This window comes from Maylandia zebra, linkage group LG12, assembly GCF_041146795.1.
Source record: "Maylandia zebra isolate NMK-2024a linkage group LG12, Mzebra_GT3a, whole genome shotgun sequence".
In the NCBI taxonomy this organism is placed as follows: Eukaryota; Metazoa; Chordata; class Actinopteri; order Cichliformes; family Cichlidae; genus Maylandia; species Maylandia zebra.
In genome coordinates this window covers 16,740,703-16,946,710 of record NC_135178.1, presented here as the reverse complement: position 1 = coordinate 16,946,710, position 206,008 = coordinate 16,740,703, and the positions used below count along the sequence as shown (strand labels likewise).

The 206,008-nt window shown below is 41.1% G+C and overlaps 5 protein-coding genes across 12 annotated transcripts; 2 read left to right on the top strand and 3 right to left on the bottom strand.

Moving 5' to 3' along the window:
• Nucleotides 1–353: 353 nt before the first annotated feature.
• adgrv1 (adhesion G protein-coupled receptor V1) lies at nt 354–137,497 on the bottom strand. Its single transcript, XM_076890783.1, has 96 exons — nt 137,111–137,497; nt 123,034–123,221; nt 122,169–122,318; nt 119,752–119,847; nt 119,157–119,261; nt 118,740–118,853; nt 118,305–118,535; nt 117,820–118,157; nt 116,859–117,129; nt 115,454–115,780; nt 114,801–114,977; nt 114,410–114,633; nt 113,144–113,270; nt 112,330–112,515; nt 111,967–112,147; nt 111,471–111,634; nt 111,262–111,385; nt 110,904–111,164; nt 109,557–109,683; nt 109,146–109,369; nt 108,241–108,969; nt 105,107–105,480; nt 104,217–104,387; nt 103,230–103,410; nt 102,809–103,002; nt 102,577–102,706; nt 102,213–102,293; nt 101,568–101,707; nt 101,119–101,484; nt 100,707–100,950; nt 100,405–100,620; nt 100,095–100,310; nt 99,742–99,986; nt 99,444–99,625; nt 98,846–99,341; nt 98,399–98,705; nt 98,023–98,232; nt 97,469–97,599; nt 97,241–97,340; nt 96,942–97,121; nt 96,658–96,821; nt 96,302–96,389; nt 96,043–96,066; nt 95,235–95,313; nt 95,013–95,151; nt 94,712–94,853; nt 93,679–93,944; nt 93,292–93,467; nt 93,053–93,180; nt 92,730–92,911; nt 92,479–92,625; nt 92,300–92,380; nt 91,901–92,165; nt 91,100–91,222; nt 90,044–90,266; nt 89,702–89,906; nt 89,403–89,549; nt 89,047–89,302; nt 88,387–88,589; nt 87,730–87,906; nt 87,301–87,486; nt 87,035–87,214; nt 86,756–86,920; nt 86,536–86,656; nt 86,335–86,458; nt 86,108–86,246; nt 85,790–85,975; nt 85,463–85,698; nt 85,127–85,275; nt 84,797–84,995; nt 84,426–84,645; nt 84,075–84,314; nt 83,752–83,901; nt 83,424–83,644; nt 83,059–83,338; nt 82,783–82,926; nt 80,984–81,155; nt 80,687–80,828; nt 80,035–80,603; nt 79,661–79,924; nt 77,833–77,950; nt 77,539–77,710; nt 77,204–77,446; nt 59,167–59,574; nt 58,496–58,668; nt 58,112–58,358; nt 57,798–57,937; nt 56,742–56,902; nt 56,503–56,603; nt 34,332–34,448; nt 29,023–29,201; nt 25,883–26,040; nt 19,955–20,076; nt 13,266–13,451; nt 4,170–4,347; nt 354–799 (listed from the first exon to the last, which is right to left on the bottom strand). Exons 2-96 carry the CDS (start codon nt 123,217–123,219, stop codon nt 681–683), a joined length of 18,630 nt encoding a protein of 6,209 aa, XP_076746898.1. The 5' UTR covers nt 123,220–123,221; nt 137,111–137,497; the 3' UTR covers nt 354–680.
• Nucleotides 137,498–140,209: 2,712 nt separating this feature from the next.
• On the top strand, nt 140,210–143,575 carry lysmd3 (LysM, putative peptidoglycan-binding, domain containing 3). 2 transcript variants are annotated; one of them, XM_004544365.4, is made up of 3 exons: nt 140,210–140,351; nt 141,217–141,492; nt 141,998–143,575. In XM_004544365.4, exons 2-3 carry the CDS (start codon nt 141,226–141,228, stop codon nt 142,688–142,690), a joined length of 960 nt encoding a protein of 319 aa, XP_004544422.1. In that variant the 5' UTR covers nt 140,210–140,351; nt 141,217–141,225; the 3' UTR covers nt 142,691–143,575. The 2 variants fall into 2 exon arrangements, with proteins under 2 accessions (XP_004544422.1, XP_076746895.1); XM_076890780.1 differs by having other exon boundaries at nt 140,214–140,351; nt 141,170–141,492.
• On the bottom strand, nt 143,398–147,461 carry polr3g (polymerase (RNA) III (DNA directed) polypeptide G). Of its 3 annotated transcripts, XM_076890781.1 has the most exons (9): nt 147,297–147,460; nt 147,186–147,209; nt 146,884–147,015; nt 146,074–146,203; nt 144,408–144,473; nt 144,270–144,329; nt 144,119–144,180; nt 143,919–144,038; nt 143,398–143,824 (listed from the first exon to the last, which is right to left on the bottom strand). In XM_076890781.1, exons 3-9 carry the CDS (start codon nt 146,992–146,994, stop codon nt 143,735–143,737), a joined length of 639 nt encoding a protein of 212 aa, XP_076746896.1. In that variant the 5' UTR covers nt 146,995–147,015; nt 147,186–147,209; nt 147,297–147,460; the 3' UTR covers nt 143,398–143,734. The 3 variants fall into 3 exon arrangements, with proteins under 3 accessions (XP_076746896.1, XP_004544424.2, XP_004544423.2); XM_004544367.6 differs by lacking the exon at nt 147,186–147,209 and having other exon boundaries at nt 147,297–147,461; XM_004544366.6 differs by having other exon boundaries at nt 147,186–147,458.
• Nucleotides 147,462–147,552: 91 nt separating this feature from the next.
• On the top strand, nt 147,553–150,955 carry mblac2 (metallo-beta-lactamase domain containing 2). The gene is made up of 3 exons (XM_004544364.2): nt 147,553–148,151; nt 149,735–149,949; nt 150,219–150,955. Exons 1-3 carry the CDS (start codon nt 147,710–147,712, stop codon nt 150,390–150,392), a joined length of 831 nt encoding a protein of 276 aa, XP_004544421.1. The 5' UTR covers nt 147,553–147,709; the 3' UTR covers nt 150,393–150,955.
• A 369-nt stretch (nt 150,956–151,324) lies between these two features.
• Nucleotides 151,325–204,806, bottom strand: rtkna (rhotekin a). 5 transcript variants are annotated; one of them, XM_024804467.2, is made up of 12 exons: nt 204,380–204,806; nt 162,340–162,601; nt 160,716–160,769; nt 158,274–158,391; nt 157,377–157,601; nt 157,113–157,207; nt 156,443–156,549; nt 156,116–156,250; nt 155,010–155,175; nt 154,771–154,875; nt 154,084–154,180; nt 153,654–153,777 (listed from the first exon to the last, which is right to left on the bottom strand). In XM_024804467.2, exons 1-12 carry the CDS (start codon nt 204,488–204,490, stop codon nt 153,771–153,773), a joined length of 1,482 nt encoding a protein of 493 aa, XP_024660235.2. In that variant the 5' UTR covers nt 204,491–204,806; the 3' UTR covers nt 153,654–153,770. The 5 variants fall into 5 exon arrangements, with proteins under 5 accessions (XP_004544410.2, XP_023011167.2, XP_024660233.2 ...); XM_004544353.2 differs by lacking the exon at nt 154,084–154,180 and having other exon boundaries at nt 151,325–153,777; XM_023155399.2 differs by lacking the exon at nt 154,084–154,180 and having other exon boundaries at nt 151,325–153,777; nt 156,116–156,247; nt 204,380–204,805.
• Nucleotides 204,807–206,008: the final 1,202 nt, after the last annotated feature.

Genomic DNA, 206,008 nt, shown 5'->3' with positions numbered 1-206,008 from the left:
CCTGAATGTGGAGTATGTCTTTGTAGATTTACACTCACTGACTCTTTAGGGAGTATAGTTCGCACATTAGATTCAAATGTGACTGAATAGCTTGCATAGCTCAACCGTTACTGTGGATATTTGCTGCCTCATATTTTCACACACTCATTCTTCACTCAGTGCAGATACAAGCAGATCTCCCGAAGGTGTGGGATGAGTTTGTGAAATTCCTGCAGGGAGTTACATAATGACACAAATCCTTCCTTGTGAGAGTGTGACCTCTGGGACCCCATAGTGAAAGACCCGCTCACTGGTAGCAAGCTGTCTCTTAGTGTTAAGTTATGAGACGTAAAAATGAAATCAGAACATGCAAATACAATTCATGTGGTACATTATTTATTGACAAAGTTACACAATCTACATTCTCTATCTTTGCCTAGGTCTCTACAGAAAAACAAAACAAAACAAAATATACATTCAGAAACAAGAGCGTTTAAAAAATTAATTTAGTAAAACATTTATTCGTATTTGTGAACACTAGTACAGTAAAAATCCCATACAGTATCAAACATCTATATGAAAACCATCTATTCAAAAACTGTTTTAGTGCAAAGGATTTTACAATATAAAAATACTGTCTTGTAATCTTTATTTGTGATATGAAAAATAGAGGGACGTGGGATCTGTGTGAGGTGTGAAGGTTAGAGGTGTGTGTCGGCGATGGGGATACGCCGAAGCTCAACTATCTGGGAGTTGGTTACGCTCCCTCCGTCGTGGCTTCCTGGTATGGACTCGTTATCGCTGACATTAAGGCCGGTCCCTAAAAAGAAACAAAAAAACATTGCATTTTTATCAAAAATATGATACGTTGTATTTTTTTATACATTCTATTCTGCAGTATATTCACGTGCATTTTTCTTCTTATAGCACTTAGTAAGTTGGACCACCTAATACCCACTATAATCGGTCCTTATAGAGCAAATGATCTATTTTGCTCTATTATGAAATCATCCCTGCATGTCATGAACTCTGGGATATCAAGTCTGATCAGTCATGGTAATGAGACGTGAAGGGAACAGGCTAACATGCTTGGACTGGAGGCAGGTAGAGAAACAAAATAATTCATTATATGTTAATGGGTAAACCACGTAACTGCATGTTGGTAAAACATAATCAAAAATATGTTAAACACATGCTTTTTAAAAATGCAAAACTGGACTTGTTTTTTATAAACGCTTGGGCTGCTACAGATTTTATCTGAATAAAAACATCATCAGACTTGTTCTTTTGTGCTTTGGTGACTTCTGGATGCTTTCAGCTTGACATACTTGAGAAGAGTTGGATAATGAGCGCCAACGTTGCTGGATTTGCACTGAAACTCACCCAGCGATGATTGCAAAATAAGATCCTTCAAACCTCCATCCTATGCCGTGTTAATGATCAGCTCTAAGTTGTACAAAACAGCACCGGGCGCAGGTGCCGAGATAAGAGCGTGCACCTCGATATGTGCTTAATGGTTCACGATCAAACAAAGTGCGAAGACCCAGATTACTGCAATACTTGCTGACCCCTGTCAGCTGGAACCCTATTATGTAATTATAATAGGAAAATTATCTTTACTGCTGACTGAGTGCTTGAGATTAGCCCAGGTTATAAGTTCAGCACGGCTGGTACGAGCAAAGAGAAGGTCAGGGGAAGTATGAAATGAAAGAGTGTCCTTTGTGACTGGTGGAGCAAAAAATGATAATTTAATGACAGAGTTGAGATGTAAACAGATAACATCAGCGCAGTATCGAGTTTCACGAAAACATCTTTTAACAGAAGTTTCAGATTTACGCTTCATTTTGCACACAGCAAAGATCAACTACAGGAACTTTTATTTACCTTTATTTTCTTGAGGCCATGCCAAAGATCTGGATAGAGCCAAACACTTTGACTTAATTAAACCTTGCAAACTTCCCTCCTTACCACGCTGAATAATATGAGAGATTACTTCATAGCGCTGAGTTTGCTGTGGGGACCAATAAATTCCCTGGCATGTCTCTTGCATCCCGGAGGTTATTCAAAGTCAAACATCACAACAAATCAGGACAGCAGGTACTCTTCGAGAAACAGAGAGAGTGAAATGGAGAGTGACAGAGACACAGTGGCTCTGCTTCACCCTGTCACCACACAAACAATAAGAGGATAAGAACCTCTCTCTCTGTCTAAGTTTTTAACTTTCACATAAATGCATCTATCAACATGCCTGCTGTTAATTTGACTCTCCACAGCTACAAGTTTTGCTTTTAAGGGGTTTCTTCAGTATAGTGGAGCCTGGTGTGGTTTTCGAGACTGAAAAGTCAGGTATTGTATGACCCAAACAGAACAAGCTTTCTCACAAAGTCAGATAAAGCTGCAGGACTGTAGCTTGCAATGCCGTGAAAGCTGCCAAAAGCCTGGCTTGTTGAAGAACTGTTAATGATTACTGTACTTCCTCTGAAAACTATTTCTCTTTCCCTGAACCCCAAGAGATTACCTGTGAAATTCAGTGTGACCTGCCACAGTCCCATTAACTTTGGAGTCTTATCAGGTTGGTCTATCTCGACTATGTATTTCTTATCCCTTCCAGAGTAATCGCAATTTTAGAGGACCAGCCACTTATTCTTTCCATGACGTGACACCAAAGCTGTGAGAGATATTCTTGCTGCTGCAATAGTTAGCTGCTCATCAAGAGTCCTCGTTATAGGTTGGGAATAACAATGACTGACGATGAGCTGAAACAGTAGGTTTTTTACCCGTTAAATGGGTAACATTAACCTAGTTTGCTGACATATTGGCATCCCATTTTGTAATGTCTTTTATATTACTGAGATTTAACACTAGCGGCTGACTGCATGATGTACAGGTAAGACTTACAAAAGCATCTAATACAATATTAACTATACTCTTTTGTATGTTTCAGGCACGACTTTCAGACTGTCTGCAGTGGATGACCTTGATTTCAGACGTGTGGAAACGGCTCATTCGGACACTGTGAAGCAAAGTCTCAATGATTTGAATAGTGTCTGTGTGTTTACATGAGCTGGTTGTGTATTGATGAGCAGGCTAGGCCCTCGGTTCATTAAACATGGATGGCAATAGAGGAAAAATGACAGCTGAGAGACTTAAGGTCAACAAATGAATGACAAAGCAGAAGTGATACTGCTGGATTAATGGATGCATTAGGCACTGTTAGATGCTTTATGTATGTACAGGGTATAATAATCACAAACACATGCACACACATATATACACACAGACACTCAAACACACCACACACACTGTGGCATTTAATCACAGGCTGATTTTTATCATCTCTCGTTCTCTGTTATCGTTCAATCTAAATTTTAGGAAGTCATAACATCTTTTTCTGCTTTTAGGCTACGGTCACACTCGGGGAAAGAAATGATTGGCTACTGTTGCACAACCAAAATTACAGCGACTGTGTGCAATCAACTTCTGATCTCTATGCTTTTGAAATGGTTGCTTCAAAGATGTGGACCAGGTCTGAGTATGCTTGCAGTCAGACGCCATCTCCAAACGGACTTTGATGCATCAAGATGGTGATAAAACAGGGATATAATGGCAATAAGGTGGAGTCAGACTGCTATCAGTTTTAGACTAAACTGGGTCAAACTGGGTCAATCTGTTTTTGAAAAAAAAACAAACAAACATCAGAACATCAGAAATGCAATGCTGAACCAGGCCCAGAGCTGGACTTAGGCAGAATCTACGCATCAGGTGTGACTCTGTCAGCCACAGACTGGACCAAATGTAAACAGATGGTAATTTATAATTTATAAACTTATAAACACATAGATGTAAGCAACTGCAGGTTGGGGGTGCTGCATGCTTGGCCTCTGGCAAACCAGTTGCTAGAGCTACCTGCAAGCACTCCCGGACATCAAAAAACTGGATCCAATCACTTCCCAGCCATTAATTTTATCCTGGTCACACAGAGGCTGTTGTCCTGTTTTTACTGTCTGACTGAGACCTACCACACAACTGGTGAAATTGGATTTATTTCTCAAGCATACTGTGTTTGTCCTTTTATGTCAAAATATTTAGTGCAGCAAAAACACCCAAAGGAATATTCAGTATCAAATTGTGTTTCTGACACTTGCTTCCTGTGTAATCTGTTGAAAGGTATGTAGTATAGTTCTCCTCACCTGTTTTTAAGGCAAATATGAGGTCGTCAAACTCCTGTGAATCCTCATCTGCAGTGACCAGGTTGGTGTTGATGAAGCCTCCCTCGGTGGTGTACGTCTCCATCACAGGACTGGGCTTAAACACACTGCTGGGCTGAATGCTAGGCCGCAGTGACGTTCGCTCCCAGTCTGCTGAAACCTGATAGATAAATGTGTATTTAAATAGACAAGCCAAAAAATCACCAAATATAACATAGAGTCCAAATAAGTCGGGATGCTGTGAAAATGCAAATAAAAACAGAAAGAAATAATTAGAAATTCTCAGAAATGGATATTTTATTCTTACTAAACATATTAAATGTTTAAACTGAGAAACTGTACAATTGGGTGATTTTTGAACACACACATAAAAACAACAACCTAACTGAGGAGACCAGTAGCTGGACCTTTGAGAGAGGAGTGTTGTCCCACTCTTGCTGCTCAACAGTCCTGGATCTATTTTGTCACAGTTTTCCTTTTATTGATGCTTTAAATGTTTTCAGCTGGTGAAAGGTTTGGACTGCAGGCAGGCAAGTTCAGCACCTGCACTCTTCTACTATGAAGCCACGTTGTAATACAGTGCACACACTAATACAGTGTACTACAATGCAGTTTAGCATTGTCTTGGTGAAATAGGGCTAACGTGAACATCTGGATGGAAGCATTAAAACCTGTATATACCTTTCAGCATTGTTGGTGCTTTTCTAGATACAAATGCCAAATCCATAGGCAATGCTGCATCCCAATACCATCAGAGAAGCAGAGTTTCCAGTGGGTGTTGACAAAAAGCCGGATGGTTCCTCTCCTCTTTAGTCTGGAGGATGCAGTGTCCGTGTTTTCCCAAAAGAATTTCCATTCGTCCAACCATTTGTTTTCCATGTTGCCTCAGTCCATTTTAAATGAGTTTTAGCCCAGACAAGAGGACACCATTTCTAGATCATGCTCACATATTCTTCTTTATGATAGAGTTTTAACCTGCATTTGTGAATGGCACAGTGAACTGTGTTCACAGAAAATGATTAGTGGAACCGTTCCTGAGCCCAGGGCAGGGATTGCAGGGATTTCCATGACAGAATAAAACCTTTTTTTTTAATGAAGTGTTGCCCGAGGGCCCAAAAATCACAGAAATCCAGTATTGATTTTTGGCCTTTTCTCTCATGGACAGAAATCCCTCCAGATTGATGATGAGACATCAACATCTTTTTCAGCAATTACCTGCAATACCTTAACCCTCTCGAGGCAGGCGTTGCAAATTTTCAAAAGTTAAAAACTAACAACCTGATTACCCCACATACATATTTTATGAGCTTTTTTTACTCAGAAGTACCACTGCAGGACTTGGTTGTGCATTAGCAACTAAAACTTAATTTGAGCCTGAGAGGGTTAAACAGCTTTTTTTTTGCAGATTGGTGAACATCTGCCCGTCTTTAATTCTGAGAAACTCTGCCTCTCTAAGATGCTCCTTTTATACCCAGTCATTTCACAGACCTGTGGTCAGTTAACCTTATTAGCTGCAAATTGTTCCTCCAGGTGTTTCTGTTTAGTACCACTTACATTTCCAGGTTTTTGTAGCGCCTATCTCATCTTTGAAGATATATTCCTGCAATCAAAGTCAAGTCGAGCTAATATTATGCCTAAAATGATACATTTTCTCAGTTTTCTAAGTTTGATATGGTTTCCGTAGTGTTTTGTGAATAAAATATGGGTTTATGAAAGTTTATGAGAAAAGCAAAAGTAAAAAAAACATGAATCTTTAATGTAACAAACACACAAAAAAACCCCCAAAACCAGGATAAACTGAGGTCAAACATATACTCGCATATGCAAACAGTAATCATGACTGTGATGAATTTGGGTTATGTAGAGTGCATGGTGTCAAAGCACCCCAAAGAATTAAAGTCATCCCACAGGGTCAGAGTGGGTGCAAGGGGTGAAAGTGAGGTCAGTGTAGAGTTTCTTACTGAATCATACTAACGGCTATACAAATGGCATCTTGTCTGTGTATATAGAGGGTTTTTTCAAGATGAATGTCCGTGCATTAACACAACAAATCACAGAAGTTACTAGAAAGAACAAAAGAAATGCAAAAGAGAGGAACCAGAAGATATCTCTTTTATTTTGACCTCAAGAACCAGATTATTCCATTATCTCATCGTGTTTTCTGTTGTATTAATTCATTATGAATGTCTCATCTGTTCATGGACGTGCATAAACGTGGGTACGTGTTGTACAAGCTTCTCAGGCTTGCTGTTACCAGTACAGAGTGTACGGGTGAGGTGAATTAAGCACCACCAGGCACTTCAAATCTGTCACATCCACTTTGGAGGGCTGTAGTGATTAGATGAGGCCAATATGCTAGTCACCACCTGCAATATGTGTTCTTATACTTGTTACCTACTTTTTTTCCTTTTCTAATTTCCTTTCAAGCGGTCCATTTCTCTCAGACACACACACACACAAAATCCAGAATCTACCCCTAGTGCTGCTTTTCTCAGGGGTCTCTAACTGCACCTTTCTTTCTTGGGCTGTAACCAAATCTTTAAGAGGCGAGAGTGTGCTCTCATGAATAAAACAAGATTACCGGATTCCTACGTGTGGAGAGAGAGATCGAGAGAGAGAAAGGGAGGGTGGATTTCCCAGGGGAAAAGAAGCCCCCCCCCCCACAACACCGACCCGCCACCCTTGTTTTTTTTTTCTCTGTCCTTCCTTCACACCAGCTCAGTCCTTATAGGGTATTCTCCAGAGTACGACTGGCAGAATTAGTGTAGCAGTGTGTTTGCGTAAAGCATGTTCCCTTTCAGTCGATTCACTCGGTACAACACATAAGTATGGGATATCACGCCCTCGCGTGTCCTGGCTGAAGAAACCTTTATTCACGCCTTTACGGCAGATGACGTGTGATGACACGCGCAAGGCCCCGCCCGCACATATAGCCGCTGCCATCACCGTCATCCCTCAGTTCTTACGCTCTTCACCTCGCTGAGAACACCTCTGCTGAGTTGGGCTAGCTAGCTACTGCTAGTTAGCTCCGTTGTCTGCCAACTTGAACCTAGCTTAACTGCCCCTGTTGGTGTTAGCCTCCACCGCCCAGCTGGTGCGTAGGCTGCCCGCGGAGCGCTATTTTCAAGTTTTTCTTGTGCAGCGTTTCGCTTTGCGTTTTGGGAATGGACTCCAAACCGAAGCGAGCAAAGCAGAAATCTTCTGTTCGCCCCTGTCCTCAGGGATGTGGTTTCTCTTTGCACGACAGCGACCAGCACGATGCCTGCCCTGTCTGCCTGGGGATCGTCCACGCTAGGAGAGCGTTGACGGAGCCCGAAGCTTGTGCGTTTTGTCGCCAGCTCCGACGCTCGACCCTGGAAAGACGGGTGACGTTTGTGGAAAGAGTGCTGGGACGCTCGGCTGTCGCACGGCATGACCCTCTTCTTTCCGAGTCTGGAGCCCCGGCTTCGTCCGAGTCCGAAGACGAAAATTTTCAGGTCGATGTCCCCGCGATTAGCTGGGCTGACCACATGGAATACGTTGACGGGTTAGCCGATGACGGACCGGAACCATGCAGGAGCGCTGACGGGCTTCAGCCTGGGTTGAAGCCCGCCAGCGCTCCCCAGGAAGACGATGACGTGCTGGACATCGGCCTGGACATCCATGGTTTGTCGGAGGATGAGCAGGAGAGCTCATTGTCGACCCAATATGCCGCCGCTGCTGCGCCGGTCGGCCACGATGACACCTCTCTTTTCTCCCTGTTTCGCCGTGCCGCTGAGAAGCTGCAGGTGGACTGGCCCTCTCCTCCACCAGCTCGGAAGCCGTCGCGGTTTGCGGGTTTTTTCCTTCCACCGGAGCCCGCAACGGCCAAAAACTGCCTCCCCATGTTCCCAGACTTTCTCTGCGAGCTAACAGCGTCATGGGACAAACCTCTGTCTACCCGCGTCACTGTGCCCGGCTATGGACAGTACATGGAATTGGACGGCGCCGAGGGAGCTGGTTTAGCTAACCCACCCCCTATGGAGCCGTCTCTGGCTGCTTATCTGGCCCCGTCCCATAACCATGGTGTCGGTGGCCCCGCAACTCTGCCGTCCAAGCACTGCAGATTCTCGGCCTCGCAGCTGGAGAAGATTTATCGGGCTCAGGCCGGCACCGCTCGAGCCATGAGCTCCGTCACCATGCTCCAGACGTACCAAGCAATGTGCCTGGCGGAGCTTGGATCGCTGGTTCCGGAGGACAGCCCGCTGTCACTTCTTCTTAACGAGGTTAGAGTCACCACGGATTACATCCTCCGTGCGTCTTGCTGTGCAGCGCTCTCCCTGGGCAGAGGGATGGCTTCGACAGTGGTGGCGCAGAGGCACCTGTGGCTGACCCTCTCCGACGTCCCTGATAGAGACAGAGCTGTGTATCTGGACGCACCAGTGTCTGCGGCTGGGTTATTCGGACATTCACTTGAAGCCATTCAGGCTAGATTCGATCTGAGGAAGAAGCAGACGGAAGCTCTGCGCGACATCATCCCCAGACGCCAGCCCCAGCCCAAGCCCACTGCTAGCTCTCACAGGCCCGCCGCTCCTCTGACAGCTGGCAAGAGACCGGCGCCCACTGCTGGAGTGGGAGGGCCGCCGGCGAGAGCACGTACTCCGGCCCGAGCTCCACGCCAGTCGGCCTGGGGCAAAGGCCCTCCCCCGGGCCCCCGACGGGACCCGACGCCCAGGAGGAAGAAGCCTCAGCCCTCCTAGCTGTGATTGCGAGTGGGGAAGGGATCCGGCAGCAGGGAGACGCTGCTCTTACCCCTCTGTTGCCGCACAAGAGGTGCCGCTTAAGTTCTGTTCAGGTTGTCAGCCCCAGAAGGCGCTGCACTTCCCTATCGCGGTCTCCCAAGCACATAACCCCTGCACACGGTTCAGATGTGTTGAATGTTCAAGCGACCACATCGAGTGTTCCCGCTGTTTTTCATTGTTATGCCCCGGAAAAGGTGCACCCAACAAAATGTATAAATGTACATGTTCCCATGTTGCAATCAATAAAGAGTGTGGTTTACTCTCAAACAATCTCAAATGCTCAACCTGCAGGCGAAATGAGCCAGGTCAGGCAGGGGATGCAGTCCCCTGCAGACACACTGGGGGGCGACGGCGCCCCGCCGTCAGTGCTGCAGGCCAGCCGGCTGGCTGCTCACTTCCCTCAGTGGCGCGCTTGCGCCCCCTCTCCGTGGGTGCTGCAGACCGTTGCCATGGGTTACCGGTTGCAGTTCCGGGTCAAGCCGCCTCGTTTCCAAAAAGTCGTGAACACGATTGTCAACCCCGAGGCAGCCTTGGTACTCAGAGAGGAAATACAGGCGCTATTACAGAAGAGAGCAATACGGGTGGTCCCCGCTTCGGAGACGGACAAAGGTTGGTACAGCCGTTATTTTGTCATTCCGAAGAAAGGGGGAGGGCTTCGTCCCATCCTCGACCTGCGAGTCTTGAACACGTACCTGCGAACGTACAGGTTCAAGATGCTAACACTCAGACAGCTCCTGAGTGCAGTCGGCCCGGGAGATTGGTTTGCGACAATCGATCTAACAGATGCTTATTTTCATGTCGCTATACACCCGAAACACAGGCAGTTTCTGAGGTTTGCATTCGAGGGCGTAGCCTACGAATACCTAGTGCTGCCGTTCGGGCTGTCGCTCGCTCCCCGCACCTTTACGAAATGTGCCGAGGCAGCGCTAGCGCCCCTCAGGAAGAGGGGCATCCGCATCTTGGCCTACCTGGACGACTGGGCTCTCGTGGCTTGCTCCAGAGAACAGGCGGAGACGCAGCTGTCGCGGGTTCTGTCACACATTCAGACACTGGGGTTCTCTGTGAACTTTCAGAAGAGCTCGCTAATCCCAGGTCAACAGATCGCTTTTCTCGGTCTGGAAATATGCTCTCTTTCCAGCCGCGCACGGTTGTCAGAGCACAGAGTGGCCGCGTTTCATCGCTGCCTCGCTCAATTTCAGCTGGGACGCAGACTGCGTTTCCAGACGATATTGCGCTTGTTGGGCATGATGGCATCTATGATCGCCGTAGTGCCGCTTGGGCTGTTGAAAATGAGAGCGTTTCAACGCTGGACTCTCTCTCACCGTTTGTGTGCTTCGCGTCACCTCCGGAGGAGGCTGCCGGTAACTGCGTCTTGCATGCTAGCTCTCCGTCCTTGGAGGGAGCCCGGGCTACTGCACCAGGGCTCTCGGATTGGGAGGGTGTTGTTTCGCAAGGTGGTGTCCACAGATGCTTCCCTAAGTGGGTGGGGAGCGCTGTGCGAGGGTGCGTCAGTGAGAGGGATCTGGTCCGCGGCTCAGCGCCAGCTGCACATCAACCACTTAGAGCTGTTAGCAGTGTTCTTAGCTCTAAAGCGTTTCCGTCCAGTCCTGCAGGGCCAGCATGTCTTAGTCAGGACGGACAATTCAACAGTGGTGTCTTATATAAACAGGCAGGGAGGAACACGCTCTCTTCCCCTGTTGCAGCTGTCTCGCTCTCTGCTGTTATGGTGCAGTGTTCATTTTCTGACTCTAAGAGCCACCCATGTCCCGGGCCACCTGAACCTGGGGCCGGACCTTCTCTCCAGGGGGGGTCCTCTGGTGAGAGAATGGAGGTTACACCCTTCAATAGTGGCTCAGATTTGGGATCTATGTGGCGAGGCGCAAATAGATCTTTTTGCTTCCAGGGTGAATGCTCACTGCCCCCGGTACTTCTCCATAATCGACCACGATGCACCCTTGGGCTTGGACGCGCTAGCGCACCAATGGCCAGACGTGCTCCTGTATGCATTTCCCCCAGTGGAAATGATATCTCCAATTCTGGAGAGGGTGCGTCGGCATTCCCTCTCTCTGATCCTGGTGGCCCCTTGGTGGCCCGCGAAGTCATGGTATGCAGAAATAATCAGCCTGCTTGCAGCAAGTCCTTGGCAGCTTCCTCTCCGCAGGGATCTCCTCTCTCAGGCGGGGGGGGAAGTGTTTCATCCGCGCCCGGATCTGTGGCACCTTCATGCTTACCTGCTGAGAGGTTAAACTTGGTTGCTAAGGGTCTGCCACCTAGTGTGGTAGCGACGATTCAGAGCGCCAGGGCCTCGTCTACTAGAGGCTTGTACGCTTACAAATGGCGAGCCTTCGAGCGATGGTGCCAGGACCGCCACACTCTCCCATTTCAGTGCTCTATTGTGGATGTTTTGACATTCCTGCAGGAGCTGTTGGATAAAGGCCTTTCGTTTTCGACGATCAAGGTTTATTTAGCGGCTATATCGGCTTGTCATATCGGTTTTGACGGGGTGACACCAGGTGCGCATCCCCTCGCCGTGCGTTTTCTGAAAGGGGTTCGCCGGCTGAGGCCCGTGCTTAAGTCCAGTGTCCCTGCTTGGGACTTGTCTTTGGTGCTGGAGGCCCTTTGTGGCCCTCCGTTTGAACCCGTTGAGTCGGTAGATATGAAACTTCTTTCGTATAAGACCGCATTACTTCTCGCTTTGGCCTCGGCGAAGCGAGTGGGGGACCTTCATGCGCTGTCTGTGCATCCTGCCTGCACACAGTTTTCTCCTGATGGCCGCAAGGTCGTATTGCGTCCGAATGCCGCCTATCTTCCCAAGGTCATGCCTGCATCTTATAGTTCAATGGAGTTTGAGTTGCTGAGCTTTTGCTCCCCTCCTTTTGAATCTGAGGAGCAGAGGAGGGTGCATTCTCTTTGTCCGGTGCGTGCGCTACGCACCTACATTGAGCGCACTCGGGATGTGCGTTTGTGTGACCAGTTGTTTGTCTGCTTCGCTAATCCGAATAGAGGTAGAGCTCTGTCCAGACAGAGGCTGTCCCACTGGATTGTAGAAGCTATCTCGCTGGCATACAGCACCGGAGGTTTTGCGTTGCCCCACGGGGTGGGAGCTCATTCCACCAGGGGGATGGCGACCTCATGGGCTCTTTTTAGAGGGGTGCCTGTGGCTGATATTTGTGCAGCGGCTAATTGGGCGTCGCCGCACACTTTTGTGCGGTTTTATCGGTTGGACGTTACAGCCCCTTCGGTGGCTCATGCTGTCCTTTCTGCTGGGTCTACCACTCACTGAGGATGTGGTGGTCCCGTTCCGGTTCGGTGGCTGCTCTGCGGGGCGTGTATATAGGTCCCATACTTATGTGTTGTACCGAGTGAATCGACTGAAAGGGAACGAATAGTTATGTCTATAACTTCTGTTCCCTGAAGGAGAGGAACGAGGTACAACACAGGGTGGCCCCACTGAGCAGTTGGCTCGGTGAAGAGCGGCTATCGAACTGAGGGATGACGGTGATGGCAGCGGCTATATGTGCGGGCGGGGCCTTGCGCGTGTCATCACACGTCATCTGCCGTAAAGGCGTGAATAAAGGTTTCTTCAGCCAGGACACGCGAGGGCGTGATATCCCATACTTATGTGTTGTACCTCGTTCCTCTCCTTCAGGGAACAGAAGTTATAGACATAACTATTCGTTTTCTGTGCTTGCAAGCAATGCGCAAGTCTAACAGAAGGGTCACAAAACCACAAAACAAGTTGATGGGGCTGTTAGCAGGAGAATCAGTCTGAAAAATCTAAGTGAATCAGTATGAATGTGCTAGAAATGTAAACTAGACAACGGCGAACGTGCAAACGAGCCGTGGGAAACAGAGTTAAAGAAGAATAAGCAGAAATAAGTTTAGTCTTAAAAACTAAATTTCACAGTAGTTTGACACAGAAATTCCTCAAAACAAATGATTACTCTATCATGTAATCCATGGTTGTCACTATGGTTTCTTCTCGTCATCACCACATCTGCCATTCAAATGCAAGATTTCTACACATTTCTAACAAACTCAACCACAAACTGTAATGGATGTGTGGTCAGAATGGGAGTTAAAGTCATCATCAGACCTCAACAGTCTGGATGGGGAACAAAATCTTTTCTTTTCATGCCTGAAATGAGGATTTCTTAATCAGTAAGTCAAATACAAATGTGAAAAGTCCAGGCATCAGAGATTAGGCAACACATGCACGATAACTGCTGTAAATCTGTGTAACCAACTATTCCCATATGTCAGCCTTTGATTGCATAAGCGTGTCAATGTGATGACAATGTAAGCTCTGTATGTGTACCTCTTCCATGGCACTGATGAGATTTTGAGTTGATTTGCTGATGTCGCCTCCCACAGGGGTGGGTCCCATTCCCTGGTACATAGAATCCGGCCTATCCTGTCCACTCATCTCAACTGTGTAACTTGCTTTAGTTGGCCAACACAGCTGGTTGTGCATGATGAAGTACACAGCAAACACATACAAGCCCTGTAGAGAAAGCAGTGGGGAGAAAAATTCAACATTAGGAATAAGTTATGGCTCTGCTCTTCAGTATGATTAATCTGAAATCTGTAATACTGCCGGCTCAATCAATCTGCAGTGGCAGGCTTGGAGGGTAAAAGAACCAAACGATCCAAAAAAGTGCGTCACAAATTCATTAGACCACCTATCATAAAAGCAAAAAGACATAAATATTTTAGAAATCTGTCAAAAGATAAAAAATTATATAGCTATTCCTTAAACCCATTTTCTAAGAACACTTACAACATACTCATCAAACAAACCTAATTTTCTATTCAAGAATTCAAGTAAATAACTGTACTTTTGGAGCTTAATTAAAAATAATAATGTGCTTTACTATTCTTTTCCAACTGTTTTGTAAAATAATAAAATTATGAATGAATAATAAAATTAAATAGATTTTAGCATAAAAATATTGTTTGGATTAAAGAGCTTGCACATAACTAGTGGATTAACCATTACCAGAACTGTTGATTTAGATCAGCTGTGGCTTAAACCTCACACTCAGTGGTAGTCTAATAGATTTGTTAAGCTCTGTACATATTACATAAACATATGTGATATTAAATAATACTATACTCATTATTATTTTTGTGCAGCGTGTTGCTGTTGCATTCCGAATTAAACTTCTTTCACTTCTTTCAGCATGATTACTGAAGCATTACTTCACCACTGGGGCAGTGACATCATTGGCATACTGGTATTTCTGCCTCCTCCACTTCTTCATCATTACCATTATCTGCTTGGTCAACAGCACCAGGATGCGAATTACCCCAAAACACCAGGGCGTCAAATACCATGAATCCAGCCCATATTTCACAACACCCATCATCGGGCGATGATGGCAGCCACAGACAGAGACGGAACACACAAGAGCGCAAACCACAAGCGTGTGTGAATACAGGCCAACACGGACCTATTAAAGACGTTTACACATGGGGAGAGAAAGTACGTTTTTGGACAACACGGAAGAAAATAATGAATATAGTAATAAAATATGTTTAGGCAAAACCTGACGGACTGATTGTTTCATTGATAAAACCAAATGTAAACACTTTGCTTTTTTGTGAAAATAAATATCAATCTGTCAGTGTGTGTGTGTGTGTGTGTGTGTGTGTGTGTGTGTGTGTGCGCGCAACTCCCCAACTTATTCAAATCCTTAAATCAAACTTTGTGACATAAGGTTCGTGTCTGTAATTAAGCTTCAACTTTCCTGGCAGAGCAATCAACGTTACTCATCTCGAGTTTATTGACAGAACGGGATTATAAGCAGCCTGGATGGCCACAGTAAACATTAATAGGAAGAGAGCAGGAACAGTAAATCAGAACTGTGTGTTTATGGGGGCACTATAAAACTGGAATATCCAGATTATGAGAAGGAAAGAAAGCCTGTTTATAAGCTCACTGGAGACCTTGCAGGTTAAAAACAGTGCAGTATACTCCGCTGTTTTCTGACACAGTGACTTAAACAGATTAGTGAATCGTACACTGTGTTCCCATAAATTAGTGTGCCTTGTAGGTAATTGTGCATGAATTGCAAAATGAGAGCTTTAAACCATGTCCTTTAGTAAATGGAACACTTCATGGCTAGGAGCTATGTTCAGGGATATGTAAAGTCATAATGATGTTATGACCTTATATTTGGATATATATATTTGGATTTTCTGCGTATAGCTTGAAGAAGGTAATTAGTCTTCCTTTGTGTGTTCGCATGTAACATGGAACAGAAAGCAGCCAGGTGTGTATTCATATATGGGTGTGTATGTCTTTATCCATGAGCATTTCTCCATTACAACAGCACCGTGGGTGATTAGCACAGATCATTAGCAAGCTGTGTGGCCTGAGGAACAGGCTTAACAGCCATAGGTAAGTTATGTAAGTGTTCCCTGATCGCTGAGTCCATGTCTTTGGAGATCGAAGGCAAAGTCCAAAAGAGGACACTAAGGACGGGATGGTGTTGAGGGATGTGAAACGGACCGTGAGAAGGAGCATTTGATTGTGTTGGATACAACCCTGTTTAAAATCATTTGGGGTGCTGAGCAAAATGTACATATGAAAGCAATGATTTGTATGATTGAAATCATAATGATCCTGACATTTAAAGAAGACAAAGACAACATGGACAACAACTCTTTAAATTGAAATATTTTCCCATTCTTAGGTGGAGGATTTAAGCTGCTCAACAGTTTGGTGCTCTCTTCACTGCAGTGTTGTTTCATAATGTGCCAGCTTTTTTTTCAATAGGTAACAGACCTGGACTGCAGGCAGGCTATTTTACAAAAGGGCCACGCTGTTGTAATACAAATGTAGTTTGGTGGTGTCTTGTTGAAAGAAAACAGTTGCTGGATGGTAGCAGACATTAAGAGTTCCTTCAGATACTGGTAACTTATTCATGCTAGGTGCACTAACACCCTCATGCTGGCTTTTGAAATGTGTGCTGATAACAAAGTTGATGGTCCCTTTGTGTTCATCCTGGAGGAAGTGCAGGCATTCACAAAAAGAATCTCACATGACTGCCATTTGTGCCATTTTTGGCTTTCTCCTTTGTGTACAGAGATACACAAAGGGTCTTACATTTCAGAGATGACAAAATCCTCAAATTCTTTTTAATTTCATATTTAGTTCTCAATTTTTCAAATTATTTGCAGGGTTTATTTAAGCTGCTTCTCTTTTATGGTCTGTTTCCTAACATTTTCAAAACATGTCGCCCGCATCAACCTTAAAATGAATCAAATCAAAAACAATAAAATCTCATAGTTTGACATGTTGCCTTTGTGCTACTTTAAATTAATTATGGTGTTTAAATAATTTGCAAAGTTTTGAGTACAATTTTACACAGCATTCTGTTTTGTGGGTTTTTAAGTAGGGCGTTTAAAAGTGACAACAGCAACGAGCTAAAGAAATGTACTGCTTGTCAGGGGTAAGACAAAGGGCAAGATGATAAAATTAGAAAACTGAAATAATTAAAAAATAGCTCTCGAGTTTTCTGACTTCTTTCAAAGTGATTAAATATACTAAACTGCATCAACTGCAAAAAGTGCTGTGTCCGCAGATTTTTCTGTGCTTTCTGTGCTAAAAGAAAAAGAGCTGTTTGACCGAAACCCTAAATACTTCCAGGCTTCACACGGCTAATTGCCTACCGCCTTCTTTTCCATAAAAATATACACATATCCTGTGTCCTATTTTTAGCCAGTGCCAAGGCTGAATGTGCAAGTGGGGGTTGAATTGAATTGTAATGAAGCATGGTCCTGCTTCACAGCTGTGAGGCTTCTGACAGCACGGATACAGTGACGTAGTGTTTATCGGTACATCGAACGTGCAGTAGGAGATAATGAGGGGTTGTGCTGTTGTGATTTGATTATTGTCTTCTATTTCAGCATGATGTGACTGACAGCTGTATTATGTAAAAGGATGGATCAAAGGCTTGTAGAGAGAAAAGAAAACCCTGTGGCCTGTTGGCTAAAAAGTCACATTTTCCACAGTATAACTGCAAACATGTGATGTGTTTCACAGCTTGATTTTAACAGATACCCGGCTGGCAACAAGAGGTTGTTTTTACAGCACCTAACCAAAGAGCAATGTGGGCTCTGCAACAGACACTTGTGCACAGCTGTAACATCTGCAGCTGTTTAATGGTGTTCAGTAATCAGCAGTTAACATCAACAACACCAATGAGGTAAATATGGAAAATTCTCTTAATGGAAAATTCGCGGCATGAAGGAAACAAAAAAACAAAAAAACAAGTGTACTTGACTTTGCAGCAGAGATGCACAGCCTAACAAATTCCAAGCTCACGGCATTGAAAACCTATGGGAAGGATAAGATGTTCAAAAATGCACTGGAATAATAATACTGGGAGAATAAGGCAGTCCTGTAGCACCGTGTCCTGAAAAATATCTCAGTTTAATTTCTTTAGTTAACCTAAAAATATTCCATATGGGTTTGAGTTCACAAAATCATGAAACAAAAGTAAGATTACTCTAGTTACCAAGTCATATCTGTTAAGAAATGTGACAATCATCATATTTTGTTAAATCTTGCTGTTCGAGTGTTCATGACAGAGAGTAAGTATCACAGTTGCTTTCTTTAAATTTTACTTTCTTTTTTCGATTTAGTCCCTAATGGAAGTTCTGCAGTGACACAAAATGATCAATGAGTCCTCTCACAGCAACGCTTTTCCTCCATCACCGCTAAACAAATTAAATGTGCTTTAAAAAAAAACACATAACCCAAATCTTGCATACAAATAAATATGATAGCAGCCATGCTTCGTACATGGTTACAGCATCCTGACCTTTCTTTAGTGGTGCTTTGTAGAAAGTGGGTCAGATGAGTTTGTTTATGGCTAATCAATATCCTTGGACACAATGTACCTTTGGGACCCTTACCCGTTCCACTTTGATAAATCCCTACTTCTGGTACTTTTGGTGCAGACCCCAGAGGCTGCTGTTTTAGCTGGAACTTTGTATGAGGCACGGCTGAAAATCAATTGCAGCAGTTCTTTTTTTCCAGATGATACAAAGTTTGATAGAACTTGTCCTATCTGAAGTTAAAGTTAAGCTACATTTAAGTTGCTGAAATACAAATAGGGTAGCAAGAAGCTCTTTTTAGCTGTTACTGTACGTCGCCACCAAAAAGCCCAAAAGTCCTCATTTAGAGAGCAAAAGTGTTATCAAACTACTAGTCATCTGCCAATTAACGTAAAGAGGAGATTTTTATGTACTATTGTGTGGGCGGATGTATGTTTGTGTGACAGCAGTGCTAAGAACTTTGATAACTCAGGGGCCTAATGAGGGGGCCCAAGAACAAATCAAAGTATTTAGAGAGGAAACAAAGGCTATTAGTCTGAAATGTTTCTAAGTGAGAGGATTTTTACCCAGGTTAAAAGAAACACAAGCAGAACTGAGGAAATGTATTTAAAAACTTTGCATGTAAATTAACAATCACAAGTTCATTTTAAATAAAATCAAACTAGCTATGTGATGTCACAGGGATGGACAAAGTATTGCTGGTCATGAAGAAGTGTCGAGTGCGACAATGACCATTGCTGCTGACATCACTTCACTTCAGTCACTGGACTAACAGGAGATGTTTACTTATGTTAAGCGCTGTTGTCTTTAGCATGTAGATGCTACATATCAACATTGGTTGTCACAGACCTCTTGTGGCACATGTTACAGGCATATGGTGGTCTACCCGATCACTGCAAACATTTAGGGACTATTGTGCAAAACTAAGCACAACTGATCCAGAAAGCTTCGTGGGCATCTTCTTAAAAAAAAAACACATTATGCATTAAACACTTCTACAAAACTAAACCTTTGCGCCAGAAAATGTATGATTTAATAGGTTAAGTAAAATTGACAGAAGACAATTTAAAGACAAGTAATAAAGCTACTGATATGAATGAGCCACAGCTAAATCCTTAGTAACCAGAAGACAAAAGTTTTTAAAAAAATGTCTCAGTTACATGAGTAAGCATGTGTTTCCCTCACTAAGGACATAACTGAAGGCAGAAAAATCCACAAAAACTTGCACAATGTGTTCCAGAGTTCATGATGATATTGTTGCACAGGTTTTATATTTGATCATTAATGACCGTCCTCATTTTGTCCAGTTTCTTTTGAACAGGTGGAAATTGGTTATAGGGACTATATTTTTATTAAGCCTCTAGATTGAAGCCCAGCATCTACACTTCCCATCCTTATTTCTTTTTTTGGAATCTGTAGTGGCGTGATGCAGAGGCATGCTTGTGAAAATGATCTCACTGTGCAAATATTTAAATATGTACTGGACTGCATTTAGTGGTAGAGTAATCTATCTTGCATTTGAAATATCTTTACTTAGCTACACTGACATCTGAAATACAGAACTGAGAGAAACAGAGGGAGTAAATAAACTATAAAAAGATGCAAACAAAGGGACCAAGAAAAGACAAAAATAAAGTGGAGAGATGGACAAACATAGCAGTGAGAGGCGTTGGTGAGACATGACACAGTGATAACCCTGCCTCTCTCTCTCCACACCTGAGGCACTTCTTACTCTGCCTGTCAGATACATCAAAGCTGGCCTTCAAAGTGAATGGACTTCCCTTCATCATACCTCTCCACCCCCCAACACACACACACACACACACACACACACACACACACACACACACACACACACACACACACACACACACACACACACACACACACACACCGACTCTGCAGCGTTCTCAAATTTTCAGCTACAGCAACATTTAGCTCAGAGAGTAGCTGAAAATTTGATTAGATAGGTAAAAACAATATCTTTCATAAGAAAAATCAAACCTGGAGAAAGAGTACACACATCGAGCTTGAAGATATAAAAAGAAGTGCTTTAACTTTATAACTTTTAACTGTTCTCCAATTACAACAAGAAGAAAACATATGCACAAACAGGAAACAAACAAACAAACAAACAAACAGAAAAGGAAATGATCTCACCAGCAGGCAGTTAAAGATGACGTAGAGGATGAGCATCCACAGGTACCTGTAGCCCATATGGAGTCCTGCCCACAACCAAACTAGGGAGACGAGCAGAAACAGGTAGAGGACCAGCGGCACCTCTGGAGCACAAGATAACAACAGGAACAGAATGAAAACAATATCAGCACTGTTGTTCAAATATATATAAGCCAATACAATACATTATACATTACAGCTGAACTCAGATTCTAGATACTATTTTATCTGTATGACATTCATGCACTTATTAATTTGAACATATTTGAACAAATGCATATTGCAGAATAACTACCGTACATTACATAGTAATTGATGGAGAATTAATATAGCTGCTGGTGTGTTATCATTTCTATTTAGATTCTCTAGTTTCTTGATATTAAACTATATATGCTGTGGTGTAATACTCATTCTTCCAAAGCAAGGTCTGGTAAAAGAGGAGGAAGGGGATCTAATTCAGGAGCTGTCTAATGAACCACATTTTACAACCCTAATACAACACTGATGCAGCGTTTCTGCTCCAACAGTTCTCTGACTTCCTGTGGTTTGCATGTGGATTTACGTGGACTCAGATTAGAGACTCAAGCAACAGTGAGGAGACATATAAGGGAGGGTAAAAAGCCACACACTCATACTTGAGTATGAGCACGCATGCACACATGCTATCAGAGCTGTACTCTCTATCCAGGGCTTCATCCATTCAGCATTTGGGATGCCACTAAATCATTTAGCTGCCTAAGATGGGCTGAAAATGATCTAAGAGACAGTGTGCACAATTCTTTTCTTTGTGCAAACAGGCAGCTGGTGTGTCAACATCTTCACATCAGATGTACTTTATATTTTAAGGGTGCAAAATAGATTGTCAAAATGGAGAAACATACGAATACTCGTCCTCATGCAGAGGTCAAACATCACACATTTACATTTACACATTTACCAAAGGGGGAACCTATGGCTTTTTATTTATTTTATTTTAAACTGAACCAAACAAAAAACAACCCCCAAGTTCTGAGAGTAACACTTTGACAAACCTTGTAACAACTGTGCATTGACACAAAGTGTACTGATCTCACCAATACGACTAAAAAGTGCATAGTTTAAAAGGTCTTCTTAGCATTTACTGCTTTTAGACCATAGCAGCTAGTCAACCTGCAGCCCACTGACAGGAATACATCCTGTCACCTCAGACTTCAGGATGTGACAATTCAAGAAAAAACCCCACTGAAGTAGGGACAGACTTAAGATAATTAAGTAAGTATCCAGTGGTCCTTACAAAGCAGAGAACATTTTACAAAGGGAGTGCACTTCATTATTACTTGCACAAATAATTCTCTTAACCTGCTTGTTCTTGCTGTACAAAAATGGGAGGATATCTGTTAGCCTGCTAACCAACACAAGTGCAATGCACTAGTCAAATTTGGACACTGTCAAAAGAATATTCAAAACACATCCACATTACCAGCACCACACCCATCCTCCCTGCTAAGTATGTTGCAAATGTGGGATCTCAAATAAAAACACTAGGAGTGCTACCACCATGAAATTAAGAGCATTGCACCATAGTGATGAGTTTTGCTTTGTTCAGACAAATACTAGCCTGACTCCTATTAATACTTAGCTAATATGCTGAGATAAACATCTTGAAATAATTGTAGGGAGAAGAATAGAAAAGTAAAAAAGCTAAAACAGTGGAGGGATTAAAGCAGGGTGTGACAAGTGAGTACTGAGAAACTTAAGCCTGTAGTCAAATCATCAGGTGCTTGCAGTTGGCAACCAATACCGATTTACAGATATACAGATATATACAGATTTTTAGCTAAAATATGGCTTTAACACATAAAGTGCAGGGTTATTCAGTGAAGTCAAAGTCAGATTTATTCATATAGCACATTTAAAAAACAACTGTTGACCAAAGTGCTGTACATTTAAAATAATCAAAGGAGATAAAAACATAGGAAGACATGACAAAATTTAAGAAAAGAAGCATAAAATGAGAAGATTTGAGTCAGAAAAAAGACAAATAAAAGTAGTACAAACTCATTCTGATTTAAAAGCAAAGGAATAAAAGTGGGTTAACAAGAAAAAAGGGGGTTTTAAACTGTCTAATGTTGGGGAGGTCCTGATGTGAGGGGGCAGTTTGTTCCACAGTTTAGGAGCAGTCACAGCAAAGGCCCGATCACCTCTGTGCTTCAATCTGGACTTTGGGACAGCTAGGAGCATTTGATCCGCAGACCTCAATGATCTTGCAGGAGTGTACCAGTTCAAAAGATCAGAAAGGTATGAGGGTGCTAACCTGTGCAATGGCTTAAAAACGAATAATGAAATCTTAAAATCAATTTGAAAACTGACTGGAAGCCAGTGTAAGGATGCTAGTATGGGAGATATGTGGTCTTGCTTGCTCTGCCAGTTAGTAACCGTGCAGCAGTCGGCTAACTGATGACAGACTGACGCCTGAGTAAACACTCAGGTATCAACAAAAATCGAGGCGAGATGAAATGAAGGCACGGCTAGCTCTCTCAAAGTCTCTGAAACAGAAGAATGGCTTCACTTTTGCAAGCAGCCGGAGATGAAAGAAACTGGTTTTGATTACAGTACTGATCTGTTTATGAAACATTAGATTAATAACTAACTCCACATTGCATTATCAAAGAATGTAAAAGACATTTTTATTAGGCTCACGATACCTGTGATGCTGTGTATGTGTGTGTGTGTCTTGAAGTGAAAAGTGCAGGGTCACAGAAGATAAACATAATAAATTTTACAGCTACATGAGGCGTAAAAGCTGTTTTTACGATGATTTGAAGGGAACATCAGATTCAAAATTACACTGTTGAGTCACTCTCCTTACAGTCTGCATGAAAGGTGTTATGTAGGACAGAGTGTACAGTTCTCTTCACAAGTAGGATGGAAACACAGGACACGGGCCCAGGTTTGCACAAAAACCCCTCACTTAGGTGCCACATCCACCACACTGTCATTTCCACCCTGCTCTAACTTCTGCTCCTTATCACATAGTATTTTTATTTATTTAGCTCTATCATACTTTTTTAGTGCTTTCTTCGCTGTTGGCCTTGGTCACGGCCTCTGATGCATTATTATTTCACACTTCATCTCGGTTTGCCTTATGTGGACAAACTGTCTACAAACACGTGTAGGTTAAATAAAAACAACTTTTTTCTATCTTCCATCTATCAATTTCTATCGTCTATCTTTCCCATTTCTTTCTTTCTCTCTCTCTCTGGCTTTAGTGTGTCTTGCACATCTGTCTCCATCTCCTCCCTCCCTGGTTAGACTTTTTCCAACCATGTAAGCACATTCCTGTCTGTGGACGGGCCAGAGCTCCCACAGTAAGAACAGGTTCCCAGAGCCGAGTTGAGACGAACTGCAAAATGCTGACTGACTGTTTGGCTTTGTACCACTAAGTAGAAGCAAAGAGCCTGTGTGGCTGTGCATGTGTGTGTGTGTGTGTTCATATTATGCATAAGCAGACATGAATTCATATGCAATCCTCTGCAAAAGCTTTGTGTTTCAGAGAAGCTCAATGATGTCATGGCTATCTTTCTTTCTGTACAACAAACACACGCTGCTTTCCTCCACAGGCAAGCAGACAGGCTCAAGTTCAAATTTGACCAGTGCAGCGTTCTTGGTGTGAGAAGACAAACTGAGAAGTGAGCATGCACAGAAGGAAAACAACCAGAAAGAAACTCGAGATTGTGCTAACATTAAGGTCACAGAGAAGTTTACCAGCTGTAATAACAACAAGCAGGAGTAAGCGTGTGTTGAGTGCATCTAGTTACAGCTAGGAGTAATGACCAAAGGAAAAAAAATAATACTAAAAACAAGATGATAAAAACAATCAGCTGTTAAAGTACAATGTCCAAATAAGGATGTGCATTTCAAGGCCATTACTAATAAAGATATGACAAATATAAGCATGCGCTTAGCATACAAATAAAGCAGCAACACTCAAACACACAAAGTAAATAAAACAATATTAAGTAATTAAACATTATCCATCATTTATTTGTGTTTCCATACTGCTGACCAATCAATGCTAAAAGTGGAGCCGGGGAACATTAAGTGCCATAAAACTGCAACAATAATAGTTATTCATTCAACTTAAAGTCTGGTCACTTGCGCAACACAAGAACATAAAGTCTTTCTAACACAAGATAAGGGTTCACTGTTGTGCTTCTGATATGCACTGTTGTACCTTTTGTTCGTTTATTATTATTCGCTGCCCTGCATTGGCAGAACTCCAGACTTTCTCAAATCTGTTGATGGGGAGGAACATAAATGAAAGCCCACCAACGCACTTCCTTGATTTCACTGACGTCAGAAGTTCTGCTAAATTTCACACAGTCCTGTGAATTTTACATGTGCGGTTCTCATAATCTTGCATGCACGCGCGCAGGCATGCAGGCACAAACACACAGACAGACACAGATTACTTGTTAGCTTATCTCATCGGTTGTTGCTTCACTAAGGAATTTGAAAACATGCACATGGCGTTCATTGTCAAAATAGCATCAGCAGTCCAGCAGGTTCTGCACGAATCTCAGCTGGCTGGGAAAGTCAAGGTTGAGTTTACTCTAAGTGCTTAATATGAATAGTTATTATTTGGATTACTGCAGAAGCACACACAGAGCCTTCAAGCAGTGGACAAATAATAGGGATAATTATTGACTGTCATGATTGTCATGCTGCTGCATAGTGCAGGGTTCAGTTCCTGTTGTTTTAAGTCAACTCATACAACCTTTAAGTAATTCCGGGAAATGAGCAGAAGGGTAGCCTGTGTTTACAGCAATAAATATATTCACCCATAATTGTTTTATTCTTCTTTGGACTTTAGACATATTGAGACACTGACAACAGCAGAGTGCACTGCAAACACTGGAGTATACAATGTGCACTAAAGTGTGTTTGTGGGCATGTTATGTTTATATGTGCATGTAGATATGTACAATTGTGTATGTATGTACAGTATAGGTCAAAAGTTTAGGCTATTGTGAATCATCACACATTACAGTATCATATTTCAAACATAAATGTTTGTCCAATTTACTCTATTTTCTTTCGCTTTCCTCACAAAAAACTGCTCATGTGAAGTACAAATCCTACAGGCTGGCCCTTTGCCTCAGCCTGGTTTGTGAATGAGAAAGTGCTGTTCCTTTTTGAATAATGCACACATACCTGCAACTCAGTAAAGCATCTACACTGCCTCAACACTCCTGCACAGTTTGCGGGCAAGCTGCTTGCCAACAAAAGAACTGGCACTAATTCAGGCTTGGCTTTGTCACCGGAGAGCCTTGACTGAGCAAAACAAGCTAAAGCCTGCTGATTCCCACTGATGGCCATTGATTGCAGCCCCGATGATCAGCAAGTAAAGTGGTTTGGCTGAATCTTCATGTGTGGCCAAAGGGACTAACTGCACTGTATAAACAGAGCTGATTTGTACGGGTCATAAATCCATGATGGATGTGTGTGTGTGTGTGCAAACAAGAATTCTGAATAATCTACAAGTTGGAAATGTACAAGTTTGCACACCTACTACTACATTGTACTGATGGGTGTTTTTGTGTGTGCTAGATAACTGAAAGTTCGCACTTTCTGCAAAAACCCTAAATCTGTTTTTGTCTCCAGCAAACAGCAAACTGGAAAATAGGGGATGAAAGCTTCTGCCCAAAATAAGGGTATGTTGTTTGTAGCTTCGTTCCAGAGGGACATCCTAGTGGTGTTTGTACATGTCCACGAAAGAAAGAAATTGGGTGTGACTGAGTGTAAATGCAGATGTAACTCTCATGATCTCTTTGTGGTAACAGCAAGTGGTAAAATAATAAAATCTCTGCTTATGCATACATTAATATATTTGTGTGTGTTTGTGTGTGTAGTCACATATTTGGTTTTTACCTGTGCTGTTAGTCCGTCCACGGTAAATGTCATCGTAGGCCTTCCACTGCTCAGTAACTTGGTAGATGTGGATGAATACAACCACCACAGCAACAAGACAGATGAGAGGCACCAGCACTGCCGTGCACAGAGCTACATAGATGTTTGGGATAAAGCACCTAGAAGATAAGGAAAATAAGATGAAAGACACACTTACAAAACTTACAATAAGCCATCTTGCAACTAGGAAAAAATCTCCAGTTGTCTGATGATTGCACTGAATTATTTTTATATTCTGCAAACAACTTCAAGTAGTTGCAGCAACAAGCGGGTTCCCCAGAGGTTGAACATGCAACATTCTCAACCTATGAGCTGCTTCTTTTGACTGCAAGGTGACTGCACGGGTTATCTGGTGGGAGGCAACTTATCTCCAAACAGTCAGGGTCCAAATCACACCAACTGCAATTACTCTCAGACAGAGTAGTGAAGGCTTGCAAATAACTGCTGTCTAATTTATAAAAGCAGACAGATTGGCAACATGTTGCAATTAACTTCTCTGCAACACATCTCTTTGGAGTGGGGGACTTAACATAGCTGGTTACCATCTGGTTGTATTGTAGTTATAGTCCTGTATAAGAGCGAAATGTTTGTCGTTTAGCAGTTAAATCATCATTTTGCAGCAACTATGTCACTATTTGTTATTTCTGTTTCTGTTGTGAGGTTCTGACTAGACTCTGAATATAAGCAGCTAATAAATATTTCTGTTTAATCTGAAATTTTCACACGGCTGCAATAATTTTGGCTGCTATTTCCAAACAGTGATCCTTTGTGTCACCATAGCATAAAGAACACATCTATCTCACAGATAACGTCTGGAAAAACTGAAAATATTAAACTGCTCTATATTTAATTTAATTTAATCATAACGCAACTCTTCTTTATACTTTGTTGCTTTGTGACACATCGGACACAACCACCGATAAATCCATCGGCAATTATAAGAATATATATCCATAGGGGTCACGTGATTTCCACTGTTCATCCTTTTTAACAGGTAAAGAAGAACTTTCTTTGGAGAATTATTAATACAATTTTTTTTTTAAATGTCAGTAAGAAGTTAGACTGTATAATACTGACAGTACCATCTCTATGCTGTTTTCCCGGTGAACCTCTTGAACTACCGTCTCAGGATCTTTCAGGCATGTTTATCTTTATTAAAGAAAACTGCGGTTTTCCTCTGGGAAAATCAACATCCTTGATATTTGTTGCCAAACAACTAGAACAACACTGATGTGACCACAACCTTTTCACAAAACACATTCACGCTCTGGTTCGGTGGGAGCATCAAATCAGACAGGACTTCCGCATGTTTGAGTGATTGCAGAAAAATAATTGGATCTGTCGTAGTCACAACATAAGATGAGCTATGCCAAATAAAGCGCTGGATCACCATGTCACAAAAAGACAGCCGGGTCCCTAGTCTAAATACAGTGGAAAATGGACAGCTGTACTGTTGGGGCCTTGCTAGGGGGATGACCTCTAACTATAGTGAAAGTCTCACAAGGATGGGAAATCCCAGGGATTCCTGAATTGAATGAAAAAAAAACATTACCCAGGGGTCTAACGCACCCATTTCTTAGCTTGAGAGAAAGAAAGTTAATCATGCCTTTTATGGAGGGTTTTCATCCAAAGGCTGCTGGGATTTTCTTTTAAATGTATACCACAGTAAGATCCTATGTTACCACTCTATGATAACATTTTTACTTAAATCATGTGATCACAAGACCCCATGTTTGGAAGATGCAACTTGAGACTACAAAAGGGTCAAAATATTCATGAGTGTAATCAGTCTCAAACTAGACTCATTCAAAACAAAATTTAATGCTGCTGAAATGTTTATGACCACTTTTGCTGAGCAGTTGTCCATGGGTGGTGAGAGAGGATTCAATGTTAAAGTTGGCTTTTTGTTTTCTTCCTTTTAAAGATGTACAACATATGATCCACAATAAAGATTAAAAAAGGCAGAAACCACAGGGACATTACAGTCACTCACTGCCTCATAATGTGATAACCATCAGAAGAGAGAAATCCTTAATATGCTCAATGCACATAGCTGGGGTTAAGTACAAACTGGTCTATATGAAAGACAATGTCCCAGCACAACAGTGATGGTAGAGGCATGGAAATGGTAACTTTACACCGTTCTGCACTTATTTATCCATAAATCTCCATATCTCTCTACTACAGCGTGAGTATAGTAGTGGAAAGCAAAAAGACAGAGTAAAAAAATGTGCTCCCATAAGCAATTAAGTCTAAAGGATACAAAGTCTATTGACACAAGGTGTGAGCTTAACACTTTTGTATGCAAGCAAGGCGAAACTGAAACGAGTGGTGAGAAAACAAGAGACTAGCTGTTAACACCGAAGAGGAGAGAGCGAAGGAGAGAAACAGAGCGAGAGAAGGAAAAGAAGTGAAAAGCTGCCTTATGTCCTCAAAGAGGAAGGTGTGCTCCTGGGAAACTGAATACTCCTCTATGTTCTTAAATCTCTCCTGTATGCGCTCACTGTTTCACACTCCCATCCACAGGAAACACCCACAGATACTTGATCCCAAGGATAACAGGCACACCTTAGACCATTGACTTATTATAGATGTGGTTTAGGAGTTTCAGCTTCATACTTCTTTGACTATTATTGAACATTTGTTCACAAATGAAAGACATGGAAGATGGATGCACATAAAGACACGGGCAACTCACCTGTGTTGGGACCTTTGTACGTGTTTTTTGTACACAGTGATTTCTTCTATTGTTTCTGTGCTTTAGGTAATTTAAGGGAAACAGCTATATAAGGCTCTGTATGGCGCGATTTCTCAAAGACTCCACCTCCGAGACTGAAGTTTTTCAGTGTGGGGAGAGGCATGCAAACAAACATGAGACGTTCATTCATTCAGTCATTTGATTGGGCAGGCTCACTGGCTCTGTTTGCTCTACCTAGTCTGAAGTGGAATTTCCCTAAGCTTAAAAAAGAAACTGAAATCACTGTAAACGACTCATACCAGTTTAACAAATACTCTCCTAAGTGTACTTACGATTCACTGGATACATGCCATCAGTTCAAAAAGACCACTTGTGTGTGTATTTACATGTGTTGCTAACTCACACGTCGCCTTGCACCAGTCCATATACTTCATGTATTTTCCATCCAAAGCCACCAAGTAACACGATGACCAGGACGATGATGACCAAAGCAGGAAGTCCCCACCCCAGGAGGAAGTAGAGCAGGTATCGGCGTTCTGTGTGCTCATCATTCATCACGAGCACTTGCCAGAAGTTCACCGCCTGAGAAAACAGTTTGAGAAAACAACTTATTCACGGGGATATAAAAATAAAAAAGTAACTTTTACAGACTATGAAATATATCTTAAACTTATCGCAGCACAATAAATAAAAGGGGGAGAAAAGGCTCGACATCTTCCCCTTTGATGATTTTTAAACCTTCCTCGGTTGTGTGCACATTTGGTCTATAGTCAGTAAAACACAAAAACACACAAGTATATCCATCCGCATATCACACCCAAAAATATCTATGTTTGCTTAGTTATCTAGAAGGCTTTTATAGTCTCATCTATCTGCTTTACTAAGCCATCCACTGTTGCATAACTGGCTTATGTGAACACCTGTTGACAGCAAGCAGACGATGTCTTATCCTCATGTGAAGCACACTAACACTTCATTTTCTCTTTCACATTTCGCTCATATATGGTGCGTTACGAGCTGTTTTACAAGCTTTAAGCCATCTAACATACATAAAAAACAAAAGTCTATAAAGTATTACATTTGAACATGAAAAAAAGGAAATGCTATTAAAATTTATGCAACAGGTCAACAGCTGTAATGAATAACAGCTGATAATGTCTATCTGTTTGCAAGCACTTGAGCAGCACATTTGCAAAGAGGAAGATGTGATGCAACTAATGACACAAGGTCAAATGATGTTGACCTCTCCCTATGATTACTCTGCTCAACCTCTACCGTAACAATATTGTATAACCACTGACCCAAAAAGACCTTGCTTCATAACCACACCAACATGAACACAAACCCACAAACACAGATGCAGCAGATGCAGCAAACAAGACTGTACGGTTCCCGTTGTGTAACAGCTCGACTCCCCTGAGATAATACAATGATGTCAGTCAGATTCAAGAAGTGTTATTCACTGGCTGTGAGAAAACTGCAGTCATTGTGGTACAGTAAAGGGATTATGGGCAACTTTGTGCTGAGCTGTTGTTTTGCAGTGGCTATATCACTCATGGAGCCACAATAATAGGTTGGCTCAATCTCACCGCAGAAAAAAATGCAGTATTTTTTAAATATTTACTTGCAGTTATGTTTGATTGTGCAGATCATGTTGGGACTACTTCACCAAGTTTTTAGATATGAGCTATATTTAGTTTCCACAGTGCAAATAAAGCCAAAACCGCAAGTTACCACTGAAGGTAAATACCAGTTGTAAATTGGTCACATGAACCATTGGTGTTGTATTAAAAGTCCCAAATGACTGGATGACTAATTGGCGAGGAGACAGGACGGGCATTATCACATAAAGATATTATTTAGCAAGCTAGAAATGTGTCATCCTGGCTTCACTAGCTAGCTCAGGAAAAATCCCAGAAATCCTAATCCTGATGCCTTTAAGACTTTTTTAATAATGTGCAATTTTTAGTAAGCTGATGTTAACTGCAAACCTCTGCATTCAACACATAGCTGCTCTGGACAGTGGCCACATTATTGTGTGTTTTCAAGCTTTATGCCAGTGCATATTCCCCTGATCAGGTTTTGGACGTGCCCGTTCTCACTACTCTCAATTACACACACTCACACTGCTGTTATTGATTCAGGTCTTTGTCATGCCCTGAGATGGGCTGCTGGCGCCCACTCATATAAGCCACTTATCTGAAAGCAGCTACCTGATCTGAGGGAAACTTGAGTGGTGAGACATCACTGGGGTCAATGCAGAGATGTTGGTGAGGATGGAAGGGTCTCGGTTCCCCGCATCAGTGAAAGCCAAGGTGGCGGTAATATTTTTCTTGTCAGCTACATTCACAGTTAGAGTTGACATTTATGAAATAACAAGATATTTTTTGAAGGGGTGTTAAAGAACAATGCCATGGTCCTGGCCTTTACGTTGTATTACTTTTTCTTCCTCTCTTCCTTTTGTCCTGCTTTGTTTGCCCGTCTTTTTTGAAATTGTGCTTCTAATGAATAACACTTCCTTACCTTTGTAACATATCTGCCTTTTCTATCACACAGTCTGGCTCTCTATTTAAATTCAACCTTAATGAACAGGGCATGTTATGAAACAAAACAAATCTGTGAGTGAGTATATAAATAAACCAACAAAAGCCTAAGTGTTTTTTCTTCATGCTTCATTAATCCTCCTATTTGAATTCTTTACAGGGTGAATCACTGTTTGTGTCCTTCACTCGATCCAGTCAGCTGTTACCCTACTAACTACTACCATGTGTGTCTAAAACCAGCTTGCACGTCACAACCAATTTTATTTGAGCTCCAGATCTGCCCATCCAAATTCTAACACCGCTTAAGCCACATGAAAGCCTTCGGCCTGAGACTTTATCCCTTAAAATCTCCCAGAAGTCATAGTAAACAATCAGATATGAGAAAAAGCCCACTGCGTCCAACACGTACGCCGTTGCATGGTTCCAGTATTACCCTGCTGTGGTCAGCTTATGCCACAGCTAATCTTATAATACTTTACCAATAACATTATTACATATTATGTTCCCTATGTAAACACTGGTTATGTTCACGTACGCATGTCACATGTTACAAAAGGTTGAAGATTGATGAGAACAAGGCAAATGTTATGCAAGAGAAGGACAACAGGTGGGAAAAGATGGGTAGATGGGGAAGTTCATTTAGGGATACCATTCCTATTGGTAACATGTGTCTTATGTGACGGTATTTTTGTTACTGTGAATTCAGTTTGACTCATAATAGCATAAATTGTGATTTATGATGGTGATAAATCTCATTTCCCTTCTTAAAAAAACAAAAAATGACAACAACTGAGCCTGAGCCTTCAGCTTGATTGTCATCAAGTGGATTTAAGATTGTTTGGAAGAATTACACAACAAATACATATGTATGGCACAGACAAATAATATAGATAAAGTTATTGTCTAATGTCTGTCAAATCTATTTAATCAGGTTATATTTCAAAAATTACAAATAAATAAACAAACATCCAAGGATTTCCTGTATTACGCAACTACCTTTGTTTCTTTGCAGTTCAGGACTCGTTAGGAGGCGGATTACTTAGGAAAAGGATTTATCACAGCAGCAGCACTAAAGCTGCTGATGAAACCTCTCCCTGCATTCCTTTGCTATTGCAGCAGGTCATAAGTCATCAATAAACTCTTTCCAGGATTACAACTACAATTACAATGCACAGATGTATGTTTACAGTCTTCATGTTCCTAAAAATCCTGGGTGGCTTTGGTGTTGACCAATATAATGCAAAGAAAGAAATAAGAGAATAAGAAGGTCTTGTTAAGAAAGAGCTGTTTAGGGTCCTTGTAAGGTATTATAAGGTGATCCTGGGCAAAGGGCATGCCAGTGCAGTGTACTGGTAACTTTATGACTGCCCCAGTAGATGTGGTAAAACAATCAAATTTCACTGCCTGTTGCACATAAACCAAATGCCATATGTATGAAATAAAAAGAAAGAATAGGAACCTTGGCAATGCCAAATTATGAGATAAAATAGGCAGGAGGAAGGTGGAGAATCATATTTAAACAGACAGCACAGACGTCCCAAAGGACCTAAGCTCGGTCATTCTCGACCACAATCGGTTGCATGTCCCATTTTGACTTCAGCACTTCCAGGCAGTACTCATGGCAGATGTTTCTATATGCTATACTGGCAACTTGGTTATGGCGTCCCATGCATACCCTGCCTGCTAGCATCTTTCACACTGCTGTTATGTGCTGGATTGCCTCAGGGGCATCTTTTTACAGCCTGCATCTGGGGTCTTGCTTGGTGTGGTAGATCCCAGCTTCTATTTATGTTGTGCTCCGAGCTTGATCCTGTGCTGCGATGATTAGTGCTTCTGTGCTGTCTTTCAGTCCAGCCACTGGTGGGATCTCTGGATCCAGCCACTTCTTCTATCTGCTGGTACATACTGTGCAGGGGCCTGTCCTTCCGTGATGGTTGTTCTCCATCTCCACTTCTTTCTTGGGTTTCTATTGCCTGAGGTATTCACTAAGCACATGGTCTGTTGTGGCTATTTTCCGTAAAGTGTCACAGTGCAGGATTTGGGGTGAAACCCACCATATGTGGTCAGGAGCCTCCTTGTCTTCATGTCAGTGGCTTCCTTTGGCCAGTTTATTATCCCAGCAGGGTATCTGATCATGGGCAGGGCATATGTGTTGTTCTTCCCATTCAGCGGACTCCTCAGGACTTGCCTTACCCTCTGCAGGTACTTGGTGGTTGCAGCTTTCTTAGGCGCCTCTTCGTGTTTCCCATTTGCCTGTGGGATTCCCAGGTACTTGTAGCTGTCCTTAGTGTCTGCAATGTTGCCTTCTGGTAGTGAGATCCCCTCAGTTCTGAGTATGTTCCATCTCTTTGTTACCATCTGCCTACACTCCAGTCCAAATGACATTCACATTCACATGTTATTACTATAGATCCTAGTGTTGTGGATCAGTGAATCAATGTGTCGTTCACTATTGGCATACAGCTTGACGTCATCCATGGCGCCTGATGATTGTTCTATTCCGTAGTGGGTATCTGTAGCCAATCTTGTCAATGACACTTGATGGTGACATGTGCTATAGGCTTGAAGTTGGCCTCTAGTGTTGTTCACCACATCCCCATTGAGTTCCTGATGAAGGCTCCAAACTGTTTTTCCAATCGGGTATTCCTTGCCAATTCCTTTTTGTGCCCTGTTTATGTATTGAGCCATGTGCCACTATGATGTCTGACAGGAGCTTCCACGTGGTACTGAGGCAGGTAATTGGATGGGACTGGTCCTTTCTGGAGATCCTTGGGGATTAGGACTGTTTGGCCTTCGGTTAGCTATTCTGGGTGTCTCTCGTCAATTAGCAGAGTATGCCTTGGTTCTTTGGAGCGGTTTATTCCCCTGGCTTCTGTCTCTCTGGTATACCTCTTCAAGTGAGGTCAGCTGCTCTTGCACCTAACGCTCCTTCAGTCATACTTGGTACCCAGTCTTGGGTGACCTGACGTCCTTTCTCCCCCTTGCCGTAGCACATGTGTTGTATCTCATCGATCTTCAGTTGTCATAGCAGTCGCTTCTTCCAAATGTTGTTTACACAAATGCAAAAGGCAGTTACAGAAAGATACATTTTTTCCACTTGTCAGAAATCAAAAGTGTTTTTTTTTTCCTCCTCACATGTATCTAGTGTTCACTGTGAACCTATCATTACCTGTATGAGCATCCAAAAGAACTGACTGAGATGGAAATAATGAGAGAAGAGCGCCAGAGTAGCACAGCTGTCCTCTGAAAACACTTGGCCACGGAAAGCTGACACCAGGAAACAAATCTGCAGACAAACATGATAAAAAGAGAAACACACATTTGAAATAGTTTAGTATTGTCTTTAACTCAACTTTTCATCCTTGTGACTATAAAGACAAAGCAACAAGTTTTCATTTCAACTACTGCATATGCAGATTTTACACAACACAGTCAGATTTTGCATGCCTGCCAAACTGACACCCACACAGGCTGAGTGCAGTGTCAGCAGTCCACATTGAGCATGAGGCCATTTATTGCCTGTTATATAGTGTATACATTTTTAAAGAAGACTGCAGGACTCTGATATGCACACCTCCCAAAGAGAGATATCCCATCCTGCAGACCTGTTACATCACCTTGCAGCAAGCTCTGAAGGCGGAGGGAAAAGTAAAAGCATCTACAACACTGATAAATATGTTTTGTCATATCGTCCTTTCATCCCACACGCACACAAAGAATGCAAAAATGTGTGGGTGATGCACGTTACAAAAACAGCTTGTGGAAAGTGTGCATATGTGTGTGTGTGAGAGAGAGCGAGCAAGAGAAGGCAAAAGAGACAGCAGCAAGGGAGAGCGAGTTTCATAAGCATGAATGCAATGGGGCAAAAATGCAATCTATATGATTAGAGGCAGGATTGTGTCGAAAACCCATGAGGACAGCACAAAATACTGCTGCTCTGTTGTCCATCAGAAAGTTTTATTAAACTCTAGTGCCAAAGCGGCCGGGTGATTGTTACATAACCTGCAGCCTGTCGGATCACTGCCAGTGCCATGGACCAGATAGGGGGTGAATGGACGACAGCAGGAGTTGAGAGTTGTGGGAAGAATGATAACTTGGTCTCAAGTGTTGCCTACATTTTCATTATTGTCAACAAACAAGTAGCAAAAACGGCTTTAGGTAATAAGAAAGGTGTCTGCTGAATAAATTTCAATTTTAACTAGCATCTAATCTTTGAGTAATTAGGTCTGACTTTAACAGTCACAGTTTTTACAGATCAGATACCAGATACAGATATCTACCTCTCTGAAACACCTCAGTGTATACTGATACTACAATATACATTATATATAGACCGTGCGCTTTAGTAAGCCAGTAGCACTCTGTGGTTTCATTGATTTCATCACGTCAGTCTGTACAGTTACCGCATAAGCATGGTGAAACCTGTTTTCCAAACTCATCGACCCACAGCTTATACTTGTTGCCTTTTAGATGACACCACAAATACTGCATGTTTAAATAGGCTGACGTCATGCAGTCACTTCTCGAATGTCTATTCTTTATAGGTTTTCCACTGAAATTTTGGTCGGTCATATTTTCTAACTTTTTGTTAACCTAGGAAATCCCAAAATGTCCATTTCTGGATTTTCCAGCACTTCCCAACCCTGTCTGCATCCTCTTGCTGAGCGAGAGGAAAAGTCAGTCCCTATTTTAAGGAAACTAAGAATCATAAGTCACTTTCTCATTGGTACACCAAGCCCTGGAGGGTGTGTATGTGGATAGGATGGCATAGGAAGGAAATTCGTGCATGAGCTACCAGGAATGATGCCTGAATCAACAAGCTGTTTGGGTAGCTTATGGGAAAAAACAGGGTTAGGTATTTTTAGCAGAGTTATGCTTATGTCGCCTAAAAGCAAAATGATGGGGGGAAATTACCAAATGCTTAAAATCTGCAAGATATAAAATCATGAGCCAACGTGATGTAGATATATGCACCAAGATTATAACTTTGAAAAACCAAGCAGAGTAACAATAAATACTAAACATTCTCTTTAATGTGTACTTCAGTTTATCAGCAGCTGTGATAGCACAGGTAATATTGTTTTCACCTTGAGTGTGTGAGTTTGTATGCATCATCATGGCAAAATTGGAATAGATAACTTTTTTTTTGTAAATAATTTAGTAGGTGCTTACATGTTGAGACATTGGAGCTGTGATTGTGTAGCTAAGATGTTGCTTTCGCCATTTGTGTGGACAAATGATGGTTCAAGAGACACCACAGAGGTGATTCAAATATCTGGGAGAAAACTGCAAACGTACAAGATAAAGTCACAAAACTTCACAAGTACGTAGCTGGAATCGAAATAAACAGCCTGCTGGGAGATGGGTGTGGCCTGACCATAGGTACTAAGCAAAAAGTGCCAGAGCAAGAAGGGCAAGAGTGACTAGAAAGTATAATTACCTCGTGTAATAACGTGAGGTCCAAGGCCTCACTGGCATCTTGGCTATGTTCATTGTAAGAGTTTCATGATTTTTTAGGTCAGATTCTGTGTCCGTTTCATGCAATAATACAGCTTTGACCAATGAATCCACACAAGTTTACCATAGCCTTTTGTGAAATAGCTTAATAGTCGCAGGAAGTGAACCTAATGGCAGGTGGTGACAAAATGACAGGTACAGAGAAACAGCTATGTATGGGGGAAAGGCAAAGGACTGAAATGAACATATGCAGTGCTTTGAACATGTAACTGCCTCTTAGAAATGCACGAGGCTCTGTTTTTGTACTGTTCTTGTTCTCAACAACAGAAGCGAGGTAAAAGCAACCACTCTGAATAAGTTAAAGATTTGATTTGATTAGAACTCGTCTGTTTTTTATCTGCCTTGTCCAACAGGCATTCAATAGGTAGTAGTACAAACAGATACACACAAGCACATGAGGAGCAGGCTCTCTTTTTTGCTTTTGTTCTCACTCTATTGTTACCACTCAACAGGGACATATTAATACATCACACTTCATATCATGTGGTTGACAACTAACTCTTATGTAGGGCACTGAATCAAAGTTAGCTAAATCTGTCACGACTTGCTATGGTATTGTTCTCCGTGTTTTTGTGTTAGGTTTCACTTCCTTCGGCTCATTTTCCCGATTAGTATCTGTAACTGTCCTTACACCTGCTTCATCTCCCCTCGTTACCTGTGTATGCATATCTTGTCTGAGTCTCCCCTTGTCCTTTGTTTCATAATCCCTAGTGCTTGTGTGTTTTCTAGTTCCACGTTTCCCAGGAGATTCTTCGCGTTTGAATCATCTGCGCCTGCTTAGTCGCTGTCTATTTTGTATTTTAGGTGAAGAGTTCAGCATTAAAGCTGCTTTTTGAGTTCATGTTCTTTCTCCCAAGTCCTGCATTTGAATCCACATCTTGCCTGCCACACAGCCGCACCCTGACGCTTACAGTGTTTTAATCATTATGATTACTCCCCTTATTATGTGGCCAAAGAAATTTTATTAAACTTGATGAGAGGAGTGATCATTTGGGTAGTAGTCACTGTTCAGATGGAAATCTTATAATGGGATTATAGCCAACTGTCAGAATGGTAATGAATCACTGGTTACATTAAACACAAACTATATTTATATTTTTTAATAGGATGCCTCTGTTACAGGGCTCAGTTTGTCATGGATAGCTATAACTAATTAGCTAACAGAAGTTAGCAAAGAAGGTATGAATGTCATTGTTCAGTCCACTCGCAGTGTGACCTACCAATATGGAATAGGTTGGTAGAGTAAGGGGAAGTGACAGGTGTGGACATGAAGTTTATCAGGTAGTTTATAAGCTACTGATCTGCTTTTTGTCTCCAGGCTCTTTTTTCCCCTATTGTGTAACACACTGGGAGTCAACCTGTCTAGACCCTCAGGCTATAGACTTATTCACAGCCGACACTGGGAGGTGATACAGGACTCTAAATACAAGTCCTGTCAGTGAAGTCTGTGCTGTGTGTGTGCTTGCATGTTCTTGTGTCTGATAAAACAGGAATCACCAAAGCTCACACACATCCAGCTGTCCTGGTAATCGATTGCCCCAGTATACAAAGATACAATTCAGGCATGCAGTTTTTTTCCACAACATAACTGAAAACAAGTAAATAACAAAGAAAATTAGACAGAAAATAATACAGAAGCAGCTCTTCATCCACAGACTTTGTCATCAGACCAATGACGTTGAGCTTCAATAACTATTCATTCATCGCTTTGGCTAAATTTCCAAGAAATGTCAGAAAGCCCCCATTTGTTTTGTGGCCTGGAAGCACCCCATTCACTGCTGTTATTGTGCTTTGTTTTGTTCCTACTGCCTTGGGAATAATTTTACTTTCACTGGACAAGATGTAAACACATTTTTGTATTGTATAGGGGGCGATCATGGCTCATGAGTTGGCAGTTCATCTTATAATCAGAAGGTTCGAGCCCCGGCTCCGACAGTCTCAGTCGTTGTGTCCTTGGGCAAGACATTTCACCCGTTGCCTACTGGTGGTGGTCGGAGGGCCCGGTGGCGCCAGTGTCCGGCAGCCTCGCCTCTGTCAGTGCGCCCCAGGGCAGCTGTGGCTACAATGTAGCCTGCCATCACCAGTGTGTGAATGGGTGGATGACTGAATGTAGTGTAAAGCGCTTTGGGGTCCTTAGGGACTAAGTAAAACGCTATACAAATACAGGCCATTTAACATATTGTAACAAACTGGCATAAAAATAACTAAATGCCCTTTTTCATGAACTTTTCTTGGCAATCTAAATGATACCGACAGCAACATCGTCAAGATAAAGACAAAAGAACACATAATGTACAGTGCAAAATGCCACCAAAAACACATATTTACTTGTTAACACGACAAAGGAGAAATCCTACAACATCAAACTGCACAGAGGCAAAATATTTAGGTGCTGTTGGCTGCAGCTCTAATACTCGCAGTGAGTGTGCAGCTGATCGATCGCCCTGTATGCTGAGCTAAGTGTACTAGGATGGCTAAAAATAGAATCTGCCATATGCATTACATCACTGATGGAGTGGGGTCTAAGCTGTCTGCCAGAGTATCCATCTCATATTGTGTCCCGAAACACTTAACCTCTGCGTTCCCCTGCTCCTCCACCTCCAGCTTTCCTCGTCACATCTTTTTTTTCCCTTCTTCCCCCTTCTCCCACCCCATCCGCTGCTCCACCCTTCATCCCATCTCCCCCTCCTCTTCTCTCGCCTCCCTTCTCCTTCACCACCCCCTACTCTCTAACAGCTACCGGTCTGATCTAGCTGGCTCCAGCATCAGCCTGCACCCTGGGTGTTTCCTCTTATGCCTTTGTTCAGAAAGAGCTTAAGAAAACAAAAGGGGAAAAGAAATATATAACGTTACCACTTCACTCTCATTTCCACCATAATTTTCTCACTTACCGTAGACCAGTTTTATTTCTCTAATCGCAATCATTCATACCTCCTCATCTCACAAACACCTCAGAAACACCTTTCTAGAATATGCAGAATTACATCAGAGTCTTTGCATGCTTCAGCCCCTCAATGTGCTGATACATATAGTGCAGCCAGTTGCAAGAAACAGGTGACACAAAAGTGGCTGAGAGGTGGGTTAGTGGGCCAGTGTGTGTTGCAAAGAAGAAGAAGCGATTGAGCATTTGCTGACATGACGCAGCTTTATCAAAATACTGAAAATGATTCCTCCTACTGTCACATTTTCAGAGTAGCACTCTTGCTTTTTTTTAAAAAAAAAAGAAACTATTTAAGTATTTTTGCAACTTAAAGCCTCTGTATGCAACTCACAAAATCACATATGCTCCCAACAAATCTGATAATGATCAGCTATTTCAAGTGTGCTCAGTTGCTTAAGGTCTGAGGGAAAAGTAAAGTTCACAGGTGTTTTGGGTTGAATCTTTGGTTGGGACATACTTGCTGAGCCAGCTGTTAGCAAATAAACACCCACCCTCTTTGTTCTGTTTCACATCCAAACAGCCACAACGCTGCAGCTACTTTTGCTTACGTGAGGACAGACTGCAGTGCTGTAATTGGATGTATGTGATTGCACGAAACAGGAAGATGATATCAGGAGCGTCCGCCGTGTATTTTGGGATCAACTGATATACTGTATTTCCAGAATAAACAATAGTGTGAGAGCCTGCAGGTCTCAAGCTTTCAAAGGCAGAGGTGATTCAGCAATAGGGGACAAACTCAAAAGCTGTCAACAAATTCACAGTGTCATTAGGGTCATTATTTAAAGTCTGGGGAATGTGGAAATCCAGGCTTGTTTATGCTGTCTCTTTGACTTTGTGAAGACCCCTCGTCCTTATATTCACACAAAAAGTGAATGAAAAATATCAATAGATATCAATACATAAACAATCTACTGATACTCTGTTGAAACTAACCACATTGTTGTTTTTGTTATTGCTGGATCTTTTTGTCACTGCTTATTCTATACTCACACAGCTACCAGCAATAATGCTAACTCCTCCATACAGAGGACTCAATAGTACCACCCACATGAAGCAGTTTTAGCTGCATTCCTAATAGGCCTCCTCTTTCTCCTATTTAGTCTTCAGTCAAAGAGCCTCAGTACTGCTGGAAACTGAAGCTGCTTTTGATCTCAACATGGCTACTTTTACGAAGTCTCTTGAATTTGTTTCTTCAACATCTGGTGAGAGGAAATCTGGAGACCAGACAGAAAACTCTCTGCAAGCAATGGGACACACACACACACACACACACACACACACACACACACACACACACACACACACACACACACACACACACACAGCTATAAAAACATTGTAACCAGCTGTTCAAGGTCAGCTCCCTAAGCTCACACACTCAATGGGTCTACTTTGCCCTACCACAAACCTCTGTGTGTCCCACAGTGCATTCATGATGTGGGTGTGATTCAGCCCTCATACTGACTTCTTCAGTTTTCTGCCATGGTTTGACCAGTAAAGACATTTGCTTTATGTTATTCTGCATAAACGGATGAAATGTCATACAGCAAAACATCAAGGAGGCTAAAATATAGGTCAAATTGTGTTCTATTCACAAATGTTGAGAAATTCTCTACTACAATCATTCACATCTGATTATGACAACCCTGCCATGAACAGTCTTTCCACGCTTACCTGCTTCTTCCAGATTAGCAATATTTCTAAGGTTCGGGATAATTGCAAGTCTAACTACAGTGATCACAAAGCCTGCAGAAACCCACACTGACCTTCTTAAGCTGTTTCATTCATTTCCGTCTAACAAGCCATTGATTAAGAAAACTGATTGATCTGGAGCAGTCCTCAGGGTGTGGCAATGGCTGGCTGTAAAGCCAATCAATTTGTGAAAAACTCTGGATAAGATATTGCTTGCTCCATTCATGCTACTCCTGCCAGCATATCTATCATATACTCTACTTTGGTGTCTCCCTTTGTAATTTAGACTTAATAAGACCAACTGCTGTGACATCATGCATTTAATAAAGTCTCAATTGGCCCTTTCTATCTAACTCAATAAATTATGACTAAACAGGTTGCTTGGACCTTCAACTTAATCTTCTAGTTGTAATTTAACTGGGGGCTCTTGTAATTTTTGCAAGGTACTTGCAGATTGCTTGGATATAAACAATATCTTGACTGCACACTTTTTAACTAGCAGTTAAAATTCTGCCTAATGAGGAAACTTGTTTACAACTTGCATTCCACAACAGGTGAATTCATTCAAAGAAAACTGAGATGGAAATGTGAGTCAAACATGTTCCCTCCTGTGCCTGTGAAGGATTTTCTGTGGGCTTCAAAAAGCTCTAGTCATAAAAATGAGCAGAGCTCAGGGAAGTCATTGATCAGAAACTTCATTCACCGCTGCTGTTGAACTTGGCTCTCGTCATGGAGCTATAGTGACCCCTACAGGTTATTGCGATGAGGGTTTGGTTGCTCAGCCAAAGTTTGTAAGGCAGGGGTTATGTGTGTATATTGGGGGGAGTGGGTTAAATGAGTGGGTCACTTCTTAACAAGATTGCAAACATTTGTGTTTATATCACGTACTCCTGTCTGACCATTTCCATGATCCATGGACCATGGAACCCTTTTTTTTTTTTTAATAATATGAGTTTTCATCATTTAAAGCTCAAGTTATTAAATCATGTTCAGGAAAATACTGCAATTAGACACACATTACAAACAAACTGCCAAGGCAGACTGATTACAATCTCCTGGTAACCCAAGAACAAAAGGCCTTTATATAGATATGTCTCAGTCTTTTCAGGAAATATGCCGTTTCCTTCCTAAGTTCATTATTTTATGACTCACTGAGGAAGTTGGGTGGCTCACATTTTCTATTTCGGTCCATTGAGTTAGCAAAACAGAGCTAACTCTGTTAGCTCTGCAATGAAACTGCAATGAACTGCAATGAAAGTTTGTAGATTTTACAAACTTTCATTGCAGTTTGTAAAAACTACAACAGCTTTAAAGGACTCACAAAAATGTGTACTGTACAACGTGGCAGTAGCAGAACCATTACTGCGAGTCTGCTATACGTGACAACAACAGGGAGACATCCTGCTCAACTCAACCTAGAAAACGTGTGCAAACATCATGCTGGAATGGCCTCAACAGTTTCGGTGTAAACACTTTTCTAAACTTCCAATGTTCACTCAACTCAACATACAAAGCTCTGCCAAGACAAGCTGTCAAATTCCAAAAATAGAACAGATGATATTGGGGACTTTGACAACTGTAGGCTCCCACTTTGTTTATCATTCACAGTGTCAACAGTCCTGATGGCAAACTGAATGACTCCACATAATCAGGTTAAAGGTGACTGGGGAGTTTAGCAAGTACATTTCTAATCATTGCATTTTAAATCAGCTTGCAGTCACAACACTTTGGCCTTAAATTTAAAAGGAGCTTGCGTGACAGAAAAACATATTTACAGAAATGACAGTAACTGCAGAATAAAACAGGCCCTTGACTTAACTTGCCACAGGAGAGTCTATGCACAGACGGTTTATATAATACCTTTAACTGTTAAAGCAGGTAATGAATGTAAGTTTTAGGCAAGAAAGTTTTTAGAACTCAGTTTTACAGTTGTCCATAAGAATATACTTTCAGGACGTATCACAATTATTATTCACAGTTTTTCAAAAAACAAAAAAAAAAACACACTCAGAATTAACTGCTTTTGGGACTTGCTCTTGGATGCATCCTCTTTTTCACAGCTACCAGGCAGGCAACTGTAGAAAATGATCTACTGTGACTTTTAGCTTTATGTGTAAAAATACAAGTTCAGATGCTTCTAAGGTCACCATAGCCCACTTTCAGAAAAGAATTATATGTAACTTTCAGAGGCTACAAAGGTTAGACTCTCTGAACACAACATATGGTTAAACAACCACTAGAATTAATCCATTTGCATTGCTACATATTAACAAATAAACAGGCACACATGCAGCTAGAAGATCAAAAACACAGATATGTAATGTCTTTTAAACATATGCAAATGCAAAGTTAGTAGTACTTCTGCAGTGTAATGCAAACGAGCAGTAAGCTGTCTAGAGTGCAGTTTACTTTATCTGCACAAAAAGTCATCAGTGATGAAGATAATCAGGCTACAATATACAGCGGCGTGAAAAAGTGTTTGCCCCCTTCTTGATTGACGTATTTGTCACACTTACACGTTTCAGATCATCAAACTAATTTTAATGTTAGACAAAGATAACCTGGGTAAATACTAAATGCAGTTTTTAAATGATGATTTCATTGATTAAGAGAGAAAAGTTATCCAAACTTAACCTGTCTCGTTAAGTTTAAATCATTAAATCATGAATTAACTGTGACTAAGTTCAACTTCAGTAAAAACACTCTGGCCTGATTACTGGCAGACCTGTTGAATCAAGTCCCAAACCCCTTAAATCAGGGGTGTCAAACTGAAATACACAGTGGGCCAAATTCAAAACTGGAACAAAGTCGCGGGCTAACGTTAATACTTATTGAAAAAAAATCTTCCTCCAGATATAAGAATGAATCTTTTCTTATGGACTCAAATAAGTTTTGCTGGAAAGCTGAATATGGAACAAGCAAAGCTTAATACTAAACAATATATATATTAGCTGTATAATACCAGTAGGCCAGCTCTAATAGTAATTTGGTATGGCTTCGCGGGCCAAATGTAATTAGGCCAAATTTGGCCCGCGGGCCAGAGTTTGACACCTATGACTTATGGCAAAGTTACAGTCTCAATCTTATTCTATATTTTTTCTCAGTGTCTTCTTGAGGGACAGTATATGTGTACGTGATATTTAATGAATGTTTAAGTGCAGGTTATTGTGCAGACTCAGCACTGAGCATCAAAGAGTTGATTTGTAGTGTGTCACATCAGTGTGGTGGCAGCTGTCCTGGCAGCCATTTTTGGAATTCCATAATATACTATGATTCATATCAGTATGATATGTGAACTGAACTTCAGGTAAGAAGTTATGACCTGCAGGCTATCTGGGTCAGATATAAACCAAGTTTAGGTGGAGTTTATTTTCGTTATGCTGACTTTTTACAGTCAGTTACAACAACTCGTACTGCGTACTAGCTAGCATGACGGAGTTTATATACAGCTGGGCAGGTGCTATGATTTTATTGATGTTGAACTTGTTTTATCTTATTCTATTTATAAGGTTAGTTATTAGTTTCCAACCGTCCCGTAAAAAAACGGAATCGTCTCGTATTCAGAGAAAATATTGCGCGTTTCGTTTTGAGGTGAAAAGGAACACAGTTTGAAAAAGACACAAAGCTGGATTTATTCTGTGTCTTTGCTGCACAGCTGCCTCTTCTCCTGTCATTCTCTCCCCTCCCTCTCCTGTTTCTACTTCAATCATGAAACTGATCAATGATCAGCTAATCGGCTTTTCTCTCTTGTTTGTTTATCGCCCACTTTGCGATAACCAGCGGATTAAACAACAGCAGCACGTTTAAACTTGATCAGCTGTTGTAAAAATTTATTTAATATTAATTTATAGTATCAGTTGATGTTTGCTGGAGCCACAGCTGTAAACCTGCTGGTCATGATATCGGTTTGGTTATCTGGTGAGAGGGAAACATGAAGATGAAACCAGGAGATGTCGTTACTGAATTATCAGAGCTGAACAGGTGATGGAGAAACAGGTTTACCTTTTAGGTGACATGAATGAGTTGAAGGGAAGTTATGAACTGTTTCTGAGAGACAAATAACACCAGGATCCTTTTTTATGTAGCTGACAGCTGGTAACTGTGCAGGGGCGGGTCTAGCAAAGTTTTGCCAGGGGGGCAGGTAGGGCATTAAAAGGGAAAGGGGGCACAAAGAAATACTTTTCTTTCTTATGTCATTTAAAAACTTTGAATAAATAATTATCTGAATCTTACAACAAACGTTTTCATCTGATGTAAAAGGTATAGAAATCCATTATTGTACATAGTAATTTTTTTAGGGTCTCATCATAATTTCTTCAGAAGTAGCTAAGTACTGTATATGATGCCAGTATTTTCCCACATTTTCTAGATACTGTACCAGTACTGTGTGTAAAATGCCATCAAAAAGTCAATTAAGTTTTATTCTTTCTCACCTGTCTTTCTGTCTCCTTTCACTTTTTAAAGGTTGCCATGTTAGAAAAAATATTTTGCTCTGCCATGCTGTTTATTGATGTGGTAAATGAATAGTTTATGAAAATATATCTAAATCTGTCATAAGTAATCAGTAATGGTCATGTCTCACCTCTAGTCTTCTCTGTCTTAATTTCAGGTTTTCACCTTGTGTTGTAGATAGTTCAGGAGGTTAACTCGACCAAGCAGTCTACTTTCGGGTACTGTTTAGAATACCAGAATAGGGAGGATGGTGTAGGTTTAAGTTTATTAGACTGATAAATATATACCAACAAGACAGTGTACATCACTGTTACAACGACGTTTGTTTGCATTCAAAGGATTTATGGTTTTTCCTATAATACCTGGTGGGCCGGTCTCTAGTCAAAATGCCCGGGCCGATTTTTTGCCCAGTCCAGCCCTGATTATACATAAATGGAAAAAACTTGGAACAGTGATGAAGCTTCCGAGGAATGACCGGCCGACCAAAATTACTCCAAGAGCACATCGACAACTTATCCAGGAGGTCAAAAAAGAACCCAGAACAACATCAAGCTTCTACATGTCTCGCTTAAAGTCAGAGTTCATGATTCATCAATAAGAAAGAGACTGGGCAACAATTGCAGCCATGGGAGAGTTCAAGACAAAAAACACTGCTGACCAAAAGAGATACAAAGGCTCGTCTTACATTTGCCAAAAACATCTTGATCATCCACATTTTTGGGGGAAAATATTCTGTGAACTGTCGAGACAAAAGCTGAACTTTTTGGAAGGTTTGAGTCACGTTGTATCTAGCATAAGAATAACATAGCATTTATATAACACATCCTACTAACAGTAAAATATAGTAGGTGGTAGAGCTGGGCGATAGAACGATAACGATATGTATCGCGATATAACTTTTACTCGATAGAGAAATTAAGCTATCGCGATAGACCTCGCCGCTCTTGTCCTCTTAAAAAAAAAAAAAAAAAAAAAAAAAAGGTCAGCCAATCCAAATAAAGTAGCGCAGAGCCGAACCAATCACAGCCGCAGTGTCACGTCGCGTCACTTGTTACGTACAGCACAAGTGCCAAGCCGCACGTGTGTTTGTTTGGGAAGCAGCCAGCGGGTAATGGAGCCAGCGCATAATGGAGGAAATGAGTGTGCCGACTAGAAAAATCAACCGAGCGTGACCGAAGAGAAAACAGATGATGGTTCCAATGCCGGAGAGATTGTCGAACGGAAGAGCCATAGAAGTTCCGTAGTTTGAAGGTATTTCGGCTATTTCAAGTCTGACAAAAAACAGAGTAGCGTGCACTGTAAATTGTGCCGAAAGCAAGTCTGGAAATACAATAAACTGGTGCATGCGTCACACTGCGCCACGTTATTGTTTCGGTGAAATGAATTTCTACAATACTGTTACTGTTAATTCTACTCTCTGCAGTGTTTAAATGCTTACACATACACACAGTTACTGTCTGTCCACACATACGACTCGGTTCTGCTTCTATGCCGCAGCTTTGTTTACTTTTTCCCACCGAGGCTTCTAGACTTCTGATTGGCCAACATTTCTGCACGGTTAGGAATCTAGCGCCACCTGCTGCTTTGGCATGTTCATAGCAGCGTTTTCCTTCATTTCTCCCTTTATGTGCGGACAGGATTATTTTTTAAAACGAAAACGGAAAATCTCCGTTTTCAAAAATACCCGTGTACGTGTGGACGTAGCCTCAGTCTCTGACTGGAAGCGCTAATTCGTCATTCGGCTTTTGTCAGACTAAAGTAACTGTTAAAACTGTTTGAAAAGCTAAGCTATACAACAAGGAGAGATTGAGAATTTCCTTTTAGTTCTCAGTTTATTTGATATTGACAAAAGTTAGTCAGTTTTGTCTGTTCTTCTGTAAAACAAACTAAGATTTATTTTTAGAATTAATATTTTGTTTCTAAGTGGAATTGACAATTTAGTCTGTTTCGTTTGTTCTATTTTGAAACTTAAACGCTTTAGCGGCTGCCTTTTGTGTAGTTTGCAATATTTGCCTTTATTTATCTGAAAAAGTCTCATGTTCCTTAAGTACATCTACCCTGTTGAACTTATTATGGGAAATAAATATTTAAAAACAAGCTGCTGATTATTTCACATTTTACTTGTGAGCAACGGCACATTTAAATCTTACAAATATAGTTATTTGGCTTATATCGTGATAGATATCGTTATCGCCTGAAATGAAAAAAACATATCGTGATATGAAAAAATCTCATATCGCCCAGCTCTAGTAGGTGGTAGAGTGGGAATGTTTTGCTGCCTCGGGACCTGGAAGACTTGTTGTGGTAAATCTAACCATGAATTCTGCTGTCTACCAAAACATCCTGAAGGAGAATTTCCGACTATCTGTTCATGAGCTCAAGCTGAACACTTGGGTTCTGCAGCAGGACAATGATCCCAAACAGACTTGCAAGTCCACCTCTGAAAGGCTTAAGAAAAAAAAAGACGAGTTCAGAGTGCCTTACTCAAACTTCTGACCTGAATCCAATTGAGATGCTGTGGCATGATCTTAAAAAGCCGGTTGATGCTCAAAAATTTTGCAAAGAAAATGCAGGAAAGAAAATAGACTGACGTCATTCATTTAAACAGGGCTGATTTTCATACTGTGGTGGCAGAAGGGAGATTTAGCCTGAGTGTTTCAGCGAACTGAGCCAGGGATAGAGAGTCCAATTATCACAAGTGGTTTATGTCTGAGAATCACTCACTCTTCTTTATCTGCAGTAGTGTGCTCGAACACAAACCCTAAGGAACAACATGTCAGCAGAAGTGTTGCATATCTGCTTAACCTGTGGGTTATTGTACAGGTGAGCTGAGCCTGTGTGCATTCTCATTACCTTGTGTTTAATTTGCTATTGTGGTAAAAATAAATGTTGTCTCCTGTGTGTACTCTGTACTCTTTCTTCAGGGTAATCCACAGCCTGCAGACTGTTTTGCTACATCTACATATACTGTCATTGTTTAAACTAATGAGTCACACCAGTTACACCCAGCCACCTTTAGAGGGTTAGAAAGAAGAGACAGAGACAGAGTGAAACAGCCTTTTGCTGGTAATGTCACAGCTCCAAGCAAAGGCTACCTGCTGCCAGAATGATAAAGGGGACAAAGAATAGAAGAAGGGACACTACTCAGTATTTTGTCATGTAAAAGCGGTGAAAGAAGGGAAAAATCAGAGAAACAGAAAAAACAGATGAACATAAGGAAATGAAGGTAAGAGAAAGTCAGGCAGTTGGCTATTACTGTACAGTGTTGGCTCATTTTTCAGTAACAGGTAAGAGACATGGACACAATGAATAGTGAGCGTGTAGAAGAAAAATGCTGCTGACTTTAACAATAGATGGAACAAATTAAGATAAGAGGAGCTAGGGAAACAAAGGCACGAGGTGTTCGAATAGAGTATCTCCCAAAAGGCCTTCCTTACCCCTCCACTGTTCTGTTACACACACACACACACACACACACATACATACACACCGTGGCTCCTGCAACATGAGCATTTCCTGGAACCCATACACAAACGGTGACACAGGCCTCAGCTACTGACACTTATACCCTTAAATACCTTGTGTGCCATTTGCTCAACTCTGAGACAGTAATGCATTTAATAGGGACATGCTGTGTTTTAGCCTGCTATTGACTTTTTAATAACTGCATGAAACAATAACACCCTAAGATTTAGATAGAAACTGTACAAAATTTGAGACATTTGTCTGAGAGGGACAGGCTGGTAACCATTATGTTTCTTGCTATTTTCCTTCTTTTGTGTTCTGATTTATAAACTCTTGTGGGTTTAAACACACAATAGGACAAGCTAGGCATGTACTCTGACGTCAACCAGAGAATCAGACCCTAAAAGACATTCAAAACCCCCCAATGTCTACTGATTCATGATGGGAACAGATACATTTCCTCAGGAAAAACAGAGTCTCAGAAAGACTCATGCTGATCTTATCTTCTGTACAAAACTACGTCTTTGACCACACATTTCATACGTCTCCCCTCCCTGAACACCTGAGAAACTGCATGCATTCGTTCAAACCCTACCCCACTCCTTCACCACATGCACATACACAGTGACGACAGACAGGAACTTTTAGGAATCTTGTCAGCAAGCACACAACTTCTGTATTCTCCTCAGAGATGGGAAAAGACAGCAGTGGTTGTTGTGCAAGAGGAAAAAGAGTTGGCGTAGTGTTTATGTGTGTGTGACTTTGTGCATGTGGATACAAGGGCAGACTTCTGAATGCTGGATTTGGTCCCAGAGCTAACAGGAAATCCTTTATAACCAGAAGTAAGAGTCACCTAAACACCTCCCATGTACTGGAATAAAGCAATGGCAACACAGGGGTAAACACTTTACTGAATGTGTGTGGGAATGTCTGTCTGAGACGTGGCGGTGGGCTGTTTAATCCCAAAGGAAGAGTAATTTAATAGTATTTTTTATATATATATAATTTTTTTTCCCGCATACAGAAACTGGATGTGTTCAAGCATGCCCACATTTCCATTCCATTGTGTTTTTGACAAGTAAATATATACATCCAATATAAGAATTTATATTTTTTGTCAATAATATATAAATAAAATATAATTAAAAAAATTATTGGTTAATATTATAAATCTAAAAAAAACTTGGGAATGTGAAATATCAGTATTTAGTTACTTTAACTACAATGTATTGAAAGTAATTCTTAACCATCTTAGTCTTTAACTCAGATGGCCAAAGTTGTCCATTTCAGTGACATACAGTGCATGTGAAAACTGATGCTTTCAGTATCATATCATGTCCTGTTTGGAAATAATCATAGTGTTAAAAAATACTTTTTTGGCAACAGGAAAGAGAAAATGAGAAGCTGAAAGAGTGAAAAAAAGTGAATGTGAAACAATCAACTTCAATCTGGTTGCGCATTGCACAGTTTCCACCCAAACTTTCTGTTTCTACAGTTACTGACTTGTATTTCAGCAAACTACTGACAGCAAGATTTTTTTTAACAAATACACATTTCTGTAGTTTTACTACAGTATAAAACCACAGTGGATTTTAAATGAAACAATAAAATCTGACTGAAATGCAGATTAAACAAAACTCTAATTTTTCATTTTAACTAACTATTTAAGAAGTACAGCATTGGTCCCCGTGTTCAGATGCTCATAAATAAGTGGACAACACCAAACAATCATTATGCTTTCATAACAGTGAGTATAAGAATTATTTTTAATATTTGGATTAAAACATTTGCAGGCAATCACTGCCTCAAGTCTAGAACCCATGGATATCATCACCTATTGTGTTTCCTCTCTTGAGATGTTCAGCCACCTTCAGTTGCTGTTTGTTTTTGGATCTTCAGTTATGTATTTATATTTATGTATTTAACTGGACAATAGGTTCTTATTTTATTGCTGACACTGTCGATTCTAAGATCTGCTTAGAAAGAATATACAATTGATCAGGAATAACCATGGAAACACATATATTTTCACATTCTATTGCACAGAATGTACTTCATAATTATATTATATTATATTCATTTAATTTTATTTTTGAAAGTCATTATCTATCATACTATCAGGATAAGACAACCTCCTAAACAAGTCTAACCATACGGTAACAGGTCTTTCTCCATTTCTTCCCCAACCCTATGATAATCTTTTCAAAATAAAATAAAGGAGCATATTCCAAAGCAAACAAAACCCTGAAAATTTCAATTTTCCTATTTAATACCATTTAGTTTTCTTTTTCATTTTTCCATCTCTAAGCATCTAAGCAATATCTGTCAATGTAAAACAAAATAATTGTGCATATACGACCAGTACTTATGTAGCACACTGTTAAATTTACACTCAGACAAAAACAGATAGACAGGCCGACACACCTACAGCGGATGTGACAAATTTTTATTTTCTTCTCAGTCGGAGTCCTGACGCAGTGGCCTTGACAGTGGCCACTGCCTGTAGGTGTCTTATTACTGGCCCAGATCAGTTCCAACCTGTCTGACTATAAAACACCTTCAGCAAGATTTTGTGTCTGCAGTACTGCTGGATGAGTCCTCTTACTAAACCTATATATCTAAACGTATACAGTCTGAGCTTTATACATTTGAAAAAAAAAATCCCAGAAGATTAAGAAACACATATTAGAACACACATTACTCAAGATGTGCTGCAATAGTTTGTAGAAATCTGATTGACATTTTCTTCTCCTTTAAGATGGTAAACATCACATCACACAATCTGGATATAATATCATAGTAAAGTTAAAAGTTTGTGCAATCTTCTCTTTCATCTCAGTCCTGTTTGCTTCATCATCTGCCTCTCTTGCTTGTACCAGCACTGCTGTCTTAGTTTTCATGGTGATTTAGCAATTAAATGTCCTACCTCTGGTGCCCTTGGGTCTTTGGCATTTTCTAACTAAATACTAAAGAGGTAAAAAGCACGACAACAAAAATACTGAGACAGTAATGCAATTAAACTACACAAACTGAACCAGAAGGCTCCACTTTCTCATTTAAAAATGTATTTTTGTTATTTGGCGTCATTAAACCTAATAACCTCAGTTGTGCAAGGCAGTGCCCCTCAGGTAAGACAACACAGTACTTCCTGAATCTAGCTATATACTCACACAGACAGGTCCAGAAGTCTTATAAATACAATGCAAATACAATTTTATATAGTATATCATTGTCATATTATTAACACGCAAGCAGCTAATTACTATAATTTGTCTAAATTCTGGCTTTATTTGATAGTGTTACGCTCCCTCTAGTGGTCACTGTTGGGTGACATAAGTTCAAATTCAGTCTTAGATAATGGTGAAATGCAGCGAGTGTGCAATTAAGCATTTTTCTCTCAGTAAAGTCTAAAAAATATATCGTTGTGACTGTAAAATAAATTAATGCATTGACTATTAATGGTGGCTAGCACTGTTGCCTCACACATCAAGAAGGTCCAGAGTTCCACTCCACCATCTGGCCACCATCCGTGGCCTTTCTGTGTGGGGTTTGCATGTTCTCCCACAGTCCAAAGACATCAAAGTAGTGAGGTTAGGTTAACTGGTAATTCTAAATTGTCCATAGATGTGAATGTGTATCGTTATATGTGCTAGCCCTGCGTCAGATTGGCAACCTGTCCAGGGTGTACCTGCCTCTCGCCCTATGAAAGCTCAGATATTCTCTAGCACCCCCCTGAGAAGGATAAGGTTAAGCAAAGAGAATGGATGATGGATGGATGGATAGATGGATGGTTCTTTTGTAAATTGTTTTCTTGATTTAAAAGATTTAAATATGTTTAAGAAACTATCCTGCTTGCTCATGCTAGGTTGTTTGTATAGTTACAGTAAAAGGAATAAAGAGTATATTTTTACATGTTTAACTAGACAAGCACATCTAAACAACCAACAGAGTTTCAGCCCCCAAAAATCTGTAAAGTAGAAAAATTAAACCCAATTAAAAATGATTGCTGCTAGCATTCATAAAGGAAACCGATCCAGTATTAAATATTTGTGAGGGAGAAAAGAATGGGACACTTAAACGAAACTAACCACTAACTGGTTCAGATAAGGGCTGATCATTCCTGCACGTTAAGTTGGAGTAAGCTTTGCCAATATTGCTCATATCCCCCTGAACTCAGGAATGAGGAATGTACATGAGGTGCCTTTCCTCCCTACTGTGTGCTTCAAATCCCTCCAAAACATTTATTTTGGAGAAGGGTTACAACTTTGATCTCACGTTTGCAACATACTATCTTTATTCTTCTTCTCTGGCCATTCTTTGGTATGATACCTTACTCACTTAATGATTACAAGCCACCGTGGCCCAGATGCAGCAAAACAGACTTTCTTCTTACAGCCCTTTAACTGTTTAGAAGTAATTAGGAGCTCCTTTATGGCCTCCCAGACTATTACACGCATCATTCTTATTGTGATCTTTGTTGTTTCAACTCTTGGGAGGGTAGCAATAGTTTTATATTTACTTGATTAGTACACAGTCTTTCTGACGGTATGTTGTAGGAGGTCGAAATCTTCAGAAATGGTTCTGCAAATCTTTTTAGTCTCAAGATAATCAATTAACATTTTTTCTGAAGTGCTTTCAAATCAAACCCATGATTAATTTTCTTGATTGTGTTATGAAGTTCAGACTGTCCAGAACATTCCAAAGATTTCCAAAGTCTAATATTTTTGACACATTTGGTTTACTTAGCTTTCTTTATCTTATTTTGTATCTTGTATCATAAAATAATAAAAAAGGTCAGTTGATATTTTAACTGATATTTATGTAGATATACAGAATATCTCAAAGGAGTCACAGACTTTTCTTCTGCAGCTGCTTTCTTCTACCGTGGCTGCTTATTTATTCATGTGATCAGTTGCATTTGAAACACATGGTTTAGTTGTTACAGTTTATTACACAATAAAGTTGAGAGAATTTTCACGGAGAATGTACAATTTATCTTTTAAATTAATACATACTTACTGAAGTGTACCTGTAATATTAAAAGAGGTAGATACCAAACAGGTTTTTATTTCTATTCTGAGCTTAAACTGTATATTTAAGTCAAGTATCAAGTCTTTATTTGGTCGCTCATGTTAGCTATCTGTCCAGTTTATACTGACTTGTCAGAGAAGCACTGAGAAGCACGAGTAAATCTGAATCTAATTACAACAGAGTATTTCATTTAATGAATGTGTTTCTTAGATTCATTCTCAGTGTGTACAGGAAAATTTCAGAAGTATGCTAAAAACCTTTGCCAAACAAGTAAAGAACACATTTAAAATCATGACTTTAAACAATGAAAATGATTACTTGCAAATCTTAAAAGATCAGCACAAGATTCTTTTGATACGCAGAGGATTAGAGAACAGTGGAATGGCCTTAAAATTGCCTGTGATAAGGAAAGCTAGATCCACCCAGTGCAACTGATTGGTCAGCAGATGGTAGTTTTATAAGCACTGGTCTGCTGCTAACTGCTACCTTGAAAAGCCAGGGTTGCCTCGCTAACCCCAAATCCTGCTTCGTCACTCAACTTACAGACTGTTTAAGAGAGGTGGAAGTATTATGTAAGTTCTCTTCAGTGTACGGTAGCAGATGCAGAGAGAAATTCATCAAACTGGCAGCTCTAATTTTCTCCACAGAGAGGGCAAACTCAGTGAATGATTACAGCCAACACAGATGGCATACCCTGCCTGCCAGAGGTGGTTGGAGTTGGATATGATCCTTCAAATCAGTGGTGATGTGTGAGCTACAACCCACAAATATGGGAGACATTTGTGTTACTAATAACATTTGGCATCTATTCTGATATATATAAAAAGAAGAAAAACAGCACTGTCACTGTATCAGTGATAGCCACAGCTTGACCAGGAAAAGCTGACTATGAGCTTGCAAGAACAAAGCATCTCTCTCTTTCTTTAAATGACACGTTTGCAGAAGGATTAGATGAATGCAATTAACATTCTTGATTGACAGGTAGCATTTTTAACAAAAACAAACAGAAAAACAGAGTCCTCTTTGTGAATATGCAACATTTTCAAGACATTAAGTGGTAAATATTCTGACAGAACAGTTATAAAAAAGGACCCTCCTGGCAAATTGTTGAGGTAATTGATTTATGTCCAAATACATGTGTCATCCACTTTGTGGATAATTATTTAAAAATAAAAGAAAGAAAGAAAGAAATCAGACTGTCTAAAGAAATCTGCTCCAAGTGATTTATATAAGAAAAAGAGTTTTTTCAGCAAGCCACTTGACATACAAGCTAAACTGAATAAGTGAAGACAAGATGTGACTTGATCTAATTCAATTCAGCACATCCCACCCATCATTATCTCCGAAATACTTCCAGCACTAACAAAAGACCGCTTAAAGGCTACATTTTAACATCAGAACCTACAATCAGATAGGCCTTCAGCAAGCTTTTCACAGCTGGCTTTGACTAAAAGGCTAGAAAAATGCAAACATTTCGAATCCCTAGACCAAAGTTAGACACACGCACTATCGAGGAAGAAGGCATTATTATACAGTAACGTACAAACTAGGAAAGAGAACAGGGTGGAATTTTCCATCCAAAACCCTTTTAGGTTCAGGGGCTCTGCCTGGGCCATAAACGGGTCTACTCCGAGGTGGCTAGCCCCCAGGGACCTCTTTAGAAATGACTTGTGTTTGTCAACCAAAGAGAGGGGGACCAGTGGAAAATTACCAGTCCCGCACTCAGTCACGCAAGCACACATGCACACACACAAACACACACACTTGATCAGGACCACCTGTAGCCACATATCTACCTCGCTCAATGGTTATGTGACAGCTTGCGTTTTTAATGGGTGAGGGTGCGGGGGGCATGGTTGCGTTGTCAGGACGCACCAACCCGCAAACTACGCAAACGATGACACTGGATGATGTTCGCATCCATGCACATTTCCAAGAAAATATCCGCGACATGTCTAGCGTGCGACGTGTGACTGTGGGTGTGTGAGTGAGTGCACAGTGAGCAGCTTTAAAATGCTCTAAGCGAATGAATCCACGTATGAGTGCTGTGTTAATGTTTGCAACCCACATATATCTAATATGCTGGTCTACTGGAGCACAGAGAAATGGATGCCTCAACAACAATTCCCAGAGGTGCCCTGTCATGTACATTTGCACCTGATGCAAAGAGATGAGAATACCAAAGAAACTAATGCTGCATTCAGAGTTTAAAAGCAGAACAAGATCCAAACTAATGCTTTACCTGAGTTCCAAGGCAGCTCACCATCATGTGAGTGAGCAGTTTGGCAGCAAACATGGGGAAACGGGAGCACAGCACATGGGATATTATGGCCAATGCAAAGCCTGTAGACAGAGAAGTCAGCATTAATGATACTTAATTAAGTGATTTATTTGAATCCATTTATACAAGTGGGGATGTACATATGGAAACTCCACAAGGAGGGTAAAAAGATGAGAACTCAAGGGGAGAGTGTGTTGTACCTGAGATACAGATAAATCCTGAGGCAAAGAAGGCTTCATTGTAGGATGCAAGCTTTGCAAACTCAGCATGGGCTGCATAGATAGACAAGTGCGTGCATGCACACTCAACATAATTCCCACTTTCTTCCACAACCCTGCAGTATTGACCATTTGATGACCAGCTAAAGGGAAGACAAAAAGAGACAATAAGAGACGAGACACTACAACAGAATATAACAAAATACGAGCAAAGCAAATACAAAGAGCAATGAGTCTAACCATGCCCATGATTGTGTGCTTTTGTTCTCTGACATTTTGGCTTCTTTGAGTTTGTTTTATTATTATCTACAGTAACCTTTACTTTGCAAAGAATGTGTGAGACAAACCAGAGCATAACCATGTTTGTGTTAGATTCACTGTTACTGTGATTCTGACTCTCTCTCTCTCTCTCTCTCTCTCTCTCTCTCTCTCTCTCTCCATATTTTGCTCTCTCTTGGTATCACTTGCATAATAAATTTTGCTTCCTGGGGTACGTCCTCCAAGTAGCTGCTCTGTCCAAACCAAACCTGCCAAAAAACACTGTGTTCCTGCCAAGTCCAATTTCAATCCCCAGGAATGTCCTCAACAAAGTAACTCAATGTGGGATGATTCAGCGTGCAGGAGACTGAATGTGTAGATATAAAGGAGAAAGATACGGCATCAGCCACAGAGAGGCCTTATTGAGAGGACAAACTAGGAACTCTGCCCTTTATTTAGCAAACTATTACCCAAAATAAGTATAAGGAAGACAAACAGAGGCCTTCTTTAGATGCTAATCAAGCCATGTGTAGTCTTAAATAAGGAAAGCAGTACACTGGTTGAGCTAAATTACGTCGAGTAAAAAATAAATTAGTAGGCAGACACTAGAACTAGAAAAAACCTCAGCAACTGATATTATCAGGTAACAAAAATAAATGGAAATATTTGTATATAAATAAAAATATACATCTTATATTTTTGTATATAATGTGCACGTTCTATTTTTAGTCTATCTGAGAAACAGTTAAGCTTGAATCTCATTTAATGTGTTTTTGTTACCTTCCAGTGGTCTGGTTCCAGAGAAGGCACTGAGACTGGCCTGGTTTAACCTGCTGACCGGGGCTGTGGATACGATACACCACCTCGTTGCCATCTTCCAGAGGTCGTGACCCTCTGCCCTGGAGACTGGCTGAGAATACCTACGTATAACCAGATACAACAGAAGACGGTTCAGTTGCAGAGCAGCCACCAGATTAATGGCTGCTTTATATCAGAGCCATACTGCCACCTGCTGTTTAAAAAAAGAAAAGGAGATTTTGACATTTTAACAATTGCTCATGATTTTTCAATGAAGTCAGTGTCCCAGCACCTACTTTCCCATTGAGAGCAGTAGCTGCATCACTGGTGCGAAACCAATGTTCATTTCTAAACTCGGTCAGCTGCATCCTGTTGAGGTTGCCGCAGTCCGCAGTTAAAACTGCTGGTACTGGCAGCAGAGTATTTGGGAGCTGGAAGAAGTCTGCATTACGGCCCCTGAACTTGTATCCATTAATTTCTGTGGGGTACCACTGGAAGGCAGAGATGTTCATATACGGACAAGTTTCCAGGACTGTAACCTTTCTGGAGAAAAATTTTACAAAGAAGAAATTGTAAATCCAAGCACGATTTAACATTAATTTGTGAGGTAATATTCATCTGTATTACAATAAGGTGTACCATGCAACTCTTCACTCATTTAGAACATTTAGGACACTCACATCTCACATTGACTATGTTTAAGGAGGGAGAATGCAAATCGCTCCGCCACCTCAGCAAGGTGGCTGACACCTCGAGTGTCGACTCGACTGGGATTGGCCAAGGCACACAACAGGTTATAGGTCAAATTCCGGCTGTTGTTCTGTAAAGGAGCTCTTTCTGCCTCTGCAAGCACCTGGCTCAGAAGACAGAAAGGATGAGAAAGACTGAGGAGCTCTGAGTAAACTTTAGTGCTGTTATTCACACATCCAAAGCACTCACCTGAGTTACTTTCTTTAGTTTGACCTTCAGGGTCATGCGCATTGTGTGTGCTCAGAATGCATTTTTCTCTGTAGTCCCTACTTCTTATTTACTCTTTCTAAACATGTCCCTGTATATTCTGTTTATTCTTTTGTGCAGCTGGTTAAGAAGATGCAATAAATAGATTCTAATTTCAACTTCATGATAGCAGCAATCTTATTAAGTGAGAACTAATGAATGACAGACTGGTCCACAGAGCTATCAAAGTAGCTCATGGGAGGCGATGTATGGTCTTTAACTAAGCTGACAGACACAAACAACTACACTGACTCACAGTCACATGCAATCACATAGATTATCCAATATTTTATACACTTATGCAGTAATTAAAAAAAATTTTTTCTTGGTATAAAAACCAGATGATTGGGCTTACCTTCCCCAGACCTTCAAACACAGCGATCATCTGCTCATTATTGAGAGGTGGACTGACTTTATCTATTAGTCCCTGCAGCACCAGGTCCAATGTAGGAGTTTCAAGGGGTTGATGCAACTGGTCCAGTAAGACCCAGACAGCTTCACTTGCTGCATTTGACACCAGAGTCACATTAGCCAGGCCAAACTGGGAGTGTACTGTGGCACCTCCTGTTGGATTGTATAGTTCCACTTGGAAGCGCTTAGGTGTGGGTAAGGATGAGGCACGGTCAGGTGTTAGGTAAATCTCCAGTGATGTGTTACGTTTGCCCACATCAAAAGTCAGCTGGCCCTCCTGCTTAGGGAAGTCCATCCCTGCTTCAGCAGGCCAGATTATAAATGGACCCACCACCTCTTCTCTGGAAAGCTCCTAGAAGAAGAAAAAGAAATAAAAACATGCTAAACTCTGCTGGACTTAATTAAAGGAGCAAGTGAAGAATGGAGTTATATAACCACCATCATATTTAAAGAAATGTATAAAAGGTGACACAACATATAAAGTTTTCAGCTGAAAAGAATGAACAAATCATACATTAAACTTGTAAAGGCACAACTTCCATTTGGTATACAATGGTCTAAATGCAAATAAAGCCCAGTGAAGTTGCCCAAGTCATGATAATTAGGCTGAAAACAACCAAAATGTGAACCAAATGGGGACTGGGCTTTTATTATTCAGCAAACCTGGTGTCTCACAAAATGCTTTGAGAGATGAAAGCGGATGACCCAGCCGTGTGAGGTTTTTGATTTTTTTTAGAGTGCACTCAACAATCTTTCATCTTCACTTTCAAAAAGTACAAGCACCAGTAGATACTTTACGCCTTGGGGCTATGTGCAGATATCTTTAATCATAATCCCTCATAGAGAAGGAGGGCGATGATGAGATTAAAGAGGTGAGGAGAGGGGGAAAACTTTGGTCTCTGTCTGTGTACTTCATCAATAAACCATTACGTGTATTAAAATATATAAAAAGCATTCATGACAGACAAAATAAGAGGCAACAAAACAAAATGTATTTTTGTAGTTGGAAAAAAAAAGCTTAGATAAAAGCTCATAATAACAAACCCTTGCAGAAGACTGAAAAAAATTAATATAATAAGTCTTGGTGCTTAATTGCTCAAAATGGCTTAAATAATAAAAAATAGATCTGTACACTATGAGATGTCTATTAAAGCCAAGGTCTTAAAGTCAGCTTAACTGGTCCAGAAATAAACAGTTAAACATTTTTCTGGAGTTACGATTTCATTTCAGTAGGTAAATAGTGTAAAACATATTTGCTAATATAGGAAATATCTGTTACACAGAGTGGTGATAGCATGACACGTTCAAGGTAACAGTGAATGAGCAACAACTGGACTTAAATACATAAATAGCCCTTTTTGAACTAGAAGTCATAGTCATACATTTCATTCACACCCAAATGCATTGGGGACAATCGAAGGTTCAGTATCTTGCCCTTTGACGTGTGGACTGATAGCATTGGGGACTGAAGCACTGATTAGTACGCATAGCCACAGCTGCCCAACATAAATGATTCCATGTTGGTTAAAGACCAAACCAATCAGCTGCATATACACTGCAAAAACTCAAAATCTTATCAAGTATATTTGTCTTGTTTCTACTCAAAATTTCTCATCACACTTAAAATACGAGAAATCAGCTACAGAGTAACATTTCAGTGAGATATAGGAACTTGTGAAAAAGTCTTGAAAACATATTGTTTTATTTTATTGTTTTATTTTTTGTACCTTTTAACATTTCACAAAGTAAACTTGTTTTGTATTATGAACACGTTTTTGTTGGCTGGTTAGTGTTGCATGGATCGCAGATTTATCCGTTTTTTGTGAATATAAGCTGCTGACTGGTGAGCAGAATTTTCAGCTTGGTACGTTAGTGTTCATCGTCAGTTAATCATCAAACATATTTAGTGCTTATAACAAATATATTATGCTAAATAAAGACAGATTTTTCCACAATGTATATGATAGTAAGAGTTAGTAAACCTCTATTAAAGTCTCCCTCTGCAGTCTGTTGTTTCTTAGATTCAGCATTGAAACTGAATTTAAAACAAAACATAGATGACATTCTGTCGCCTCGGCAACCACCAAGATCTCACTGCCTACAGACATTCAGTAACTCTCATTGGATAATGTTAATAAATATCTTTCACTAAATATGAACGTTTTCTACCTGTCCTTGTTTAAATTATGAAAGAAGTTATTATGCCTGAGAATCTCTAGAATGTGGAATACTTTCCACTAAACAGTTGTCTTCTACTTTGGTTAGTTTTTTTAACAACCATTTAAAAAACATATTTTTCTTTAGTTTTATTTTTTACTGCAATTCCTGTAGAGTAGCTTTTATAGTGTTAATTCAGTATGTGCTACAAAATAAAAGCCTTTCCTTTACATTAGGTTTGTGGGCATTTTATTTTGAATTGTTCTAATCATGGCACTTCAAAGGAACAGCGCATCACAGGAACAGCCTGTGATGTCACAGTGCACATTCTACTGAAAAACCTATAAATAGGGGAGACATTCAACCAACTTCAGTGGATCTCGGATGGCAGAAACACAAAACAACCTGGTTGTTAAAACAAAGACAAGGCAGACGCAGAGAAACGCAGACGCAAACGCTGACGCATCTACAATGGCAGAAGCAAAAAAAGCCGCACAACCAAATACTGAAAAGTCTCCTGTGGCACAACCACCAAAGGAAACGGTTGTGAAACCAAAGAAACAACAAAAGCAAAAACAGAAAAGAGTGGCTGAAGAACCAAGAAGACCAATTACTCGGGCAAATGCCCGGGCGCTTCTTGAAGCTCAAAACACCACGGGTTATGGAGCAAACCCGAAAAATGAAGAAGTGCAAAAAAACACTGAAGCCACTCCTGAAAAAGAAAAGGCTGAATCCCTCCCCATTTCAAATGCAAAGGAGGACATGGAGAGAGAGGGAAATGGGAAGAACCACAGCAGACCAAACCCTGTGCCTAACGGAGGGACTTGGCAATATCAACCCAATCCCACATTTAGACCCCCGTTTAATCCCTGGCACGAGATTGCTGCTCTCAGACACCAACTGGAAGCCTCCCAATACCATCAGAACAACCTTTACGGTAAAATGGTAGGTGCAAACAAGAGGGCCTCTTATCACCAGCTTGAGGTGAACAAACTTCGTGAAGAAATTCACGAGAACAAGCGAAATTATGAGGAAACAATTAAAGACCTCATAGAGCAGCTGGAAGAGGCTTCTAGTAATAAGCCCAATGACATCAGTGAGACAGACACTCTCACAAATGACAATGAAGCTATTGTCATATTGGATGAGGTGATTGCTACCCTGCAGGACCAAATCAGCCACCCTACCACAGAGCAGTGTGTGGAGTCTGCCACTCCAACCACAGAGGCTTCACACACTGACTCTGTAGGACTGAAGTCCTCTAAGGAGGCTGAATTTGAGCTCAAATGTAGGATTCAGCAGGAGCAGATTGAGATGCTCCAGAAACAGCTCCTAGCAGCTCAAAATCAGCTTGAAGAGCAGGCTGTTAAACATAGGCAGGAGCAGGAGACACTCAACCTGGAAATCAGTGACCTGAAATCCCAGCTCTGCCCCAACAAGGCCCTTCATGATTTGAAGAGAGAATCTCCTGAGCGAGAGCTGAAAGAGGCCAAAGATTGCTCACTTAAAATCCCACAGCAGCACAAAGAACAAAATTCCACTGCTGCAAATGAAATGCATAAATGTGAGCCTCTGAAAGAAAACGAGACTGGAGAACAGGAGAAGATGGAAAAAGAGGACTCACTGCCATCCACTGCAATGTCTCTGCAGGAGCCTCAGAAAGAAAAAGACACCACAGAACAACAGAAGATCGAAAAAGAAGAGTCAGCTGCATTTTCTGTACAGGGATCTTTGCAAAGTCTACGAGACAAACAGAAAATGCTCAATGTCAAGGTGGCTGAACTCGAGAATGAAGTTAAGAGCCTGCCAGAGATTCCGCCAAGTAAGAAGAAGAAGAACAAGAAGAAGCGGAACTGTGTGCGTCCCCAATTTCACATAATTGGTGTCAACATCAAGTCCTAAAAATCATATTTATATACAACTAAATTGTCAGTGAACATTTGAACCCCTCTTGGTCGAGACAGAAGGCCACCCCTTCCTGAGCCCGGTTCTGTCAGAGGTTTCTTCCCATTAAGAGGGAGTTTTTCCTCTCCACTGTCGCAAAGTGCTTGCTCATAGGGGATTTGGGGGCTTTTTTTTTTTTTTTTTTTTTTTTTTTTTTTTACACCAACCACTGGTAAGTTCACTGACATCAAATTTAAGACTCAGCAAATATGGAAATGGATCATCCGTCATCAAGTGAGGAATCATCCATTTAAAACATGTTTGCTGAGTCATATTTAGTTGTATATAAATATGATTTCTGTCACACTCAGGCCAATCACAGACTAATTTGGACAATTGGTAAAAAATAAATAAATTGAAAAAATTGAAAAAAAGTAGTTGTGTCATTGTTTCGTGTAGATTTCAAATAACATGCCATTTTATGTCAACGTATTTGTTACATTTGTAGTGCTCGTGGTTTTATATTCTTATGATCCTGTTTGTTTGATGAGTATATCCTTCTTCCTTACTTCACATATTTACTGCTGCTTGGCTAGCTTTAGTCATGCTAGCATCAGCACGGGTAGAAACAGATACACATCAGAGACATCACATGTAGCTTGTGTTTATGTTCAGAGTGACATCTGATTTAAAAGCAGGCAGCAAAGCACTGAGCAGCATATCAGTCAGCACAGAAAGCAAATGCCATAAATGTCATCAATTAGGCTGGAATAGTTTGTTGTTTGTCTTCTATTGTAAGTGCTTTACATTTCAGCATGACATCCTGTATGTGTCCTAGGCAGTAGGGCTGGGCAATATTATACCGTTCACGGTAATACCGGTATAATGTTAGGCAACGATAGGAAAATTAAATATCGCGATAGAATATGAGTAAAACGCGCATGCGCAGTGCCTTTGTTTTCATACGCACATGTAGGGCTGGGCGATATGACCCAAAATTCATATCTCGATATTTTTTACCTGGACGGCGATATAAGATATATATCTCGATTTTTTTTTTTAAAGCCATGAAGTAAGAACAAAAAGAGAGTTCTTAGTCAAAGCTGTGTCCCAGATGTCACACAGGCACTTTTATTAACAAAGAGCATAGATGTACATAAGATTTACTCAAAAATAAATTATGAGCATTTATTAAATAATAATGCTCCATAAATAAAAGAAAACAATGTTGTTTTTGTGCATAACAAAAAGCTCACAATTGTGCAGTCAAAATGTAAACTAAAAGACGCTGAGTAACAAAGACAGATTTCACAGCTGCTCTGTTCCCAACTTCTACTGTGTGACTGACAGTCTTGAGTTTGAAATCCTCTTCGTAACCACGTCTCTTAACAGGTGCCATTTATGGTCCTTATACACAGTAGGGTAATATTACGTTGAAGCACAGTACGTATCACTCCGCGAAGCTCCTCGGTAGCCGTAATGCTCTGACAATCCATCAAGCGGTGCAGCACCGTAGCTTACCAAAGTCGTACTAAAACATTTTTGACAGATTGCTGAGCGCTGTGTACCACATAAAATCGGTTAGTGGCCATCAAGCACAACCAGAATTCATACATAAGGCGCGCTGTCAACTTTTGAGAAAATGCAAGGATTTTAGGCGTTAGCGTGGTTAGCTCGTTAGCGTGGTTAGCTAGCTAACACGTTGACGGCGTCCAGCCCCACGCACGGGGCGATGTGCAGTAACTCGTTAACGGAGATTTGCCGTGTCCATCTTGTCGCTTCCTGCAGGTGAAGCGATGGGGGAGGAGGGGGAGCTGTGTTTATTGAAGGAGGGGCGAGGCCGAGTAACGTTGCGTAAAGACAAAAGTGGACGAAAGAGAGGCAAACTTGCGGCTCCACAAGTATAATTATAACGTAACATAGACTATATCGATATAAAGGATATTGTCACATCTTATATCTCGTATAAAAATATATCGATATTTTTTAAAAACTCGATATATCGCCCAGGCCTACGCACATGGCCGATTGTTGAGTGAAACAGATGAACCAGAATTGGTTTGTAAAAATGGTGCAACTTCAGTGATGTGGAACTGGTTTGGTGTTTGTCCGTCAGATACACGACAAAGCACATTTTTTTGCAGAACATGCAAGCGGCCGTTGTTATTGTCGTATTTGTCGGACTAAGATGCTCTTAAATCTGGGAGTAATCTGGGTTCTAAACTCCGTATGCGTCAGGTCAAACGAACACTGCAGCATCACCGAGAGTTAAAAACTGTCTAAATTCTTTCATATTTAATAAAACGATCAGCATTGCTGCTTTACCAGGTGTAACTATGAAGTTTAACTTCCAAGCATCCATGAAAACAAAATTTATTACATTTAACGGAGTTAGAAGTTAGCGGGAAGCTAGCGGAAGTTAGCTCGCTAGTTTCGCTAGTTACTTAAGCATGATATTGCATGTTCTGACTGAGAGATTTCTGAAAAAATTCAAACGTACAGCTAGGGTTGCCAACTCCCTGAAAAATAAATAAGGGACACCTCGTGGCCAGGGCCAAGCGACCCAGTTGTCTTCACCCTTCCCAGTGTGGTGAATTTTCTAGCTCTTTTTTTGTGTGTGAAATTATTTTTTTAACCATTTGACTTGAATTTGATTTAAGTAGATGTGTATTCTTTGTGATATGAACACATGTGAAACAAATGATCATTTAGCCATTTATTTTTAGCTCAAAATGACAACATTAACACAATAAAACAGGTCTCCTTCTTAAACAGAAGCCTGTCATGCTTAACTTTTGAGAATATAAGTAAATCTTTCTTTAAAAGAACTCTGTCCTGCTTAACTTAAAATAATAGAAAACAATAGAAAGAAAAACATTCTTGTAACAGTGCACATTTAGTGCATTTAGTACAATTGGCTTAATGCTAATCAGCTGCTCCTGTTTGTAAACCCGCTTGTTCCCATGATTACGCATCTTAACTCATCATCATTATTCATCTATGTATTACTTTTATGTATTAGTCATCTATTTGTTGTAATCATCTATCCTTACAGTTGTTTATTACACAAAATAAATTATATTATCACACTTCTGGCCACATAGCACTGATATTCACTGCACATGCCCATATTAACTTTTTCCAGCCAGGTGTTTTCCTTTTCCCATTTTTCCCTTTCTCTGAACAAACATTGCTGCTCTAATGCTGGGCTTACACTGTGCGGTTTTAGGCCCATTTTGAGCCGATTTTTGAGTGATCGGACCGATTTTGGCCTTCATCGTGCATCGTGTAGTATACGTGGGGTAACGAGAAGTGATTAACACCTCACGACCAACTCCCGATCATCAATCGCTCGTGAGGGTCTCACCACAGCCGCTCACACTGCTCGCGCGCAAACACGTAAACGTTGGTGTAAAAGATGGAGCAGCACGGCTGTGCAGCGTGTGATCTGGACACAAGCGATGGAGGCACACAACCGTGAAAATAGTTGGATTTACATTGCTGCTCAGTCACAGCTGCCCGATCAATGTTTTTCATTAGCAATTTAGCAAAGTTGATGGTGGTGGTGTGTGTGTCTGTGTGAGTGTAATGCTGGGCTTACACTGTGCGATTTTTGGCCCATTTTGAGCCGATTTTTGAGTTGTGCGACCGTTTTGGCGATCGGCCCGATTTTGGCCTTCATCGTGCGTCGTGTAGTATACGTGGGGTCAGGGACGTGCAGAGAGGTTTAAAGGGGCGGGTGCTCAAAGTTAAAAAGGGGCACATTGAACCAGGCTGAATAACAACAACACACATTCATCAAGAATCTAATATGGGAAGGGCGGGGCTGTGTTGATCTGAGACTGTAGACATTAAAAAGTCCACAGGAGAGATGGTAGCTGATTAAACAAGTGTCATGAGATAATAACAAAATGCAAAGATTGGTGACAGCGCTTGGAACCATAAGGCAACAAAAAACTGTGACATAAACTCGGCTCTGCCTGTGAATCACTCTTTGCTTCTCTTCTTCCTTCCTTCCCATCATTTCATATATCACTCTCCACTTGCTGTCCATCTGAGAACAAGGCACAACTTGCTATTGCAATAAACTATAATCTAATTATCCACACCTAACAACTCTTGCACTTAATCTATAATAAAATGATGACAGAAAAATGTTATAGCACTGCCTTTAGTAGCCTCATACAGCGCCTACTGTTTCCTCCTCATGTCCTTACCAGCCATGTCTGCACAATGTTATATCATGAGTAATATTTTTTTAAATCCAGCTAAATAAAACACACACATGCACACACAGTGACATTTTAGACCTTCTTCAGAATACTGTATATACTATGGGCATCATGGTGCTGATCCAGAATCCTTACATTATTATTCATTACTAGAGCTACAATAATAAAGCAATGAGGAGGGGGAAGTAATAAATATGAAATAATGTATTTATGATGATTCCATTTGTTTCACTATCCACTCTGTGCAGGGCAAAGCTTATTACATGTTTAAACTGTAGAGATACAATCATTTTACTGCTGTAAAATCCAACTTTTGTCTTATTTAAAATATAAATCTAATATAATCTGCTTCTTAATGTATGTTTTTTAAAATACAGCTTGTGTTTTTTAATATATTATAATTATAATAATTATTATGTGGACATGCATATTAGATCGTTTTTTAGTGAAATATAATCCCTCCAGAAAGGCAGGAAATGCCCAGAAACTTACTTTAAAACTAAATATGTTCTAAATACTTTAAAACTAAATATGTTCTAAATACTTTAAAACTAAATATGTTCCCTAAAACGGTGACAGAGCTACAGACCCATGACAGCCTTACACAGGTAGCCAGCAGCTATGACCAGCACTACTTGTGCAGTTAATAAAAGGACAGGTAATGTTTGTCGCGCTGTTGCACACACAGCACGCTCGTTTGTTTCAGTTCGTCAGTTGCAACAAGACAACTTACCAACGTGTACGTAATAAGCTAATACTCCTGTGTGCTACACACTACAGTGTACGCTGTACACCTACTTACTGGTTGTGTCGCATCAGTCTGTGTCTCTGAGTTAACTTGTGTTTCTCCTACAGCTCCGGACCGCAAAAAATGCGCGTGCTCTTTGTGAGCTCGTTCCCGGCTCGTAACCAGCGCGTTCTGCCGTCGAGGGCGATCATTGGTTAATAGTGATCATGTGACTGATGCAAGCCAGATCCTTTTATTTAGCAAAACTGTGATTAATAGTTAAATATTATTGTTGAGGGGCACAGACAGGACTCCGCACGCACACACACATAAAAAAATAAATAAATTTTTTTAAAAGTTGCCTCAACAAAAGGGCACTTTGGGCACTCATCAGGAAAGGGGCGGGTGCTCAAGCCCCTCTAGCCCCCCCCCCTCTGCACGTCCCTGCGTGGGGTAACGAGACGCGATTAACACCTCACGACCAGCTCCCGATCATCAATCGCTTGGTCGGGAGGGTGTCACCGCAGTTTGTCACACTGCTCACGCGCAAACACAAATGTCGGCGAAAAAGACGCCGCAACACGGCAGTGCAGCGTGTGATCTGGACACAAGCGATGGAGGTACAACTTGTAGAACTTTGGAAAGCTCATCCGAGGCTTTTCGATGTGGCCTCAGAAATTATCACGACACAACAACCGTGAAAAAAGTTGGATCTACACTGCTGCTCAATCACAGCTGCCCGATCAATGTTTTTCATTAGCAATTTAGCAAAGTTGATGGTGGTGGTGTGCGTGTCTGTGTGAGTGAAAGACGGAGAGAGAGAGCGCGACAGATTTTCTGTTATAACCTTCATTTTATGGAGGCACAGTGTGAGCACTCAGGTCGCATCAGAGCATCGGGCGGTATAGTGTGAGACCCTGCATCGTGACCTACCAACTTCTAACCCCTGCGAGTCAATCGTGCAGTTTGAGCAGGAGCTGAATAACGTGACTGAAAAAAATCGCACAGTGTTTGCCCAGCTTTAGGTGTACTGTCGTCCGAGACTTGTACCGCAGTGTCGGCGTTTGTTTCCCTGTTGGCCATGCTTCTTGTTGTGGTCATCTGTTGTCTTCCGGTATTTTCTCCGTAAGCGACCTTTCCTTGACCAATGAGATGAGCGGTAATCTGAATTGTCATACTCGTAAGTGTGCTGTCAGCTCATTGGTCACAAAGCAGGAGAGGGGCTGGGAATTATGTTTTCAAACAAAGCGTTAATTCCATTAAAAGTTATAGACTACTTTTGATTCTCACTGTATTACGGGACAAAGTGCGTCCCTTATTAGCTCAATACGGGACGTGTACTTTTGTTTCGAAATACGGGACGATTCCGTATTTTAAGGGACGGTTGGCAACCCTACGTACAGCTCTGCTATCACTTCCAACATAAATGAAGACAGGAAACTAAACAGCAGTGACGTTTGTAGGGTTACTGTAGTTGGGCTAGCTGATATATAATGATGTGCTACGTGATCGCTAGCGACACAGCTATGTTAGCATAACATAAACAGTGAAGCTGGAGGACGAACACTAACACTTTTCCACTTATAAAAGTTAACGTTAAGGTTCCTGATAGATAGAGACAAATGCAATCGCATGGCAGGATGCTGTAAACGGACCAAACTTCAGTCAGGAGAACAACTGAGATAATCCATCCACAATACAAGGTTAGTTATTAATATACTGCAACAACATGGAAATAGAGCAGCTGCCAGAGAATTCAACATTAATGAATCAATGGTACAGAAGTGGAGGAAGCAAGAAGAATGAGTTTAATAAAGTTTGATTTATTTGACTGCTTTGTTTCACTTAATGTGCCTTATAATCCTGTGGACCTTATGGTCCGAAAAATACATACTGCACACTGCAGTTTAATGTTGCAAAGCACCTCTTTTTAACTTCAGTGGATATTATACATGGTTATGCTCAGGATATGTCAGCCCATTTCTACTGGAAATGCCTTTTGGTTAAACTTTCAGCAAGGAATTTGCATTTGCAATGTTACATTTTTATAAAGCTTTTATGTACATAAAAACCAGCTTCTTGTTTAAGTGAAAATAAATGGAAGGTTGCCTTTTTGTGCTAGTAATGTTGTGGAGTTGTATTTTGTCTTGCATCAATTATATCGTCACTTATATCGTTATCGCAAATTTTCAAATATATATCGTGATAAATATTTTTGGCCATATCGCCCTGCTCTACTAGGCAGTATCGTTAGAAGACATAGCATACATTTTCACTGCTATGCAGATGACACCCAGCTCTATCTGTCCATGAAGCCAGATAACACACACCAATTAGTTAAACTGCAGAAATGTCTTAAAGACATAAAGACCTGGATGGCCGCTAACTTTCTGCTTCTTAATTCAGATAAAACTGAGGTTATTGTACTCGGCCCTGAAAATCTTAGAAATATGGTATCTAACCAGATTCTTACTCTGGATGGCGTTACCTTGGCCTCCAGTAACGCTGTGAGGAACCTTGGAGTCATTTTCGACCAGGATATGTCCTTCAACGCACATATTAAACAAATATGTAAGACTGCGTTCTTCCATTTGTGCAACATCTCTAAAATTAGAAATATCTGTCTCAGAGTGATGCTGAAAAACTAGTTCATGCATTTATTACTTCCAGGCTGGACTACTGTAATTCATTATTATCAGGATGTCCAAAAAACTCGCTGAAAAGCCTTCAGCTAATCCAAAATGCTGCAGCAAGAGTACTGACAGGGACTAGAAAGAGAGAGCAGATTTCTCCTGTTTTGGCTTCCCTTCATTGGCTTCCTGTTAAATCCAGAATTGAATTCAAAATCCTGCTCCTCACATACAAGGTCTTAAATAATCAGGCCCCATCTTATCTTAATGACCTTGTAGTACCATATCACCCTATTAGAGCACTTCGCTCTCGCTCTGCAGGCCTACTTGTTGTTTCTAGAGCAGGGCTCGCAAAATCGCTAGCCCGACGTCCCAGGGCTAGCGATTTTTCCAGTCGGGCTACCAAAATCTATCTCAGCCCTGCCCGTCGGGCTATCATAGGTAGGAAAAATATATGTCAATGCTTTTGCATTCTTTCGGCAATGTAGTTGGGTAATTATGTCATTGGCATCGGTGAGCCACTGTCAATATGTCACATATTGAAATCGCGTTTGAATTTGCGCTTGTTTTTTGCTTCACTTTGCAATCGCGCGAACTGCGCATAGAGAGCGACAGTACTGATTGGTGAGTGACGATAATTTGCGCACCAATTCCTCTGACATCGTCTTATCAATCGTTAGCTTACTATGCAAACATGACAAGTGAAATCTCCCACAGCAAGCTTAAACATGTGAGAGGTTGATCGCGCAGAGAATCGCTGACAACGTGAGTGCGTGTGTAAAAGCAGCAGGATATATATTTTAGTTCAGCCAAATAAGACAGGTCAGGGTGAAGAAGTGACAGCCAAAGAAAAGCTTACCACAAAACGGAAAAGAACAAAAGGAAAGTGCAGCTTTATGGTTTCATGGACAAAAGAATTTCTGTGGCTGCAATATGACAAGCTAAATAACCAGGGGTGCACATAAGTGGTCCGCAGGTGCGCATTCGCTGTCAAAATAAAAAACGCGCACAAGATAAGAAGTTGCAACGCGTGTTTGCGTACATAAGATTTTCTGGAGGAGGACAGACATTTGTTTAGAACGCTTAAAGATGTCGAAGAAGCAAGCTCCTTTAATAAGCAATTACTTTGGTGTTCCTCCACCTCCAAAGAAATGTCAGAAGGAGTCCGAACCACAAAAGAAGCGCGTGTTCTCGGAAAAGTGGTTGCAGGAGGTGAGCTGGCTTCAAACAAATGATGAACGCACAGAGATGTGGTGCACAATGTGCCGTGAAAATCCCACTCTAGCGGACAAAAACAGTGCCTTTTATATGGACGCAAACGCGTGTTGCAACTTCTTATCTGGTGCGCGTCTTTTATTTTGACAGCGAATGCGCACCTGCGGACCACTTATGTGCACCCGTGTAAATAACATAATGTTCTGCCGGGTGTGTTGTTGGTTTTCCCTCGATTTCTGAGTCGACAAGCGTCTTTGTTACTGGGACCAGTAATTTTAAGAAAGGCCCCCATTAGAAGCCATGAGAAATGCAAGAAATGCATTATTATTATTCCAGAAATAAACAGTTAAACATTTTTCTGGAGTTACGATTTCATTTCAGTAGGTAAATAGTGTAAAACATATTTGCTTATATAGGAAATATCTGTTACACAGAGTGGTGATAGCATGACACGTTCAAGGTAACAGTGAATGAGCAACAACTGGACTTAAATACATAAATAGCCCTTTTTGAACTAGAAGTCATAGTCATACATTTCATTCACACCCAAATGCATTGGGGACAATCGAAGGTTCAGTATCTTGCCCTTTGACGTGTGGACTGATAGCATTGGGGACTGAAGCACTGATTAGTACGCATAGCCACAGCTGCCCAACATAAATGATTCCATGTTGGTTAAAGACCAAACCAATCAGCTGCATATACACTGCAAAAACTCAAAATCTTATCAAGTATATTTGTCTTGTTTCTACTCAAAATTTCTCATCACACTTAAAATACGAGAAATCAGCTACAGATATTTCAGTGAGATATAGGAACTTGTGAAAAAGTCTTGAAAACATATTGTTTTATTTTTTGTACCTTTTAACATTTCACAAAGTAAACTTGTTTTGTATTATGAACACATGTTTTTGTGGGCTGGTTAGTGTTGCATGGATCGCATATTTATCCGTTTTTTGTGAATATAAGCTGCTGACTGGTGAGCAGAATTTTCAGCTTGGTACGTTAGTGTTCATCGTCAGTTAATCATCAAACATATTTAGTGCTTATAACAAATATATTATGCTAAATAAAGACAGATTTTTCCACAATGTATATGATAGTAAGAGTTAGTAAACCTCTATTAAAGTCTCCCTCTGCAGTCTGTTGTTTCTTAGCTTCAGCATTGAAACTGAATTTAAAACAAAACATAGATGACATTCTGTCGCCTCGGCAACCACCAAGATCTCACTGCCTACAGACATTCAGTAACTCTCATTGGATAATGTTAATAAATATCTTTCACTAAATATGAACGTTTTCTACCTGTCCTTGTTTAAATTATGAAAGAAGTTATTATGCCTGAGAATCTCTAGAATGTGGAATACTTTCCACTAAACAGTTGTCTTCTACTTTGGTTAGTTTTTTTAACAACCATTTAAAAAACATATTTTTCTTTAGTTTTATTTTTTACTGCAATTCCTGTAGAGTAGCTTTTATAGTGTTAATTCAGTATGTGCTACAAAATAAAAGCCTTTCCTTTACATTAGGTTTGTGGGCATTTTATTTTGAATTGTTCTAATCATGGCACTTCAAAGGAACAGCGCATCACAGGAACAGCCTGTGATGTCACAGTGCACATTCTACTGAAAAACCTATAAATAGGGGAGACATTCAACCAACTTCAGTGGATCTCGGATGGCAGAAACACAAAACAACCTGGTTGTTAAAACAAAGACAAGGCAGACGCAGAGAAACGCAGACGCAAACGCTGACGCATCTACAATGGCAGAAGCAAAAAAAGCCGCACAACCAAATACTGAAAAGCCTCCTGTGGCACAACCACCAAAGGAAACGGTTGTGAAACCAAAGAAACAACAAAAGCAAAAACAGAAAAGAGTGGCTGAAAGAAGACCAATTACTCGGGCATATGCCCGGGCTCTTCTTGAAGCTCAAAACAGCACGGGTTATGGAGCAAACCCGAAAAATGAAGAAGTGCAAAAAAACACTGAAGCCACTCCTGAAAAAGAAAAGGCTGAATCCCTCCCCATTTCAAATGCAAAGGAGGACATGGAGAGAGAGGGAAATGGGAAGAACCACAGCAGACCAAACCCTGTGCCTAATGGGGGGACTTGGCAATATCAGCCCAATCCCACATCTAGACCCCCGTTTAATCCCTGGCACGAGATTGCTGCTCTCAGACACCAACTGGAAGCCTCCCAATACCATCAGAACAACCTTTACTGTAAAATGGTAGGTGCAAACAAGAGGGCCTCTTATCACCAGCTTGAGGTGAACAAACTTCGTGAAGAAATTCACGAGAACAAGCGAAATTATGAGGAAACGATTAAAGACCTCATAGAGCAGCTGGAAGAGGCTTCTAGTAATAAGCCCAATGACATCAGTGAGACAGACACTCTCACAAATGACAATGAAGCTATTGTCATATTGGATGAGGTGATTGCTACCCTGCAGGACCAAATCAGCCACCCTACCACAGAGCAGTGTGTGGAGTCTGCCACTCCAACCACAGAGGCTTCACACACTGACTCTGTAGGACTGAAGTCCTCTAAGGAGGCTGAATTTGAGCTCAAATGTAGGATTCAGCAGGAGCAGATTGAGATGCTCCAGAAACAGCTCCTAGCAGCTCAAAATCAGCTTGAAGAGCAGGCTGTTAAACATAGGCAGGAGCAGGAGATACTCAACCTGGAAATCAGTGACCTGAAATCCCAGCTCTGCCCCAACAAGGCCCTTCATGATTTGAAGAAAGAATCTCCTGAGCGAGAGCTGAAAGAGGCCAAAGATTGCTCACTTAAAATCCCACAGCAGCACAAAGAACAAAATTCCACTGCTGCAAATGAAATGCATAAATGTGAGCCTCTGAAAGAAAACGAGACTGGAGAACAGGAGAAGATGGAAAAAGAGGACTCATTGCCATCCACTGCAATGTCTCTGCAGGAGCCTCAGAAAGAAAAAGACACCACAGAACAACAGAAGATCGAAAAAGAAGAGTCAGCTGCATTTTCTGTACAGGGATCTTTGCAAAGTCTACGAGACAAACAGAAAATGCTCAATGTCAAGGTGGCTGAACTCGAGAATGAAGTTAAGAGCCTGCCAGAGATTCCGCCAAGTAAGAAGAAGAAGAACAAGAAGAAGCGGAACTGTGTGCGTCCCCAATTTCACATAATTGGTGTCAACATCAAGTCCTAAAAATCATATTTATATACAACTAAATTGTCAGTGAACATTTGAACCCCTCTCGGTCGAGACAGAAGGCCACCCCTTCCTGAGCCCGGTTCTGTCAGAGGTTTCTTCCCATTAAGAGGGAGTTTTTCCTCTCCACTGTCGCAAAGTGCTTGCTCATAGGGGATTTGGGGGCTTTTTTTTTTAAACACCAACCACTGGTAAGTTCACTGACATCAAATTTAAGACTCAGCAAATATGGAAATGGATCATCCGTCATCAAGTGAGGAATCATCCATTTAAAACATGTTTGCTGAGTCATATTTAGTTGTATATAAATATGATTTCTGTCACACTCAGGCCAATCACAGACGAATTTGGACAATTGGTAAAAAATAAATAAATTGAAAAAATTGAAAAAAAGTAGTTGTGTCATTGTTTCGTGTAGATTTCAAATAACATGCCATTTTATGTCAACATATTTCTGTTACATTTGTAGTGCTCGTGGTTTTATATTCTTATGATCCTGTTTGTTTGATGAGTATATCCTTCTTCCTTACTTCACATATTTACTGCTGCTTGGCTAGCTTTAGTCATGCTAGCATCAGCACGGGTAGAAACAGATACACATCAGAGACATCACATGTAGCTTGTGTTTATGTTCAGAGTGACATCTGATTTAAAAGCAGGCAGCAAAGCACTGAGCAGCATATCAGTCAGCACAGAAAGCAAATGCCATAAATGTCATCAATTAGGCTGGAATAATTTGTTGTTTGTCTTCTATTGTAAGTGCTTTACATTTCAGCATGACATCCTGTATGTGTCCTACACTGAGGACACTTGAAACTGGTCATTTTCTTAGAATGGAGCTAAAGATAAAAACAAAACAAAACAAAACTTTCATAAGAAACCTTTATTCTGCAGTAAAGGACATTAAAAACCTAATAATGTTATCATTAAAAATATTAAAATGTGAAGTAAATGGTAAATGGTAAATGGCCTGTATTTATATAGCGCTTTACTAGTCCCTAAGGACCCCAAAGCGCTTTACACATCCAGTCATCCACACATTCACACACTGGAGATGGCAAGCTACATTGTAGCCACAGCCACCCTGGGGCGCACTGACAGAGAAGTAATCATAATTTTTGCACAAAATCAAAATAATCTGTTTATGCAATACCAGGTGCTGTAACCTTTTCCACTCTGTTATGCTCAGTCACTGCATCTTCATGTAAGACACGTTTGTTTGTGTGATCTTTAAAGCTGTTCTTCTAAAAAGTTATGCAATCTAGGATTTTGAATGCTGATTGCTTCAAGCTGCAGCAAAATGTATGTTTGATACATTCAGTCATGAGTATTTTATACTGTTATTATTCCTGTTAAGAGTATCTGGAATATGCACTTCTTACAGTGGCCATGTTACACAGTACCCTGCTCAAATGTAGGTAATGTTAGACATGAGTCTCCTGGAATTAGACCTCAGTACTGTTAAAGTTGAGTTACTGACCCGTTGCTGTGTCAATAAAAGTGCAAAAAAGAAAAAAAAAAGCAAGGTGTCTTGCTTTAAGATAAAGTCCCATATTTTTTGTAGCTTTTTGAACAGATGGTGTCTTATTCTCAGCACTTTTTTCTAATTATTGTTGTCAGAGTTGAGATTTAATTCTTATATTTAACTCAATCAAGAAAGAAACAATTCAGTCTCTTTCCTTGCAGTAAGTCAAATTTTCTTCATTTAAGCATAAATTTTAGACAGTTTTGTCTAGTTAAAAGGCATAGATTCATTTGCTAGTTTTAACAATTCTAGTCAAGTAACTTTTGCTCAGCCCACTGGCAGAATTTTTTTCTTCTCAAAACAAGAAACTTTTGTCAGATTTAAGAATATTTGGCTTGTTTCAAGTATAACTGTTTATGCAATGTACCCCAGTTCTACCTGTGCTTAATTTCTACATAAAGCATGTCGTTGTCTCTTACCAGTGTCCGATACTGTACAGACATGGCAGAAGCTGTGCTTGCTTGTCTGTAAGCTTGGAGGATGAGGCTTGTTGTTGTCAGGGTGGCGATGGGGAGTCTGTGGCCCACAGCAAAGTACACAACGCCATTTGGGTTGTCGCTCTCTGCTAAGGTGATGTTGGAAAAACGGGTGGTCTCATTAATGGTAGCTCCAGCACCCACTTGATAAATCTCCACTAGGAACCATGCCTGGTATTCTGGTTCCTACAGTAGAACAGATTAGCACATTTCAAGACTAGAAATAAAGGAAAAGTGCTATAACATCTACAAGTGTCTACATCCACTGCCTGCCTTACATCATCATTCACAACCTCCAGAGTGAGAGTGCAAATTATCTCGCCTCTCCTACAGGTCGCTGTTCCTGAGGTCCGAACAAGCTGTGTAGTTAGGTTGACTCCATTATTGACAAGTGTTAGCGATGTCTTGTCGAAGGTCGCTCTCCAGAAGACCTGCAGATCCTCAAAAGCTCTGAGCGGAAGGAAAAATGGCATAAGGAAAAAACACATTGATAATGGAACCATTAAAAGGAGATGTGTTTTTATCAACGCCACTTGTTAAGCAGAAATGAGAAAGAAGGTGTGTTTCATTACCTGTTTTCCTGTCTCTGCAGAGAGAGCAGAGCAGTTCTATTCTCTGAATCTTCATCCAAAACCTTTCCCATCAGAGAATTAAGGCTAAATCCTACAATGCCGTTATGGAAGTCACTCCCTGGTGTGAAAGGAAAGAAACAGAGAAAACAAAACAATCAAAATACAGTGGGGCAAAAAAGTATTTAGTATTATTGTGCAAGTTCCCCCACTTAAAATGATGACAGAGGTCAGTAATTTGCACCAGAGGTACACTTCAACTGTGAGAGACAGAATGTGAAAAAAAAAAAATCCATGAATCCACATGGTAGGATTTGTAAAGAATTTATTCGTAAATCAGGGTGGAAAATAAGTATTTGGTCAATAACAAAAATACAACTCAATACTTTGTAACATAACCTTTGTTGGCAATAACAGAGGTCAAACGTTTACTATAGGTCTTTACCAGGTTTGCACACACAGTAGCTGGTATTTTGGCCCATTCCTCCATGCAGATCTTCTCGAGAGCAGTGATGTTTTGGGGCTGTCGCCGAGCAACACGGACTTTCAACTCCCGCCACAGATTTTCTATGGGGTTGAGGTCTGGAGACTGGCTAGGCCACTCCAGGACTTTCAAATGCTTCTTACGGAGCCACTCCTTTGTTGCCCGGGCGGTGTGTTTTGGATCATTGTCATGTTGGAAGACCCAGCCTCGTTTCATCTTCAAAGTTCTCACTGATGGAAGGAGGTTTTGGCTCAAAATCTCACGATACATGGCCCCATTCATTCTGTCCTTAACACGGATCAGTCGTCTTGTCCCCTTGGCAGAAAAACAGCCCCATAGCATGATGTTTCCACCCCCATGCTTCACAGTAGGTATGGTGTTCTTGGGATGCAACTCAGTATTCTTCTTCCTCCAAACACGACGAGTTGAGTTTATACCAAAAAGTTCTACTTTGGTTTCATCTGACCACATGACATTCTCCCAATCCTCTGCCGTATCATCCATGTGCTCTCTGGCAAACTTCAGACGGGCCTGGACCTGCACTGGCTTCAGCAGCGGAACACGTCTGGCACTGCGGGATTTGATTCCCTGCCGTTGTAGTGTGTTACTGATGGTGACCTTTGTTACTTTGGTCCCAGCTCTCTGCAGGTCATTTACCAGGTCCCCCCCGTGTGGTTCTGGGATCTTTGCTCACCGTTCTCATGATCATTTTGACCCCACGGGATGAGATCTTGCGTGGAGCCCTAGATCGAGGGAGATTATCAGTGGTCTTGTATGTCTTCCATTTTCTGATGATTGCTCCCACAGTTGATTTTTTCACACCAAGCTGCTTGCCTATTGTAGATTCACTCTTCCCAGTCTGGTGCAGGTCTACAATACTTTTCCTGGTGTCCTTTGAAAGCTCTTTGGTCTTGGCCATGGCGGAGTTTGGAGTCTGACTGTTTGAGGCTGTGGACAGGTGTCTTTTATACAGATGATGAGTTCAAACAGGTGCCATTCATACAGGTAACGAGTGGGGGAAAGAAAAGCTTCTTACAGAAGACGTTACAGGTCTGTGAGAGCCAGAGATTTTCCTTTTTTGAGGTGACCAAATACTTATTTTCCACCCTAATTTACGAATAAATTCTTTACAAATCCTACCATGTGAATTCATGGATTTTTTTTTCACATTCTGTCTCTCACAGTTGAAGTGTACCTCTGGTGCAAATTACTGACCTCTGTCATCATTTTAAGTGGGGGAACTTGCACAATCGGTGGCTGACTAAATACTTTTTTGCCCCACTGTAGAGGAATACACATTACATAGTTATTAGAACGTATACCATAAAGCCTCTTTCATGCATTTACCAAGAATAGTGATTTTGGCAAAAGCTCCAAATCCCTGGAGAGAAGTGTTTGTGATCTGTGCTCCTCCCTCTGGATCACTGAGGTAAACATAGAATACTTCCTGTCCCTCAGGCTCTGAGTCATCCAGGATGAAGAGGATAACCTCTGTCTCATTCTCACCAGCTTGCAGGGACACTATAGGGGACACCAAGCGGAAGTCCTGCTCTTCCTTTGCAAGGTTCCCAACAGGTTTTAGATTGATGGGTAGCTGAGTTGTACTTCCATCTAAAAGAAAAAAACCCCAACAAAAGTTAGAGAAAATTTTTACACATTACACTAAATAACACAATACACTGTCCCACAATATCGATGTAAAAGACATGCAGCACACACACCTCCATAGGCTTGGACTCGAACCCGCACAGCCCCATCAAAACCAGCAGACCTGCGCACCCTCAGAACCACGCTGCGCGCCTGCTGGGTTTCCTCATCCATGTCCTCTTGTACCTGGATCAGATCAGGTCCAATACTCAGTATTCCACCAGTTGCATCACTAGCCAGGATGGTGACGGTGGCGGCACTGTGCTGAGGGTTAAGGCGAGGAGAGGTATGTGCCCACGCTAAGTCCTGATTAAGAACTTGAACATCTGTCAGGTTTACATGGAAGTACTCATCAGGTTCGGAAAGGGAGTCATCAAGCACTGAAAGGCTTAATGAAGCGTTGGTTTGGTAAGGTGAGTTGAAGACCAAACGGCCATCTGGTACAGCCAAAAAGTCCTCTCCTGCTGTTGCGCTCCCTGCTGTTGTTCTAAATGACAGGTAGGTGGTATTGCTACGAGAACCGTAAAGTTTCTGAATATAAAGTGTAATAGTCTGGATGTCTTCTGCAATAACAATCTGGCGGGAATCAGAGGAAAACTGGTAGATCCCCAGTGGCTCCACCTCTGCCACTGTAAAACCTGACCTGTGCAGGGAGAGGAATTAGAGTGAGGTCACATGTCAAATTCAATGAGTAAGTAGCAGTCCAATATTCAGTGTACCAACTACCTGAACTTGACAGCATCAGCTCCAGCAGAGCTGGAGGCAGCAGCGGTGAGGTGTATAGCATAAGAAGCTGGATCCAATGAATCGGCAACTGCTGTTAGCGATATGGCTTTACTCCTTTCTCCATGGACCAGGGTTAGTGAACCTAAATATAAAGAAGGAGCTCACTATCAACTGTTAGAAGAGGACGTGCAGCGTTTAGTGCGCAGAAACACTACACCTTGAAAATTTTAGTGAAAAAAATACTACACAACTTAAGTCTTTCAGAGCTCAATCCTTGTCTTTTTCTCACTGTTTTACCTGAGTTTGGGATGATTGCTCCGGCTTTAAAGCCAGGCAGAGTCTCTCCTAAAGGATACCCAGCCTTCCATTGCACCCTGATGTCTCCAAACAGCCCTTTTCGTGTCACATTTGCCACACAAATCCCTGTTTCCACGCTTGAAACCTGCAGAGCCAGTGAAGCAAAGCCAACCTACAGAACATAAATGATAGAGGACAGTTAATAATGGTGTTACTTTGGTGCCCTCACATACAGGGAGTGCAGAATTATTAGGCAATTGAGTATTTTGTCCACATCATCCTCTTCATGCATGTTGTCGTACTCCAAGCTGTATAGGCTCAAAAGCCTACCCCCAATTAAGCATATTAGGTGATGTGCATCTCTGTAATGAGAAGGGGTGTGGTCTAATGACTCAGAAAAGTCAAAAATAGTGAGATATCTTGCAGAGGGATGCAGCAGTCTCAAAATTGCAAAGCTTCTGAAGCGTGATCATCGAACAATCAAGCGTTTCATTCAAAATAGTCAACAGGGTCACAAGAAGCGTGTGGAAAAACCAAGGCGCAAAATAACTGCCCATGAACTGAGAAAAGTCAAGCGTGCAGCTGCCAAGATGCCACTTGCCACCAGTTTGGCCATATTTCAGAGCTGCAACATCACTGGAGTGCCCCAAAGCACAAGGTGTGCAGTACTCAGAGACATGGCCAAGGTAAGAAAGGCTGAAAGACGACCACCACTGAACAAGACACACAAGCTGAAACGTCAAGACTGGGCCAAGAAATATCTCAAGACTGGTTTTTCTAAGGTTTTATGGACTGATGAAATGAGAGTGAGTCTTGATGGGCCAGATGGATGGGCCCGTGGCTGGATTGGTAAAGGGCAGAGAGCTCCAGTCCGACTCAGACGCCAGCAAGGTGGAGGTGGAGTACTGGTTTGGGCTGGTATCATCAAAGATGAGCTTGTGGGGCCTTTTCGGGTTGAGGATGGAGTCAAGCTCAACTCCCAGTCCTACTGCCAGTTTCTGGAAGACACCTTCTTCAAGCAGTGGTACAGGAAGAAGTCTGCATCCTTCAAGAAAAACATGATTTTCATGCAGGACAATGCTCCATCACACGCGTCCAAGTACTCCACAGCGTGGCTGGCAAGAAAGGGTATAAAAGAAGAAAAACTAATGACATGGCCACCTTGTTCACCTGATCTGAACCCCATTGAGTAGCTAAAACTAAAAACAAACTAAAAAATACTTCCAAAAACATTCAGCTTTGATATTAATGAGTTTTTTGGGTTCATTGAGAACATGGTTGTTGTTCAATAATAAAATTATTCCTCAGAAATACGACTTGCCTAATAATTCTGCACTCCCTGTAAAGTAGAAGGGTTATATTTAATGGTTATGTGTAAGATGTCATGTAAATTTAATATCTAACGACACCAGGTTCAGATACTTGTATTAAAAACAGATAAATGTACACAAAATAATCAATGACTCATCAATGCCTCACTTTGAAAGTTTTTCTTCAAATTTTAAACGATCTGAAAACCTATGTGGAGAGGAGTCAGATGAATACAGTGCTAAATATCAAGGTTTGTCATCAAATGACTAGTAAAATGATATTTATTAATCAATTTTTGTCAATATCTGTGTAAATTACTCTACCCTGACTCAGAAAAACTGACACATAATTCCATATTTATAATGGAAAGAAATACCTGCAAACGCACACAGTGAGCATATCTCCAGGAGTGTCTTTCTCTGATAACTGGCAACAGTTTCTGTCTAACAGGTAAGCCATTTAAATATAGAAAAAAAATTACAATTCACCTCTGAGTTAGCAGCTTCTTCAGGTACAATCACTGTAGCAACTCTGGCCTCGTGAAGAAGGCGTGGCAAAGAGCCAAGGACGACACTGACAAGTCTAACATCAGTGAGCTCTGCGGTGATGCTTGCACCCACTGACAAAAATGCCTACGGTGGGAAGAAACAGGTGAAATAAACAAGGGATTCAAGATATTATAAACTATTCTATTGTAGAAGGTGTGTTCACTTTGTGTACGGGTAATTCTCTATACACGAGTCACTAAACGTGCTTTTTCTCACCTGGCTGCTGATGGGTAGAGAAATAGCACTGAAGCTCTGTCCCTCTTTTAAGAGCAGTCGTCCTTCAGCTTTTCCACCCAGTATCTCTGTTATGTCCATCACTTCATCTATCCCACCTGTGATCCTGTAGCCTACACTAGCATTGCCAAATAGCCCAGCAAGCCGTGTCACATTTATAACCATAGCTCTGCTGACCTCTGACCCCGAGCCTGTGACTACTATAAACTGCTGCTTGGAGTTCAAAGAAAAAACCCCATGAGGCTCATCGTTAGCAGGCACCCTGTGGGAGAGAGAGGAATAGTAATTTTAAGGTCATTCAGTCTTTGATTTTTCTACTACCATTTCTAACTGATCAAATAACAAACCTGATGCGAGCTCTGATCAGATTCGGGTTGGCATCCAGAGTACCCCCACCCTCCACAAATATGAGCTGAAGAATGTAGAGCTCCTCTAGCTCTGGCACTGTATCAGGCATCAGCTTAAGGACGATTTCTGCTTCTCTTTGGCCTTCCCGAATCATCACTGAGCCAGTTAAGGCTAGAAAGTCACCTGCAATATCTGAGTCACTCTGTATTCGCCAGTGCACCTGAGGATACGATATGGTTGTGTTTACAAAAGTAAAAGTATTATATTTTTCGTTTAAGCAGGATATTATTAGTAAACAGTAAATGTATATTTAAGATATGACCATACCGTGATGTTACCCATGACACCCTCTCTGCGCATAATCAGATAGGAAATGTTCAATGGGCCCTCTGCTTCTGTGGATTCATTGTAGACACGCTCTCGAAGCGCATCCTCAGTAAACTGGACGATACCATTGGGATCACCAAATTTCTCTATCTGACAGACAAAAAACATTTGGAGAAAAGGAATGATTGCGGTGCCGAGCTTAATTCCAGTACAACTTGCCTTCAGCGAAAAAAGTGCTCTGAAAGAGAAACTGTGCACAACAATATGAGCGAACTGATTAATGATGGCGAAATCAAGTTTGCAGTCATTACATGGTGAAATACCTTCAGTGTTATGGAACTAGCCTGAGGATCAACATCCATCTCTCCAGACAGAATATTGAGCTCTATAACAAATGTCTCTTCCACCTCTACTTCCCCATGAGGGAGAATCCGCAGCTCTATGGTGTGCGTGCTTTTCTCTCCATCCTTGAAGAACAGGGACCCGTTCACAGGTCCTCTAATGTCAGTATTGATGAGGGGAAGAGCCTCTCTACTGTTAGGGCCAAGGATTATCCAAGCAACCTGTGAAAAGAGAGGGCTAGTTTGAACTGTATGATGTCACCATGGAAACCAACGTGCTCTAGCAGTAAGCTGCAATGATGCGATTTATTTTTATAGCATTGTTCCTCATACCGTTGCATTGCCCACAAGGCCGCCTGATCTCTCCAAAACCAGACTGAGTTTCAGAGTGGAGTTGGGATTGGCCACGGTGATTAGGCTTTCATTGAGGAAACTGACAACCCCACTTGGAGAGTCGCTCTTACCGATGGTTACCCTCACAATATTTTGGGAGCCTAGAACGGCACCCTCTGTAGCTCCAACCAGCACAACCTCAAATACCTCTGCATATTCACTGGGGAAGGAGATTTACAGTAGTTGTTGAATGAAATAATGTCTTTTTTGTTAACTGTGTGTTTTCATCTAGGTGTGTATCTGTGTGTGGAATAAATATACTGTATACTTTAAGGTAGACTTGTAGATATTTTTTTAGTTATTCTTCTCACCTGTCCAGATCATCTATGATAGTGACATTAATGTAGCTGGTATTCTGTCCATGCACAAATGTCACTGAGCCATTATACAGGATATAGTCAACATCAGGTGCTGCGGTCAAGCTTCTAGAAAAAAACTGAGCAGAGACTCGCCCGTATGTGCCCAGTCTTCTCACCACTGGGATCAACAGGGTGCCAACATCCTCTTCAACTGGAAGCAAGAAAGGCATGATAAAAAAGAATTATTTATGCAGAAATAAACTTATAATTAAGTCAAACAGTTTGTAGCAAATTGTGCAACTTCAGCATTTTACAAGACAAAAAACTGCTTGCTTTTGTTACCTGTAATGTTAACATAGTCCTGCCTGAACTCCAGGATACCTTCAACATTATCATTCTGTAGTATGATGACAGCCAGAGAAGAGATGCTGCCTACGGCTGGAGGCTGGTCCAGTTGTAGACCTGACTCTCTCACAGTGTAGTCAACATCTCTGGCCACAAGAGGGAGACACAGAACAACTAGTTGCCTATGAACTCTTTCACATCAGCAGATATTTTAGGTCACTGGTATGCATGGATTTTTTTCTATTTGCATCCTTGCAATCAGCAATATCTATGGAATAACAGCACCGTCTCAACAAGATTATAAATCTAATGCACCTTCTTAACCTTTCTTACCTGATATTGTCTAGTGCCACTGCAGTGATGTTAACAAAAAACACCTCAGGCCCCTCTGGAAGACTGTCATCCAGGATATGCAAGGCCACTTGTTGCAACTTCTGGCCAGGGGTGAGTAGCAGCTGCCCTGAAGCTGGAGCAAAGTCCAGTCCACTGAGTGCTGTGCTACTTGATGACTCATAGGTCACCAACACACTTCCCTCATTGCCAAAGGAGCGAATGATACTCACATTAACCTGAAGAAAAGAAATTAAATTATATTGCTGTGGGTTATGAAACTACACCAGATGATACATCATGTACCAGGGTATTTTTTTATGACTTTACCATTCCTTCCTTCTCAGTTGTATTGATCTGGTTCTGGGTGAAAGAGAAAAGGCCATATGGGTTGTCGCTTGCTGCCATAATAATTCTGGCATGCCCGGCCGTGGGACTTATGTCCAGTCCTGCAGTAGCAGAGGTCAGTGTAATCTGATACTCACGGCGCGTCTCAGGAAGTTCATCATCCAAGACCTAACATCAGAAAAGATGTGACTGTGATAATTTTATGGAAATCCCTTGTCATTACGTTATTATTCTGCTTTTTGTCCTCAAATAAACAGATAGAGACAATGCCACAATTTTCCAATGAACACTGCTCAATACCTTAATAGTAATGGTAGCAGTAGACTGTCCATCTCTCATAGTCACAGTGCCAAAGATTGCTTCAAACTCAGAAACTGCAGCTGGAGTGATATTCCAGTACACCTGTACTTCTCCAAACACACCTGGCCCTCGCACAAGGCTGGAAGAAGGAAACACATTGCATGACAAGTTTTCCAATTGAGACCTCTTGTTTGTCTTCACAGGTTGAATCAGGACAATTATCTCACCTGACTCTGGCACTCCCATTGTAATTCCCCTGAGGTTCTCCAATGAGGATGCTCCTAGAGGACTCTGCTATCCCAATAATCCCCAGGGCAGCTTTGTCACCCCTGATGGTGATGGTGGCCATACCTATAGAGGACTAGATCGATGATTACTGAATTCAAAATGTGCACCTGCATTTTGACATTTTATTTTCGCATACTAACCATTTAAGGGGTCTATGACAGCACCACTATCTGCAGGAAACAGCTGTACAGTGAAACGCTCTTCTCCTTCCACTACAGTGTCAGCAAGGGCTCTGATCACAAATGACTTCATAGATTCAGTCTGAAACGTAAAGGAGAATTAAAGAAGAAACTTACTACTACTTACAGATTGAGACTACAAACTGGTGGATACTTGAAGTCGCCTTTTTTTCTACTGTACCTCATTGAAGACGAGAGTTCCATTTAAAGGTGAGAGGTCCCCTGCAGCGTGGACTTCCAGCTGCCACACCAGTGTCACTGCACCCACACCTGCCATACTGCGCAGCACTGTTAGTGTTGCCACAGCAGATGGATCATCCACAAACTCTGGTTCACTGACGGCAACCTTGGAGAGGATTAGGCAAGATGATTATTCATGTTGTTTACTCTACACTGAATAGAACAATAACTGTCAGTTTTAAGTTTGAAATTGATGCCAACAGAGATGTTTTAGTTTCACCTCTCGTTTCTGAAATCCAAATCGTCCGAGTGGCGAGTCATTTGATGGAATATTTACAGTCGCTGAGGTCACTTTTCCGAGTCGAGCACCACCAATCACACGCAGCAAATTCACTGTGAAGGTCTCCAAAGGCTCCACCTGTTCATCGTCTATGATGGTGATAGCAATTGTGGCTTCTCTCTAGAAATAGTTGAGTAGCCTCATATAGTGACTTCATGTGATATTTATTGTGAATTAATTTCAACACGGGACCAATATTAACTCACTTGCCCATCCTGAAAGGTGATGTTTCCAGAAAGGGGGTTGAAGTCATTAAGATCGGCAGTGACTGGTTGAGCTTCCCAGTAGACAAGAAGTCTTCCAACTGTACCGGCGAGTCGCAACACTGATAGTAGGAGAACATTGTCTGGTGGTGGTATCTCATAGGCCAGGATGACACTTCCAGCTATATCCTAGACAAGAAATTCAGAAGAAATTTTCAATGACTAAGAAATTTTGAAATAAACATCTTTAAGGATGTTACTGTTTATTATTAATTTAGATATTTTTTGATGTTTCACAGTTGCATTACTTACTTATTTCTTTATCACAAGCTTTTTAAAAAAGCCTTCTATGTATCAAATTGGAGGTTTCCCAACAACCTCAATAATTCAGTGTCAAGCTCACCTCTCTGTAATGTCCTATGCTCACCTCACCTCAGAAACATTGAACTGGAGAATCCCTCGGGGATCATCATTCTCCGGGATCGTGATCTCTGCTACCTCCATACCAGGTCTCTTCACACTGGGCTGCCCTGCTCCAACTGACTCACTAACGAGCTCCACCTTAGTGATGTTTACCAGGAAACTCTCTGCCAGCTCTGGGATATCATCCTTAGAAAAACAAATGCATACATGAAAACACGAAATAATAGAAAACCGTTATTCAAATTCACAATGATTTTTATAAACCTTAAGATGTGAAAACAACAGTAACCTCAAACTGTGCAAATTTAATACAAATTTAAATAAGGAAGGCTATGAGAAGCGATAGTTTAATGAGGATTATTGGTTGTTTATACCCTGATTGAACAGGACACAACAAGCAAAACAATTTAAAGTCTAGTGTTTAAATAGAACCAGGTCTGTTCTCTGTTGATCCTGAGTGTGAATGGTTGTTATTGCAGAATTAGTAAGATAAAGAATCTGATTTAATATTTTCACCTATTTAAGTAAGCATGCTCACAGTTTTTTTTCCGTATAATAACAATATTTTGGTCCTATTTCCTACCAAATGTGGACAGAAGCTAAACTATATCCTGTTTCTTCTCTAAGTAGAGAAGAAACAGGTGTTGCTCATCAGCACATCCTTACCGGTAGGATTGTAACAGTAACAAGGGCCACGGTAGCACCATTTATCATGATGATGGTGTCATCTTTGGAAACGTAGTCTTGTCCTGCGGTGGCTTGGTTGGAGGGGGGGTTGTATAGAGCTGGCCTGGTTGTGTAATAGATTGCCACCTCACCTGAGGAGCCCTGCTCCCTCACAATGGAGAGAGTCACATTGGTTGGAACCCCTGCAGGTTGAAAAGAAATTGCGTTGTGGTAAATAAGTCAGTAATAAAACACAACAGAAATAATTACAAATCCATTCTACATACTGTATAAATGTATAGAAGACCTGTAGGTTAAGAATATTTCAAAGACTTTTACTCTACGATTCAGGCTTCCCTGGCATGGCTGGAAAATGGCAGCAAATCTCTTTTACGGTAAATCTCAGTGTGATTACTGTAAACTGACCACAAAAGTAAAAATTTGATATTCTGTGATTTTTCAAGAAAGTCTCAAACACAGCAAGCTAAATTAACAGAAGCTGCGACTGAGGAATGTATTTAAATAAGTTAACAATAATTTATCTAAAATTAATTACACTACATCAAACCTCTTTCACTGAGATCCAATAAAAACCCACATTTACTGACTGAGCCTCGTTCAATAATCCACCCATCCATTTATTTTCACAGAAATTCTTACTCTGTGGTTCTTGTGTTAGTGTAAACTGGGAGTCGAGATGCCATCCAATCACTCCATAGGGAGAACCATTTGGTAAGATGGTGAGTTGAGCTTGAGCCCGTCGCTGGTCAATGACTGCAGCCTGTCGTAGGTCTTGAAGTCCCACAGTGGTGACATCACGGAGGGTGATTGTGACATACTCCTGTAACTCTGGGACACCATCTGCTCTAACAGCCAGCGATATGATAGCTACTGTTTGACCCTCTGAAAAAGTAACCTGTGATAGAAAATAACGTTTTACATTAAATGACATTAAATTCATAACATGTTGTCAGTACATCATGTGTTTTATGTATAACAGAGGAAGTGTTGCTCACCACTCCTGAAGTTGGATAAATGTCTGCCAAACTGCCATTGGCAGCCCAGTGAACAGTGAGTCTGCCAAAACTCCCTCTTCTTCTCTCCACACTTAGAGAAATTTGATTATCTTGCTCCAACTCCTCCAACTCCATAGACAGAGAGTTCTGTAGAGATGCAATAACAAATACTTCTAGATTGCAATAAAACACATTTTATGTATTCAGTATATTGCAAATAAATAATTTGAGACAATAACAAGATAGACATGTTAAGCAAATGCACAAGCCATCTAATATCAAAAGGTTTATCCTCCTACCTGAGCAAAGCCGATGACTCCGTAGGCATCATCGTTGGTTGGGACAATTACTTTCACCTGACCACCAAATCCAATCTCAGCTCCACCTTTTGGATTCTTCAGCCTGACCAGGAACTGCTCCTGCACCTCAGGGATATCATCATCTATGATGTTCAGGGCTATCTCCAGCTCACTATCACCTGGCGCAAAGTGCAACTCCCCAAAACTGAATGTGAGAAAGTAAAGGAAACACAACAAGCATTTCAGAACTCTCTTTGATGATATGCTTCTTTTTTTCTGAAGAAAAACTACTGTGTCTTCACCTTGTATAATAAAATGTACAACTTCACACAATCTGAATACCTGGGTATGAAATCAGAGTGATTGGAGACCGAAGTGAATTCATAAACAGTGGAGCTATTGTCCTCAGAAGAAGCCAAGAGGATCTTTGTGATATTGAAGTATGGAACCATGAGAGAGGAGAAGCTAATGGCTGGAGGGGCCCTGAGGATGATGGTGAACAGCTTTACATCAGGCCTCCAGGAGTACAGCGTTGAACCATTTCTACCAGCTAGCAGAGCATAAGCTGTGAAAAAGAGAAAAGTATTTAAGGTGTTTGAATGCCACATAGAACACAGTTTTTCAAACCTCAGACTTTAAGTGAGTTTACGTCATTATTGAAAAAACTGTGTACAGTACAGTATACAGTCACATGAAAAATGAAACTTTCACAGTACTGTGGAGAAATACACACCATGATTCAGTAGTTTGTGGAGCTACCTTTAGCAGCAAAAACTTGAAGTAATCATTTTCTGCATGACTTTATCAGTCTTGTATCCTTGCAGAGGAATCTTGGCTTACTATTCTTTACAACATTGCTTCAGTTCATTGAGGTTTGTGGGCATTTATTTATGGACAGTATCTCAAACATGGCACTGTGCATTATGGCCAATTTGGTCTTGTTTATCCAAAGGACATTGTTCTAGAAGTCTTGTGGTTTGCTCAGAGGCAACTGAACAAACCACAATGGTGCCATATTCTTTTCAAAGAGAGGAGGCTTTCTCCTGGCAACCCCTCCGGGCAAGCTAATTGGACTGTCATGAACGTTAACATTTAACAAGCTAACTGCGGCCCTTAGAGTCTGACATGTAGCTCTTAGTTTTTTTGCAATTTCTCTGAGGTCTTTTTGCTGAGACATCCACTCCTGGGAAGATTTTGGCATTGTGTTAACATGCATCTGAATGCTAAAATGCTAAAGACAAAACCTTGTTTCTTTGTGTGTTGCTGTATTTTTAGTATCATTATCCTAGTGAATGAGGAACTGTCATCCTATGAGTACTGTCCATCACACGACTGTTCTCCAGATATTTACAGACAACAGTGTATCATCACACGGCAGTTTGTGACAGTTGTGCTTACCGATTCCAGAAGGATCAGTGAAGGAATGAATAGATGTGAGGCCAGGGTGAGGAATAGACTGATGGAGTTGTGGTGAAGCCTGCTCTGAGCTCCATTGTAACACCTCACAGGATGGAAACAGACCTGAAAAAATACAGGCACATGAAAACAAATACAGACTTAAGTTCTTTCACACTAGAATAGCATGTTTGTGTAAAAAGAAACCACTGGCCTCGCTGACACACCCAGGACTGACAAATTACAAACTCTGGGCCAATGTGTGGCTCTGCTCCGCTCCACACTAAGGCATTCCCCATAAACCCACAAGGGGTCTGAACCAAAAACACGCTGTGCTTTTTTTAGACTCTGAAGGATTATGTCTCGTCAAAATATACAGAGCATAGTATAAATACATGGGCCTAGTCGACATGGTAAATTTTGCAAACTTAACTGAGACAACAGAACAATGTAATAGATACAAATATTTCTGTTTTCCTTCTGGAGTATCAGCAGTTTGTTTGTACTAAGCTAACCAAGATCTAACCGCTGCCCAATACACACAAACACTACAACCAGAAAAAATGGCATCTCATTGCTTCAAAAACCAAACCATCATTTTGGCATACTGCAGATTACACGCACTTGATTAAATGTGGTAAATATGCAATCTCTGCGCCAGTGTTTTAGGAATTTATGTGTATTTCATTCCAATTCTGCTTAATTCTTCTGGTCACCTATCTTCAAATATGGATATACCTGAATTTAAATTCAAAATAAAACTTGCACCATTCACACATTTCATGCCAAAGCAGGAAAGATCACCTTCAACAGCAACCAACAGAAGAATTTCCTCAGTTCTTCTGTTGATTTTCTCCACCTGACTTGCTCTGCCAGAAAGCGGGAGAGGCTGTGGATTCTGAAATCTTCCACTGGTCCACCGAAGCAGGAAGCAGCTCGCATTCTGTCTGTCTATGCACACCAGCAAGTAGGGAGTGTCTGCACGAGTTAACGTAGTTGCACTGAGGATGTCCTGTTTGAAGTCAAGAGTCTGGTGAAGCGTAAAAGAGCCTCCAGTCCAAATGAAAATCTGCAGCATCAAGGAGACGAAAGTAATTTCAGTCATAAAAGGTTCTGAATACCTTACACGAGGAACATCTGCATATTTGTAATAATTTTGACATTAAAGTAAATAATTAAGTCTGTTTCAGTGGTCATCGTCACCTGGCTTGACGCTATCAGATAATCTCTGCCTTCAGTGGAGAAGTGTTTCACATTCAGGGCTTCAACACCCAAGACTTGTTCCTAAAGAAATCAAATTATGCAGACATAATGCAAGAAGTGTTATAGTAATGTAAGAAAACTTGATAGAAATGTTGTATTATTATTGGGTTCAGAATTACCAATGTGATATTGAGATCCTTCTGCAATTTAAAGATGCTGAGGTTGGCAGCAGGGGAGAAAGGAAGGCCACTATGTGTAATGCCTATGTAGGTAGAACCATTTATTGCAAACCCAACACATCTGCCTGGGTCCTGAATCGTAACAGACTGTAACAACAAAAAGACAAAGAGATTTTTAAGCTAACAATGGAGGTGCTGCTTAATTGTACCAGGACCACCACGCTGTTTTAGATACAGTGTTGCTAACATACCTCTACTGGCACGAAAACACCCTGCCATCGATACAAAGTGGCCAAGGTGTGAGAGGATCCAACAGTGGGCCTCATATCTAGCCTCACAGCCAGCAAGGAAGGTCCCTCAGGAAGTGAGCACCAAGCAGAGGTTGGACTGTCTTCAAAGGTCTGATACACGCCTATGACTGGCACGTAACCCCCTTAAAGAAAAGAGAAAAAAGGAATCATAAAAAAATAACAAACAATGGAACAAAATAAAGGAGCCAGAATAGAAAAGAGAGGAATTTAAGAGACTTTGGTAGGTTGCGGTGGCTTAAAATTTAAACCTTTATTGGTCTGACCTGAGGCAACAGCTGTGCCAGACTGAATCTCCCATTCCACGCTGACTGCTGACTCCAAACCATTACTGCGAGACACAGTGAGGAAGACCGCTCTGCCACCTTCCTCTGCAACAATTTCAGTGCTAGTTCTGTACAGATAACACAAAATGAAGAGGACTAGGTATATAAAAGAGTGTCTGAGCACACTCAGAAACATCTTTTCAAAGTTTATGATGGTTTTAATGCATCTGTGCTCAGACCTGTTGAGAGAAGGTCCAATTCGAAACAGGCCAGAAGGAGCTAAGTTCTCCAGGACGGTGATGAGAGTTTGGAGCTGGTCACCGAGCCGTGCACCTCCTGTTGGGCTTGACAGGGTCACTCTGAAGGTTTCATTCCCTTCAGGTTCAGCATCAAGCATTACGCTAATCTCCAGCATCTGAAACAGCACAAATGTGAGTCATCATTAATCAGAAAACGCACACCACACAATTCTGAAATGATAAATTGATAATTGTTGTGATTACAGATGACTACTATAAGGTGCAATTTTAAGGCTTGGAATGGAAAATAAAAGGAAAACTGACACACGTGTATGGATGTTTTCTAACGCATCAGTTTGTATGCTGTAAAAATCTCATTTTGTTCACCTTAAATCTGACTCCATCCTCCAGGACCACAAACCCGTGTGTAGGTATCAAATCGCCCTCCGCTTGGGTGCCGTTGGCATCAGTGATGGTAAACTGAACAGATACGGTGCCAAATGTGCCTTCCTCTGGGTTTCGAACCACATATAGGTTGGCCACACTCTCACTCAGCCCTGACAGAGAGGTGGGCTCTCTCAACAGGAAATGCTTGGTGGTGTTAAATGAAATTACACCATGTCCATCATCACTGGCCAGTATAGTTACAGTTGCTATAAGAAAAGAAATAAGTAGTATTATATTGATCAAAGATTCTTACCTATCGGACATGATGATGTCATCATGTTACCAAGCCACCTACTACCAATTGACTAAAATGACCTGTTTTTAGCATTTACGCACCTATAACATGTTATGAAAATCATTTCAAGTTAACAACAAGAACATCTCGTTTATATTCACAAACGTTGATTTACTATGACGCCATAACATCGCCTAGCAAAAGCCTAGCAACAGGCACAATGTTTTTTCTACATATGAGTGCACTAAGTACATCAGTTTACCAGCAACACAAACAGACCAAACAATACTGTAACATGGACATGTATTGATTTATTAGCTATTAATAATAATAATAATAATAATAGCAAACCAGGTGTCTTTATTATATATTTCTATATCTAATGCAGTGTAAATAACTTTAAGCTTAATAAGCTTATTTGAAGCTTATTTGTAGTGACTTTAACAAATACTTACCAGTTAACTGCAATATTAAACGCTTGAAGATGTTGGTATAGTCACCATTTTCAATATAAAACTATTCACTGACTTGAGATGGCCTGATACACATTTTTAAAATTGTACAATTTCTGTAAATCCTGCCATCAAATCAGTAACAAGTATTAGCTATTGTAATGGTTTAAACTTTTATATCAAATTTTAAACTGAAAGTCTTGATTTTTTAATTGAATATGGCCTATAAGCTGCCTTAGGCTGCTGAGTTAAAAAAAAAAAAATCACAGCATTTTATTTTACATACCCGTGGTATTGGTGCCCAGCTGCAGCCCGGGAGAAGGCTTGGACAGGATGAGCTGGAATCTCTCAGCACTCTCTGGAAAGGCATCATCGGTAATCTGCACTTCTACAAACTTATACCTTTCACCATCAGCAAAATGGATCACCTTGGTGGAGACAGGGCACCTTAGTTTAAAAACTTGTTCATCTTGTTCAGAACTGAGAATCGCTTTTAGATGAAAGGCAATTAAAGATATTACAATTTCAATACATTTTGTCCTTGTTAATACTCAAACATTTCTCCAGGTCGCTGATGCTGTGCGTACCGTTTCACTTGTATTGTAGTCCAGCTCCTTTTGAGCTTCCAGGTTCTGAGCGAAGAAGGAAAGAGAAACATTTCCATGTGTTCCCTTATTCCTGTAGGCAACTAGAGTCAGAGACCCTATTGTTTCATTCACTTCAAACCTGAAAACCAAAACACATTTTTTATTAGAGCATCTACAAATCATCTACAGAACATCTGAGTTATTTCTGGATGCTTGTCTTACACAGTGTTTGTCCATTCAATGACTCCTCTGATTCCATCATTAGCAGCAATGCTGACTTCTGCCACCAGACCCTGTGTGTCTGGGAAAGACACCACATCACAGACGGAATGAATGACGACCTTAAGGTTGTCATGTTTACCGTGGTAAATAGCAGTGATTTCTTTCGCCTGTAACTACAGCGCAAGCACCAAGAGCAATAGAGTGTATTGAGAAAGCAGTAGAAGATCTATCTTCTGTCATGCTACATTTAAGAGAAGGATTATAGCTAAGAATCACCTCTTGTAAGTGCCTTGTGAGTCTGAGGAGCTAAGTCTTTTGGGTGGACTGATTTATGACCTCTTGAAGAGTCATTTCCCATTGACTCTGTGGCCAAGACACTGGGAGGCCAGCTACGGGTTTAGTTTGGCTTTCTCTTTCCTCACCACACAGGGCTACTCGGCTCCCTCCAAATCCCCAGGCTTCCTCAATCATGGAAAGCATCAATCTCACCATCCAACCCACATAATGATTGCTGCCAAAAGAGCTGCCGTGTGTTTACAGTGCGTCTCCAGGCAGAAGGCTGATAGTATTCTGAGAACCTCCAAGTGCTATTCTGCCTGTAGTATTCTGTCAAGTCATCACTTTCTAAACTTACTCATTCATAAATTGGCCTGAGGTTTGGATTATGCAGAAGCAGTAGCAATAACTACCAAGCTCTTTCATGGTGCATTTTAAAAATAACTATAATGTTGAGATTCAATGTACCATAAACTATTATTGTGCATCAGTTACTATTAGATTTTGGGCATTGTGAGCATTTTATTTTTACCTGACAATGTGCAATACACAACCTCTACTCATCAGACAGAGCAAGAGAAATTATGGAAAAGAAAAGAGGGATTTTGTGAAATTACGCAAATGATATTTTGGACAAAAGCGGTAAAATCTAAAAGAAACAAAACAGCAAAACTTTTTTTAATGTAATTTGACAAAGAAGTTATAACATTGTATTTTATGGTCAAAGTTAAGGATAAGTTAACATAACTAAAACTAAGCAGTGACTGGAGCACTCTCACAGTTTTCCATACCTAGCTGGGGAACAGTTGCGAGGGTCGTGATGAGCACTGCTGATGTTATGTTGACCAGGAAGAATTCCTGCAACTCTGGGATGTCATCCTAATAAAACAAAAAAAAATGTGAACTTACAAATCAAAATTAATCTGCTCCAAAAAAAGTGAACAAGATCTTATTTTATCATCTTGTCGAGCCAGTTCAGCATCGCAAACATTCTGCACATACACCTAATAACAATGAGAAGAAAGTTCAAAGGGTATATAATTACTGAGGCACAGTGGGAAGAGTTCACAGTGGTGAGTTATAAAACAGTGCTGTCAAGTTTGATGAATGGAAATGTCGCATTATGGGAGGCAGTCACAGGTTTTACCTCCAGTATGGTAACAGGGATGGCAACAGAAGTCTGTCCCTCCTGAAGAATTACGTAACCGGTACCGGAGATGAAGTCTTGTCCCGGCTCAGCTAGAGCCCCTTCTACCTGGGATAGGTTTTGCACAGAACCTCTTATAACCTCATAGGTGATATTCACTGCCCCTGTACACACAAAAATAAGGTTTATCTGTAAAAAGTGGATACAAAACTTTAAGAGGTATACAGGAATTAATTTGTTAGAATGTTTCTCCTTTTTTTTAAATTCATAGTTGAACCACTGACCAGAGGCTCCAAACTCTCTGTTGATGTAGATCTTTATAATCTGTTCTCGTTCCTCTGTGGTCACTCTAAGAGATGTTGGCGCAATAGTCAGCAGGCCATAGGGCTTATCGCTGGTGTCCACAGTAATCACTGCCTCACTGCCTTGAGCATCAAGGGCAGCATGGCCCGTCACCACAACACCTGTGTAGAAGTCAGTTTATTAAGTCTGCAGGGAAGAGTTATTTTTGGTATTTATAGTTTGCACACAAAGATACGCCACACAATTATCAATCAAATAGATACTAAGTGGAGTTTGTTACCAAAGGTTTGTATGTTGGACAATGAAACTCTGTATTCATCTTTGTTCTCTGGTGTGGCATCATCAAGAAGCTGAAGGACTATGGTATCATTCAATTCTCCCTATAAAACACATTCACAGAACATACAATTACTCCTCGAGGTGCCCAATTACAGACGGTAATTACACATTTGTGCTTTAACTGTGAAATAAACATGGTTGACTATGATTCTGCCACAAAACTATTTACCTTGGTAAAGAACAGGGTTCCTGAGGTTTGGGTGAAGGTTCGGTGTACAAGCGGCCCTTGTATAGTCCATTCCACAGTAACATTACCCAGACCTGGAGCTGTTCTCAACACTAAGAGGGACAGCTTTTCACCTGTAAGGTAAAACATAATGTCTCTAACGTTTGCAATCAAGTGTAACCTGAGTATAACCTTTTTTTAAAATTATATGCCCTTATTTCCAATGTTTAGTAAATTCAATGCAAGCCACAAATGAGAAACTTTAAATTTCAAATCAGTCTGAAACATGCATTTATCTTATAGATGTATTTCTTGTAGTTTTTGAACATGGTTAGATTTATGGACTTCTGAATTGAATATTATTATACTTGTTTTAGTTGTATGGAAATCTCAGTTGATCACGTTTCTAAGTCAATATATAAACAGAAAACCGGCAGCATGCTGTGTATTCTCTGATTCCTAAATAAATATAAATAATAATATGAGGCGGACATGGTACACACACCATAAAGAAAATATTGAAGCACATTTGCAAATTACAAAACACAGCCATCCACCTTCTCTGGCGATGATAGAGCGGGAGCCTGAATGGAATCCTACTATCCCAGCCACGTTGTCATTGGCCAGTATCACAATGGTTACAGTGTCAGAGCTGGGCAGGATTCGACTTCCTCCAGCCGTATTTACAAGTCCAATCATTAGGCTCTCATTGTCCTCGGGTACAGCATCATCTCTGATTACGATCTCTACTGTCTTCTTTAAAGAACCTGCAGACAGACAGGAAAAAAGACAAGCCACATAGCCTAAGTGTTAGATGTTCTTCTAATCCACCAGATTATTAGGTCTGATAAGGACCTGACACTGGACCACTGGATACCCACTTAATAGAAAGCTGTCCTAAAACTATTACTCATTGTTGAGTAATGCACATACCATCAAAGACCAGAGTTCCTCCAGTCCCCGTAAAGTCGGCATCTGGTGAAGCCTCTCCTCCAACAAAGCTCCATTCTACAGTGACTGTACCCAGATTCCCTCCTCTCCTCTCTATAACCAGAGGCACAACCATAGGCTCCTCTCGAACTTCTAGATAGAGCCCCTGATTAGTGGTGTTGGGACTGAGGCTGTAGATCAAAAATACCCCAAATGCATCTCCATTCACCCCTATAGTGACTACTGCTTTGTCCGGTTGACCAACTGAGGGCAAGTTCTTCTGTGGTACGGTCAAATTTATTAGCTCGACCTTCAGACAACACATGATAAAGAGGTTTAATTTTTACAGTTTCCCATAAAACTCTAATGACAGCAAATACAGAATTTATTCCAAAGAAGTTAAACCATCATTAATGTAGAATAAACATACAGCATATGATTGATTTTTACCTTTAATATCTGAATGGAGAAGCTCTCATCCATTTCAGGGAAAGAATCAGTCAAAATCAGGACTGTGAGGTTTGCAACCACTGATCCATCATCCATGAAGGCTCTTTGAGCCGTCACAGGGGTGTAATCACTTCCTGCCACAGCCTGGGAACTGAACAAGACAGCAGCTGCAGTCATGTTTTTTACATAAGTCATAACTTGGGACTGAGAGGTCAATTGATCAGCCCCTGATGGCACCCAAGTGCAAGATGGGGTCCCACTTGATGACAGAGAGAAGGCCTGGCATGCACGCTCTCTCAGACAAGCAGCAGCACATGCAGCCAGGAGGTCTCTCTGACCGGTGAGGTTAAATGTCTTAAGGAGTGCAGCAGCTGGAACGCCTGGTTTTGGAACGTTGTAGTACATAGACAGATTCTGGCCTTTATCCTGAGCCATGCCAACAATGTCAATTTCAGAGGTGCTGTACATGATCTCCAAGCGACCAAAGTGACCATCCCTGTAATAAAGACAACGGTGATTACAACAGAACGACAGCAGAGAGGAATAGCTTATTCAATGTGAATGTAGTGACACAGAAATCATAAAATAAAAAAAATACCTCCTACGAACAGTGATATTGGCTCTATAAACTCCCTCAAGTGGCTCCTGGACGCGGTACGTAGAGTGTTCAAAGTACACTGTTCCATACGGGTTATCATTGGCAGGCACGATTATATTAACAGATGTATCAGCTCCCAAGTTTCCTCCATTACTAGCATCAATTAGCTCTACCTTAATTGTCTAGAAAAAACAGAAAGAAAGTGACAAAGATAACAAATAATAAGTAATAAAAAATACTTCTAATAATGTATCATTTGAGATAATTCACAATGACATTTCCACCCACAGCTTCTTACCTCAGTAATTTCAGGTACATTGTCAGCTAGAATCTCCACACTGAGTGTCTTCATGGTGTCTCCAGGAGCAAACGTTACCTCTCCTGATGTGGGCCTAATGTCCCCTACTGCCAGTTTACCATTGACAGTGGCCTGCCATTTAACTGTCACTGTGCCAATAGTGCCAGCATTACGCACAATAGGTAATGTGACAACAGTAGAGTCAGTGTCTGGCTCCTCTATTGTAACTGGAATAGCCTTGAAGACTAGATAGATTTTAAAAGAAAAAAAGGGGGGGGGGGAGAAGTTGGTAAACAATGACAAACTGTGAATAGAAAGAAAGGTTAAAATGATCCTGTATATGGGCTACTAACCAAAAGCACCAAAAGGGTCATCGGATGGCAGTATGGTGATGATGGCACGTGTAACCTCTCCCAGAAGAGCTCCTCCTGTCGTCTGGTTGATGAGCTCAATGAGGAAAGTCTCCTCCAACTCAGGGATCACATCATTAATAACATAGATTGGTACTGATTTACTGGACTCCCCTTCTAGGAGGACAACATCAGTTGAGGCTACGCTGTAGTCTTCACCTACAAAGTTAAACATGTTGAAAACACAATGACAAGCCTTGTTGCTCACACGCATACTGTAGAGAGAAAGAGTCACCTCTACAGTCATACTTACTGACTCTAGCGGTCAAAGGCACTGCTCTGAACTTTACAGATACATCAGCAAAAATGCCCCCAACACGGGTGACGTTGATTATGGGCCCAACGTAGTGTTCAGCCACACTGACAGCAGATGCTGACAGCTGGAGGATTCCAAAAGCATCATCACTGGCCTCCACTATCACCTGAGCTACAATATTACTCCTGGCACCCAGAGAAGGGGAATTGGAAACTGAAAGAATCATATCATATCATATCATATCATATCATATCATATCATATCATATGTTAAGTATTTTTTCCATGTCTTCATCTTACCAAGCCTCCCCTGTTCTCCTCTGATGAGATGAGCACTGATTAACTTCACAAACACCGACTCATCCCTTTCTGGATCTTCATCATCCAAAACTCTGAGGGTGATGTTTGCTTCACTCTGATTGGCCAAGAATACAACAGAATCGAGCAGAGGAATAAAATCCCGCCCCTCAGTGGCTCGGCCAACCCCAGGGGTCCTGTAGGGTTCTGGGTCTTTCTCATTTAGTGTCCCATATGTGACTCGCACCTAGATGAAATAAAAACGGAAAACAATATATAATTTGATACATGATACCACAAGTTGAAATCTGTCAATCCAAGCTATTTATATATTTAAAAGTCAAAAAAACAGAAGCTTAACTGGATTTATTTTCTATGGTTTCTATTAAGTTTCTAAATCTTCTGCAGATCACACCTGACCCATCAGGCCTCTCTGTCGCTGGATGGCGAGGAAGACAGTTGAGTCAGCTTCAGGAAGTCGAACCGACTTTGATGCATTAGCGAATACAAAAACACCATATGGATCATCGCTGGCGAGCACAGTCAGATTAGCAGATGTCCTGACACCCAGACGACCATGTGACACTTTAACCAAGGACACAGTGAAGCTCTTGTCCAACTCGGGCATCTCATCCTCGACCACAGTGACGATGATGTTCTGTGAAGTCTGGCCTACACCAAAGGTGATGTTTCCAAACCTGCTAAGAAGCTCCCCCTCAGAACTGGGATCAGCTTCCCAGTACACAGTTACATTGGAAAGGTCACCAAAGGACCTATCCACCTGGGAAAGAAAAAATGAGAACAAAGAACATAAGAAACAATCACTGGGAAGGTCCTAATTTTTCAATAGTGTTGTACACTGACCTTCAGAAGCACAGAACTATGCCCATCCTCTGGCTCTGTCCCATTAACAGACAGCGACTCAGGACTAAACTGAAACACTCCATGGGCATCATCAGATGCTGCAATGGTGACTGCAATGCGAGATGCAACTCCCAAGCTGGCTGCACAGAAAATATCAAATGTATTTTACTAACAATTAATTCATTCTGGTTGCATTTTAGGAGTTTGATCCTAAAGCGAATGAAATGAAAAAAGTATCAATCAAGCAGTTAAAGCAGACCAATGATAATACAAGTCTCCTTACCAGTTAATAAAGTAATATTAATATTACTAGTATCCCAAAGAGCATCAGATTAAAATACAAGCTCTATACATTATGTGGAGATTACTTCACAGTATGTGGTAGTGGTATGTAACAGCTCACATTAACTACTTTAATTTTCTTGCTCCATGAAAGGGTGTTTGCTTTTCCCACATAAATCTCCCTGAGCTCCTTCTCACAGAGGCTCACAGCTTAATGTAAATACCACACACATTATAGCAAACATGTATATGCACACACACGCTTGCAAATGTATGAGTGTGTATATGCATCGCAGACCATTGTGGGGAAGAAGGAGCACAGACTAGAAGCAGTTTGAAGGGGAAAAGGAGGGGGCTACTTACCATGGTGGCGATAGGACGGAAGGAGCAATTGATAGTCACTCTCCCCACTACCACTCCCTTCACTATGCAGAAAATGATCCACTGATGGATCAAACATGAGGATCAGGGAAGTGTCACATCAGAAGAGTAAAGATTGAAGGGCGAATGGGAAGGAGCGTAGGTTGGCAGCCACATGTGAAGGTATTGGGAAACACACAGGAGGGGACCACACATAGAATACAGAAAAACAGCAGCGCAGAATACAGGGTCAGTTCAGTTCTAAATAAAAAAGGTAAAGACAGCTAAGAAAGATGTGCAATAAAGAGCTACTTAAGATAAAAACTGAGAAAAAAAACATGCTGATCATACAGCTAAGAATTCCCACCTCCTCCATCTGCATTGTAGAGCTCCACTCTAAATATCTTTTCCAGTTCAGGGACAGGATTATCTATGATGGTGACATTTATGAACTTTAACCTTTCCCCTGGAAGAAAGTCCAACATGCCCTCTGAGTCCTGCCAGGAGCATATGGAAAAATAGGAAACCAGTGAGCAGCCAAAACATATTTTCCCTTCACCTATTTGCTTGTTCATCAATACATCATCAGTGAAACCAACCTCATAGTCTTCAGGGCTGGATGCTGTGAAGGGGGTTGTTCTATATCCCACCATGATCCTACCCAAAATGCCTTGAGCTCTGGCCACCAGCAAACTAATCTCTCCATCTTCTTCGTTTACAGTGATGTGAGCAGGTTCCAACGCTGGAGAGATCAAACCCTCTCCTGGAGGAGTGGGCTGAAACTGCAGCAGCCCTGCATAAGGATGTTCATGTGTTTAGTGACAGCAGTAAGGAGGATGTAATAAGAAGGAGGCAAAAGGTATGATGAAAGTAGTAAGACACAGACAAGAAGAGGGAAAATTGTACTGATATTTTAGCTCCCTAATAAACCACTTGCAGCAAAATAAACATACTTGTGCTTATACACTAAGCAACACTGAGAGAAAAATAGTGTTGTTTTTGGGGAATGGTAGTAAATACCATAGGGATGGTCACTAGCTGTGACAGTGATGGTGTTAACAGAGCTATTGGGGTCAATGCTTGCTCCACTTGTGGGGGTCGAGCCTGGCTTCCCATCACCGGACTCTGCAGACACCAGCACAACCTGAAAGGACTCTGCAAGCTCTGGGAGGTTATCATCCAACACCAGCAGGTTCAGTACCTAACAGAAAGATGAACAAAAGCTAAATTTGACAAAAGTCATGTTGTTTAGACCCAGTGGCACCTTTGTCCACCTTTCCTCTCCAGCCCCATATGAGAAATTGATTATTACAAATTCAGGTTTGAAATTGGATTCTGCTCTAAAGTTCGACTCTCATTTGAACACACCGGTAAAATCCCGCATGTTTCCAGTTGAGACTGCTGTTAAAAAATCAACCCTCTTCTCTCCAAATGCAACCTTCAAATATTAATACATCATTTTATAACGTCATCTCAATTAAAGCAATGCACTTCTTATTGGAATTAGTAGGCCTCCATTGCTCGCTTCACCAGCTTCCAGTTCATTTACAAATTAATTTAAAATTCTTTTAATTGTTTTTATTTAAGTCTCTTAATTGATGTATTCTTTTATGGTTTAACTTCCACAGCTCTTTTGCATTTCTTTTATGCTTGGTGTTATTGTACAGCACTGGTGGTACTGGTCAGTCCTGTTATTTTTTTAAAGTGCTTTATAAATTAAGTGGTATGATATGGTATTTTTAGATTGCATTGCACTTTTGAAAATAATCTATATTTATGCCACTTCCAAGTGGTCAGTTTCAGCAAACACCTGTTATTTTATCCAAAAATCTGCAACCAACCAACCAACCACTAGGCGGGGCTGGTTATCAATAAACACTACAGATGGGTGAATCTGAAAGACAGCAATCGGTAGCTGCTTTAACATTTGATTGTACGCAGTGAGTGACTACAGTCTTTGTCATCCTGCATAAATTCAGAAGGGCTTTCCCCAACTCTCGCACAAACCTGAGAAGGATCTCCAGGCGTGAAAAGCACAGCTCCGGTTGCATTAAGAAAATCTTGATTGGCCGGTGTGTCGCTGTCCAGTTGGGTTACAGTGTAGTTGACATAAACATGGTCCAGCAATCCCCGCATACGCTCAATCACACAAGATATAGTGGAGCCCTCTGCGGTGGTCTTTGGGGACAAAGAAATAAAAACATTAATGAATTCAGAACCAAAGGAGGACTTGATCAATACTAAATGCATCTTCGTCACTTATTACAATTTGTTAGATTCAAATGCGCTAGCCTTACTAACTACAGCCCAATATAATTCCAGCATACTAATAATGTGATTTAGAGTGCGATCATTTGATAGCCCACATGTTCCTTTGCCTTTAATTTTCTAGCGGTAGGAGATACAGTAATGGAGACGCACTGGTTCTGATGGAATGCCATCAGCAGCTCTGCCACCTGTTATATTGATTGAAATGGGGAACAAGATCTCTCATTTCTAGCAAAGGAACTCCTGATCCTCTACTATAGGAATGCCCTCACCGACAGACCTGCTGTTGCCTCACCAGCTGTCACTCTACCTGATATGACCCAAGACGAGAGCCCACTCATCCAATCCAGCTACTAAGAGAAAGCATGCTCTCTCTGCAGCCGAGCATGAAGACTAATAAAAAATGCAGCAGGACAGGGGCTGACAATCAAATGGGTTTACATTACATCTGCTTCTATGCATATGTTTACTGTGTAGAGACAAGTGAGTGATGACATTAAGCACAATATTAATGACACTGTGGTCATGCAAACCACATAATTTATTTAGTAGTCTGATTTACTTTCTTGTTTAATTGCTTGAAAGACTTTCATGAAGCAGCTTGACTATTGATAACAACAGACACTTACATCAGGTATGCAGGACCCAGTGAATCCAAAAAGCCCATTGGCATTGTCACTCTTCAAGACTCGTAAAATTGCAGTGGGTCTGGGGAGGGGGAGGCGTGCTCCACCGCGCACTGCAACCAACTGTAGGTAGAATACCTCCTCTCCTTCCTCCTCAGTGTCATCTCTCGCCTCCACCACAAATGACTTCTGCCTCTCATCCTGCTGGTATCGTAGGTAACCAGAGATGGTACGCAGGTCTGCTTTAGGGGGCTGAGTGTGGAGCTCGTGGATATGGCTGCGGTTCAGCTTAGTGTGGTACAAGCGGACATCCTGGAGAAGGCCAGTGTAACGCTGTTTACCCTCAAGATCTGACCCAATGAACATTGAAGCAGGTCCTGGGGTAGAAAAAAATGACCCAAAAAACACTGAACAATATTTTTTAATGTTTAATGCATAATTAATTTGATGTCATAATGATGTGACATGATCATATACATTGAACAGGTTTGTGAAATTACTTCCCTTCATGATTTCTTTCTTTTTTTGCATCTTTGTCTCATTTACATGTTTCGGAGCAGAACAGATTTTTTATATTAGACGAAGAAAACCAGGCTGAGTAATGAGTCTTTTACATTCCTGTAAAATATGGATTACCAGTGATTGTCCCATTTGTCTTTACAGAATTCTTTTAGGTCAGGCACATTGGAGGGTTTATGAGCGTGTTCATGCTAAAGCATCTCAATTGGGTTCAAGTTGAGACTTTTACTAGGCCACTACAAAACCTTCTTTTTGCTTTGTTTTTTTGGCTTTTTTATTTTTAGCCATTCAAAGACAGACTTGCAAGTGTGTTTCAGATTATCCAAATTATTGTCCTGCTGTATAACCTAATTGTAGTTTTTATGAAATGCTGTGATAGTTTTACACATATGTAACAGGACTCAAACCTCACAAAAGTTCAACTTTTGACTCACCAGTCTACAGAATATTTTCCCTGAAGTCTTGGATCACCAAGATGCTTTTTTGGAAAGTGCGAGGTGAGCATTTGCTTTCATTTTGTTCAGCAGCGGTTATGCCCTGGGACTCCTACATGGATGCCACTTTTGCCCATTTTTGATTGTTGAATCATGAACTCTTACCTTATCTGAGACAAGTGAGGCCTGCAGTTCTTTAGATGTTGTTCAGGGCTATTTTGTGACCGCTTGCTCAAAACTGTTCCGAGGTTTCTCCATTTGTGGATAATGGGACTCTCTGTTGTTCACTGGAATCCTAAAAAGTCTTAAAACTGGCTTTGTAACCCTTTTGAGACTTATAGAGATCAATGACTTTTCTGTTTCTCAGCTTTATTTATTTATTTTTTACTTTGTAGCATGATATGTGGCTAGTGAAATTGAACTCAGCCTTTGAAGTTAATTCATAATTTAATAAGAGGAGAGAGAATTACTATTTCACATTTGGCCAAATAGGAAGGATAGCTTTAATCCCTTTAGCAATTAAATCATCACTTAAAAGCTGCTCTGGTTATCTTTGTTTGTCTCTGTCTGATTTAAAATCTTGTTTGATGATACATGTAAATGTGACAAATACAAAAACAAAAATCACCAGGAAGGGGGAAAATACACAGTACTGTAAATTCTAGTAATATTTCCTAGAATCTCTCATTTACAGTGTTTGTCATGCTGTCATATTGTTTGTCTGATTTACCAGTCACAGCCATAGCCACAGACTTTTTTTTTTACTCCAGTGCAATTGTGTTATTTAACACAAACATATTTAACTTAAGACTTGGTGAGATCAAAGCAATTGAATACTAATTGCATCATTTTCACACTGATTATTGAGCCTCCTTTGCGGTGTTGTGTACTAGTAACGTAATAAGGGTCATTACTCCAGGGACCAGAAACAGAATCTTGATTAAGGTATACAAATGCCTAGGTCTAGCTCTTTCTCATTACTCATTTATACACTCACACCTCATGCACCTATCACTTTGTGAACTTGCACAAAGTGAGACAAATGCAGGAAATCTGCTACAGTGACCAAGTACAAAGCCCTGACACGAAGCACTCCATGCATAGGTTGAGTTACCAGAAGAAAACAATGGCACAACATGACTGATGATAATGGATAAATCCACTGTGACTGGAGTAAGCCACAGAGGCGTCAGAATATTTCCCCTATGGGAGCTTTTGGTCAAATACCGGCTATTGTGCCCATTAATTAGAGAGAATAGGAAGAAAAGAAGATGCCAACCGATTCCCTTCAGCAGTAACAATGTGCAGCACTGCTGAGGGTAAGTGGTCACTCAAGCACTGGGAAGTCCCAGTACAGTACTCCTGAACAATGAGGAAGCAGCAGAGCATGTGAAGGTGCACATGCCTTTTATCTTTATGTAAGAACTTAAGACTCTGAACAATTTGAAAACTGTTTCCTACACAGTTTGGACCTTGGACAACATTTTGACACTGAAAACTAAAACTTTTTTACGACTCTTAAATGACAATTGAACAGTCTGTTACTTGTCCAGATTGGAAAGAGCCTTTCTCTTCAAGATTCAATTTGATTTCTTATTCCACACTTGTAAATATCAAAAGTTACTGACGCAAAGAAAAACAGATTATCTTTTTATCAATTGAATAGCTTTACTCTTAGCAGCAACAGGCATGGAAAAGGAGAGGAGTAAGGATGAAAAGATGCAGAAGGATGCAGAGGATGGTTATGGCATGCATGCAGTTCCTTCCACTGTTACACCTCACAAGACAACATTAGATGTGAGGATGATGAAAATATGTGGAGCAACAGGTGGTCCCAGTACTGTTTGCTAGTTTGTTACTCTAATATATAGTAATGCAGATACTAACTGCTGGTTTGCTTTGAAAAGCACAATGTCAAATCTTGTATTCTTTAAATCACCATCTGAAGAATATTAACTATGGTAGGCAATACAGTTGGGTATCCTGGTCTCACAATGCTAAACAACTTCTTACTGATTCACTGACTTTCATTTTGACACATGAATCAAATATTTTTTTGGTGAGTTAGAGCTTTTTGTAATTTACCTACAGTGATTGTATGAGCTATTTATAAAGAGTGATTTTACCTTTGCAAGAAATGTGTCAAAGAAATTGAAAATAAATGGAATGAACAATGAAGCTTACCGTCACTGATGCCCTCTCCTTTGATGCTTTTCAGTCCCCCAGGAATAGGTCTGCCATCCAAGAAGAATTCAATAATCCCATCATCAACTGTTATGATGACATGTAGCCATGTATCTGCAGAAAACTTTTCTGCAGAGGCCCGGGCCACTTGGGTACTGTTTGAACCTATTACTGTATAATATAGCATCACAGTGACATGAGACTCATTGGTGTGGACCTTCACTCCATAGTACAAGCTTCCATTTGTTCCTTTGGATGCTATGAAGCCGTCAGTATCTAGTCTGGGTAAAAGCCAAGCAGAAAAGGTGAAGTTGCTAATGGCTGCAGGCCCATCGTCAGGTGAGATGGTACCATAAGCTCCAGGAAGCCCGGAGAAAAACCAAGTGTCTGTGGCTGAGTGGTGTCTCCTTGCATGAGGCCTGAGCTCTACCTCATCTGGAAAGGAAGCTACCAGGAGCAGATCATCCATCCGAGGAAGGCCCTGTGGGAAGTGACCAGAAACAATTTCCCAGGACACCCTTACATCACCAAAAGTGCCCTGCTTACGGAGGATGGTGAAAGAAGTCACATCAGCCATATCATCTTCAGAGAGAACATCTTCAGCTACTTCTTGGTCCATGTTGTCCTCAGAAATGGCAAAGACACCAAATGGGTCATCATTGAACGGGATGAAAACAGAGGCATTTAGAGCACTCTTAGCCAGTCGTCCGCCCTCGCCGGGGTAACCGCCTTAGAGAAATAATGGCCAAGTGTCAGAGTTTTCCAAATGAAAATTAAATCTGCAGTTACTGATGATTCAAGAAAAATTAATTTCATCTCATTTTCTCTCTGCTTTGTGAAATTTCTTCTCATATCTGTCTTATGCGTCTTATATCAGTTTTATTTTATGCTTTTCTTTTACTCACCTGAGATATTTACCAGCCTGAGGATGTAGAACTCATTGAACTCTGGAAGTTTATCAGAGATGGCTTCCAGGACAATAGGCTTGGTCTTTTCCCCTGTAGTGAAGGTGACTGATCCACTTGTGTTTGTAAATTCCTGGTTTTCTTCCAGAGGAGTTAAAGAATCGTTGGCAAACAGCTGCCAGAATACTGTAATATTCCCAAAACGGCCTCTCGCACGTAGTACACTGAGGAAAAAAAAAAGAGAAAATATTTCAGTAACAGAACATAGGTAATTGTCTAAAATATCAACTCTAGCGTTTTGATAGTACTTGGAGATTATAAACTACTGTTTTTGACAGAATCATAAATTAAATACAAATAAAAAAACACAAGATATTTCAAGTGAAGTAATATTAACCAAATCTTACTCACTAAAAGTGATTGGTTTTTCCCTCTTCAACTGGTTTTTCTACAGGTTCCAAGGAGAAAATCCCATTGGCATCATCATTGGCCTCAATCACCACAGTAGCTGTGGCTGCTCCATACACAACTGCATCACCTGTGGACACATGCACATTATTGACGCTGGAATCAGATAATTAAGGAAAGGCAGACACACAGAGTGCTGGCCATATTGTTACTGCCATGTTAAATTTCACGCAATAGGAGGAGACTGTCTCATTAACATAGCGCGCTATTACTATGGTAACCAAGCCTAGGAGGATAAGGTGGATGATTTGTGAATAAGCTAAATTCCAAACAAAGGATTCTCTCTGCAGATGACTTAAAGTGAATATCACCAAGAACTAAACCAGAACTATTGTATTTGAAAGTTTAAAAATATGGAAAAAGTGTAGCTATAGCAGCACCAGAAGTGCAATATCCTCTCACAAGCACATACTTCAAGTTGCCGGACAACGAGTACCCTGAAACAAGCATGCAAATCTGTTTGTGATTAAGCAGACAAGGTAAAGAGTGTGAAGACGCCAGTATGAGTTTAGCTTACTTCTAACATTGGGATTATTGACTTTTAGCACAATCCATGCCAGCACAGCCCTCCGATATAAAGAAGAGGCTAACCCTTTCTTGATTCTACTCCATGTCAATCAGTAAACAGAAAGACGCCAAAGGAATGTTTGCCTTTGTCTCTCAGACCGTCTGGAGTTTGGTTATTAAGTTCCTGTTTTGTCCCACTGGCCTACCGTTCCCATCCATGAAAAACAATATAGGCCCATGAGAGCCTTTAGTCTTATCACAGACACTGCTAAATACCTCTGCTGCATCTCTTAGTACGTACAGGATACAGACAGAAATAATAAACAGAGCAGAAGATGTTAATTTCAGATGAATTGCTTGATTCATTTGAGCCACATTGAAAGAAAGACAACTGACTTTGAGTAAAAATGCAGATATTTTTATTATCCGAAGTGTAAAAAAAGTGTGTTTCTTTATTGGTTCAGAGTTAATTGTATTTTAAGTTATAGATAGAATCGGTCACTGATCAATTTGCAACAGACTAATGACCTGTCCAGCGTGTACTGGAGAGGATGTACCTTCCTCTTGTCCAAAGGCAGGTAACCAAAAGAAAATACATGAAAAATATGGTTTACTCTTAACCAATAGCAAAAAAAACGTCTTTATTACAAGAGAATGACATTTACATTATAAAGAAATGCTATATAAGCATATATTACCTGCCATAAACACATATATCATTGTAATGCATATTGCTACATTTTTGTTCTCATCACTTTTTTAAGAAAACAAGCACATACGTACCAGTGGCATTGTAGAGAACGATGTAAAAAGGCTCATCGGTCTCCGGTATGTCGTCATCTTTTACAGCCACAGAGATGTTCTTCGTCCATTCGCCCACAGCATATACCAGCACTGTGTCATTACTTAGCAAGAAGAGGTCATCTGGCGATGCATCATTGTACTCTACTCGGTACATCACTGTGGCCACGAAGTCTGCCCGTCCTGCCCTCACAACTGTAAAGTTGGCCACACCGCCTTCTTGAAGCCGCACAGCGACGGGTTCTACGATGAAAGTGCGAAAATGAAGGAAAGGGAAGGATGTCAGAGAGGGAGGACAAGCTGGAAAACACGTGTATTATTATATAATTAAAATCTTTACCTGAGAAATAAATGGGGTCATCATTCTTATTAATCCATAAGTTGGAACTGACTATGTTTCCCAGTCTTGCTCCACCTGTCGCATTTAACAGCGTGATGGTGAAATTCTCCATTTCTTCTGGAATCTTAAAAAAAAAAAAAGAAATTTAAACAAAGAAAACTAACTGAGCTGTGGACGATGTGCTCTTTAAGGTTTAGTTTACATTTTACCTCATCAGGTACAGAGAAGAAAGTGAGATTTTTCAGGTACTCCCCCTCTTCGAAGGTGATGCTTCCTCGAACGGGGCGGACGTCTCCAGACAGTGCTGGCTCCAAGACCCACAAAACTGACACTTTGCCAAAGTGACCCCTGTTCCTCATCACGGGGTACAAAGCTGAAGGAGAAACGGGGCAAACAGACATGATCAATTTAGAAATTGAATGTTTTTTTTCTCATAGATAAACTACATTTGATTTTAGCTGTACACATGTTTATTTATAGCAAATACAGGTAATACAGGCCATTCACTAGAGGAACTACTTTAACATGTCCTCATGTTTTACACAAAAACACAGACAGCCTTTGTTTTCCTTAACAATCACATGAAAGTTGGACACTCTAATTTTCTGTGATTCACTCCTCTTAGATCCATTTTAAGTGTCAATGAGGTACCACTTGACCTGGAAAAGTATTACTATTATCTAAAGGACTGCTACTTCAAGTTACCCTGGTGCGTCTCGTCTCCTTTGCTCTCATTGATGGCCACTGTCAGTCCCGACTGGCTGAACTCAATGACTCCGTAGGGGTCATCGTTTTTCCGAACGGTGATGTTGACCTCCCGGTGGTTGCCAAGACGACTAGGTGGAGTGCTGTGGCTGCTAAGTACCACAGAAAAAGTCTCGTCCAGCTGTACCCACACACATAACAAAATAAACAAATACAGTAATCACACTGAAAAAGTTTTAAAACATTAACTTCATAGCTTATTAAATGTGAAAGTAGGAAGGATAATGCATTTGAATTACACTGCAGCACTGTGTAAAATGCAGAAAATAAATAAGTAAATATTAATATCTTGCCATTTCTTACCTCTGGCACCCCATCAGGCCGTGCCACCAGCGCCACCACCACCTCTCTCTCTCCGGGTTTAAACTCCAGAATGCCCGTAGCACCGTAGAATTCATTGTTGCCCGAGGGCATAACGGCATATCGTATCAGCTGTTTCAGAAGCTGTCCCTGGGCTCTGACCACATGCAGTTCAACCGCCTCACCCTCCTAGGTTAGAAGAGACAAGCTTCAGAGCAAAGAAGCTAAGAATATATTCAGTTGAACCTTTAAGTCAATTTTAACTCATTTTTCAAAAATACATTTTCACAGCAACCATTCTGAAATTATTATTATTATTACTGTTATTACTGTTATTATTATTATAAAGGTTGTATTCAGGTAGAGACCTTTACTTAATGAAATCAGCAACACCTGCATTTGACTACTATTTCATGGTAATAAAGCTGCTACAAAATATTAGCTATTTCTAACGTCACAATGCACAGAAAAAAGCTAAATTATGAAGGCAAAACTTGGACTCTACATGTGTAACACACATTAGGGAATTATTTCAAAGTCCTATCACTAAGTTACAGTAATTGTCAGTTATTGTGAGTCAGTCGTGAGTCAAAAAACACCTAAACTGACCAGTAAATTCTAAAAATTGTCAAGCGTAGCTATACCAATTTTGACTCAAAAAAGCAAAATAATAACAAACAGATTTGAAATTTATAAGCAGTAAGAGGTCTTTGACTGAATGTGCAACAGTTTGGGCCACATCCAAGGTCAAATACTACACATACTAATGGAAATAAACCCTATTTCTTTTTGGGGCAGCTTTAAAACTGTGGCTTACATTGATAACCCATGGACCTCTGGATAACGGGGAGAACTCAAAGACCCCCCCCGGATCGTCATTCTCCATGATGATAATCTCTCGGCTGGTGAAGCCGGCTTTCAGGATCTGATTTTCAACGTTACTCCTGAGACGTGCACACAGAAATGCATATATAAGCACATACACTATTATTATTATTATAACTAAACACAAAAGAACAAGAAAAAAAGACATGCCATTACATCCTCTTTAATGAGGAATTGTGGAGCTGCATTAACATGGAGCTGCTTTAGGGCAGGTATGTGTCAGTTTCATGCTGAGTATAGCTCTGAAATGTCTGCTTATTGTACTTTTGCTATGTTGTGTGTTTACGTAAAACGTGCAACAATAATAACAATGACTAAGTAGCTTAACTTAAACTTCTCAAAGCATTCTTTGTATTGTGTGATGCTCATTCATTATTGACTCTATATGCTGAAGCCCCGCTGTTTAGCCCACTTTTAATAACAATGTCAATCAACTGCCTGCCTGCCTCTTTATTGCTCAGCAGGGGAGTAAGTATATGTGTATGTGCTGGGAAAATTGAACCCAAGCAAGCATAACATAATGGGAATAACAAAGACACGACAGGATGAAGCACTCAAAACAGTCACAGTCAAGGCACTGCATGCATACAAACACTTGCATCTTTAAATGGTACATAATCAAGTCTGGTTAAATTAGTGCAAGAACATATAAAGAAGATTCTCAATTTTCTTCCAACAATCCTTTTCTTTTGGAATTACGTTTTTTCACACCATCACAAAATCCCCCACCGTGTCCCAGACCCCCTCATCCCCACATTGACCAAAGACCTCCAGAAAGCCTGAAGTAGGCCCTTCTGTGAAAAACAAAGACGTGATTCACGCCACACAAAAGCCCCAGGTTCACTCCACTCTCCACTTACCCAAAGTACACTATAAAGCGTGCAGTCTCCACCCTGCAGGGGACGAGTGGGAGGGAGAGAAAGCTGTCGTTCTCATCCAAATGTAGACTAACAGATTAACCCCCAATAAACATGCATCGCAAAACAAGCTAAGGAAGAACGGGAAGAATCAGGACCTAGTCAGCCCCTCCTTTCCTACTGGACTCAAGTGGTGCATAAGCTGACTTTAAACCATTACAGATAACCTCAAAAAGTGAATGTATTATAGTTATTGCATGCCAAGACTGATTTGATAATGACTAAAATAAACACTTAAAATAAATATAACGATGAATGTCAATTAACTTTAATGGCCCTACCTATCGAGAGTGAGTAGTAAGGTCTCGTTGACTTCTGGGATGTTGTCAGCCAGGATAGTGAAATTGATGGAGGCATCGCTCTGCCCAGAGACGAAGATGACAGAACCACCAAAAGGTTTCAGGTCATTAGCAGTAACATCCCCACGATTGGCTCCAGTTGGCTTAAGACTCCAGAACACTTCAGCCCGACCGTCCGTCCCATCACGCCGCAGAGGGAGGCTGACCTACGACAATTATCAGAATCAGCCTCTTACACTTAGACACAGTCTGTATAAATTATTCACACTCCGAACATTGTTGTTTCTTTTTTCACTGAATGTTTATGAAGCACTGAACTATGAAAGCGAACAAAGGCAAGCTTCACAAAACTGATAGTCTTTGTATATCTTACTGTGCTGGTATTGCTGTCCTCTGGTTCATAAACCACCACTGTGGTGTTGCTTGTAAAGCCAATTTCCCCATTTGCAATGTCAGGGGTGACAGTCAAGGTCAGGTTTAGCGATCCTCCAAACCTTGGGCTGTTTGACGGAATTGAGGGACTTATGTCGATCAGTTCCAGTGTATTCAACTACAAAAAATAGAACAGAAAAATAGAAGGCTAGATACATATTCATCAGACAGAAAACAACAAATTACACTCAAATACGACTGTATTGTCAGTTTGTAGGTTGCATTGAAAGACCTGTTGATGCTCCCCTCAGTCTATGTATATTTGTACACATATGTGTTTGTATTGAAGCTGAAAGTGTGTGAAGTAATTAAGCATCTACAGAATGTGAAGAAGGCTTTTCTAGTACTTTTTTGCCAGCTTTAAGGGTTAGGTGATGTTGTTAGTTTGGACAGCTGGGTAAATCCCATAGCAACATGCCAGATTTGAGTGCCAATGTAAAACCATTCACACATCCAAATGAGGCACTTAAACCTTGAATAGTACCAATTTGGCCAGAGGTACAGACAGAAACAGAAGGAATGCATTTGGTGATGTGAATGTGAAACGTCGCAGCTGAATTACAACTTAAATTACCTTGTTTCCAGTGGTATTACCTGTATTAAGAAATGAGCTCCATTCTGCAGAAAGGCATCATTCCTGATCGGCAGTATGATGTGGACCATCCGCTGACGGGCAAAAACCACATTAATGGTCCCGCTAACATTCAGGACGTGGTCACGGGCCCGTGCTGGGTCTATGGGACCCGCAGGAATGTAGAGGGCACCGAAGGCCATAGACACGTTACCCAGTGTACCACCACTCCGCAGAAAATTCAGAGACAGGAAACGGCCCTCAGGTTGGCTCTGGATGTTCTGCTCTTTGGCTGGGTCAAACCGAAAAAGGCCGTAGACATCGTCACTGTCCTGAATGTAGAAAACCATCTGAGGAAATTGTGGGAGAAAAAAAATTGCAAAGAAGAAGGAGACATATGGAACATTTTGAATGATGAAGGAATGATGTCTTTTAGAAAACACAAATTGCCCCTCTATTCATAGTTTCACTGCTAACAAGGGTTGTACAGTCCCCGTATGGAGCGAGCTAACAGGTCTCAAATAATAGCAATGAAGCCTGGGTGTACCATCAATTACAGTGAAGGATTTTGTGGAGTATCCTGTTTTTATGTTACTAAGATTGTATCTTGATCATAAAAAAGAGAGGTGAGGAACAGAGAGAGTGAAGAAAATAAGCAAGACTGAGAGTAGTAAAACAGAGCCCTGAGCTAACTTTAGCAGGGGCATCCTCTTTAATTAAGTGTGCTAAGACTGTTAAGAGTAGTTTCCACGAGCATTAAACTGTGGTTCAGTCATGGAACCTATACTTGTCAGATGCACTGTTTGGCACGCTCACTGATTTAAAGCACAGTGTGATGTGCATATTTCCGTTTTTGGAATGTGATACAGGATCTGCAACTTCACTGACAGCAGTCATGAACTTTCTTTTATATTTGTTTGCTTATGCATCGAGAAAATTCTTCTGAGCAAACTTGTTCTGCACACATGGCAAACAGGGCCTATAGTCCCATCTAATGCCTTGAACATAAACAAGTCTTGGATCTGCCCACTGCTTTCACATGTAGCCAAGAGGCTTGGACAAAGATGGAAGCAATAAAAACTTGTCACCATTTCATCCGTGCTTAAAAAACCCCCCCACAGAAACACCCCACTCAGAGTGTGCCGCCTGTTTCGACTTTGTTTTGATTCAGCCACATTAAGGGAACACCCACAGAGCAAAGTTACACACTAAGGGGTCGACTTTTGCAGCATGTGCCAAGTTTGCCACTGTGCCTTACAGTAGGTCACACACATGCAAAACACATGCAACATGCGTTCCCTAACAAGTGCAGCTAATTTTTTCTTACATACCCCAACATAATCCTAATAAATAATAATATAAATAATCCATAATCCTAAAAAATTTAATTAATTCATTGATTTGAAAAAATACGTCTTTTAAACTCACCTCCATGGGTTCATCAACCTCAGCATTTCCAGTTACTGTACTAGGCAGCAATTTGAAAACGAAGGCCTCTGCTTCTTCAGGTTGATCATCAGCTACAATGTTTATTGGAATAATAGCAGTCTTGTCACCGGCAGCAAATCTTACTTGCCCCACCTCAGGCCTCAAATCATCTGACACTGGTGAACGATCACTGGAGTTTCTGCTGATGGACCAGTTGGCAGACACTTCACCATAGCTGCCTCCGATTCTTACAATAACGATGCCATCATATCTGGAGGAGTGATAATCTTGGATGTAAATGGTTGATTTTATTTTTACATTAGCGTTTAGATTTAGCTAGCATGTAACACAAGAGGAGTTAGATAACGGATGTCAAACATAAGGCCCGGGGACCAGAATCAGCACAATCTGCCCCACTGGATAGATTTGGAAATTCTAGAGGAGGGCATAGACGTTCAGACTTTTAAATGTATTTTAAAACATTTTACAGCTTTTCCTACTGATAAAGATCTACTTCATTCATGCTACACAAGATTAACTAAGTGATTAATAAACAATTTAATAACAAAAAGGTGTTTTTTCAAAATTTACTATAGAAATTTATTTTGTTTTTCTACAATGGGACCAGAAAAACTGGATATTTTCTGTGAATTAACAGAAGCTACCAGATTTCTTTTCTGTAATTTTACACATGCATTTCTTAAAAAGATTTTCTTACAGCACTATTCATATATGTATCATGAAAAATCTAAGACATACTGCTGAAACCGCAGTTATTTTCTTATATTAAGCTATCTTAGGGATTAAATTCGTAGTTTAACTTCTTTACACTTCAATGGTCCAGCCCACTTAAGGTCAGAGTGGGCTGTTTTTGGCCCTCGATATAAGATGAGTTTGACATCCCTGATTTAGATTATACAACAAATTTTATAGTACCCATTTATAGAGAAAACAATGCTACCTCTGTGTCAGATCTTCATTGATGCTGATTGGCTGAACCAGTGCACTGCTGCTGATTGAGAGGACACCATGAGGTTTGTCATTGGGCTCGATGGTCACCTGCACAGAGTTAGGCGATACCAGCACAGCATCTCCTCTGATCGTGTCCTCCAGGAGGACCAGATGGAAGGACTCTGCAAGTTCTGGCACATTATCATCACTGATGTTGAACAGCAGGCTAGCTTTATAGACAAATGGAGGGAATGTAACTCTTCTGACTGGCTGTAGATCGAAGAAATCCACAGCTGGTGTGGCACTGCCCAGGCCTTCACCACTCACCACCATGTAATCTACAGAAACCTAAAGACAGTAGAGTCCAGATGTTTCATACAAATTAGACAAATGCTCTCTGTTTTCTCTACATATAAGTTGTTGATTGTGTGTATATGAGTGCTTTTGCAGTAAAAGACTATGTAAACATGAAAAACTAGGTTTAAAGAACACAACCTCAGTGTCAACAGAGCCAATGAGTGGTCCATCCTCAGTCAATCGACCTCTGGTCACATTGAGGGCAATGACTGCCGCAGACTCTGGTACTGCCATGACAGTGTGGGAGAACCGCAGAGGGCTGTCATTACGCAGGATTCTCAGCCGAACACTGCTGGCGTTGGGCTTGAGGAGAGCTCCCCCTGCTACACCAGTTAGTCTTACTGAAAACACTTCATCATCCTCTGGGACCTGGTACACAGAGAAAGCAAAACACATACCATTCAAAACTCTAAACATGTATGTAGCAAAAAAGATGAGGAAAAATGCTGTACACTTTATTTTACAGTTAAAAGAATTTCAAAACTTCAAACTTTTGCCAGTGCAGTAAAAAAATTTATAGAGACAGATTTTTAAGAAACTTAATTGGTCCAGTGTAATCAATCAGTTCAATACCTGGTCATCCCGAATAAGTACAGTGAAGTGCACTACAGCCTGGCCTACAGGAATAGTGATGTTTCCACTGTCGGGACTGAGATCCTCACTGGCAGGGTTGGGACCATCAGCGATCTATGAAGACAGGAAGGAGAATAACCCCAGTGATATTCCTACTTTGACAATCCATGAGCTCAAAATGAATGTGAATTTATCCTTACTATGAAACACAAAGCAGTTGCATTATTTATTAAACATAGATGTTGCTCATTGTATCTAAATAATCTAAACTCTTGAATCCACAAGTGTCTTTAAGGCAGTGGGATTAATTTATAAAAGCATCTAACAAGCTACATGCAACACTGATTTGTTAGACACTGTTAGTTCTTGAAACACAAAAGTCCCTTAGGTATGCTAATATTATTCACATGATCTCACCTCAAAATTTACAGTCACAGTACCGTATGTTCCCTTTTCTCTAATTAGAGTTAAAGGCACGTAACGGTTCCCTCCTCTAGGTTCATCAACTATGATCTCCTCAGTCTGAGATAAAAAGAAAGAAAACATCAAAACAGAACTTTAATCAGCTTACATTCTACTTCATTCATTGACAATTAGAACCATCCAAATTAAGAATAAATGGAAATGTAACATTTGCAGCAGCAAACAAAAACAGGTAATACATTTCATTTGAACTGAACCCCAATCTGGCAGTGGAAGCGAGCAAAATGCCTCTTTACACATGTAACAAGATAACCAAGAGAACATTTACATTTAATTTAAATTATTGTATTTAATTTTGAGATATCCATACTCTTTTTTTTCTGTATTATATATATATATATATATTGTTTTATTTTATTTTTTTTAAGATACTTGTCGTTATTTTTATTAGCAAACAAGTAATTTATTAAGTCACTGTATTTAAAGTGCTTAAATCCTTTGGTTTCCAGTTTTTTTTTTTACGTTTTTTTAAGTTTGTAAATTGGTGAACCAGCAAAGACAGGATGAAGGTGGATGGAAAGTTTCTTACTGAGTTGAAGGCAATTATTCCAAAGGCGTTATCATTGGACAGTATGGTGATGGTTGCCTTTTTTGGTGTCCCCACTGTAACACCATTTGAGGAACTCTGAAAAGTCAGGAGAATAGAAATGTTTAGATAAAGCAAAGATTATAGCGTATTTATATTAACACTCCTTTATCTTCCCCCCCTACCAAAGGTAATCCTGATCCTCATGTGGACAGCCAGACCGACTGCCTTATCTACGGGCTACACTACATTCCTGTGTTCCCACCGAGAAGCACTGGTGAGAGGGCACAAAGACAGGAAGTACTGGTTTCAGACCAGTTGATTTGTCAGGTTAGCTCTCTGCAGGAAACCTTTTCAGGATTTGTACCCTTCTCTCTGATTCAGTGCTAGACCAGAAAGACTTAACATCCCAGCAGGCCTAAAATCACACCATGAGTTACCAGGGCTTACGCCTAAGTGTTTACTGATGATCTGCAAGGTTTTATTTTTTTCCAAGACAGGATTCAAAAGAAAACAACAACAACAACACACTTTTACATGGTGTTTCCAGGGTTTCCATTAGTGAGCTTAAATATGTTTTTACAAGACCCAACAGTTCTGACATCCACCAAAACTTCAAATCTCCCTTTACAACTTTCAAACATCTGGATATGCACTCACTGCAGGTATTTTGGAAAATGACCAACTATATTACATTCTTGTCATAGTATTATAAACAGAAACACACATTTCTCCACTAAAGCATGTGTTATATCTCTTTAAGTTTTCTCAGCCAAACAAAGTGCATTTGAAACTTCTTATCAAAACCACTCCATCTTTCGGTCTCCACATGTAAAGGTGAGCGCAAGCCAAGGCAAAAAAATAAAATAAAAAAAACAATAAAAAAAACTACTTAAGCCTCTTGCATTCGTCTCTTGGGGCTTTTTTAGACTCTAACATTCTTTCTGATGCTGAGCCCTTGTAGCACGTCAGCTCACAGACAACAAATCCACACGCACTTATGTGGACACACTCATGTAAAGAAAAAAATCACTTTAGAAACTTTGAAAAACAACACTGTTGAAAGTATGGCGCTGTAAATCAACCATGCCAAGTCTTTTATGCCATGATCCGCTGTGTGTTTCTGTAATTTTGTGCTGTGCTGCTAGGCTGCACCTGCTCTGATCTGCAACGACTCAACACTGTTTCTGTAAAAACAAATCTTTTCCTGTCATAGTCAACCAGCAATGTAACAGATTTTATACACTGAAGCGTGATAATAACTATGGCCCTGATTTTCCCTTTATTTTCTTGTGTTTAATCCATGACACCTTTTGTGGCGCATACTTGTACTCCAGACATAACTCCAGTAAGCTGACAGGCTTGTATTTGGCCAAAGCTTTGTCTCATTGTAGTGTAAATAGAAGGGCTAAAAGTGGTCGCCTCATTTGGTCTTTCACTCTAGTAGCAGGCTAAAAATTGAGTTTTGCTACCGAATGTTAACCAGAGGTCACAAAAGCGTCAAATCGAGAACGACTGATGTGAAGAAAGCCACTCTTGCTGACAGATGTTTAGAATTGTTGCTGTTCTCTTAATTTAGACTACAGTCTCACAATCTGGGGTGTTTCCCCTACAATTGCCTTAGGAGAGGGAGCCAAAAGGAAAAAAAACCCACATGGAATAAATGATCAATTAATGAATGAATGAATTAACTTATTTCAGCATATTTGTGTACACTCATTGCATTTCACAACAATGTAGGAATCTCTACTGTGCTTTGCTTCCATTGTTGCGTCTCTACCCTCAGCTTTACTGTGTGTGTGCGTGCGTGCGTGCGTGCGTGCGTGCGTGCGTGCGTGTGTGTGTGTGTGTGTGTGTGTTAGTTTCACTCCCATACACAGAGAAAAGAAAAGGAAGGTAACTTTATGAGACAACTTGTTGTGTTAAACGGAATAAGAGTAGCCCAACAATAATAAATCCATCTAAAATGAAAGGGTATAACAATTCTTTTAGGATTTGTCTTTTTTTTTTTTTTAAAGAAAGCTGAGCCGACAGGGAAAAGCGGGATAGTCACCCCCACAACCAGCCAAACGCAGGGGATTCAAATGACCTTTATCTCTAAGTGAGGGACAAGATGGGCAGACAACAAGACCAGCCAAAGCCAGCCCATCAAGGATACATGAAACCATGGAGATAGTCTCTAGGCTTAAGTCATCCAGAACTGTGATGGCAATTGGTTTGAAAAAGATTTGTAATATGTACCATTTAAGATCATTTTCACATCTTTCACAAAATCTGACACTGACGTAGCCGTGCTTTTTAGTCCATGTGTTCGCCTTATTTTTCATCTTAGATTAATTAAGTAGCACACTGAAGCGCAGTACTGAGGGACGAGAAGAAAGTGACACACACCAACTCGCAGAGAAGCAATGGGCTCTCACCTGTAACATGAGGTTAAACGTAAACGTCTCATCGGCTTCAGGCAAGTCGTCATCTTTCACGGCAATAAAGATGGTCTTACTGGACTCACTGGACAGCAGGAAGGCTGCAGCATTAATGGCTTCAAAGTCCCCGGTGTCAACTCCCTCTAGCTGAATGAAACATGACAACACATTTTAACTTCACTTTTTTTCAGTTTACCTATATTTTTATATTCATGTCAAAGTGTGCCACTAGCATACTCCAGGCCTGAACTTGCAGGCTCAGTTCAGAAAATTCATTTATACTTGGACTTGCTTGAGCAAGAGTTTCCTGAGCATCTATTTCTGTTAGTTGCTGGATGGAAGTCTGACATTAAACAGTATTTTAACCAGCAATGCAGCTCTTGGTATAAAAATTAATGTAACAAGAAATATGGTAAAGATATCAAGAATCACAAAACAAAACCCTAAAACTACTCTTCATCGCACCGCCAGTTCGTATTTCCAGACACCAACTGTGAGCAGCTGACACTGGGCTACATGTAGACGATGTAAAGCCAAAATCCATTCATTTCCAACTGAGTTTCTGCTGACACAGTGGGACTTTTATATCATCAACGTTGTTTGTTATAGACAAAACAGTTACTGATTCTGAAGTTCACCTGATGTGAAGGTCAACTTTCCCAGAATAAGGACACTTATATGTTTAACTGTACAGACAGAACAGGCTAAATGATTCAACAGGCTGCAGAATTGTTCAGTAATTTTCACTCACTGCTGTGAACTGTTGTGAATTTCTATATTATTTGTAAGTTCACAGCACCAACAGTTGCTAACCTATGCACATATTAGAAACATATCACTAGATGATAGCTTCATATCCTACCAGAACCAAAGCTGTCACATTGACTGGGTCTCCCACTCTCTCTATGACCAGGCGGACCACAGCTGCGCTGCTCTCGTTGACAACAAAGTCAGTCTGCCCCAGGAACCGCAGCGTGGCCGACTCTGATGTAGTGCCAGGGATGGACAGAGCCAGAATCAACCCAGCTAGCAGGAAGGCAGGGAGCATTCCTGCCAGCACATGGAAGAAAATATTGAGAAAAATGCAGCAAATCAGATAAAATATGTGCAGTGAAAGAAATAAGAGTTTTACATGTAAAGAAGTTAATAATAATAATAATAATAATATAATACTTAATAACACACAAACATACTTCAGATTTAGTACATAATGCTGATATGTTCTCTACAGGACCAATTCTGAATAAACAATCATCACATCAAAATTTGTCATTACTGAGAAAGTGATTCACATATCGGGGAAACAATTATTTAGAATACACCAGAGGTGGGACCAAGTCATTGTTTTGCAAGTCTCAAGTAAGTCTCAAGTCTTTATCCTCAAGTCTCAAGTCAAGTCTCAAGTCTTTATCCTCAAGTCTCAAGTCAAGTCTCAAGTAATGTCAGGCAAGTCAGAGTCGAGTCTCAAGTCACTGGTGTAAAAGTCCGAGTCAAGTCACAAGTCTGAAACTTTGAATTTCAAGTCCTTTCGAGTCTTTAAAAAAAAAAAAACGAAAAAATAATGTTGCAGTTATGCTAAATGTAAATATTAGACCATGTAATTTTTTAATCTGTGTTTTTCTCAACACATGACAAAATAGTGAACTTAGAAAATATACACAAATTGTGAAATTGCACCTCTTTAAAATGCAGCTCAATTAAACTTAGCTCCAAGAATAATTTTCACCGACAGTTCTGAGATAAGCTGCATGTTATTCTTGGATGCGGTTGTAGGACCGGCTTTAAAATCGCATGACAAAAATATCACACATATAAAAAAAAACTGAATCACCAACGTAGCCTGGAAAACATTTGCTAGTTAGATGAAGTCAGCTATCTCATCTTAGCATATTTATATGCATATTTATAATCATACGGTTCTTGGAGTGAGTGCACACACTCATGAAGTTTAGTAACTTCAGGTCACTGCAACAAGCCCAGGTACAGTTTACCGACGGATGGGTGCAGGACCTTGAAATGCACCGTGTAGAACGAAAGACCATCGCACCTATCATAAGCTTACCAGTCTCACAAATCGTCTTCATAAATACACATTCGTTAACCGTTTATTAATAGGACCTTTGAGCTCAACGGTAATTAATTAGTAGTGGAAATAATTTCTGGTACCCATCACAGAAATGTAGCAGTGACAACAATATTGTATGCTGTAATCGTACTGGGCAATTAGTGATACAAAAAACCTGTTTTATCCTGTGAATAAAAGTATATGTTTTTGTCAATGTACCATAATAACAGAAGCGAAACGCAATATTGTGTCAGGACAATTCACTATTTATGCACAATAAACACAATAAACAAAGGAGCATAGCGCGACAATTTCTGTTCAGTGCCAGACTTGCTTGTAACCTATATCACCAATTATGTTATGAAAATGACGTATTAAGTACTAAAAGACACTGACCTTCGTGTAAATGCTTGGAGCAGACTAACCTGTGAGCTGGAGGGTTCTGGGACGTTATATTTGATCTTTGAATGGCTGCAATCCAGACCATCCGTCGCGTCTTTGTTACTTTGGAAACATGGCTCGAACAATTTCTCTTCAACGACCAACCGATCTCTTTACCCGTCGGCTTCCCGTGGCTGTCATGCGACCGGCTATTGCAGTTAATAATACAACAGCTTCTTGACATTTTTGTGTTTCTTTTTATCGCTGTGTGACTGATTTCAATTGAAAGCCTGCGTGCGCTAGTACCGCTTGCCACGAGTTCCCAGAATCCTTTGCGGTTCTACCCGTGAATGACGTCACAGTTTCAATCTCTATATAATATGCATGTTAAATTTTATATTTGGGGTAAAATATCAAGTCTTTTCAAGTAAACCGGTTCAAGTCCAATTCAAGTCCCAAGTCATTGGTGTAAAAGTCCAAGTCAAGTCACAAGTCTTAGAACATTTTTTCAAGTCAAGTCTAAAGTCATAAAATTAATGACTCGAGTCTGACTCGAGTCCAAGTCATGTGACTCGAGTTCACACCTCTGGAATACACAAGTTTATTTAGATCAAAAATCCTTATTCATATACAAAAACAACTCTAAAAACAAATACAGAGTTTACAAAAATAAACCTATTTTTTACATTAAACATTACTGATGTTAAAATGTAAACATACACACATTACAACTGTTATGTGCTATAGGCAATACTGAATAGCCAGATGTTCAGAAGGCCTGCTGCCTTTTATAATGTGGAGCCTGGCAGGCTTTTTGGTCATTGTGGTCTGAATGATTCACAACAGTATCCCATAAGTCCAATGCCTGTTGTCCTCATGTTGTCATAACTGCTAAAGCAGTTGCATTTGAGTTTACAGTTCTTCACCACATGAATCAAAAGTCATGCCCTGCAATCCGTGCAATTCTGCATTACCACCTCTGTCTTTTCTCCCTCTCTCTAATTATTTTGCGACTCCCCTGCTTCCTCCAGCAATCCTCACATCTTAGTTTGTGTCCTCCACACCCCTCTGCTCTCCACTTCTCTCATCTTGTCATGTTTTCTCATCTCTCTTCTCTGTCACCCCCTGCTTAGCTCTCACACGCAGAATAATCCAGAAGCTGGATGGAGCTGCTGAGACAGTTGTCATGGTTCACAAAACAAAACAACACAGCATGACGCGTGGGGCGGAGCTAGCCTAAAGCCAGATTGTGTCCTCCTTGTTGCCTTTTACCCATCCCATTCATGATCTGCACCACACAGCCTGGCTAACAGTATGAACACGTAAGGTCTTTCAAAAAAATATTTGCTCTTAATTACAAGGTTGAAAAAGAACATCAGCAACTAGAGTGGATGAAGTCATGCTGTTTGGGTTCTTTTTTTTTCATACACGGAAATCATTTGGGAAAGTTGGGCATTGCAAATACCCCACTTTTCATTTGTTCCATTACTGTTAAATCAATCTGAGTAATTCTCAGTACGGGAGGATGTTTAAATGGAGACCATTGATCAGTCATTATGTCAACTTCAATGGCAGAAATCACTGTAACAGCATTAAAAGTTATCGGCTGATGAATACACTCAGAATAAACTGGTGCAAATTTTATGTTGTGACAAATACAACAAATACTGCACGTTTTAAGAGTTTGTGTTTTGTGTCTGTGTGCGGGGGGGGGGTGTTGCATATATCACACATGCCAGGAAGGGAGAGATGGCTGGAAAATCCATCAAAAAGGGATTTAAAGCTGGTGGGTCACAAAGCTGGACAGTGGGGAACAGAGAGTAAGGCTAAGGGGGAACAGAGGTGAGTGTGTTGCTGGACAAAGAGGGGCCCGGGTTGAATAAATCCTCTTATTTGCCGTGCTCTCGTTCCTGGGGTTGGAAACCAATTGAATTACTGACCGAAAGTTTGAGTAAAACACCATAAACCTTATTGGTTGTATCATCTCACTGAAATTGACTTGTAAGTGTGTGTGTGTGTGTGTGTGTGTGTGTGTGTGTGTGTGTGTGTGTGTGTGTGCAATTGTATCCACTTGCCTGCCTAATTAAGTTATATGAGACAGTAAAGTCACCAAATGTCTAGTTTGGTCTGGCCACAGGTTGTAAACTTTGTAGAAAATCTTCAAAGTGTTATTGTAGAGAATGCAACATACCGTAGTCAGTCTCAGTCTTCCAATGTTATATTGCTTTCAGTTCTCAAATAGTCTGAGATCCCACATCTTTGCTCAATCGTTATGTACCAAAACCTCATTTCCAACCTTCCCAATGATTGCCTCACATTATTTAAACCATCATTTTTGATGGATGTTAGCAAGCATCCAACCCTCTACCCTCCTAGCAACCCCACGTCAAAACAGAGGGCAGCCCTTTCACATCCACTGACCCAGATGCCGCACTTCCTTCAAAGGGCCTAATACAAAGCAGATGCTGTGTGGATGGCACAGGTCTGTTCTATAAGCAGCAGGGCAGTTTTTGTGCTGGCATCACACATTGTGCCAATTCTGACCCCAGGGGTTTAAGGGGCCCCTAGGATCTGTCTGTCACAGCTAAAGGCGGCATGGAGTGCCTGGCGCAGACCTTTGACATTGATAAGACTGGGAGTCACAGTTCATGTAGAGAGGTGCGCAGAGACACAGTTTCTTTCTTGCAAACACACACACACACACACACACACACACACACACACACACACACACACACACACACACACACAAACCAGTTTTCATATATTGATGTATTTGGCAGAGCAGCCTAAGTCAGCATGCATCCATAAAGCTCGGTCTGAAAGCTCAGATAGCTAACTGGGTGACAGTCCAGGACACGGGAGGGAAAACACACTGTCCATCACAAATATCTTGGACCCAAATCTGAAAAGATGACAGCTGAGCTGAGGGCTCTTAAATCTGACAGATAAAGCCACAGAAAGCCCCACAACTAAAGAGGCCGTACAATGTGAACATCCAAATTTGCTTTTATTGACTTACCCCATGATCCTGACTACGGTCTACTCACTTACTTTCCTTCCTACTGCATTACATTACTTCCTGGAACACAAACTGCACCTAGTAAATAGGTAGCGCTGCAGTATGTAGTGTTTTCTAAATAGTAAAGCACAATTTTGCACTAATAAGCTAAAGTAAAAAATTAACCTTTGGCCTGGAACAATGCAGAATAATTCTTTAAAAAAAATAAAAATTCCTAAACCTGTTGTTCACTGTAATCATTTCTGAGCAGTGCATAATACTTCCAGATTACTTTTACATAAGTAGGATTTGCCAGGAAAGTATCTCAGTATGTGGACATTGAGCTACAACATTGCTTAGCACTCAAAAGTTAAGCTCAGATCAAAGGCAAATGGAACAACACACATATGCTCTACTGTATATGGGGCATGAGTTCACTATCCAATCACTCAGTATTCACTCATCTCATAAGTTCATTTTTCATGGAGACAAACTTTGTTTTAGTTATCACAGTAATGCATACATCATCACCTGATACCCAAATAAACACGCTCAAACATAAAAAGCACCATGATGAATCACAGCTACAATATCTGTGATAGGAAGTGGTATTCTGGCCCCAACACCTCTCAGCCCTTCTTGCAAAAAAACCAAAAGGAAAACTGGTGGCAACCTGGTGTTAGGAGCCCAGTTCGTAAAAAACTGTTACATCGGATCATTTGCAGTCACACACATACACACACACACTGACTGATCTATTGGATATCCCTATCAGAGGTGCTGAGGAGGTGTCTGGTTGCAGGGCTGCTCCTGGGGTCAGAGCTTGTTGCTGATATCTCTAGAGTTTCTCCTGACAGTGGCCTCAGCGTTGTAATCTTTAACATCAATTATTCATTATAAGCCTAAGACTTTACAGCGGTAGTATGCGTGACAGTGCAAGATTCACCGTGTGTCAGCTGCAGTAAGTCAGGTGACTGAGTTAAAGAAATAAATGCTGTCAAATATTATGTCAAATGACTTCTGTTTGCAATGGTTTATTAGGGCAGTGCAGATTAGTTGGGCTCCAAAATATTCCTTCCCTTGGACCCTACAGGCACGCGTTCAGGAGGTGGAGGGGTTGAACCAGCAGGCAGCAGTGAGGGTCAGATAGGACATTCTGGAGCTGAAACAAACAGCCAAATTTGGAGGGTGTGTTTGATATCTGACACAAGGTACATGAAGCTTGCAGGCTTCAACTCAAGTAGTTTTTCAGTGTTCTTACAGACTCTAATGTTTGACAGTGACTGAGTTAAATTTTTCTCTTCTGTTCATATATAGGAAATTTGTCTTTTTCGACTTATCAAAGACAGCATCTGTCAACCCTTTTCGCTACTGGAAGCTTAGTAAAGAAAAAATCCTAGCCTCTGAAACCACAATCAAGCGCTCTGCTTTTCCTCTCATCATTTAGAGGAGACTACTTAGTACTGCAAGTTGTAAAAGTGGAAAGCAATACCCTTACTTCCTTTTTGGTTGAGGATATTGTGGGATAACAGTCTGTAGAGTTTTAATCAAGGGCTTTCCCATGCAGCATCCCTGCCCCGAGGCTTCCCTGAGCCTGAGACGCCCATGGTGACATGGTGAAGGCTATGTGGTTGTATATATATATATATATATATATATATATATATATATATATATATATATATATAAATATGCCTGCTCACTAAACGCACACATGGATACACACACATATGCTAACACAAAGCCATCTAGAGATTTCTGACACAAGGAGGCCTGTGGTAGGATCTCATTCATCAATCTTACAGCTCGGGTTGGTGATCTGGAGTCAGTCTGGCCACAAAAAGAAACTGCTCTGTCATTAACATCAACTAATATAACAGTGTTCCTGGAATGCTTGTGTGTCTGCTCAGTAAAAATTCACACTAAAGACAGACCACGCAAATAGACCGAATAAATGATACTAATCAAGATAAACAGATAAAGTAAACAGCGACAAACAGACAGATGGTTTGGCAGAAAAAGAGGCATACCATAAGAGCTGATATTAACCCTTGTATGGTGTTCGGGTCTGTGAGACCCGTGTTCAGTTTTTTTCAAAAGAAAAATTAAACAATTAATTATTTTTTCATGTGTAAATGTGTTGTGTCTTTCCACTCACTCCACTTGATTATAACTGATTTATTTATAACATTTTATATAAAAGAAAAACGAGAAGCACATTAATTCATAAATGTGATCTAACAAAGGTAAAGGGAAAAAATTAACCATGTTTGCTGTTCATATGTCTTGTAATTGGGATGAAGTAAACATCTGTTGAGTAATTTAACATAAAATTGTTTGATAGTGTTAATTTGGAAAGCCAAAACTCTAGCGGGTCCACCAGACCCATGAACACTGGCTGAGTAACAAAAATACGAACACCACACAAGGGTTAAGCCTTTATGTGTACTGCTCTTTATTTATAGCCTGCTAAACCAACCATTCAGTGTTGTAAACACTGGAAAGTGGAAGTGCCCTGTGGACAGATTGAGCAATTTATTATTCAGAGGTTATGCAAAATACAAGCAACTCATAATTTAAGCTTTAATAAGCAGAGTTGGGTTAAAAATGAGCTGCCAAAATTCATATAAGGCTACCACATTTAACAAAAAATGAAACAAACCAAAAACAGAATAAAAAACCTATTAATAATATCACCATTTAATTTAATTCATATACATAAGCAGGATATTCCTTTTAATAGAGTAGCTGCTGTAAAATGCTAGTTTGCATTTGTTATGTATTTAGCCCCAAACCATAGAGTCTCCTCTGATCTGTTTATTGGTTTGGTCTCTGTTGGAGTTGTTCTCCACACTAAGTGATGCCACCAGGCCAGTGTGTGTCGGGCCGAATGTCAGAAACCACCCACCGTCCATTCTCAGCCCAGCGTAGCCGCGGCTGTCATTCCCGGTCAACTCACAAGCCCATAATTGCACTTCACATGTACTTTCTACATGTATTTTTAGATCAGTGAATGTTCTCGCCATACGGAGAGGTTGGGGTGAGGAAATTAAGAAACTTAATAAGCGAGTAGAGTTAAAACATACATCATTAAATCTAACAAAAACTCGGCATTACTCACTGGGCTTATTTTGGAGGGCTCTACGCAAAAGAAAAAAAGAATCCTATTTATTTGAAGGGGGAAAAACAGAAAACTTAAAATTAGTCCAACAAGAATGGAGAAAGTGTTTTTTGTGAAGTCAGGATGGGCTGATTTGCAACAAAATTATGCCATTCCACATTAGAGGACTTAGAAAACTGTTCAATGAATACTTTTCTAAAGAACAAAAATGCATGAGGTCAGCCCTCCAGCTATTGTCAGACGATGCTTTTCAAACCAGGCATTTCTCCTTCAGGGGCAAGAGACTGCCAATCAAGTGCATTTTGCTGTGAAAAAGGAAACACAGAGAGGGAGAAATCTCCTGAGGTATTGTCTATATGGCCGTGGTCGGCTGCTCTTAAGTGGAGCCAATGGCATCTTGCGTCCCCAACCAAAAACAAGAGATTTTTCTTCTTCTTAGTGTGAAGGAAAGGATATAGAAAAAAAGAAAGTGGTTCCAATTGAGTAGGGACCAGTGTGCAAGCAGTTTAGTGGGCTTTCCAGTTTGAGCATTGGCTGACTGATTAGCCTGTATGACAGACAGTGCTGGAGGCAGACAGAAAAACACTTTCAGAGGATTAAACAAGGTTGCGCTCTCCATAGCTTCACAGACCAAAGGGCCAAATTAGAAAGGGTATTACTTCCTTGCATGTAACCGGTTGGGCCTGGATGAAATGCTAATTGCATTTCAAAAGAGTTCACAAAACAGAGAGGCAACCCAGAACGGGGGTGTATTTTCATTGGAGAAGAAGCAGGACTTTACGATTCACTGACCAGCACACAATTTTAAGGAGCAAGGCTTTTGTTCACTCATGCTCCTTTTTGTGTTCTATGTGCATTTCTGACATTGCCACAGTTCTCTATTTTTTTTGTTTCTCCCACTTTTTGGCATGCTAGCCTCCTCTCCTGCAGAATCCAAATCTTCCCATTCAGACTCCCTTCTATTCTCCCAGCTCTCCTCTATCACTTTTAAATAAGGACACACACACTATACACGTCCTTACTACAGTAGGTGTAGGACAGCCCCTTTTTCAGGCTGTTGTAGCCTCTTGAAAACTAAGGGCCAGACGGTGAGGCTGAAGCAAATTCCTGAACGACTCGGGTCAAGAAATTTCATTTATTAGAGAAAAATACCAAAACCAGTAAAAATAAATGGTGATCATGGCTCAAATGAAGCTGTTAATCAACTTTGTTGTGATTCAAAACAACCAACGTATTATGTAATAGTGAATTTGAGACGGTGCACGTGTTCATGTTTGTGGGTCCTGTCCAGTGTCCATACAACAAAACATGACAATTTTCTGGCTTTTTTAAAACCTTTTTTTAAACATATACCCAGACAATGAGAGAAAGTGGATGTGCACATTTTTTTACGTAAAGAAACACACCCACCACATTCTCGGGCACGCTTGGATCAACCACACAAACATACGAGGAATTCCTCTGACTTGATGAACAGCGGCGCAATGAGAGCAGTGAGAGATAAACAAAGAAGGAAAGTTTGTGCAAATGAAATGTAAAATGATGGGTCTTACACAGAAACTAGGGGGTTAGTGGATAAATAAAGAAAAAAAACTATGGAATCACCACACTTGAAGGATGTTCATTCAAAAAAAAAAAAAAAAAAAGGTACTTCATTAATGAAAAGCAACACTGTGTATCAAGCTAGCACGGATACTGTTTGACAGATTAAAGCGTGCCATGTACCAAATATGTTTTCTATTGACAGAATGAGACAAGTGTCCAAAATGTGTGCATGTGTATCTCTCTTAGTCTTTTATTTCACACACAAGTCTGCTTATTTTCCTCAGGCAGTCATTGTTATGTTTCACTGGAATGACACCAGACTAAAGTCCCAGCATAATCTCCTTGGCCAGTGCAGACCTGTAATTCATAACTAAACATCGCCTTCAACCAAACCAATCAAACGCAGTCTTTGATCACTTCCCTGTAGCCCGCTGTAACCTTGTTTTCTTCTGTTTAGGTGGTAATGCTGGTTTTAGTTTCACTTTTCTGTATGTAAATCCCATTTCATTCAGCCCATTTCAGGTATATGACAAACAAACATGTTTCTCCCCATTTGCTTTTCATCAGTTTACTTGTGCATTTTCAAGACATACAGTATTGCTTTGAGTTTTCTCTCCTGATGCTGTGACATCTTCCATCTACTAGTATATTTTCCTTTTATAATGTTCCCATACTTTTTAGACATTTTAGACACGGGTGACTGGGAACAGCCAACATTATTTTGCATAATTTCTTTGTCAGATTGATCTGGAAAAAATGTCATTGATCTTAAAAACAACTGACCTGTTTTACATGAATTTCACGAAGCCAGAATCTTCAGCAATCAAACAAAAGTAGTTTTTATATCATATCTGTGGTCTGTGTATGTGCTTCAAAGTAAAAAACTTAAGAGCGGTGATGCCAAACGTTTTTCCAGGAGTTGTAGATGTAAAACATTGGTGACCTACTTCGATCGGTTTGTTTTATATGGACAGGACACTGCTTTTCTGAAGCTCATTATTTTTCACGCTCTTTCAGACTCAGACACACATAACACAAGTAAAGTCATTAGAAAGGAGAAATGATGGTTACAAAAAAGAAACAGTATAAGGTTAGATATCCATGATGTCCTTCCAGCCAAATGTGAGGCTGTGACTTGCACCACGGGCGGAGGGCACCACAGGATGCTTTCCACATGGCTCCACGTGGATTTTAACATGTGTGGATTTATCGCCAGACAAAGGGATCCAGGTGGGGTCTTCATGTTTAAAAGAATGGAATCAATAATGAACAACCAAAGATGTAATCATCAAATAAATCTGTGGAGCTTTGGAATAACACATTATTCGATGACCGGTGAAAAGAAAATGTTTTCAGTACTCTTTAAAACGCCATTTAACTTGTACAAAGTCTAGCCAAGCTAATGTGAAACAAAGGACACAGCCTTTCAGAATGTTCTTGTACTTTTCCCTATGTTTTGATATCTGAGGAAATTTTGCTGTGCACAGATTTTCCATGCTGTTTGCTAGATAAAAAGAAACAGACCAGCTTGAACTTGCAAGGACAGAAATGTAGCTAAAATTGAATGTAGTGTAAATACTACAAAACGAAACTGATATTTTGTATTGATAATTCTGTAACATTTTAGAAGAACTGGTCATGCATCAGAGTTAGAACAGCAGGTAGTAAAGGCTCTGAAATCTATCTGATTTACCACCAAAAAGGTCAGGTTCAAGTTTAGTCCTGGAATGGAGATGGTCAACAGATGAACAAGTACAAGGTCTCCTTTTCGCTCCTAGAGAAGACACTATAACAATAACTCTAAAAGTACAAGTGTGTGTGTGTGTGTGTGTATGTGTCTGTGTGTATGTAATGAGCTTGTGGTTGTGAAATGTGATGTAGAGGTCACAGCTGAGAGCTCACGGCAGTGACCGTACTAGAATCCTCTCACTGGGAACAATATGTGGTTGGTTAGGCCCGCTAAAGAGACCTCAGGATTGCTGGACATCACTGAAAGGCCACCGCTTTCCTGTGTCTTTGCTCCAAAGACAACAGCTACTAAACCATGATCCTGTTTCCCGTGTGTAAGCACCAACTGTCAAATTACTTTTTAAAAACAAAGTACAAAACAGTAAAACAGAGAGAGAACATTTCAAGACAATTATTCATGGCTCGAATTCGTCAGTTTAGAAAATCTTAAGCTTGCTTCACCAGACCAGGCAATGAAGTATTAGACATAATGATCAACGTTCAGATAAAAAGCAGGGCGACATTTGAAGTTAGCATAGCTCCAGTCTCACTTGTTGCTGAGGAGCCAGAAGGAGCATGCTGAATGTTAATTAGACAAAAGGACATACAACAAGATCTCAACATCAAATATGAACGGTACAGATTACTTTATTTACTTTTTTTAATCAAATACTGTCCTGCATTTTATGTTCTCTGTACCTTTTCAATGTCTCCTAAGGGAGATGAAAATCCTATTAAAACGATCTTCCCAACGCAGCCTTGTTTCCCCACAGTGTCAGCTGTTGTGTAATCGATATGAAACACACTGCAATAATATCAAAAACTGAAAGAGTTCAATTTGAAAAAACTCCTGCTTGAGGACATTCACCCCAAAGGGTCAGAAATTGTCCCTATTCATTACTGTAATCCAGTCACTATACACAAAACAGAAAAAGCTTAAATCCAAAAAGTCATGTCTTTGATTGTTAGTGGAAACATTGTTAAATTGAGCTGCATGTCTTTTGGATATTTTCCATACTAAAGGTATGGAGAAACCTTTCGCATTTTAGCTTTAAATTGACCCAAAAACATTTATTCTAACAACTGTTTTAGGAATTTGTTTTCATGTTTCACACCAGATCCTTGCATAACGCCAAGTTCAATGTGAAGAATAAGAATCTGCCTCAAAGACGTGATCATTTCAAAGTCGGTGCCCTTTCAAGGTGATGAAATGACAACCTGACCATAAAACAATAGTTTTAACTTATACTGACTGAATCCACTCTTTTTCTTTACACATTTCTTTACTATCCTGTGTTTTTACCATGCAAAAAGATGGTTTAGTAAAGCACAAAACTGTGGATGAAAACAAAATTACTTTTTTTTATACCGTCTGCTTATAAAAGCAAACAAAAAGATCACAGGCATCTGTTCACAGATAGTAGCCTTCACGTCATGCATTGTTCTAATTAAACTCCACAAATTTCATTCAATCAAAGAGAGATAGATAAAAGATGTGCTTCACATATCTTGTGAAGCAAGTGATTCAATGGGGGGTGTGTGGGGGTGGGGGTAGCCTGTTGCATGGTGCCTTCATCCACTCTTTCGCTCTATCCCCACACACTAAAACGAGAGTACCTCTCATCCCCACAAAATATCGGTCTCATCCTTTCTGCATCGTGCAACCGTCCAACACCTTTCATGAATGAATAGTCTGTTTATGGCACTGCCCCCCTTTGTACCGTGCAGCCATTAGGGAGGTGAGACAGAAGGAAAGAGAGGCGAGCAGTAAAACAGTTTCCGCCCAGTGAATCACATTCAGCCCCTTGCACAGGCGAATGGGGGCTGACCCCTGCCAGGCAATGACATAAACACCGACAAACAAAGGACCTGACCTCTGAGCAAGTGAGGATCTTAGAGAACCCCAATCTGCAAAAACAAACTCACTCTGACATATGACTTTCTAATGATGAGAATGGAGAGAGGAGGTTAAAAACAATACAACTGTGAACCCCCTGTCAACTTCTGCTTTTTTGTAAAAAAGAGGGAAAAAATTGATTAAATCATTTTACTAATTTCTACAAAGATTCACAGAAGAAACAGCTGATGGAGAGCAGGTGTAGACGCTGAATGGATACAGAAACAGCTCCCCACCCTTCCTCCCCAATGAGAAAAAAGGATTTAACTCTGCTGGCCACACCACAGAGGAGGCAACAAAAGAGATTTGCAAAGGACGCACGAAGATGACATCATGTCAAATCAATTAGAGATCAGGAGGAGATGTTCAATTATTTAAGGTCTGCAAACCCCACCCCACGAAATGGTGTAAATTATGGAGCCATCTGCGTAAAATAACCCCCAAAAAAGAAGCAGTATCACAATGGGGCTAAAGGCGCCGCTCGTTTCTTTAACAGTAGCAGCACATGTGCGCAACTCAAAGTATGCCAAGATTACTTATGGCCCGAGTAAGCCTATAGATTAGTCAGTCTATGAGAAGGTCCCCCGGCTCACCATGTGTGGCAGTTGTTGTTTTATTTCAGTGGGAGAGCGAAAACCCACACAAAGCGGAGTAATCACACTGGAGATCCTGGATGTAACCATGGAAGCGTTTGTCTCCGTCCTCAATGGGCTACTCGGCCATTCATCTACTGATTGCGCTGAATCAATATTTAAGCTTTTCAATTTTATTAGCTGCACCGAGGGGTATTTTTGGCACAGGGCAAAAAGAAATTAGCAGCGGCCAACCACTTTTAATCGTTTTCTTATAGTCTTACACAATGCGTCTGCTTGAGCTGTCTGGCATAATTGATGAGGGGTATCGCTACTCATTTGTTTCCTTTATCCTTCCCACTATTAATCCACCGCTGACTCTAGCGGCTGGAGGAACCAGTCATTTCTCACTGGCTTACTGAGAAATAAATCCAAGACGGCTGCATTGTCCTGACAGACTGTAATACAAGAGTGTCACGAAACCACATCGGACGCATCTTCAGCTCTTTGTGAAATGAATCTTGTAAAGTTTTGCTGGTCGCCACTCATCCTCGTTCTTAACTCACAAATCACACTGACAGACAGAAAAATCTCAGTAAAAGCACACAACACGAATCGTGTTAACTTACCTGACACCGTGCTTGACCTCTCAGTCCAAAATATTGTGCTCTATAATGTTTATTTCTGTGGATAACATCAGTGTGCGCTCCGAAGATCTTCGGCTCCACGTCTTCTCAAACAGCAGCCGGTAACTGCATCGTTTCGTGTTATCTGACACCGAACCTTCCACTCGGCAGCTTTTAGCTCTCCGTGAACAACGTGGGTAGAAGCGCGTCTGTCATGTAACGGGACTGGAACTGGCTGAAATAGCCGAGACGGACACGGCTCTGTGAGACCTGCTCCTCTCTACACACAACTCCGGGCTCCTGCGGCCATGTGGCAGCTGTAGCTGTTGTTACTGTACAAACACGGCCTGCTGTCCGAGCAGAAAGCTTACTTTACAGCTACTCCGAGACTCGAGCTCGTCTCCCGGTCGCTGCTAATGAGACAAGATGTTTTAATCCCATTTGTCTCTGAAGGGCGCACACTACCGTGCGCACGCTGTGCTGGCCAACAGCTCCACCTTGTGAGCTGAGCAGGCATGGAGAGCCGCTCTCCTCTTCGCTGTCGTCTGCCACTTATACTCTCCACAAACTTTGCAAATTAGCACCTGAGGAATTTCATTTACAGCTGGTCCCAGTTCACACAATTTTATACAATAATATATACAGTACTGTGCAAAAGTCTTGAGCTACACCTCGTTTTTTAAATTTTATGCGCTTTATTCTGGTTAACTTAGGTATTTTTATTTAGTTCATTTATTTATTTTCTCAGTAGCAAACCAAACCAAATTTCATTGCGCTATGTGTAATGATAATAGAAACCATTCATTCATTGCTATACATTACTAATTACTTTAAGTACTCTTGAGCAATAGTTCTTCAGCTTTTCTAAAGTTTTTCTCTGGGCATTGGCTGCTTTTCCACCCATTTTCAGCCCAGTCCTTGTACATTGTCCATGTTCTAGGAAGTATATTTGATAAGCCATTTAATACTGATTTATGAATCATTCAAGGTTAAAACAGGCAACTAACTCAAATGAGGAAGCAGTGTTGTCTTTACACGTAACGGATAAAAATAAATACATCAAATTCTATCTTTAGCCAATATTTGAGGAAAATGAACAAGTGGCAAGGCTAAAAAAAATTGTCTACAGCAGATGAACAGTATCTGAAAATCATATCCTTTAGAAATAGACAAATAAATCCAGCAAAGACGTCACATAGGACATTCGAGATGGATCTGGCCCGTAGATTGATCCATCTTCTGTTTACTAAAGCCTCATCAGAAATGGTCTGTGGAAAAGGTGGCTGTCAAGAAGTCATGAGGAAGGAAAACAAGGAGAAAAAGCTGAGGTATGCCAAATTACACAAGAACGAGACTGAAAATCAGTGGCAACAGGTCTTGCGGAGTGATTACTCCAAACATTTTGGTTCGGATTTTTGGTTCAAATCATTTTCAGTATGTACAGAGTCCAGCCATCTGTAAAACACAGTGGAGGCTCTGTCATTATTTTTGAGCTGCATTTAAGCCACATGGTGTTGGGGAACTTGGCAAAGTTTATGGAGTTATGAACTGCTGTCAGAATTTGAGGCACCATGAAACACAGAAAGAGTGCGGAAAGAGTGTTTCTGGCACCGGCTTTATTTTTTTTAGTGTGACGATGATACCAAACACACTTCCCATGCAGTAAACTCACACCCGGAACAGAAAAAACACAGAAAACATCCAAAGAAGAGCTTTGAATGTCTTTCAAGAATCTTAGATAACTATTCCTGGAGCCTACTTTAAGAAATTACAAGAAAGCTTGTCTAAGAGAGTCCAGGCTATGTTGAAGAAATGTGGTCATACCAAATATTGACTTTCAGACTTATTAGAATTGTGCAATTTTTTTCTTTTTCTTTATGCATAGTCTCTTAGACTATTTTTTAGCTATACTGTATATCCCAGGGTCAGCAGTGGTAACCAACGGACACGTAATTCAGAATATAAATAATACAGTTTACTCTGTATTTAATTAGAGTAAACTATATTAACTATATCCTGTTCATAGTGACAGAGGTTAAGACAAAACGGAATCTATCTGGCTTAAGGTTAATCTAGCTGTTTACAGACACGTTTGGCAGGGTTTAGCCCCCATAAAGGCTCGGTGTTCACAGCCAACAGTACACTGTTGTACTTTTATAAACAAAGCCATTAGTTTAACCTCGCAGCTACCGCGAATATGAACATGGGTGTAAACTGAGAAAATAAAACAACTCTATCATTTCTATGAAACAAATTTCCAGCTTCCACTCAAGAGGAAGCGAGGCCCGAATTATGTTGCACAGAATTGCAGAAGTGACGACAGCTGCTCTCCAAGAAGGAAAAACAGACGAACCTGTGAAGAAAAACTGTGTTGAAAAGACAATACAGTCAGATTTCCAAAGGCAGCAAAAACAACTCTGAGAGCTACTCTCCAGAGAGAAAGAGGATGAGAGTAGACACTGAGAAAAAAGAAACAACAGTGACTCGGAGCATCCAAAAAAGTTCTTCTTCAAGGACTATCCAACTCCAAGTTCAGAAAAAGAACAATATGAACTTGAGTGATACCAAAAACTCTCAAAATACACCAAAAGACAACAAGAGGCCAGGACAAGCACCAGTGACACAGAGCAGCCAAAAAAGTTGGACGCCAAGCACTATCCGACTCCTAGTTAAGAAAATGAACAATATGACCTTGAGTGAAACCTCTGAAAACACACCAAACACACCAAAAGACAACAAGAGGCCAGAAGCAGTAGTGACACAGGGCGTCCAAAAAAGTCCCTGAGCCAGGACTATCCAACTCCCAGGTCAGAAAACAAACGATACGGCCTTCGGCTAAGGAAAATTAAAAAAAAAAAAAACATCTCTTACTGCTCTGTTTATTTCTTTAAATGAACACTTGTACTTTTTTGTCATAGAAGAATAAGAATATTAATATGAATATGAACACCAAGGCGTTTCCAGGCCAGCCAAGAGAAACCCGTTCTCACTCCCGACACGTACACGCAGTTTTACTTGACGTTGGGCGCCACCTCGCGGCAAAAAAATAAAGGTTGCGCTGCGGTCGCGTGTGGTAGCGTCATTACGTAAATATTGTGTTGACGTGGCGTGAGCGGTAGCAGTTCAATAGCGGTTAGCAGGCACGTAACAAACAGACTACAGGGAGAGACCAAGGAGAATCCAGTGGAAGTATGGACAGTAGAAAGAACAATTGAGGGATCGGGATTCACTTTATCAGGCAAAGGTAGTTGTAAACGATTTCCTAAAGACATTTTAATCAACTGCTGATCAACGGGACACAAAGCTCATTAGCGGTGGCGATATAATAAATGTGGACTCCAGTTAGCACTAGCCTAGCCCGTGGAGATGGGTCGCTTCTTGTTGGAGAGGATCTGGAAAGTCTGTTTAAGACAGTTGTTTAATGGCTTAAAGAAAGTGTTTCTTAACTTACGCAGTTATTTCTGAAATATAATCGTCCCACACCTCACCGTTGTTTTACGAGAAAAGCGTGAGTGTAGCAGCATTGTGCTGTTCGTAGACAACGACGTAGCTAAATAGTTGCTAACCTTAAATTTTAGCCACCATATCACTTTACGAGCTTGGTTAGTTAATCGCATGCTTGCGTACTTGAATAAGAAGATGATTGCTGGTGTGCCCGTTGTTTAAACCATTCAGCACTAGATGCTGCTTACATAGCACTCGTCGTCTGGCCTTACATTGGTTCAAAAATAGACGGCTTCTTGTTTAAACTGATAACATAGTATTGCCTTGCAGTTATTTCACAATTGTGATATGGTGGACCTTTATCTGATCTGACTGAGCCTTTTTGAGAGCTGACTAGCCTGATCATATAGCATGATCATAGTGGTATAGGTTGAGACTAAAACATTCAGTGTAATCAGTCTTATCTGTCAGATCATAGCAGGATTGATGTGTTTTCTGTATATACAGCCAAAATGTTAATGCCTATTCTGTTGAACTACAGTAGCACATGTTAAGTAAGTTGGATAGCCCATAGATTTTAAGATGCACACTCTAATAAGTTTTTTTTTCTTGATTCAGTCTATCAGCCTGTGCTCTGAGCCATTGTTTCCTTCTGCCTAAAACAGTGAAGAAAAATGTCCAGCAGAAGCCAGCACTATGGATTCCAGTCAGCCACCATGGTGCAGCCTGCCAATGGCGGGCATGCCTATCTGTTCGGAAACAACAGCTCAGAAAATGATATGTCAGAAGAGGATGGGGAAAGCTATGAGCTTCGGCCTCGTGGCAGAGAGAGACTCCGGAGGAGCACCTCTAAAGAGAGAATGGATGACATTATCTATTTGACCAGAGATATCCAGGAGGGAGACACTCTGAACAGCATCGCCCTACAGTACCATTGCTCAGTATGTGTTTACTTAGATTTGTGTGTTTGTCTTACCTCTCCTTTGCAGCATGGACTAAAATCCTCATTTGTTTGTTTTTGTACACCTGCACTTTTCTCTTTATGTGGGAAACGTACAGAAACATGCTTTGTTGCTTTATATGTCTAGGAAAGCAGGTGAGTTGTAGGTAGGTAAGCTGCTGTTGCTCACTTTATTTTATGATGATAGTGGTTATTAATTTCTGAAATTGAAACTGCTTGCTAAACAAAGAATTGGAAGCAACCTAACACCTTCAGATTGAAACATTGTAGTTTTCACTACAATGTTTCAAAATGATTTCTTATTATATGTAAAGCAGCACTTTTTTAGAAAAGATATGTGAGATTGACAAACATCTGTGGAAAGTTTATTATAATCAGTGTTTTTTTATATATGCATGTAAAGAGTTCAAGTACAGGTTTAACAGACAGCAAATTGTAAGTGGCTTATTAATTACTTATAATTTTTTTCCCCCTGTGAATCCCAGGTGGCGGACATCAAGCGTGCGAACAACCTTTTGACAGAGCAGGACTTTTTTGCCCTGCGTTCAGTTAAGATTCCTGTGAGGCGCTTTAGTGTCCTCACTGAGACTCATAACGCTGCTACTCTCAAATCTGCCTCGCCCACAGGCACTAGACACCCGCCTCAGGTCTCGCACATTACTTCTCTCCCTTCTGAATCCTCCATGGACTCCTGTTCTTCCACTGACAGCGTGGAAGGATTCCTGATGGAGAAGGACAAGGACATTGAGCGGCTGGTGAAATCCACAGGACCATCTCGGAGCGGCCTCAGTGAGGTTGTGTCCTCTTTAACGCAGCAGCAGCCATTACTAGGAGAAGCTGGATATAAACCAGTACAGAGGAAGGATCCTTATTATGGGGCAGACTGGGGCATGGGATGGTGGACTGCTGTGGCAATCATGCTTTTTGTCGGCATCGTCACACCCATCTTTTATCTGTTGTACTATGAAGTTCTTGTGAAAGCTGACGTTAGCCATCATGGTATGCCTACACAAACTCAGAAAGGCTTCTCTCATGAGTCTCAACAAGGCAACGGTTCGATCGGGAGTCAAGACATTCCTGGAGATGCTCAACATAGGCTTGCAGTTAATGGAACTCAGCAGGGACGGGTTGCGGACAAAGCAGGAGACGGTGGAGATAGAGAAAATGAGAAAACATAGCATAGCACCTAAAATGTGTCGCTAACTCAGAGAACTAATAGAACTATCCTGATGTTCCCATTTACAGATAACTTTTAAAACATCACTCTAATCCATCTGGCTGAACTATACAGGAGACAATAACTTTGGAGGATTGAAAGATTAAGTTGTGGCCACAATCATAACTTGCGTCTCTCCATTTGCATACAGTTGACAGACTGAATGTGGGTCCAACTCTTTGCAAGATTTACGTCTGGTTTGATAGACCAATGCTGTGCTGCTTCAACCTTTTTAAAAGTGACTGTATTTCATAGTTGGTCTGAGTGTCTCCTGTAAACTCGAGATGGTGTCTTTGCAGTCAGCTGTGCTGGAGAATTTTTAGCCGGTTACACACAAATGCTGCCCAGGGAGTTTGTGGATTTGTATAAAAGATGTTTGAGCTGTAACTTTTGCCATGTTAGTTACATTGCACTTTCCAATGGTACTTGTTGGAAAAGTTAGGATTGCTGCCACTGTGTGTGTAATTAAAATTAATTTATTTGAAGACTGAACATCAGTTTTTACGTACACTACCAGTATTGATCCTCAGTTGGAGTTAAAATGAATTTTTCTTGAATTTCCATCCTGCTTGAAAGAACTGGGTTTTTTTTTTTCCCCAATTAAGAATCAAAAATATAAATAAGAGCATGGTGAGGAAAATGCACAATATTCCCACAATAACGCATTTGTAATTATGTACAATTTTTAGACTTGTTATGTAGCCCTTTTATTTTATCACTGTGTTCAGTTGATATTCTATGACAGAGCATTGTGTGTTCTTAACAGTATGTGCCTTTCAACCTGTGAAACCTGACTAGAGGATGAAAAATAAATCTATTTTGAATAAATTATTGCCATGTGCAAATATTTCAGTATTTCTTATTTACATTAGTCTTTAACGAAAGCTTGATTAGAAAAGAATTCGCTCCACTCTACTGAACAGCTTTCCCAACTCATGTGCAATATTTAACCAAAAGAAGCAGTCACATTATGTTTAACTTCAGCACTTCCTTGCTTGAGAGACGCTCAGTATGTTGCTTCGGCATCCATATTATCGTCACTGTCCGCAGCGAAATCTTCACCGTTGTCGAAGTAGCTTTCTATGTAGTCGTTTTCCTACACGGGACAAATAAAAAGCAATGTCAGATCTAGTTTGCACATATTGATCATTATGTGTAACACATTTTTCAGTACATCTTGAAATTTGCACCTCTTCAATATCCTCCTCTTCGTATTCTTCCTCTTCAATTTCCTCTTCTTCATCCTTATTTCCTGGCTTCTTTTCAGTCTCCTCATCTGATTTTTCAGGGTCATCTTTGTTTGCCAGTTCCTGACATTAATATCAAATTACTCACGAGAAACACCAAAGATGTGGAGAGAGAACTGACAGTAAATTTAAATGAAGCTTACATCTAATTTGGTCAGAATGTTCTCTGCGTCCTTGCGTGATATCTTCGCACTTTTCTTTGTGCCTGTTGGAGTTAAACATTGGGTCTTTATTCTTATAGTAACAAAGAAAGTAAAAAGAAATGTCATTTCATACATATTGTGTTTAATGTACCCGTTTTAGCTCGAGGTCGTTTTCTTCTGGGCATCAGTTCTTTTGGAAAAAGGTTCCAGTCTAAAAAAATAAAAATGTTATCATCGTCCTCTTTTTTTGTGTTCCACCTAACCCCATGATGATGTGTTACATACGTACCTGGAGTCCATTCATTGTCATCAATCTGGCTTTGCTTCAGGTATCTCTCGGTGTATCTCTCCACTTCTGTTTTCATGTAAACAAAAGAAAGGTCATACTCTTAAAAACACTTACTCTATTGTGCGTCAACACAAACTGCAGTGTTACTCGTGATCCTCACCCCACATTGTCATGGTCAGTAGTTCGCATACAGTCAATGGCATGAATGTGATGGTAATTCGGGGCTTTAATGATTTCTTTGAACTCTTATTTTTATAGAGTGGAAGGACTGTACAGCATGCACCATTAATGCCTCTAACAACAAAACAAAAACCCCCCCAAAGAATTTGTTACACAAGCTTGGATTAATTTTGGCAGTCCTTGAAGGATGAAAGGATTGATAACACTAAATGGCGCCCACCCAGACGGACCCGACTTTTAAGCATAGTCCACAAATTTTCAATAACGTTGAGGCTGTGGTTTTGGGAAAGCCAGAATCTTAATGTTGGTCTTGCTTTATCCAATCCAAAACCAATGTTGATGTGCATTTGGGAACACTGTCCTGTTTGAACACCCAGTTGTGTCCAAAATTTCAACCGTCTAGCTGTGGATTTAAGGTGAATTTGAAGTTGTTGATTTTTTTACAGACGAGAATTTGGCCATGTAGGCAGCTGCAAATTTCAGTTGTTGATTTTGGAGCAGGGTATTCTTTTGTGGTCGGCAAAAGAACTAAAACTCGGCTGGTCTTTGAGTAATTTCAATTTCACGGTAGACTTGTGACCCGGTTGTTCTTGGGTTGTTGTGAACATCCTAACCAATTTTCTCTTATCTGAGGGTAACAGTTCGGATCTTCTTCCAGAAAATGGAAAACTTGGAATCTGATATTGTTTAAAAATAGCTCAAATAGACTTTCCCCAAATTATGTAAATTATCAATTCTCCTTCTTGGATCTTCACAGAGTTCCTTCAACTCTCCCATTGTGCGTCAATACAATGAGCCCTGTCAAACAAATCCTTCTTTTTTTCCTGTCAAAGACAGACTAGTTGTTTTCAATGATGATCACTGATGAGAAGTTAATAGGCCTTGGTCTCATCAAGCTAAAAGACGTTTAATATCTGTTCTGCTCTACAGCCCATCAACCAGCTCTCTTTTTACTGCAGGTTTGGGATGGAGTACAATGTCTAACAGCTATCTAAGACAGTGGAAGTAGTGCCCAACCGTGGGATGAGAGTCTTGCTGAAGAGGCTGTAGATATGAAGCAGCTGCTTCTCTGTTTATCGGTCATGATGTGTGTATATTTGCTTCTGCACAGAAGAACTGGGTGCACCTCCTTTTCATAGATAATTTCCCTATAGTCATGTTCACCACAGACCCCCTGCTGAATAAGCAATCCCCCCCTTCCCCCTATAAAATACACTGACTTCTTTACATGGTTACATTTAGCTAACTGTGGAACAGGGGAGTTCTAAAAAGCCAGTAATCCAGACAAAAGAAATCTGTGGTTTCGCAAGATGAGACATCTGTAACTCAATATTCTGTCATTAATCTGCATCTCTCCCTTTCCCAGATATGACCTTAACTGAAAGTCTTTGTTCCTAAAAGCTGCATTATCTTCCCCAACAGCAGACAACTGTCTTACAGCGTCATTTCAGCTGATGTCAGGCTTCTAATGCACCGCTCTCCTCACCTGCTTTATTGGACTGAGGTTTGATGTTGTGTGGCAGCCGTTGCATTGTTCCCCTCATCTCTTGTTTTAAGGCCAGCATGTAGTCCTCATCCTCACCAGCTTTCAGTGGAACTGGTTTAAAATCAGTGTTCTGGAGAAGTACGGATGATGTAATGCCGATATTAATGATGTTCAAGTGCAAATAAATTTCAAATCTAACTGAAATTCAGACTGCCATGTAAAGGTGTTCAACTTTTTCAGTATGAATAGTCAAAATATACTACATTGTAAGCATAGCATAGTCCAAACTGTGTTTAAAAGAAAAAAAAAAATCCCCATAAAGCATCCTGGCAGAATCCAAGAGGAATGTAAATATCTGCCATATTCTTGGGGAATACACACGGCCAATGAAAACCTGGCCATGAATTTTACATAAGCACATACATTATTGCCCTTTACCCCCTTTGTGCTTATTTGTGAACACTGTGAGAGACACTCATTGGGTCATAACTCTTAAACACATGTTGGCCATGAGCACGATGAATATACTTTCATCTGCCTTCATTTACATACAAATGCAGTAAAATGTTTTGTAAATTTCATTACAAAGAATAAACCTTAACTTATTATAAGTAAACGTCCACTGTATATAGTCTGCTATTCAAATTCCATGCAAATTTCACCTACCTCTCTCAAAAAGGTCTCTCCTAAAGTCACTCCAGTAAAGTTTGACCTCAACCCTTTTGAGCATTAGAGGTGAATTTGTTATATTGAAATGCAATCTGACATACTGCTTGTGTGTGTGTGTAAAAGACTGTGTTCGGTACTTACTGGAAACAGAGGACTGGGCCCCACCCTGGCTTCTGGCATGTTGCCCCTGCCGATGCCCAGAGCGTCAATATTGAAGGTAAAAGCACCCACTCCACGACCCTTGCCTGCCATGGCTGCAGGTCTCCTCTGTTCCTGCACACACACACACACACACACACACGTCCACATATCTCCAGTCAACACGTGTTGATGAAAGTTAACGTACTACAGCTTCCATCGCCTTTAGCGTGACTCTGCCAGCAATGAAGCTTTAGTCAGCATCAGAGACGCACTCTGCGTGTATAGTATGTTGAAATACTTACTAGAAGCCTGTTAGTATACTGCGCCTAATGTAAAAAAGCACAGTCTACTTCAGAGCTGGACAGCGATATTTAGCTCTTACTGGATCCGCATGTTTCAGTTTTTTAATGTACCTCTCTGGCCGGTTTTATCTGTCCCTCGGCAACTTCTTAAAAATCACATACATTTCAGCTGAACCTAATGAAGATACTGCTTAGCTAGCACCGGCTTTGGAAACCTGCACACGCCATACGCCACTGTCAGCATGCGTAAATGTGGCTTTAACTCGCTCCTCCTCTGCGTGACGACAGAGGAGGCGTGGTTTGCGTATAGCCAATTGCAACCCACGTTAAGCTGCCGTCGTTTATCGGTTTGCCCAGTGAGCTTAGTGTCCTCCTACAAGGGTGTGTCTGCGGCCACCATCGCATTAACCTCAATGAAAACATATCATCTGTAGCTGGTAGGCTAGTTACACCTCTCCCCCCAATAAATCACCTGACAGTACGACACCATACTGAACCCTACTTCGACAAGCGAATGAACTGGGATGTCTGCAGTCGACTGGTACGCTCACAAATCGCTCGGAGACGGAATCTTCTGGATCCAGGAGCGATTCTACCAGTCGGAGAACCGAGCCAACATCTGGTTGCTGCGCGGCACACACCAGGACGTGGTGATAGACACGGGTCTGGGCTTAAGGAGCTTACCTGAATACATCGACGCCAAAGGCCTGCTGGGAAAAGACCCGCAGAGGAAGAACCCGTTGCTTGCCATCGCCACCCACGCCCACTTCGACCACTCCGGTGGTCTGCATCAGTTCCAACAGGTGGGCGTCCACAGCGCGGAGGTCGATGCCCTGGCCAACGGAGACAACTTCGAGACGGTCACTTGGCTCAGCGACAGGGAGATAGCCGAGGCTCCCAGCCCGGGATGGAGGGCAAGGCACTACAAAGTCAAGGCTGTGCAGCCCACACACATACTGCAGGAGGGTAGGTAGGAGATACAGCCCTTGTAGATTTGATTTAGGCTAGAGGGATGGATCTGTGATCAAATACCAGCGTGGTCTAAAAGCATTCACTTAGTGACAAGGACCATAATCGATACAGTAATGGGCTTGATGGATGCACCAGGCCTAGTGTGAGCACAGTACGCTCTACAGAGTCGTTTCCAGCCTCAGATTCTGCATAGCGATTTGGCAGAAGACCAACAATGACTTGCTAGCTCACACATCGAAACGTATTACATATGTAATGGAGGTAGTGGGGATGGGACAAGGGGGGCGGTCTGCCAGTAATTTTTACAGTTACAAAGTAGGCTAGAGGAACCAGTTCAATGCAGCAACATGAGGCCAGGACTGGTGATTACACAGGTGCAATTATCCCATTACATAAAACAGGATATTCTATCCAAGGAATGCAGGTACAGACAATTTCTCCCTATTAGAAGTGGATGCTTTAAAAAAAAAACAACCAAAAAAATTATATTGGTAGAAACTATATGCTCATTCTCTATATCTGCAGAGCTGTTCTATTTTAAGCCAGTGTGATGGCTTTGATGTATTCTCTTGCTTCCAAGAAAGAAGAAGAGCATACAGAGACTGGTGTCACACTTAATGAAAGCATCCCTCTGCACGGAGTAACAACCACACAGTCTTCTCTTTTCTTAAACAATTTTTTTATAGTAGAATAGAATTCAACTTTATTGTCATTGCACAACTTACAGGTACAAGGCAACGAAATGCAGTTTGCATCCATCCAGAAGTGCTTTAGCCATGATATAGATCTATTACAAATATATATTAGCAATAATATAGATATGTAAGTATATTACAGAAATGGGTCTATTATGGTATGTTATAATGTACACGGTATGAAGTATGTTGTGAATATTCTATAACTATAAGTATGTACAGGTTGTAGTGAGTACAAGCTATGTACAGGCTATGAACAGGATATAAATATGAAAAACTATACAGAAATATAACATATACAGCTATACAGAAATGTGAACTATGCAAGTTATAAACAGTTGTAGAATTAAAAATTAAAAAATTATTATTAAAAATTATTATTATTATTAGTGGGTCAGAGATCAGCAGGTGGCGAGCTGAATCAACCTACTTGATAAATGTGAACGTGGATACATTGTTTGAAAGCACTGGTCACTGGAGTCTTTATGTAAAGCACACATTCACCAGAATAGCACACATAATAATACACAAAGCTTATATCATAAATAATGTATTTGCTGAACCACTATATCCATTGGGGTTTGATGCAAAATGCAGTATTGTAGAGTAACTTGTTCTGCTGTGTCAGAGCCACTACTGCAGTGCAGCTGGTATATCTCATTCCCTGATGTATCAACTTCACCCTTTTTGCCAGTGCAACTCATAACTGGCCTCGACCAAATCGATGATATACTGAATGTCACAGAATCTGTGTGACTCAGTGACATGACAGTCTAAGATTTTAAATGCATAGTCGCCGGTGATTACGGTTCATGCCATGTTTGTATGTGTGAATAATTATCAAAACCTAATGCCTTCTCAACCTCTCTTTCTCCTGCTTAGGTGATGTCATCAATCTTGGTGATAGACAGCTGACTGTGCTTCACATGCCCGGACACTCTCGGGGAAGCATTTGCCTTCATGACCGGGACAATAAGTTGCTTTTCAGTGGCGACGTTGTGTATGACGGCGCAATGATTGACTGGCTGCCCTACAGCCATGTCAGTGACTACATAAGCAGCTGTGAGCGCCTGGTTGGGCTGGTGGACAGCGAACAGGTAACTCTAAGGCCCACTAGAGAGCAGCCTCACAATTTCAGTACACAGTTCCACTTTTTTTCCAGGGGTATTTATCCCAAAGCACCGTATATCAACATTTCATAGATTTATAATGAAAATGTCTGAAATTTGGCATACCAGTATCTATTAGCCTACATATACAAGCTGTGTTTTCTGTGCTAATACTTAAAACAATATAATTTAACATGTACTAAACATTATTTGTTAAATAAAATACATGTTTATTGGCTTTAAAATTGATTTAACAGGTCGACCAAGTCCTCCCAGGGCACTACAACGCATTCGGTGCGAAGCGGCTCCATCGGCTTGCCTCCACGTACATCAGCAGGGCTGAAACATGCCCTGCAAAGTTCTCCACGTTTGCCTGGAGGAGTCTGGCTGGGGTGGCTCTGCGGGTGTGCAACCCACGGTGTGCCTGCTAATGAGAGTGGGTCATTGAGCTGCAGGAAGCAAGTGCACAAAGAGAGATGTTTTAGTATGGAGGACATGGAAGACTGGGGGCGGGGTTACCTCTGTTTTATCTGCAACTTAACGTAATGCTGTCCATTTACTTATGTAATCCAGCTGAAAATCAAGTAATTGCCAAACTTTGTGTGAAATGTCCCTACTGGGTTACAGAAGTGAATAATCAGCACCATATGAAGCCTATTATAAAAATATTTACTGGTCTTATATGCTGATGAATATGTATATGTCGGTGTTAATATAATTCAGTGTTTGATTTTTATACTTTAAGCATACGTGAAGTTACAATAGCACAACAATAGCACAACTCTGCACTACAAACAGAACAGGGCGCTTTGGGTTTTCCTCTGAGACATTTGAAACAAAGTCATTATGGCCATAGTGTTCTCTATGCATATTACAATGCTCAGTGAAGACTCAGTGTCGACTACCTCCGATGTTTGTAATTGTGCTTTGTACTATTGACTAATCTGCGGCTTTGCTATCGAAACATAGACAATAAAAGTCTCTGTTCTACCTACTTTTTGAGTCTTTTGCAGCACAGATTGCGGCGGCTTCTAAGTGGATTTGCTTCTCCAGGGGGAACTCAAATGGGATTTGTTGCAAGAGAGGGAAAAAGGGGCAGAACAGAAGTGGATGGAATATGATCCAACACATGTTCAAAGGATAGAGAACTTAAAGTCATTTTCTGATCTGATGGAAACCTCTCTCAATGCATGGAAAGGGTTTAATTTGGGGGGCTTTTAGTGTACAAAATTAAGAAAAGTAGCGTGATTTAACCTTCTAACAGAAATATCAGATTTTATTTTTAAGTTCAGTGCATTACTAAAGAATTTCACCATAAAAATATACACAGAACATGTTAATTTGGATACATAAGAAAAGACAATTTTTAATTCATAAAACATTTATTTAATGTTATATTATTTAAACACGAGATTTCCACATCTCTCGTTTTCAGTTCACCTCCGAGGATGGCATACATGCAGAACACGAAGCCTGCCAACACGGGAAACTCCGCCAAGGTTATAACATTCAATGTTATCTGTGACAGTTAAAAGATCTGCACGTTATCTAATATTATGATCATCAAATATCAACACAGCTGCATTTATAACAAATTCAGTAATGTAACAAAAAAAAAAACCAAATACAGGAGGTTTATTTGTTAACTTATAAAAATTAATTTACAGTAACAAATGCTGTCGTTCAGCGTACGACAGATCTTAGTAAAAATGATTCGAGTTCTGAGTCCCCAAGAGGGCAACGGCTTCCAGAGTCCACAATAAACACGGAAACGGGGAAAAAAAGAGGCAAAGATTTACTGCACTGACAACACCAACCCTCCTATAAGGTTTTCTGTAAGAAGAAGAAACTGCACTGACTGTCTAACTAGCAAAAATGTAACAAGAAGTTGGCGGCAGTGTTAAGAAATCATTAAAAAGGTGACTGACTAGAGTTCATGTAAGCACACTTTTTTTTTTTTTAGAATGTTTTTTTTAGAATTTCGCCAAGATTAAATCAGTTTTCTTTCTTTGTTGCGTGATAATAAATCGCTGGACGGCAGGATTGGAAACTGAAAACAAACAATGCTGCAGATTAGTATGGCTTGGGTTTTCAATAATAATTGAGCTTTGGTTAAAATCAGTTTGCTTAGGAGTTGCACTGTGTGATGTAATACTATCTATTACAAATCTATTACTTAGTCTGATGGCAGCCTGTCAATAGTGTGCAGATAAGAGGAGAGCACAGATTTTTTACCCTGAAGAGATCACAGTCGTAACTAGTACAGTAAGTATGAGCACTTGCAGAATCATTTGAAATGATCTGACGAAGAAATATTTTAACTGCAAGTCAAAACATGCATGAAAACAAAAATGGTGCATAGTCGTTCTGGGAGACCCCACAAATAGCATGAATAATAAGTAGACTGAAACAAGTATCACAGTACAGGCGACAAATAACCCTTACCTCTACACATAGCAGTCTCTAATATTGGAAAAATCTTGACTGGTGTGTTCATATTACCTCATGCTAACTGGCTTCTATACTGCAAACACTGCAAACTTTTTGAACATAACAGGAAACATCCAGTCAAAATACGACTAGTGCATTAACAGACATGTTTGAGTGGCCAGGATCACTGGCCACTCAAAATGTGTGTGTTTTTTTTTTACTTTGTTTTTATTTTTTCCAGTTTCAAAATCAGATTTTCAAAGACAGAAAGTAGACCTAGTGTGGCATGAATTTGAGCATGCCCTTATCTGTTAGCATCAACTTCTTCCAAGCAGCATTACCATCAATTCTCAAAGCAAGCAGAGTACCTCCCAAATACTTTTGGACTGTTTTGAAACACTGTGGCAACCAAGCAAATGTCAGAGACTCCTGCAGTGATTGTCACATGTCTTTTGTGTTAGAAGACATTCCAGTTCGCCCAAGAAGGGTCTTCCATGGCTCGTCCTCCACCAAGAGGCAGGCTGGAGGCATCCTTCTCAGGGCTGTGCATGTGGCATCGCAGATTGCCTGAGTTTGGTTCACGTGTGTTAAGCTAATTAAACCATGGTTTAATAAGCACTGTTGCCTTTAGGCAAGCAAAAAACCCCAAAAAAACCACTGTCAGAAATGAAGTTTACACCTGACTCTGGAGCCAGTTGCGAGGATCAAGTCTGGCCCTGAGGTTTCTTAGGCTGCGTCGAGCTGGGGAGGGCCTAGAGAAGGGGCCTCCCTCTGATGACTCTGGGCTGTGGCTGCCCTCACTGTTGCTGGAGCTGTTGCTTGAGGTGGAGCTGGAGCAGGATAGCGTGGTTTGTGTGCTGTGCTTTGACCGGGGGGAGCGACTGGAGATGGGGAGAGGAGCAAGCAGGGACGAGGGAGGCGGCTGGCAGGAACACTGGAAGGTCCCTCCACCTCCGTACCCTCTCCCTCGAAGGGTGCTGAGCTTAGCATCCAAAGAAAGAGTGCGTGGCCTCAGACGCGAGGGGGAAGATGACAAAAGAGAGTAGCTGGAAGTAGGTTCAGGCCAGCCGTGGTGGTGAGAGCAGGGACTGGTGCTACAGTGGCTGTCGCTATCTGAGGTCAGACTTGCGTCTGAAGACAGCAGGCCGAGCTGTGGGCAGCGGTGAGGACTCACAGGACTCCGAGGCAGTCGATGAGGGGTGCAGGGGCTGTGGCCAGACATGCGAGTACAGTGACGAGAGCGGCCAGTACATCTGGCATTGCTCTCCTCAAACGCAGACATCCAGGTGGGAGAGGTGCCTAGCTGGCTACGGAGCTCCAGCTCCTGCATTCTCCGAGCCAGGATGTCTGACACGTTGCTGCTGAGGTCATCAGATGACTCAATAACTGCAAGAGAAAAGCGGCAAATCTTATTAGTATGCCGCCATGGAGTAAACCTGAGACCAGTTTTACAGACTGATCAGTTTTTCCTGGGATTAAATCTAAATTGCAGGGTTTTTTCTTTAGAACAAGTGCTAAAGATAGCAATTACTGTAGGATATTTTTAACATTTTGAGTGTATTCATGACATCTTTCCAATTCATGCAGATTACAATACTGCATAATTCTATTCAGAATGCAGACTCCAGCTTCTTGGGATTGCAACATTTACCACAAACCAATTCATGTTGAGTCCTAGTCCTGTTACTTCACCTGTCGTTGTAATAGGATGAGAGCAGAGCACGAATCTCAGCAGACACAGCGTTATCCTGCAGCAGAAGACCCTCACAGGAGGGTGTGGCAAGAGGAGCTGCCAGGGTTAGGAAAATCAACAGGGAAGTTGGTGAGAGAGTTGGGATAGAGCAGAGACGGGGATGAGGGAAAAGTTGGTAGTTTGGCAATTTTAATGGACATGACAAAAAAAGGAAAAGGATACACGCTCATTCAAACAGGAGTGATGGGAAAACAAAGAAAGATTTCATTCATGCATCAAGATAATTCAACCATTACAATGAACGGTGAAAGTTTATGAAAAGCGTGATGAAATTAATTTTACGTTATTTCACACGGAAATAAGGGAAATGGGGAACAGGAAATGGCGAGGAAGGATAGATATGACATACAAAGGAACGTGAAAAGGAAAAAGAGGAATAGAGAAACAGAAGACAAGTTAGTCAGCACGTCAGAGATAAGAACCCTTCTATTTAGAGCACAGAGAAGTGAAGCAGAGAGTGAGTTTGAGAAATCGGATAGGAAAACGTAATTGACAGCATCTTTGATGCACGTGCACTCAAGAAACAGAAATTCAACACAGCCACATGCAATGCAGGCACAGTGCTTTATTTTTCACATTAGGTTATAAGTGACCAAAAAACACCTTGACACAAGGAGAATTCTTACCCATTTCATGATACAAAGAGCCTTGTTTCGGTGTGATAGGAGCTGGTTTTCGCGGCGATGGAAGTTCAATTTTCATTAAGTCATCACAGCATTGTTTCCACTGGCCTGTACATTGGAGGCAAACGTCACCATCAACAAATCAAGCAGCAGATGGAGAATATACGGCACTATATGCTGTCCTTTAAAACATATGTTAAACGACCACATGTTGCGGGTTTAAATGACACATAAGGACCTACTCATATCGTAGAAATGTTGCCAAAAGGCTTCCATCCAGCGGTGTGTCTCCTCGCGGCTGTCTGTGGTCACAGTGTGCGTAACCTCCTCCCCTCCGTAATGGTTGCTGATGCAGATATTCTGAACTTTACTGAGAGGGTCTTTCTCTGATGCACGTATTCTGGTCTCCTGAAACACAGGAGTGGCAAAGAATACAATCATCTACCGCAAAAATGTCTACAACAGGGAACGAATGGAAGTACAGTGTGGTTCAATGAATAAGTCTCCACTGAAAATAAGCCTTCATTAATAAAGTCACCAATTAGTGCTCTTCCAAACCATTTCCCTCCAGCAATTATCCAACAAAAGGATTCTGACTCCCAATTCCCATAACTTGCTGTACTCTAAATATGGCTAGGTATGACTATGACCACTAGATGGCAGTGTTGTCCTGTTCACGCCTTTGCCATGCTGCGCTCCCTCTTTCTGTCTCCTCTAATGTGAGCCGCACAAAAGATTATACAGACCTGATCTGATTGACTTGGCTTTAGGTTATCAGCATGCTCAAGGTCAGAGGACACAAAAGACCGAGTGCGTCACTACAGAAAGATTGTGAAGCAGTCTAGGAATCGACTCTTAAAGACACAGGAAATGAGATGATTCAGAGCGTGACTGGCCAGCTGACTGATCTTTATTTGATGCAGGGAAAAATGATGGCAGGAGAGAATTATGACTTCCAATTGGATAGAGGGGTCTTCCTGTGTATACAAAGCTTTGAGCAGTAGAAATGTGCCTTTACAGGCCTGATGAACGTTTCTATAGTCACACCTCAAAAGGTAACAACCGCAGTTTGGTACTCATGAACTCAATGGAGCTCGATTCTGACAGCTCTAGGTGGCTTTTTAAAATAAACCTTGAGAACCGCTGCAAAGAAAAGAGCTAAATTTTCTCTTTAGGCTCAGAGTCTACCAGTGAGCTTGTTATTTAAACGTGTGGTAATCCACAAGCTTGTTTTCTTACCATCTATTCTGATGCCTAAGGTGTTACCAAAAATATGCAGCTACTGCTTCTCTAAGGCTGGATCGAGCTCAAAGAGATAATATACTGCCTTTCAGATTTCTTTGCTGACCTTGTTGATGCCAATAGTGAAAGCTGGCTCAACGTTAGCCTCCACATCTTCTTGCCGGTAGTAGCAGAAAAGGTTTGTTCCTTTGAGAACGGCGTGAACTTTTGTCCAACTCTGAGGGTCACCTCCACACTGCTGCTAGGTAAAGAAAAAATGGAAAAAAGGAGCAAAAAATACACACACAAAGAGAGACGACAACATGAGATTGAGAGAACAGGAATGTGGTAGGGGAGAAAAAGAATAAAAAGTGTGGATATATGCCAAAAAATCTAGCACAACCCCTGGAGGAATAGTTTGCAGCAACGCACATTTGCAGGCTTGCCAGCTTACCTTAACTTTCAAGCACCCGCTCATCATCTGTTGGGTCATACAGTGAGGCTGAGCTGCGAGGCGGCAACACATACTACCATAGAGTGGCAGCCAGTACGAACACTCTTCTGCAGGGAGGGAATAGATGGATGGGGAAAAAATAAACACTTATAAATAAATAAAAATATTCCCATGCCATTAAAATTCCACACAGAAACATGCATCCACACACACAAACCGACACACACTGCATCCTCACGTCACACCGTCCCCCCTTTAGCACACACTGGGGTATAAAAGGATGGCAGCTGCAGGGAGTGTCATGCAGTTTGGCAGTGAAACTTTACAGCAGGCTGCAGGGCCAATGAATAAAACACTAGAGGCCTGTCTGTGTTAGGGTCTGGACCCTTGTTATCCAGCATCATTACAGCTTTACACAGCAGTCACCTCACTAGCGCAGCCTTTATTACTGTGACCTTGACAATGGCTGCCTGTCAGAGAAAGTGGGAGGACAGAGGAGGAAAAGAGGAGGAGGCATAGCTGCGCCATATGCTGGTGTAAAAGAAATGATCAGAATGCCGGGCGAAGAAGTGAGGCGGTGACGAGAAAGACGAAAAATAGACAGATGGCCGATTTGGCAGAGGAAGCAGAAAGATGGCGAGGACACAGATTGATGGTGGCTGCCACTCACCGTTGCCTGAAATGATGAGGTCATGCGTGCGAAAGCTGTCCTGGACGTGTGACAGTGACAGTGTGGTGTGGGCTAAGAGGTGGTACTTCGGGCCCCTGTCAACACACAAGAGTGAAGAGAAGAATTTAATTTGGTGTTTGAGTATGCATGTTTGCAGTGAGCGATGGTCTCAATAAATATCTGCTCTCTGAAATTACAAGTTATTTCCAATCCATTTTCTGTTTTTGTATAAAAACTATAGATATTATATGAAGCTAAACTTACGGTACAGAGGGAACTGGCAGCAGGAGAGGGGCTCCCCCTCCGTTGCTTACGGGACTACACGGTCCAGGCTCCATGGCTGCCCGGAGTTTCTTCCCAGCTGATCGACCCAGTGAAGAGCTCAGCTTGCTGGCCAGTTTCCTTGGTGTGCTGCCTGCAGAATAGTCATCCTCTGAGCAGCAGCTATACAACTCAACCCGTAGCTCGAAACCTGGGCTGGCTTCACTACTGCAAGAGAAAATGCTCATCATCACCATCTCTTTAAGGGTCATTTTAAAAGAGTAACTAAGTGCATCCACTCGAGTACAGTGCTTACTTTCACATACCTATGTGCTTCATGTGTGCTCTTTTATACCTCTCTTGTATAATATTTTGGGCAAAAATGTTGTACAGTATTCATGAGCCTGGTTCTGCTGGAGGTTTCTTCATGTTAAAAGGCAGTTTTTCCTTCCCACCGTTGCCAAGTGCTTGCTCGTAGGGGGAGATCTGATTATTGGGGTTTTCTCTGTATTATTGTAGGGTCTTTAGGTCTCTAGGGTATTGTAGGATAATCCTACAATATGAAGCAACTGTTATTGTGATTTGACACTACATAAATAAAACTGAACTGGCAAAACGATTGTAGTTTGTACTGTATTGCACTTTCAGTTACTTGCCAACTAAATTTATTTGAATTCTAAATACCGAACATAAAATTGGCTTAACAATCAGGTGTTATAGATCGCCCTCTCATTGGTACTTACAGTGTATCAAACAGTGCATTTACTAATTGTTCAACTTTGGATGTACAACATTACAAAACCATATTGATACAATATTAAACTACTGGTTTTACTACAGTCTTCTGTGATGGTCACAGATTATATGGCTGTTCGGTTATAGGACTGACAGGTGACTTACAATACGATAGTGTTGTCAAAGCAAATATCGGTGAGTGTCCGGTCTACTATCACCATGTCTGTATCAAAGATTTCTTCTCCCAGCTGCAACAGGCAGAACACCGCACATCGATGAAGCTCTACGAATGAAAATGTAGAAAGTCAGAAGAGAAGAAGAGGAAACACTTCTACATAACAGTGCATTTTTGAAACACTTCAGCAGCTTTCATTTACTTGCATCACTTTAAAAATCAGAGCCAAAATGGCAATGCAGCAAACATTAAACTGTTGGTTTCAGTTTAATGGTCAGCTGTGCTAAGAATTCATGGGAAATAGTGAACAGTATTTTGAAACTAAACTACAGGAATCTTTGTGTATGTGAAGATTATATTTTAGGGAAGGTTTCACTGTGATTATAGATAAACCCTGAAATCTTTGTGTCTAAGAAAACCATCATTTCCATAACACCAGTGAGAAATTATGAAAGAAACTACAACAGATGGAGCAGACAGAGTCGGGGCAGACAGGCCTAATCTCTTCTTCTCGAGCAGTTTGATTAGAAAGTTCCAGGAATCTACCCATAAAAATCAAAATTTGACCAATCTCCACTTAAAGGTCACCTTCTTGTACACTGATATACTGATTTCAGTGTTGCCGCTATTTTGAGACGGAACAGTTTGTTGTTTTGAATGATCGCCTAAGGTCAGCGAGACTAAACAGTAGTTTTCTGTAAGAAAAGAAGTGCCGAATTATTTCAAGAGTAGCACATGAGTGGGTTTTTTTTGTCAAATTCCTAAGGGCTGTGTCCATTGAGACGTCTGAGCGATGTCCACGTTTCAAAAATAAAAGTGGATGGGTTGCCGCTCTTACACACTAGAGGAGATCCAGTGAGCACCGAAGAGGCACCAGTGCCTCTGGGAACAAAACGAGCTTACACGAAACAATTTAAAAATAGCAGCAGCACTGAAATTGGTCTAGAGGTGAGCAAGGACTTGACATTAAAGAAAAGATTGGAAAATTTGAATTTCCCAAGATTCCCAGAACCCTATGATCGCACCTTCACCCCACAACCTCATATTGGGGATAATCTTGTACTTCTTCCTCATAAAACACTTTATAACTGGCACTGGTAAGTTCTACTCGCGCTTCCATGTAAACGGCACATTGACACCTAATGTCCCACACTTCATTGCGCAATTACTATTCCAAGTATGAAATCAACACTCCTCACTAAAATCTGACTGGACAAATGAGAAAGGAACACACTTTGCCTCAGTTTATGTCTCTGTGTGCTTAATGACCTTGACTTACAGCCTCATTAAGCTTTGTTAAGAGACTACTACCTGTCTCAAGAGTTCATTTCCATGCACAGGTCACGCAGATTAATTCATTCGAGTTGCCAAGGGAGAGGCTGAGCACTGAGACTATTATAATGACAGTATGGAGGTTAACATACATTAAATTTATCTAGAGCAGGTGGGATAGAAAATGGCCAATATAAAAAAAATTCCATTGTTAGATTCTCAGCGCTCTATTGAATTTTATCACAAAGACAATTTAATACGAGCAGGTTCACAGGAATATTCCATAAGACAGAAAACTAGAGTGGATCCTTAAACGCACCACAGATTTTATTTGTTTTTGGCTTACAGCTCTCCCATCACTACTAAGAATGAAGCGCTTCATTGCCTTCGTGATTCTTTGTAATAGCCAGCAGGCAAAGCAATCCAGACAGGACAGTGGGTCAAGTTGTGCTTCCAGGAGTAAAGTAGAGAGATAAAGCTAAAAAAACAAAAAAGCTCCCAATGACTGTGAAGATCATTTCTAACAGCTGCGACTAAAGTCGTTTTTGCACATGCATTGCACCCCTGAATGTTTCTAGGCAATATTAAATGAATCAGTTGAATTGGAAATTAAACAGCCTTCACTGTGTGAACTCCCCCAGTAAGTAGTCTAGTAATTAATGTCTGATTGAGCCCATGTGAGAACTGGGTAGATCACTGACTAGAGAAATCACAGTGAGCGAGTGTGTGGTCCATACCCAACCCACTGAGTAAAGCAGCAAATAGCATATTTCTAGTGCTGAGAATTCATCTGACACAGAGCCTCCTGTTGTGTGCTGGATGTGAGAAAGGGCAACTTTGTACAGATGGATTTTTGCCACACTGTCTGGAGTCTGGGGTGTAAAAATGGGTACAGAGCAGAGAAAATGTCACACCGCAATCCGTCCATGTAAGCGTTTTCACCCGGAAGCGAGAAATAAAAGGTCATTTTCATTCTAGAGTCTCAATGAATCTCACACCTCCCCGCCCCATTATTTCAAGGATTTCAGATACAACCGCGGAAGCAACCGAGGGCTACTTTCCACAGAAGCTGATTATTAATAAATACTGGAAGTATAAATCATTCATAAGTCATCAATGACTTTCTTCACACACACACACACACACACACGACTTCTCACCTCCTTTGTTCTTGAAGTACTCCGTGTCTTTCCACATGAGAGGGATCCGAAGATCTGTAAAGACAACAGGCTGAAGATTAGACAACAGAGGACCAATTGTGCCTTTCTTTATAGTCATGTGAAAAAGAAAGCTTTCACAGGACCCTCAATAGTCCCGTGAAAAATAAAGTATAGCCTTACTGCTGTCATAGGAATTAGGAGGATAAGTAGCAGTCAGGTGCTACTAATCAAATGCACTTGATTAGTTAACCATCAGCAAGTGTAGATGCCTCTATGAAAACAGAAGTTTAGACAGTTTGCAGGTCTGGAGCCTTCAGGTGTGTGCTAACACACAACCACTGTCTTCCCAGGACTGCACGTCCCAGCAAATTCACCCCAAGGTCAGAGTATGCAATGATGACAGAAACTGGAAAATACCTAAGAGCTGCATCTCAGACTCTACAGGCCACAGTTAACATCTTAAATGTCAAAGTTCATAACCTTAAAATTTGAGAAAGACTGAACAGGTATAGCTCATTTGGAAGTGTTGTCAGGAGAAAAACACATAGCTGTATAACACAGAATAGGATTGCTAAAAGTGATTCCACAAGCTACTGAATCATGGGAGTTTCTTTGCCACATGACTGTAAATATCCTGCAATAACAACGGATGCTCATATTAACCAAGTCGCAAACAAGGCACCAATCACTAGTGCAAACTTCAGGTTGCACTAAGCGCTCAGCTTCAGACAAGTTTTTGGGTCTAAATGAATTAAAAGAAAGAGGATGTCGCTAATGCGGTCATCTCACAGCTCCAAACGTGCACAGAAAGTTCGCCTGCTGTTCAAATCTTCAATTTATGAGGGACTGCCAGTTGGAATAATGTGGAATTTTATGGCAGGGAGCCTTAAAGCGACAGGAGCTAAAATAACTTGTTCCAGACAGAACTGAACTGATGAACCGAGGGGCTGCATGAAGACCCGGTTTACTGGGAATAATGCAATTTATTGTCACAGAGTTTAAGAGTAAAAATATGGAGGATTTTTATTCTTAAGAATCTCAATAAGCTTCTTTTGGCTGCTCCCTTATTCACAAAGCGTCACCATAGCAAGTAGCACCGCATGCTTAATTTGGCAGATTTTTACCCTTCCTGATGCAACTGCAAAGGCATTTGTGCCACATCCCGTGACCGAACCACGGATCATTCGCTTGCTGGGTGAATGTGTAAATCATTACAATAATGCTTTTCAAAATGTCTTTGTTTACTTACATTGCATTCTACAAGTAGACAAGATGACAGTAAAATTTGATCTGACTGTCTTGATCTCCAGAGTGAGCTTTCATCAATGTGGTGGACAGCAGCAAGTCAGAAAGTACAAAGTAATTTAAAAATGAAACATCCGCTATTAAAGGCTGATGAGAGCAGCTCAGCATTAAATTACAGTAATAAGAGGAAGCTTAAATTTGATCCATTTCCTCCTTTTACTGCTGGTCACAGTCTCTTGGCAACAACAGTGCCACATTTAAATGATTAAATAACTTTAAAAGCTTTCTCAAAATCTTCCAAAATGCTGGGAAAATTTCCGCCCTGAACCTTCTCCTATCACTTTTCTCTCAGAAATAAACGCTTTTGTCTATTTCTCACCTGAGATGGCGACTTTTCCTTTACATGGGAGCCTGTCGCCCATCGGCCCTGCATCTGATGATCTGCGTGTGACTTTCTGCATGACCTGAGCCTCCTTCATCCTCTGCAGTTCTGACATGTAGGCCATGATACGGGTGCTGCATGTCTGTAGACTCTTTGCCGCTTCCAAAGCCTGGTCTTTTTGGGAGCAGGCAGCCAGCAGCTTGCAGGCTCCATCACGCATTCGGATCTCATGATCAATCTTCTTCTGAATGTCGCTGTCCTGCAAAGACGAGAGCGGGACAACAGGCATTTATGAGTAATGAAGACCCATTTGAAAGTGAGGTACACAATAGATTCACTTCTCACTGATAAGACATTTTAAAAAATGATGTTTTGGGAGAAATAAAGGCACAAAAAGGGTTAGAAATGACAACTTCAAGCAAAGAGTCTGTTTGCATTAGTTTGTGTATGTGTGTGCATGGCCTTTAGCCCTCTTAACAATGAGCCCACACCCCTGCTGAGCAGACACGTCCATGTTGAATCATTTAGTGCAAAGTCACTTGGCATACACTCACACAGACGGAGCGGTAACTCTCAAGTTGGGAGATAAAGAATGAAGCCGTCAAATGCTGAAAGTCTGTGTCCCGAAGATACCCCCAGATACTCAAATGTGCACATGCGTACTTTGCAATTTTAAACTGATTTCAAACAGATTTCCTAAAGAAAAAACAGCACTGCGCTATCAAACTAAATCTAGCCAATGTGCTTTAAGAAACCTGTCACATGGGTGTAGTAAAAAAACGAAAACAAAATAAACCCCCAAACTTTAACTTTGCTCAGAAATGAAAACACAATGTAGATATACAGTACTCACAAGTATTCACAAACACAAAAATAAACGCAGGATTCAAACGAAGCTCAAGGAAAAGAAAAGTTTGACTAAGCTTAAGGGTTCATGCTAATCCACCCGGCCTGCAAAAGCATTTGTGTAAATTCCAGTTAAGAAGTATAGAACAGTAAGGTTATCTTTAAACTGAAAACAATCTGTTATTATCATTATTATTATTATTTTTTTTATTGTTGAGCAGATGGTGTTCAACCTCTCCCTGACTGCTGAAGCACATGTGTGAGAGCGTGTCTGCTCGCCATCTCCGGCGATACATTAACAAGAATCCGCTGTCCTCAAATATAACCTCTAATGCTCCGAGCGCTCTCTGCCTGATAAATGCCTCGTCCTTTCTCCGCTACTCCAATATTACTCATTTATCTTCTCTCTCTGTCTGATTCCTATGAATTTTTTATTCTTTTCATTTAAGCTTTTATAATTCACCTCCTCTTAGACCCCATCCGTTCCACTCCACCGTCCTCAATCGGCTTTTCTTTCTTGTCCTCCACATGCTCTTTCTCCTTTCTACCTGGCTCTCTCTCTCTCTTTCTCTCTTTAAGAATAAGTCACTTTTGTTCAGCAGAGAGCCAGCAGGAGGGGAATGAATTTGATTTCAATGGGAAAGTTTACATTTGGACGCAGATTCTCGCTGGACTGCACTACAACCTGAGGTTTTGTGTGATTAACCGCTGCACTGAAAGAAATGCTTCTTAGGATATGACCACATTGTTTCTGCATGGTGGTGAAAGCTATACTAGAAATTATAAATCATACATGAATTAAATAACTCCTTGCCTAGAAGAAACCACCAAAAACACTGTCTGTCATAAGCGCTCCAGCAGTACTTTCTCCTTACTTGCTACAGTAACAGGATATCACATTAAAAAGGGATGAATGTGAGATTTCTCCACAGAAACACTCTAACAGAAGAACTATCAGGCACAGCAGTGAGATAATGATCACTCTAGAGTCATGCACAATCTACACTGCAGCTGTTAAACACAACGTGGCTAAACAAATAGCCTCCATCATTAAATGAACGCTTTTACTGCCCCAAAAACAATTACAGCACTCTTGAAAAATCAAGGTGATCAAATTATAACAACAGTATAAACATAACAGTTATCAACTGGATGACTATGAGGTACAAGAGGAAATTTTAATTTTCAAGGTCAAGCACTGTTTCATGAGCATTTACTTTGCAGCGGTTTAGGCAATAACGGCTGCGTGTTGAGTTATTTAGAGGGGACAGCAAATTTACACTGTTATACAAGCTGTACACTGACTACTTTACATATCTTCAGTGTTGTCCCATGAAGAGATATAACAAAATATTAACATTGAAAATTGATTGAAAATAAACAAATAGCTGAAGGAACTATTGCCCAGGACCACTTTAAAAAGGGAGTGGCTCAAGACATTTGCACAATACTATACTTGGCATTAAAATGCATGTGAAAAACAAAAGAATTTGCAGTAAAATGTGACATTTTATGCCAAACTTTCCATGATACCAAGTGTTCTTGATGCTTGAGATGCCTAATGTAGACATTTCACTTATTTATCATAGGTTACAGGTTATATGTGAATGCAGGCAATGAGTAAGTTAGTGATAAAATTACTGCATCTTTTTTATGTTATATGGGTAAAGCAAAAAAAAGGAAAAAAGAAATTTGGAGTGACTCTTAAAGAGTGAAAGGCCAGTGTCCTTGTTAGCAGTAATGCCACAAACCACACATGCAGCACTAGACGTAAGCTTGCCTGGACAGCTCTCAAGAATGCATACACTCCCATAAAGACACACACTCACACATAGAATAGAATAGAATGCCTTTATTGTCACTATACAGTTGTACAATGAGATACAGAGCATCTCCTACTCAGTGTAAACATGCTTTTGGGGGGGGGGGGGGGTGTTCAGTTCTGTACATGCATAGGGAGCAAAGAAATTGTCCATGTCGGTGCAGTAGGTCTTAGAGTGACCTGCTGGGAGGAAGTCCTGTATTTATAGCTGCTAATTTAACAGGCTTTTCCTTCTGGGGATCTCAGAATAGAATTCAAGCAGCCTAGATCCACGTCTAATCCAGAAGTCTGGCTCTACGTCAGGCCAGTAGGGTACAAAAAAACAGACTGAGTTCAACACTTAACAACACAGGCATACACACATGCCATAACGAATCGACATTTTCTTTTCATGATCTTTCATAAATACTCAGAGGCGTGGACAAACACAACCTCGTAAGCTCACATGCGCTGTGTGTTCAGAGCGGCAGGTGTTAGACCAGTGGGCATTTCTGACTGCCTGTGATGATGGCAGGACGGACAGAAGAAAGAACGAAGATGAAGGAAGGGTGGTTAGGCGACAGGGATGCAGGGCATGCTGAGCATCAAGCAAAGACACAGACGGGAAGCGGAGCCGTCAGAGGAAACAGGGAGAATCTTGAGGAAAACAGCAGAAAAGAGGAACAGAGACAAAAGGAGGAGATATGTGTTGACAGGGTGAAAGGTGTGGGTGGAGGACGAGAGGAGAGGAAACTTTGAAGGGGAACTGCAAGAATTGAGAAAAGTAACAAAAAATGTGATTATATTTTTAAAAGGTTAGGTACAAAGGATCCCGGTGAGGAAGATGATGAAAAACTGAAGGGTTGATGGAAAACAAAAGTGGCAGCTAAAGAGACAAAGATTTGGCAAGAGGAAAAAGGTGCTTGTTTATATAACAACTCTGCTGTAGATGTAATTAAGCAGAAAGCTCTGTGAATGAGCAGGGGTGAAGAGGGAAAAAAGAACAAACATGAATGAAGACATGAGAGTCTTTTCAAAGCTTAATGGTTAAAGGAAGAAAATCGCATAATTAAGAGGTTGGCCATTTAGATGTTGTAAAGGTATGTGTAGCAACAATGTTAGAAGCTCTGTGAGGTTTAGTGGTGCTCGGGGCTAAATGCTACCAGCATGCCAACCCTAAGAAAGCATAAAGTTTGCTGTGTAATGCATCTCAGTTTAAGACGCTCATATTTGCTGATGTGCGGAGAGGAAAAGACAAAGAGCCTGATGCAAAGCAAAGCTGAAACAGATGGGAAATCATTTAGTGTTGTAGCATTTAGTCAACCTGAGTACATAAATAGGAATTTTTACTTGTTATACACCAGACAAAACATCAAGGGAATCACCAGAGTGATTAAAAATTACCCCAAGGGAGACATAAATATGCGCACCAGAATTATGTATCCAGCCACACAAAGCTGCTGGCTCTAGTGGGTGACACATTTTTCTCAAAACCACAGAAATCAATCTGATTGCGGTATTAGAGGAAAACACTCCATGTTCAAAACAACAGGATTCATCATGAATGTGCTAATCTGTCCTCCAGATGATAAGACATTTAATAAAGGTAAGAGTAAAGTGTGACCTGCTGCTAGCCCTTTGTAGATAGATTTGGTTATCAGTGATGTTTACAGGGTTCATCAAATCATCTGTGGAAAATTTCATGGCCGTCCTTCCTGTCTAAATATTTCATTTAAACCACAAATTGTTTTTCCTCACATTGTAACTCTGCTGGGTTGCAGATAATTGTTCGATAATGGAACTATTTAAAAGTGTCATTATGGCACACACAGTATATGCATAATGCTAATGTAACCTTTCAGAAGGTAATTTGATGCCTCACTGGCTACCAGATGGTCACTTTCTGTCACCTCTCTGTCCCCGTCTGGCTGTGTTGATCCTCACTTGCGTGTCTGTGGGTGTGATCACAGAGACACCAACATGCACACCTACACAAACAAGCAAAGACACACGCGCTGCTCCGGGATTTGACGCCCCTGCAGATGGTGTGTAATGGTTTGTTTACGATGTGCTGTTCTGCGTGAATAGCCTTTCCTGTTCAGATCGCTGACCCTTGACCTCTAACCTCTATCTCTACACAGGCCAGACGGTCGTAGTTAAAGCGTGGGATTAGACCTAGGGGTTAGGGTTATTACATAATAATTCAAACAGCCTGTGGGTGAAAGTCACGCAGGGCAGGATGAACAGTTAATACTAGGTCGGGAAGAATTTTCACAGGTAACAGCATGAATCCCTCTGCTTAATTATGCTAAAACGCTATGCACATATATTGAGCATATCTAACTGTCAGTGTGTTAGAGCGCTAATGCTAATATTCAGTGACCGCTCTGCCCACGTGCAGACTCACAGAGCTGCCAGCGTGGCTGTAATGTGGACCCTGTAGTCTTGTTAGATTACTGCATCCCTAGCATGTTCACAGTGAAGCGTGGGATGTCTGAAACATGTAGTATATACCACAGAAATCAACGAGGATACCAGCAGTAAATATTGTCCTCCTGCTCGCCTCACCCTGTAAGGGGATAAGAGTACACAAAGGCGATTGTGTAAACTGGGATGGAACGAGTATCCTTCACCAGTACAAAGAATGATTTCTCTTAAGACCACTGAACCATACCACCTTTCCTTTCTTTGCTGACTCTTAACTCTTTGTGAACGAACACCACAGCTGACTGGAAAAAGAAAAAAAGGTTAGCAGAAAAGGGAAAGAGGCAGATTTAAAAGAGGTGGTGATGATAACTGTGAACAATAGCATCAGCAGGACTGAAACACACACACAAACAGGGAAATGGTATTGTGCAGGCACTCACAAAAACACCCACAATCTGTCAATCTTTATGGCCACAGACTTTCATACTGACACAAATGTGCTCTGGATTTATTACACACACACACACACATCCACACAAAACCCAGGCTAGCAAATTCCTGACCACTCCCATACGTTGGGACTTTACTGACCAAACTGCTGGCTTTCAATTAGCCAGCCACAACTATGTGCCTCGCCTTCCTCTCCACCCTCTTCCGCTACTTTCCCTCTTGCTTACCCTCTTCCTCTCCCACACCCAGAGCATGGCTGTAAGCTATGCTAAGGATGGAGACAGCTGACAGGGTTAAAAAAAAGAAGAAGAAAAAAGTAAGAGATGAATGAAGAGAAGTAAAAAAAAAAAAATCAATAGCAAATCAGTTGAGAGAATGAAAACTCAGAAGGAGGATACAGACATAGGGAGAAAGGAGTTTAAAAAATTGAGGAAGCAGAATGGCTAGACTGTGGATAAATGCATAAAAGGAAGTGTGTTGGGATGTTAGGGAACCAGAAGGCAGTAATAGCAGACTCCACTGTTATATTTGTGTACAGACAAATACCAGTGCACATGAAAAATGCATCCCATGCACATATGTATGACTGTTTACATAACATGTAGACTGGAGTAAGATTAGGAGCAGACAGGAAAAAAACCCTCCAAAAAACAATCCCAAAACCAAACCTAAACCACTGAAAAACAATGACTGCATTCATCAGACAGTCTTTCAGAGTCCAGCTGGTGCAGGGAAGCCAGAGCACAACAACACCGAAGGGAACTGGTTTGGCACTGGTCGTGAAAGATAGAGAAGCAGAAATGGGTGGAGTGTATGCTGCTTTTATGACAGTGAAGCTGGCTACAAAGCAGTCCAAGCCTGTTCCATTGGCAGGACGCACTTAACACTTACTCATTCCCTGGGCGCTCACTTGAGGCAAAATGCGCCAGTGTATGCAGGTCTAGGTGCCAACATGCTGATGTCATCACAGAGGTGATTTGTTATGGGGTTGCTCTTATAGCTTAATCACCACGAACTCCCTCTCTTCCCAAAAGCTTATGCATCCAATTATTTGCCAAACAGCAGAGACCGTTTCATCTCTGCTCGCACGCAAAACTACATGCGTATCTGCGTGAGCACTGCGTCTGTGTGTGAGACCGTGTCCAAGTGACTTTGCAGCCAGCTGTTCTCACACAAAGGCAGTATGTTATACTGCAGCTGGGTCCCTGCGCAGACTGGGTGGAGCCAGAGAAGAAAGTGCTAAAGAAAGAAATGATATGCATACGCCTGTGTCCTAAATCACGTTTTAAGCTGCAGGCATATGCCTGCTTTGTATGCAAAGAACCAAATGCAGGCGCATCAGTGTGTATTTGTTCTATCGGTGCATTCTGTACTTGCAAGTGTACTTGTTTTTTTGGCAACCTGCCCTAAGGAGAACAACGTTGGAGTGAATTTTGGGCTATAAAACAAATTTGTTTGGAAGTTCAAGAGAGTGCAGGGAGCTCAGAGTCTGCCAAGCAGTGATCATTCAGCAATTTATAGAGACTCTAGAGGTCGACTGCTCTTACATGGCTGTGCACACTAAACCCGGGATTGCATTATTTAAAAGTCAGCATATAGGTGGTGATAACAGCTGGATATATATGTGCACCTGCATGTTGGACAGTGTATCTACAGCATGCGTGTGTGTGTGGTCTCCCAGCATGTAAGTAACAGGCCTGCACAGTATAGATTTGTGAAAAACCTCACACAGTTTCCAGACCAGACTCGTAAATAACCGCGGGCTGGAAAAACAGATATACATTCATCACGCGGGGTACTTTGTTATGAATATCGGCAACACAAGAACACTAATAACAGCAGCACCCCCTCCTGCTTCTCTTCTATTTCACTTCGTCAGGACCAGAGGGAACAAAGTGGGGCGCATTCAAAACACGAAATAATGCCATGTCCCGACACAAATGAGCAGATTGTAAATCCGTTTAGATTCATAAGCCCAAATCTAAAAGCAGTGCTACAAAAACATTACGAAAAAACTTCTGTTGTTAGGGTAATAATCATATTCTTGGGTAGTGCTTCAATAAAATGAAGAAAACACAATCTGCATGTTTAGAATTAGGGGACAGACCAAGAAGCCTTCTTTCCGATCAAATAGTCACAGAGGAACCCTAATGATAGTAATTGGCTGACTGAACTGTCTGGCAGCTGCAGGAAGCAGTTAACAAATTACAAAAAAGCACACACACTCAGCAAAAATTGTAACTGCATCAGGGACACCTTATCAACACAGCAAGTGTTGTGCACTGCATGTTGAAACAGCCACTGACTATTAAGTTGACACATTATTATTAACCGAGCTGGCTTTTCCTGTAAACCAAAGACCCGGGCAGAGAATGAGAAAAAAAGGGGTTGGAAAGAGGAATTGGTTTGACGCAGGTCTTTTTAAGCAAATGATCAAAGACCACTCTGGTGTCTTTCAACGAGAGGCCTCTGCCAGTACATATCGAAGTGGGGTGAAACAGGAAAAGGGATTTAATCCCTTTAACAGACCCACATGAGGCAAAAGAAAAAAAAAAAAGAACGACGTGACATTTTAATCCGCACCGTGCAGGAATTTTTCACGTGTTTTCAGAGCCTGTTCGTTTCCCATCACCTGAAGTTGAGGTTTGAAGAGAAGCGTTAGTCTGTGAACGGAAGTTGGCTGTGTTTTAATCAATTTTAAATCATGCTTTTTATTTGTTCTTGTTTCTAATGTCTCTGTAAAGCACTTTGAATCACCTTGTTGTTGAATTGTGCTATACAAATAAACTTGCCTTGCCTTGCCTTGTGTTACTTAGCGCTCAAGCTAATATATGGCTGTGAAGGGCCTGAGCGAGGAAGGTGACACAACACTTTCCCTTGAAAAACATTCATCTGAATCTCCTAAGAACTTTGGCGTGTGCGTGCACATTTGTTATGCTGACTGATGGCTCTCAGAATGACACATTACCTCACACCCTGGATGGGTGTGAGAAAAGGAGGAGGACGCAAGGACAGGACCTAGATGTGATGTTCACATTTTCAGGTTGACAGGCTAAAATATTTGCCCTCTTTTTTCACGTGTGCTTTGTCTGGTCAACAGTATTACATGATTTACTTGAATCGGGTGTTTCGTTTTTTCAACCTTTCTACGACGCCCTTCAGTCTGTCATGAGATGGAAATATTGTATGGCTGTAATGTTTATGAGGTCACAGGATGGAGTATTCATCTGGGGGTGGGTGGGGGTCACTGGGACAAATGGCAAATGAGGAGCAGCTTAAAGGCACAAAGGGAGAGTTTAGAAGGCCAAGAGGTCACAGTAGCAGGTTACTGAAAGAGAGAGGCACCTCCTGCTGGGTCCCATACCATTAAGCTTCTTTTCATCCTCAGCGTGGGTGAGGGGTGACTAGTTATCTCACTATTAGAAACCAATCAAAACACTCGAAGTGAATTGTGAAGCTCTCATTAGCTGACTTTTGCAAATCCCTCGAGTTTCAACAGCCTTGCACATTTTTGGAGATACACACTCAGTAATCCAGAGCTTTCCTTCTCTGAATCAGGACGAGGAAATCTGGGCTAATTAGCTCAGCTGGCCTAACTAGCATTTAAGCCTGACAAACACTCCCCCCTGTTGTCTTGCGCTCTCTTTCCTGTACAGCAGACACGCACGGGGTGATTCAGTTGAGTTTTATGCATGCGGGGCCAAGACCATACTAATGTGGGTAAATCTGAAAAGTGAATGCTTCTAGCCCTCTACTTATTTAGACTATATGCCTGCATGTGTATATAACCTCATGCGCCTGGCCCATGTGAGATCCGGTGTAGGGGAGGTGATACTTTTTATTCGCCACGTAGGTTTTATAAACTAGAAAGATAAAGAAGAAGACGTGCTAACAAGGCAGAACAAATGTGTCCTCCCGTATATGTGTATGTGTGTCCGTGAACCACTATCGACGAGCAAGAGCTCTGAAATGAGTTCATTATAATATTCATGAAGCTGCTGGATTACTGAGCTGACTTAGAGAAGAACTAGATATCACTACACTGACCCTGGCTCTTTGCCCTGAGGGTGAAATGACCAAAAAAAGGGGACAGATGAGGCTGGGAGCTGTGTGTGCATTTGTCAGTGTGCAGGGGCTGACTCTAGCTTTTAAGATGATAAAAAGAGGCACTATGATCTACCTGCCTTTACTATCTACTGTAATATATAAATAAATAGGTTATGAGGTATCCTTAATTAACAGCATTCTGAAAGAGCCACACTCCAAGATCCAAACGCTAAGGGAGGTATCACAGATAGTAAAAGCAGTATTTGTTTCAGTGGCTTGATTAATGAAAGTCATATCAATGTCATGTGTCATGGGAAACACATGTAAAGTGAGAGCCACTTACAGTCCACGAGCCTGCCTGTGCGCCACTTTACAGCACTTACAGTCTGCTCTGGTTTCTAATGGTCCACATTAACCCTTGGAGTCTCCCTGTGCATGTGTGCACACAAATGTGTGTCAGTTTAGTGACAGACAGTGAGAAAATGAGTCGGGAAGGCAAGAAGGCGGATAAGGGCAACTGAGATTGAAAAGCGAAAAGAACAAGAGCACGAGGAGCATAATTAATCGCGGCAAATGCGCGCGTGTCCACGTGCGCTTCTTATCTCTGCCGTACAGAACATCTTCAACAGACTAGTGGTGTGGCGAGGTGTTCGTATTTACATCCATACACACGAAAGTAGTGAAAAAACTCAGTCATTTACTCAACCATTTATCTTCAAAGAGAGAATCCACAAGGAGACAGACAATTCGACAATTTATTTAACTTGAACAGAACATTGTACGGCCTTTTTCTGCTGACATGTAAATCTACTGGAAGTAAACGCACGCTGAGACGCACACACACAAGTCGGGCTGGACTGTGTTTCCCAGGCTCCTACATTAGTGCTCACGTTGAATCCCATTTGTCCTCACATCCTGTCAGCAGGCATTTATCTGGAAAGGTTAGGTGCACTATTCTCAATGTGCACAGACAATTCAGAAACATTTTAGCTCACTTGAAACTGATAATAATGATGCTTTTCCAGTCTTATTGACATCACAGAGTGCATGCTGCTGCAAGGTACAGTCACACATTCTTATACACACATGATGAGCCGGTGATCAGACCACTACTCAGAGGACAACCTGCTCTACATCATGAGCCACAGCTGCCAGAAAAAGAGGACGTGGCCACGCTCACTGCTTAAAGACCTTTGATAAAATACCAGACAGCCACTTGTGCTGGTATTCATCCAAGTTAAAGAAGAAGTGATGGAAGTTCCTTAGTAACCACTGCAATTGGTTTCAACTGTAAATTGCTCACAGATCTCCATCTGAGAAAGGTTTCCTGTCTTGTTTAGAGTAAAATATGGTTTTAAACACTGAAACGTAAACATTAACTTGATAATTCAAACTTAGGGAACATAGTTGGCTATTGGCCCAGTATATCTAAAAATATCAGAACTGGTTAAGCTGTAAAAAGACAGAGGTCACGGGTCACTCACTGCTCAAGGCTAAAGTATTTATGGAGGCTCTACTCCAGTCCACAGAAACCCTCGTACAGAGAGACAAATACATGCATTTAAATACATTACACAGCTGATAGTAGCAGGACATTTCAAAATTAGTAAGCATGTGTGCCCATCCTTTTTCCATATTACTTGCTGAGCAAAATCCAATATTTTCTATCCTCTGTCACACGTGTGAGGCACACAGACACAACATGTCTGCAAGATTTCATTGTAGCTCGCAATATCTTGTGAGCGGCACGATGTATGGGGAGAATGTGTTTACTTTTTGTGAGCGAGGGAGTCTAAATCTTTCATATTATTATTACTATCGATTCTATACAGCCGTGCTAGCATTTCATCAGAGGCTCATGGGAACGGGATGAAAGATGGATTATCCATCGCATGTGATCTCCACATATCTATTGTGTATGCTTGTGCTCATTTTGCAGCCCCATCAGCACCACAAGAGCAATTCCTCTGAGCAAACATAACCAAAGAATTGACTGACTGCGTAGATGCAGAGAAAAAAGAAGACAAACAAACCTGATAAGACAAGCTCGTCCTCTCCCATGAATCATCAAGCTCTCGTTCTCAACTTAGTTATGTGACCTCTGTGTACATGTATCTGTGAGCATCACCATTTCGCAATGAGGCTCCGTACACAGTAAGCTGCCATTTTGCACCTTCAGGTACATAATTTATACCTGGTTATGGTATGTCATTAGCGAGCTATAATGGTGAAAGCAAACAGCTGCTCTACTGAAAACATGCTGCCTCTGCATAAAAGACAGACAGGCTGTGTTTGCTCAGAATATCAAGCTTCTCTCAGATTCTAAGGGGGAAAAAAGATCAATTAATTGGCTACAAGCTGTTATTATATTGGCATATGAAAATCCATTGGTTTACCTCTAGTAGCAGGAAGAAGATGGCCTGTCAGGTAGGGATGTGTAAACGGCTGACAGATCAGCATCTGTTTCCTTAGACAGACGTGATAGATGGACGTGGATTGGGCCTGACTCTGATCCACTTGTCTGATGAGCTTGTCTGATGAGCTGTCTGGGATTTAGCTCTTTCCTCAATGACCATCAATCCTGACAATCTCTTTCTGCATCGTGTGGTTATCACCCTTCCTTAATTGTCTGTCTCTTTGTTTACCTGCCTTACTTATGATTGTCCATCACACTTGTCCTCATCTACTTCATCTGCATGATCACACTGAACCACCTGTCTATTGTGTAACAAAAATACACGCCTTCCAATGTGATTCTTAGACTACACAGGTATGTGGCTGTGGATCAATCTAGTCTGATCTATTTTCTTGCGTTTGCCTCTTCTTCTTTCATTCTGGGGCACTTGTGAAGCAATTAAATTTGGAATGAAACTTACTAAGAGAGTGCTGCCATGGCACGTTGAGCCAGATTTAGAAGTTGCTTTGTTTAGCGTTCGTTTGGGCAATGAAGCCAGAATGCGAAAGCCAGAGAGGAGGACTGAAGCTGGCAAGAAGACTGTGGGAAAGTAAGAAACCCCGGGAGAGAGAGAAAGGGTGTATATGAATGAGTTGGAGTTAAAAGATCTATAATTGGGTGGGCGGCAAGGCAATATCGTGGTGGAGTACGGTATAAGTGGCTCATTTTTCTTACAATTTCTTAGACAAGAAGCTCAATGAGAGAGGTTTACTCTCTCTCTCTCTCACACACACACACACACACACACACACACACACACACACACTACTCCACAACTGCTGTCGTACTATGGAGTACACAGAGTAATGGACTGCAGTTCCCCCCTGTTTTTCTCTCTTGCAGCCTCACCTCCTATAGCGAAAAAGCAATGGACAATATCAGCACTGGAAACCGAATGACCTCTACTGCAGGCGCACAGCAATCCAGAGACAGGCCAGCAAGGAAATAACATGTGACTGCAAAGGTGAATGAGGACTGGGAGGGAAGTGGAAAAGGAAAGGCAGGCAGATACAACCAGAAGAGACACTGGAGATTCACATCTCGATAGAGACAGCGAGAGAGGGAGATATAGAAGGCTGTGGACAGGCAGAGATTTGACTGCAGAGAGCTCCTCTGCAGTAAGTGGTTATTGATCGTAAGACAAGGGCCCAAAGATTCCTCGGCTAGGGAAATTGCACAGGATGCTGAATTTTTTCCTCCTTGTATAAGAGCAAAGGCGCTGAAAAGCACAACACGATATGCACTTCAAAGCAAGAAGAATCTGTTTAAGATCAGCATATAAAACTGTACATCAAATAGCAACATCCATAAAAGATTAACAACATTATTTACAACATTAATAACAATAATGAAACAATCAGCATGAACTCTGTGCATTGACGGTGCCACGTGGGCACTAAGGAAGAACTCTGACATATCTGTGACCTTTTCAGTGCTAATGATCAGAGATGGCTGTGGCTGTAACAGTAGTCAGGACAAAATGAACACATACTGCTTTGAGCTTTATATGCACTGTGTGTGCACAGACACACACAGAAGGATGTCAAGAGTGGAAAGATCACATCGGTCTTGTTCTTTCAATCCAGATATGAGTGATGCAGGTGACCTTTGAAATGAAAATCTAAACACACACTCTCTCACACACACACACACAGACAAAAGGAAGCAACTTTTCACGTAACCAAAGTGAGGCCATGAAGAGAGAACAATGCCTCTGTTTTGTTGATGCATACATTGACATCAAGTGGTCTTACCAGCCTGAGTGTGCCTGGCTCTCTGTACTTAAAGTATAGGATACTGAGAAAAGCTTTTTTGGTACTCATACTCCATGTGTTATTTTATTTTCCCTACGGCTTAGTCTGTGTGGAAAGCATGGTGAACTAAAACAGAAAAAAAATATATATATATATCTATATATACACACTGTGTATGGCATGGAGTCCACACCAGTCTTTTTTTTACAGAGATGTGAAAACATTCACATGTGAGGGCATTCTCAAAGCCCATGTTAAGTTTATAAGTGTGGCTAATTCTGTCCTGCCAACTCGAGCCATTCAGGAAAGATTTGTTCACAAGTGAAGGGAAAGGTTGATGACTGGGAGAAGTAAGTCATTACTGCAGTCAGTCTCACAGTTGTCATGTTTCTCTCACTCTGAGAGGCTGGGTGATGCCACTGTGTTGCCACAATAATATATTGAGTTGCCAGCCCTAGTAATAGTACACACAGTATCATTATACAAAAAACCCCCCAAATAAAAACAAGTGATGTATTGCTTTTACTAATGAACAGGTCATTGAGCCCTTGGGAAATGTTGTTATTTTAATAATAACTGTTCCCATGGCCGAACGCCTACCAGTTATGGACTTGTAGCACAATCTTATGATCATTTGTAAACTTCTACTTACTGCCAATCACTGTTTACTTTGGTACATACAGTGTTTATTATTTCAATATTCTTCAACACGTTTAAAATCATGGCACCAGAAAGAGCGATGTTGGAAAAGTTGTGATTTTAACAAAAGAACAGCTTATTGATTCAAGATAGGCTCATTCGATATTCTGATGGCATTCTGGCAGAGTAAGCATCACGTTATCAACACGGGCTTCTTCTTTAGGGCTCGTGTACGGTCATGTGGGTCAAGCCAGAGTGTAACTGGGCTATACAAACAACAATTTCAATTCCATCAAGGCAATCGCTGTCAGCCTTTCCACAGTAAGCAAAACAGCGAACCTTACCCTTTGATTCTTTGAGTTATTCATCCTAACCAAAGAGAAGCACTCCGCTCTCCTCCAACTCTCCAAACTGGAAGCACGGGGGCTTTACGCAACAGCAGGGTCCGTTCAGCGTCTCGCACACGCACAACGTGAAAGACCTCAACTCAGTTTTTCCCTTTGAGGGACCTCCATTTATGGGCAAGATGAAATATCCACTGAAAAGCCGAAAATAGGTACCGCTAATTGGCTTTGGAAGTTTTAAGGATCCGCGCAGAAACCACAAAGCTCGCTGGTTTTGGTGGGAGAACGAATGGCGGTCATATGTTTGAGCCCGTCTGCGCCGTCTTCATTCCCGTCACCGTCTTCATTGTCGCTGTCCGAGTAGCTCCGCTGCTCCACTCGGGACTCGCACACACACACACACAACATCACCAGCACAAGGGAAGGATGAAGACTGACCGGCTGGTGGACCAACCGAGAGCCGCTTCTGAGGAGGCGGGTGTGTGTGTGTCTGTGTGTAGCTGCGCGCAGAGAAAAGTGAACTGTCATTTTAAACCTCCGCGGGTCCCTTGGGAGCAGCATCACAAGGACACTGCCATGGGGTAATGACAAAAAACGACTTGCGTATTTGCCCCCACCAAAAAATAAATAAATAAATAAATGTTTGCGGGAATTTCAATTATTATAAATTACTTGTTGGCCTATAAGCTGTTGGCTTGTAATAAAAAATATTTAAATAAATCTGTCAGACATATCTCTAAAAAAACCGTTCAGCAGTTTGTTGTCATGAAATGCAGAGGCCTCTACGCAGACACGTATTTCTTTTCCAATGGGACTCTTCCAAAATCTTACAAAATATTTAGAACTAACTGACAAGAGCAGGATTTTTTGGCAGCTCCAAATTTGGCCAAAAAGTTAAAGTGGGTTGTGTGTTCGTAAAATCTAACGTGGCTGCTTTGTGCCTGCACCGCCTACACGGTGGCAAAGAGATTTTTTCTCTTTTAAGTTATGACTCAACTTTTTTTTTTCACAAGCACTGTCAATATGCTGTTTTGGACTGTTGCACAGCACAGACAAAACATCCATCTTCTCTCATGTCCTTGCTTCAGCAATTCAAATAGTGAGTGGTTATAAGAGTCAGGATACATTAATAACAGATTTTTCAAGAAAGCAGAATAAAGGAAAAAGTCACACAAATCCTTTGTTTTATTTTATGAACTGCTTGCAAAGATTTCGAGGGCACGAAACTGCTGCTGCAAAACCTCCACAGAGCTGAGACATACTGACAAATGCAGCCTTTTTAGTTCAGCATATAAATGGAATGAATTTCATTTATATGCAGCAGGTCACTCTCTGATAAGAGGCACAGTCACATTTATGTATGCTATTAGAACATTATGCAATACTATTTAGTATTAAAAAAAATGTACTACAGACACTCTACTACTAGCATACCATAAATTATTGCACTAATGAGCTGCTTAATCTTAACTGTAGCTTGAATTTTTCAATAAAGGCATCACAATGTGGATAAAATAACATTAGCTGGCAGCCAACACAAGCAGACATGCATGTGTAACTCCACTGACAGAGCAATTTATCAATTTGGACAAACTAAAAAAAAACAAGTATGGTTCTCCCTCTGCATTTTGTCTTTGCATGCCTGCCACTGCCTTTGCTCATTGCTTAACCCATGCAGGCACTCTGGGAAGTTGTGGAGCAGCGGAGCGCATCACCTTGTCAGCTGATGATATATGAGAGTGATTTGTGGGCCGACGGAAATGGAAAACACAGATGAGTCCAGCAAGAATTAGGTGTGGGAATAAAGCGAGGGTGCATCGGCTAACTACTGAGTTAGGCTCCAGGAAATCCACGCTGCTAAACTAATAATAGAACGTTCAGGATGTTTTTTATTTGTTAAAACACAAGGAGGATATTATGAAACTGTATATCTGCAGGAAATAAACAGAGATCATCAAAAGTGGCCCTAGTTTTGTTTTAATATTTTCCGAGATGCCAGAGCAGTGGATTGGATACAGTCTCGGGGAATGAAGACAAAAAAACGCAGTTGTTTTGTTATGTGTTATTTGTGGGAGGGCTGAGAAGTGGAATGAGGCATGCAGTCAGAAGATGCAGCAGATGACATGTAGGAGGATTGGGATGGAGGAAGAGAGAGTCAGTCTGTGGGCAGTCTTGGCTAATAGCAATAGAGCAACAAAGTCCATTCCAACAGGGCAATGATGCATCTGTGCATCTGGATGGGGGACTACAGCTCTTTAGCTCTAGCTGAGGACATTTGCTGTGGGAGCAGAGGACACCCCCACAAAAGCCGAATGCACCACGTACCAAACAAATATGTGACCATACCCATACTGTACTTAAAATTTGCCTCCAGTCCTCTCATCTCTCTGTGAGTTTAGTCTCGTGCAACAAAAACAAGATGAGCCTTGATAGCGTAACACTCAGAGCTGTAAATATCCCACAGTTAATCAGATTAAGATTTAATCAGCAACTAGCTGCGCAGGAGCCAGCCTTAAAAGTTTCTGTCTGGGGCAAATTTTCACTCGCAGTTGAAAGGGAACAACAAACATGAGTACCAGCACCAAAACAATGATGCAAAGATTTAACACATAAAAAAAAAATTAAGAAAAAGGTTAAACTGTGCATGTTTAGCAAATGGCAGTACATACACTGAGTATGGCAAAAGATAGGATGCTCACAGGGTCAGGTTCAGCTTTTTAATGTTGCATAACTCAGACGGACCAGCCGAATGAATGATAGCATTTGTGTCATTACGCTGCATTTCACAGGATGAGAGGAAATTCCTCGAGCCAGACTGGCCTCCTCAGCTCTCTCCCTCTGTGATTCAAGCACTTCCTATTGACTCTATAACAACAGCCCTCATCCCCAAACAAGTATTTTCCTTCCTTTCTGCCGTTACTGTATGTCCTCAGCTCCTTTCCTTTCTGCCGAGAGCCTTTTATAGTCGTGCATCTAATTATAGAGCAATTTTCTGGACGTTCTCAGATTGATTTGCAATCTTTTCATCAGCTTGAACTAGAATGAAATCTTAATTACAATCATGGCTTAAAGGACGGATAGTATATGAAAAACAAAAAAGGATATTAAATGATGGTTGAGGCAGTTTTACATAGACTAACCCACAACATCCAACCCCACGAATAAGCTCTGATTTCTTTATTGCACAGTACCAGTAGTCACAAAAAAAATTAAGTTATTAGTAAGTTAGATGATTGTTTGCTTTGCTGTGTCACAGTCCTTATAGTCTATCATTTACCCAAATACTACTGTTCGTGTAACTTAAACTAAACTGTAGCATACACAACTTTGAAATAGAAACTGCTGCTTTTGCTCTATTCTACCTAAATCAAAATCACAGCTTTATTAGGTTAAGTTTTAGTTTATTAGAGAAATCAAGCATGATGAATGAATCCCAAACCTTTTTTTTTTTTTTAAATATAGCAGGGAATTAACCAACTTCTGTTTTCAAGATGGTGAGCCTACAAGACCCCTGCTGGCCTTAAGAGAACACGACAACCTCTAGAGACAAACGGGGTCATTGATCTGCTCCCAGTGTCAGGCTGCCTCAGGCACTGTATGGCTGTATGAAAGTTTGAGACCTTTACATGTTCAGTGTGATATTTTTCTTTCCTGAAAAACCTGATAGATATATATAGAGTCAGACATATGCTTTCACATAAATGCCAGATGTAGACCAAATATATATAAATTAAAGCTGCATATATGCAAATTGATATTTCATTTCCTTTTGTTAATTTGTCAGAAGTTTCAAAAGACACAGATAAAATGAGAGGTGGCATTTATTCATCTTTCATGACTGTGTATCTTAAATACAGCTGTAACAGTTATGTGGAGCTTCAGCAGTCTGTAAATCTGAGTTATATAAAATGTTATTTAAATTATTATTTTGCTAAAGACATAAAAATATTGACCCTGACATTCATTATCACTAAAACACCAGAAATCTAACAGCCAGCGTGATAAAACACGCTGCCTGGAATATTATGCAAGTTGCATCAACAGTGATCGCATTCAGTTATATATACACTCGCTGTCAATCTTCATGGATTTCACAGCTTTGGTCACCAACTGTGAGGACATCAGCTGTGTGTGTTGTTATGGGCCTGAAATAGCGCCTCAGTGAACTGACTCGTGTAGTTGTGTAATAACCCAGTGGCCGTCTGTGCATGGGGACGTGCTGACCCATGACACAGTGCTTCAGAAAAGACTGGTTTAGGCGGCGTCTTCGGCAGAGTTAACTATCTGTCTCAGCCAATAATACTGAGACATGCTCCTCTATAGAGCCAATAAGAATCCCTCTCCACCTTCTTAGTCCTGGTGAGGATAAGCTAGATTAACCTTTTCATCTCCTAAAGAAGATAAGATTGGAAACAGATATTGTGACATATGGAAACTCATTACCTGCCTATAACAACACACACAGCTGATGTCCTCGCAGTTGGTGATCAAAGCCGTCCCTGTGACATCAGTGTCACCGTCCACAGTGAAGTGAGTTTAACATCGCAGTTAACTAAGAGGAACACTGTACCGTGGTACAACCTGTCAAGCATGGTGGTGGTAGCATGATGGAAGCTTGCTGATGGCTACCAAAAGCATCTGGTCGAGGTGTGACGTGCTAAGTGACATTTAACAAAATATTAGTGCAAGTGTATGTATACATTTCACCCTGTGCAGATTAGAGAAAATCCCAAATAAATCCAACCGTGTGCACCCAATTTTGGTTTAAAGTCATTAAAAATGCATGCTGTGCAATCATTCACCCTAGAACAAGAACGGTTGAAAGAAATCATTAAAAGCCCCAAATTACCATGATATTCATGCCCATGATGAGCGGATGTAAAGCTTTGATCACAACTGTATGCATATGTGTACGTGTAAGCAGGAAGGAAAGAGATTAAAACCAAAGATTTTAGAACAACAGCTCCAGTCAAATTCATCCAGCAGGAGTATATACACCCATCCAACACACACACCCTCCTATTATCACCCTGAGCTTTTGACCCCAACTACAAAACAGTAGCATGACATCATCTAGCTGGAGAGTTTCTTCCAGTGAGATCATCATGATGAGACACTGTGCTTTTTTTTTGATCTAGTAGAGTTTGTGTGGGACGTGGCTGGGGGAGGCATACAGTTCCGCCATGCCAATCAACACCCCTCTACCACAACAAGAGGCCCCATTCAGCAGCCTTGGCCCTCAGATCTACCTCAGTCTTAAGCCCCAGCTTCTGCTGTGTGCCGCCTCCAAACCCTGGAATTCCCCTATGCCTTTAGGTTTCCCTTTACAGCAGAGCCATTCATCGTCTACCCACAGAACCGAGACAAGCTGCATAAAACACAAGCTGGCCAGGTTGCTTTCTGTCATTTTACATTTGTATGAGTCAAACATTAACAATAAAGCAGCCAAGCCACAATCTATTATACTAGGTCTCACAGATGATGTGAAAATCAGAGTGCTAAATAGATCCCTCTTGTCCTTGATGAAGACAGAACTGTCAGATGGTCAGACAGCAGCTCTGCAAATGCTGACAGAGTTGTTCCACCTGCCAAACACAGACACCCACCAGCGACACCGCTTCAGAAGCATGCTGCAACTCAGTGGCAAAGCATCCTGCAGTTAGTAGTGATTCAATTAGGCACTTTGGACTGCTGTAGAAACACAGGGACACAAACTCATGCTGCTCCTGAAGAGACATCTTTAAGGGTTGTATATTAGTGATGCTAGTCATGCTTTCTGCAGGGGAATTCACACTGGGTAATGGATTGGTTTAATGGGGGTAACAGTTCATACTTGTTCTCCATCACGTTAAGCTTCCACCTGTTTGATGGAGCTCCTATTGCATGCAAGCAATTTTAAGACAATCAAAGATCAAAAAACAGCGATGCACACGATGGAGATAAATAAACTGAACACAATCATCCACACTGCAAAGATCCCACACATACAGTACATAAACCTCATCAAAGACATAAAATAAATGGTCTGCAAGACTCATAAACTTCCACACAATAATGAACACCATGCAGACTTCGTCTCGCAAGCTTAAATTGTATCCATATGGATGCAAACACAAAAGCAACATCTACAGGCTTAATTAAACACACAACCAAATATTCTTTTTTAACGCAACGTATGCTCCCACCATCTGATAACCAGCCTGCGCCACCAGCCTGCGCCACCAGCCCCGGCACGCTCAGATGTTTTTAATTTCACATTTTACAAATGGAACACACCATTTTAAATTCCTACGCTTGACACTGACTTGTGAGCTTGAATGCACAAAAAGTCAAGCAGAGATTCAAATCCAGTCTGCAGGCTTGAATCATGCCTGTAGTGGCAAGTTCAAGAAGCTCCAATTTTCTTTGGAGGATTAAAGAAAGGTGAAGCTTGAGGGCTAGATAAAACACAACGTGGGGGGAAAACAAAGCGACATAAGCTGAGGCGGTTGCGCAGACAGAGTGAGGCTATCCAATAGCTTCGGAGACAAATAGCAGGGATAGGAAAGTGAATGACAAAATGAGGCAGGCTTGAAAGATGCAGGGAGGCAGGTCGATGTTCCAATAACAACACCTTTTGGCATGTTGTTTTCTGCTTCTCACTCTCCTGGCTCATGCCTGCTGTTTTTCAAAGGAAGCTGGCTCAGGCTCCAGCATCTAACTGGTTCCTGCTCGCACAGAGCGCCTATTCAGACCTGTTCTGTTCCTACTAACCGCTGAATGGGCGATGCCTGGGGTGAGGACTGAGGTACACAGCACTGTGGTAATAACCATGGGGGACAGGGAATGTTGGGGTGCAAGCGTGAGGAGGGGAGCCACCTGATTTGGACTGCAGTCAGCAGGATTGACGTTAGCTGGATGGCCGTGAGTAAGGAGCTAGACGTGCTGTTCCAAGAAAGAAGAGGGCTCGGTGGGAAGAAATGGGTGTGTGTGTGTGATGTGATACAAAGCCCCCTTTCTCCTCTAGCTCCTACACACTGTGCTTGCTTTTGGCATACAGCACTGAAAGAACTGGAAGGTACTGTAGTAATCCATGGCACAGAAGTCAAAAACACACAGCAATCAGGCTAAAACACATATACATGATTCTTATAAGTAAATAAGTGCGGCTATTTCCACCCATTTGAGGTTGTAGAAAATCGCTTCAACACCTTTCATCTTAATTCAGATCAAATGAAAACAGCTAAATAACAACTTACACTGACACTGAAATCCAGGGCATTAAACCAAAGGTCTCTAATCAAATAAAAGATTAAATAGCTCACAGTAGTGGATCATTACTCTTTGCAAATATTTACTTACACACATTCTTAGAAGCACAAAGATACACACACAGCAAGCAGTGGAGCGCAATCAAGTGGTCTGTTGCAGAGGAATGTGTTTTGGCTGAGACTTGACTTGTGTATCCTGTATCAAAAGTGAACAAGTGCTGTTAGCTTTAGCACACGTTCCACTTGTGTCTGCTGTAACACAGGCTATGAGCCTCCCGGCTGAACCAACAGACGTGCGCACCTACAGATGCACGCGCATGCAGACTTCATCTACTGACTAGGTGCTTCATTAGCGGGGTATGGTGGGCTTGAATGCTGAAATTCATTAGACAAAAGGATGAATGAAACATATAGTGATTAAATTCATGGTGAAAATGAATATAGATCAGAAACACAACAACAAGATGAAGGAGAATAACAACAGAAAAAAAAACATTAAATAGCAAAAACTATAGTCTAGGGACACCAGTGGAATGACTAAATCTGCACCATTTCTGTCCATTAAAAAAAAAAGAAAAAAGATTAACCTTTGCTCTTGCTACGCATTGGTCATTGGCGCATCAAACCCTCCAGTTACAGGGCCCAAGATACTGGTTTACTGTCCCAAGGCAGATACGGATTAACTGCTATCAGTCTGGCCTTTGCCCCTCCAACACCGCCTCCATTTAGAAATGGCATTGGTGGGGTCTAAAGGGCTCGGAGCTAAGAAATTTCTGCTACCGGAGCGCACACTTTGTGTGTCTGTGTGTGTGGTTATATAACTGAAGCATGTTCTCAAGCACATGACAACATGCACACAAGGGGACAGATGAACAGACGAAGAGACGTGAATATGAGTCGACGGATATTTATGGCAGAGTCCAGAATCTGTAAAAATATCTGAGGCATGGCCTCAGCTAAGTTTAGGTTTTGGGAGCGTGTGACCAATCGAATACGACTCTCGGGTAAGGCAGAGAGAAACTCCCATATGACCCCCCACCACCCCCAATATGAGCTCACAGTTAACCGGGGTTAGAGATGACTGACCATGACTGCATGACTAAAGTCACTGCTGCTCTTCAGCAGCTGTTTTTGACTTTACTTGTCTACGCTTCCAGTTTGTGCTCTCCTCATGTTCAGCAAATGATGCTGGGTCATCATATCAACATATCTAACAACTGTGGCAGAATCCAGAAAAAGAGAATCTCATTATTCTTTAATCAGACGACATCACGGGCATGAAAAGCAGCAGGAAGACAACAAACACAGAGAAAGAATTGTATTTTCCTAAACAATGACTGACCTACAGGCTAAAGCGCTGTGCACAAATCCTCATTTTGCAACTTGAGCAAAAAAACAAGACCTCAGAAGAATAGTTGCAAATGTCACCATTTAACTCTGCAACTCAGAAGAAGAAGTAGACCAGAAACTAGCAATCAGTATGAAGTAAATAAGAAAAAAAAAGTTATATCCGGCTTAGTATGGGGGATATATGACCAGTCATGTCAATGGGTTCGATGACATCATGTTGTCTCTCCTGGTGGGAAACAATAACTACTCATGACCATTTCCTGTTTTCCTATCAGCTATGTCTCCTTTGGGGTAAATCCTGCATCCTGCAATGCAAATGCTTTTAACATGTATGTAGAGCTAAAGAAGAAACTACCACAACTATGGTACGGCCTCATAAAAGAGACAGAATATTGAAAACATCTGAACCACGAATGTAGCAACAGCTACTCTAACAGACTTGTAAAAACATGAAGAGGAGAAATGTTGCATCCTACTGAGCTTGAAAATAAATGTTCCTTCCTCCCTCCTAACTCTACAATTATAAATGCTTGAATAATGCCTCAGCGCCTCAGTACACCTATGTGCAATCTCCTTAATTTTTTCTTTTGAAATGCTCTCTTCTCTTCTGAAATAATCAGTGAAGAAAATCTATAACAAAGAAGGACTACCTCTACATCCCTCAGATATGTTGTACATATAAGTTATGTTGCCGCAGGGGAGAAAAAAAATCACATGGAGGAGAAAAGGGCTCACATGTAATAACTGCAAGCTCTGATGATCCTAAAGGACACTTATGAAAGACCCTGGAGCAAAAAACATCCATAGCTAGCTGAAATTGCAGTCAGTGTGGGCCATGCAGTGCAGCTCAGTCAAAGAATCCTTGTTTCATAAAACCACCCAGGCACAGAAGAAATTGTGGCAGGGGGGCGGGTGAATGAATGAGCATTTGAGCAAACAACTGAGTGTTTACCAGTCAAAAGTATGGAGCAAGGCCATCCACCACACTGAAATTCCCACAGGTTAATGCAGAGTAAAGCCTCTCTGCAGCTGACACTTCACCTTTGAACTCCCTGTGAAGCAGGGGAAGCAACAAGAAAACTTTCCCACATGACTGAATTAGAGGCCATCATCTTGTTATTGCACACGTCTACCCTTGTAATTGCATTTACAAAAATTAAACTGGAACCGAGACGGCTCAATGCTTACAAGCACAAAGATCTTGAGACAGAAACTCCTCGTTATCTACATTCCACAGTAATGCCTTAGATTTAATACTCAGACAACGCACCATTTTCTGGTCTATGTCCAAGCAGTAAACAGCATTCTTCATCAAAAGAGCCTCTGTAGCAGCAACTAACACCCTGATTAGTGTTTGATCACGTTGTCATTAAGAACTTGTGTAGCTATTTTTAGGCACACATACTATAAAGATATTCTTGAGCAAATTGAATGATACATTCAAAGACAGTTCAAGAGTCAGAAAAACCAAAGCATCCTAGAAAAAAAGAATATACCAGGCCTCACTTAACCTGGAGTTGGCAGCAGTCTCCATGACTTCATAGCTTCTTCCCTTATGTGATGAAAAGCCAGACACCTGGCATGCTCTGTGGCACTTGGCATGGGTACACAAACAAAGAAACACTTCAAATTCAAAAACAATGCCAAATGCTTGCAGGTACAACACAGCATGAGTAATATCACCTCTTATATTGCTTCCATGTCACACAGTGTAAGACTTTTTGGACTAGAGTTCTGTTGACATGGTGAGAAACAAACTCTCTGCTTTTGAAACCTCTGACACAGCTGCAGCACAGACAGGCAATATTTTTTTCAGCTTATACAGACAGAAAAGAAAGAATATTAGAATATCTCTTTGACATTCCTGTAGCATTTCCAATGGCCATATGTCTCTTCTGCCTTTTAACTCTATTGAATGAAGCACTCATTCTTCAGGTATTTCCTCCAAAAAGGAAAGAGGAACAAAGACAGTGGTGATTTGCAAAAGGACGGAGGTTAGATAGTGCATGCTCAATAAAGCTTTTGTCAAATTAAACAGATTGATTCCCTTCTGTGTCTTACTCGGAGCACAATAGCACACTCTTTCTCACATACAGACATGCATGCACACTCCCACAGGGACTTGTGAGGCCCACATGTGCAGCTGTGGACTGTGTGTGAACCCCAGTTGGGAGGGGAGACACTGAGGGAGAGATGGATGGCATGCAGTGTTGTTTTCTGTTTGCTGTCAGTAAGAGCTTTGCCATCTGTAAAAAGAAGAGCCCGCACCAGCGTCAGTGCAACTTGTTTGTCACATAGAAAGATTCCTCAAACAACCCCTCTGTAAACTTTGCAACAGCTGCAGACTGCAGACAGAGGATGCACTGTACTTTGGGGAGCACATATTTGAAAGTAGAATTTCATTTATCGGCCAAACTGGTTGTGCTCACAGTTGATCAATCGGGACACAAAAATTAATTTAAAAAAAACCCCAAAACAAAACACTTTTGCTAACATACCCAACTTTGAAATGCTGTAAACTAGACACAGCAATGCCAGCAACAAACATAAAACAAGCTTGCAAAAGTCAGACAGAGGCGATTGCCCATAACAAAATTAAATCTGCTCTTTTACCTGCAAACTGAGCGCAATCTGACGAATGTACATCATATTGAGATCTTCCAGTATCCACAGTTTTTCCTCCATGTTTGCGTGCTTATCAACTGGCATCCTTTAGGCAGGTAACGAAAAGATTGACTTCCTTTTGAAGTTGTTGAGTTCAGACCCCTACCCCGCAGGAACCGGGGACACTGAGTTCATTATGGCAGTGTCCTGTTCAGTCGTCAATGATTAAGAAAGAAATCAGTGCGTAAAACAACGCGTAAAAGTTCCTCTCCGCATCCAAAACAAGCCTAGTAGGACCGGGAAAGCAGACAAGAGGTGGAGTGCATGACAGCATCGACTGCACTGTAGCAACCCTGTCCATAAAATTCCCCCAACTCGTTCACGGCGCGTATTCTTCTTCTGTACTTTTTCTCTCCGGGCGACAACGATCCTCTCAAACACCCACAGTCAACACCCAGCGGCAGCTGGAAAAGAATGGAGGCTTTTAAAATGCAATTGTTCTCTTTGTGTCTCTGTGTCCCGACTGTGAACGCCGTCTGTCCTCTTTGACAAGAGACCTTTCCACAAAAGGGCATCGCCTCTGCGGGAATGATAGGCACAACTACTCCACTGTGTGCGCCCTCACGCTGCCCAACTCGGCGCTAAATTAACCCCTACGACGCGCCTCTGGTGTTGATAATAACTCTTAAAAAATAAGAAAGAGAGAGAGAGAGAGAGACTGCCAAAGCAGAACTCACGCCCATAAAGCAAACACAAACATAAAGCAAATACCGCACCAGCACGCAAGCACAGCGGGGCGGAGAGCTTTGTTCATCTTAATAGCCTGATAATAAATGGAGAATTACAGTGTCAGAGTGGAGTAAGAGTGGGAATGTACACCGAAATATCACAGAAAACCGGCTTAATTCAAGAAGAGGTGCTTCAGGAAACATTTAAACAGTGGAAATACTCATATTTGACTCATTTTGTACGATTAACTTTTTAAAAAAAATATCACGTATCCCAAAAGAGTCGCTCAATATACATAGATCAGGGTCACACGCGTGAGCACAGTTCAAAAAGACCTGCTTTGAAAACAGACTGCGCAAACCTTTCATGTATCAGTGGACAACTGTTAACTCTCCAGGAAATTCTTAAAATATCCAACAAATATTTTTGGTTCTTCAAGTCATTTTTTTTGCGTGTGGGGGTCCTTATCAAAGCGAGAATATTCCCTACTTTGAAAATAAAGCGCTTCTTTCCACGCCAGAAGTCGGTCTCCTTTCCAAAGATCACAGCTGGCTGCAGTTTCCTGTGTTCTCAACAGAGAGAATCCCAAAGTTTCACTCCATGTGAATTTCAGCCACAAATTCCCCTGATGGTTGCGTTTATGTCTGGGAAAAACTGTTTACAGTCAATCGGAATCTGCTCCACACAAAATACGGTGTGGAAGAAAAAACAAAAGTCACCCCAGTCTCCTCTCCAGTGCGCTCATGCCCGCGCTGTTGTGATGCGTGTAAACTTCCTTGTGCTGAGCAAACCACAAGCCGACCCCTCAACAGGAAACCGGCGTTACGTTGCAGGCTACTTACTCACTCAGACACATTAATTAAAAGGACACAAATTCTTCTGCTCTTTAACACTGAGGTGAGTCAGAGGTCACCAGAAAGGATTCATCATTAGTCAGATCACCCCTTAAAACAAAGTTACATGACATAGTGACAGGATGTTTTCCCACCACATTCCTCAGTTTTACAAGATATTTGGGATGACTCTTCTCTACACACATGTCCATATGGAACTCCATCACCCTGGAGCATGTCTCCTAAACTTGTGAACACATGCAAACAGTGAAAACAAAAGCGCTGATTAAGCCCTTTCACCTCAAAGAGGCAGAGCCAGGGGCGCCAGCAGTAAGCCAGGTCATTTCCCCAAGAAAAGCCTCCACCCTTAGAGTTCAAATCAGCCGGCTAATCTGCTGCAGATACCAACATATGCAGTAAGACAGGAGATTTATTGTTCTGGGGGTGGAAAAAGAAATAGTTGAGTTAAAATGCAAAGAGGTGCTTTTTGGCATCTCTTTGTGTGAGCGTGTGTGCATCTGACTGGATACATAAATCACTCAGAATCTAAAATCACATGCAGCCGATCCTCTGTGAAAGGTGACCTGGCATGCTGCTGAAATGGAAAAATGTTAATCCAACAAGACCTCAGAAATATGTTGAACTCTGTACTACTGTACTAACCTGGGCTGAAACAAACTTAATAAGTCAGCTTATCTTATCTTTATGTTTTTTTTAAAGAATGAACAAACAACAAAAGATAAAATCAATATAAAATATATAAACTACTCCAATATCACTTAATCTATTTAGTTTGTCCTTAAGCTCCATTACAACAGCAGCAGTTCCCCGAGGCAGAACTGGCTGCAGGTAAATCTCCCTGCAGTAAACCACAAAGACTTACATATTATGACAAATGCCTAGAGGCTGAACAAAAACAGACAGAAAACAGCTATTATCTCAATGACAGGGCATACTGACAGGCGGTTTAACCAGCTCAAACACTGCATCTTGGCCCGAAGCCACTGAGAATAGGGCAAACTCAGCTAGCCAGAGACAGCTGATTAGAGGGATGTGTAGAAGCCTGACACCTTTGGGCCTGACCGATTTTGCGATGTTAAATAGCAGTTACCTGATTGACTGTTGCATTAGCAGTGACTGTTCTTCTGACTGAAGCAGGGCCAGATGTGCTAATTGGCTGCTATGAGGGAGCCAATGTATTACACAACCAGTTAATCCCTCACCAACTCTGAGGTTTAATGAAAACAGAGAAGACACACACACACACACACACACACACACACACACACACACACACACTGAACCTTGCATAATAGAATCACAGAGGGTTGAACCTCTCTAAAGACAATACCCGGTGCCTCTGTTGTTCCTGAAAGGAAGTGTGGAGGAATATGGAAAACTTCCTGTCTGTACACCTAATCGGCTGGAGGAAAACACACTGGAGTCAAAGCACAGAGTGACCTGGTGGTGCTCTGCCAAACAACATTAAACAGGAAATATTATACCTGCCCTGTGCCCTGTGATGGACCAGCAGCCTGTCCAGAATGTGCCCAGCCTCTTACCTCACGTTGGAAAAACAATTCCGAAAGATGGATGGATGAAAAGCTGTTATACCTGCTTTAACAAGTTATAAGATTGCCCCACATATCTCCACAATGTGCACTTCAAGTTTCAGCTCAGGATACCAGACAGATCCTTCATTCTGCCAGGCCTATAATAAACCTGATTTTAGCTCTGCTCCAAACAGGCTGTTTCACTGTCTGTAGTTCTAATTCCAGCAGAAGTGCTGCTGCCCACGGTCCGTTCAGCTTCACGTCTGTGAGTGACAGAGCACAGCAGCAGCACGTTCAGATGACCACAGAGGAAACAGACCTGAATGAAAGATTCTGTCGCTTCCAACATATTGTGTAAATATAGTCAAAACCACAGCACAGCTGTTGTTTTTAACTTTAGTGAGTGGTGACTTGGCAAACAGGATTCAAATCAGGATTTAGAATAAAAGAGCAGCAGCTTGGAAAATGGCAGTAGGTGAGAGCTAGTTAACAGGCGTTTTAATGGGCATGGTTCAGCCACTGTTTTTTACTTGTTCGGCTGTCTGACAGCAGAGAGACATCAACATGTAACACAAACTGGTTTTATTGGGCGCTTGGCTGTATAATATACAGAAACTGTCCGTCAGCACTGCAACTGCTCGGGACACAACTGCTTGGGTTAGCATACATGAATCTAGCCGAAACAACAATGGTGGGGCTGTTCTTTTAGAATTTAACTGTGCAACTTGGACAAGTCTTTTTCTCCACTTTAACATGACACCCATCTGTAAATCTGAAGTCAGAGGTGCTTTTCAATTTAGCGAGAAAGAAAAGAAACAAGAGGTTGATGTTAATGTGTAGGACAGACATACTGGAGACACTTTGTTATGTTAGAAAAACATAACAATGAAAAACGGCAGTGTGCATGTATACGTTGGAAAAAAAAGTACTTTGGCTTAAAGACGGATTTATTATTGTTTTAATCTTTAAAAACCTTCCACATGCATAAATGACAGAAAGGGCTGGGTTTGGTGGCACAATTCAAAACACCCAGGTTTCCTTTATCAAATGTTTTCAAATGTCAAAAAGCAGAAAGACATGTTGTAATAAAACATCATCGGCAGATCCCACAAATCTGAACACAGAGTATTCCTATTGTTTAGACCAGCAATCCATAAATATAAAATAATATTAGGGAGATAAAAAAAAAAAAAAGAGTGTAAAGAAAATAATCATACTGGTGATTTTCAAACAAATGTAATGTTAAACTTCTAATCAGCATTAATGAGTAACTGGATTATTTCCTTATGTAAATCGATATGTGTAAAAAGTTAAATGCTGTCTTTGGGCTGAGGCACAGTGTGGCGGCAGAACAGGGCAGGGAACCACACGAGGGCCTCAGGCAGCCGTGCCCCAAACCACAACAAAGAAGTCTGACTATCATCAAAACCAAATCTGAAATCTGAACTCCACCACGACTCCCACTCGCTTAAATTACACACAGGGACACAGACAGCAACCCACGCTTACATACACAAATGCACATCTAGACATAAATAGATATAAACAAGTTGTAACAAAAATGGTCTCCAAATTTAGACAAGTGCCTTTGATCATGCTCGCAAATACTGTTGTTAAAATGAAACGGGATTGTTACAAACGTTTTTCACACGTTCAAGTAGATTTTTGGTCACACAGAGAAAATAAAAGACCTCCCAGACCACCAAATCAGCCGCTGTACACCAACATTTAACACAAAAAGTCACAAAGGTGAAGTTTTTTTTTGTTTTACATTAAGATAAAATTAAAATATTTTGTGATTGCACACAGTGAGGGAAAAAAAATGCTCTGATCAAAGTAAGAACAGGCGCACAGAAACAGAAAATCTGACTCAACAGACTGGAATATCACAAGACTTCAATTACTTGGCAGTGTTAGGGTAGTTTAAGGCAGACACTGCTCAACATGATGAGAGCCGTGCGTGATGAGCTGTGAAACCAGACATTTCATAAGGAAACCCCCTCCAGAGGTCAGTTCTCAGTTACAGAGCATGAAAAACCTGCGGCGACAGCCACAGAGTCATAACTCAGGCGCAGAGACGGTGTAATGACATTGTAAATCGCAACAACAGCCTAGCTTGTTATTAGGTGTATCAGCTTGAAGTGTGATACACTTAATAAGAAATCTGTCCAAATGATGGAGCTTCTACTTTAAGGTTAGGTAAAGGGGATGTTGTGGTGATGTGTGCAACGCTGAAGATGAAAAGTCAGACATCCGGCTGCAAATCACGCAACAGATATTCTTCTTTCATTGGAAATCCCATACTGTAATGGATGCCTTCACCCGAACCCATGGGTTAGCATACAAGATCTGGGCGAGGAGGCTGCCTAAGTCAGGGTAGAAGGCCAGGGAGTGTTTTAAGTGCTTAGTTGGAGGGCTGATCTTATTTCTCAGTATCACCCATTTTACTGATAGCTGTGAAAGAAAAACAGACTCTAATACAGACGACTATAGAGACAGTTCAGCAGTTCAGCGGCAGTTTGGCTGCTCCCCAGAATCATTGCTGACTTTCAGGAACGCTAGCTCAGCTGGTCACAGGAGACTGCAGCATCTCATCACTCTGAAGGACCAGACATCTCAGTGAAAGAGGAACTCTCTCGTTAGGAAATTCATCTCAATTGATTTCTTGCCTCAGGGGTGCAGGCTGTGCAATATACAAGGACATGTGTGTGGCTCAGGGAGGATGTGTACACCAAGGCAATTCATTTACGTTTTTTTTTTAAAAATGTGAATGATTTTCTAAAATTAGTATTCATGACCGTAACATGAATATAAAGTGAACATTTAAAATTGTGAAGGGAAGGAGAAAGACGCGGCTCAGCAGCTGTGCAATGTGAAATGGAACAATGGCTCCCCCTGCAGATTAAGCAGCTGCAACAGCAAGATGTGCCGCCGAGGGAAACACTGTTTAACAGTGCAAGTTACAGAGTACTTCACAGAGAAATAATGGTTACACACAGCCTGAAGTGAAAAAGCTTTGATGTCTGTGTGGTGCACTTAAAAGCCTCTAATCTGGGGAAGTAAAAAAAAACAAGAACAACAAAAAAAAGGGAAAAGGATGTAAAAAAAGCTCCTGTTTGTTTCCAACTAAAACCAGACGTGACAAAGATGACTTTCACAGACACGAGAAGTTCAAAAAGAAGAAGAAGAGGACAATGTTTCCAAATATAAACAGTAAGATTATAAAAACAAAAGGTTGAAAACCTGTAGTTTTATTAGGCATGAGGTCATGCCTGCTGGACTATAAAACTTATTTTTATCACTGATTAATGCCAAGGCGCTGTTTGTTTGTGGGTAAAAACCAAAGCAAGAGCCACTAATTGAAACATCTGCAGAAACAATACAAGACTAAACACCTGCAGAGGAGACATTCAGGAAACTACAAATCAAACAAACACTGCATCTTTATGCTAGGTTTAATACTTTTGCCAGCTTGGAACGAGGAGGGAGAGGACCTAATGTGGCATTTTAATCAAAAAGGTATGGAAAGGCAGCATTACCTTATACGAACTGAAGGTCTTCGTTGTTTATAAATTCCCCCCTCGATTCAGAATATTCAAAAAATAATCTTCAGCACTGGAATTAACTTCTTGATAAAAATGTTTCTTTCATATTCACATGACACCGTGCAAATGATTTATCTCGCAGCCACTAGCATTTCTTAGGTTTTCTGACTGGCTGGCTCATTGTACTCGGGGGAATTATGCAGTGAGGGTTGAGTTTGGACACAGGCACAGAAAGATAATAATGCATAATGTGCCCTTTATGTAAAACCAACAACATGTTGGGTTTAATTTTTTTTATACACATCGGTGATTTTGTACTGCGCTTTTTCTTCAGTTAGTGAAGTATTAATTTAACCTAACTTCAACAAATACACTGTTTAGAAGCACATCAGATGTCAATGGGGAAAACAATCATGCCGGATATCTATACTGAAATGAACTGGGTTATGTTTTAAGAAGAAAAGGATGTCACATAATTTGAGGGAAAGGTTCATTCAACTTACAGAATTTAAAGACATGCCAGAAATCTAAGGAAAGAAATATGCTGGACATGATGCTTTCTCCACAGCTTCTCCACGCCCTTTCACATTTGCTACATATGCTCAGGATAAATCTGCTCTCATCTGTGAAAAGCACAGGAGGTCGGCGATGGACCTGCCAATTATGGTATTCTATGGCATTGAGCACAGGGAAGACTAAAGGATGCTTAGTCCTCAGGCCACCCTCATGAATTATGTTTCTGATTGTCTGGTCAGAGACATTCATACCAGTAGCCTGCTGAAGGTTATTTTGTAGCTCTGGCCGAGCTCATGCTGGTCCTTCTGGCACAAAGGCGCAGACACCAGTCACGCCGATGGGTTAAAGACCTTCTACGGCCCTGTCCAGTTCTCCTAGAACAACTGCCGTCTCTCCTGGAATCTCCTCCATGCTCTTAGATTGTGCTGGGAGACACAGCAAACCGTCTGGCAATGACAAATGTTGATGTTCTGTCCTAGAGGATTGTGTGCAGCCTCTGTAGGGTCCAGGTATCACCTTATGCTACAAGTAGTGACACTGACACTAGTCAAATGAAAAGATGAGGTAGGAACAAATGCCAGTAATCTTGACCTGTAAAACAATTCCTGCTTTGGGGATTGCCCTATTGTTGTTCGACTTCACCCATCGTTAACTGCAATAACACCAAAGCAGCTGAAACTGATTAACAACCCCCTCTGCTACTTAACTGACCAGATCAATATCCATGAAGTTTAACTGACTGTTTTTTTGAGCAGTGTAGCAGAATCTTCCATAAGAATTCTTCAAACTCTAAGTGCCTTCTTCAAATTACCCTTTTGTTCAAACAATGCCTCCAATTGATTTTCTTAAATTAACTATGAAACATAAAACAGCACATCATAGCATCTGTGAAGCTGTAATTAGCAGAAAAGTTCATTTTCTGGCTAGACAATTAATCACAAGATTGATTGATTGCAGTGTATTTCAGTGTGACGTACAAGAAAAGTCCAACAAAACCACGAACACTACTATAAAGGTGTATCAGATGGCTGCATGCTGTGAAATACTTTTAAGGCAGTTTTTGACTGATTTTTCCTTTGTGCTGTTATGACATTTTGAAGCCCTGATTGGCCATCCTATTTTACTGCTGTCAAACGATGCAAACTGGCATTCGATCTGCTCTACCTAATATCTTTTTGGCAATATGATTGACACTACAAGTGCTTTTTCACATCGAAATGCGGCTCACATTTGATGGTATAGTCACAAAGGTATTCAGAGTATCATTCATATCTGACGGCATGCATAATTAAACATCAAAAATCCGCATGAGTGAACACCTACAATGATCACTTTCGTTCCTTGAGGTAGGCAATAACGAAAAAACACAGGGACAGACCACAGAAAATAAGTGCTGAGACATGAGCAAAAAACCCAGCCTTACTACAATATGTGACAGTGCACCGTCTGCCACTGGGCCCAGTAAACACACACATTAAGACGCAGGCATGCTGGCAGGGACTTGTACACTGTGCAGCATGCTGGGAAAGCAGACATGCATAGTAGAACCATCTGCTCTCATAAAGTCAAACACCTGCTTGGCATCAACAAAACAGAGAACATCGCTGGCGCTTGTGCCCCCTTTGCCCTCTCCTCTCCACGGTAACATTCAGAGAACTCCCCATTAGGCTGCGCTGCAACAAATTTAAGATGCGGCTGTGAATTCAGAACCAACGCCGCACTAAATTATTTGGTACAAAGAGCAACACAATACCTACATCTGAAACATCCACAGTTTATCGGTTATTACATGCCGTTCACCGTAGGGTGCAGTCGGTCATTTACCTTGAACACATCACTTTGTATCTCAGTGAGATTACACAAAATGAAAACAAAAGCCTGGATCAGTGCAGGAACGGGCATGCACAACACACCCACTTGCCCCTCTGAACATTTCTCAGTATTGATTCCTTTCACTGTGCGTTCTCCTGTATAAAAGAGAGGCCCTGACTCTATCTATTTCATATTAATGTTAGGTGGTTATAAGCCTCTTTGTGCAGAAAAAGAAATGAAAGACAAGACCAGAACAAAAAGAGCTGTAGAAAAAGGTGTAGCACAGTGGGCTGACATAGACATGCCCCATATCCTTCAGCCTTATTGAATGTGTGGAATTGAAGGTTAATGACTTGTCCCTGGTGAAGTTACAGGCTAAAGTTAGAATATGAAATGTTGCAATGAACCCACACAGCGTGCAAAGCGAGTTTTTTCCCCCTCACTGTTGCCCTCTTTGGCTTCTAGGGCCATACAAGATGTAGGAAACCTCAAACCTCGGGGGTTTTATAATTTCATAAACCCAAATTCCAAGCGCGACATACAAACGCCAACATCTACAAAGATTTCTATTTCAAGCACAGCATGTTTGTCAGAGAATGGCATTTTTCTTCATGGAGACAAAGCCGCTCATGTTTCTAAGCCCTCGGTAATAAAAGGGGCTGACGACAAGTGCCTCGGACTGTAAATGATACCGCATGTTGGAATTTGGGTGTGCATGTGTGCCTTTTTGTCAATGTTTAACAAAGCTGTACTCAGTGGGGGTCTTGTGTTAGAAGGAAGAAGATACTTCTAACATAAGACAGTCAAATGATGTTGTGCAGTGTGTTTGAGCTTGGCTGAACAAGTTGGCTGAATAATAAAAAAAAAAAAAAATTTAATTTAAAAAACAGAGACTAAAGGAACATAAACCAAATCGTCTGTGGCTTTCCATAAGTAAAGAATCTGGATCAGTAAAGTGGGTTAGCCCTGAAGTATGTGTCAAAATGGACCCATTTCCCTGTTTCATCAGGGGATCTGAGCCCGAAAGCAGTGGAGTGGCCCACATAATATGGCTCTTGGGAGAAAGAAGGTGTTAGGAATGATAGAATTAGAAGAACAAGGACTGGCAAACGGATACAGAACAAAGGGTTTACCTGCTCTACATTCCATTAAATTTACCATTTCTGTCATACAATCCAGAGGAAATCACACAGCGCTGTTCTACTACCTTATTCAGAGCCTATTCTAGTTCATTTCATATTTCTTTAATGCCATGTCGCAGCCATTCATACACATATACGTGAGCTTAGTTCACAACAACGGACGAACACAAATCCTTCCATTGTAACATTACCCTCTTTCCCAATATTACGAGAGGATGGAGACAAGAAGGGACTTGTATGGCAACAGGTCTGGGTTACTCTGACTCAAAAGCTTTATCCACCTCACTAACTGAGGTAGTAACTGAGTGAGACAGCTCTGATGATGCATGGAGGAAGTTTCCCATCTGGGAGAGTGGGAAAGTATCCAGTGATTAAGCCTCCAATACTTAGCTCTCTGTCTGTCTGTTAACCGAATCACTGCCAGTGACAGCCTTACACAGGACAGCGTATGCTGGGTGAACAAAGGAGAATATGCAATGGACCTTACTCAGAGAGACACTGGTGCTTAGTCACTGTCTGTATGTGTGTGTCTGTGTATGCGTATGAGGCAGGGGATGACCGAATGATCACATGAATGATTAACAGCAAGTTTAAAACATAAGCTTTCATTCATAATACTTGTTGGTACGGTAGGCAGGGACTTCACAATGTACAGACATGTGTGAATTAGATACTGGCTGTAAGTGTGACTCACTTCCTCTATGTGCCTATATGTATATTTTACACGCCTGTTCTGCTATCGGTCTTGTCGCCTTGTTCACAACAAAACCCTTTAATGTGCAAAAGTGCATATCAGTGTTTGGGTGGGGTTTACTTGCAACATAAGAAGCAGCAGACCCTCAGCTGTTAAACTGCACCCTGACACCAGCTGCCAAATAGAGACACTAACCACACAGCAAGACAAGAACACTTATGTCCTTACACAAAGGCAGCCTAACTTTCCATTCACAGCAGCAAGAAGCTGGAAGTAGATCACCGAACTAGAATACTGTAACAAAGCCACAATAGAGGGTAAGAAAGTAGTGCGCTAACACTGATTGCCTAAAAATGAAAAGTCCCCACAATAACCCTGAAATGTAGTTTTATCTTTTACCATCATGAGACTAACCATCTCTGCAACCCAAGCATTAAAAGTTTTATCCACCCAATGGGCCTTATAGATAAGATAAGGCTGTGAGGAAAGTGCTGCCAGCCCACAAGGACATTCTGTATCTCTGAGTCTAATGATGCGTGCATGTTTGTGGGTCACAGAAACCCCAACAAACAGGTGTACTGTACATTTTGTTTTATATGTAACACAATATTTTTCCCCTTGGCAAATGTAAAGACTCACAGCAATGATGAAATTCAAACAACTGAGTCAGTGTTGCAATGGCAATTTAGTTTATATTATACTGTCAATACAAGAGCTTAAGGGCTTTTGTAGACACACCTAGACTACGAGGTGACTGTCAGCTGTTTCTTTGAATAGCTCACTCACTGAGTAAATGAATAAATTAGACTCAAATCACTATTAAGACATTAAGAATTGTTGATGTGAGTTTTCATGCCAAACAACAGATCGTTGTGTTAAATAATAAACTACAGCATAACCTTGCCTTGCATGAAAATAATAGAAATTGGCGCGTGGGTTGAGTTCAACAGTGAAAGAAGTTAGAATCTATTTAATACTTTATTTGAAGAATAAAGCTTTGTTCTCACTATCACCAAACACATTAGGCAAACAGTCCAGCCATTACCACGGGGAACAATGGCTGGCCATTGGTTGAATTTTACCCGAGTCTCGATGAAACCGAGATTAAACAATTTAAAATTTGTGCGAGCTCACAGACGCTGCGTGGGAAAAGTCCTCCGCAATGACGTCGCCATTAAAAAAAAGAAAAGAAAAGTTAAACATTTACTGGTTAAAACATCAAACCCAGAAAGTCTCCCAGCAGACAGCTCCAGTGGCGAAGCTTTGTTTAAGAAGAGAGGTTTCACAATGGCTAAACTTTTCCCTGGCATCTCTCCTGTACCCCTGCAGTGTTAAAAATGCGAGAAAGCCCTGAGGGTACACATGTGAAACACACACGCGCATGCACGCACACACACACACACGCGCACATATCTCTATGTAGGGCAGTCTTCAAGCAGTTATTCAAGAATTCAGGAAAGCGGAGTGCATCCAGTCTTCAGAAAGCTCAGGCCTCTGAGTCCCTTCCCAGGCATTTCACGCCCCAGAACAGTGTTTAGTTTTTGGCTACAGTGCAGCGCAATAAGCCAATTGTTTTTTTGTTTTGGTACACAGGCCTGCCTTGAATGTGAGACTTTCAGCATTCCTTCAAAGTGAGTCTTCACTCAGCGGATGCACGGCTTGGGGTGCTTTGTCTTTGTTGGCAAAAAGTGTTTTTCCCGACAACATCTACGCGACCTCTCTCCCTTCGTGTGTGCTCTCAGGCAGATATATGCTTACATAAAGAGGTCACAGTCTTCTGCCAGGCCACATGAAACACCAGAAGCGGCACTTGGAGGCCGCTGCCTCTGTGAACTATAAAACACACGTTTAAACATCTGGAGAAAACATACTGGTTTGTAACTCCAAAGTAGATCAAATATTACCAAGGTGCAACAGTTTCGACTGATAAAAGGTCATAAATTAGTAAAAACGAAACAAAGCAAATAAACCTTTCTCTAGCTGACTAACGTGTTCTTTTTATGGCCAAATGATAAGCAAAGACAGTTAGTATCCAAAATTTCACTAAAGCCACAACTATGTTCACTTTGGATACTTCCTTTAGAGAGCCTGTGGCTACACAGGGTGGAGGAGAGCATGACACCAAAGCCAACCACAACCCAAAACTGTTAAAGCTTTTTCCCAACAGAAATGGCACACTCCCAGACCTTGCCATACACTGTTGCAGGCTGAGAAAAGAGTGTGGGTGGATGGGCGCGCCATCGCGTATACCTAACCACTTCCTGGCCCTTTATAGCTGGTATTAGCCACAGCGCTGTGGACCAGTGTGGTCCATCCTTGAATTAAACATGGCACGACGGCAGAGCAATGAAATAGTGGACATTCCACCACCACCTCCATAATAACTGCACTATCCCAATCTCCCACCGCATGCCTGGCTGGCTTCAGCTGAAAGAACAGAGCTGGTGAGGATGGAGACAGTGTGTGTGTTTGTGTTTTTGTGTGTGTATAGACTGTGTACAGATACACTGGTGGCCTTGTGGATCAGAGTGAAAAAGCAGATGTGCTCTTCGCTCCCACTGAGCAGGCAGTCAAAGGATCGACGAGACGGCTGCAGTGTGGACATCTGTACAAATCACTTGTTCGCTTTCTCACTCTTCCAGCTTGTGGCCATATCACCCTGTCAATTTGTGATACAAAAACAGCAGCATGCCTCGGCTCTATGCCGCAGAAGACGCAGAGAGAGAACACTGCAAGACAGCCAGCCAGGACCTTTATGTTTCGATAATGTAGAGACACTCGAATTACATTCAAGCAGCATAAAAAAAGCTTGCCGTGGATGTAATATATCTAAATGTCGAGCAGCGCCTGGCAATATTTTAAACATTTGAATATTTTATTTGCATAACTGATTGCACTACTTAAACAATTTATGGAAATCACCAACGTCTGCCACTGGATTTTTTTAACGCCATTTAAAGGATAAAAAAATATGCAATGCAAATTCATAATTGCACTCCTGTATATCTGATGGAATATAAGGGCCTGGATTTGATAAATGGTGTGTGCGTTTCATTTGTTGATAACATGTCACTGACTTAGAAAAATTCGACACAGGCCACCTTCGCTCGCACACATTTACATAAGAGAATCAAGTGCTGGCACATTCGCACAAACGTGATACTCCCTGGCACTGTGAAAACAGGGTGCTTTCACAGCGCTTCATTGAAATGCTGCAGATTGGTTCCACGGTGGCACAGAGAGAGCCCCGTAACACACGGAGCCAGAGGAAGGTCCCAAGTTCCTGAAAGAGGATCATTAGCATTGGCAACAAAGGCAGAGACACAAATTACTCTTGTATGAGAACCAGTGGAAAGCAGATTACAGAGTTAAGGAAGTGATCATTGTTGTCGTTGTGAAAAGAAAGGAAGTCTTTACCCTGATAAATAACTAATACAGAGACCGGGGGGAAGTAATGAGAATTAGAGGTGGAATATTTATGAAGCTAGCTTTGAGGCTGGTGTTGCTAGTCATTTCTTATCAGTACTTCAACTGTTTTTGGTTTAATTTCCCAAAAGAATAGACAAAACAGTACAAAAATAGGTAAACACTAACCTTCACTAAAGCACACTGGCCAAATTAATGATTACTATGTAATAAGGTTAATAACTCCTGCTCTGCACACTAAAAAGACTGTGCTATTTCCTCATCTCTCTTATAACAGTGCCTTTGAGAATGTTTGTTTATGCAATTTGTAAGCTCCTTTTTTTATTTAATGTCTGATCTTCAGCTCGCACCACCTGATAGAAACCAGACAAGACATGAGATCATCCCCTCCTGTCTGTGAAGCTGTACAGACTTAACCACATTAACACCGCTGCACATCTAGTGAGTGTAACTGGCCTGTGCGGGCCTGTGTGCCAGATATGATATATACAGGCTCCTCAGACGCCGGATCCGAGTAAATCTGACTGCGGATCAATACGATGGAGTGTGCCTCACCTCCCAGGGGTTAGTAGTGTTTTCTTGTGACATGAATTATAAACAACAGGTGAACATACAGTTGCCTGACAATGTTTATGCCTGCACACGGTTATAAAGCAAGTGAGATTCAGGGATGTAGGAGAGAGCAAATCAATACCCTGCCTTGATCGTTTGCTATATTGCACCATTAACATTCCTTATGTATCCTCTTACATCTGGGCCTCCCCGTCTCTTTGCTCACACACACTGTTTCACACGTACACATCCCCTTGTCTTACTCCTGTCTGGCAAAACAAAATCCCAATCATCAGCTTCCAGAACTGCAGACACATCTCATATGTGAGCGTACTTTTAATTTAGCAGATCCAAAAACAACAAGGATGTGCTTTTGACTAAAAGCAGTTTAAAATTAACATGCAATCTAATGAGGGCTCACAGGCAAGTGTGCATGTCTGGAAGGGAGTGCAAAGAGAGGTGCACAGAGGCAAGACTTCCACCCAAACACTATTAAAGTGGATCGTGAGTAAAAATAATTAGAGGTAAGTTTGGAAGTCACTTCTAAGCCTGCCTGCTTTACTGACAAACAGTGGCTAATATGAAGCAGATGCTGACATGGGCGATTTGTAAGCAGGAAGAGGGAAAACATGCAGGAAGAATTGCAGTTCTAATCCAGTGACAAACAGCTGAGGGGGGAAAACACAGGACTACAGCTTTGACCTAGTTCCCAACTTATTGTTGAGGATGTATTGCCCAGCAGTCAAAAGTGAAACATTTAAAAAGAATTAAAAGTGAGTTGCTTTGAGAAAGTTTGCAGATAAAATGTCAGAGAGATGTGTAATGATTTAATAATGTAATACATTTAATGAAAGAAAAAGAAAAGCATCTGAAGGTTCAAGCATCATAACCAAAACTACACAATACAAGGCTGAGGAAGTTACCATAGAGACACGTTAAAGTCTCTGCGGGTACATTATTAGTTTTTATTTAGAGTCGGGTAAAGCGGTTTGGAAATGCTGCAATTAGACGTTTAATTTGAAGACGTGAGCGCAGCAGCAGCAGCAGCAGCTCTCCTGTGCAATTTAATTAAGTTTTTTTGTGTGTGTGCCGAGCAAAGCAGGCTACACTCTCGCATTCGGAGCAAGATTAAAAGTCTACCAGATATTTTGGTTTGTAGAGGGAGTGAGATCAGTCGAAGTTGTAAACAGAGCATTTCTCTTCTCTCTCTGTGTGTGTATGTGTGTTTGAGACGGCTGCGATAAGACAATCGGAGAATCAGAGTCTACCTGGGATGTGTCCAGGAAAACGCTCTTTCTGAACTTCCCCCGCCGTATCTCCATTTCAAGGGCAGAGCCGCGAGCAACGGTGGCTCTCGCTGTTTGATTTCGGCAAAACATCGTTTCTGCTTTCTGGCAACTTCAGTCAGGGCAAGCCCCGTGTGGAGCGTTTTAGTTCAACTTGAATGGAGCGCAAAGCGTAAGAAGCCGCTTCGAAAACTGCCGAACAACCAAAGCGCACAAGAACCAGGTTGGCATAAAAAACAAAAAAGCCCACAAAAATTTAAGCAACCACCCCAAAACACCGGCGCTCCTTCTGATGTGAGAGGCTGAAGCAGGTCTTCTGGCAGGAAAAGAGCGATTGAAGGGCCTTCCTTGTCAGCAGTTTCCCAGTTTTCACAGCACTGTCCCGAGTGCGTCCAGCAGTGACACAGTGACACCCCATGTGGTACAGCTGACTGAGACCTAACTTTGCCCTGCTCTGCATCCAGAGACCTCTACTGGTGATGAATGGCAGAGACTCACTATTGCACTTCGAAAACCCTGTTGCAGGCCCACTTTTTTTCTTTTTCCTTTCTTTTTCCTTTTTCACTGAAGCGATTACTTGGAAACTCTTTCACAACACAAACTATTTAAGCATTAAGGTGTAGTATGCACCATGAAATAAATTACATATAAGCAAATAAATAAATAAGAAGGGAAAAAAGTCCAATTAGCCTTTATTTTGAGAGCCTTGTCTGCTTTTCCAGTGTTTCCTAGGCATTATTGTCAAAGTGTAACACATTGCTATTCTTAATCCCATTTCCATATATATTTTAATAAGCGAAAGTTTCTCAGTTGTATTAATTGCTCGTGTTCACATCACTGGGATGACAATGAAAATCGGTTTTATCGGCAGCTTTAGCTGCCAGCTGAAGGCTTTCGTAGCCACTCATAAAAGGAGGCTATAAGGATCTTTTTAAACATAATGTTTATAACAGTCATTATGTGCTCCTCTGGAATTCTCTTTTCCCTAATATCAATAATGTAGCCACTTTACGGGGCTGTAAAGATAGGGGTATGGACTTTACTTTCATGGTAAGACGTTTTATTTATGAGCATCTGCAACAGAGCATGACGACCCAGCAAGAACGTGAATCAGAATTTGTGACTGTGCTGGAGCTTCTGGGTCAGAAGGTAATCGAGGCTCTTTCTCGTTGACACCGAGGTCACGTCCACGAAAAGAGACAGAGGCCTTCATCCAGTTCAAAAGCATAAGAAAATAAGAAAATAAATCAGATACGCATCCCTTGAAGTTACTGTATGAACCGGTTGCCTTTGTTGCAGGTCATCAGCACAAATGTCTGATACTTTGCACGTCTTGTCTGAATGCTTCAAATTCAAAAAACCCTTTTCTAGATCTGCTTTCTTTGATAAATTGAGCAATTCACTTGTGATATTTCAACTATTCAAGGCAAAAGAGAAGTCTGGGCTTTGTCAGTTATCCATCCATTTACTGCAATCCCATATTTCAAATACTCCTTTATGCAAAAAAGACACACAAAAGTTAAAAAGCCTAGGCTGGAAATCAGTTCAGCAAAATAAAGTCTTAGACAGGGATCAGTGTGAGTCAATGCTGGCTGTAATGATCTTATTATT

Bases quoted from the DNA above. Each gene is read 5' to 3' on its own strand.
- adgrv1 (XM_076890783.1), bottom strand. From the start codon at position 123,219: ATGCTCCCTGCCTTCCTGCTAGCTGGGTTGATTCTGGCTCTGTCCATC. The intron at 100,311-100,404 runs GTAAGTATGACT...TTAACTTTGTAG, and splicing joins GCCTTTGACCGCTAGAGTCA to GTGAAGACTACAGCGTAGCC. The intron at 84,646-84,796 runs GTGAGAAGAATA...CTCCTTCCCCAG, and splicing joins ATCATAGATGATCTGGACAG to TGAATATGCAGAGGTATTTG.
- mblac2 (XM_004544364.2), top strand. From the start codon at position 147,710: ATGTCTGCAGTCGACTGGTACGCTCACAAATCGCTCGGAGACGGAATC. The intron at 148,152-149,734 runs GTAGGTAGGAGA...TCTCCTGCTTAG, and splicing joins CACACACATACTGCAGGAGG to GTGATGTCATCAATCTTGGT. The intron at 149,950-150,218 runs GTAACTCTAAGG...TTGATTTAACAG, and splicing joins GGCTGGTGGACAGCGAACAG to GTCGACCAAGTCCTCCCAGG.
- polr3g (XM_004544367.6), bottom strand. From the start codon at position 146,994: ATGGCAGGCAAGGGTCGTGGAGTGGGTGCTTTTACCTTCAATATTGAC. The intron at 146,204-146,883 runs GTAAGTACCGAA...GTACTTCTCCAG, and splicing joins GGCCCAGTCCTCTGTTTCCA to AACACTGATTTTAAACCAGT. The intron at 144,330-144,407 runs GTACGTATGTAA...TTATTTTTTTAG, and splicing joins TGACAATGAATGGACTCCAG to ACTGGAACCTTTTTCCAAAA.
- rtkna (XM_004544353.2), bottom strand. From the start codon at position 204,490: ATGTTTTGCCGAAATCAAACAGCGAGAGCCACCGTTGCTCGCGGCTCT. The intron at 155,176-156,115 runs GTCAGCAAAGAA...CCTGTGTTTCAG, and splicing joins TCACTATTGGCATCAACAAG to GAGACCAGAATACGTGCATC. The intron at 153,778-154,770 runs GTAAGAATTCTC...TTTCTCTTGCAG, and splicing joins CTCTTTGTATCATGAAATGG to TTATTGAGTCATCTGATGAC.
- lysmd3 (XM_004544365.4), top strand. From the start codon at position 141,226: ATGTCCAGCAGAAGCCAGCACTATGGATTCCAGTCAGCCACCATGGTG. The intron at 141,493-141,997 runs GTATGTGTTTAC...TGTGAATCCCAG, and splicing joins CCCTACAGTACCATTGCTCA to GTGGCGGACATCAAGCGTGC.